The sequence below is a fragment of the Schistocerca americana genome, chromosome 9 (assembly GCF_021461395.2).
Source record: "Schistocerca americana isolate TAMUIC-IGC-003095 chromosome 9, iqSchAmer2.1, whole genome shotgun sequence".
Taxonomy (NCBI): Eukaryota; Metazoa; Arthropoda; class Insecta; order Orthoptera; family Acrididae; genus Schistocerca; species Schistocerca americana.
In genome coordinates, this window is record NC_060127.1 from 207,872,271 (window position 1) to 208,160,628 (window position 288,358).

General features: G+C 44.4%; 1 protein-coding gene across 1 annotated transcript; it reads right to left on the bottom strand.

Annotated features, from left to right (window-relative positions):
• Positions 1 to 41,882: 41,882 nt before the first annotated feature.
• On the bottom strand, positions 41,883 to 182,726 carry LOC124550829 (dehydrogenase/reductase SDR family member 11-like). The gene is made up of 6 exons (XM_047125555.1): positions 182,523 to 182,726; positions 174,336 to 174,513; positions 165,412 to 165,541; positions 143,177 to 143,300; positions 122,350 to 122,547; positions 41,883 to 42,014 (listed from the first exon to the last, which is right to left on the bottom strand). Exons 1-6 carry the CDS (start codon positions 182,724 to 182,726, stop codon positions 41,883 to 41,885), a joined length of 966 nt encoding a protein of 321 aa, XP_046981511.1.
• Between the last annotated feature and the right edge of the window lie 105,632 nt (positions 182,727 to 288,358).

A 288,358-nucleotide genomic window follows, 5' to 3' on the forward strand; every position in this document is an offset into this window, starting at 1 on the left:
CAGAGCTTGGATGGCGTGTACAGGTACAGCTGCCCATGCAGCTTCAACACGATACCACAGTTAATCAAGAATAGTGACTGGCGTATTGTGACGAGCCAGTTGCACGGCCACCATTGACCAGACGTTGTCAATTGGTGAGAGATCTGGAGAATGTGCTGGCCAGGGCAGCAGTCAAACATTTTCTGTATCCAGAAAGGCCCGTACAGGACCTGCAACATGCGACCGTGCATTATCCTGCTGAAATGTAGGATTTCGCAGGGATCGAATGAAGGGTAGAGCCACGTGTAGTAACACATCAGAAATGTAACGTCCACTGTTCAAAGTGCCGTCAATGCGAACAAGAGGTGACCGAGACGTGTAACCAATGGCACCCCATACCATTACGCTGGGTGATACGCCAGTATGGCGATGACGAATACACGCTTCCAATGTGCGTTCACAGTGATGTCGCCAAACACGGATGCGACCATCACTATCCTGCAAACGGAACCTGGATTCATCCGAAAAAATGACGTTTTGCCATTCGTGCACCCAGGTTCGTCGTTGAGTACACCATCGCAGGCGCTTCTGTCTGTGATTCAGCGTCAAGGGTAACCGCAGCCACGGTCTCCGAGCTGATAATTCGTGCTGCTGCAAACGTCGTCGAACTGGTCGTGCAGATGGTTGTTGTCTTGCAAACGTCCCCATCTGTTGACTCAGGGATCGAGACGTGGCTGCACGATCCGTTACAGTCATGCGGATCAGCTGTCTGTCATCTCGACAGCTAGTGATACGAGGCCGTTGGGATCCAGCACGGCGTTCCGTATTACCCTCCTGAACCCACCGATTCCATATTCTGCTAACAGTCATTGGATCTCGACCAAAGCGAGCAGCAATGTCGCGATACGATAAACCACAATCGCGATAGGCTACGATCCGACCTTTATCAAAGTCTGAAACGTGATGGTACGCATTTCTCCTCCTTACACGAGGCATCACAACAAGGTTTCACAAGGCAACGCCGGTCAACTGCTGTTTGTGTATGAGAAATCGGTTGGAAACTTTCCTCATGTCAGCACGTTGTAGATCTCGACACCGGCGCCAACCTTGTGTGAATGGTCTGAAAAGCTAATCATTTGCATATCACAGCATCTTCTTCGTGTCGGTTAAATTTCGCGTCTGTAGCACGTCATCTTCGTGGTGTAGCAATTTTAATGGCCAGTAGTGTAGTTCGCTTGCATACCGCAGCGAGCGCATGCGTCGTGTACCGGCTTGCCTCGGGAACAACTGTGCTCAGTTTCAGCTCTGCAGCTAACCTGTAAGGTTCTGTTCCGTGCTTTCGAAATCGTTAAGACTATCAAATCGCCCGCCACGTGTGAGGTTTGCTCAGTGATGCGTTTTTTTTTTTTTTTTTTAGCAACGAACCTGTCTGCTGCAGGAATTGATTGACTGATTTGCGAAGTGTATAGTGATACTGTTATGAGTGAAAGCTAAGTGCGTAAGTGCGTACGAGAATTGAAAGATGGCCGTGACAACGTCCATGACGAGGACCGCTCCGGTCGCCCTTCTTTGATTACAGATGATTTGGTGGCGTCAGTTGAAGCGAGGATTCGTGAGAACAGGCGCTTCGCAATAGCAGGTCTCTCAGACGAATTTCCTGACGTGTCGAGATCAGTGCTTTACAACTTTGTTTCTGAACACCTAAAGTTTAGGAAACTGTACTCACGTTGGGTCCCGAAACTCCTAACAGAGGACCACAAAAACCAATGATTTGAGTGTGCGATTGAGTTCTTGTTATCACAAAGAAGGTGACGGCTTCTTGAGCCAGATCGTAACTGGAGATGAAACGTGGGTTTCGCCTATCACACCCGAATCGAAGCAACAGAGCATGGAATGGAGACACAGACACACACGCACACACACACACTCGCCTGTAGAGATGAATGCTGAACAGACTCTGTCCCAGCGCAAAATCGTGGCGTCGGTGTTTTGGGATATTCATGGTGTTTTTTGGTCGACTTCATGCAACGAGGAACCACTGTCAATGCAGAAGCATACTTCCAAACCCTGAGAAATCTACGCAGAGCGATTCAAAACGAAAGACGCGGCATGCTGACAAAGTGAATTGTCCTTCTCCATGAGAATGCAAGACACCACACTGCAGGTCAGACACAGTTTTGGCTGGGACGTTTTAGACCACCCAACCTACACTCCTGATCTTGCGCCGAGCGATTACTGTCTGTTCCTCCACCTCAAACAACACATCAGTGGCAACCGTTCCAATGATGGCGACGACGTTAAAACAGCAGTGAAGTCTTGGTTATCGGAGCAGGTGGCAAGTTTTTATGGATATTTTAAAATTGTTTGAGAGGTATGATACGTCTTTGAACAAACTAGGCAACTATGTCGAAAAATAAAGTGAAGTATGTACTTTCTGAAAATAAATTTACTTTTTCGAAATAACCTTTCGTTTTGTACTTATGTTCAAACGGACCTTACTTAAAAACACGCCGCGTATGTGTCTATTTTCTGTATGTATTGTTGTTCTCGAGCTGTCATAAAAACCCCTGCATTGTAAGGAAAGCGACATACACAAAACTAAAAGAAAAATCCTCTACTTTGAGGATCCATTCTCAAATTGAGGCATCTACAAAATGATTTGCAGTAACTGTCCCTGTTATTATCAGGATAAACAGGTGCAGCAGCCAAAGTGAGGTAGAAACAAAGGTGATAATGCACACAATTCTGCCTTCACCTTATTGCTGATCATTGTATGAGTAATTTGGAGGTTACCTTAATTCTATGCAAAGAGGTAAAAGGAAGAAATCGACATTTTCAAAACTTAACTAACAAAGACGTTAATCTTATAAATGACCAGCTCCAGCTTGCAAGTACAGTAGAACCCCTCTAATCCGACCTTGGATGGTCCGTCACTCTCGTTAGCCCGACCATGCTGAGGCTCGCGAGCCTGTGCCGACTTGTCACTGACTGGACGCCTGTCGGGCCATTGTTGCGATGTGTATCGCAGTGCATACTGTTATACTGTACGTTATTCTGCAGTTTTATCCTTTGTTGCGATTAAAAAAACGGCGTTGTTTGTTCTCTGCAGTACTTATTACTGTATATTCATTGTCTGTACAGTTGTCTGTTTTCCAACATGTCTGGATTCAAACGTAAACACGTAAATCTTTCACTAAATGAAAAATTAGCAGTGCTACAAACACTGGACGAAGGGGAGTCGCTCCAAAAAACGGCAAAAGAACTGAATGTAGGTGTTACGACAATTAAGGATTGGAGGAAGAATCGGAAAGACATTGAATCCTATACAGTTACGATTGATGGTGAAAACACTCTGAAGAATCTCAAAACATTAAAAAAGCCTAAACTTGAACTGCTTGATAACGCATTGTGAGTGTGGTTTTGTCAAGAAAGAAGAAAAGGAACTCCAATATCCGGGCCAATTCTCAAAGAAATAGCGATAGTTTTGCAGAAAAACTGGAAGCCGAAAGTAAATTTGCTGCCACTGATGTCTGGACTGATCGTTGGAAAACTCGTCATGGTTTCCGATTTGTTTCTATTTCCGGTGAAAAACTATCTGCCGATGCCGCAGCTGGTAAGGAGTTTTCTGTTAAGTTTCAAGAAACTGTAGAAGAAAATGACCTGTTACCCTGCCAAGAGTATAATTGCCAATAAAAACCCTCGCAGCTTCAAATGAATCGGTGGTAGGAACGAAACTTATAAAAGATAGAATCGTTCCTTGTAGCAACGCAAAAGGTACCCAAAGGCTCCCCTTGTTCGTCATTGGCAAATTTAAGAAGCCAAGGGCATTAAAAAATATAAACTTATCTTTCTTGCTGGTTTATTAGCGCAATCAAAAATCTGGTTCGATGGACTGCAACCTTTTTAAATCTTGGTTTTTCGACGAGTTTGTGCCATCGGTAGGAAAAGACTTGCAGCAAAAAAATCTTTCTGTTCGTGCTCTACGGCTGTTGGATAGCGCACCATCACATCCATCGGAGGAAGATTTGGTGAAAGGGGACCTAAAAGCTCTCTTTCTGCCTCCTAATGTGACCTCACTCATCCAACCAATGGATCAGGGCGTTATCGAATGGTTGAAAAGGCGATATCGCAGAAAGTATATCAGCTCAATCTTGAAAAAATCTGAAGGAGGTCATAACTTATTTGAGGCAATGAAATCCCTGAACATCAAGGACGCTATTTACACAATCGCTGCAGCATGGGATGAACTGAAACCTGACACACTGCGGAAATCGTGGCGTAAGCTTTGGCCACAAGTTATGACTGAAAATCAGCATACCGAAGATGAGCAAAACAACGACGCACTGGAAATCGTTAAAGATCTACCAACTCTGGTGCAGAACGTCCCTGACAATGAAGTTGAAGAGTGGATCAACGAATGTGACAAAGTTTGTGACACTTTTGAAGAGCTCAATGACGACCAGATTGTTGCTGCTGTTAGCCGGGAAACTGTGAATGAGGACTCGGACGACGAAGACGAACCCCGCACCCGGATTTCACACAACGATGCAAAAAACGCTTTTGACACCGCCCTTTAGTACCTCGAGCAGAATCCAACTTCGACTCCAATGGACGTTTTGTGGATAAAAAAATGGAGGGACACTGCAGCTAAATCTAGAATAACATCTGATATACAAAACTGTATCACTGACTTTTTTCCCAAGTAATTTGTTTTCGTTTTTACTGTAAAAAAATGCATACAGTATAATCATTTCTTAGTTTATACATACAGTAGTTTATTTCTTAGTGAAAAATTTTTTTGTACACAGTGCTATAAACATTTTTTAGTTTACAGTATATGTCGTTTATACGTTATTAAATACAGTACAGTAATCTGTTTGTCGTTTTTCCTTTAAAAACCAATACATATTATAATGTGTGTAGACGTTTTTTAGTTAATATATTGTTTAACACTGTGTAAAAAAAATCTTTTTGTATTACTGTAGACGTTTTTTATTTCTTCAATCGTTTAATTTTTTCTACTAAATAAATATTAGATTTTTCGGATAATCCGACCTTTTTTTAGTTCCGACCATGGTCCCGGTCCCAAAGGTGACAGATTAGAGGGGTTCTTCTGTAGACATTTCCCTGAAGGCTTTAAGCCGCCACTTCTGGGCGAGTAGTCAATTTTACAGCTCGAGGTTGTCCCCCGCACGGTGTTCGTTTTATGTAAGTTAAAGGTGGAGGAGAGAGAAAGGAACTATGAATGTCAGCTGCATCGGGACTTTGAGCGAAATCAGCGAAGCGAGTGAAAATGTGTGCTGGACGGGATCTGCCGCTCACCGGGCAGCTGCGTTAAGCACTGCGCCAGCTGGACACGGCGCGTGTCGGACCGTCTCGGCCCACTCTCCACCCAGCGCCACCTCACCACGGTCTCTCTCCGTGCCGTCTATGCTCGCTGATTTCAGATTCTCTTTTTTTTTTCCTTTATTGAGTTTTGATTCCCCCCCCCCCCCCCCACCCCACCCCAGAGGGGGCTGACAGCAGCTTAATACGCGGCTCTACAGTCGATAGAAGAGTTAAAGGAACATGATGGGAAGATAACAGACAATATAATGAAGGTGATAAAACGGCGACTTTGTTAAAAACAGAAAAGCTGCGGAAGTTAAAATAGAAAAAAAACGGGGTTGACGATGCTAACAAAGACATACAGTAAGGACACAGGCACAATTAAAAAAAAAACACGGCGACAGTATGTTTTCTGTTCGCAACACTGTAGAAACGGCGCACACTACACTGAACACGCAAACACTGCACCAGTGATTAGAGACGAAAATAACGCACCACAGCCTAACGCTGATGAAGAGGGGGGGGGGGGGGGGGGGGGTGGGGACCCAGACGGACGAGGGGGAAAAAGGGCGGGGAAAACAAAACGGAGCCGGCCGCGGTGGTCTAGCGGTTCAGGCGCTCAGTCCGGAACCGCGCGACTGCTACGGTCGCAGGTTCGAATCCTGCCTCAGGCATGGACGTGTGTGATGTCCTTAGGTTAGTTAGGTTTAAGTAGTTCTAAGTTCTAGGGTGCTGATGACCGCAGATGTTAAGTCCCATAGCGCTCAGAGCCATTTGAACCAAAACAAAAAGGGGGGAGCCGAAGGAGGGAGAGGACACAGAAAAAGGGGGGGGGGCAGGGCGGACCCGAGGAGTGGGGAAGGCAGTGGAGGGGAAAGCAAGGTCTCGGAGTGAGAGAATGAAATTCCCAGAGGAGGTCGATCGCAGTTCCATATCCGCAATGAAGGTGGTGGATATATTGCCTGTCCTCAGTTTACATGATACAGTAGAGTCTCGATTATCAGACGTGAACAGGCCACGGCAAGGTCGGATAAGCGGGAAGATCGGATAACACGGAAAATAATACAAAAAAAAACATTATATTAAAGTAGGCCCAATGAGCTAAACATTTAACACAGTACAAATCAAATTAGACTGAATAGATATTTACTGTGTGAAGAAGTTAGTAATTGTCTTTTGTTTGCCTGCCGTTTTCCGTTTTTTTGCCGCTAAATCACGTAGACTCTTAAGAAGTAAAACCTCAGTAGACCATGTTTCCTCCACTTGCTCTACATATTTTATAGCAGTTCCTAAGGCCTTGTGTCCTTCGTAGTGAGAAATCGTGGGCGCACTTTCATCCACTACATCCACTTCTTCGTCTTCTTCTTTTTCGTTTACCATGTTGGCTATTTCTTCATCTGTCACTTCAAATTCTTCATTTTGGACAATCCATTCATTTATGTCATCTTCTGTGGCGTCAGCACGTCCCGGAACTTTTCTTAACCGTGAAAGCAGGGTAGTATTTTCTGGTTCGGTCTGTTGCTGTAAATTTTCATCATCTGGAGAATTTTCTTGATTTTCCTGTAGCAAAATTCTCCAACACTCTCCCAAGATTGGGCCACATCATAAGCTACGTCTTTTAAATTAATACGGCGCAGCTGCTCTAGCATGTCTTCTCCCTTGTCCATAGCATTAATTAAAGAGGAAAGCAAGGTTTTGCGGTAGTTTGTCTTTAGTGTCTCCAAGGCCCCTTGGTCCATAGGCTGACATAAGGATGTGACATTTGGAGGCAAATACATGGCCTTTATATCTTGAAGTTGATCTTCATTAGGATGACAAGTGGCGCTGTCCAGGAGCAACAGTGCTTTGCGGGACAGGTTGTTGGCTTTCAAAAACTTTTCAGTTTGTGTCACGAACTCGTTAAAAAACCATTCTTTGAAAATGTCTGAGCTCATCCAATCATTTTTTTGTTGTTGTAATATTTCACCGGTAATTCATTTTTAGATACATGTATAAATGCTCTCGGTTTTTTGGCTTACCTGTCATAGATTCATTTTCAAATATGCTGTGGCGTTACTGTATGCAACAATTGTCACTCTTTCTTTGCTACGTTTGTAGCCTGGCGCTGCCTTTTCGTCCTTTGACGCTGTTTTTTCCAGTGTTGGTGTTGTTGTGCTCTTCAGTCCTGAGACTGGCTTGATGCAGCTCTCCATGCTACTCTATCCTGTGCAAGCTTCTTCATATCCCAGTATCTACTGCAACCTACATCCTTCTGAATCTGCGTAGCGTATTCATCTCTGGGTCTCGCTCTACGATTTTTACCCCTCACGCTACCCTCCAGTACTAAATTGGTGACCCTTGATGCTTCAGAACATGTCCTACCAACCGGTCCCTTCTTCTTGTCAAGCTGTGCCACAAACTCCTTCCCAATTCTATTCAATACCTCCTTATTAGTTATGTCATCTACCCATCTAATCTTCAGCATTCTTCTTCAGCACCACATTTCGAAAGCTTCTATTCTCTTCTTGTCCAAACTATTTATCGTCCATGTTTCACTTCATACATGGCTACACTCCATACAAATACTTTCAGTAACGACTTCGAGACACTTAAATCTATACTAGATATTAACAAATTTCTCTTCTTCAGAAACGCTTTCCTTGCCATTGCCAGTCTACATTTTATATCCTCTCTACTTCAACCATCATCAAGTGTTTCGCTCCCCAAATAGCAAAACTCCTTTACCACTTTAAGTATCTCGTTTCCTAATCTAATTCCCTCAGCATCACCCGACTTAATTCGACTACATTTCATTATCCTCGTTTTGCTTTTGTTGATGTTCATGTTATATCCTCCTTTCAAGACACTGTCCATTCAGTTCAGCTGCCCTTCCAAGTCCTTTGCTGTCTCTGACAGAATTACAATGTCATCGGCGAACCTCAAAGTTTTTATTTCTTCTCCATGGATTTTAATACCTACTCCCAATTTTTCTTTTGTTTTCTTTACTGCTTGCTCGATATACAGATTGAATAACATCGGGGAGAGGCTACAAACCTGCCTCACTCCCTTCCCAACCACTGCTTTCCTTTCATGCCCCTCGACTCTTATAACTGCCATCTGGTTTGTGTACAAATTGTAAATAGCCTCTCGCTCCCTGTATTTTACCCCTGCCAGAGAGTATTCCAGTCAACATTGTCAAAAGCTTTCTCTAAGTCTACAAATGCTAGAAACGTAGGTTTGCCTTTCCTTAATCTTTCTTCTAAGATAAGGCATAAGGTCAGTATTGCCTCACGTGTTCCAGCATTTCTACGGAATCCAAACTGATCTTCCCCGAGGTCGGCTTCTACCAGTTTTTCCATTCGTCTGTAAAGGATTCGCGGTAGTATTTTGCAGCTGTGACTTATTAAACTGATAGTTCGGTAATTTTCACATCTGTCAACACCTGGTCTCTTTGGGATTGGAATTATTATATTCTTCTTGAAGTCTGAGGGTATTTCGCCTGTCTCACACATCTTGCTCACCAGATGGTAGAGTTTTGTCAGGACTGGCTCTCCCAATTCCGTCAGTAGTTCCAATGGAATGTCGTCTACTCCCGAGACTTCGTTTCGACTCAGGTCTTTCAGTGCTCTGTCAAACTCTTCACGCAGTATTGTATCTCCCATTTCATCTGCATCTACATGCTCTTCCATTTCCATAATATTGTCCTCAAGAACATCGCCCTTGTATAGACCCTCTATATACTCCTTCCACCTTTCTGCTTTCTCTTCTTTGCTTAGAACTGGGTTGCCATCTGAGTTCTTGATATTCATACAAGTGGCTCTCTTTTCTCCAAAGGTCTCCTTAATTTTAGTGTAGGCAGTATCTGTATTACCCCTAGTGAGATAAGCCTGCACTTCGTTATATTTGTGCTCTAGCCATCCCTGCTTAACAATTTTGCGCTTCCTGTCGATCTCATTTTTGAGACGTTTGTATTCCTTTTTGCTTGCTTGATTTACTACATTTTTATATTTTTTTCTTTCATCAATTAAGTTCAATATTTCTTCTGTTACCCAACGATTTCTACTAGCCCTCGTCTTTTTACCTACTTGATCATCTGCTGCCTTCACTTCAAAAATGGCTTTGAGCACTATGGGACTTAACTTCTGAGGTCATGAGTCCCCTAGAACTTAGAACTACTTCAACCTAACTAACCTAAGGACATCACACACATCCATGCCCGAGGCAGGATTCGAACCTGCGACCGTAGCGGTCACGCGGTTCCAGACTGTAGCGGCTAGAACCGCTCGGCCACCTCGGCCGGCGCTGCCTTCACTACTTCATCCCTCAGAGCTACTCATTCTTCTTCTGCTGTATTTCTGTCCCCCATTCCTGTCAATTGTTCCCTTATGTTCTCCCTGAAACTCTGTACAACCTCTGGTTTAGTCAGTTTATCCAGGTCCCATCTCCTTAAATTTTCCGGTAACATTTTGTAATTGAGACCAGTCTCGTCGCAGTTAAAAATTTGATCACCTGTTAAGTTGTGCTTGTCCAATACCTTGTGATATTTCGTCCTAAACAATTAAACAGCTTAAAAATGTGCTGAAAGCTTTTCACCACAGACATTAAGTTGCCGAATTCCGTATCTTTTCTTCCATCTATCGAGCCAGCCTACACTAGCTGTGAAATAAGGTTCACCTTCATTTAGTCCGTTACTAAACTTTAAGGCTTTTTCCTGCAAAATAGGTCCCGACATGGGTACACCTTTATCTCTATGTTGAGTAAACCATAGGAACAAAGCTTCACTTACTTTTTCATAATCACATTTTTTCATGGTTTTTCGATCTTCCAAAACAGCCGAGGTTGCTCGCTGAGAACAGCACTTCGCAATTTCATTGTGGTTCCTTTTCCACTCTCCAACTGTTGTTTTCCCGACGTTATAATCTTGCGCCACTTTTAATAAAGTTTCACCATTATCTGTTATTTTTAAAGCTTTTAAGTTTTTCTTCCGTTGAAACGACCACCTTTTTCCGTTTTGAAGCCGTCACCACAAATTTTTACAATAAACGAAGCGCAACACGTCCACTCCACTACAGATCTGACGTAAGTTAGCAGCGAGGAGTGAGGAGTAGCAGACGGTGACAATGAACTGAGTGTCAACAAACAACGCGTCAGTCACTGACCTGTTGTCGGCTGGCGCACGGCCGGCGCGGTGAAAGGGTGGGTCGGACAACACAGGAGGCCGGATAGTCGAGACTCTACTGCACGTATCACAGCTGCGGATTCCTCGTGGTATCCGTTCTTTCGGACACCACGCACTCATGTAAATGATTCGCCTCGGTGGGCAATGAAACCACCATCTTCAGTGCGGACACACAATTACGTTAGAATCTGGAAGTAAAGACCGTGGAGGACTGAACTAAGACTGCGGATAGGTGGCGCCAGCTGGCAGTGTGGGGCGGGCCCAAGTAGTACTCACAACTGCCTGGGTGGCCCAGTGGTCAACGCACCTGCCTAGTAAGCAGGAGATCCCGGGTTCGTAACCTGAGCTGACACACGTTTTCACTCGTCGCCACTGATTTCACGCAAAGTTCCTGATGCACCTGATCAACAGTTCCTTCCCTTTCCTTTCTGCCTCCTCCACCATCCATTTTCATAACACGTGTCACTGCAACGGATTCCGTATCGAACATGTCCGATGATATTTGTTTTCCTCGGAATTCTATCTGCATTTTTGAAGGCTACTTTCAATTTTATAATTTCATTCACCATAATTTGTCATTCATTGATATTTTCTCTGTTTTATTATTTCCTATTTCATGTATCTCCTTGGTTCCTCCCCCTCCCCCACTTCCGCCCCTCTTTTCATCATATTTTAATCTTGCGAGCTAACATCCCAGAGATATTCGGGCTCACATGCGGTTCCTCTTCGTCGAAATCTCCTGGCTCAAACTCGTCTAGGGGTTGAACCGCATCTGTCGCATTACACGCCCTAAATCAGACACTTGTGACCCATTGGTTAAATTTATCGGGAACTAAATTAACGACCCATAAGTGATGTAGGCTGCACAGTTGCGATTTGGTTATTGTGTAGCCTCTCCCCGATGTTATTCAATCTGTATATTGAGCTAGCAGTAAAGGAAACAAAAGAAAAATTTGGAGTAGGTATTAAAACTTTTATTTCAACTTTGAGGTTCGTCGATGACATTGTAATTCTGTCACAGACAGCAAAGGACTTGGAAGAGCAGTTGAACGGAATGGACAGTGTCTTGATAGGATATAAGATGAACATCAACAAAAGCAAAAGGAGGACAATGAAATGTAGTCGAATTAAGTCGGGTGATGCTGAGGGAATTAGGTTAGGAAAAGATACACTTAAAATAGGAAAGGTGTTTTGCTATTTGGGGAGCAAAATAACTGATGATGGTCGAAGTAGAGAAGATATAAAGTGTAGACTGGCAATGGCAAGCAAAGCGTTTCTGAAGAATCGAAATTTGTTAACATTGAGTATAGATTTAAGTGTCAGGAAGTCGTTTCTGAAAGTATTTGTATGGAGTGTAGCCATGTATGGAAGTGAAACGTGGACGATAAATAATTTGGGCAAGAAGAGAATAGAAGCTTTACAATGTGGTGCTACAGAAGAATGCTGAAGATTAGATGGGTAGATCACATAACAAATGAGGAGGTATTGAATAGAATTGGGGAGAAGAGGAGTTTGTGGCACAACTTGACAAGAAGAAGGGACCGGTTGGTAGGACATGTTCTGAGGCATCAAGGGATCACAAATTTAGCATTGGAGGGCAGTGCGGAGGGTAAAAATCATAGAGGGAGACCAAGAGATGAATACACCAAACAGATTCAGAAGGAGGTAGGTTGCAGTAGGTACTGGGAGATGAAGAAGCTTGCACAGGACAGGGTAGCATGGAGAGCTCCATCAAACCAGTCTCAGGACTGAAGACCACAACAACAACAACATAGAATAATGTTTATTCAGAAAGAAAACTAATAGCGAATGTGGTCATATTTAGCGTTACACTCGAGCGCATAGCCATTAAACACAGATCATTCTTAATCTAATCGCGATTTACAAGTTTGATGCTCCACCTCGTTAACTGTTCGAAAAGTTAGATTTCGCACCATGCACGCGGCTGCTCACCGCTCAGAGACTAAGTCCCGCGATCCCACACAACGCTAAATTTTCTTTTAACTTCCTACCTACCTAAAGGCCGACTGTCAGCTTTCGGGTCTGCGCACTTCGGTGTCACCAGCCGAACTGTCCGTTTTCGCGTCTCCAACCGAACTGTCCCCTTTGGTGTCTCGACCAGAACTGCCCTCTGCTCGTCTCCGACCACGTTTCCCGCGCGCCGAACATCTTCGCTCAACTGACTAGCGCAGTTCCCTTTCCTGAAGCCGTCCATTTGAATGGCTACAGCTTATTCTGCATTAATTTTATTTTAACATATTTAAATAATCAAAGTTTGACTACTATCGCGTTCTAAATAAAGTAACAATAATATCCATTACATACTAAACGCTAAATTCCTTTACATAAAACCAATACAGTTTCCTTCCTCACTTTAAATTTCATGGCCAGTAGCTTTGCACCAGTGTGATAAATAAATAAGTAAAGAGCGAATGTAACTATTATGCACTAAACTTTACAACAAACATTCTATTACCTAATGATCCAATAAGGTGTCATGCTGTCATCGTTCAATGTGTTTTGTGTGGAGGAAATGATGATCTGATGCTTAACTGTAAATACTGATAATTTAAATTTACTATATCTTTTAAACAAATAAAGTTACAACGTTCGTCATAATGATGCTCTTCTATATGAATTGTCGATCGTTAAGATCGACCAAAGCGTTCAGTTTTTAGCATTCAGGTCTTTGTTACAAAACGTGTTAATTTCAGTTTAACAGTAAATCCTAAACTATTATAGATATGGTCAATATTCAAATATTATTGGGATCACCATGATACTTTACGGAGGATGGCAGATTTAAATTACTGTGGCTTCATTCCCTGGATTTCTAATACAGAATTAAATAGTTTCCATAAATGTTTCCCTTTATGGTCGATCTTATGCCCACCATATTTGACACTGCTACGTCTCCTTGGCCACAAATGGCTTCTACTGTGTAACCCTACGACTTAGGTTCTCATCTGTCTCACTCGCACACTACAGCGCTTAGGCCTCAAAAGACAACAGACGCCTGCGAGTCTCGTGGTGGATCTGCGCGGTCCTGAACGACGGGGTTCGTTTCACAATTCCTGTAGGCTGACTCTTTCGGCCATATATTTGAATGAGAGCTCAATGCTCGTTAATTCACAATCTGCTTATATCTGTTGTAAGTATATTTACTTTCAAGTAAAGTACGTAATGCTCAGTGGGATTTTACGCATTTTCGTTCTTATTTACCTCTCTACCAGTTTACAATATATTTTGCATTGTTTTTCGCAGAACAGTCGTTTCATCGGATTTCAGTTTATTTACATAGCTTGCTTTACCATTCAGGGCTACTCCCCCTAGTATTTTACTTCATAGGTAATAATTAAACTCCCCCTTACCATCCCTCCCGCCCCCCAACCATCTTTTTGCTTGTATTTTAATCTCTTACATTCCTTCTTATACGTATCTTCTCTTTCATGTTAGTTACGTGCTGATTAATACAGTGACAATTATGGAAGCTGGAGAAACGAATCACGGTTTGTGCCATGGCTGGGAGTTGAAGCCGAGTCTCCTTCCTTACTAGGCAGGAATGCCAGCCGTTACAGCACCATAGCCAACATGACTGCGCAGACTATCCTAGTCCAATGTCCACCCTATAACAAATGTCAGTTCACATCTGCAGCTGATTTTCCCCTCCTTAGATCGGCACTGTTGCCGAGGCTGTTGGTACTGGAACAGCACCCCACAGTTGGACGTAGTGGGGAATCCTTTCTGTACTTCAGGTGTTCAAATGTTCAAATGTGTGTGAATTCCTAAGGGACCAAACTGCGTAGGTCATCGGTCTCTAGACTTACACACTACATAAACTAACTTATGCCAAGAACAAGACACACACCCATGCCCGAGGGAGGTCTCGAACCTCCGGCAGGAGGGACCGCGCAGTCCGTGACATGACGTCTCAAACCGAGCGGCTCCTCACGCCTACGTGATCTATAGATCAGATATAATTAAGTTTCCCTTGAGACATTGTAATTCATTTCTTCAGCTTCCACCATTATCGTAGATAAAGATGAGACTCAACTATCCCAAGGAAAATTTAATTATGTCGGCTCTGTAGATCATCTACGCCTGAAGTACAGGCAGGATTTCCCGCGTTACGTCCAGTGCTGGGGCGCTGTTCCAATTCCGGAGGGGCTCGACAATACTGACGATTTAAAAAGGAGCAAATAAGCTGCAGGCGTGAATTGAAGTTTGTGCTAGGGGGGTCACTGGAGTACAGTAGTCTGTGCAGGTGTCTTAGCTGTAGTGCTATGGTGATGTAATGGCTAGCATTTCTACCTACGAATGAGAGACCTGGGTTCAAGTCCTGGCAAAGGCTCGGATTTTAATTAATTTCATCGACTTCCATCATTATCGTGGATAAAGATGAGGCTCAAATTTCTCGAGGAAAATTTAATTATATCAAATTAACACAGCTTTAAGTATTTATTTGTATTGGCATAATGTACTGTTATTCCCATATTTATTCAAAAGTTCTTCTGGCACTGTTTTGTGCACATATACGCAGACAATTAGCAACTGATTATCTGAGCCTGCTTGCTCTTTACACGCTGTACGATTCTAACGACTCCCTCTCTCTCCCCCTCCTCACCACCTTCCCCTCCACTTTCTTTTTGGTCATCAGTCTACTGACTGCTTTGATGCGGCCCGCCACGAATTCCTTTCCTGTGCTAACCTCTTTATCTCAGAGTAGCACTTGCAACCTACGTAGTCAGTTATTTGCTTGACGTATTGCAATCTCTGTCTACAGCTCCCTCTAGTACCATGGAAGTCATTCCCTCATGTCTTAGCAGATGTCCTATCATCCTGTCCCTTCTCCTTATCAGTGTTTTCCACATATTCCTTTCCTCTCCGATTCTGCGTAGAATCTCCTCATTCCTAACCTTATCAGTCCACCTAATTTTCAACATTCGTCTATAGCACCACATCTCAAATGCTTCGATTCTCTTCTGTTGCGGTTTTCCCACAGTCCATGTTTCACTACCATACAATGCTGTACTCCAGACGTACATCCTCAGAAATTTCTTCCTCAAATTAAGGCCGGTATTTGATATTAGTAGACTTCTCTTGGCCAGAAATGCCTTTTTTGCCATAGCGAGTCTGCTTTTGATGTCCTCCTTGCTCCGTCCGTCATTGGTTATTTTACTGCCTAGGTAGCAGAATTCCTTAACTTCGGTGACTTCGTGACCATCAATCCTGATGTTAAGTTTCTCGCTGTTCTCATTTCCACTACTTCTCATTACCTTCGTCTTTCTCCGATTTACTCTCAAACCATACTGTGTACTCATTAGACTGTTCATTCCGTTCAGCAGATCATTTAATCCTTCTTCACTTTCACTCAGGATAGCAATGTCATCAGCGAATCGTATCATTGATATCCTTTCACCTTGTATTTTAATTCCACTCCTGAACCTTTCTTTTATTTCCATCACTGCTTCTTCGATGTACAGATTGAAGAGTAGGGGCGAAAGGCTACAGCCTTGTCTTACACCCTTCTTAATACGAGCACTTCGTTCTTGATCGTCCGCTCTTATTATTCCCTCTTGATTGTTGTACATATGGTATATGACCCGTCTCTCCCTATGGCTTACCCCTATGGTGTATTTTTTCAGAATCTCGAACAGCTTGCACCATTTTATATTGTCGAACACTTTTTCCAGGTCGACAAATCCTGTGAAAGTGTCTTGATTTTTCTTTAGCCTTGCTTCCATTATTAGCTGTAACGTCAGAATTGCCTCTCTCGTCCCTTTACTTTTCCTAAAGCCAAACTGATCGTCACCTAGCGCATTCTCAATTTTCTTTTCCATTCTTCTGTATATTATTCTTGTAAGCAGCTTGGATACATGAGCTGTTAAGCTGATTGTGCGATAATTCTCGCACTTCTCAGCTCTTGCCGTCTTCGGAATTGTGTGGATGATGCTTTTCCGAAAGTCAGATGGTATATCGCCAGACTCATATATTGTACACACCAACGTGAATAGTCGTTTTGTTGCCACTTCCCCCAATGATTTTAGAAATTCTGATGGAATGTTATCTATCCCTTCTGCCTTATTTGACCGTAAGTCCTCCAAAGCTCTTTTAAATTCCGATTCTAATACTGGATCCCCTATCTCTTCTAAATCGACTCCTGTTTCTTCTTCTATCACATCAGACAAATCTTCACCCTCATAGAGGCTTTCAATGTATTCTTTCCACCTATCTGCTCTCTCCTCTGCATTTAACAGTGGAATTCCCGTTGCACTCTTAATGTTACCACCGTTGCTTTTAATGTCACCAAAGGTTGTTTTGACTTTCCTGTATGCTGAGTCTGTCCTTCCGACAATCATATCTTTTTCGATGTCTTCACATTTTTCCTGCAGCCATTTCGTCTTAGCGTCCCTGCCCTTCCTATTTATTTCATTCCTCAGCGAATTGTATTTCTGTATTCCTGATTTACCCGGAACATGTTTGTACTTCCTCCTTTCATCAATCAACTGAAGTATTTCTTCTGTTACCCATGGTTTCTTCGCAGCTATCTTCTTTGTACCTATGTTTTCCTTCCCAACTTCTGTGATGGCCCTTTTTAGAGATGTCCATTCCTCTTCAACTGTACTGCCTACTGCGCTATTCCTTATTGCTGTATCTATAGCGTTAGAGAACTTCAAACGTATCTCGTCATTCCTTAGTACTTCTGTATCCCACTTCTTTGCGTATTGATTCTTCCTGACTAATGTCTTGAACTTCAGCCTACTCTTCATCACTACTATATTGTGATCTAAGTCTATATCTGCTCCTGGGTACACCGTACAACCCAGTATCTGATTTCGGAATCTCTGTCTGAGCATGATGTAATCTAATTGAAATCTTCCCGTGTCTTCCGGCCTTTTCCAAGTATACCTCCTCCTCTTGTGATTCTTGAACAGAGTATTCGGTATTACTAGCTGAAACTTGTTACATAACTTAATTAGTCTTTCTCCTCTTTCATTCCTTGTCCCAAGCCCATATTCTCCTGTAACCTTTTCTTCTACTCCTTCCCCTACAACTGCATTCCAGTCGCCCATGACTATTAGATTTTAGTCCCCCTTTACATACTGCATTACCCTTTCAATATCCTCATACACTTTCTCTATCTGTTCATCTTCAGATTGCGACGTCGGCATGTATACCTGAACTATCGTTGTCGGTGTTGGTCTGCTGTCGATTCTGATTAGAACAACCCGGTCACAGAACTGTTCACAGTAACACACCCTCTGCCCTACCTTCCTATTCACAACGAATCCTACACCTGTTATACCATTTTCTGCTGCTGTTGGTATTACCCGATACTCATCTGACCAGAAATCCTTGTCTTCCTTCCACTTCACTTCACTGACCCCTACTATATCTAGATTGAGCCTTTGCATTTCCCTTTTCAGATTTTCTAGTTTCCCTACCACGTTCAAGCTTCTGACATTCCACGCCCCGACTCGTAGAACGTTATCCTTTCATTGATTATTCAATCTGTTTCTCATGGTAACCTCCCCCTTGGCGGTCCCCTCCCGGAGATCCGAATGGGGGACTATTCCGGAATCTTTTGGCAATGGAGAGATCATCATGACACTTCTTCAATTACAGGCCACATGTCCTGTGGATACACGTTACGTGTCTTTAATGCATTGGTTTCCATTGCCTTCTGCATCCTCATGTCGTTGATCATTGCTGATTCTTCCGCCTTTAGGGGCAGTTTCCCACCCCTAGGACAAGAGAGTGCCCTGAACCTCTATCCGCTCGTCCGCCCTCTTTGACAAGGCCGTTGGCAGAATGAGGCTTACTTCTTATGCCGGAAGTCTTCGGCCGCCAATGCTGATTATTTATCAAAATTTAGGCAGTGGCGGCGATCGAACACGTTTTGATTATGAATCAAAGACGCTACCCCTAGACCACGGGTAAAGCTCCACTACCTTTTCTATTTTCGTTACTCTTATCCCGTTTTAATTCTAGCTGTTAACAATTTTTTTGGCTGAATCTGGCACTGGCTACGCACACACTCGTTCCCGCAGTAAGCGGCACCTACCGTAACTTACCTATCACCAGTGCCTGCACGTCTTTGTCACTTGGCTCATGTCGTTAGCTTTGAATGTGCCATACTAAAATGTCTGCTGGAGACAATGTTTTATTTTAAAATTTTCCTGGCAAAACCCTACGGTATTGGGCTACTAACTTCAATTATGCGTTTTAACTGTTGATTTTTGTGATTCACATGCCCATTTATACTAGACAAGAGCCTTCTGACTCCACCATCTACTTTTGTCGATATATGATTCTTTTAAAAATTTTTGTAATTTATTGACAATGGAATTTGGTCCCTTCCCTGGTTGACGTCTGTAACTATTTTATAATAATTTGTTCAGTAGATCAATTTTCATTCTGAAGAAGAGAAATTGATACAGATAAAACCTTCTGGGTTCTTAGAACGCGTCATATTTTTTCAAACAATCAACGTTTCGACCCCTCTGCTGGGATCTTCTTCAGGATATTGTGGTTTTTCACTGTAGATAGTGCATGTCAGAGACCAGTGCCACCTTCTCTTATAAAGGGGTGTTCCCTCCCGCGCTTACGCTGGACAAATGGGATTATTGGGTGAAAAACCTTGGGCTACCATTGGTGGGTCATCGTCATTGGATAGTAAGAGAAATTTTCCAGCAGAAATGGCTTGAGCACTATGCGACTTAACATCTCAGGTCATCAGTCCCCTAGAACTTAGAACTACTTAAACGTAATTAACCTAAGGACATCACACACATCCATGCCCGAGGCAGGATTCGAACCTGCGACCGTAGCGGTCACGCTGTTCCACACTGAAGCGCCTAGAACCGCTCGGCCACCAGCGGCCGGCGCTGGAGAAGAGTTATTGGTTATAATTCCTTCTGCTGCTAATGGTGATACCATATCATTAGGTGCAAGCGAAACAGGCAGAGGATCAGAGGTGGTGCGTGTTTGTATTGCTCGCATACCGCAACTTCGTACTCACTTCCTTGATAGAGGGCAGCCATGATGCTGGAAGCCTGTAGCCGTCCTCTCTATTGAAGTTACGTGAGTTCTCAGACTTTCCTTCTACGAATGTTGGTTTCCTTAGCCAGCACACTTACGTTATTGACCTCGATGTCAAGGCCACAGTTATCGAGCACGACTCAAAAACTCCCCTGTGCAATAGAAGGCGACACAGGTCTCTGATAGTGCTCAATCTATGGTGGACACCACAGGATCCTGAAGAAGATTCCAGCAGAGGGATCGAAACGTCGATTGTTTGAAGAAATATGACGCCGCCTAACAATCCAGAATAATTTCAGTGACAGCGGTTGCTGAAGCCTGCAGGCTTTCGTAAGAGAAATTTAAGTTTGCCGAAAACATGGTAAAGGGTTAATAAACCTAAGAGAAATTTAAGTTCTTCGATCCATGGTGAAGGGTTAATGAGCCATTAATTCTGCAACTGACTGGATGTTATTTTCTAGTCCCATCAAATTCAAAAGTAATTAATATCATCTGTATTCAAATTTTGCTTTTTTCAGAATCTGACCCCTGTCTTGTTTCTAATTGCAGTTGGAGGTGACTTGGACGCGGCAGCAGATGTCTCCCTCTGGAGCAGGATAACCTTCTGGTCTGTGGACGAGCCACACAAGGTGGACTTCCTGCCGGAGGACGAGGACTTGATCCGTGTGGCCAGACCGGCTGCCAAGCCCGCCGCTCCCAAGCCTCCAGCCACCACCACTCGCAGGAGGATCCTCTGGTTGGTCTCTGAGGATGGGAATCCGCACGTAGAAACCGACCCGACACGTGCAGCAGATTCAGCTCAGAGGTATCGACGAGCTGTGGAGAAGACGGTGGTCCAACGCGGAGGCCTCCAGGATTGGTTGGGTATTCCTGGTCCACCATTGGCAAACCCGACATTTGGTGCTCCAGTGTTCAGTGACACGGCTGGTGAGAAAATGTCTGCAATTCTCAAACGATCCGATCCTCTTCCTGAGCGACACCAACCTGTCGGGATGCAGACAGAGATATTAAGTGCTGGTAGAAGAAAGGAACAACATCCGCATGGTGCTGTACATGTTGAGGGTTCCAAAAAGTTGTGTCCACCTGGAAGAGGACCCAAATCCCCAACTCAGTTTGCAGTTGGTAATCCGTCTGCGAGCTCAATCAGTCCTTCTGCTACGTCAGAAAGGGAAAGGAAACCCGAAAAAATATCCCCATCAAGTCAGAAAGAAATTCAATGGACTGTCAAGTCTCAGAACTTGGGGCAACGACGGCGAGTCAGATCACAGTTTCACAATACTCTAGGGTATGCAGCGCACGACGGTTCTGAAATTGCTGTGGATAGACATAAAAATTGGTATGTTCCCTCGCCTTTGCAGAGCACAAAAACAACGAGCAACTTCACTGCAGTTTCAAGGAATTTGAAGGATGAAGATCGAAGATTTCTTAAGAGAATTAGTGCAGAAAGACGTTCGCCACGGTTTCAGGAGGAAGACGATGGAAACAAGAGAACCAGTTTTCAGTACAGGGGAGACAGCAGCAGCAGTGGTGCATCTGGGCACAGCGAAAGGAATCACAGTAGTAACACGCTGAACCAATATGGTGATACCATACGAGTTGCTGATCTCCACAAACAGCCGCCCAATCGTGCATTCTTGAAATTAGAGAGAGACTCAGTTTTCCCAGGACTATTGTCCTCAGTTGATACTGATGCTACGGTAGTCCATTCAGGTAATCAGGAACTGATTAAAATGTTGTTGGCTAAGATACCTGAAGACCAAGGGAATAGTATAGAAAATAGGGAAAGTAAACAGCAAGCTTTACATACATTAGATGGCATAAGCACGCCTCATCCTACAAGACGTAGTAGATCTCCTACACGGACCACTAATCCTTTGGATGAGACTGAAATCATACGTAAAATTGGAGACCGTGTAATGTTGACACATGACGAATTTTCAGAAATAAAAGACCCTACAAGCCTACTTGTACATAACTCCGCGAGTGAACAGCATATGGTGGCAAAAAAATCATTAAGATCTCTGAGGAGCCTAGATGGAAGCTTAACTGAAGTACAAGAAAATCAAGATGGACTTGCTACACCAAATGACGCTAATCAGGACACAGGAAAACAGCGACGTATTGGGAGACACCTCATGGCAATTTCATTGGATGAAGCTACCCCTTCACCTCCTGAAGGCACGATTGCAGCGAACGACGCTGACGGGGAGATGACGAAGGAGGAGGAGGCGGCGGTGAGGGAGCAGGTGGTCCACGACATCGTCGGGGACCTCCTGGGCGTCGACGGCAGCGGCGATGGGAGCGGCTGGGGGGCAGCCGACACCTGAGCCCCGGGGTCAGCTGACGGGGGCGAAGCGGCTGCACGCAGGAGCCGGGATCAGCGGAAGCTGTACACCATCTCAGACCACAAGACTCACCGAGCTTCTCTTCCGGATTTACCATACACCACTTTAGAAACAAACGAATACTTGTGATTATCACTAGAGAAACATCAACTGGACAATCTACAGTTCGGGTTCCACTGGTCTTACACGTTCTGACAGCCTTATTTAACATGTATAACTGTTTCAACGATATTTCTTGGAAAATAAGCATCCTATGTTTGTATAATTTTGAACCATCGGTCAGTATATCACCAGATTCGAGAATATAGGATTGTGCGAACAAATGTAGCATTTCGGGTAACAAGTAGCGTGAATTGGTCCAGATGACAGGAAAAATTGACGTACAGTGTGACAGTGCTGTTTGAGAGACTGTGTGTGTGTTTAATGAGTACCAGAGACAGGAGGGGATGGCTTGTTAACTGTGAATGTGATAATGTCTTGGGTGGTTCACTTTCAGCCACATGAATACATATAGAGTGAGGTCCGCTTTATAAATGGCGTCTGTTTAGCATATATGTTAGGGAGCTTGTTTTGCCAAAATATGAAGGGAATTGCAGACAAAGTAAACGATCAAATGTTGGACCTAACTCTGCCTTAGGAGACTTAAACAGAGAGGGCATCGGAAATTAACAGACTAGCAACGTAGTTAAATTTGGCTGCGGGGAACCTTTTGTGAGAAATTCGCAGGTTGAATGACTGTGACGCTTACGACTTCTCTTTAACCTTCATTCAACTGTATACCAAGTAAAGTACGGTTTAACGACCACAACGAGACCGTCTTCGTAAATCGTTGTCATTGGCATCATTAAGAGATTGCGCAAGTCGATAACACAAGACAAGGGGCGTTATGCAAGTGTATGGGTTTTGAACAAAATAAATGTCATATGTGGGACTTAAAATAGGTACCAATGCGTGTCAGAAATAATCAGAGAGAAAGGGGGGGGGGGGGATAAAATACTGTACACGACACGGTCAGAGAAACTGGACAGGCAGCCAGAGAGGAAAGGTTTGTGTGCATGTGTGTGTGTGTGTGTGTGTGTGGTGGGGGGGGGGGGGGCGGGGAAAGAGAGAGAGAGAGAGAGAGAGAGAGAAAGAGAGTGAGAGAGAGGGAGAGATACATGGAATTCTGTCGTAATTTAAAACTCTTGTTCGTAGCCAGGTGACTAGATTCAGTAACAGTATTAATAATCATTCTATTCCTCTTGTTTATAATGCTTGGGTCTGCGGCGGCATTAAAAATAGGTGACAATAAAGAGCTACAGTTTTGCAGCATTTCATTTCTATCCTGACTAAAAATATGCGGAACAGTCGTCGATTTTGTTGTGATCTTGTATTAAATTAATGCACGATGAGACAAAATATCTTCGTCTTACCGTCAGACTATTTTTGTACCTGCGTCACTGATATTTTGAGAATAATAGGTTACTTAAATGAAATGAAGATATGAATCTAGATGGCAGTATGTGGTGTTAAACGTAATTTCCAAAATGTGGGTGATGATGTGCCAGTCAGTCTTCGAAAGATTGTTTCAAGAGATGGTTGCAACGAAGTCAACGTTTTTTGTTATTTCTTTCTATGAAAGATTGATCATTTACTTTTGTGAAAAAATAAATTGCTAAAAATTCTAAAATTTTTTTGGTGTACAATTTTCGCTTGTTCACTTCCTCTTCCGTGTACAGATAACCGTTTCGCTAATACATGTACCTACAAAACTACAAACCTGTTTGATTTTTTTCTTTCCCTTCAGAAGGGCGCTAAAGAAGCAGAGAGGCGGCGCATGCTGTGAAGAGAAGCGGCAGATGGAATTGCTTGCGATGGATGTCCGTAAGTCGGTTATCACAAACTGCGAGTTATTTATCACAACTGACACAGCCCACGTCGTTCCCGGTCCATAAATGATCCCAGTAATTTGTTTATTGTGCTCTGACGCGAGTCTGAGAGTCCTTCGGTGTTACTCCTGTCTTTGTCGAGGTACAGGACCTGTTGCTCTGTTTAGTACTTTTTCCCCATGTCAAATATACAGGCACAATGTTTTTGAGTTTTGTAATTTTAGCTCCGCTGTCAGGCGTTGGCTTCGAGGTTCACTAAGCGGATAAGTATAAGTGTGTAGCACAGCCCTCTGTTGAAGTGTGGTGCGTGACGAAAGAAAACCGAAAAAGAGGAGCCTCGAAGACTTTTTTATCCTAAAGTTCTTAAAAGACATTTTACGTTAAGGTCATACTGACGGTAGATGATCCACCTCAGATGATGAAGGGACGGTTGGAGCTGAGTAGTAGGTAGCCTTGGATGAGCATAGGGTTTGAAATATGCTAAGGGCAGGTCGAAAAAGTGGCCATTGCATAATTTTTTTTTTTTTTTTTTTTTTTTTTTTTTTTTTTTGCCATGGAGACTGCTGCTGCCTGCCCAGAAGGGGTCAAACTAGTTCTAATACGCACCACCATCGTCAAAGAGTTTGCCGGAGGAAAGTTATTCCGTTATTTTTTAGGAATAGCTAACGCGAATTCCTTACAGACGAGTGGAAAAACTGGTAGAAGCCGACCTCGGGGAAGATCAGTTTCGATTCCGTAGAAATGTTGGAACACGTGAGGCAATACTGACCCTACGACTAATCTTAGAAGAAAGATTCAGGAAAGGCAAACCTACGTTTCTAGCATTTGTAGACTTAGAGAAAGCTTTTGACAATGTTGGCTGGAATACTCTTTCAAATTCTGAAGGTGGTAGGGGTAAAAAACAGGGAGCGAAAGGCTATTTACAATTTGTACAGAAAGCAGATGGCAGTTATAAGAGTCGAGGGGCATGAAAGGGAAGCAGCGGTTGGGAAGGGAGTGAGACAGGGTTGTAGCCTGTCCCCGATGTTATTCAATCTGTATATTGAGCAAACAGTAAAAGAAACGAAAGAAAAATTGGGAGTAGGTATTAAAATCCATGGAGAAGAAATTAAAACTTTGAGGTTCGCCGATGACATGGTAATTCTGTCAGAGACAGCAAAGGACTTGGAAGGGCAGTTGAACAGAATGGACAGTGTCTTGAAAGGAGGATATAAGATGAACATCAACAAAAGCAAAACGAGGATAATGGAATGTAGCTGAATTAAGTCGGGTGATGCTGAGAGAATTAGATTAGGAAATGAGACACTTAAAGTAGCAAAGGAGTTTTGCTATTTGGGGAGCAAAATAACTGATGATGGTCGAAGTAGAGAGGATATAAAATGTAGACTGGCGATGGCAAGGAAAGCGTTTCTGAAGAAGAGAAATTTGTTAACATTGAGTATAGATTTAAGCGTAAGGAAGTCGTTTCTGAAAGTATTTGTATGGAGTGTAGCCATGTATGGAAGTGGAACATCGACGATAAATAGATTGGACAAGAAGAGAATAGAAGCTTTCGAAATGTGGTGCTACAGAAGAATGCTGAAGATTAGATGGGTAGATCACATAACGAGGTACTGAATAGGATTGGGGAGAAGAGGAGTTTGTGGCACAATTTGACTAGAAGAAGGGATCGGTTGGTAGGACATGTCCTGAGGCATCAAGGGATCGCCAATTTAGTATTGGAGGACAGCGTGGAGGGTAAAAATCGTAGACGGAGACCAAGAGATGAATACACTAAGCAGATTCAGAAGGATGTAGGTTGCAGTAGGTACTGGGAGATGAAGAAGCTTGCACAGGATGGAGTAGCATGGAGAGCTGCATCAAACCAGTCTCAGGACTGAAGACCAAAACAGCTTTTCTGATTTCCAGGTGTCTGATGTATGGTAAGAGATTTGTTTGATTCTTGTAACTTCATTTACACGCAAAGTATCACATTTTTTCAATGTTTAAGCTACGTCTTTTGGCTCAAAACGTAGTTTCTTGTTGTGTTTTCAGTCATCTGCGTCAGGGACTGAGGACAGGTGGGGTCAGATGGGTGTGTGGGTCGGCCGAGAGGTGTGTGGATACAGTTCGCCTCGTCCAGCTGGGGCACTGGTCAAACGAAGCAGGAGGTCCCAGGTGGGAGACACGGCCCCGCGAAACACTCTCACTCGTCGCTGCTGATTCGAAACAGTCCTGATGCAGCTGAAATCAGTGACTACTTCCCTTTCCTTTCCGTTCCCCTACCTCCACATTCAGTTTACGTAACTCTTATCTCATTATCTCGTCTCTGGAGCACAGTCGGGACGAACTTTCATGGGAAAATAAGCTATAATAAAACGACGCTCTGGTCTAGGGGTAGCGCATTTGATAAGTACTCAAAAGTGCTCGGTCCCGGGTTCGAAATCTCCCATCACTTATATTTCGATTAATAATCAGCATTGGCGGCCGAAGAGTTCCGGCACAAGAAGTCACCCTCATTCTGCCAACGGTGTTGTCAAAGAGGGCGAAGGAGCGGAGAAGAGGTTCAGGACACTCTCTTGTCCAAATGGTTAAAATGGCTCTGAGCACTATGGGTCTTAACATCTCAGGTCATCGGTTTCCTAGACTTAGAGCTACTGAAACCTAATTAACTTAAGGACATCCATCACACACATCCATGCCCGAGGCAGAATTCGAACCTGTGACAGTAGAATCTACATCTACATCTACATCTACATCATCTACATCTACATACATACTCCGCAATCCACCATACGGTGCGTGGTGGAGGGTACCTCGTACCACAACTAGCATCTTCTCTCCCTCTTTCACTCCCAAACAGAACAAGGGAAAAATGACTGCCTATATGCCTCTGTACGAGCCCTAATCTCTCTTATCTTTGTGCTCTTTCCGAGAAATGGCGGCAGTAAAATTGTACTGCAGTCAGCCTCAAATGCTGGTTCTCTAAATTTCCTCAGTAGCGATTCACGAAAAGAACGCCTCCTTTCCTCCAGAGACTCCCACCCGAGTTCCTGAAGCATTTCCGTAACACTCGCGTGATGATGAAACCTACCAGTAACAAATCTAGCAGCCCGCCTCTGAATTGCTTCTATGTCCTTCCTCAATCCGACCTGATAGGGATCCCAAACGCTCGAGCAGTACTCAAGAATAGGTCGTATTAGTGTTTTATAAGCGGACTCCTTTACACATGAACCACATCTTCCAAAAATTATACCAATGAACCGGAGACGACTATCCGCCTTCCCCACAACTGCCATTACATGCTTGTCCCACTTCATATCGCTCTGCAATGTTACGCCCAAATATTTAATCTACGTGACTGTGTCAAGTGCTACACTACTAATGGAGTATTCAAACATTACGTGATTCTTTTGCCTATTCATCTGCATTAATTTACATTTTTCTATATTTAGAGTTAGCTGCCATTCTTTACACCAATCACAAATCCTGTCCAAGTAGCAGCAGCGCGGTTCCGCACTGAAGCACCTAGAACCGCTCGGCTACACCAGCCGACACTTTCTTGTCCTTGTGGTGGGAAACTGCCCCCAAAGGAGGGAGAGTCAGCAATGGTCAACGGCATGAGGTTGCAGAATACAAGGGTAACCACTGCACTGAAGACACATGACGTGGATCCACAGGACATGTGGCCTGTAATCGAAAAAGTCTCATGATGATCTCTCCATTGCCAAAAGATTCCGGAGTAGTCCCCCCATTCGGATATCTGGGAGGCGGATTGTCAACGTTAGGTGACCATTAGAAAAAGCATGAATAAACCGCGAAATGATGACGCTCTACGACTTGGGCGTGTAATATCAGAAGCTTGAAGGTGGTAGGGAAGCTAGAAAATCTGAAATGGCAAAAGCAGAGGCTCAATATAAATCTCGTATAGTAGGAGTCTGTGAAGTGGAATGGCAACAAGACAAGGATTTCTGGTCAGATGAGTATAGCGTAACATGAACAGCAGCGAAAAATGGTGTAACGGGAATAGGATTCGTTATGAATAGGAAGGTAGGGCAGAGGGTGTGTTACTGTGAACAGTTCAGTGACAGGGTTGTTTCTATCAGAATCGACACCAATAGTTCAACAACAATTCAGGTGCGCATGCCGATATCGCAAGCTGAAGATGAAGACATAGGTAAAGTATATGAGGATAATGAAAGGGTAATACAGCACGTAAAGGCAGATGGGGGACTAGAATGCAGTTGTAGGGGAAGGAGTAGAAGAAAAGGTTACAGGAGAATATGGGTTTGGGACATGGAATGAGAGAAGAGAAAGATAAATTGAGTTCTGTAATAAACGTCAGCTAGTAATAGCGAATACTCTGTTCAAGAATCACAAAAGGAGGAGGCATACTTAGAAAAGACCAGGTAATACGGGAAGATTTCAGTTATATTTCATCATATATTTTTTATTCCAGTCTTTGATCAGAATAGCAATTCCTTTGACGATGACCGGTTTCAGTCAATAATGACCATCTTCAGATCTGTGACCAGATCTGAAGATGGTCATTATTGACTGAAACCGGTCATCGTCAAAGGAATCGATATTGTGATCAAAGACTGGAATAAAAAACATTTCACAGTATTGCATCACTGTTCATATTCGCAACTATGTCGCAGGTGGTAAAAATACTACATCACAGTCAGACACAGACTACGAAGCCAAATACTGGATTATAAAGCGTACCCAGGAGCAGATATATACTCAGATCACAATGGAGTAGTGATGAAGAGTAGGCTGAAGCTAAAGTCAGCTTCATCAGGAGGAATAAACACGCAGTTAAGTGTGATACGGAAGTCCTAAGAAATGACAAGCTTAATTCTCTAAGGCTGTAGATACAGCAATAAAGAATAGCACACTAGGCGGTGCCGTTGAAGAGGAATGGATATCTCTAAAAAGGGCAATCACAGAAGTTGGAAAGAAAAACATTGGTGTAAAAAAGGTAACTGCAAAGTTCCCATGGATAACAGAAGAAATACTTCAGTTGATCGATGAAAGAAGAGAGTGCAACAATGTTCAGGGAAATTCAGGAATACAGAAATACAAGTCGCGAAGGAATGAAATGAACTGGAAATGTCGGGAAGCTAAGACGAAGAAGAAAAATATGAAGAAATCGAAAAAGAAATGAAAGACTGACTGAACATATAGGAAAGTCAAAACAAAGTTTGGTCAAGTTAAAAGCAAGAGTGATAACATTGCAACTGCAAAGGAAATTCTACTGTTAAATGCAGAGGAGAGAGCAGATAGGCGGAAAGAGTACATTGGCCTCTATGAGGGTAAGATTTGTCTGATGCGATAGAAAAAGAAACAAGAGCCGATATAGAAAAGATAGGTAATCGATTATTAGAATCAGAATTTAAGAGAACTTTGGGGGACGTAAGGTCAAATAAGGCAGAAGGGATAGATAACATTCCATCAAGATTTCTAAACTCATTGAGGAAAATGGCAACAAAACAACTATTCACGTTGGTGTGTAGAAGGTATGAACCTGCTGACATATAATCTGAGTTTCGGGAAAAGTCACTATTATCAGACAATCAGCTTAACAGCTCATGCATCCAAGTTTCTTACATGAATAATATACAGTAGAATGGAAAAGAAAATTGAGGATGTCTTAGATGGTGATCAGTCCGGCTATAGGAAAGATTAAGGCACCAGAGAGGCAATGCTGACGTTGCAGTTGATAATGGAAGCAACACTAAAGTAAAATCAAGACACGTTGATAGGATTTGTCGATCTGGAAAAAGTGTTTTACATTGTAAAAAGGTTCAAGACGTTCGAAATTCTAAGGAAAACAGGGATAAGCGCTAGGGAGAGACGGGTAATATACGATATGTACAAGAGCCAAGAGGAGATAATAAGAGTGGACGACCGAGAACGAAGTGCTCAGATTTAAAAGGGTGTAAGACAAGGATGTACTCTTTCACTCCTAGTGTTAAATTTATACATCGAAGAAGCAATGATGCAATTAAAGGAAAGGTCCAGGAATGGAATTAAAATTCAAAGTGAAAGGATGTCGGCGATATGATTCGCTGATGACATTACCATCCCGAGTGTAACTGAAGCAGAAGTACATGATCTGCTGAATCGAATGAACAGTCTAATGAGCACGGTATATGGACTGAGAGTAAATCAGAAAAAGCCGAAAGTACCGAGAAGTAGCAGAAATGAGAACAGGGAGGATGAGAATAGATGGTTACGAAGTAGACGAAGTTAAGGAACTCTGGCACCTAAGCTGTAAAACAACGACAGAAAGAGCAAGGAGGACATCAAAAGCAGGCAAAAAGTGCATTCCTGGACAAGAGAAGTCTACTAGTATCAAAAGTAGGTCTTAATTTGAGGAAGAAATTTCTGAGAATGTACGTTTGGAACACAGCATTGTTTGGTAGTGAAACGTGGACTGTGGGAAAACCGGAAGAGAAGAGAATCGAAGCATTTGAGATGTGGTGCTATAGACGATTGTTGAAAATTAGGTGGACTGATAAGGTGAGCAATGAGGAGGTTCTACGCTGAACTGGAGAGGAAAGGAATATGTGGGAAGAAGGTACAGTGTGATAGGACATCTGTTAAGACATCAGGGAATAACGTCCATGAAACCAGAGGGAGCTGTAGGGGGTAAAAACTGTGGGTGAAGACAGAGGGTGTAATAAATCTGGCAAATAATTAAGGACGTAGGTTGCAAGTGCTACTCTGGGGTGAAGATGTTGGCACGGGAGAGGAACTCGTGGCGAGCTGCATCAAACCAGTCAAAAGACTGATGTCTCAGCAAACAAGAAAAATAAATAAATAAATAAAATAAAATAAAGTAGGCAAACCTGCCATCTTGTGGTGTTCGCTGTGTTATTCAGTGGTTTGATATTCAACTAATTTGTAAATGAAAATGATAATCTTATTTCATTACATTGAGTAATTAGTGAATAATTTCTTCTCTTGGTCAAGTTGCTAAAGAACTCCAAGTTGACATTGTGTTAAAGTGTTGTCTGTAAGCTGTGTAAGCGTCACTAAATCACAGTTCATACAACAGATTCTATACAACTATTGATTATGATGGAAACAGTTACCTTCAGTAAAATGATCATTAAAACCACCGAATATCAGCCGCGCACGACACTGACGTATGTTAGCTGAAACAATATCCATCGCAACTCGTGCGTAATTAATTTCGGCTCCATACATCAGCTAGAAAAGTTTGTTATATGGATCGTGCTATGGGCACTGTTTTTAAAGAACCAATCTGATTGGAATTATTTTCATTAAAATGAGTTCGGTACGAGCGGTGCACATTTATTTTTACACATTTTTATTACCTTCGGCATTTAAGTCTGCAGAGTTGCGTAATTTGAATTTGCTGCTGAGATAATTGTTCAGACGGCGGCAGACAATTGATAGAGACTTTCTATTGTTAGAGTAAATTTCCTTTCATCATGATATTGTGCACTATTTAAACTAATCTTCATCAAACAAACCTTTGAAACACACATAAAAACGCGATACAAATCGCTATCATCAATGGCTGCGCTCCTTGCAGCGGAAAGAAATAATTAACACAGACAATGCTTATTGAGAGGGGAGTTAAAGTTACAAATAATTATTCACTCATATTTATAATAATAATGAACTCTATTCTCAAGTAATTTTTAACAAATAATTACAATTTTTTAACAGACCTCAGTTTGATGTGCCTCTTGCGTCCGCATCCTATAAAAGCCAACCAACAAAACGTAAAAACAAAGGAAGGTTCAAAATGGTTCAAATGGCTCTAAGCACTATGGGACTTAACATCTGTGGTCATCAGTCCCCTAGAACTTAGAACTACTTAAACCTAACGAACCTAAGGACATCACACATATTCATGCCCGAGGCAGGATTCGAACCTGCGACCGTAACGGTCACGCGGTTCCAGACTGAACCGCCTAGAACCGCACGGCCACACCGGCCGGCAAACAAAGGAAGACAAACGCAGATCATAAAATGAATTTACAGTTATCATTGTCTTTGTATGATACACATCGATGTGTCCAATTACATCATGAAGTATTATATGAATAATTAATATTTATCATCATTTATTTCACTGTTTTTTATATGTCGGATAGATAATGTTTATAACTGTTAGGGTTTCCTCTCATCGCACTGTAGCTAAAATTTATCTCGTGGATGTTACAATCTGGTGGTCAACTCCTGAGTCAATGGGAGTCAATTCAAAACTTTGGTATGGTTTTTTACGTCAGCTGGGGCATGTCCTCTACCTAATGATTATATTGTTGTATCCTATTTACTAGGTCGCCCTAAATTTTTACTTGCAAATATTTAGAATATAAATACACAATACCTGTTTTTTAGTGTTTGTCACTGGCGTCTGTTGAAGATTCCTGTAACACTCTTGCGATAATTAAACGAATGTGTGACGAAACGGAACTTATATTTCAATTTCCTCCCGATCCTCTGTCTTTCATGTTTGGTAAATGATCCCAGACTGATGATCAGCATTCAAGAGTGGGTGAATTAATGTTTAATAAGCAACTTGTTTCGTGAATGAATTACATTTCTATATGATCCTTCCAATGATCGCTGAGCCTGCCGTCTGTTGTTTTGCAATTTAGTTTTTTGGTTCATTCACCTCACCCCATTCTGGTATACAAACTCTAACACAAAAGAAACGAAGCACCATTGACGAATTATCTGAATGCAGCAGAAATCAGTAGACGTGATGTACATGTACAGACAAACAAACGATTACAAATTCATAAAAATTGGATGATTTTTTCAAGAGGAAGAGCATCACAAATTGAGCAAGTCAGTAACGTCGTGTTAGTGCATCTCTGGCGCTTATGCGCGCAGTTTTTTGGCTTCACATACTTGTCACGGTTGTTAGATGTCCTCCCGAGGGATATAGTGCCGAATTCTGTCCAAGTGGCGCGTTCGATCGTCAGAATCCTGAAATGTTGGAGGGCTCCTGCCCTTAATGCTTCAAACGTTCTCAATTTGGGAGAGACCTGCCGATCTTGCTCGCCAAGATAGTGTTTGCCAAGCAGTAGAAATTTCACCGTGTTCCGGCGGTCATCATCATACTGAAACGTAAGCGCAGCATGGCTTGCCATGAAGAGCAACAAAACGGGACATGGAATATCGCCGAGGTACCGCTATGCCGAACGGGTGACGCGGATAACGACCACAGGGTTGCTGCTATTAAAAGAAATGACACAGCAGACCATCCATCACTCATGGCTGTCAGGGGCAACGGACTATTTTTAACAACTGGTTGGCCTGTCAATTGTTTTTCGTTTAGTCAGTTTTTTTCAGTCGAACGAAACAACTGAACGAAACTTTTCGGTAGTCACCAGGTTTGAGTGGTTTCATTTAACGTGAGACGATTAACTGAGACAAGTTTCTGTCGGTTACGTCAGTTACTCGAATGTTTTTCACTCAGTGAGTGATTTTATTTTGCATACTTGCTTTTGTTTTTTAATAATCATTTTCCGTTGAGGGCGACGCCGGCGTAAATCCTCGCGCTCCTGCCAGGGCCAGGGTAGCAGCCGACGCGAGGAGGTGGCGCGGTGTCCGCTAGTACAGATCCTGGCAACGTCACACTCGTATCGGCCAGGGTTTCAGCCGACGCAAGGAGGTGGCGCTGCCAGGACTTGCGCTAGCAGTCATCGCGCCACCTCCTCGCGTCGGCTGGAGCCCCTGGCCGATGCGAGGTTGGCGCTGCCAGGATCTGCGCTAGTGGCCACTGCGCCACCTCCTAGCGTCGGCTGCTGCCCTGGCCCGGGAAGCAGCAGTGCGCAGAGATGGCGCGTGCACGACGTGCTCGCTTTTTGGTGGATTAAATAATTAAAATGTATTTTTAGGTATTTAATTATCGGAAACCGTCACTGAAACGTTTTCAGCAAAATGAAATGCAGAAATGAAAATTTGACATTGGTCCTTTCTTACCCCTAAGAAAAATTTTATGCTTGCCCAATTGTACACTTTATGGGAATCTTCATTAGTTTATGCATTAATTGTATTTGGAAACTATTTAATGCACAGTAATCTATTTATCAGTTTTAGGTGGTTTAAACAAGAATTGGTCTTTCATCGCATCTACCTTGCCAAATCCACTGGCATGTTTTTGCTTATCTCTGGGGGTAGGGATAAATGTAAATGTCGTGTGATTAGGGCCTCCCGTCGGGTAGACCGTTCGCCATGTGCAAGTCTTTCGATTTGACGCCACTTCGGCGTCACTGGGAGTCGAGGGGTAGGGATGGTACCCTCTGGGGGTATGCACATCCCAGTTTGTATTGTATACCACAGCTTTACTTCACCTAATTAGTGTGGACTGGTTTCACTCGGAAGAATTTGATAACTCAGTCAAGTGACCCACTAAATAGTAGTTGAATGAACGAATGAATACATGTTTCAATCGTCAAAAAAATTATAAACACTGGTTTGATTTGAGAAGAAGGAATGAACAACTCAGCAGTACACAAGAAACCAATGGACTGTGTCGACTGTTTTCATTTGATTGCTCCCAAGATACTGGTTTCTCGTGAAAGAAATCAATGAACAATAATCAGATACGTAAAACTACAACTGGCTGATCCGGTTGCTTCCATTCACTTTCTCCCACAGATTGGTTTCACTCAAAAGAGTGAATGAAACACGCAACTGATACTTACAGCTCCACTGAATGAGTCGATTGTTTTCCAACAAACGATTTAATGAATTGTTTTCATTCAGTTTTCCCATCACTAGTGTCTCCAGAGTCTCTGGAATCCCATTGGCTGTAGTAGAACTGTCTTCAGTGATGTCCCACTTCGAATGGAGCATCGATGACCAGCGAGTACGTGTCTAGAGATGTCCCAGAAAATGATGGTATACCACCTGACTGTCGTCTGTTGTATAGCCTGATAACCAGGAGTGATGGTCAGGGATTCTACTGCTTGTCTTCTTGTTTGCAAAACCCTACTTTGGCCACCGCAGTCGCTGGAAGTCTTATGATTTGAGAACGTTTGGAGCATTATGGGCAGATCCCTCCAGCCAGTTAAGGATTTCGACGATCTAACCCCCCAATTGGATAGAACTTGGCACGATACCATCCTGAAGGATATCCAACAACTTCATCAGTGAATGCCAAGCCCTTTCCCTTGAATAAATTATCAATTTTTTTCTGAAACTTTGATCATTTGTTTATGTGTACATGTATGTCATATCTATCGATTTCTGTCCCAATTTTTATAATTCTTTCATGGTGCGCCGTTTTTTCGCTGTAGTGTGTATGTAGATTTGTAATATTATATGTAAGCAAGAAATTTGCATCAGTCACCATGGTTTGGTGAAAATCCAGTTTTGCTTAGCATCGCTACTTTATCAAAATTGTCGATATCAGAACGTGTACTTCAGTACATTACATGACGTCACAGTTTACAATCACACCTTCTAAAGGAGGCATTCAAGTGGCGTCTTCACATGTGGATGCAGTACTGCACTTGTCTCGTAGTAGGTTACAAATTCTGTCAAACACGCCAAGATATCATCTTGTGAATCACAGAAAGCTGTTCATTTCACTGCTCCTGTTCATAAGTTGCATCAATGGAAATGCTGAACACTTCACTTTTGAGACGATCCAAGACTGAAAAATCCAGAAAGCTGGCCTCAAGATTAAGTACACTGCTCAATCTACTCATTTTGGTCCGTAAAGGCGCTTTACATGTCCTGTATAAGAAGCAAAATGTGTGTGGTATCGTCCAGAGCTGGCAGTGCCACGCCGTAGTTGGCAACGTGGGGTCTTGGTGCAATCCACAACGACCAGTCGGAAGCACTCCAGAAGATGAAGCCTCCCTCTCAGCATAGAAACGCCCACACACTGAGTGCAATATAGTGTTGAGCATGCAAGAACTTCGCTCCATACGTGCGTGACCTCAGCTGTAGCGCTCAACATCATTGTCGGACCAATGAGTAGTTAAAGGTTCTGATGAACTGTGTTCTTGTAACCGTTGCGTATTGTACTACAAGAGAACACTTTGTTAAATAGTGCACCAAGTGATGCTTTCGTAGACAACTACAGTTGAAAATTATGAAACAATCCTGTGGTAAAGAAGTGTTTCGAAGTTAAATTAGTGTTTTAATCAGTTATGTAATAAAGTGAAATAATATTCCATGTGTACTGATTTGATGATCCTTCTCCCAGAGAAATCAAAGAACCCACAGTTATGGTGGATGTAAGTAGTTTCATCTCCTCACAAGAAGTTACCACTGCCTCGTTATGTATTTTCCACAAACAACTAAGAGTCATGGGTGAAATTTTAGTCCAATTACACGCGGAATTAATCGAAAAGTTTATGTCAGATATACATTTGTACTGACTAGAGCATTAAAATGGTTCAAATGGCTCTGAGCACTATGGGACTCAACTGCTGTGGTCATCAGTCCCCTAGAACTTAGAACTACTTAAACCTAACTAACCTAAGGACATCACACACATCCATGCCCGAGGCAGGATTCGAACCTGCGACCGTAGCAGTCGCGCGGTTCCGGACTGAGCGCCTGAACCGCTAGACCACCGCGGCCGGCCTAGTGCATTATTCTGCATCAGTATTAAAGACGGCTCACAACCATACATCAGCAGTTATCTCGCAAATGGATCGATGTGGTGCTCATGTTTAATGGAATAACGGTATTTTAGTTTCTACTATTGTATGAAACTTCCTGGCAGATTAAAACCGTGTGCCAGACAGAGAATCGAGCTTGGAACCTTTGCCTTTCAGGGGCGAGTCCTCTACTTACAGAGCTACCCAAGCACAGCTCAGGAGACGTCCTCACAGCTTCACTTGCACCAGTACCAGGCCTCCTACCTTCCAAACTTCACAGAAGCTCTCCTGTGAAACTTGCAAGACTAGCACTTCTGGGAAAAGGATATGGCGGAGACGTGGCTTAGCCACAGCCTGGTGGATGTTTCCAGAATGAAATTATGCAGTGGAGTGTGCGCTGATATGAAACTTCCTGGCAGGTTAAAACTGTGTTTCAGACCGAGACTCGAACTCGGGACTTTTGCCTTTCGCAGAGGAGTCCGCAGCGACGTCCGTTTTCTTATTCCTGTACTGAGTCTCGATGTCAAGAGTGATAGTTTAGCTTACAAGGGATTTATTGTCCGTCTACACTGCATGTACTTCAGGAATTTTCTGTGACATAGCAAGTAAATTTGACACTGAAACGGAGGGATTGTTCTTCTAATCAATGTGTTCACATCTGAGCATGGTTCACCGGGTATCTGTGACTAGTCACAATTTATGAAATACTTGCAACTTAGATGGACAGTAAACTCTGTTTCAGGATTTACTGTGGATTTTCTTCCAAAGTATAATGTCATTTTTAAATCAAGCTGTTTACAAAAAATCGAAATATAATAAGAGGAAAGGGGAGTTATCAATGACAATAGAGTTTATTAATGCAAAAAAACGTAACAGACGGTTTTGAGTTGTCTGGGAAACAGTGCACACTCCTGAGCACTGAAACAATAGAAAAAGAATCGTCCAAACATTTCAAAATATCAGCATTTATTTGGTAAAGAAGACATGTGATACATATAAACACACAAAAAGTATTTAGATACTAAAAAGTGCCTTTATACTTTGTGCCTTACTTTCTTTCTAAATGGTACATTGTTGTAATTAGGTATAATTACAACACTGAACACAACTTCATTCCACAGAAGCCCAAAGAACTTGAACACAGCATTTAAGTAACATTGAGCAGGAACAAGTTACGTACGCCCTCTGGGACCACAGAGCACTGGCGCACACACACTGTGTCTTTTGCAAGTACTTGCATGTGCAAGCATCACTGTGCTCATCCATTCACGGACTCTTGGGACATCCGTGCTGTCCTCCTCGTCGCTGGGCTCTGGTTAGGATGTACAGTCTAATGTGCTTCGGGCATGGGCAAATTTGGCGCCCACCTTTCTGGGTCAAACCATGTGGTGACGCTGGTGAGGCCAAGGCTGTTTCCATCACGACCTCAGGCACTGGTTCTGGTGACGGTTCTCATAGTACTGGTGATACTGGTATTGGTAGTTGCTCAGCAGTGGGTGATGGAATCACTGACAATGGTGTCAGAAACAATAGAGGAACTTCTGGTTTGGCCCTCCCCTGCACGGTACTGAAGACCCAGCAGCAAGTGATGTTTCGCACGATGTAGATGGGTCTCTAGGTGATGGTGTGACGTCAGGGTCACCCAGCCATCCACGCGAAGGCTGAGCAGAGGCCATCTTCCATGCGTATGTTGCAGAGACGCCACCTCCGACATCTGGAGTCCATTTAGGCAGACGTCCGGATGCGCGCCCCCAGGCAGCCACACCCAGCCGGAAGAGGCGCGGCGGCTGTACAGGTCGATGCTCAGGTGGAGGACACAGGATGTGGAGCAGTGTCCTCGGTTGGCGCCTGTGGAATAGCTCCACGGGGCTCTTCTCACCGAACCGCTTGAAATGGTACGACGCGGCTGCTACGGTCGCAGGTTCGAATCCTGCCTCGGGCATGGATGTGTGTGATGTCCTTCGGTTAGTTAGGTTTAAGTAGTTCTAAGTTCTAGGGGACTGATGACCACAGTAGTTAAGTCCCATAGTGCTCAGAGCCATTTTGAAACGGTACGAGGAGAGAAACCGATCCAGGGCAACGTCGGACCAGGAGTTGGCAACATTCTTTCTCATCTGACTTTCGAGCGTTCGCACTAGGCGTACCACCTCACTGTTAGATTGTTGACGGAACGGCAGGGCAAGGATGTGACGGATTCCACAGAATCGCAAAATGCCGCAAACTCTTGCAATGAAAATTGTAGACCATTATCGTACATTAACGTTGTGGGCAATCCTTCGAGTGAAAAAATTTTGGTCAAGGCTGCGACAGCGGCAGCTGTGAATGTGGAAGCACAACGAGCGGTACATGGAAAACTAGAATATGGGTTAACGACCAACAGGCAATAAGCGTTGAGAAAGCGGGCAGCGATACTGGGGTTGGCCTAGGAGAGAACGACGTTCAGGAAGCTGCTTGGTACGTCACGCGTTCTGAAAGGGAGGCAAACAGGTCTAACATCACCGTCCAGGCTGGGCCAAAACATGTGTCGAGGGGCCAACGTTTCTTTGCGTGATACACCCCAACGATCTGCATGTAATAAATGGAGAATCTCCAAACGAAGCACAGAGGGGATCATTACCCGAGGGCTCAATTGATCTGTATCTAAAAGCAAAACATCATTGGACCGATGACCAAGCAGTTTGGTCCCTTTCTCCCTTTTTTAAACCAACCAAAACACCATCGACAACAGAGAATCGATGTCGAATGTTGACATAATCAAAGAAGGGGTCAGACGCACGAGGAGACAGTGAATCTGGCCAACCATGTTGTTCGAATGTTATGACCATCCACGAAACGGGATCTGTGTGCTAGTTACAGGAAAAACGTCAACAGTGTGCTGTGCAGTGACATCAACATGGAGACAAAGCAATTCCTCTTGATCAAATCATAGGTCTGGACCACCTGGCAGGAGAGACAAAGGATTGGCATTTGCTTCTTGATTCGTAGGACGGAAATGAATCTCAGAGTTGTAGCGGGAAAGAGAGCCCAGCATTGAACATGGTGTGCTGCATTATATGGTAACGGCACAGAAGGAATGAATAAGGAAACCACTGTCTTGCGATCGGTGACCAGGTGGAATTTGGAACCACAAAGAAAAACATTATTTCTTCACAGCATATACAATGGCCAAAGCTTCCTTTTCTATCGGTGAGAGTATTTAGTTCGAGCATAAGTCAGTATTTTTGAGGCATAAACAGTAAGCCAATTAGAGCAATCGGGATATCTATGCCCCAGTATCGCTACTGACCCGTACTGTGTAGCGTCCATTACAAGGATCAAGTGGAAGTTTGGTTGGTACAAGCAGGGTGCAGACTGCAACGTGGTCTCAAGAGTGGAAAACGCTGTTTCACAAGCCGGCGACAAGTGGAACTGAGTCCCTTTGCGCAACGACGCTTGTAGCGGCTGCTCGACGCAAAACTTTGTGGTAGCATGTCACTGCCTAGAAAAATTTGAAGTTCTGATGTAGGGCGTGGAGGCGACACAATAGCAGAAACTTGTTGATGCAGGAGTTTGAGACCCTCCTGAGAAACTTCAAACCCAAGGTGAACGATACAATGATGAAAAAATTGAGATTCAACCCTGCCGCTTGGAGGACAAGAAACAAGAATACAGAGATCCTGTAAATGTTCTTCAGCGGAGGCACAACTCAGCACAGAAGCTGTAAGCTGTTCCAGGAAACGTTCAAAAATAGCAGGTGCGCTGGCGACTCCAAAAGACAGCCGCAAGTACTGGCACTATTATAAAGGGGTATTCACAACTGACATACGTTGTGACTCTGTATGTGAAAGGAGTTGTAAACTGGCATCCGACCAGACAGTTTTTGAGAAATATTGACCACCTGACAACTTGCCAAAGAGTTCGTCCGGGCACAGTATGAGGTGTGTATCCATTACAGACTGTGTGTTCACAGAAACTTTAAGATATCTGCGCAGGCGCAACGGCCCAACGGTTTCTTTGCTATAACTAAGGGAGAAGATCATGCATTTGAGGCGATTGGCCAAAGAACGTCGGATTCCGTCAGGCCATCCAATTCATCTTTGATCTGTTCACTGAGTGCCATTGGAACCGAACGGGCCCGGAAACAAAAGGGGCTGAACTGAAGGTTTCATGGTAATGTGCGCCTGAAAATTGTTGGCACGTACCAGTCTAGGAGAGAACAAAGAGGAAACTCAGAACGTAATGCAACTAACTGTGTATATGGCACTTCTTCACACACCTGAAACGTACAACCAAATAACTTTAAAGCGTCTAACAGAGAAAGATTCTCTGTAGGTGTGTTATCAACAACAAGAAATGTAAGTGACTGAAATGTTGACTTATAGGTCACTGGATCAGAGGACTGTCCGAGAGTGGGAATACTCTGTTTATTGCAATTTACTAACTGTCCCGACACAGGGAGAACCAGAGGGGTGTTCAAGTCTATATAAGTGTGTGAGTTTAACAAGATTATTGCAGTTACTGTATCAACTTGCACGTGCAGAACTTTACGAAAAACCGCAACATCAACGAAAAACTTGATTGGCGTTAAGAAATAGCCGATAAAATATTTACACCATGACTCAGTTTGGATACCCGCAGCTCGCAACACCTCGAATGACTGTGCGATACCTAAAAACTCAGAGAGAGAGAGGGAGAGATGGACCTTCACTCTGGGGGACGCGCTCTTGCACCTCGCCACCCGCCGCTGTACGAATGATAGCCTCTCTCAACATCTGATCAGCACACGGTTCTCTATGCACATCGGACACAAAATGACAACGACGACTTAACTCACCCAGTTCAGCCATCTATGCTCGATAGGACTGATGTGGTTGCTTCCTACGGCAGTAAATCTCAACCCGGGATGCAATATCGTTGGTGTGTTTACAGTAGTATTTTGCAAGAATTTCACACATTTGGTCAAATGTTAAAGAAGACGGCTCCTACAAAAAGGCAAGCTGACGTGGGACTTGGTGCATTCTTGGCGATGTTCATGAAACGAACAAGGCACGACCGAAAATACCGTCAGTAATCCCAAAAGCCTGAAGGCGTTTCCCTTATGCGTCCCATTCCTCAACAGACTCATCATATGCAGAAAAGAGAGGTGGATAAACCGTGGCGGCCGCGGAGGGCAAAATAGCAGGTGACACAGACTGAAGGGCAGCCGACAAGACAAAGCAGAAGGCAATGATAGAAGTACCTGAATTTGATTGTCCAGCGCCTATAATTGGTGGTGCAGCACTGTGGTGAATAATTCTCGGTGTTTCATCGGCCTGTGTAGGATGTCCTCCATAACACCGTCTGCCATAGTGAGATTAAACAGAGGACCGACCAAAGCAGGAATTTGGGTGCGGAACAGGACCACACCCGTCACTCATCGTGTTGCAATTAGATATAACACGACCAGTAGGGTGAACACAACTCTATCCCACAGAAGCGTTAACAACTTGAACACAGCATTTAAGTAACATTGAGCAGGAACCAGTCACACACCCAAAGAGCTGTAGCAGTACACATAGAGAACTGAGGCTGAGGGCAGCTCGGCTAGCCTTCAATAGACTGGCGACCGTGGCGGGATCTGGCGGTCATCTGACGCGCACACGCACGGGCACGTGCACGCCGGTCTGAGGCGCAGCACTGCTGCACGTGTGGCCTTTTGAAAGTACGGACACTCGTCGCTGCACTAATAACAATGAAAATTGCTCATTCAATAGATCTAACTTTTTCACTGTCGAAACACTTTTCATTAAAAACGTTCATATATTCTTCCTTATGTACAGTTTAGGAATTTTCTTTGTGCAAGTATTGTGAAATGATAATAATGTTTAGCTTCCAGATATTTGGTTATGTGGGACAATACTTCTAATAAAAATATATCTAGTCATCATGCAACCCTTGGAATAGGTCACAATAATAGCACAACAATAAATAAAGAATTAAGAAGACACAAAAGTACGAACCGCAACACTGTAACTGGAGAGACTGTGGCGGGAATTGTTTTAACTTGCGATGTTAACAAACAGCTAGCCAGTCGCATGCACAGTCTACAGCGTAGGCACTGTTTTACACTCGGCACATTCACATCACAGACTCACTCGTGACGTGGCAGGTGGCTGATTTACACACAGGTTGGTGATGTGCAGCCGCTGTGCGTAGTAGTTTCTGGCCAGAGAGTCGCTCGTATAAACCAGAGTTAATGCTTTATCTATTTATTGATTCATTCGTTCATTCAAGGAGCATCTCACAATGATGCAGGGTTTGTCATATTAATTCAATGAAAATAAATATCAGAAATGTACATAACTAGTTAATACGAGGGCTATCCGCAAAGTACATTACGTTCTGGAATTAAAAATAAATAAAGTATTGAAATTTCTTTTTATTATATACAGATGAAAGCGACACTTAAATATTACTTTTCTACGTAGTTGCCATTTAAATTAAGGCACTTATCGTAGCGATGGACGAGCTTGGAAATTCCTTCGTCGTAAAATTCGGCCGCCTGCGCCTTCAACCACATGGTTACCTCTTCTTGAAGCTGTGCGTCGTCATCAAAACGCTGCATAGCCAACCACTTCTTCATTGCTGGGAATAAGTGGAAGTCGCTCGGTGCCACGTCGGGACTGTACGGCGGATGAGGAAACAACTCCCACTTAAAAGATTCGAGAACTTCATGAGTGGTTCAAATGGTTCTGAGCACTATGGGACTCAACTGCTGTGGTCATCAGTCCCCGAGAACTTAGAACTGCTTAAACCTAACTAACCTAAGGACATCACACACACCCATGCCCAGGCAGGATTCGAACCTGCGACCGTAGCAGCAGCGCGGCTCCGGACTGGAGCGCCTAGAACCGCACGGCCACCGCGGCCGGCCTTCACGAGTGGCATTTGCCGTGTGGGCCCGGGCGTCGTGAATCAGCAAGATCTTTGAGCCCAACTTTCCCCTGCGCTTGTTTTATATTGCTCTTCTGAGGTTGTGCAGAGTTTGGCAATACCTTTGAGAGTTTATTGAAGTGCCTCTTTCCAGGAAATGCACAAAAATCACACCTTTTCTGTCCCAAAAGAAGAGGTAACCACGTGGTTGAAGGCGCAGGCGGCCGAATTTTACGACGAAGGAATTTCCAAGCTCGTCCATCGCTACGATAAGTGCCTTAATTTAAATGACAACTATGTAGAAAAGTAGTATTTAAGTGTGGCTTTCGTCTGTATATAATAGAAAAATTTTCCAATATTTTATTTATTTTTAATTCCAAAACGTAATGTACTTTGTGGATAGCCCTCGTATCTAAGTATGTCTTCACGAGCGTAAGACAGGCGGTCATCTGAGGTAGTTGCTCGGTTGAGTCGGGGGATGGGACCAAACAGCAAGGTCATCGGTCCCATATGATTAGGGAAGTATGGGGAAGGAAGGGAGCAGTGCCCTTTCAAAGAAACAACACCGGCATTTGCCTGAAGCGATTTAGGGAAATCACAGAAAACCTAAATCAGGATTGGAAGACGCAGGTTTGAACCGTCGTCCTTCCGAGTGCGAGTCAATTGTGGTAAACACTGCACCACCTCGCTCGGTTCAGCTGAAGTGTTGCTGTACATACCATCCTGGCATTTCCCTCAAATGATTTAGGAAAACCACGGAAACATAAATCTTCATGGGCAGAGATTATGAGGTCAGCGTCTTTGAACCGTGAATTTACTCTTTCAAAATGTTTTCTTAAAGAATTTACTTTATTTACTAGCGATTCATCAAGAACATTAAAACAGTATGTGAGCGTGGAAGTAGTTGCCAAGGAGTAACTGATGGAAACAAATTAAATTTCAGCCAATCGAAATTTTATTCATAAAAGCCTTTTCAAAAACAGATTTAAAATTTATTAGCAGAAAAGCGCCCCCGAAATATCAAGTTACAATTATTCAGAGGCAGAATAACAAAATTTTTTTTTTTTTCAGTACGAGCCTTCGGGCTAAGAAGCTTGCCTGCTCCCTTTCAACACGGCCGTAGTCACGACCGTTCAGAACGACCTCTGAAAAACTACACTGCTGCACATCTGCAACACACCAGATTACTTTAAACTAAAAATTTTAACAGCTCAAACAAACACATCAACTATGCACCCCGTAAGAGGGATGGAAATGGTACAAACACTCACACTAAGAAGCTATTTGCCACCAAATGTGCAATTTGTTTTTAAAAGGGCTCTTACTGTGGGAGGGTGGCAACTTTATAAAAATGACTATTTAAATAAAACCCATGAAATTCAGACTTACATAAAGTGTGCAACATGCTCTACATTACACGTATACCGCCTCGCAAAATGATAGGCAAGATAAAAACATATTTCAGGAATTCGGCCTTCACCTTAATTCTATAAACTCGTTAACACCGAATCCGACAAACATGACAGAGGTAGCTATTAACGTATGGCAGACCGACAGACAGACAGACCGACACTAACTGCCTAACAAATGCGGACTAGAGACAAACGAGCAAGCTGGGGACAAGAGACTGACTAAGAACACAAGTAGAATTTAACGAGTAACTGAAACAACATATCAGTAATCACTCAGCTTCTAATAACTGCGATTTCTGGCGAAGACCTGGCGCAGCACCCCCAACGCTCTCCCGAACCGTCCGCTGCCAGCCGCTTCAACGGACGCAGGAAGGCGCGCCGACCTCCCGTCTCACGGCGTCGCAGCTCGCCCCGGCCAGCCCGATGTCGTGGTTTCACTCCTGTTGCTGTCGTGTCGGCCGCGAAGCCACTACCCCTTTCTATACGGCGCGGCCCACTGGACTCACGTGGGGACCTCACATGCGCCGACGCTCAAGGCCGACAAGTCATCTCGTGTCCCAGTATGCGACCGACCAACCGACCGATCCAACTGCCAATGACCTTTGCCCGAGCAACTGGAGCAGACTGGCGGCCTAACGCGCAGACTCAGATGCAGGAACTCAGCCCCGACCGGGCGACCACTAGCTGAGTTCTGTTACTGGCGGGGTGGCAAGACTCTCATTTTCTGGCTTTAAGGTTTTGATCGAAACTGTCGCGCAAATGCAAGCGAGAGCCAGACCAGCAACTGGTGACGCGAGACTGACCCAGCCTCACTCCGACTGACCGACCTACTAGACTCGCCGAGACTGAGAGACCGACCCCCTGCCGCGCTCATAGCGCCCCTTAAATGCACGTGAACAGGCAACTTTTCCCCTTTTCCACCAGAGGGAGACACCAAAGCTGCGATTGCCACCTGTATTTCCTAGTAATGTTAATTGTAAGCGTCCTGCAATTATATTTGCTGCTAGTCGTACTGCTAGTGTACCTGGTCGAATGACATTTCTAATTGTTTCAATTAATACTGTAAATGATATTAATGCAGGAGGTGTTCCTTGTGGAACAAGGTGTGTAAATATGTGATTGGTATGATTAATTCATCCAAATAACATGAATCTAATAGCGGCGCTACCGCCATCAACGGAGGGCGACTGATTTGCACTACGCGCTGCGGCGCGCTTTTCAAAACAGCAATTTTTACTACGGCTCAGTATTAACAACTGCACTGCCTCATTCGATTGGTCCCTGTCGAACACTCGTCTTTTTCATTGGGACGTCCTGGTCACGCATATTTAATGCGAAAGTGACTCTAGATGTCACGAGAGGCGTATCCGCCAGCATACGAAGAGGCTGAGAGTGTCGTGTCGTCAGCAGAAGAGCTGTAACAGCAGGTAGGTCGGCCACGAGAGCTCAGTGACTTGGAACGCGGACTCATACTCGGATGCCACCTGAGTAGCAGATCGATCAGGGACATTTCAACCTTTCTATAGCTACCAAAATCGACAGAGGGAGAGGTGACCGTGAAGTGGAAGCTCGAAGGAACAGCCACATCTAGACCAAGATCCGGCAGAAACCGTCGAACATTGCGGAAAATGTCTGTAAACAGTCGCATGAAGTCAGCGGAATGAATCACCTGTGAGGTCCAGAGTGCTGCCAGCAGTCCAGCTAACACAGGGAGTTTGTGTACAGTGGTCGAGCAGTTGCTCACAACCCACACTTTTCTGTAGTCAACACTGAGCGACTCGTGAGGCGGCGTGAATGGCGACCCCCACATGGGAGTGGATGTCTGATAAACAGCGATTAGGAGTCATGAGGACGCCCTTCACTGTGCCAGTGCGATGGAAGAGTTGGGGTTTGCCGACTGACAGGGCAGTATCATCGGCCCTCATGTATAGCGCCATTACTCAAGTGCAGAGAAGGTATGGAGTTGTTTTTCGTGGTTAGGGCGAGGTCCCCTTATTCTACTTAGGAAAACGCTGAAAGCAGAAGGATTTAAACACGTTTTATACCATTGTGTACGGCATACCGTAGAGGAACACTTCTGGAACGATGAGTGTTTGTACCACCTTGACAATGAACCCATCAGAAAGATGAATCTGTGAGGTAATGTTTTGCAGACAGTAACGTCTCTTGAACTGGCCGACCGACCCAGGATCCCGAGCTGAAGCCAATGGAATACTTTCGTGGTGTGTTAAAACGCTGACTTCGCTCCTGATCCCAAAGACCATCATCACTACGTTCTCTGGTTTCAACCCCTGAGGAAGAATGGGCTGTCATTCCGCCACAAACATTCAGAGATCTCATTAAGAGTGTCACCAGCGGAGTTGAAGCCGTGAACAGTGCAGACACACCGTATTAATGTCCACTTGTAAGTGTTCGGATACTTTTGATCAGTTACAGACGGGCCGTGTCAAACCAGTCAGAAGACTGATGACTCCAAAAAAGTGTATGCAATAAAGAATAGTTCAGCACTTCATGACTGCACACAGCAAGGACACCCACTGATGGCCCGTCATCGACGTACGCGTTGCAGTGCCGCTGGCACTCATTCCAGTCTGCTCGCAAAACTGACTCTAGGCCCATAGACATGTAAATATGCAGCGAACACATCTTCAAGTCCTGTCCTCAAATGTGAGTCGGTATCCCTCCAGAAAGAGTGAGATGTTGACCTCAGGAAAATGACACGATTTAAATAATGAAAAACTGAACTAGTTACTTACTTTCCGTAGTTCAGTACGACGCGTTTCGGGCATTTATTCTCATTTCCAGGTGCATTTCTTCACGTGAATATCTTTGATGAAGAAATACACTTGAAAATGAGAATCAGTTCTCGTAATGGGTTATGCTAAGCATGAAAAAATAAGTAACTAGTGCACAGTTGCGGGCTTCCCTAAAACTATCTTGCACGACATAAAGAATGACACGAGGTTTCTATCACGCACTACAGTTCTTCATACATGATCGTCTTGTAAAAGCATTACAATTTGATCATGCATTTTAATGTCACAGAATTTTGTAGGTATCGCCTTTCATCATTAACCACTACTCTCTGAGTCCTCTAACAAATCTTTAATTTTGTAGTATGCATTACTTTTTTTTCATGAACCATACGTCTTTAGACTGATTTGACGGGGCCCGCCACGAATTCCTCTTCTGTGGCAACCTCTTCAACACAGAGTAGCACTTGCAACCTACGTCATCAATCATTTGCTGGACGTATTCCTATTTCTGTCTTCCTCTACAGTTCTTACGCTCGTCAGCTCCCTTTATTACCACGGAAGTCATTCCCTGTTGCCTTAACAGATATTCTATCATTCTGTCTCTTCTTCCTGTCAATATTTTCCATATGTTCCTCTCCTCGCCGATTCAGCGGAGAACTCCCTCATTCCTTAGCTTATCTGCCCTAATTTCATCTGTAGCACCACGTCTCAAATGCTTCGATTCTCTACAGTTCCGGTTTTCTCGTAGTTCAAGTCTCACTGCATAACAATGCTATATTCCAAAAGTATATTCTCAGAAATTTATTCCTCGAAATTAAAACCTATGTTTGTTACTATTACACTTTTCTTTATCAGGAAAACCTGCCGGAGTGGCCGTGCGGCTCTAGGCGCTACAGTCTGGAGCCTGGCGCCCTCTACGGTCGCAGGTTCGAATCCTGCCTCGGGCATGGATGTGTGTGATGTCCTTAGGTTAGTTAGGTTTAAGTAGTTCTAAGTTCTAGGTGACTAATGACCTCAGAAGTTAAGTCGCATAGTGCTCAGAGCCATATGAACCTTTATATCAGGAAAACGCTTTTCGCCAGTGCCAGTCTGCTTTTGATGTCTTCTTGCTCCGTATGTCATTGTTTATTTTTCTTGCTAGATAGCAGAATACAAACCTTTCTTCGATTTACCCTCAATCCATATTTCGTACTCATTAGACTGTTCATTCCATTCAACAGATCGTAATTCTTCTTCTTTTTCACTGAGGAAAGCAATGTCATCAGCGACTCTGAGCATTGCTATGCTTTTACATCGAATTTTAATCCCACTCTTGAACCTTTGTTTTACTTTTCTCATTGCTTCTTCGATGTACAAATTCAACAGTATTACACTTTTGTCTGCCACTCTTTTTAATCCGAGCATTTAGTTCTTGGTATTCGAGCGTTATTGTTCCCTCTTGGTCTTTGTACATCTTGTCTATTACCCACGTTTCGCTACAGCTTATCTCTTTGTTTCTCAGAATTTTGAAGATCTTGAATCATTTGACACTGCCGAACGTCTTTTCCAGGCTCGACAAATCCTACGGAAGTGGCTCGATTTTTCATCAGCCTTGTTCCCGCCATCAACCACGAAATCAGAAATGCCTGCCTCGTACCTTTACCTCCCTAAAGCCAAACTGATCGCCATCTAACAGATCCTCAATTTTCTATTCCATTCTTATGAGTATTATGCTTCTCAGCAATTTGGATGCATGTGCTGTTAAGCTGACTGTCCAATAATTCTTGCACTTGTCAACTCTTGTTACACCCGCAGTTGTGTACATGATTTCTTTTGAAAGTCAGAGGGTATATCGCCAGAGTCACACATTCTATTCACAAACGCGAAGAGCCCTTTTGTTACCTCTTTCCCCAATGATTACAGAAATTCCAATGGAATATTATCCATTCTTTCTGCCTTATTTATTCTGAATTCTTCCAAAGCTCTTTTAAATTCTATTTCTAATACTGTATCCTCTATCTCTTCTATATCGACTCCTGTTTCTTATATCGTGTCATCAGATAAGTCTTCCCTCTCACAGAGGCCTGTAACGTGCTCTTTCCACTTATCCACTCTCTCCTCTGCATTCCCATTGCGCTGTTAATATTTTCGTGCTTGCTTTTAATGTCACCGATGCTGATCCTGTCCATCTGACTTTTTCGTTTCTTCACATTTCTGATGCAGCCATTTTGCCTTAGCTTCTCTCCACTTCCTATTTCTTTCGTTCCTATGTGACTTGTATTTCTGTATTACTTATGAAAAATGTTTTAACCGTCTTTTATTTTTAAAAAATGTATTTTTCTGTCACCAGGGAATTTATCACATGGTTTTGTTACCTTGATCGCTCTTTTCGGAAGAGGTGATTACCGTGACCGCGCTTCCGCACCGCGAGCTTGTTGCTTCCTTCTTCCTGCCAGCACGCCGCGTCCGACAGCTAGCCGGAGGTGCAGCCGCACGGCGTCGACAGCCCTGTGTTGTTTACAGGGCTCGTTGTTTACCTGCACAGGCTGGCGAGCAGAGGTGATTAGCGGTCTGTTTGCGCCCTGCACGGAGCTTGCGCTGTCGGTACTTGCCGCCCCGGGCGCTATTGACGCAAACGCAAACGCGCGGAGCTCAGAGGCCCAAACAAGTGACGCCAGAGATAGCGGCCGCACACGTCTGCGCTCCAGCCGCGGCCCGGACACAGCCGTACAGCCGAGGAGCAGCTGGGTTTTCCTCGTAAGCTTTCTAAGGAGAAACAGTAAAATAAGGATAATGCACTGCGATCGAATAAAATCGATACGAATACAGCGATATGACGGTTTTAATCTTTGCGCGGTACCGACAGGACACCGTGTCATTCTCAGCCCTTAAGCCGTCGGCACACGGACCGTGCTGTCGAACGTTCACGTTGAGCGTGTCGAGTTCAGCGTGCTGCTGAACTCTCAGGAGCGATGCGACTTGTGCACACGGTACGTGGGCCACAACGTGGTAAACGCGATCGCAACGCCCTCCAGTGGCAGTTGAGGGATGCTTCTAGTTCCTAATCACACTGTTTACTCAACGGGTGAGCGTGAAATTCCCACGTTAACTCTATTAAAACGTACATTTCTTCCTTCGTCCACGAAAAGGAAAGTACCATGTTCAGTCAATAAGGACACAGGCTTATAAAAGTTCCATTACAAACAGTGCAGTACAAATTTAGAATGCTTCTCCACATAAGATAAACATTGTCTCATCATTCCCACATTTTAGTAAAATCACAAGGTCAGTCTGCTACCCAGTAGCAGAATCTTTGCAACGTGTGAATTACGAAGCGTAAAAGAAAAAGGAGCAAAATATCTTTATACAAGTAGCGCAAGCTGTCCTGTACATTAAGCCAATCGAACAAAGTAACCTCTCAAAAAAAGGAACTTATATTTACATAGCATCAAATATTATAGTATATACTTATATTAAACTAATAATAAAGTGTCAGGACCTAATAAAAACGTGAATGTTAAGAAAAAAAAATTGAGAGTGTCACATTGCCAACCACCGCCGTCAATGAAATTCTTATTCTAGGACAGTAACGCTACTCATTTTTTTATTTTCATTATTTTTCTTTTGTAGTGGACCGGTGGGGGCTCGGGGGGAAAGTGGGCAGGGGTCGAAACCCGACGCCTGGCCACAGTGTCCCCCTCACCACCACCGAGCCTATGGTGCTTAGGGAAGTGGGAGACACAGGAATCAACAGCAGTGGAAGGCGTTGTTATTTATTTATTTGCATGTGTTTTTGTAATATTCACTAATAGCATGAAATTATGGGAACACATATGCGAAAGAGAAAAGAAATATAAATTCTGGGTAAAGAAAAAGAAAGGAAAAAGGTAAAGCAAAAAGAAATAAAATCCGCGCAATCTGCGACGCGCTCTCCCATCCGCGGAGGTCAGGTGTAGAATGGATCGTAGGCGGTTGAAACTCAGACACCGCCGGGGGAGGAGGGGTGGGTGCCCTCTGTGCCAGGCACCCCCCAACTCAGTGGAGGTCTAACGAAGACCGCTCGAAGATAGTTAGCAAATAATGTTCGGTAACGTGGCGTGTTTTCGAGAGCTGCATGGGCTCTTCGTAAATAGGTCCAGAAGTCGAGGCGGGATTTAGGTCCCTCATGAAAGAGATAAGCGACCGCATACCCTTTGACCCACGTAATAGCATGACATTTGGCGGCGGGAAAATGTCGGTCCTCCGGGTATAGAAACAACCGAGGCTCGACTGTGTCTGGTGGCACCGGAGATAGAAGGCAATGATTTGCTGCACGAAGCGCCATACATCTTGCGATGAGGCGCATGTCAGACGGTGTTCATCAGTGTCCAGTTGCTGGCAAAGGAGACAAAGAGGGGATTCTGACAAGCCAATGTTGTGCAGGCGCTGCTTCGTGGCAAATTTCCTGTTGGCTATGTGATACCAGAGTGCCCGGACGTTCGTAAGGAGGAAGGGCTGGTGGACGGTAGTCCACACTATGGGCCACTGGATGGAGGGGTGTTTGGTCTCTATCACATTCCGGGGAACACAGCGCAGCAACAGGCTGTAATAGTCCTAGGTGGGCGTGTATCTTGGAGACTGGTATGTGTGTAACTGTAGTCGACGAAAAAGGTCGAAATATGGGACAAATGAGGCACGATATGGCCGACAGACACCGGTGGTGAGGTGGAAGCAGGTAGGAGGACCTCAAGCAAGCTGCGTGTTAGAGATGTACCCTGGCCCATCCACTGTTTTCTCATGGTGCTCATGTACAAGGCTGCAGCTCGCATACGGGCATTGACGAGCCCGACGCCACCATACCGTGAGGGCAGGGTAATTGTCTCATAACGGACTTTAAACATTGAACCAGCCGTGAGGTAATAGCCAAAAGCCGCCTGAAGGTTGCGCCCAATTGCAGTTGGCAGAGGGAGAACTTGCGCGATGTGAACCAATTTTGATGCCACATAAAGATTAATAAACGCAACCCGTTGAAGTGTGTCCTGGCGGCGCAAGGGGTTCTGGCGGACGTCGTTGCGGATGACGTGTAACAGGCGACGGAAATTCGTTGCCGCCGTGCGTGTGACCGTGGGGGTAAAGGTAATGCCCAGGTACCGGAAAGTCCGCACAAGCGGCAGGGGTGCCACTTCACCCTCCTGGAGGCCACGTCCAATGTGCATTGCAGAAGATTTGGCGACATTCATGGCACTGCCAGCGACAGCCCCATAACGGGTAATCAATTCGAGGACTTCCCGAATCTCAGAGCCGGAGGGAATGAGGAGGAGGAGGTCGTCAGCATATGCCCGACATCGAAAAGTGTGTTGGCGTAGGGTGAGGCCAGAGAGCTTGGTCGTCAAGCCCCCAATAAGGGGCTCAAGGGCAATGGCATACAGGAGGGTAGAGAGGGGGCACCCCTGCCGTATCGAACGGCAGATAGGTACCGGCCCTGCTAAACGTCCACTGACTTGGACACGTGAACTGGCACTGTCGTAAAGACGCCGGATGACGTCGAGAAACGGAGGGGGGATGCCCATTCGGGCTGCCACCGAAAACAGGAAACGATGACGCACTTTATCGAAGGCGCTGTCGAAGTCTATAGCGACGACCGCTGCCCGGAGCCTGCAGGCCGCCACTATCGCAATTAAGTCGCGGCATTCCCCTGTGGCAGTCTGTATGTTAATCTGTCCGCCAGGCGTCGTTTGCTCTGGCGAGAGGATATGAGGGAGTGTAGTTCGGAGCCGCATTGCCAGTAAGGGCGCGAAAATCTTGTAATCGGCATTGAGGAGGGTGAGCGGTCTGTAACTCGTGACCATCGAACCACGGGCTGGTTTGTGGACTGGTATAACGATGCCCTCAGCAAAGGCGGGTGGGATTGCTTGGTCAGATGTTATCAGTTCTTGATACATAGTCGTCCACCGTGGGGCCATGAGGTCCCGAAAGGTACGGTAAAACTCAATCGGTGAGCCGTCAATGCCGGGCGATCTGTTGACTGCACCCTTGGCGATTGCGTTGTTGACTTGGTCTAGCGTGGCCGCCACTGTCAAAGCATCCGCCTCCGTGTGGGGGAGTGTGCGCGTGACGTAATGCAAAATGGAGTCGTCTGCTGCAGTTTCAGCGTCGTCATCACTATAAGTACGACGGTAGTGCTCGACGAATACGCGGACGATGTCATTCTGAGTGGTCACCTGCGTTCCATGAGGCGTGGTCAGAGTGCTGATGATCTGCCGACGACGCCTTCGTTTGTCCGACACTATATCATGCATGGATGGAATTTCTAAATCCGCGTGATCGTGGCGCCGCGTCCGTATCACGACCCCTTGCAGTTTCCGGCGTGCCAGCGCAATTATCTTCGCCTTAGTTCTTTGCCGTTCCAACTGGTTGTCCGGGGTTGGCGGTTGAGCGTCCAGATCTCGGAGAATCGCGTAATAGAAGTCAACAGTGGTGCGATGCCAGTCGGCCATGTCCTTCCCGTATCTCATCAGTGTCCTCCGGATCGCCGGCTTGGCGCAGTCCAACCACCATGTCAATGTCGAGCGGTAGCGGGGAAGGCGTCGTTCGCAGGCTGTCCACGTTTCAGTGACTTGTTGGCGACACGCCAGGTCATGCAAGTGTGAGGTATTGAGTTTCCATGGCGCACGGCTGCGCCATACTGATTGCGGCGGAAGGAGGACCGTACAGATGTAGGCGCAATGGTCGGAAAAGGCCAGCGGCCAGCGTTCGGCGCCCCGTATCGCAGATCTAAGAGTTTGTGAGACATATGTCCTGTCTAGTCGGCTTGCGGAATGACTTGTAAGAAAGGTATGGCCAGAAAGGTCGCCGTGTTGTACTTCCCAGGTATCGTGAAGCAGGAGGTCTCGCACCACTATACGTAGCTCCTGGCATGCAGTATAGTGGGGAATCTGATCTTTAGGATGCAGAACGCTGTTAAAGTCACCTCCTAGCAGGCAATGGTCATAACGCCCTAAAAACAGGGGAGCGATTTCCTCGGAATAAAACTGGGCTCTTTCATGCCGTCGGTCGGTGCCTGAGGGAGCGTAGACATTAATGATGCGTGTCCCCATGGCAGTGAGTGCCATGCCCCGAGCTGATGGAAGGAAGGCGACATCGGTCACAGAAGTCCCGTGGCGGACGTAGATGGCCACCCCGCGGCCCATAGGATCACTCGCGGAGGCGTGGGCGGTATAGCCATTGATATCCGGGAGACTAGCCAAGTGAACTTCCTGCAGAAGGGGGAAATCAATATCCGAAGCCCAGAACATCTCCTGCATAAGGCGGATTTTCACCCTGGAACGGATGTTGTTGGTGTTGATGGTTGCTATCCGGTAGGCCTGGTGTCGGATTGCTGGTGGCTGGTCCACTCCGCCGTCCGCGCAAGGGCGTGGGCGTCGCAGCGGAACGTTATCCCGCTGGGTCGCAGGGGAGTCTGGGGAGAGTATGATTAGTGGTGCGGCCGTGACGGCGCAGGGTCCCGTAACGGCTCCTGCTCCGTGACCTCCTCCTCGTGCCACGCCGTGGAAGCGGAAACTGGTGTATCGTCCATTTTGTCTGCAGAAGATGTTGTAATTGTGCGTGGTGTCGTGTCGCCTGTGAGACGTTCATGATTTAGTTCAGCGTCAGCACGGGGCGCAGGCACACCGATAGATGTCTCCGCGCTCATTACGTCTTCGTCAGCAGTAGCGGGTTCTGAGGCCTCGTGCTGGTCGACGGTTACGTCCTCCTCGACTTGTAACGTCTCCTCTTGGCCGGAAACTGTGCGAAGTCTTCGCTTGCGACGTTTCGGGGAACGTTGTTTCCTTGTGCGACCCTCCGTGTCCGACGACGGAAGGGAGTCGCGTCGTTCTGGCAGAAAGGCCGCTGTAGGTAGGAACGATGAGCGAGTCGATGTCCATCGTGTTTCCGAGATCAGGGTCAGCGCCTGGTTGCGTCGGCATCTTCGGAGCGGCGTCAATGGCCGGCCGAGGCGGCGGGTCGTCCGAGGCGCTCTCCGTCGGTGTCGGGTCGGGCTCGTTGGTGGCGTCGTTTGTGGTGACCGGGCGACGTTGCAACGTGGTAGGAGAAGCCAGAGCAGCGGCATAGGTCACCGGTAGCACTGTAGGTTGCGACGTGGGTGGTTCTTCGGCAGCTGGAAGTTGCGTAATACGCCGTTGTAGGCATTCGGATCTAAGGTGGCCTTCTTTGCCGCACCTGGAACAGGTCCGAGGCTGGCCGTCGTATATAATTATGGCACGGCATCCGCCGATCTGTAAGTAGGACGGGATGTGGCTTCGGAGATCTATGGTGACCTGTCGGACCCCGTTTAGGACAGGATACGTCCGAAACTGTGTCCACTTCTCCGCAGTGTGGCCGTGGACTGTGCCGTATGGGCGTAGTGCCGCGACGACTTCCTCAGCTGGAAGTTCGAATGGCAATTCGAAAATGCGTATCGTTCGCATACCTAAGCCTGCGTGGTCGACGGTTACCTCCCCCACATTGCCATCAGCGTGACAGAAGCGGAGCCCCTGTTTGGTCTCACGTAACATGCGTTCGCACGCCGCGTCGTTAATAATTTAAAAAAAAAATGGCTCTGAGCACTATGGGACTTAACATCTTAGGTCATCAGTCCCCTAGAACTTAGAACTACTTAAACCTAACTAACCTAAGGACATCACACAACACCCAGCCATCACGAGGCAGAGAAAATCCCTGACCCCGCCGGGAATCGAACCCGGGAACCCGGGCGTGGGAAGCGAGGACGCTACCGCACGACCACGAGATGCGGGCAATAATTTTCACATAGACCGTGCTGCTCACGATGGACAAATGTATGCCGATAATATCGCTCGCCGGGATCTTCACTTCCTCTCGCAGAAAACGCTCCACCTCGAGTGCTTTGGGTCGGGCATAATCGTTGGAGAAAGTAAATCGGAGTGTCGATTTACGGTAACGGTTCGCCATGGATCGTACAAGGTAAGCCGGCACTTAAGCAACGGCCGTCAGAAAGTAAACAAGGCGAGCTCGCGCGCCGCACGAAGTCAACACGTACGCGTCCGCTCTGTTGCCCTGCCGAAGGCAGACTCCGCTAAACCAACAACACATGTAGTGAATCTAATCACATTATCTTAACCCGTGCTGAAAGCCGTAATCAGAGACATCTTACCAACTGAAATTTAATTAATACAAATTGTACCAAGAGCAACTCGTTTTGGGTGGATCTTCAGTGCGTCGCTACCTTCAAATAGTCTACTCTCATAATACGCAAGTTACAACAATTCTTTTGCCACGAATATGATGTTTCTCATTATTTTATTGGAACGAATCACACAGTTAACATGGGTTTTCCAGTGATTCTTAATTTGCTGGTGCTCAGAAACGGCATATATACATATAGGCATGAAATGAATGCCAATATCGCGCCTCACAACTCTGTACTGAAGGAAGACCGCGTGCGTGTGACGTAGGTGGCGTTGTGCCATCCCATTGGTCAACGCTCGGAAGCACGCTCAGATTATCTGACATGCCAGATATTTCTCTGCACGTTCGGAAAGACCCCTGAACGTGCTATTCCACGGTATGACGTCAGAAATTCGGCACGCTCAACGCTCAACGTTCGGATGCACGGTCCGTGCTGTCGAACGTCAACGTTGAGCGTGTCGAGTTCAACGTGCTGCTGAACGCTCAGGAACGATGCTACTCGTGCACACGGTGCGTAGGCGCCGTCGTGGTATAAGCGATCGCGACGCACTCCAGCGGCAGTTGTGGGGGTGTTGCTATTCGTAAGTGACACTGTTTACTCAACGGGCGCCAGTAAAATTCCCACGTTAGCTCTATTAAAACGCACGTTTCCTCCATTGTCCATATCCTAGTCACGTTGTTCTGTATGTAATATACATAAAAACTTCAAAATCGATGTACATGTTTTAAGACAAAAAAGGAACGTACCATGTCTAACCGATAAGGACACAGGCTTATAAAAATTCCATTCCAAACAGTGCGACAGAAATTTGCAATAGTTCTCCACATAAGGTAAACGTTATTTTATTTTCCCCACAGTTTGGTAAAACCCTAAGGTCATTCTTACCTGATCACCATTCCTGCCCAGTAGCAGAAACTTTAAAAGACGTGAATTACGAAAAAGGAACAAAATATCTTTGTACAAGTAGCTCAAGCTGTCCTGTAGATTAAGCCAATCGAAGAAACTCACTCCTCAAAAAAAGGTGGTTATATTTACGTAACATCAGATATGTAGTATATACTTACGTTAAACTAATTACAAAGTATCAGAACCTATTAAATACGCGAATGTTAGGAAAAAAATATTTAAACTCCGCGAGACACGAACCATCCTTATACCACTCATCTCGTCGTGGATCAGTGACGCTACTCACTTCGCTAAAGCCAATTCTAATTTGTTACCACACGGTAAATGCTTTAATCGACAAGGTAAATGCTTTAATCGTAGCTACCTGAAATTTAACTATGGCAAATTGTACCAAGAGCAGTGGATTTTTGGTGGATCCTCAGTGTGTCGCTACCTTCAAATGACATACTCTCGTAATACGCAAATTACAATAATTCTTTTTGCGACGAATATGATTTTTCTCATTATTTTATTGCAACGAATCACACAGTTAACAACGGGTTTCGAGTGATTATCAATTTGCTGGTGCTCAGAAACAGCATATATCCCGGGTGATCAAAAAGTCAGTATAAATTTGAAATCTGAATAAATCACGGAATAATGTAGATAGAGAGGTACCAATTGACACACATGCTTGGAATGACATGGGGTTTTATTGGAACAAAAATATACAAAGGTTCAAAAAATGTCGGACAGATGGCGCTTCATCTGATCAGAGTAGCAATAATTAGCATAACAAAGTAAGACAAAGCAAAGATGATGTTCTTTACAGGAAATGCTCATTATGTCCACCTTCATTTCTCAACAATAACTGTACGCGAGGAATAATGTTGTGAACAGCACTGTAAAGCATGTTCGGAGTTATGGTGAGGCACTGGCGTCGGATGTTGTCTTTCAGCATCCCTAGAGATGTCGGTCATTCACGATACACTTGCGACTTCAGGTGACCCCAAAGCCAATAATCGCACGGACTGAGTCTGGGGACCTGGGCGGCCAAACATGACGAAAGTAGCGGCTGAGCACACGATCATCACCAAACGACGCGCAAGAGATCTTTCACGCGCCTAGCAATATGAGGTGGAGCGCCATCCTGCATAAACATCGTACGTTCCAGCAGGTGTTTATCAGACAGGCTGGGGATGATGCGATTCTGTAACATATCGGCGTACCTCTCACCCGTCACGCCTCTCTCATTACAGCTCCTTTTATACACGATTGTCATGCGCCATCTGTCGGACATTTTGTGAACTTTTTTTTTGGTTCTAATAGAACCCCATGTCATTCCAAGCATGTGTGTCAATTTTTACCTCTGTATCTGCATTATTCCGTGGTTTATTAAGTTTTCAAACATATACTGACTTTTTGATCACCCGGTACGTATAGACTTGGATTGAATGCCAATATGGCGCCTGAGAGACCTGTGCTGAAGGGAGATGGCGTGCGTGTGACGTAGGTGGCGTTGTGCCATCTCATTGGTCAACGCTCAGACGCACGTTCGGAATATCTGACATGCCAGATGTTGATTGCTCTGCACGTTCGGAAAGACTCCCGAGCGTGCTGTTCCACGCTATGACGTGAGAAACTCGGCACGCCCAGCGCTCAACGTTCGGACGCACGGACCGTGTGCCGACGGCCTTAGGTGCCACGGGTTCGGACACGGAGGAGCACGTGGTCGGCGCACTGCTCAGTTTTCGTGGCGCTACCTCTCAGTCCGGAAGCTCCTCAGTTGGCTCCCTGCACTCGGCAGACCCGGACGGTGACCCATCCAAGTGCCAGCCAAGCCCAACAGTGCTTAACTTCGGTGATCTGAGAGGAACTGGTTTTACCACTGCACAAAGGCCTTTGGCAGTACCTGGGAATTAGGGCAACAGAAAGGCGCTGCTGCAGCGTGTACTTCACTGAGTGGGACTCTGTCACCAAACAAGGTGGTTATAATAAAAGTGCAGTTACTCACAGAGGTCCAATGTGGACTGTAGTCACCGTATGGCAGCGAAACTTGCTGAATATTCTCTTGCGTTAATGTGGAACCGATTTATGCTTGAAAGAACGTTAGTTCAAATCTTCACCACCAGGTGCAAATTTGACATTCTAAATGTAACAAAGACGTGTAGAAATTTCTAGGGGTTCTAGTTTATTTTTGGTATTCAAGGACTGTGATGTGAGCTCTATATTTTCATTAAGTGTGTCATACTTCACATCTGTGGTCTGCAATAGTGGATATGTTACATCTCAGAGGATGTGAGTATAATCATTCTGATCTTTGGTTGTCAGTAGGAGTCTGTGAAAAGCAGATATTCTAATGAGTTAATGTGGAACCGATTTACGTTCGGGAAAAAAAAGTTATTTCCAATCTCGGTGCCCAGGTGCAAGTCAGGCGTTGCAAATGCAAGAAAGCTGTATAGAAATTTGTAGGGGTTCTAGTTTATTTTTAGTGTTCTAGAGTTGTGATGTGAGCTCTATATTTCCATTCAGTGTGCCATATTTCACATTTGTAATTTGGATATTTTTCAAACAGTGGTCTTAAATAGTTGATGTGTTACACCTCAGAGGATATGAGAACAATTACTGTGAGAGATAGTGCGTGAATCGGGTGTTGGTCATGCTACTGAGTGGCTTGGAAATAGCTTGCAGAGCATAGGGATGAGGGGAAAGAGCATGTTGAACTGTGCGAAAATGATATGGTAGAGATTAATTTGAGAAGTAAGAAGATTTAGAGCTAATGTTGCTGCTGCATTGCTTTCCTGCATGATGTGTTTATAAAACAGAAAGTTTTAGTGCGTCTTTTCTTTATTGGTTTGGGTAGGCTAGTTTCATTGTTCAGAGGTGAATAAAGGAAGTTGTCTTCGCTTGCACTCAGAACTTACAGATTTACCGTCTCAGTAATTAATTTGATAGCGGAGCCATAGTTTTGATAAGAAGTAATTTTGTAAAGATGATTGTAATAGTGAAAGAATGAGTTTCATTAACCAAAAAATAGTTTTTAATGGTAGTCTGTTTTTAAATCATTCACTGAATGCTACATCTTGCACTGTCTCCTCGCGAATTTCATTTTTTTCTTTTCGTGTGTAGCCGCAGTGCACTGAGCGGACCACATTCGCTTAGAAGTGAAGCACTGCCTGCTCAGCACGGCTACACGCCCTTGCATTGCACTAAGCTTTTATTTAGCTGGTTTGCTGCTGCTCTGTATTTTGATGTTCATTACTCTCGAGCAGTACCGACTTCCTGTTGGTACAGGCAAGCCAAAAAAAAATTAGTTACGGTTAGTTTAACATCACAGTCAGAACATAGCAAGATCATTCGCAGTTCGCTTTGTATTTCAGAATTATTGTCAGGATAAGTTTAGGTAAAGTTCACTTCAGATTTCATTTCATATACAGACAGTCTATTGTTACAATGCAGTGTTAAATTAGTGTTTCCATCATTTAGTGTTGAGAACATTATCTGGTCGATTTGCGTACACACAACCACAGGACATTTTGACAGAAATATTTTTGGTTACTTAATCTGCCAAAATTCGTTTTGTAATTTCATGAAGAATTTTTATTCTCTTAGTTTTGTGTGTTGGAATTTCGGGTCATGTATCGTGGCGTCACAGACTGTATCACTCTCCACTGCACTACGTAATAGTTTCACAGGATGTCTTATTCAACATACAGTTATACCTTATGTAATTAATTTGATAAATCTTAGTTCAAATACAGTTATGCAGTTTGAGATAGTTTTGGTGACTCTTACCAGACAGCGCTTCTGTAGTTACACCACTCTCGTTGTTCGGTATTACAACACAGACACACACAAAGTTAAACATAGGAAACCGGTTCAGCCCGGTATAGTTCACAATATGCGACACACTATATTTATTTTAATTCAGAAAAGTTACAAATGTTTGCATATGTAATCGATTAGGAACGGTAAGTGGGCAGCCAAGTTAAAAAAAGTGAGAAAGGCATAATGATGATTTTATTGTTAATCATCGATTAGACAATTTGATCTCCGGAGACGTTGACGAGACGCTGCATCCGTGAAGCGACGTAGTGAACTGTTGGTCGATCGGTTTCGGTGGAATGTGAGCACGTGTTCCTGTGTACTGGCCTCCAGATCAGGTAGAGACCAAACGTGTCTCTGGAAAACGCGTTCTTTTAGCTGTCCCCAGAGCCAAAATCAGCTTGGGTTCAGATCAGGTTATCTTCCAGGCAGTGCATTTGGTAAACCTCTGGAGATAACACGTTCGTGGGAGGTTCCACTAAGCAGACCTGGGAGAGCGACACGAGGTGTTGTCCAATCTTGCATGAAAATAGTGGTTTCCAAATAGTTGCTCTCTTCCAAAGAAGGAGTCACTTACTGTACTAGGGGGTCTCGATAACGTGCAGACGTGAAGATAGACCTGACAGGCCGTCTGTACGTATTCCCTTCAGAGAAGAACGGACCAACTACAAAGGCGTGTGTGAATCCACACCGCACAGTAACATACGGCGAGTGCAGTTGCTCTTCATGCACAACACGCTATTTAACAGTACCCCGAATTCGGTAGTCCTTTGTGTTCACTGCATCCTGTAGAGTAAATGTTGTGCCTCGTCACTCCACAGAATGTTGCCTGACCACGTGTCACCAAGCTGGAGCCGCATCTGCAGCCCGTGGTCTAGTGGCTAGCGTTGCTATCTCTGGGTCAGGGGTCCTGGGCTCGATTCCCGGCCGCGTTGGAGATTTTCTCTGCCTGAGGACTGGGTGTTTGTGTTGTCCTCATCATTTCATCATCATCCTCATCATTCGTGACAGTGGCTAGATTGGACTGTGAAAAAATTTGGACTTTGTACGGCCGCTGATGACTGAATACGTTGAGTGCCCCACAAACAAAACATCATCATCATCGACCTGGAGCCATACCAAAAACCGCAGAGCAAATTCAGAACATTGCAGTGGATCATGAAGATTCAGTTGCTGCACGCTCTGGATCACAAGTGTAAAATGGACACAAAACTTTCCGTACTGTTAACCACATGGACAATGACATGAGACTGCACGAGCACTGGTGTTATCCGGGGCACGAGCTGCACGGTTAGTTACAGCAACAGCGACCTCGTCAATAACTTCCACAGCACAGCTGCATTCACATCCGTAGAGATTTCATCACTCGTACCACTCAGTCAATGGTGTTACTCATTCAAAATGAGTTTTCATGGTTGTTATGTTGCATACATGAAAAGACACTTCTACAAGACGAACCAGTGGTGCCAGGAAGAAGTGCCTAAGTTATGGAACGCTGCAAAGCAGAGGTTTCCCGAAAAAGGAAGGCTCGGTGCTGTACGTTCAGTGTGAGGTCGGGCAGCTCCTCAGAACAGTGCCAGAGTGAAAGGCCCGGCCTTCTCTGGCAGTCCTCGGGGAGGCATGCTAAACACCTTTCTTTCTGTTCTATACACAAGAATCTTGAGAGCGCGATACGGGGAAGGGGAATACTCAAGCAGCTTTTGCGTAGGTTTTCACTACAGATAGGTCTGCTTTGAAAATACCGGGTGATCAAAAAGTCAGTATAAATTTGAAAACTGAATAAATCACGGAATAATATACATAGAGAGGTACAAATTGACACACACGCTTGGAATGACATGGGGTTTTATTAGAGCCAAAAAAATACAAAAGTTCAAAAAATGTCCGACAGATGGCGCTCCATCTGATCAGAATACCAATAATTAGCATAACAAAGTAAGACAAAGCAAAGATGATGTTCTTTACAGGAAATGCTCAATATGTCCACCATCATTACTCAACAATAGCTGTTGTCGACGAATAATGTTGCGAACAGCACTGTAAAGCATGTCCGGAGTTATGGTGAGGCACTGGCGTCGGATGTTGTCTTTCAGCATCCCTAGAGATTTCGGTCGATCACGATACACTTGCGACTTCAGGTAACCCCAAAGCCAATAATCGCACGGACTTAGGCTGGGGTTCTGGGAGGCCAAGCGTGACGAAAGTGGCGGCTGAGCACACGATCACCGCAAAACGACGTGCGCAAGAGACCTTTCACGCGTCTAGCAATATGGAGTGGAGCGCCATCCTGCATAAACATCGTACGTTCCAGCATGTCTTTATCAGCCAGGCTGTGGATGATGCGACTCTAACATATCGGCGTACCTCTCACCCGTCACGATAGCAGTTAAAAACCAAAATCACCCATTTCCTCGAAGAAAAAAGGCCCGATAACGGTAGATGTGGTAAATCCAATCCATACCGTGACTTTCTCGACGGGGAATGGAGTTTCCACGACAGTTCTAGAATTTTCGGTTGCCCAAATTCTGCAGTTGTGGGCATTGACAGACCCTCGGAGCGTGAAATGAGCTTCGTCGTTCCACAACACGTTACTCAACCAATCGTCATCTTACGCCATCTTTTGAATCGCCCACACCGCAAATGCCCTCCGCTTCACTAAATCTCTAGGTAACAGTTCATGACGCCGATGGATTTTGTACGGATAGCATCGGAGGGTACGCCTCAGTGGCAACCAAACAGTAGTGTATGGAATGCCGGTGCGACGTACGATGCACGAGCGCTGACTTCCCCGTGCATAGACGAACCCGCTACAGCCTCCATTTCTTCCTGAACAGCAGCATTATGCCTTGTGCTCGGTCGGCCACTACGGGGTATATCGTCTAAATAACCCGTGGCTTCGAACTCCGAAATCATTCTGGCCACAGCTGCATTTGTCAACAGACCTTTGCCCGTTCGAATCCCCTTCCTATGGCGATAGGATCGTAACGCTGAACTAGCACATTCCCCATTCTGATAATACAGCTTCACTAAAAGTGCCTTTTCAGGCAACGTCAACATGCTGCGACTGTTGGCGCATCCGATTCTCTCTCTTTTTGTTTTTTTCTTTATTGTTATTTTAAAACCTGAACAATCAGGTAGGCCGGCAGCGGCATGCTACGCCGCTCTTCAGCCATAGTGTTGACAATAACAGTACAATAATGGAGAATTAAAATGAACGTAGTGGCGGGCAAAAAATAGTGGTCACAGATACACAAAAAACATGGAGCCGTTCACACTCGACGATAACGATACTGAAAACACGTTGAGACGGCGCACATAACACTGACGAATCCGACGGCACAAGTGAACGTAGAAGCGTGACGGCGGACACTAAAAACACAAAACGACGTCACACACACGAGACACTGACGGCGATGATCTCCAGTGCGCGAAAGTCCACGTAGCGTGTTGAAATTTACCGCTGTTCGTATGAAATGTCAAGGTGAAGAAGGATATTTTGTTGTTATTCGCTCCGTCTGACAGAGAAAATTTTCTGCTGGTGAGTCAAATTTACCGCTATTCGCACGAAATATGAAGTCTGAAGGCGGATATTTTTTGTGTCGGTTAGCCTGATATCGCTTCGCTTTATGGGGCTCTACATTCTCTTGTTTCTTTCTTTCTGTTTGTGCACGTGTTTTTGGTGATAACGTGTTATTGTTAGTTTGGAAAGCGATTAGTTTTGCTAACAATAGGAGCATTTTAAATATGAAATAGCTAGGAAAAATAACAGAGGATTCAAACGGCGTGTTGACTGGAGAAGAGAGTGAAAAAACAGTGAAGGAACGAATTTATCATCTGTTATTTCGCCAGTGCCTTGTAACCTTAATTGGCCTTCTGCTACACCCAAAGGAACTGAACACTGTCGACAATGAGCTGTCCACTCACATTAATGTGACCTCCTGTCAAAATCTTGAATAAACACCTTTTGCAGCAAAGAGCCGTGCGAGGCGCGCAGGAAGAGAGTGACTGAGCTTCTGGCACGTTCTCCAGTGGCGTCATCAGCTGCGCCAGGTTTCTCGGGTGCGGATCCACGGTGCGAACAGCCCGATAGACGCCGTCCCGCAGAGTCTCGATTGGCCTTATGTCCAGGGTGTTTGGTGACCAGGGGAGCACGATAAACACATCCTGGTGTTCTTCGAACCACGCATGCGCACTGCGAGCTTCGTGACATGCTGCATTATCCTGCTGGTAGATGCCGTCATGTCGAGGAAAAACAAACTGCATGTAGGGCTGGACATGGATAGATGCATACTCGTGTTGATACAGTGTGCCTTCCAAAATATCGAGATCACCCAGGAATGCCAAGAAATAATTCCCCAGGTAACGCAGCAAGTTATTACGAGATAACATTCGTTGCAGCAAGGTACGCAGCCGTCTAGAATGTTGGCTGCAGGATGGCTATGGTATTTTTTTTTTCGCTCTGCTAACAGCACAGCTGACGTTGCCTGCCGTAAGGACTGCATAGCGTAACATTCAGTCGATACGAAGATTCATACCCTCTACGAATCTGAATAATCCATATTACTTGTTATCCGATTTCATTCAAATTTGGTACACAGCCTTTTGTTATTAATGGAATGAAGCTGTCAAAATTTCAGGTTTTTTATTTATTATGTTTCCGGAGATAAGGAGAATTATCTAAATGTCCTAAAACCTACGCTAGTTTTTTTTAAACCAAGTTGGGAACAATAACAGATTGACTTTCGTTATCATCTGAAGCCATTACAAAGTTGTCAGTGCATAAAAATCAATTAATTAGAATTTTCTCTTTAAAAATTTACTCACTTTGCATTACGTAATACAAAAATCGGTCAAAATTATTATTTGATTATACTTTGTTGTGTGAGTGCATGAGAATGACTGAGAAACTGTATGTAGGACATACATTAAAATTTAATATTTCATGTTACGTAAAACCCTGTACAAACGAACCGTGGGATAGTTATGTTGCAGCCACGATTCAGGTGACGTATCTCTGTGTGAGCATGCTTTTGTGTAAAAGCAGCCAGAATGGCAGTTAGAGGCGGAATAAGTTCATTTATCAATTTGAAGAATGTTTTGCACTTTGGTTATTTTCATTAAACATAATAGAAGAAATTGAAGTTTTGCTGACATTAATATCACATTAGTGATTGAATAAGGCAAGATTTGCCCCGAGAATGAGCAGGAAGGAACGTTCTGATTGGTCGTTTAGATGAGCAGCCAATCAAAATTAAGCTGTTCCCACACGAATGGAGGAGTGGGCAGAGAGGAGAGTAGTTCAGGAGAGTCGCTTGCTAGCTGGCCTACGGATAACACGGTGTCAGATCGCTCCTTAAAAATACTCTGTAAGATGAGCAAATAGTGAGCTAATTTCGGTTCGAAAATGTCGTGACTGAAGCGACTGGAGTTACGAATGTTTTAATGAAAGTGTTTCCAAGTTAAATAGTTTGAGAGATATGAGCGTGTGAACTTTCTGGTCGTGCTAACAAGTGGTTCAAATGGCTCTAAGCACTATGGGACTTAACATCTGAGGTCATCAGTCCCCTAAAACTTAGAGCTACTTAAATGTAACTAACCTATGGACATCACACACATCCATACCCGAGGCAGGATTCGAACCTGCGACCGTAGCAGCAGCACAGTTCCGGAATGAAGTGTCTAGAACCGCTGGGCCACAGCGGCCAGCTTGTAGTAAGAACTCCGCGTTGCGTGTTTCGTGATTTGTACGGAATACTTTGGCGAGCACTTCTTACGAAGAAGACCACTCAAACGACCGAATGTTTGACACGCGAATAGTTGTGGAAGTGTGACTAGTAGAACGTGAAAATCATGGCTGCATTTTCGAGTGAATATTTGTTATACAGACAGTGAACTTCGAATAATAACTTTTCACCATATTAAATACCGACTTGATAGCCATTTCACGTGTTTCAGTATAAATAAAAAACAGAGTTAATCTAAAACGAAACTTCCTGGCATATTAAAACTGTGTGCCGGACCGAGACTCAAACTCGGGACCTTTGTTGGACCTCAGTCGGTAGAGCACTTGCCCGCGAAAGGCAAAGGTCCCGAGTTCGAGTCTGGGTCCGACGCACAGTGTTAATCTGCCAGGAAGTTTCATATCAGCGCACACTCCGCTGCAGAGCGAAAATCTCATTCTAGATAGTTAATCTAATTTTAAACGCTTTTCTGCAAGTAGACTGAATATCCAGAACACCCGACTTTTTAATCATGAACTTTCAGGAAATGAATTTCAGCTGGAGTTACGAGTCCTCTGTGTCGTAGGTATTAGTTGGTGGTTTCACCAACGCTGCTTTACACTGCCTAGCGCGTATCTGCTACCACAGAGCGAAGGGACGTCGGCAAGAAGCCTGTCGAGGTAGATGGACTGAACGACGGCGATAACAACGACGCAGACGACCGACCCCGCACCGCCGCACCCAGGCCATAAAGCTCCCTTCTTGGTTTTTTTTAAAAAAAAATCTTTGTTACAAACCATAATAATTATACAATATTAACCCACTTCCTTATCTGATTAGTGGGTCATAATAATTATGCAACTGGTACTTATACTGCAGCTAATTACACTTTTCAAGTGAGCTACAGTTAATTTTTCATACAATGGACATTTAATTTCTAATATCTACGGCTTATATCTATTTCTTATAACTAATTCCTATCGCCTGCAGCGTCACATGTGTGCCAGTGCGATATGAACCTACTTTTGATAGCCTTGCTCTTCGAGCTAAATCCGAAGAGCGTGCCTCTGGCACTGGGCAGGCCACGATGTTGATTCGCTGCAGTTCCCCAGCATAGTTTCCTAAAAACTAAGTCCTACAAACTAACTTATCCTACGTCATATCCGGTGCATGTCCTTATCGGTAGCATTGACCCCCACTCCCCCTAATCCTGCACGTGGCAGATTCCAACTATGATAGAACAGTCGGTATGGGACGCAACCAGTGTTGGTTGTCTCAGTTATTCAGTTCATGTCCCTCGAGTATTCTGTTAAAACGTTCCGTGATACCTCGTTGGCCAATGTGTTTAGCATTTGGAAAGTGTCCTCACGTCTAATCAGCTGGTATGTGTCGTGGTTTGGAAGTCTGTCTCGAAATGTAGTCGCAACATCATTGAAGAGGGGGTACTCGTAAACCACATGGTCGGGAGTACCCTCCGACACGCCACAGTCACACGCGGGTGTAACCCTCTTGCCAAATCGACATAAGTGTGTCGGGTAGGGTTCACGGCCAGTGACAAAATGGATCAGTCCTCGTGTAGGCTTAAAATATTTCATGTCCAAGCGCTCCCTCACATCTGGTATGAACTGGAAAGTTCTACGTCCAGTTACTTCTTCCTCCCAAGGCCCCTCTTTTCCTTATTTCCCTTTTGTCCTCCACCCTTACTCCCATGATGTCTACAATTTTCTCATAATTCCCCTTTTTTGTCCAGTACCAAGCCGCTTGTTCCATTATTTTGATGTCCAGAGCCCCGCCCCCCCCCCCCCCCCCCTCCCCAGGAGATGTTCTGTAGGCCCCCACAGATCTCTGGACCCTTCTCACTGTCATGGCGGGCACACCACTCGTGAGCCTGTGCGCCCAGACTCCCGAGCCGTGACCCACTATTGAGGTTAGGATGTTGTTACGGTAAAGTTTAATAAGGTGTGGGGGGGGGGGAGATGGAATCTTTTGTGTCCTATCGAGATGAGATTGTTTAATATCTGCAGAGCTTTCTGGGTTTGCTTTCAGACGTTTCACGGTAAACACGTCAACGGCCGCAGTCCGATGGCGCATAAAACGTGATTTATCTCAGAAGGCCACCTCTCAATTGACGTCCGTTGTGGTATTGGCATCCAAATCGCAGCTGTCGTTGACGATAAACTGCAGTCAGCATGTTTAAACGAACCAAGCGCCTGCTGCGGAAGCCCATAAGCAGCACCGCTGAACAATTGTCGAGGAGAAATTGTTGGCAGACCCTCGGTTCATCTGTGCTGTCAGCAGCTTCACGGTTGCTTGTCCGTTCACCTGTACACGTCTCCACAGCCGTCGTTCACCCTTGTCATCTATGGCACATAGCGCACTAACATTGCCTCTGCGTAGGTTTTTCCAAGCGTGGCATACTTTAATCGCAGCGGCATGCGAATAGTTTACAAAATTAGCAGTTTCGGAAATGTCTCAACCCTTTTTGCGAAACACAATGATCGCACCCATTTGGACGTCAGCTAAATCTCTCCTTTCCCGCATTGCAACAACTGCCCTGTTCTCCGCTTTCGTTTTATATACCCTCCACACCTAGTGCTGCGACCTGCCGTCAGTGAGTGGTTATTGCACACTGACGTCGAAAATGGACGGTTGTCACATTAATGTGAATGTAGCGTTTAATACTATAAATAACAACAGTAAGGAATTTGAAATAAACTTATATTTCCATTTTATCCAGTGTTTTTGAGTACCACGTGTTGCGCAAACAATGTAAGAATGAAGCATTGAAATTATAAATAAAGAAACATACAGGAATAGCTGCAGAGTTACAGATAATTTGTAAATATTGTAACTACACCGTTAGTTTTCTTCTTCCTTCATATTATACCTGACAATAACAGAAAACTCTGCAGTTCCAGTATTAGATCGGTGTATGGCCTATGCTCCATTGCGAAGGGTAAAGCAGCTGGGGATATGCTATGTGGTGTAATGAACCTGTCCCCTCCCACAAAATTTAGCAGTTATGATTACATGTTAGGTTCTGCAGGTGAAGATGCTGCCACTGAATATATGAAAGTTTCAGCAGCGAAAGCGCTATTCGAAAATATAGTCTGTGCCAACGAATAGCATATACGTCCAGCATATAATGGCACTTGGCAAAAGTGAGGCAACACTGCAAATGACGGTGTCGCCACAGCGAGAAGTGCGATATCAGAGGTCGGCGGTCAAGTTTGATTCTCAAGGCGTAAAAGTAGTGGTGACGTGCGGGCTGACAGCATCATTAACAAACAATAATTGGGCTGAAGGTCGAATTACAACAATTTCTGGCTAAAAGCTCAGAGAACAAAATAACTGTTGGCAGAAGGCCAATTCTAATAAGGACAACAATTAATACATTAACCAACTAGCTCTGGCGGATGGCCAGACTTTAAGTACTTAAACCGACAGAGATCAGGCTGAGGGCTGTTAACGTAACCCCGGATACTGAGAAGTAGGTTAATTACTGTTTCTGGAGTTGTCAAGGTCCATAATAATTGGAAGGATTTAGAGTTCAGCCAAAGTTAACGATCAGTATTAATTAAGAGTCCAAACTGTTGATACGGCGTCTTGAGGCTATACGTCGACTGATAATGGTCAGTAGCCATGCCGTTTCCCTGCGAGGACGTAGCCGGCGGTAGATTGCCACGCGTCTTCATGGACGCACCGTAGTAAGCCCCTGATTGTGGAACAGCTGTTTCACTCGGCGCCACGCCCGGCGGTTTATTCGGTGAAGATTGCCTTCTGTGGTGTGAGTACGGCCTTGAATGGGCTGCCAGCGGCAGTATACAGCGTGCACTCTTTTCCGTCACTTGTCTATGCGTAATAAACCAGTTTGAGTGCTTCGCGACATCCGGCGGCTCATCTGATGCCTCTTGGCAGCTGCCGGATTCACTCAGTTTCTGCTTGACTCCCGAAATGATGGCCCCTACAAGCCCGGGACCCGCCTGACGGACCTGTATTGCAGGTGGCCGGTATACGTAGGCGCTCGGCCGAGTCGTATTGACAACTGTGGACACGGCAAAGTGGTTGATGCTGCTATCATGTCCAAATTTTGTAGTGTCCAGAAATACAGAAGGACTACGCTCTCAGCTATAGAGCTTCAAAGGATTAGAAATAACACCCAACCAGTTGGAAAATACAGGTTTATTAATCCTTGACCGTGGTTTCGACGGTTTTATACTGTCTTCTTCACAAGATTTTGTACGTAGAATCACATTATCTGTAGCTGTAGCTGTCTAGAACGTATCATCGACTTAATCACCATTTAAAATACATAATAAAGTAGTAGCAATCTTCTATAGATTTTTGTCTTTTAAACTATCACATATTTGATGCTGGATACAACAACATATAGTGTGCCACTTAAAAGTTTTTTACAAAACAGACATTTCAATATAAAACGTGGCATCGGATTCCTTTTTCATTTTTTTTTTTGGGTCATCAGTTTTCTGACTGGTTTGATGCGGCCCGCCATGAATTACTCTCTTGTGCCAACCTCTTCATCTCAGAGTAGCACTTGCAACACACGTGCTTAATTATTTGCTGGATGTATTCCAATCTCTGTCTTCCTCTACAGTTTTAGCCCTCTACAGCTCCCTCTAGTACCATGGAAGTCATTCCCCCATGTCTTAACAGATCTTCTATCATCCTGTCCCTTCTCATTATCAGTGTTTTCCACATATCCCTTTCATCTCCGATTCTACGCAAAGCCTCTTCATTCCTTACCTTATCAGTCTACCAAATTTTCAACATTCGTCTGTAGCACCGCATCACAAACGCTTCGATACTCTTCTGTTCCGGTTTTCCCACAGTCCATGTTTCACTACCATACAATGCTGTGCTCCAAACGTACATTCTCAGAAATTTCCTCCTCAGATTAAGGCCTATGTTTGATACTATTAGACTTCTCTCGGCCAGGAATGCCCTTTTTGCCATTGCTGGTCTGCTTTTGATGTCCTCCTTGCTTCTTCTGTCATTGGTTATTTTGTAGAATAGGTAGAAGAGTTCCTTAACTTCATCTATTTCGTCACCACCAATCCTGATGTTAAGTTTTTCGCTGTTCTCATTTCTGCTACATCTCATTTCTTTCGTCTTTGTTCGATTTGCTCTCAGTCCATATTCTGTACTCATTTGACTGCCCATTCCATTCAGCAGATTCACTTTCACTCAGGATAGCAATGTCATCAGCGAATCGTATCATTGGTATCCTTTCAACTTGAATTTTAGTTTCACTCCTGAACCTTTCGTTTATTTACGTCATTGCTTCTTCGATGTACAGATTGAACAGTAAGGGTGAAAGACTACACCGCTACCTTACACCCTTTTTAACCAGAGCACTTCGTTCTTGATCGTACACTCTCATTATTCACTCGGATTCTGTAGAGCGTAGGTATTCAGAGCTAGTGACTTACGCCGACTGAGAGATCAAGATTTAATAAACGCGCTTTTTGCAAATGGTTGGGTGTCATTTCTAATCCATTGAATTTATAGCATGCATTGTTGTTGAATCGCAGGCAGCTAAAAAAAAAAAAAATAGCTCACAGCTACGTTGTGATATATTGTACATCAATTATTTCGACCAGTGGTCGCCAAATTTTTTTTTCGAGGGCAAATACCAACGTCGTGAACCAGCATCTCTGCCCGCGTACGCACCGATCTTTTTGTTAGTTAGAAACCTGCACGAATCAGTGTGTTAGGAGCCCCAAGAGACCAGTAAGGACGCATTAATTTGGTCGCAATTGCCCAAGTACCAATTGTTAAAAGTCGGCAGAATTTGGAAATCTTGGTGTCGGCTGTTCTTTGATTCATACTGTTGCCATCATGAGCGATCACAAAACTGTATCACTCTAATTTCCTGACGAAGTGTTGTCGTGTTGGCTGTTTAACAAGATGATTAATTGATTAATAACAGTGATTATGCATCATGCTGTAAGAAACACGATCACACATTTTCACTAAACGCTTTTAGTATTATTTTCCTTCTACTCTTTGCGTTGTATTGCAACAGGCGTAAATTATTTTCATATTTCTTGTTACATATATGTACCGCATTTGAAGATGACCGTATCTATAACTGGCATTCCCGAAAGCATGTTACTTCCGTTTGAAATTTATACCAAATGAGCCGATCGCTACACACCACGTACGCCCGCGAGTTGTCAGTACTGGAAGACAAACAATGCAACATTTCCGCTCACACATCCTCTAACCCCCCAGTACAGTAGCTGCGGTTCCCACGTCTCTACCCCTCCTTCCTGCCCTCCCCCAAAGTATGCAGCCGACTTTACTTAGCTCACGGTCGATTTCACCAGTGTCAATTACAATTAAAACCATCTTAAAAATTACTGTTTCCTTAAGTATTTTTGTTCGTTAGTGAGGAGGAAAACTACACTCCTAAGGCCAGGTTCTAATTCCAATGAGCAAAAAATAGGCAAAGTTTGGAAATTTATTTGAGACAATGAAAAGACATGCAACGGATCTGTGTGGGGATTATGATTTATCATACTTTCAACTTTATTTTTGCTTTTCAATAAAAACAAACTAAATGCTGCTCGTAATTATGATTAATGGTCTGAGAGTGAAGTACGCAGACTGGGTGCAGTGTAGCCCCTCAGGAGTTACCTGAAATAAAAAATGGATAACATCAGCTGACAGTACATCAAATTTATGGGAGCTTATATCTAACACAATGAAATAACCTCAACATTAAGAATATGGCGCTAACTCGAATTTTGAGTTCGATATTTGGGGGTTGTTTTCACTATTTATAGTTTTACAAAAAACGGCTAATATTAAAAAATTTCACATGTTATAAGCTCCCAAGAAAAGTGTTTACTTTCTGGTGGTCAAAGGAAGAAGTTAATAGGTTGACCCGTTTCAATTTTATCCTGCCTGCAGCTTTGAAAAATCATTTCTCTAGAAAAACCTGTTTAAAGTTTAGGGAAAACTTTTAAATACATTATTAGTTCAGTTTGTATAAAAACTCGCATGTTGTTACACATCTTTGATTTCGCTTAACAGCTGAACACAGATCTGAAGTTAGATGTTTAAAATTTAAAATGGATAATCCGATGTGGCGGACCAAAAATTACGTTTTGACCAATTTAGACCAAGAAAAGTGTTTCCGTTACTTACGTTTTTTCAGCACCGTATGTCAACTCTCCCCCAACTCGAATTGTTCCTGGAGAGCAGTTCCCTTGTTCTTCTTGACGAGAAACGTCGGTCTGGCAGAGCTGGATACGCTGCGTCCTTCAGCTTCTCCGGCGAGTGTTCAAAAATGGTTCAAATGGCTCTGAGCACTATGGGACTCATTAGTCCCCTAAAACTTAGAACTAGTTAAACCTAACTAACCTAAGGACATCAACACATCCATGCCCGAGGCAGGATTGGAACCTGCGACCGTAGCGGTGTCGCGGTTTCAGACTGCAGTGCCCAGAACCGCACGGCCACTTCGGCCGGCTCCGGCGAGTGTGTTTGTACGCATAGTGCGATGTGACTCGTTTTGTGGGCGAGTGTCGCCGCTCAAGTTTTCTGCCTGAAAGCGTCCAACGGCGGCCTGAACACTGCTTCGAACAATGGCCTAAAGAAACTTTTGTAATGCACGGATTAAAAAACTTTTTCGTCCCAACTGTACAGACGCAAATAGAGTTCCAAAAATGCAATAAAAATCGAATTTTCTACCATTTTGAATGAGAGCCTCATCTTAAGAAAAACTTAAAATTAACTGACGTTTTTGGGTTTTTCTGTTAGTTGCTACGTGCATAAACCAGTAAAGCCCGAGTCTTTAAGGAATCGAACTCCCGTGTATGAAATAGCTTGAAACGTCTAGTTACTTCACAAATGAGTTAAATATTCTACTTCAAGCACGTACGCGTAAAGAAATCATGAAATGTTTAAAATTATGCTATTTCAAATTCTAAAGGTGGCAGGGGAAAATACAGGGAGCGAAAGGCTATTTACAATTTGTACAGAATGCAGTAAATTAAATGGAAGTGAAACATGGACGATAAATAGTTTGCACAAGAAGAGAACAGAAGTTTTCGAAATGTGGTGCTACAGAAGAATGATGAAGATTAGATGGGTAAATCACATAACTAATGAGGACGTATTGAATAGAATTTGGGAGAAGAGGAGTTTGTGGCACAACTTGACTAGAAGAAGGGATCGGTTGGTAGGACATGTTCTGAGGCATCAAGGGATCACAAATTTAGCATTGGATGGCAGCGTGGAGGGTAAAAATCGTAGAGGGAGACTACGAGATGAATACACTAAGCAGATTCAGAAGAATGTAGGTTGCACTAAGCACTGGAAGATGGAGAAGTTTTCACAGGATACACTATCATGGAGAGCTGCATCAAACCAGTCTCAGGACTGAAGACCAGAACAACAATGCTTAAAGTTAGTTGGAAGCTGCTAAATGGCCTCATTACAAACCACTAGATGATTACAATCTCAATAATTTGCGCTCCATTTTAATCAAAAACTAATTTTTCACACATCTAAATCTTTATCATGTCATGTCAGCTGAACTACGTGTCTTACAAAGACACAACTTTGCTGGTGGATTCCGTGATCTGTGTGGATACTGTCTGCAACTGTGTTGCGAATCGAGCTGATAGTAACGTTATAGTAAATTAAAACGTGATGCCCGAAGCTCAGGTTCGACTGCATGAAAAGTGAAAACATAGACTTTTTCCCTTTCGTTATTGTGTGTGGGTTGTCGGTGTGAAAAAGTTTCGTATAGGTTTGACGTTATGTGTGAAGATTGTTCAATAAATTCCGGAACTTTGTGCTCAAAATTTTCCTGCACTTACCTTTTACTTGTTGTGCGTGGTCTCCTTCGAAATACTGTTCGGCTTGATGCGCCAATTACCGGATCGCGCGAAGCGTCGTCTGGGAATTTTATCTCGTCTGTCGTTGCAAATGTTCGTCCTTTAAACGGTCTGTTCGACTTTGTAAATAAAAAGGAGTCCTGGAGAGTATGGAGCACAGTGATTTAGTTTCTTGTGCAACAGTCACGCACCAACAGCGATGATTGTCCGGGTGCGTTATCGTGATGCAAAAGTGACGAGTTGTCTCGCCACATTTCAGGCCGTTTCCCTCTCAAATTTTGTCGCGGGCGTCGTAACATATCCCCACAGTACCCTCGATTAACTGTTTGTCACTGTGGAACGAATTCATGAAAAACTAATCCTTCAAAGTCAAAGAAAACTGTCACCGTGGCTTTGACATTTGACCAGACCTGACCAGCTTTGTTTGGTCTTGGAAAACCTTTCCTGACCGACTGTGAAGATGGAGCCTCTGTCTCAACACCATAACCGTAGACCCACGTCTCACAATCAGTTATGAGTCTCTTAAGGAACGTCTCGTTGTCATTTGCCCGATCCAAAAGCTCTTCACAGGTTGCGATCCGAAGGTCTTTCTTGTCTTGACAAATCAGCCGTCGGACGAACTTTGCGGTAACACGATGAATCCCACGACATTATGTCAGGATTTGATGACATTATCCAACTATAATGTTGCTTTCTTGTGCAATCTCTCGGGCGGTCAGTCTTCGATTGGAAACCACAGTGTCGTCGACGCTCCCGGCACGAGCGTCGTCGGTGGGCGTTGAAGCAAGTCCTGAACCAGGGTCATGTTTATCTTCCGTCCGGCCACTTTTAAACCGTATGAAGCTTTCATAACACGGAGTACGGCTTAAGTACTCATCACCGTAGACTGACTTCCTGCATCATTTGCCGTCTCTCTGTAAAGGTTTTCGTGGGTTTCACGCAAAATTTAATGCAGACGCGTTGTTGCTCTAACTCTGCCAAACTGTGCGACACAACGTTCCACTCATTGCAGCACCGAACAATAACTGACAGGCAGACAACAGTGAAAGTTCCGGCAGCTACACGTTAAACACGGGCATGTACAAGGACGCCAACCACATTTCACTCCGACATACCATCGGCGTGAAATTACGGGTGTTGCAGAATTTTTTGAACAGACCTCGTATACTGATGAATATGAATATGATACGGATACCTGCAGGCTTTCACATATGCTGCGTCAAATTGAATGTTTTCTATCTCGGAAACCGTCCGGAATAGGGCATATGTCCATGTGAAGTGTAACCTCCCTGTTAAATTGTTAGTATCTCAGTCAGCCAGTGTCGTAATTTTGAAATGAGAGTTATTATGAATGTCGCGTAGTAAGCATTTCGCGTGAAGCACCGTTGCGACACAGGCAAAGGTCAATTGTGGAAACTAACCCACAGAATATTATAAGTAACGTTACTACAGAATACACTCGATTGACCACACAAAATAACAGGGCACGTACTTTCAAGAGTGAGTGGTTCAAAATAAGAATTAATATTGTGAAGGAAATGGGTCATAAGTATAGTTAGGTCGATCGACACTCAAATGTATGCGAACGTAGTATCGCGATAGAGGTACGCACGTTCTAAATACTATCATTCCCCGTTGCCTGGGTAAAAATAATTGCGGTTAGAATGCATTTATTCATCTGAGAAAGAAAATAATCGGACTTCGTAAGTAAATGAAAAGGCAGACTGCAGGTTCTGAATGTCGCGGCAAATATATTGAAATTGACCCTGGGCGGCCACCAAAGGAGAGTAGTGAGCACAGTCGCGCTACCTCTATTGTTGAGCAGCGCCGTCATGAAGATCGCCGCCTCCACCTAAGTTCTGCGTACAGAATTAAAGTAGTAATTATCTTCCGGAGTTACAGGAGCTGGTACCCGTGGTATCGCAAATCAGGAAATCACACTGTTCATGAATTGCTTTCATTGTATAACACAATTTCACTTTAAAATTACACAGCACGTCTTGTCACCAGGACGTGAGAACAATGAAAGGTATACTAACACTAAAACTAATAAATGACGAGCGTAAATCTTTTCAAGTGGATCTTTGGTGTGAGAGTCGGATAATTATCTATACATTTATCAATAAGAAAAAAAAATTACTAAGCTCGTTTACAGTAATTTTTTGTTTCAAGTTATGCTTCTTTTCATGTACCTGCGTGTTGACCGTTCCTTCTGGGGCACCCTGTTGACACGGCTTCGAACCGCAGGCCGCACCAATACCTGACTTAGGCGATGGTGGCTGTAAAGCCTGCAACGGAGCTGTGGCATCCAAGCCATGTAGCCATGTAGAAGGAAATAAACTTAGGTGTGTGTATGGGCTCCCGTCTCCAAAAACTGAAGTTGTCGCTAGGGGAAACCAGCTGGTGGCAAAAATAGACTGACAATAACAGCTGTAAAGAGACTCCAAGATTATTATTTTTTAGCAATTGGGCAAAATACTCATTACATAGAATTAATGAAGAAAGGTGTACCGGCAGTATACTTTCATACACTGTCCAACATTGATGAATCTGAATATGTACTGTGACCGGAAGGTATGAAAAGCTGGTGCTAATACAGTAAGGGTATAGTAACTGGTGAAGAGCATGATCATCGATATATCCCCCTATTGCAGTTCTGGTCCATACAAAGTTAGTATTTAAAGACCTCAGAAACACTGATTTACTTCGAAAGTACTCGTATTTGCGTGGCAGAACAAAGCAATAGAGTATGTGAACAATGTCATCCAACTCGTTGACACAAAAATATGTTTGTGGGCACATACTCTTTACATTTTTTAGTGTATGAGGCCAATGCTACTTTCAGACAAGGTAACATTAGTGTGTAGTGCTGCAGTCTCTAGGATTACGTGTAGGTTGTCGCACCCCTGAGGCAATGAGAAGTTTGGATACCGATAAACTGAAAAATACAGCATACAAGCTAAAGATGTAAGATAGGGATACAAAAACTGAAGAATGTGCCAAGAGGAAATTATAATTGGAAAATGAAGACGACCCTGATCATCGGAGTTATCTGGCAGGAATGTTGGACTTCACTTGCTGCAAGTCAATTTTTTTCAATACAAAATGTATATTTTCTCAGATTCTACCGAAAGCTGAAATTTTCGAGATATACTCAAACATATATTTTTGCATCACCTGAACTTATTTTTAACATGAATCAGGAAAAAAGGACTAAAATTTAAAATAAAAAATCAAACTTACAGAACAAAATTTGTATCTTCCGTTAAAAGAGACGATACTAGATTCCTACAGCTTTAACAGTTACACAAGGGATTTATGCATGACCCCTAAACATTTCAAAACTTTTGCTTGCATAGTTTCTGAGATTACGTTCCTTATGGAGAACCTAATTTTACATTATGCTGATAGAGCTTTCTGTACCTCCTTAACATACTTTCTGTGTTTCTTGTGCACATTTTGAGGGTATTCTTAATGTCTTTACTTAACTTACCAGGATGAAAGTACAGGATGAGAAATGCATTGCGCAGTAACAGGTATTTTCTAAATAACGATGGCGATTGAAGACGGCTGTTATCTTTCATTCAGGCGCTATCCCGGACTATAACTGGAGATTGATTCTGGGTACAAAAGTGGGGATGAAATAAGGATTTCATAACAAGGCAAATCATTTAAAACAATTTTAAGAACGTTTCAGTTTTTTTTAATATTCATCAATAACTTCTTAAGCAGTACATAACAAGCATAATTATGATGTAACAAGAAGCGAACAGTGAGTTCACACAGAGGAGCGAGAAAGAACATCAGGAGAGAGTGAACAATTTTGTAAGCACTGACACTGACTGACCACTTTGCAAAGGATTTGAAAACAGCAATGTCGTTAAGATAACTACTGCTGACACTCGAAACTTGGAAGAAACAATGCAGTTTGTAATCACACCGTAGACATGCTAACAGCGCGGTGCTTCCTCGTGTCGGGCAGTGAAACTTTCAGACAGGATAATATATTTAGGATAACGTGCAATAAGTTGATTGCTCCCTCGTTCACAATGTAAGAATTGTAAAGCTGTTTCGGCAAATGCCTTGAAAATGCTATGTCATGTGTGTAAAACGCCTACTGTGTAGAAGAAAATATTTTGTTTGTGATTGGTCGGTGTATTCCAGAATATTTCTAAATAGCAGAATCCTCTCTTTCAACTACCAGCTGCGAGATGAAATTGTCAAATTGTTCCCAACTGTTGCAACTAATTTTCTACCCTGACTGATGTATAAAGTCGATAAAATTACATTGAACCCTGTAGATAACACACAAATTGTGCTCTGCACTTGGTCTCAAAATATGTTCCCTGCTTTCCGTTGTGCAGTACTCGAGCTGTTAGTGTTCCAGTACTAATTTCTATCTTTGTCAGACCATCAACTGTTTTGACGAGTATCTCGAGGCATATTTCTACGAATTACAGATTTTTTCCGTACGTACTTTGACAGGTCCTTCTTGAATGTTCGGGTGTGTTTACATCTAGGAATCCAGCAGTTACCAGCGAGAGATTATTGAGTAGTTGCAAATTGGTTCGTGTTTTCTGATTCAACAGCTCTCCCGTTTTTGCATCAAATTTGACTCGTTTGAGGTACCATGTCATAATCACACCTAGAAAAAAGAAAGGCGAGTGACTAAAATCTCTTTTATTAATTACTGCTTCGCTCTGTGCGTATCTTAGAAGATTACCAAATGAAGTTGCCTTATACAGGATTATTTCTAAGTGACACTACGCTATACAATTAAAGGATTGCTTTTTCGAAACCCCATAATTGTCTCCCATTGCGGCGTATAAGTTTGAAATTTGTCTCAAAGTTGCCCACAACCTTCCTCCGTAACGGGGCATGAGTTTAGCGATCTGCGACGTCAGCCGTGTGCTCGGCAGCGCTTGAAACAGCGAGGTGTCGACACGTGCGATACAATGGCCACAGCTCAGAAGTTCGTGTGAGGTGAAGCGTGGGTTAATGACCACACATTGGCACCAAATTTCACCATAATTGCGCCGAACGCCACCGTGGACGTGGAATGGGTAAGGTGTGGAAGGCCCTCTCACCCATATGTCTCCCCTTCTTTTGGCGACTCTGCGATGCAGATCAGAACCGCGACGCCCAGCGTTGAAACCACGCGGCTTTCCTACGGGCGGCCGAGGGAAACATGTCAGACATACAGCCGGTCAATCGACACGAATAGGCCCCAGGGGGTAGATGAAGGTTGGTTAGTTTTGGGGTTTGATGGGGGTAAACATCGAGGTCAGCAGTCCCCTGTTCCAAACAGACATACTTGTAAAAGGCCTGTACAGTAAAAGCGTAACCTCTGCACCCAGAGGGAGGGAACACCAAGGGGTACAGAGCTAAAATGAACACCGCAATGACACAAAATAGAGGACACTTAAAAGGAGCCGAGCAAGTAGTTGACTAGAGTAAAACAGACTACAGTGGTTGATGGATCAGGTAACAGGTCAACCACTCAACTACAAGCGAAGAACCTCCAGCTGGAAAGCGTTGATAGAGGTACCAACACAACTTGTTACCATCCACGTCACAATTAAAAGTCGCTGGAGTGGGTGTAGCCTGAGAAATCATGCCAGAGAGCCTACACTAGAGTGAGTGATAAAACCCAGCTGCACGGATAAAACGTAAAACTGAGTCAGCTATAGAGGCATCGTCACCTAGAATTAAAGGTAGTGCAGCTGGTAAATTAAAAGACTGCCGCAAAAGGGCAGTCCATCACAAGAAGGACCACCGTGTAGATGAAGTGCATCAAAGAAACCACCCATCAACTTGCGGCGTTCATTGCCAGCATTTCACGATCGAAAACGACACTTCGCAGTGTGTTGAGCAACAGGAAAATGTTCTTGACAACAGACACTGCTGCCACCCCTGGGACGTTTCAACCCTACCGTAAGGACGCTGTGGGGCTGCAGCTCCAATGAACGTGGTCTGACCCCCTATGAATACTGTGACCACAAGTTTCGATCTGATGTATGAGATGGAACCACTAGGGGCTGTTTAAAACCATTCGACGAAATTTGAACGTGATCCGAAGCAGCAAAGAGTGTATATGGTTTTTCATTTCTCCTGTTTCGCACCCTCCTGTGGCGTGACCATGGTAGGATGCAAAATTGACGTGCTTCACTGGAACTTCACAGAGTCGCTCTAAGCCCGCCGTTCGGCAAAACCGTCAGCGCCATCCACTTACCTTTGTGGAGCACGTTAAAAATACACCACCTGTTAAATACTTCGAACGACATTCAGCCTCGTAGCCGCTCTAGCGGGTGAAGCCAGGCAAGCCACACACGAGGCGTGTCGAGGGGGTCACATAACACTCAGGCGCTACAGTAGCCGCGAGCCTGAATGCGTGTCGAAGCCCGTGACAGGGACAGTTCTAATATGCTCAACAAAGGTGCGTGGGTGGCACTGATGGTATTGCCGAACTGGGAGAGGGGCGTCTTAGGAAAGAAAGGAAAATTGGGTTTAACGTCCCGTCCACAGCGAAGTGGAGCACAAGCTCGGATTGTGTAAAGGACGGTGTAGGAAATCGGATGCGCCCTTCAATGGAACAGCACCAGCATTTGCTTCGAGCGATTTAGGGAAATCACGGAAAACCTAAATCTGGAGGGCCGGATGCGTGTTTGATCTGTCGTCTTACCGAGCGTGAGTCCAGTGTGCTAGCCACTGCGCCACCTCGCTCGGTTGCGAGGGGGCAGGGGTATTAGTGTGCGAATGGGGATGGGAGAGCATAAACACCCTTTGCTAATTCGGATCACATTTAGATTTCGTCGAATGGTTTTGGACGGTTCCAAGTGGTTCCACACTCTGCACAAGATCAACAACTGTGGTCGCGGTATTCTCCACAGCAGTCAGACGAGATTCAATGGGGCTGCAGCCCGACGGCGTACTCACAGTACGGTTGAAACGGGCAAAGGTGTTGATGTGAATGAATATGAAGGTCAAACCTGTGATCTTTCGATACAGTGTTACTAGTTTTCTGCTCGACACATCAGCGTCGTTTAATTATTTGGGCGAGTTGAGTTCGGTTTATTCGGAGAATTTCAGGAAAGAGTGGTTCACTTGTGAAGGAGACTGGATATTGCACGCTCGTGCGACCTCTTGTCGAGTACTGATCGAGTGTTTGGGATCCGTAGCAGGTTTTATAGAGGGAAGATATCGAAGAAACTCAGAGGCGGGCTACTGGATTTGTTATCAGTAGGTTCAAACAACATGCAGGTGATACGGAGATGCTTCAGGAACTCAAATGTGAATCCCTGGAGGGAAGGCGACGTTCTTTTCGAGAAACACTACTGAGAACATTTAGAGAACATGCATTTGAAGCTAACTGCCGCCAAGATACATCGCTCACAAGGACCACGAAGATAAGATTCGAGAAATTAGGGCTCATACGGAGGCATTTGGACAATCGTTTTTCCGGATGGAACAGGAAAGAAAATGTCTAGTAGTGGTACAGAGTAACCTCCACTACGCACCGTACGGTGCCGCCCTCTGAGGTTTTTTCGTGTCGATTATGAGCGACGGTGTGTCCCAATTATTTCCTTCAGTCGGCCGTAGGAAAACCGCGTTATTTCAACACTCGGTGTTAGGATTCTGACCTTCAACGCATAGGCATCACAAGACGTGGTGAAATATGGGTAAGTGTGGGCTTTGACGACCTCTCCATCGCGCGCCACGTCCACGGCTGCGCCGGACAGGATTGCGGAGAAGTTTGGCGCCAACGTGACGCCACTGACCCACCTTACACCTCACGTCAACTTCTGATCTGTGGCCATTTTTTTTTTTTTTTTTTTTTTTTTTTTTTTTGTCGCACGTGTCGACACATTCCTGTCTCCAGTCGCCGAGTCGATGGTGACGTCACAGAGCTTCACCCTTCTGCAGTATTACAGCCTAATTTCAAAGTTATGTGTAGTAGCGGGAGAAAATTAGGGGGTTTCGAGAAAGTCATCCTGTAATTTTGTTGCACAGTGTGCTTCCGGTGTTTCAGAAGGCTACCGCGCAAAAGCTACAAGACATACTGAAAAATGACACACATCAGTGGATATAATATCTCTCCAAGTTTAGATTCGTAATATACACCGTGACATATCCGGCAAATGTTCCACTAAAAGGGTGTGTGTCGGAACACGTAGGTGTATCATCCGCTGCATGTCGTGCTTTCAAGAAGGGTCGTCGAGCAGATGTGCAAAACAGTAGGCCTATATCTCTGACATCGATCTGTTGTAGAATTTTAGAACATGTTTTTTGCTCGCGTATCATGTCGTTTCTGGAAACCCAGAATCTACTCTGTAGAAATCAACATGGATTCCGGAAACAGCGATCGTGTGAGACCCAACTCGCTTTATTTGTTCACGAGACCCAGAAAATATTAGATACAGGCTCCCAAGTAGATGCCATTTTCCTTGACTTCCGGAAGGCGTTCGATACAGTTCTGCACTGTCGCCTGATAAAGTAAGAGCGTACGGAATATCAGACCAGCTGTATGGCTGGATTGAAGAGTTTTTAACAAACAGAACACAGCATGTTGTTCTCAATGGAGAGACGTCTACAGACGTTAAAGTAACCTCTGACGTGACACAGGGCAGTTTTATAGGACCATTGATTTTCACAATATATATAAATGGCTTAGCAGATAGTGTCGGAAGTTCCATGCGGCTTTTCGCGGATGATGCTGTAGTATACAGAGAAGTTGCAGCATTAGAAAATTGCACCGAAATGCAGGAAGATCTGCAGCGGATAGGCACTTGGTGCAGGGAGTGGCAACTGACCCTTAACATAGACAAATGTAATGTATTGCGAATACATAGAAAGAAGGATCCTTTATTGTATGACTATATGACAGCGGAACAAACACTGGCAGCAGTTACTTGTGTAAAATATCTGGTAGTATGCGTACGGAACGATTTGAAGTGGAATGATCATATAAAATTAATTGTTGGTAAGGCGGGTGCCAGGTTGAGATTCATTAGGAGAGTCCTTAGAAAATGTAGTCCATCAACAAAGGATGTGGCTTACAAAACACTCGTTGACCTATACTTGAGTAATGCTCATCAGTGTGGGATCCGTACCAGGTCGGGTTGACAGAGGAAATAGGGAAAATCCAAAGAAGAGCGGCGCGTTTCGTCACAGGGTCATTTGGTAAGCGTGATAGCGTTACGGAGATCTTTAGAAAGCTGCCGGAGAGGCAAGAGAGGCGCTCTGCATCGCGGTGTAGCTTGCTGTCCAGGTTTCGAGAGGGTGCGTTTCTGGATGAGGTATCGAATATATTGCTTCCCCCTACTTATACCTCCCGAGGAGATCACGAATGTAAAATTAGAGCGCTCCAGAGGCTTTCCGGCAGTCGTTCTTCCCGCGAACCATACGCGACTGGAACAGGAAAAGGGAGGTAATGACAGTGGCACGTAAAGTGCCCTCCGCCACTCTCCGTTGGGTGGCTTGTGGAGTATAAATGTAGATGTAGATGTCTGGAGACAGTGAGTCCAGTGAGCAGGTTTCTGGAGCGGGCTGCTGTCTTTGCGGCTTCCCAGGCGGCGCTGGTGGCGGCAGCAGGTTCAGTGACCTGCACACACGTCTCGAGGGTTGCTGCACCACAAACGGTGTCTGTGCTGAGCACCTGTACCGTGAGCTGAAAACTTAGGCGAGATGCCCTGTCCACTGATGTGTGCCTGCTTTCTGTCGCGTAGTTTTCACGCAGTCATCTTGTGAACCTCTTGAGGTACTTAGGAATAATCTTGTATTTCTCGGAAACCTGCTTAGGGAAGTGCAAAAACAGACATTTAAAGCGCAGTCTGAGAACGATCTTCAGTCCCAAAGGTGCTGATTCCTGAGACGTTGTGAATATACGATTAGATTTGTAAGATCTCGTACAGACTATCATCCTTCCAAAATTCTATCAGTGCGACGTAGCAGGAAGAAACCTTTATACATGTTCCTATAAAAACAACCTTTTGCCACATACGTTAAAGTGTAGACATAATCTGTCACAGCCTTCTATTAATGTTCGAGGGTTAAAATTAGTTTCAGTGATAATCACAATAATAATCAAAAAACAAATCTCAGTGACTATAGACAAATTTAAGCTCTGACTTCTGTCTCCTTTGTCACTGTCACTGTGAACACACTGGAAAATTCTTTGGGGAATTTTACATATTGACAGTGCAGTCATATAGGTAAATACTTTATGTAAACACTTTGCCAACTTCTCCCACAGTGAATTTTAATCATATGTGGATATACTCTTATGCACCAAGTCCACTAACATACCCGCTACAACAAGTGCACTGCAATTCCTTTTCCTACCCGCTACAACGATAAAATATTCTTAAATACAACTGAGCTTTTGACAGTTTTCACTACTACCATCACCGCCTGTCAGAAAGCGTCTCAATCGTGAATTTTTCGCCACCCACTTATATAGAATCAGCGTCCGGCAGACATTCGAGTGTGTGTGAGATGAAGTGACAATTCTGGATGTAAATCATATCCTATTGCGGCTCAAGTTCAAGTTCTACGAGGAAGGCAGAGTCAAATTTTTAAAAGAGCTCTATATATTTCGTTACTACCCACCCCCCTCCCCCCGCCCCCCCTCCCACGTTCACTGTCTCAGTTCTTGGAGATTCAATTAGGTTTATAGCACAAGAAGGCATCAAAATATAAGAGTGGAGGACACTGAAATTAATTCACGAACTGAATTAACTGCTTTGATACAAACTACTGGTTATCTCTCAGCTGTATCTAGTAGTCTAAATGAATACATGTAACAGTTTCACTCTGAAGAGACGCTTACAAATCTATGCTATAAAGTGTATGAGTACTGAACGTCAAATGTTACCTTCCTATAATTGGCGGTCCTTTTAATTTCATACGGCTAAACGATATGTATGCCAGAAGGAAATAATAAATAGATTGGTTAGTATTTCTTTGCCAGTGGCAGGGAGGAGACCGCGCTAACGTCATTCACTTCGGCACTCTCCACCATTTCGGTAACAATTGCGTGTCTGCGTACAATACGTTTGTCCTTAATGCTGAGCCTTTCGATGAAACAATGAGGATATTTCGTCGTCACTTTAATTGCAGAGCTCGAACTCTCAGTGCAATCGAATGATGGGTTACCGCGTTCGGAACAGCAGGAATCATTCTGAAGGATAAGCCCTCATGTCCTGATAAAAAGGAGAGGACACGGGGAAAGGATGGCCACTGTAAAAGAGAGGCAGGCATCAAGAGTTCAAGACGATCCGCAAGTCAATATCCTCAATTTCTACGGATGAGATGTGAGTCTGTGAGAAAAACATTACGTTTTAAAAACTCCTTCCGTATAAAATTCTGGAAATCCAACAGATCAAAGATTGGGAATTCCAACAAGACTATACCTACACAAATGGCACCACGGAGGGGAAACCAAAACGTACGCTTATGTCTCTGCACTATTCAAACGCTGCCGCGACAAGTGGAAATCATACAAAATTAGATATTTCGGATTCTAAAAGATACTATCTTCTATACTTTCAACAGTGATATTACACTAGCGACAATCACCAGTTTGCCACATCATCCGACAAAAGTCCATTATATTTTATTGTAAAACAAATTCTTCTCCCCATAATCTCATAAGACTAATAAACCACAAATTCCATTCATTAATATGACACTCATTTACAGTCTACACAAACAGTAGCTACACAAATCGAAACTACTAAAATTATCTGTAGCAGTCAGAATTGGCAGGCCCCAATGCCGAGTGTTGCTCCTGCCGCATGAGGACGACATCGGTTTTCCCCTGATGATGATGTCAGTGACAACTGTCGAAAGCTCAAGTGTCTGTTATCAGAAATGATGCGCCCTGAACATTCAATAAATGTTATAGAGGCTACTGGATACCCAAAGAATCTCGTTTCATCTTCTCTCTGCTCACAGTAACCAATGTACATGCAAAAAACACATTTCCATTATTACTCCTTAGCACGAAATAGTGAAGTAATTCCAAGTGGCTGTGTTTCAATACGTGGGTAAGACAAACTACGAGGCGGAAAAGATTTACAGCGAAGTCACAGGAGAACTTGAGAAACGATCCAACAATGGCACTTTGCCACTCGGAGCGCAGCAGAAGACGAGGGACCGTCCGGAGGCACGAACTCGTGTCCAGGCGAGGCAGGGTGGGGCCTTCCAAGACTCCAGCCGCGGTCCCGTCTCCCACTGGCTACTCCAGTCTGCTGCCCTCAGCTGATCAAAGCACCGAGCCCGTCGGCTTGATGACGACGTCATGCACCTGCAAAAGAAAACCAGTCTTCCATTTACGACTGTACCAGCTGAGTTTGTCTGGCAGCTGGCTTTACTACGGTTAATTTTATGTAGTCGGTCTGGGCACACGCTCCAGATTATTTAATGGATGTGGTTATATCCGTTGGTTGTTCACTCCTGTATTGAAACAGATCGCCTACTTATGCACAACCAAGAAGAGAGAACTGACAATGTTGAAGCGTCCCCTTAGAAAATTAATGAATTACTGTGCTGATAAACCTCTTACGTTATTTGATTTTCACACAGCTGAGCAAAACTGAACGCAATCAGACAGTTCTCTCTTTACTTATTCTGATCATTTCTAAACGGACACACAATATTTTAGCGCAACGCAATTCGACATTCAATAATCCATACTAAAGAAGAGTCCTGACTAACAATAACCTATACCATTCATGAATCACTTACAAAAATCTTCGTTACTCAAACTACTCCAATACAGCGAGCAGCAATACTGCCAGCTAAACAAAAGATTCTAACTACTGAAGGGACTAACTACTGATAGGCATAGTTAGCAAATGAAAGATTTTGATAGAGAACAAACAATGTATTTACCTTAATAGTGTTCAAAAGTCATTATATATATCAGTTCATGACATCCAGTCTTACGAGGTGCATTCAAGTTCTAAGGCCTCCGATTTTTTTTTTCCGGTCTGGAAAGATATAGAAACATGCGCATTGTTTTAAAATGAGGCCGCGTTCATTGTCAATATGTCACAGAGACGGCAGCACCGTACAGAAGATGGAATTTTACCGCCAGCGGCGAGAATGAGAACTGTTTTAAATACTTAAAATGGCGACGTTTTCCTTACTTGAGCAGCGTGCAATCATTCGTTTTCTGAATTTGCGTGGTGTGAAACCAATTGAAATTCATCGACAGTTGAAGGAGACATGTGGTGATGGAGTTATGGATGTGTCGAAAGTGCGTTCGTGGGTGCGACAGTTTAATGAAGGCAGAACATCGTGTGACAACAAACCGAAACAACCTCGGGCTCGCACAAGCCGGTCTGACGACATGATCGAGAAAGCGGAGAAAATTGTTTTGGGGGATCGCCGAATGACTGTTGAACAGATCGCCTCCAGAGTTAGCATTTCTGTGGGTTCTGTGCACACAATCCTGCATGACGACCTGAAAATGCGAAAACTGTCATCCAGGTGGGTGCCACGAATGCTGATGGACGACCACATGGCTGCCCGTGTGGCATGTTGCCAAGCAATGTTGACGCGCAACGACAGCATGAATGCGACTTTCTTTTCGTCGGTTGTGACAATGAATGGATGAGTCGTGGATGTCATTTTTCAATCCAGAAACAAAGCGCCAGTCAGCTCAATGGAAGCACACAGATTCACCGCCACCAAAAAAATTTCGGGTAACCGCCAGTGCTGAAAAAATGATGGTGTCCATGTTCTGGGACAGCGAGGGCGTAATCCTTACCCATTGCGTTCCAAAGGGCACTACGGTAACATGTGCATCCTACGAAAATGTTTTGAAGAACAAATTCCTTCCTGCACTGCAACAAAAACGTCCGGGAAGGCTGCGCGTGTGCTGTTTCACCAAGACAACACACCCGCACATCGAGCTAACGTTACGCAACAGTTTCTTCGTGATAACAACTTTGAAGTGATTCCTCATGCTCCCTACTCACCTGACCTGGCTCCTAGTGACTTTTGGATTTTTCCAACAATGAAAGGCACTCTCCGTGGCCACACATTCGCCAGCCGTACTGCTATTGCCTCAGCGATTTTCCAGTGGTCAAAACAGACTCCTAAAGAAGCCTTCGCCGCTGCCATGGAATCATGGCGTCAGCGTTGTGAAAAACGTGTACGTCTGCAGGGCGATTACGTCGAGAAGTAACGCCAGTTTCATCGATTTCGGGTGAGTAGTTAATTAGAAAAAAATCGGAGGCCTTAGAACTTGAATGCACCTCGTACAAATTTCCTTTTTCTGGCGAACACGCGTCCAGATCGTCCGCTTATAGTAACCTGTCAAAACTCTGTATTAAAATCGCCGACTGCGCTGTGTGCAGCCTGTGGCTGGTTGGACTCATTGTTGTAATATTCGCTATTGTAGTGTTGGGCAGTTGGATGTGAACAGCGCGTAGCGTTGCGCAGATTGACGTGAGCCGCCAGCAGTGGTGGATGTGGGGAGAGATATGGCGGAGTTTTGAGCAGACGATCTCGACGTGTTTCCGTCAGAGAAAGGAAATTTGTAAGACTGGATGTCAAGATCTTTTGAACACTATTAAGGTAAATAGGTTGTTTGTTCTCTATCAAAATCTTTCATTTGCTAACTATCCCTATCAGTAGTTAGTGACTTCAGTAGTTAGAATCTTTTATTTACCTGGCAGCATTGGCGCTCGCTGTACTGCAGTAGTTCGAGTAACGAAGATTTTTGTGAGGTAAGTGATTTGTGAAAGGTATAGGTTAATGTTAGTCTGGGCTATTCTTTTGCAGGGATTATTGAAAGTCAGATTGTGTTGCGCTAGATATTCTGTTCAGTTTAGAAATTTGTCAGCGTACGTTCAGTGTTGCTCAGCTGTTTGAAAATCAAATAACGCGAGTGTTTTTCCAGCACTGTCATTCTTAATTTTCTAAGGGGACATTTCAATGTGTTGTATCATCTGTTTCGCTTTCGGGAAGGTAAGATAGCAGAGAGGTAGTTTTAACGGTATAGTAGGTAATAGAACCAAACTTAAAAAAAGGTCAAGACACCTTAATAGTATTTTTCGACAATGTAAAATGGCGTAACATAGTCAAAATTCCCAGAGCAAAAGGTCTAAGCTGGAGTGAAAGGCGGATAATATAGAATATACAGGGTGAAAAAAATTCGCGCTCTCGGATTTTGCAGCGCGATTCCTCAAAACACAAATACAAAAATGTCTATTACAAAATTTCGTCCTGCACATATTTCGGGCAGTAAATGTACATTGAAGATTGGCAATTTGGCAACGCAATAATCAGATAGAGCACTGCTGTGCAGTGGATAGGTGTGGCCGAGCGGTTCTAGGCGCTTCAGTCTGGAACCGCGCGACCGCTACGGTCGCAGGTTCGAATCCTGCTTCGGGCATGGATGTGTGTGATGTCCTTAGGTTAGTTAGGTTTACGTAGTTCTAAATTCTAGGGGACTGATGACCTCAGATGTTAAGTCCCATAGTGCTCAGAGCCATTTGAACCATTTTTATGTGCAGTGTATAGCGTTTTGGGTTAGCAAGCTAGAGGTCGAGGGTTCGATTCAGGGTCGAGGCTTATTTATTTTTATTTGCTAAAAATAGTCCGCGTGTTACGGTATCTGGCGGCTTAATCGCCATGCAGCGAGTACAGTGGGTCTTCTACAAAACATTTGCAGTTACATACTATGAACACAGAGATGGAAGTACAATAGTTTCCATTGGTCGTATTTTATAGAAGCCTTTTGGCACTTTGTGGTCACATCGATTATTCTTGCTACATTAAGGTCCATTACATTTTGTTAGGGGCTTACGTTACCAGTAGGGCTAGGGAAGTGCTTTGCAAATAATTTCGATTGGCCCATTGGGGGAGGGTACACAGTTTTGGAATCTAGTAGATGCAATGGTGCAAAACAATTCGCGTCCACAAAGTGCAAAAGGCTTCTTTAAAATACGACCAATGAAAATATTGTACTTCCATTTCTGTGTTCATAGTACATAACTGCAAATGTTTTGTAGAAGACTCACTGTACTCGCTGCATGGCGATTAAGCCGCCAGATACCGTAACACGCAGACTACTTTCAGCAAATAAAAATAAATAAGCCTCGACGTAGAATCGAACCTTCGCCCTCCGGCATGCTAACACAAAACGCTATCCACTGCAGCAGTTACCGCACATGTGGTTGCACTGCTGCCAGAATGACAATCTCTAACGGCCATTCACTGCCTGAAATATACGCAGGACGAAATTCTGTGAGACATTTTTGTACTGCTAGTATGTGAGCAATCGCGAAGTCCGACTGCGTGAATTTTTCTTTGTCTTGTATACAAGAACCAAGAGATTATGATAAAAATGGAACGAAGTGCACGGTTTTAAAATGGTTGTAAAAAAGGAATGCTGTCTTACGTCTCTACTGCTAAATCTGTACACCGAAGAAGCCGTGACGGAAATAAAGGATAGGTTGAAACTTCCTGGCAGATTAAAACTGTGTGCCGGACCGAGACTCGAACTCGGGACGGGGCGTGAGTCGTGCTTGGGTAGCTCTGTTGGTAGAGCACTTGCCCGCGAAAGGCAAAGGTCCCGAGTTCGAGTCTCGGTCCGGCACACAGTTTTAATCTGCCAGGAAGTTTCATATCAGCGCACGCTCCGCTGCAGAGTGAAAATCTCATTCTAAAGGATAGGTTCAAGAGCGAGATTAAAACTCAGGGTGAAAGGATGTCAGTGACAAGATTCACTGACGACATTACTGCCCTCAGTGAAACTGAAGAAGAATTACATGTCCTGTTTACTGAAATGAACGGTCTAATGAGTACAGAATAATGATTAAGAGTAAACTAAAGAAAGACGAAAGTGGCAGAACTGAGTACAGCGAGAAATTTAACAGCAGAATTAGGGATCAGGTAGTAGACGAAGCTAAGGAATTCTGCTACTTTGGCAGCTAAATAACTCGTGATGGACGGAGCAAGGAGGGCACAAAACGCAGACTGGCATTGGCAAAAAGGGCAATCTGGACAAGAGAAGTCTAACAATATCAAACATAGGCATTAATAAGAGGACGAAACAAAAGAGAGTCGAAATATTTGAGATATGATGCAACAGAAGACTGTGGAAAATCAGCTGGACTGGTAAGGTAAGGAATTAGGAGGTTCTCCGGATAGTCGGAGAAGAAAAGAGTATGCGGAAAATGCTGACAAGGAGAAGGGACAGGAAGGTAGGACGTGTGTTAAGACGTCAGGGAGCAATGTTCATGTTACTGGAGACATACCGTAGAGGATAAAAACTACAGGGGAAGAAAGAGGTTAGAATACAGCCAACAAATAAGTTACGAGATAGGGTGCAAGTGATACTCTGAGATGAAGAGGCTGCCACCAGAGAAGAATTCGTGGCGGACTAGTCAGAAGATTGACGACTCAGAAAAAGAAATGAACAATGTCGAGACAAAAATACTAGCTAATCAGAGAAAACCTGAGAGACCACTACTTCGTCACCCTCCTATTCTCGCCTTCTGCTATACTGTATGGAGATACATGAATTTGGTAAGTGACTTCATAAAAACTACATCTGCATGACTTGTCTGCAGTTCACACCTATTTGTCTGACAGAGTGTTCTTAGAACCACTTTCATACCATCTCCGTACCGTTCCACTCTGCAATAGCACGTGGAAAAAAAGATCACCCAACTCTTTCCGTGTGAGCTCTGAATTTATTTTATGACAATGGTCTTTACCCCCATGTTGTTATGGTCTTCAGTCCAGAGACTGGTTTGATGCAGCTCTCCATGCTACTCTTAACATTAAATTCAACAAAGAGTGTTGTTGTTGTTGTGGTCTTCAATCCAGAGACTGTTTTGATGCTGCTCTCCATGCTACTCCATCCTGTGCAAGCTTCTTCGTCTTCCAGTAACTACTTCAACCTACATCCTTCTGAATCTGCTTAGTGTATTCATCTCTTGCTCTCCCTCTACGATTTTTACCATCCACGCTGCCCTCCAATGCTAAATTTGTGATCCCTTGATGCCTCAGAACATGTCCTACCAACCGGTCCCTTCTTCTTGTCAAGTTGTGCCACATACTCCTCTTCTCCTCATTAGTTACGTGATCTACCCACCTTATCTTCAGCATTCTTCTGTAGCACCACATTTCGAAAGTTTCTATTCTCTTCTTGTCCAGACTAGTTATCGTCCCTGTTTCACTTCCATACATGGCTACACTCCATACAAATACTTTCAGAAATGACTTCCTGACACTTAAATCTATACTCGATGTTAACAAATTTCTCTTCTTCACAAACGCTTTCCTTGCCATTGCCATTCTACATTTTATATCCTCTCTACTTCGACCATCATCAGTTATTTTGCCCCCCAAATAGGAAATCTCCTTTATTACTTTAAGTGTCTCATTTCCTAATCTAATTCCCTCAGCACCACCCGACTTAATTCGACTACATTCCATTATCCTCGTTTTGCTTTTGTTGATGTTCATCTTATCCTTTCAAGACACTGTCCATTCCGTTCAACTGCTCTTCCAAGTCCTTTGCTGTCTCTGACAGAATTACAATGTCATTGGCGAACCTCAAAGTTTTTATTTCTTCTCCATGGATTTTAATTCCTACTCCGAATTTTTATTTTGTTTCCTCTACTGCTTGCTCAATATACAGATTCTATAACATGTAGGTAGGAGTCAACAAAACATTTTGAACCGGCCGCTGTGACGGAGCGGTTCTAGGCGCTTCAGACCAAAACCGCGCGACTGCTACGGTCGCAGGTTCGAATCCTGCCTCGGGCATAGGTGTGTGTGATGTCCTTAGGTTAGTTATGTTTAAGTAGTTGTAAGTTCTAGGGGACTGATGACCTCAGATGTTAAGTCCCTTAGTGTTCAAAGCCATTTGAACCATAAAACATTTTCACGCGTTCGGAGGCGAACGCTGGAGATTGAAATTTCCTGAAAAGCTATCACCACAACGAAAAACGCCTTTATTTCAATGACAGCTAGCCTCTACCCGCTTATCATATCCGTGACACTGTTTCCCATGTTTCGTTACATGTCAATCCTACATGGTAAGGATCACACACCGTCCAGAAATACTTCAGAAGGGGACGTACAAGTGCAGTATAGGTAGTCTTTTCATTACATTTGTAACTCCGGAAATGCATATCCTCCATTTCCATCTATTGTACTATAAATTTTTGCCCTATTTTGTTACCTGAAGTGATGACATTTCGGTGTATTTACATATTGTAATTGTTTTACAATTTGTATATGTATATTTATGCATTTATATCGATGTATAATTGGTTTGTTTTGTAAATATTATTTGTAATTTTTACGTTGGGTCTTGCCAAGGGAAAACTATGGTATCGAACGATTATATCGATAGGTCGTGTGGAGAACCAAAGTGTTTAGGATCCTTGGTAGTGTTAACTCTGCTGCGTGGAGCGCGGGCAGAGCGGAGTCTGGCTGGAGTAGAGCGATGGAGGAGGTGTGTTGAGTGACGCTCCCGCGAGTTGTCGCGCTTCCGGGGTTTGGCAGGATGTAATTGCGCTCGACTTGCTGCGATAGTTTCTGGCACGGTGTCGCGGACGGGAATCATTAGCAGGCACACATCAAGAACCCGTTTCGCCTGGTGACCGTGTCGAGAAGAAGACGCGCCAACATCCAGCTTCTGCAACAGCTACGGCCGAAATTAGTGGTTGTCGCCACCTCCTCGATCGACGACTGCAAACCTTCAATCAACCAACAAGGAAGACTGAAAGCACGTAAAGTTTTAGAACTGTATGGCAGACCTCAGCTTTTCAAACTATTCCATTAGCATCACTAAAATACAGCAACTTAGCATGAACCTTTGTTGCTCATTGCCCCAATTGCATTACCAAGCAGGGTGGGTCCCTTCCTTTTCCGAAATGAACTCGAGTGTCATTGAAATTCTAACGCCAGCATTAAAGTAATATAATTCGATTTCACTGCTTTAATTTCAAAGTTCAGTTAAGGTATTCATAGGTGGCTACAATATTTAGATTACACAAGCAGAAATTAAGAATGCGACTTTGTTACGATATTTTAGCTTACCTGTGACTGCAGCTCAGCTTGGTACGTACTAAATTTTACTCTTGTTAATTGTTCAGAATCATTTAATTCAAGTTCAAAGTTAAATCTATTACTTCTAAATTGCGTAGAATTAAGTAGTTTTTGAAATGATTGTTGAGGTAGCCCAAGACTAACCTTATTTTATTGAAATTCGTAGTACTTCAGAAATAAAGTTCACTATTAATTTCAGTCACTAAATTAACTTTCAATTTTCCGGTTTTATTAATTCTTTTGCTAAATTAAGTCAGAGTGTAGCGAAATTTATTACTTCTGACAAACATTCAGTTTTCACACAACAAGTGTCAACCTTCAGTTGCCACGCTTTTAGTGCTAATTATGTGTCCAATAACCTTTCTTTTTCAGTTATTATAGGAGTTATCCGTAGGACGGGGACCGTAACTTTCCACTAATCTCAAATATCTAATTTACGCCAGCCAACTGTTAACGTAACGACCGCAATTTACTTTCTTTATTAACTTTACCCATTTTCAAAATTAACTTCCACCAGTTTCATTTGCATTTTTCCTTTCATTTAGATGTAACCCTTTCCTCCCTCTTTACCGACAGATTAACTTCGGTGACGATTGCTTTTCCCAAATTTCCATTAGGTACACGCGGTTTAATTTTTACTGTCATTAAGGTCGATGAGTGAGGAGGAGGTTACACATTGATGAGCCAAAACATTATGCCCACTGTCCACCGCCGCGTTAGATGGTGGCGTTGCGAGCACGTGGCGCGGGATCAAAAATTGGAAATTTGTGGTAAGTTCCTATGGGACCAAACTGCTGAGGTCATCGGTCTCTAGGCCTACGAACTACTTAATCTAACTTAAACTAACTTACGCTAAGGATAGCACACACACTCACGCTCGAGAGAGGAGTCGAACCTCCGAAGGGGCAGCCGTGCGAACCGCGACAAGACGCCTGAGACAGCACGGCTACCCCGCGGTGCTGGGATCAGCCTAGAGAAGATACGGGCTGCAAATGGAGACATCTACTGACATACGCTTCCCTGACAAAGGTCAAATTGTTACGCAAAGCCTATGAACGAGTATCTCGAAAACGGCGAAGCTGGTCGAATGTCCACGCGCTACTGTCGTGAGCATCTACGGAAAAAGGTAGAAGGACAGTGAAACTACAACTAGGCGCTAAATTGTAGGACGTCCACGACTCTTCACTGAATGGTAGGTTCGTAGGATTTTCTGCTGAGTGAAGTAAGATATATGGTATCTGTGGCATCTCTGCCGAAAGAGCACAATGCTGGTGCACGCCCAACTGTTTCGAAGCAGACCGTTCATCGTACTTTGTTGAACACGCAGCTCCGCAGCAGACGTGTGCCCATGTTGATCCAAAGACATTGTCAATTACGATTGCAGTGGGCACGGGACCACCGGTATTCGACCGTCAATCAATGGAAACGTGTCGGCTCTTCGGGTGAATTACATCTTTGCTACACAAGGTCGCTGGTCGTCTCCACAAACGCCGATATCGAGGCAAACGGCGGCTCGGAACGTGCTACGCACCACAGACGCAGGCCGGTGGGATCACTGTTATGCTGAGGAGACATTCTCCTGTGCTTGCATGGGACGTGTGGTAGCAATCGAAGACACGCTGACAGCTGCAAACCACCTGCATCCAATCATGCTTGATGGCTTCCCCCACGTTGAAGTCATCTTTATAACTGCCAGAACTGTGCTACAGTGGTTTGAGGAGCATTCTAGCGAACTCAGTCGATCGCTCCGTTATTTACGCGAATTACATGACCTATGCGTAGACATCTAATGCCCTCACAAACCTACCAACAAAGTGTCGTATCCCGGATACGCAGAATCAGTGATGTATTTCGTTCCAAAGACGGACAGCAAGGTATGACGCAGGTAGTCATTATGTTTTGGCTCATCAGAGTCTATCTATCGCGTCTTCTCTGTGTTCTGCCAATGAAACGGAGTCTTTCTTTCACTTACCCTCAATAGCTTCCAGTTCGTAATTGTAATCCCCAGGTGTTTATAGTTGAACAGACAACCTGTAAATTTGTGTAATTTATCGTATGAACTAAATTTAACGAATTTTTTTAGTAGTCATGTGGAGATCTTCAAGGATACTTGCCACATTCAACACCATAGCGGTATCCCAAAGAAAGCAGGTGTTGACAGAAGTGAAAATTAGCGAACTATCAGTTTAATAAGTCACGGCTGCAAAATATTAAGAAGAATCCTTTCAGACGAATGGAAAAACTGGCTGAAGCCGACCTCGGGGAAGATCACTTTGGAATCAGTAGAAATGTTGGAACACGTGAGGTAATACTGACCCTGCAACTTTCTATCATTTGTAGACTTAGAGAAAGCTTTGGACAATGTTGACTGGAATACCCTCTTACAAATTCTGAAGGTGGCATGAGTCAAATAGAGGGAGCGATAGGCTATTTACTGTTTGTACCGAAACCAGATGGCAGTTGTAAGAGTTGAGGGGCATGAAAGGGAAGCAGTAGTTGGGAAGTGAGTGAGACAGGGTTGTAGCCTATCCCCGATGTTATTCAATCTGTATATTGACCAAGCAGTAAAGGAAACAAAACAGAAATCCGGAGTAGGAATTAAAATCCATGGAGAAAAAATAAAACTTTGAGAGTCCCCGATGACATCATAATTTTGTCAGAGAGAGCCAAGGACGTGGAAGAGCAGTTGAACGGAATGGACAGTGTCTTGAAAGGCGGATATAAGATGAACATCAACAAAAACAAAACGAGGATAATGGAATGTAGTCGAATTAAATCGTGTGATGCTGAGGGAATCAGACTAAGAAATGCAACACTTAAAGTAGTAAATGAGTTTTCTAATTTGGGGAGCAAAGTAACTGATGATGGTCGAAGTAGAGAGCATACAAAATGTAGACTGGCAATGGCAAGGAAATCCTGTCTGAGGAAGAGAAATTTGTTAACATCGAGTATAGATTTAAGTGTCAGGAAGTCGTTTCTGAAGTGGAGTGTAGCCATGTACGGGAGTGAAAGATAAACGATAAATAGTTTAGACAAAAAGAGAACAGAAGCTTTCGAAATGTGGTGCTACAGAAGAATGCTGAAGATTAGATGGGTAGATCACATAAGTATTGAGGAGGTATTGAATAGAATTGGGGAGAAGAGAAATTTGTGGCACAACTTGACTAGAAGAAGGGATCGGTTGGTAGGACATGTTCTGATGCATCAAGGGATCACGAATTTAGTGCTGGAGGGAAGCGTGGAGCGTAAAAATCGTAGAGGGAGACCAAGAGATGAATACACAAAACAGACTGACAAAGATGTTGGTTGCAGTAGGTTCTGGGAGATGAAGAAGCTTGCACAGGATAGAGTAGCATGGAAAGCTGCATCAAAAAAGTCTCTGCACTGAAGACCACAACAACAACAGCGATATCCTTTCAAAATCATTTGGTTATTTATTTTCATCTTCTGATGACTTCCACAGAAGGTAAACGACGCCGCATCTGCAAACAAACAGGGCTTCTGAGGTAGCATCCTAATTTCTTTATACAACTTAAGGACAGTAGAGTACCTATAACGCTTCTCTGGGGAGCGGCAAACATAATTTCGGATTTGAAGCAGTGTTACGTAAAGCATTTTCACGTAGCTGTAACGCGAACTTAACGACCGCTTTTCCTTAGCCATGACCAGACTGCAGGTTGTGTGGTCGTCCTAGTGACCAGACAGCGGAGTGTTGCGTTTCGGCCGGTTTCCCTTACACTTCCGCAGCACTATAAAATGCTTCAGGAAACATCTTTATGGTGCTTCGTAAACGGTTGCGTATGTTACGCAGCTATTACGTAACAGCTGGGGAGGCAGGACGGACAAAATCATACAGGCAATGTGAAAACATCGGTTATATTTTTGGCCACCACAGTGAAATGTAATGAAGCTAAGACGAAATGGCTACAGAAAAAAAGTGTGAATAATTACAACATTTAGAAAGCATTTGCTATCCCCAGGCTACTGGTGTCAGTTTTTGCTTTATTCTTTTGATTTTATGGTTTCCGTGATTTTGTTTGTGCAACGGTCGACGCTGCCACTTAGTGACCACCTGGCACACTTAGGAACGTCGTTTCTTGGTATCAGGCTACTATCGATTTTTTATATTATGCATTAATGGTTTCAGTGTAGTTTTTTGTGGGAAAATCTGGCACATTTTTACTGGCACGATTTTCCACTCTTTTAAAGACGTGCGATTTGCATTTGACTCAGCTTCATCCACACTACATGATGTTCGTAAGAGGGACCTTTATTACAATACATAAATGCTATTCATTGGTCTCAGGTTGTCTCACGATAACACTGCTTAATATTTTTGTTGTTAAGCGCGCTAGAGTTTTTTCTTCTTGACCACAAACTATTAGATATACTTGTACACAACATGTTAACGGTTCTTGTAGACTACCAGTGCTTCAAGTTGTCGATGAAGTGTGAAATCTATGAACAGGATCAGATATCGTGCAACTCTTTGACATAAGATGATGCTTCTCGGGCACTATGAAACGGAATCTTTAGATGATTTTATAAAAGAGCAACTGCAGCTTCAAGCTGATGACTGTTCTAGAGGTTCTGTGTTTCCACTTGTTCCACATAATAAAATTTTGGCGCAGTTGGAAGTACGCTAGATTTTTGATAACGCACCCACAATATTTTCGCCAGCATGGCTCCTACGACGAGACTCAGCATTGTGGAGACTGATTACCCAACGCAAAATGTTGGATGCTCCAGAAAAATGATAAAAACGGTGTGAGGTGAGTGGTCCTGCTGGATGCTATTTAAAGATTCATTCCCCTGCAAGGAAAGGCCGCACTGTCGTGGTTGGCATTATTTTATATCACCGCCCCAGCAGGCTAGGGGTTAGAAACTGTCTAGGCTATTTGTGTGAGCGAGTGCTAAGGGCCGCTCGGGATGCCATTTCTGCGAGCTGCCTTCCATCGTAGTTATCCGATTGGCAATCTGGTCCTCCTTCATACAAGGTAACCTACCCGATATAAGTCACTGTAGTGCTGAAATCTGCGTTATTAAACGGCTAAAAGCCAGCCAATCCCAGTTTTAGGTTGCAGATGTAAGACTTGCAGGGCCAACAAAAAATAAATTTTCAGTATTTCACATAATTACTGGCCAAATTTAAAAATTTAAAATGCTCTCATACTTATTAACAGGTGAAGTATTACCTTAATGGAGCAACACAATAAGTATCGAAATTAGAAAGTGTGTAAATGTCTCGATGTGCGTTGCTCAAGACGCGCGAATTACCCACACTGTATCGATCCAGCATTTGGGAATGAGGGCATTTAGCGACTTCCTCTAGACGTAATTTGAAGACGTGTATAAATTTTACTGTCACTAACAGCCGAACTAAATAATGACAGATTCGAGTGACCAGCGCACGTGACGCAAATCCGCAGCTAGTGGCCTAGTGGCTAGTGTTGCTGGGTATGGATCACGGGGTCCCGAGATCGATTCCCGGCCGGGTTGGGGATTTTCTCTGCCCGGAGTGTGGATGTTGTTCGCATCATCATTCGTGAACTTGGCGAGACTGGACTGTGTAAAGGTTGGGACTTTCTAAGGGCGCTCGTAACTGCGCAGTTGACCGCTCCTCAAACCAAACAGAAAGGTCGTCGTCACCACCACCACTTTACACAATCCAAATGGAACCAGCTGTATCGAGCGAGTGCGTGATTAACTGCGAAGGAGAACTGGAAGATGTGACAGGGTGTGTGGTAACAACATGCGGCTCTGCCCACAGTGTCTGCTTCTGCATAACAGGCAGATGCGAAATGGAGTGCCGATTGGTCAGTCTCTCAACTGATATTTGTTTCTGGACATGTAATTACAAACTTTCCTTCTAGTTTTAACCAGTACTGCTGCCTACCTACATTCTTCAGTTTCGTAATTTGCAACTAATAATAGTTTCATTGAGAAGTCGCATATTTATCGCCGCATGTGGTAGGGCATTGTCCTGCTAAAAATAGCATTTGTAATGGCTGGAGGGATGAGCTGTATCTTCGACAATGAATGTTTCGCACCTGGTAGATTGTTAATCCCCGATAGGACAGCTCAGCGGATCAGGTTAACTGCAGAGTAAGAGATTCCAAACGACGTGCTCCCTCTGGTCACGCCTGATACTGCCGTTGCAGGCGACGAGCGAATTAGAGGCCAGGAGGGACGAAGGTAATGGTGTACAGGACAAAATCACCGTTTTTCAGCAGGCACGCAGAAATATAGATAAAACGTTAAAAAATAAGGTGAGGGACCACACAAAATCAAAGTTTTATTACACAATCACCGTCCCCATCTTGCTGCATGGCAGTGAATTTTGGATTGAAAGAGCGTCCAATTCGATGAAATTAGATTTCTAAGATGTAGCTAAAGTGGCTCTAGGAGGAATTTTGTAAGAATAATAAGAAATATTCAACTTATACGACAAATGGAAGATGGAGGCAATATATGGCTAAAGGGAGAATGACAGTCAGTGTGAGCAAGTACAAAACCTCAGGAAAAAGAGACACTGGAGATCCAAGAAAAATTCGTCCTAAAACTGCGCAGTCGAAATAGGTATATTGTCTAAACACTGACGGGTAGAAGAAGAACAAGAGAAGAAAATGCTCAGTGCTTGGGTCAAATCGGGTGCGGGTCAGTACTCAATTCGTAACAGGGGCTACTAGTCTCGGAGCTGAGGAAAATTCTGGAAATCTGTGGTAAGGTCTTATGGGACCAAACTGCTGGTGTCTTCGGTCCCTAAGTCTACGCACTGCTTAATCTAACTTAAACTAACTCACGCAATGGACAACACACACACACAGCCATGCCCGATGGAAGACTCGAACCTCCAACGGGGAGAGCCGCATGGACCGATGGACCGTGACAAGGCGCCTAAGAGCGCGCGGCTGCCCTGGAGCTGAGGACTCTCACGCTCTGCCCCATAGCGAGCAGAAGCCAGTTTAACAGTAACAGCTGTCTGTGAGACAATAAGAGGGCTGCTCCGTCACTCCGACAGACAACGCAGTGCTGGCTATAATGCTAATAGTCGCTGACACCTTAGATGTGTAGGACGCAGCTCTTCGTTGATGCCGGCTGCAGTGGCCGAGCGGTTCTAGGCGCTACAGTCTCGAACCGCGCGAACGCTACGGTCGCAGGTTCGAATCCTGCCTCGGGCATGGATGTGTGTGATGTCCTTAGGTTAGTTAGGTGTAAGTAGTTCTAAGTTGTATGGGACTGATGACCTTAGCAGTTAAGTCCCATAGTGCCAAGAGCCATTTTTTTTCTTCGTTGATTACGCTGCGGACTTGATCTTGGATTGTGAGACTGGCTTATGATGACTTAGCTTCTGATTTGATTTGAATTTGCATATCAGTACATATTCCAAACACGCTGACAGAAATGGAAATGTTACCACGAACACCTCCACTGAAAGCTACCGAACTGACAGTCTAGTATTCCTGTGGCCATTAAAAATTGATCCCAACCTGAGCTTGTTTTCATTCATTTCACTACAATAAAAAAAATTCTTGCAAATGAAGAATGGGCTGAGTACATGATATTAAGTGTGTGTAGGTTTACTGGAGAACTTGGTGTGCAGATGACGACACAGTACGGTCAGAGGTCGTGCACAGGCTTAGAAAAATTTGGAATCATTGGGAGCGTCATAGCGACTGATCTCTCTCTCTCTCTCTCTCTCTCTCTCTCTCTCTCTCTCTCTCTCTCTCTCTCACATACACACACACACACACACACACACACACACACACACACACACACACACATACAGTTGGCAGCAGTGCAATGACAGCAGAGTACGAGGTGCCTGGCTTACGAAAACATTGTGGCAAAACGAGTAGTTTAATTCGACAAGAAGACCTTAAGCTCATTCGACTAGTTGTGAGGAATAGACAGTGGACAACAGACGAAACCAAGGGCTGAGATAACACGCAGTCCGACCATGAGCAGAACGTAACAGATTAGTGGAAGCTGGGTCGTGATCTAGAGTTGCGATGTGTCGTATGTTGTTGGTGACGTACCACAGATGACGGAAACTCGTATGGTTTAGAGATAGAGACACCTGGGGCGTCGGCAGTCAGTTGCTGTTATTCAGAGGTGAGTATCGCTTCCGTCCGTGGCGGTCAAATCGACGACCATGTGTCCATAGCAGGCCTGGTGAAATGTCACAGAAAGCATAGAATCGCGAGACGCATACCTGTACTCTTCAATTTCTCCAATCATGGGGTTGGGAGCTATTGGATGTGTCAACAGGACTGATTTGATAGCTGTTGAATGGAGGCTGAATGCTCACTACTATATGGCAAGAATTGCAGACGCTGTTGTCAAGCCCTGTATGAGGGGACACCAAATTGGATTTTCCAGTAGAATAACGCAAGATCGCATACCTGAATTAGGTAATAACTGCACAAATCGTCAGTCACCTAATTTGGCAGCCAAATTCTTACCAGCTTTCTGCCAGCAGTACTCAAGAACTGACACAGCACAGGTTCCAGGTACAACCAACTGGAGGCTGTTTGCTTCCATGCCACAAAAAATACAAGACATTATTTGGGATCCTGTGTTCCGCACCCTATACGGATGTTCATGACGTATATCAGCTCAGAATGGAATGAACATTTAACCATGTAATACATGTTATGTGATGGAAGTCTGCACATAGTTTCTATAAACGTTTGACTGCTACTGGATGGTGTAACACATTCCATTTCAATCAGTGTATTTTGTAGCAAGTATTGTATAAGGGTCGTTCAAAAAGAAACGAGCCTGCGGGATAACTACAGAAACGAGTACCTGTATGTTGGAAGTACTGACCCTGGCTGTTGATACACTTGTCTCACTGTGACACAAGGCGGTGAATGGCTGTCTCACAAAATTCCCGGGGCTGCGATGTTAACCAGTTCCGCACGTACAGCTGGACGTCGCCTTCCACACGAGTGCAGGGAAGGTTATTCTGACGCTCTTCTTTGACCAATACGGCCGCCTTCTGATTCGCTTCCTGCAGCACGGGACAGCAGTGACTGCCCAGCGTTATTCGCAAACCTTGACCACCCTTCGCCAAGCGGTCAAATCAAAACGACCAGGCAACCTCACCCGTGGACTCATTCTGCTCCACGACAATGCAAAGCCTCATACGGCCAACACCGTCACGGCACTCCTGCAGAAAGTCACATGGGAGTTTCTCTGCCAAGTCTGGACCTCTATGCCTGTGATTAGGCCATTTTTGGTCCCCTTAAAAAGGCTCTGAGGGGCAAACGATTCACCTCGGACGACGACGCCCAGCTGTACTTGCCGAACTGGCTAACATCGCAGCCCCGGGAATTTTATGAGACAGCCATTCACCGCCTTGTGTCACAGCGGGACAAGTGTCTCAACAGCCAGCGTCAGTACTTCTAGCATACAGGTACTGGTTTCTGTAATTATGCCTCCAGTTCGTTTCTTTTTCAACGCCCCTTATATGTGTCGGTACCTTTTTTTTGTAATTTTGTTGTAGGAAGATTAGGAAGGGAGATTTGGGCTTCACATCCAACGACAATGTCATTACAGATGCAGCCATGGGATGGTTGGTACCTCGCGATAAAACAAGCAAACATAGTCACAAGTAACGACGAATGATCATTGCAATCATGCAATCATCGCCAAAGATGACAGCATTCTCTTTCTACCGAGCCAGCAGTGACATAGTTGTATTAGATAGAACTCTGTATAAATTTCCATTCTCAATTTTACTCTGTGATAAGAGACTAGCACCTCGCTGTGCATCAAGTGATACGTTGCCGTTCAGTGACCGTATTAAATACAACATTCCTGTACGTATGGATTGTTTCAAAGTTAAGTATTTCATCTTGTTCAAGTTGTAATAAAATGATGTACAACTTCATGTGTTGTAGTATCACCTCGGTCTCGTCCAGGAGTAAAGTTAAGAACCTACCATTGTATCGTAGAGTTTTACTTTGGCCAGTACAACAGAGGGCATACGCAACTCTGCGGCCTTTACAGTTTCTGTGCTTTGCTTCTGTCGAATGTGACATGCAAACAGCACCCACTGACTGGTGCATAAACTGCCTGCTCACACATACTTAACTCTCACAGCAGATTGCTACACACGAGGAGAAATGTGATGAAACGATGGATTTGTTCATTGGGGGGGGGGGGGGGGGGGGGTGAGGGGGGGGGGGGACCAAACAGCGAAGTCATCGGTCCCGAGGCTTACACACTACTTAATATAACTAAAACTAACTTATTGCTAAGGGCAACACACACACCCATGCCCGAGGGAGGACTCGAACGTCCGACGGGGGTAGCCGCGCGAACCGTGGCAAGGTGCCTCACACCTACCCGTCGCCACCAATTGGGGAAGGAAGTCGGCTGTGATGATATGGCTAGCCCATTTTCCAGAGATCAATCACTCCGCATCATTAGAACACACTCACATTCGATATTATATACTGTGCTGTCGGTAAATGTTTTTACGTTTCTTACACTGAAAATAAGCCGAAAGAATATAACATAATGCATTTATTAATGTCTTATATAATAATTATAATACAATGCATTTATTAATATTTTAGCAAAGGCATTAGAAGGAATTTTTTGACTGATGTGGTGAAGCCTTAAGTTCAGGAGGGCAAACAAATTTCTGCCATCCTAGTAAAGTGACTTCCCCTCCCCCCCCTTCAATGCACTCCGCTGGTGCAACCCTGTGGTGTTCATTTTTATCGTCAGATACTTTGATCATAAAGCTTCAAAACTGCTCTTATTTCACAGGGAGAGGAAGAGAAATCACATACCGAGTAGACTGTTTGTTTGTAGATGCTGTCGATTGTCATCTAGTAAACTCATCGGAAGATCAAAAACAGCTGCAAAACGATTTAGATATCTGTGTGGTGCAAAAATTGACAACTGACCACAATTAATGAAAAGTGTGGGGTCGTCCACATGAGTGCTAAAACGAATCCGTTAAATTTCGATTACGCGATAAACCAGTCAAATCTAAAGACCGTAAACTCTACTACATATCTAGGAATTACGAACAAATTAAAGTGAAAAAACACACAGAAAATGGCGAATCGAAGACTGCCATTCATTGGCATAATACTGGGAAGACGCAGCAGATCCAGTACGCTTGTTTGTCCTCTTTTGGAGGGCTGCTACGAGCTGTGGGATCCTTACCAGGCAGGTTTAACGGAGTCCATCGAGAAAGTTCAAAGCAGGGCAGGAAGTTTTGTATTACAGAGAAAAAGGTTACAGAGTGTCACGGACATGACACAGGACTTGAGGTGGACATAATTAAAACAAAGGCGTTTCTGGTCGTGGCAGATTCTTGTCACTAAACTTCAATCACTAACTTTCTCATCCGAATGAGAAAATACTTAGTTGACACCGACCTACATAGGGAGAAACGATCATCATAATAAAATAAGGGAATTCAGAACTCGCAAGGAAAGATTTAGGTGTTCGTTTTTTCAGCGAGCAGTTCGAGATTGGCGTAATAGAGAATTACTGTAGACGTGGTCCGATGATGCCTCTGCCAGAAATACGTTTGATTTGCAGAGTAGCGGCGTAGCTGGCTTCACGATGCATTCCACTGTACATCAGCAACTATGCCGGCAATATTTGGCGAAATGATGCGTTACGGCGGTTTTGCTGCTAAACTGTGCGATGAGAGCGAATGTTTTATGGATGTAAATAAAGTTTGAATTTCTAGATAAGCTTTAAAAGCACAATGTAATTGCAAAAATGCGATGTTTTTTAACGAGTGGAAAGATGCCGCGAAAGTTACTGCTTTCCCCGTTGTTACAATGAATGTCACCGCAGCACCCCAGCAACTGTGTAAGACGTCGTGGTCTCCTGACCTTAATTGCTTACATATTCCGCCCTCACAATCATATTCTGCACATCAAAACGCTTCATTCGAACCGAAACTCGATAAGATAAAGTCAATGTTGTATGAATTCATGTAAATGATATGCAAATAACAAGTAAGCGCACCGTGGTTGAAATAGTCGAGGCTGGCGTACACACACACATTCGAGACATGACGGTCGCAGGGGCTTCCTTTTAGTTCAGGAGACGCAAACCGCACAATGGGACGCCGGTCCCTTCAGAGGGTGACTCAGCCTATCTGTGTCGGCCGGTGACCGCCGGTAGAGCAGACAGCATTGGCCCGAGTGAAAAGGGGGAACGACCCCGTGTTGAGATTAAAAGCAAATTCCGCTACATTGTGTGGGCTCACCCAGCCTACGCATTCTTCACAATATATCACGCAGTTTCAGAGATCTTCACAGGGAGACAGCAAACGCCAAACGCCAATACTACAGATTTCCGGATTGGTCGCCTTAAACGAAACGTCATTCTCCCTTTTTAGAAGAACAATGCTGATTGGCAGATGATATTTCTGATACCTTGAGCTGAAGGAGTAATGGAAGAGACTGAAAGATATACCCCTTCATGTCTGGTGTGGAGAGGGGCCGTTCCATTGTCACTCTTGGAGAGAGAACACACAACGAGAGCGTGTGCACTCATACGTGTACTCAAAGAGCGAGGAACAAGTCTCTCCTCAGTACTTCACTGGGAGAGCACCTCTGCCGAGAACGAATCGGAGTGCGACTCTATATTGAATCCCTGCGATTAAGTGTTGTTCACTGTGTTGGCCGCCACACTCATTGTGCAGTGTGAACAGACAGAGTTATAGTTAAACGCCTGTGAACGAATTTTTGAGTGGCATCGCGGTGGACTGGTTATATGACCGGTGTACCACGCCAATAGTTTGACTAGCAGCGAATTGGAGTCCTTGACTTCATCAAGGCATAGGGAGAGTTTGATTGGCAAAGGTCAATCCAGATAGAACGAGAGTTATCTTATTTGTCAGCAGCGAGCAGCGCAGACAGCGGTCATCGCAGCTTACGGTACTGTGCGCTACAGCTCTTGCGAGCCACATATTTCCTCCACGACAGTACACTTCACTGCATTTCACATGTGACAGCCTCGACCGTACCGAGCAACATTCTAACGGATAATTATTCAAGTTGAGTTGGTGCGGCTCTGAGCGATTCTGCCACGTCAATAACAATCTTAAACTTTGTATAGAAATTTCATTAGCGAATCCTATCCTTAAGAGGTAACTTCACATTCTGAAAAGAACCCGTAAATAACGTGTTCGGTTCATAATTAAAAGTGCCATTGTGATTTCTCAGAATTTTTGCAATATAAATAATAATTTTCGTTAGTTTCATGTTTTTCTTACACTAACTAGCACTACTCCAGTACCCAAGTATCCCACTAATCACGTAAGAAATTTTGTGAATTTTTGTGTTATTTCCTTACAGCAGACGTCTCCAGAAGATATTTACTGCTGAAAGTTTTTCAAGCATTTCTCTTTAGAACGTTAGGAGCGTCTGTCTGACTTCTGTAGTAGTGTGGGGGTGGAAATTGCATCTTGCAGGTGCCACAGGGTAAAGGGTACATCTCAGATTAATCCGTTGCGCAGAATGACAAAATAGCAACCGACACACATCACAACTGTAAAAAGACAAACGTATCTAGTTTCATACACGAAATTCTCGGCACACCTCACAATCACTTTCTCGAAATTTATTTGCAGTACCACATTTTTTTTTTACTTTTCATACATTTTATGAAAATATTGATAAATACAATATCTTGAGCATTGTTTCGGTTTATTTCCAATACTTGAAAAGTAATAAAAAGTTCCCAAATGGCTATTCGACCACACGACCCTCGGATTGCCGTTCTGCGCTCCTTCCGCTGCCTACAAACTACGCTAAAAAAGTGGCTCATGGCTTACGTGACCCGCGCAGAAAGTAGTATTTTTTCTACACACTGGAGGTCCCACTTGTGTTACTTATTACTGGCCGAGCCCTGTGTATTCCGTAGATCTGGAAGAAATCGATGGTGACGAGTGGGCTCTCTCCCCTTGTCGGCTGATTTGGCGCCTCTCTCTCTCTCCCTTGGAGAGGACCTCAACGGATAGTCGATCACACAGCTACACTCGTCTACCTCCCAAGCCTGCACGTATCACAGTGGCGGCTGCTATGTAAGAGCACAACAGCAGGTGAACACTCTAAATTGTGACACCTCGCGGATTTTTTTGTTATTTGTCTTTGAATTCTGTTAAACGGAACGTAGATGTTGCTATCTGAAATACACTACACTAAATCTACCGCGCTATGCTGCGTTACTACTCCTCTAGACTTTGCGCAGCTTGGCATCAGGATCGTGAGCACACCTTCAGTCATTCACGTTTCGAGGAGCTTTTCCTCGTGCGCAGCTGGCGTGGCGTAATTGCCTTATGGGCCAAATACATGTGGATTTGATAAACAACGTGCACGCTTCATGACGTGCACAGCAAGCCCTTACCACTTAACAAGTTTGCATCAATGGCGCCAGGTGGGTGCACACTGCAGCAGACTTTTATCCCCGTTCGCTTGGCATACATCCCGCTAGCCGGCAACAAACTCCTCAGATATGCCCGTTCACTCATTATGTAGTAATATTACATGGGATGTCAGTATATTTTATAGTTATACTGTCAGAAAAACCTACTTTGTGGCTTTCTGAACGAGTTATAGTATATTAAGTTTTGAATTTTATCATACAGTAATGCATTCGAGGTTCTGAGAACCATCACATCATTGTCGATTCTGAGATTATAGCATTTATTCATGCTTCTGAAATCTGTTGGTATTGTGGTGAGTCAGGTTTATCTTTGGTGTAGCCCCATAGTGTATACAGGGTGTTACAAAAAGGTACGGCCAAACTTTCAGGAAACATTCCTCACACACAAATAAAGAAAAGATGTTATGTGGACATGTGTCCGGAAACGGTTAATTTCCATGTTTGAGCTCATTTTAGTTTCGTCGGTATGTACTGTACTTCCTCGATTCATCGCCAGTTGGCCCAATTGAAGGAAGGTAATGTTGACTTCGGTGCTTGTGTTGACATGCGATTCATTGCTCTACAGTACTAGCATTAAGCACATCAGTACGTAGCATCAACAGGTTAGTGTTCATCACGAACTTGGTTTTGCAGTCAGTGCAATGTTTACAAATGCGGAGTTGGCAGATGCCCATTAGATGTATGGATTAGCACGGGGCAATAGCAGTGGCGCGATACGTTTGTATCGAGACAGATTTCCAGAACGAAGGTGTCCCGACAGGAAGACGTTGGAAGCAATTGATCGGCGTCTTGGGGAGCACAGAACATTCCAGCCTATGACTCGTGACTGGGGAGGACCTAGAACGACGAGGACACCTGCAATGGACGAGGCAATTCTTCGTGCAGTTGACGATAACCCTAATGTCAGCGTCAGAGAAGTTGCTGCTGTACAAGGTTACCTTGACCACGTCTCTGTATGGAGAGTGCTACGGGAGAACCAGTTGTTTCCGTACCATGTACAGCGTGTGCAGCCACTATCAGCAGCTGATTGGCCTCCACGGGTACACTTCTGCGAATGGTTCATTCAACAATGTGTCAATCCTCATTTCAGTGAAAATGTTCTCTTTACGGATGAGGCTTCATTCCAACGTGATCAAATTGTAAATTTTCACAATCAACATGTGTGTGCTAACGAGAATCCACACGCAATTGTGCAATCACGTCTTCAACACAGATTTTCTGTGAACGTTTGGGCAGGCATTGTTGATGATGTATCGATTGGGATCCATGGAGCACGATATCATGATTTCATACGGGATACTTTACCTGTGCTGCTGGAACATGTGCCTTTACAAGTACGACACAACATGTGGTTCATGCACTATGGAGCTCCTGCACATTTCAGTCGAAGTGTTCGTACGCTTCTCAACAACAGATTCGGTGACCGACGGATTGGTAGAGGTGGACCAATTCCATGGCCTCCACGCTCTCCTGACCTCAACCCTCTCGACTTTCATTTATGGGGGCATTTGAAAGCTCTTGTCTACGCAACCCCGGTACTAAATGTAGAGACTCTTCGTGCTCGTATTGTGGACGGCTGTGATAGAATACGCCATTGTCCAGGGATTCCATGCAACGGAGGGTGGATGCATGTATCCTCGCTAACGGAGGACATTTTGAACATTTCCTGTAACAAAGTGTTTGAAGTCACGCTGGTACGTTCTGTTGCTGTGTGTTTCCATTCTATGATTAATGTGATTTGAAGAGAAGTAATAAAATGAGCTCTAACATGGAAAGTAAGCGTTTCCGGGCACATGTCCACATAACATATTTCCTTTCTTTGTGTGTGAGGAATGTTTCCTGAAAGTTTGGCCGTACCTTTTTGTAACACCCTGTATAAACATTCACGAAAAGCTGTCTCCCTGGTCTGTGTGATATTCATTTAAATGTGGAGTCGCCGACGTTAATTACGGTTCTCAGCGCCTCGTTTGTATTCTAGCTAACTGACCTTGCTGGTAGACATTACTTTTTCTTTGGTCACCAGTCTTCTAACGGGTTTGATGAGGCCCGCCACGAATTCCTCTCCTGTGCTAACCTCTTCATCTCAGAGTAGCACTTGCAACCTACATCCTCCATTATTTGCTTGACGTATTCCAATCCCTGTCTTTCTCTACAGTTTTTGCCCTCTACAGCTCCCTCTAGTACCATGGAAGTCATTCCCTCATGTCTTAGCAGATGTCCTATCATCCTGTCCTCCTCGTCAGCTTTTTCCACATATTCCTTTCCTCTCCGATTCTGCGCAGAACCACCTCTTTCCTTACCTTATCAATCCACCTAACATTCAACATTCGTCTGTAGCACCACATCCCAAATGCTTCGATTATCTTCTGTTCCGGTTTACCCACAGTCCATGTTTGACTACCATACAATGCTGTACTCCATACGTACATTCTCAGAAATTTCTTCCTCAATTTAAGACCGATATTTGATGTTAGTAGACTTCTCTTGGCCAGGAATGCCCTTTTTGCCATTGCTGGTCTGCTTTTGACGTCCTCCTTGCTCTGTCCGTCATTGGTTATTTTACTGCCTAGGTAGCAGAGCTCCTTAACTTCATCTACATCGTAACCATCAATCCTGATGTTAAGTTTCTCGCTGTTCTCATTTCTACTACTTCTCATTACCTTCGTCTTTCTCCGATTTACTCTCAAACCATACTGTGTACTCATTAGACTGTTCATTCCATTCTGCAGATCATGTTATTCTTCTTTCACTCGGGATAGCAATGTCTTCAGCGAATGGTATCATTGATATCCTTTCACCTCGAATTTTAATTCCACTCCTGAACCTTTCTTTTATTTCCGTCATTGCTTCCTCGATGTTCAGATTGAACAGTAGGGGCAAAAGGCTACATCTTTGTCTTACACCCTTTTTAATATGAGCACATCGTTGTTGGCCGTCCACTCTTAATATTTCCTCTTGGCTGTTGTACTTATTGTATATGACCCGTCTCTCCTAATAGCTTACCTCTACTATTTTCAGAATTTCGTACATTTTGCACCATTTGACATTCTCGAACGCTTTTTCCAGATCAACAAATCCTATGAACGTGTCTTGATCTTTCTTTAGTCTTGCCTACATTATTAACCGCAACGTCAGAATTGCCTCTCTCGTGCCTTTAGCTTTCCTAAAGCCAAACTGATCGTCATCTAGCGCATCCTTAATTTTCTTTACCATTCTTCTGTATATTATTCTTGTAAGCAACTTGGATGCATGAGCTGTTAAGCTGTTTGTGCGATAATTCTCGCACTTCTCAGCTCTTGCCGTCTTCGGAACTGTGTGGATGATGCTTTTCCGAAAGTCATATGCTATGTCGCCAGACTCATACATTCTACGAGCCAACGTGAATACTCGTTTTGTCGCCACTTCCTCCCAACGATTTTAGAAATTCTGATGGAGTGATATCTATCCCTTCTGCCTTATTTGACCTTAAGTCCTCCAAAGCTCTTTTAAATTCCGATTCTAATACCGGATTCCCTACCTCTTCTAAATCGACTCCTGTTTCTTCTTCTATCTCATCAGACAAATCTTCCCCCTCATAGAGGCTTTCATTCTATTCTTTCCACCTATCTGCTGAGTCTGTCTTTCCGACAATCATTTCTTCTTCGATGTCTTCACATCTTTCCTGCAGCCGTTTCGGCTTAGCTTCTCTGCACTTCCTATTTATTTCATTCCTCAGTGACTTGCATTTCTGTATTCCTGAGTCTATAATAATTTTGTACACCCTCCTTTGATCAATCAGCTGAAATATTTGGTCTGTTACCCATGGTTTCTTCGCAGTTACCTTCTTTGTGCCAATGTTTTCCTTCCCAACTTCTGTGATGGCCCTTTTTAGAGCTACCCATTCCTCTTCAACTGTACTACCTACTGAGATATTCCTTATTACTGTATCTATAGCCTTAGACAACTTCAAGCGTATCTCGTCATTCCTTAGTACTCCCGTATCCCACTTCTTTGTGTATTAATTCTTACTGACCTGGATTTTATTATTTCCACAAACGGCAGTTTGGAGTTGGTTGTTTATTTTACTGGAATCGGCTTTCGTGTGCAGCTCTGTTGAATCTTTTCATGCTGTCAGAAAAGAAAACTACCAGGATAAGTGAGTCGCAAAGGAACTAAGGCCTCCCAGACGAGATCCGTTCACTCAGAAAGTGATGAACTCTAATAAGCGTGCCTACAAGCGAACATTTAACGAAGAAGTGTATAATAAGCGTAAGTATTTGTGTAGGTGCAACGTAAGAAAAGTTAATTCGTGGACTGATATGTTAACGATATTGTACATCTGTCGAAAAAATAAAAAAGTACAAAAACTCCCCTTATACAAAAATGCGAAATGGCGAGTAGCGAAAACTTAAACATTATTTCGTTCTTGCCCAAAACTGAATTACGTACAAAACAACAAAATTTCACAAAAATTCTTTCGTTTTCAGATTCGTTGTGTATTTTTATTACTAACAGAGGAAAGTCCACTGGACCTGAAGGTATACCATTTCGATTCTACACAGAGTACGCGAAAGAACTTGCCCCCTTCTTACAGCCGTGTACCGCAAGTCTCTAGAGGAACGGAAGGTTCCAAATGATTGGAAAAGAGCACAGGTAGTCCCAGTCTTCAAGAAGGGTCGTCGAGCAGATGCGCAAAATCTCTGACGTCGATCTGTTGTCGAATTTTAGAGCATGTTTTTTGCTCACGTATAATGTCGTTTCTGGAAACCCAGAATCTACTCTGTAGGAATCAACATAGATTCCGGAAACAGCGATCGTGTGAGACCCAACTCGTTTTATTTGTTCATGAGACCAAGAGAATATTAGATACAAGCTCCCAGGTAGATACTACGGAATATCAGACCAGCTGTGTGGCTGGATCGAAGTGTTTTTAGCAAACAGAACACAGCATGTTGTTCTCAATGGAGAGACGTCTACAGACGTTAAAGTAACCTTTGGCGTGCCACAATATATATAAATGACCTAGTACATAGTGTCGGAAGTTCCATGCAGCTTTTCGAGGATGATGCTGTAGTATACAGAGAAGTTGCAGCATTAGAAAAACGCAGTGAAATGTAGGAAGATCTGCAGCAGATAGCACTTGGTGCAGGGAGTGGCAACTGACCCTTAACATAGACAAATGTAATGTATTGCGAATACATTACATATTGTATGATTATATGATAGCGGAACAAATTCTGGTAGCAGTTACTTCTGTAAAATATCTGGAAGTATGCGTGCGAAACGACTTGAAGTGGAATGATCATATAAAATTAATTGTTGGTAAGGCGGGTACCAGGCTGAGATTCATTGGGAGAGTCCTTAGAAAATGTAGTCCATCAACAAAGGAGGTGGCTTAGAAAATACTCGTTCCACCTGTACTTGAGTATTGCTCATCAGTGTGAGATCGGTACCAGATCGGGTTGACGGAGGAGATACAGAAGATCCGAAGAAGACCGGCGCGTTTCGTCACAGGGTTATTTGGTAAGCGTGATAGCGTTACGGAGATGTTTAGCAAACTCAAGTGGCAGACTCTGCAAGAGAGGCGCTCTACATCGCGGTGTAGCTTGCTGTCCAGGTTTCGAGAGGGTGCGTTTCTGGATGAGGTATCGAATATATTGATTCTACCTACTCATATCTCCCGAGGAGATCACGAATGTAAAATTAGAGAGATTCGAGCGCGCACTGAGGCTTTCCGGCAGTCGTTCTTCCCGCGAACCATACGCGACTGGAACAGGAAAGGGAGGTAATGACAGTGAAACGTGAAGTGCCCTCCGCTACACACCGTTGAGTGGCTTGCGTAGTATAAATGTAGATGTAGATGTAAATGTAGATGTAGATGTAATTTTAATATTTGCATATATGTCTGTAGTATCAATTTGTTGATAAATATACCTTTTACAAATCAGATGCTAAAGGTTAATTTGATACTCTGAGATTTATGTGGATCTAAAAATATGTCAGTAGCCAGAATGTAGAGAGTGACAGTTATCGAACTGTGTGAAATAAAATCGTCCTAGCCTCTGAGCGGTTTTTGTTAGGACGTTCAAACTGCGTGGTTGCCCGCGGGGCCTGACGAATTAGTATGCACATGCACACATGCCTTGCTGTTGAAGCCCACCTTCGTTCAGATGGATTCGTCAATAAAATTGACTTATTCGGGGGACTAAGAATCCACATTTTGCGATCGAGAAGTCTCTTCAGCCTCAACAGGTTACGGTGTGGTGGGCAATGTCCAGTCACGAGATGGCTGGTGCGATATTCCTCGATGGCATGGTGACTACCCAACCGTGCGTGAAGGTTTTGGGGGATGATTTCACCCCTATTATCCTAAGTGACCTGATTTTGACACGATTTGGATCATGCGAGACGGATCTCGACCCCATCGAAGCAGGAGAGTGATTTCCTGGAAGAGCACTTTGAGGACCGCATTATGGCTCTGGGGTACCCAGAGGCCACTGGCATCGGCCTCGGTAGGCAGCCGTATTCTCCAGATCTGAACATGTGACTTCTTTTTGTGGGGCTCTGTTAAAGACAAGGTGCACAGAAATAAGTCCAAAAGCACTGCTGACCCGAAAACAGCCGTTCAGGAGGTCACCGGCAGCATCGATGTCCCGACACTTCAGCGGGTCATGCAGGATGTCGCTACTCGTCTGCGCCACAGCAGCACCAACGATGACAGGCACATCCAAGATGACAACCTAAATCCGGATGTCTGTGGTGAAGTTTACATGCTGAATAAAGTGTGTGCACGCCGCAGTTGACAACTAATTTACCTTTTTTCATGTTGTTGTTGTTGTTGTGGTCTTTAGTCCAGAGACTACTCTATCCTGTGCAAGCTGCTTCGTCTCCCAGTACCTACTGCAACCTACATCCTTTTGAATTTGCTCAGTGTATTCATCTATTGGTCTCCCTCTACGATTTTTACCCTCCACGCTGCCCTCCAGTACTAAATTGGTCATCTCTTGTTGCAATAGAACGTGTCCTTTCAACCGATCCCTTCTTCTAGTCAAGTTGTGCCACAAATTACTATTCTCCCCAATTCTATTCAATAGCTCCTCATCTAATCTTAAGCATTCTTGTGTAGAACCACATTTCGAAGGCTTCTATTCTCTTCTTGTCTAAACTATCTATCGTCCATGTTTCACTTCCATACATAGCTACACTCCACACAAATATTTTTAGAAACGGCTTACTGACATTTAAATCTATGCTCGATGTTAACAAATTTCTCTTCTTCAGAAACGCTCTCCTTGCCATAGCCAGTCTACATTTTATATCATCTCTACTTCGACCATCATCAGTTATTTTGCTCCCCAAATAACAAAACTCATTTACCACTTCAGGTGTCTCATTTCCTAGTCTAATTCCCTCAGCATCACCCAGTTTATGTAATTTTGTCATATGATGACATGGTTGGAAACCGTGGCTGTTATTTGAAGACAGATGTTGGTGCTGGGACAGCAACCAGCCACAAATTTACTTTCATTTCCTTTATTCAAAGGGTACCGTTACCGGTTTCGAATAATTATGATTCGTCTTCAGACGGTTTATATCCTTTCCTTAGAACATGTAGTGCGTATTTTACAGATTAATAAGTCCTAAAATATAAATAATACACGATTATAAGCACGCCACACACAGATGGTTGCGTTACAGATTTTCGTTGAATGTGACTTACGTGAAATGTCGGTTTTCATAACATTCGTCCAACAGATGTGGATACATTCCCACTGCATTCTTATTGTTGCACACGTAAATTTTTCTCACTGATTTCTACTACGCACCATGTTTTGATACATACAAAGAGCTTACAAACATATGAGTATCAAAGATGCTATGATATATCGTAACATTTGAAAATGACCTATGGTTGGAAAAGGATCATATATTCACTTATGCAACTGAAATGCTTTTTACAGTAGTACGGAGACATTGATACTGTTACATTAATTATAAAGTCGTTCCTCTATTTTTTTAAAGTACTGTATAGGTAAAATAGACCATTATTTAATTACATTTAGCTTCATGAGGATTATAGTAACATATTAATTTTCTACTTAATCTGCAGATAGGTGTAGGAATATTATTTGCTTTGGAGGTTGGAAAATAATTTTTGGAAATTTTTCAGGAAAGGGGTGTTAGCTAACTCTGTTTGTTCATTAAGGATATAGTGTGGGGTGCTGTTTTTGTTTTTGTGTATTTCTACTTCTTCTAATATATTCATAGTGCCTCCTTTTTCTGCTAGATCTAAAATTTTTAAGTTGTTCTCAGTGTTTCTCACTGAATTGTTTTCTTCAGCAATATGGGCTGCAAATGCAGATTTGTTCAAGTTTCCAAGTCTTAAAGCATTAATGTGTTCTTTGTATCTATAAAGCTTATGCCTGTCTGTCCAATGCAGAATTTTGGGCATGTATCACATCTGAGTTTGCATATTCATGATGTACGGTAAGGACTCTTGGAGGCATTTACATCATGGATTACTTTTTGTTCTAATTTATTATTTGTGGGAAGTGATAGTTTTCTTTTTAAATAAGTTTGCTATTTGGTATGATAGTGGGCCTATGTATGGGAGAGTTTGGCTTCAGTGGCACACTGATTTGGCTTGAAGTGACTGCTGTGGAGTGGATCTGCGGTTTTTGTCTGCATTTTGTTGCGGAGTTTTCTATTATTATGGGTTTATATCCGTTATTATGAGCTACTGTTTTAATTATATTGATTTCATTTTGTTGGTCTGTGTCACTCATTGGTACTTTTTTTGTTCGGTGTAGCATCATTCTGAAATATGCCATTTTTTGTTGGTGGGAGTGGCAAGATGAGTTGTCAATACTGTCATCTGTGGTGGTAGGTTTTCTGTAAATACTAAATTGATGTTTATTGTCACTATTGCAAATCCTCAGGTCAAGAAAGTTAATGCTTTTATTAGTGTCATGTTCAACTGTGAATTTAATATTTTTGTGCATTTTGCTTAGATCTGCTGCTTATGTATCTATTTCATTGTTTGTACCATCAAAAAGCAAGATTGTATCATCAACATGTCTTCTGTAGTAGATTATTTTGTTTGAGATGTACTGGTTGGTTGAGAAGAATTTTTGTTCTATGTGGTTGATGTAAATGTCAGCCAATATCCCAGCTAAGATACTTCCCATTGCCAAACAATCATGTTGTTGGTACAGTTTGTTGTTGAAGCTAAAGTAATTATGCTCTAGAATAAGTGAAAGTATTTCTATGAGTTCACAGATCTCTGCAATACTCATTTTCTTATATTTAAGCAGATTGTTTCTTATAATGTTGATAGTCTCTCTGACAGGGATGTTCATGTACAGGTTGACTATGTCTAGTGATGCTAATTTAGCTGTTGGTGGGATGTGGATGTCTTTAATTAAGCTTATGAGTTCACGTGTGTTATGTATGGTGTATTTATTTTCAAATGTATAGTATTTGGTAATGAAGTCTTTTAGTTTACGGCTTATGAAGTATCCAGGGATGTTTCTTGAGTTAACAATCGGGCGAATAGGACGATATTCTTTATGAACCTTTGGCTGTGCACGCACTTCTGGCGCTGAGGGTTTCATTGCTATGCAGTTACGTATTTCATATTTGTTCAGTACAAAGTTACAGTTTTGTAGTAGCTTTCGGATTTTAGTTTGGAATTTGACCGTAGGATCTAACTTTATTTCAGTAATATTGTTGCTATGGAAAAATTGCATGGTTTTCTCTACGTATTCTCTTTCATGCATTACGATTAAAGAGTTTCCTTTGCAGCTTTTACTATGAGTGCTTTACTTCCAGATAGTTTGCTGTTAATATTTTTCAAATCTTTAAGTTCAGTGTTTTTGCGGGTATTACTTGTTTGCAGTTGTTTCATTATGAGTTTATTTGTCTTGTATGCAAGTACATTTTTCTCACATGCGTCTAGTTTTGCTGTGTCACAACCAGGTTTTGTGCAGGCTATGAGATTTTAACCACTGTGATTACTGAGATTTGTTCCAAGATTATTTTTCAGACCTTTATTTAATAAAGTGAGTTCACTGCTGCGGAATTGGATGTCAGTTGTATAACTCTATCAAAAAATTTGTGTTGGCTTAGCTGTTTGCTTTTACCCCACCATTGATTGTTCATAGATTTTTAAGGCTTCTATTTTCTTCTATCCTCTATGTGCTGTAGGATGTGTGAGAATTGTAAGGGTACAAGACTGTGTCCTAGCTGCAGATGCAAGTTGTACATGATGTTGTTTAAGTTTTCTTTTTTCTTGTATTGCATCTTTATCTCTGTTTTTAGCCATATATTTTCACATATTTGCTTAGAAAATCTGGCAGATTTAATTTTGCAGTTAATTTTGACTATAACATATTTTGGAACTATTTTAAGTGATATCCTGAAGAAAAAAATGTGTTGACAGATGTGAGAATTACCGAACTATGAGTTTAATAAGCCACTGCTTCAAAATACTTCAAAACACTAGCACGAAATCGAGTGGATAAACTGGTAGAAGCCGGCCTCGGGGAAGATCGGTTTGGATTCCGTAGAAATGTTGGAACACATGAGGCAATACTGACCCTACGACTTATCTTAGAAAATAGATTAAGGAAAGGCAAACCTACGTTTCTAGCACTTGTAGACTTAGAGAAAGATTTGAGAATGTTGACTAGAATACTCTCTTTCAAATTCTGAAGTTGGCATGGGTAAAATACAGGGAGCGAAAGGCTGTTTACAATTTGTACAGAAACCAGATGGCAGTTATAAGAGTCGAGGGACAGGAAAGGGAAGCAGTGGTTGGGAAGGGAGTGAGACAGGGTTGTAGCCTCTCCCCGATGTTATTCAATCTATATATTGGCAAGCAGTGAAGGAAACAAAAGAAAAATTGAGAGTAGGAATTAAAATCCATGGAGAAGAAATAAAAACGTTGAGGTTCACCGATGACATTGTAATTCTGTCAGAGACAGCAAAGGACTTGGAAGAGCAGCTGAACGGAATGGACAGTGTCTTGAAAGGAGGATATAAGATGAACATCGACAGAAGCAAAACGAGGATAATGGTATGTAGTCAAATTAAATCGGGTGATGCTGCGGGAATTAGATTAGGAAATGAGACGCTTAAAGTAGTAAATGAGTTTTGCTATTTAGCGAGCAAAATAACTGATGATGATCGAAGTAGGGAGGATAGAGGATAGACTGGCAATGGCAAGGAAAGCGTTTCTGAAGAAGAGAAATTTGTTAACATCGAGTGTAGATATAAGTCTCAGGATGTCGTTTCTGAAAGTTTTGTGTATGGAGCGTAGCCATGTATGGAAGTGAAACGTGGACGATAAATAGTTTAGACAGGAAGAGAATAGAAGCTTTCAAAATGTGGTGCTACAGAACACCATTCTGTGGTAGATCACATAACTAATGAGGAGGTGTTGAACACGATTGGGGTGAAGAGACGTTTGTGGCACAACGTGACTAGAAGAAGGGATCGGTTGGTAGGACATGTTCTGGGGCATCAAGGGATCACCAATTTAGTATTGCAGGGCAGCGTGGAGGATAAAAATCGCAGAGGGAGACAAAGAGATGAATACACTAAGCAGATTCAGAAGGATGTAGGCTGCAGTAGGTACTCGGAGATGAAGAAGCTTGCACAGGATGGAGTAGCATGGAGAGCAGCATCAAAACAGTCTCTGGACTGAAGACCACAACAACAACAACAACACTCTTTGTTGAATTTAATGTTAAGAGACGTTTTCATCAGGTTAATTTTATGTTTCTTGAAAGCATGTATATTTCTCATTAGCGGCTAACCCGCGCGGCTTCAATAGTTGTCGCCCAGTGCAATCACGAGCCGCCACTGATTTAAGCCAATCTTAATCACGTATGGGTGGTATACTAGCGTACGCTTTACTCTGGTTTAGCGTCATCGCCGGCCGCTTACTCTGGATGTCGTGGTGTTTCCAGATGTAAACGGAAGAGAAGGCAGGCCCTGCTGGTACGTACCTGCACGTGCTTGGGAGCCGTGATGGCGGAGGCGACGGCCTGCGCGACGTCGTGGGGCCGTATGGCGGGGGCGGGCACGTGGGGCGCCGTCGGCGTCGACGTCGTCTCCGTCGTCGCCTGCTGCTGCTGCTGCTGCTCCATGGCGGGCGCCAGCGGAGACCGAGGGTACGTCGACTTCACCTCGCCAGGGCTCACCGTCTGCACGAAGGAAAGCGTCCCCTATCAAGGACTCATCGCAACAGCTCTACAGGCTGCTTAGAGTAGGAAGCTAGAAAATGAAACACCTACAGCCGCCCTTATCATGTCATTTGTTGTATGGCTATCAGTTTCGGTGCTTCAGTGCCCCAGGCCTTAGTTAATGCTGAGGAGCTTAACTCAAATCGTGTACACTACGCATCAGTGGCCAACATAATTGGTTCTCGAGACTACCTGTAGCCGCAATGTTACCTGTTCGACCATCAACGGATGTTAATCCCATTGGCATCAACTAAGGCCTGAAGATGGTGCACTAAAGCCCCGAAACTGCTAGCCATACAATATATGTCATAAGGACGGCTGTAGGTGTTTCATCTTCCTACATAAGGGGGCAGCCAAACACCCAGACCACCAATCACAAGGCTTTACATACAAAAGCAAATCGAAATTACTGTCCTCTTATGAAACTGTGTCAGTAACAGCAACGCCGGTGTCATTCTTTTTAAAATAGCACTTCCTCAGCTACAGTATATTATTTTAACGTCTCAATTTTTCGTTCGCTGTAAGTTTCTGGCCACTCACTCTCGTTCAAGTCAGCCAAGCCGTCGAGCTGCAACTTGGCACCATCGCCGTCCTGTCTCGACAGCAGGTTGTAACTTGAACAAGAACATCCAGAAAAATACCTCATCAGCTATGCAACCACACACAATATTCTCCTTCAAAAACAATAGAGAAGATCATTTAACATTTTTTTCGGAGAGTACAACGTTTTGCATGATTCGAAAACGCTTTCTTGCTGCACATCTACATCTACATCTACATACATACTCCGCAATCTACCATACGGTGCGTGGCGGAGGGTACCTCCTACCACAACTAGCATCATCTCTCCCTGTTCCGCTCCAAAACAGAACGAGGAAAAAATGACTACCTATATGCCTCAGTACCAGCCCTAATCTCTCTTATCTTATCTTTGTGGTCTTTCCGCGAAATATAAGTTGGCGGCAGTAAAATTGTGCTGCAGTCAGCCTCAAATGCTGGTTCTCTAAATTTCCTCAGTAGCGATTCACGAAAAGAACGCCTCCTTTCCTCCAGAGACTCCCACCCGAGTTCCTGAAGCATTTCCGTAACACTCGCGTGATGATCAAACCTACCAGTAACAAATCTAGCAGCCCGCCTCTGAATTGCTTCTATGTTCTCCCTCAATCCGACCTGATAGGGATCCCAAACTCAGTACTCAAGAATAGATTGTATTAGTGTTTTATAAGCGATCTTCTTTACAGATGAACCACATCTACTGAAAATTGTACCAATGAACCGAAGACGACTATCCGCCTTCCCCACAACTGCCATTTCATGCTTGTCCCACTTCATATCGCTCTGCAATGTTACGCCCAAATATTTAATCGACGTGACTGTGTCAAGCGCTACATTACTAATGGAGTATTCAAACATTACGAGATTCTTTTTCCTATTAATCTGCATTAATTTACATTTATCTATATTTAGAGTTAGCTGCCATTCTTTACACCAATCACAAATCCTGTCCAAGTCATCTTGTATCCTCCAAAGACAACGTCAGCCACCTCTTCCACACTTAAACTTATCTCCCGTGACAGTTCTAATGGTTCACTTACTTTTTTAGCCTACATCAGGCGCCGCACGACGTGGGGCAATGGTTAACACAATGGACACATTTGGTAGGACGACAGTTCAAACCCGCGTTCCGCCATCCCGATTTAGGATTTCCGTGATTTTCCTGAATCGCTCCAGGTAAAGGGCACAACCGATTTTCTTCCCCATCCTTGACGATATCCGAGTTTGTGCTCCATCTCTAATGACCTCGATGTTGACGGGTCGCTAAACGCAATCTTCCTTCCCACATCAGGCCTCCACATTTCTGTCCCCATCTTCTTTCCTTCCTCTTCTACATCTATACTCCGCAAGCCACCTGACGGTGTGTGGCGGAGGGTACCTTGAGTACCTCTATCGGTTCTCCCTTCTATTCCAGTCTCGTATCGTTCGTGGAAAGAAAGATTGTCGGTATGCTTCTGTGTGGGCTCTAATCTCTCTAATTTTATCCTCATGGTCTCTTCGCGAGATGTACGTAGGAGGGAGCAATATACTGCTTGACTCCTCGGTGACCGTATGTTCCCGAAACTTCAACAAAAGCCCGTACCGAGCTACTGAGCGTCTCTCCTGCAGTCTTCCACTGGAGTTTATCTATCATCTCCGTAACACTTTCGCGATTACTGAATGATCCTGTAACGAAGCGCGCTGCTCTCCGTTGTATTTTCTCTATCTCTTCTATCAACCCTATCTGGTAGGGATCCCACACTCCTGAGCAGTATTCAAGCAGTGGGCGAAGAAGTGTACTGTAACCTACTTCGTTTTCGGATTGCATTTCCTTAGGATTCTTCCAATGAATCTCAGTCTGGCATCTGCTTTACCGACGATCAACTTTATATGATCATTCCATTTTAAATCACTCCTAATGCGTACTCCCAGATAATTTATGGAATTAACTGCACCATGCGTCAATTCGCTGCAGATCCTTCTGCATTTCAGAACAATTTTCCATTGTTAGAACCTCTCGATATATCACAGTATCATCCGCAAAAAGCCTCAGTGAACTTTCAATGTCATCCACAAGGTCATTTACGTATATTGTGAATAGCAACGGTCCTACGACACTCCCCTGCGGCACACCTGAAATCACTCTTACTTCGGAAGACTTCTCTCCATTGAGAATGACATGCTGCGTTCTGTTATCTACGAACTGTTCAATCCAATCACACAATTGGTCAGATAGTCCGTATGCTCTTACTTTGTTTATTAAACGACTGTGGGGAACTGCATCGAACGCCTTGCGGAAGTCAAGAAACACGGCATCTACCTGGGAACCCGTGTCTATGGCCCTCTGAGTCTCGTGGACGAATAGCGCGAGCTGGGTTTCACACGATCGTCTCTTTCGAAACCCATGCTGATTCTTACAGAGTAGATTTCTAGTCTCCAGAAAAGTCATTATACTCGAACATAATACGTGTTGCAAAATTCTACAACTGATCGACGTTAGAGATATAGGTCTATAGTTCTGCACATCTATTCGACGTCCCTTCTTGAAAACGGGGATGACCTGTGCCCTTTTCCAATCCTTTGGAACGCTACGCTATTCTAGAGACCTACGGTACACCGCAGCAGGAAGGGGGGCAAGTTCCTTCGCGTACTCTGTGTAAAATCGAACTGGTATCCCATCAGGTCCAGCGGCCTTTCCTCTTTTGAGCGATTTTAATTGTTTCTCTATCCCTCTGTCGTCTATTTCGATGTGTACCATTTTGTCATCTGTGCGACAATCTAGAGAAGGAACTTCGTATCACTGCCTGGCCCCCTACCCTGCTCCCCCTCCCCCCCCTCCCTCCCTTCCACCCACACCCACCCTCTCCCATGCTCCACTTCCTCTGCCTAGTTCCATTTCCAGATTACAATCCAACTCACCCGACTATTTGTATTCACACGCTACACCACTATATAGCCTCTAGTCTTACCTTTCGCAATTCCTTTTGTACACAGTGCAGTTCCTTTCAGTTTCAGCAAATGTGCAGCATTTTTTAAGTCCTTTCACTTCCAACATCATTGCTTTATATTTACGAGGGTTGCTGCTGAAAGTAATACACCAAATTTTTTTTTTCAACAATCCTTTACTGAACATCATGAGAATTACGCACACGAAACAATGGTGTTTTATCTGCACAGCTTATTTTTTCACGTAAACTCCAACCTGTTCCATGGGCTCCCTCAAGCGTGAAGGAAAGGTGTGTCCTGGTGGCGGAGCCAGTGCTTCACTGTGTCAGCCATCTCCTCATTGTCCTCGAAATGTCTTCCACTAACGGTATCCTTTAATGGCCCAAACAAGTGGAAGGCCGAGGGGGCTAGGTGAGGGCTGTAGGGTGGATGGGGTAACACCGTCCTACTCTGCTTTGCGATGTGTTCAGCAGTCCTCAGTCTTGGATGGGGCGGAGCGTTATTATGTTGCAGAAAACATCTCCTGGGATCCAGAATGAGAGTTTCACTCTGCAGCGGAGTGTGCGCTGATATGAAACTTCCTGGCAGATTAAAACTGTGTGCCGAACCCAGATTCGAACTCGGGACCTTTGCCTTTCGCCGGCAAGTGCTCTACCGACTGAGCTACCCAAGCACGATTCACGCCCCGTCCTCACTGTTTCACTTACGCCAGTACCTCGTCTCCTACCTTCCAAAAGAGTGCTAGTTTTGCAAGGTTCGCAGGAGAACTTGTGTAAAGTTTCGAAGGTAGGAGAAGAGGTACTGGCGGAATTAAAGCTGTGAGGACGGGGTGGGAGTCGTGCTTGGGTAGCTCAGTCGGTAGAGCACTTGCCCGCGAAAGGCAAAGGTCCCGAGTTCGAGTCTCGGTCCGGCACACAGTTTTAATCTGCCAGGAAGTTTCATCTCCTGGGATGCTGTGACGCCGAAGTCGCCAGAACGCGTCTTGAGTTTTGTTAATGTGTTGACATATGCTTCCGAATTAATGGTACCTCCTCGTGGCTTCACAACAATGAGGATCACACCTTCACAGTCCCAGAACACGGTGATCGTGGCTTAACCGGAGGAAGCAGTTGCTTTGAATTTTTCTTCTGCCGGGAATGGGAATGGCGCCATTCCATTGGCTGTCGTTTTGTTTCGGGCTGAAAATGGTCAACGCAGGTTTCATCACCTGGCACATTTCGGGAAAAGAAGGTTTCCTCCTCAGCTCCAAACGTTGCAACAAATCGAATGGTTTTTCTGTTCTATTTCTTATCCACCGTCAGATACCGCGGGACCCGTCTTGTACACACTTTTGAATATCCAAGAGTGCGTATAATTCCACCCACTCTTCCTTTGCTGATTGACAGATGCAGCGCCAGCTGCCGAGTCGTAATGCGTCTGTCCTCGAGAATGACGACATCAGCTCACTGCATCGTGTCAGGTGTGACAGCCGTGGATGGTCTCCCCGACCGCTGCAAGTCGTACAGCTCCGCCGAACCGCCTTCTGATGACCTCACCCTCCGTGCCCAGCGACTAACTGTACTTCTGTCGACAGCAGGTGCTCCATAGACTTTGCACAAGCGTTTCTGAATATTCCCCACAGTTTCTTTCTCTGCACTGAGAAACTCAATGACGACACGTTGCTTGTAATGTACATCACCTACAGACGCCATTTATGAAAGTGTCCTGCAGCTACGCTGCTATCTGCCGGAAGTGACGGAAACTTGGCGATCTCACTCAGGGCACTTCAAATAATACGTACGTAACGCTTCGCATTTGTAGCACTGTTTCCGGCTGAGAAAAAAAATGCGGTGCATTACTTTCTGGGCCACCCTCGTGAAAAGGGGAAAATAACTTTTTGAATACCACCAATGGAAATAATGTTTTTAATAATACTGAAACCATGTAGAAACGTTTCACTTTTTTAATTATATTGTGTCAGTGTGTAGTTATTGAGGCCTTCAATCCAGAGTCTGGTTTGGTACAGCCCTCCACACTGGCCCGCCCTGTGCAAACGTCTTCATCTCTGCATAACTACTGCAACCGTCAACCATCAGGCCGCGCTTACTGTAGTCAAGGCTAGGTCTCCCTCTACAGTTCCAGTCCTTACCTTCTCTCCCCCAATCCCTACAAACACTTCCCTCCATTACTAAATTACCTATTCTCCGATATCTTAGGATGTGTCCTGACCACTAAACCCTTTCGTGGTCAAGTGGCGCCATATATATCTTCCCTCCCCACTGTGGTAAGTAAATCCTCATTTGTTACTCGATCTACCCATCTAATCTTCACCATTATTACACTGGTTTCCAAAATCAACGCAACAAGTTACTGTTTCCCCATCCTGTGTCTGATTCTCTACACAGGGTATTTGGAGAGGAAAGGTCAATATTATACACAGTGATAGTGTAAGTAATTCTGAACAAAAAATGGTTAATGAACATAGCTCCGCAGATGATTCGTTAGGGACGTATGGGTATTGAAAGGAACTTTAATTCACCAAAATTGATGTGAATATATACACAATACAACTGGACCGTAACGTGTTTTTCTTAAAATCAATGTTACAGAGACTACAGTTATGTTACACAATTTTACATAATGTTTATTTACTTTGCATTTAGTACATAATGCATTACAACATGCGCGTTACTTGTATTCAGTTGAAAAAGACGTACCACGTCTTTTACAAACGGCTTTCACACTTATCGTACAGATGTTGTACAGTTCACAGAACAGGTTCGAATATCCCAAAAAATGTTCAAATGTGTGTGAATTTCTAAGGTACCAAACTGCTAAGGTCGTCGGTCCCTAGACTTAGACATTAGTTAAACTAACTTACGCTAAACACAGCACACACACTTATGCTCGAGGAAGGACTCGAACCTCCGGCGGGAGGGTCGAATGTCCCACCATGAACGTCAGTGCACTTTTGCGCTCTAGCGATAACACGTTTGTGGATTGTTCAATTGCCTGTGGTTGGTTCCTAATCAATTCAGCAGGGACCATGATGCGACGAAGCAGTTCGTCTCGTGTATTTACCTTCACTTTGTGCACCTCTGATTTCATCCAGCCAATAAACAGAAATCTGAAAGTGTAAGGTGAGGTGGTCATGGAGGCCAGTTAATAAATAGCACCGCTGTGGTCAATCCAGCAATTAGTGAAGGTGTGATTGAAATGGTCCCTCATACGTAAGATCTGATCATCGCTGATCACGGGAATAGTATTATGGAAGCAAATGACTATTCTCAATTACCCAGTGACAGAATTGAAGTCGTTAGGTATTGTTGGCAACGTGGAGGTTTTGAACACGCTGTATGTGAAATGGATACAGGTGTTCCGCATGTAATGTTTCCCAAACGCAGGGACATGCTTGTACTGGGACTTGGCTCAACACTTGCGATAATTTCTTCCTGTTCTTGCACAGTTTGTAGACGTGCACACTCGGACGAAAAATGTCTACTTAGAAAAGAGCCCCTTGCACGCAAAGTGATAAACACTTTGGTAAACACCCTGCGATCAGGTAATCGTCCTGTGGGAAAGTGCCTGAGGTTGGTTGGTTGGTTGGGTTAAAGATTAAAGGGACCAAACTGCAAAGGTCATCGGTCCCTTGTTTCATAAAAACACAGAGCACAGTGAAACTATCCACCAGTCAGGCGAAGCACTAAAAGAAAAATTCCGGGGGAAGAAAAGCCCCATGGTCCATAGTAAGACAACACGGAAAACAGAGCACAGCAACAAAAACAACATAGAGAACAAAGGCAGAAGGAATTAAAACTGCACAGCAGAGGACTGTGGCTGGCTGATCACGAAAATAATAGGATGAACCAGCCACTCTGCAACACGTTAAAACCTCCAGCCTAAAAGTTTAGGGTGGAGTCGAATTACAACACACAACTAATTAAAAGATACAGCTCAAAAGAGGGTGATGTTAAAAAAATTTAAATGGACCTATAAAAGCCGCTTGCGCGAATAAAACTTAAAACCCGATCTGCCATAGAGACATTGTCACCTAAAAGAGAGGATAAATCACCCAGGAGATTAAAAGCACGCCTGAGAGCGGTTAAAAGAGGACATTCCAACAATATATGGGCCACCGTCATGTTCGCACCACAGCGACAATGAGGGGGGTCCTCTCGACGCAGCAGATGACCATGCATCAGCCAAGAGTGACCAATGCGGAGCCTACACTGAACAACAGAATCCCTGCGAGAGGCCCGCATGGAGGAACCCCAAACAGTCGTGGTCGCCTTTACCTGCCGCAGCTTGTTGGGTGCAGACAGAGTGCGCCATTCGTCTCCCCACATCCCAACGACCCGACGGTGCAAAACCGTTCGGAGATCAGTTGCCGGGAGGCCGATCTCCAACGGCAGTTTGCGGGTAGCCTCTTTGGCTAACTTGTCGGCGAGTTCGTTTCCCGCTATCCCAACGTGTCCCGGGGTCCATATGGACACCACCGAACGACCACGCTGTTCAAGAGCGTGAATGGACTCCTGGATGGCACCAACAATAGGATGGCGTGGGTAGCACTGGTCAAGAGCCGGCAGACTACTGAGCGAGTCACTGCAAATGACGAAGGACTCTCCAGTGCTGGTACGAATATGCTCAAGGGCACGAAAAATGGCTGTCAGTTCTGCGGTGTAAACACTGCAGCCTTCCGGCAAGGAGCGGTGGTCAACATAGTCCGCATGAGCATAAGCGTACCCCACACGGCCATCAACCATCGAGCCATCGGTATATATAACCTCCGAGGCATGGTATGCGCCTAGGAGAGCAAGGAATTGGAGGCGCAAGACTGCAGGAGGAACTGAATCTTTTGGCCATCGGGAAAGTTCCAGCCGAAGCTGCGGCCGACGAATACACCAAGGTGGTGTATGTGGGCGGACCTGGAAAGCAGATGGAAGAGGCAAACACTCGAGGTCATTAAGGAGCGACCAAACACGGATCCCAATTGTATGGCCTGATCGTGGCCGCCGGTGTGGGATATGGACTGCCGCATTATCGAAAAGGAGACGATAGTTAGGGTGACGGGGCGAACAACGAACGTGGGCAGCATAGTTGGCTAACAGTTGTTGACGCCGAATACGAAGTGGAGGAACCCCAGCCTCAGCAAGGAGGCTATGAACAGGACTGGTGCGGAATGCTCCTGTCGCCTGTCGAACCCCACAGTGGTGAACGGGATCCAGCAGTTGCAACGCTGAGGGCGACGCTGAGCCATACGCCACACTGCCATAATCCAGTCGGGACAGTACAAGGGCTTTGTAGAGCTGCAGCAGCGTGTGACGATCTGCATCCCAAGTTGTGTTGCTTAGGCAGCGGAGGGCATTCAGGTGCTGCCAGCACTGACGCTTGAGCTGACGAATATGTGGAAGCCAAGTAAGCCGGGCATCAAACAGCAATCCCAGAAAATGGTAAGTGTCAACAATCCTGAGCATGGCATCCTGAAGATAGAGCTCAAGGTGTGGATGGACAGTACGACGCCGACAAAAGTGCATAATACAAGTCTTCGCAGGAGAAAATTGAAACCTATGGGCTAGGGCCCACGCTTGCACCTTGCGTATGGCTCCCTGCAACCTACGTTCTGCAACACTAATGGTGGAGGAGCTGAAAAAGATGCAGAAATCGTCAGCATATAACGTGGGTGAGACAGACGACCCTACTACTGCTGCAAGGCCATTAATGGGCACAAGGAAAAGGGGCACGCTCAATACAGAGCCCTGTGGAACGCCGTTCTCCTGGATATGAAGTGAACTATGGGATGTGCCAATTAAAACGCGGAATGTCCGAACAGATAAAAAATTCTGAATAAAAATGGGGAGAGAGCCCCGGAGACCCCACCCGTGCAACGTGGCGAGAATATGGTGCCGCCACGTCGTGTCATATGCTCTGGAGAGATCGAAAAAGACGGAGACGAGGTGTTGGCGCCTGGAAAAAGCAGTGCGGATTGCAGACTCAAGAAAGACCAAAGTATCGGAAGTGGAACGGCCCTGACGGAAGCCGCTCTGGCACTGAGCCAGAAGACCCCGAGACTCGAGCAGCCAACACAGCCGTCGACTCACCATGCGTTCCAATAGCTTGCACAGAGTATTTGTCAAGCTGATGGGCCGATAGCTATCCACATTAAGCGGGTCCTTACCAGGCTTCAGCACCGGAATGACGGTACTCTCCCGCCACTGCGACGGAAAGACACCATCGCCCCATATGCGGTTGAAGATGGCAAGAACACACACGCTGACAGTCCGGGGAAAGGTGTTTGAGCATCTGATTGTGGATGCCATCTGGCCCAGAGGCTGTATCGGGGCACTGTGCCAGGGCGCTCTGGAGTTCCCACAAACTAAATGGGGCGTTATACGCCTCAGGGTAGCGAGAAGCAAAGGAAAGCCGTTTGCCTTCCTCCCGCGCGAAACGCGGGCGGGTAATTCCCCGACGCAGAGGCCCGAACATAGTGCTGAGTGAAATGCTCGGCGATTGCATCGGCATCGGTGGATACCGCCCCGTTGATGATAAGCCCTGCGACACCTGTAGAGTGCTGCAATCCAAAGATGCGCCGAATCTTCGTCCACACCTGGGAGGGTGAAGTACGGGAACCAATGGTGGAAACGTACCTCTCCCAGCACTCCTGTTTCCGCCTTTTGATGAGCCGCCGTGCCTGAGCACGGAGACGCTTGACAAAAATTAGGTTCTCCAAAGACGGGTGCCGCTTACGTCGCTGAAGAGCCCGCCGACGTTCTTTAATGGCTTCAGAAACCTCCGGAGACCACCAAGGCACTGACTTTCGCCGGAGGCACCCTAACGAACGAGGAATGGTACGTTCCGCAGCGGAAACAACCGCTGCAGTCAGTGTCTCAACCGCCACATCGATGGTACCGTGGGGGAGAGATTCAACAGTGGCAGCAGAGGAGAACGTTTCCCAGTTTGTCTTGCTAAATGCCCATCGAGGCAGGCGTTCATGGGATCGACGCTGGGGTAGTGAAAGAAAGATGGGAAAATGGTCACTACCACACAAGTCGTCATGGACTCGCCAGTGGACCAATGGTACAAGCCCTGGGCTGCACAACGACAGATCTATGGTCGAGAACGTGCCATGCGCCACACTGAAATGTGTGGCGGCGCCAGTGTATAAGAGGCAGAGGTCGAGTTGGGAGATAAGATTCTCGACCTCTCTGCTCGGCCAGTAACCTTCGTTCCACACCACAGGGGATTGTGGGCGTTAAAATCCCCCAGGAGAAGAAAAGGCGTGGTGAGTTTGGCAACAAGTGCAGCCAATTCGGTCAGGGAGACTGTACCACCTGGAGGGAGATAGACACTGCAGACGGTTATGTCCTGGGTAGTCCTTACGCATACAGCCACAGCTTTCAATGATGTTTGAAGGGGCACAGGAGCACTATATACAGAGGTAAGGACATACACGCAGGCTCCACCTGACACACAATTGGAAGTGCTACGGTTGCAGTAATAACCCCTGTATCCACGGAGGACAGGGGTCCTCATTGCCGGGAACCAGGTTTCCTGGAGGGCAATGCAGAAAGCAGGTGTCAGGCTTAAAAGCTGTCGTAGCTCAGGGAGATGGCTAAAATAACCGCCACAATTCCACTGGAGGATCGTACAAAGCGTGTCCTGTAAGGGCATGAAGGTACTGAAAAAGCAAATTACTTCACAGAGTCACATGCTGCCACCGACTGAGTGACTGACGTCGCAACTGCCATCGTTTCTGAGACGGCGAGATCCAGGTCATCAGGGGACGCAAAGAGCTCGACCTCATCCTCAGAGGCTGAGCTGACAGGAAGCGTTGGCGCGGGAACCACTGGGTCCTTAGGCTTCTTAGAGAGCTTCCTCTTCTCTCTATTGTCTTTGGGAGGAGGGTTCGCATGCTGGGAGGGCTTTCCGGATGCATTGTCAGGAACAGTGGAAGAGCGGGAAGCCCTTCGACCAGCAGCTGGTGGCTTCCTCAGCCACTGGCTAGCGTCTAGCGAGACACTGGTAAAATCCTTGGAAGGGACTCCCCCAAGGGACCCCTTCCGAACGAGTGAGGCCGGAGGAGGCTGTTGCCTCTCTGGCTGAGCAGCCGGAGGAGGCTGTTGCCTCTCCAGCTGAGGAGCCGGAAGAGCCTCTTGCCTCTCCGGCTGAGCAGCCGGAGGAGGCTGGTGCCTCTCCGGCTGAGAGGTGGGGATGGATGTCTCCAGTTGTTCGGGGTCCACTGCCCCCAAACCGGGTGTTTCGGGAGCAGTGGAAGAGAGTGTGGCCCCTACCAGCGGTGGGGCAGGCGTAACTTTACTGTTCTGTGGGCCAACTGAGAAGGGAGTCTTTGCAGGAACTGGTGGCGGCAGAGTTGCAGCAGCATAACTCCTCAACATAGATGTGGGGTTGAGCCGGTCTAGCTTCTTCCTTGCCTCTTGGTAAGTTAAACGGTCCAGGGTCTTAATTTCTTGTATCTTCCGCTCTCTTTGGTAGACTGCACAGTCTGGCGAGCAGGGAGAATGATGCTCCCCACAGTTAACGCAGGTGGGAGGCGGAGCACATGGAGCATTAGGATGTGAAGGTCGTCCACAATCACGACACGTGGGGCTGGCAGTGCATCTGGAGGACATATGTCCGAACTTCCAGCACTGGAAGCATCGCATAGGGGGTGGGACATAGGGCTTGACATCGCACCGGTAGATCATGACCTTGACCTTCTCAGGCAAGCAGTCACCCTCAAAGGCCAGGATGAAGGCATCGGTAGCGACCCTATTATCCTTGGGCCCCCTAAAGACACGACGGACAAAGTGCACACCTCGTCGTGCCAGGTTCTCCCGTAGTTCGTCATCAGACTGTAGCAGAAGATCTTTATGAAAGATAATCCCCTGGACCAAATTTAAGGACTTATGGGGAGTGAAGTGAGTGGGATGTCACCGAGCTTCTCACAGGCGAGTAACGCCCGTGACTGTGCAGATGAAACTGCTTGTATCAAATAGCCCCACTCATAATTTTGGAAAGAGATGCCACTTCCTCAAACCTATCTTCAAGATGGTGAACAAAGAAGAGAGGCTTAGTCCCCAAAAACGAATCCCCATCAGTTCTGCTGCACGCAAGGTATCGCGGTGAATATGGCTCCTGTCTGTCCGCAGCCCTACGTTCCTCCCATGGCGTGGCTAGGGAAGGGAACGATTTGGGGTTATATGTCACAGCATTAAATTCTGTCTCACCGCGCTTAGAGACGTTGGCGGTCGTGCGACCACTGGATTGAGACTTCACCCGCTTCATTGCGGGGCATCCGCCCCGATGCCTCCCACTCTGACCAGGGGCTCTCCCCACGGGCGCCACCCAGCCACAGCAAAGGCCACCTGGCAGGATGGCGGTTGCCGGGAGTCTTGATGCCCCAGAGAGACGAGCATCGACTCCTTGGCTTACGTGGGGAGGTGTCAGCTCAGGCATCGGCAGTACGATCCCTGTGTTGTCACGGGGCTACAACCTAGAGGGTACATGACGACCCCACCACAACGGGCTGGCTACCGTGCTGGATTTTGGGTGCCATGGGTAGTCCGTAGGGATCGTGGGTGCAGATGGTGACGCACTAAGGGCGTTACGTACACAATCCATCAGGTGTGTGTGCCCAAAATGACGGATGGAGGGTGCAGTTACGACGCCAAGACGATCAAGAGTGCCAAGGCCTTAGGGCACGTTCACATTACGGCACCTATTAAATGGGGTACGGTTTGTCGAGTATACCACATCCACAGTCGTTGCGTACACAGTCACGGACGGTGCACCATGGGACAGAGGAGACGCCTAACGGAGTCTCTAGTGTGGAGGGCCATAGGAAGAATTGCAGACTCATGTGGCCCGATGGATTAATATGAATAGTTCTGTTGTTTCCCGGATATGGCGGCAGTTTACGGAGACCGAAACTGTATCCCGAAGGTCAGGACAGGGCCGGTCACATACATCAGGAAGAGAAGTAGGACGACACGGCCTTAGCTCTGCTCGGCAACTGGCATCTGCCCTCGCAGCACCCACTGGACGTGTTGTATCCAGACAAACGGAAGACTTCGGAAGAGAGGCCTTTACTGTCGGCGATCTCCTCTATGTTTACCTCTGACGCGTCTTCACAAAATGGAGCGTCTAGAGTGGCTCACATCGAAATAAGTGTCCAAGGAATAGAAAAGCAACTGAAATCACTCAACAGAGGAAAGTCCACTGGACCTGACGGGATACCAATTCGATTCTACATATACGCGAAAGAACTTGCCCCCCTTCTAACAGCTGTGTGCCTCAAGTCTCTAGAGGAACGGAAGGTTCCAAATGATTGGAAAAGAGCACAGGTAGTCCCAGTTTTCAAGAAGGGTCGTCGAGCAGATGCGCAAAACTATAGGCCAATATCTTTGACATCGATCTGTTGTAGAATTTTAGAACAATTTTTTCCTCGCGTATCATGTCATTTCTGGAAACCCAGAATCTACACTGTAGGAATCAACATGCATTCCGGAAACAGCGATCGTGTGAGACCCAACTCGCTTTATTTGTTCATGAGACACAGAAAATATGAGATACAGGCTCACAGGTAGATGCTATTTTCCTTGACTTCCGGAAGGCGTTCGATACAGTTCCGCACTGTCGCCTGATAAACAAAGTAAGAGCGTACGGAATATCAGACCAGCTGTGTGGCTAGATTGAAGAGTTTTTAGCAAACAGAACACAGTATGTTGTTCTCAATGGAGAGACGTCTACAGACGTTAAAGTAACCTCTGGCGTGCCACGGGGGAGTGTTATGGGACCATTGCTTTTTCACAATATATATAAATGACCTAGTAGATAGTGTCTGAAGTTCCATGCGGCTTTTCGCGGATGATGCTGTAGTATACAGAGAAGTTGAGGCATTAGAAAATTGCAGCGAAATCCAAGAAGATGTGCAACGGATATGCACTTGGTGCAGGGAGTGGCAACTGACCCTTTACATAGACAAATGTAATGTATTGCGAATACATAGAAAGAAGGATCCTTTATTGTATGACTATATGATAGCGGAACAAACACTGGTAGCAGTTACTTGTGTAAAATATCTGGGAGTATGCGTACGGAACGATTTGAAGTGGAATAATCATATAAAATTAATTGTTGGTAAGGCGGGTGCCAGGTTGAGATTCATTGGGAGAGTTCTTAGAAAATGTAGTCCATCAACAAAAGAGGTAGCCTACAAAACACTAGTTCGATCTATATTTGAGTATTGCTCATCAGTGTGGGATCCGTACCAGGTCGGGTTGATAGAGGAAATAGGGAAGATCCAAAAAAGAGCGGCGCGTTTCGTCACAGGGTTATTTGGTAAGCGTGATAGCGTTACGGAGATGTTTAACAAACTCAAGTGGCAGACTCTGCAGGAGAGGCGCTCTGCATCGCGGTGTAGCTTGCTCGCCAGGTTTCGAGAGGGTGCGTTTCTGGATGAGGATTGGAATATATTGCTTGCCCCTACTCGTACCTCCCGAGGAGATCACGAATGTAAAATTAGAGAGATTAGAGCGCGCACGGAGGCTTTCCGGCAGTCGTTCTTCCCGCGAACCATACGCGAGTGGAACAGGAAAGGGAGGTAATGACGGTGGCACGTAAAGTGCCCCCTGCCACACACCGTTGGGTGGCTTGCGGAGTATAAATGTAGATGTAGATGTAGAAGTAGAGTTGGGACCTTAAGCGTGCATGTTGCGAGGTGCTATGGACCCAGACTTCGTATTGGTGGACAATAATGTTCGACCTCATAGAGCACGTGCGGTTGATGTTTTCTTGGAAACGGAAGGTACAGCACGCTTGGCGCGGCCTGATCGGTCTCCCAATTTGAATCCCACAGAGCAGGCCTGGAATGCACTAGAGAGACGGCTTGCATCATGTCAACATCCACTAACCACTCTCCAAGACTTCCGAATAGCTCTGCAGGAAGAATGGGCGTTATTACCTCAACACGAGAATGTCTACATTTTCTGTCTTCTCCATCTCCGCCATCATCAGTTATTTTGCTTCCTAAATAGGAAAATTTATCAACTGCTTTTAATGTCTCATTACCTGATCTAATCTTAATTCCACTACTTGCTAGTACCACTGTTTAACTTGTGTTGAAGTTCATCTTGTAATCTCCTTTTTGGGTACTGTCCATTCCGTTCAGTTCCCCTTCTAAGTCTTTTGCCATCTCTGACAGAATTCAATATCACTGGCAAATCTCAAAGTTGCTATTTATTCTCTCTTAAATTTGCTTTCCCCCGAGTCCTTCTCGATTTCCGTCGCTGCTTCCAAATTCATTAAAATCGGGGATGGCCTAAAACACTGTCTCTCTCTCTTCTCAATTTTCCCTCCCTTTCATGTTCTTCAACTTTTATTAATAATGCAGACTGATTTCCGTATGGGTTGTAAATATTCTTTGGCTGTCTGTTTTCTATGCCTTCTAGCTTCAAAAGTCCTAACAGTGTAAGCCAGTCAACATTGTCAATAGCTAACGCTAAACCTATAAATGCTATTAACGTAGGTTTTCTCCCTCTTCAGCCTACAAATCATAGGGTAAGGTCGCGTATTCTTGCATTTCTCAGTAAACTAAACTGATCCTCTCTGAGGTCGGTTGCTACCAGTTTTTCCATTCTCCTGTACATAAGACGTATGTAAGATGACTGAAATGACGACTGAAAATATTTACCAAGTCGGGAATCGAACCCGCTTCTCCTGTTCATTAGGCAGATGCGCCAACCACTACGCGACACTGGCGCAGTGGCTTTGCGTAGCGGCACAGGCTACCTTGGACAGCTACCTCCCCAATCCAAATTCCCATTCACGCCTACTTGGTATTTCCTCTAAACTGGAAGAGCATTAGGCAATCTCTCCGACTGTTTACAACAGCATCTTAGCATCCAACGAAATGTCTGAAACCTAGGAATAGGTGAGACGATAGGGTTCCAGAAACCGTTTCAAGTCTCAAACATCTGTTACGTATGTATGCAGACTGGAGCGATGAATGAAAATTTGTACCAAGGCCGAGAACTGAACTTGGTCTTCTGTAAATAGTTCCAGTCAATACTGTGCAACCATGACTTACTAAACTTGACCAGTCTCCAGTCCCAGGCTGGGTCAGTTTGGAGCAGAAGTGTCGCCATCCAACCCTATTTCCCACCATCTTTCTGTGTTCACTCTGATCCTATCCTTGCCTCTTCTTTCAACACATTTTTCGACAGCTTTCGTCTATCCCTTGTTCTTCCCCTTGGTCGTTTCCTTCGCATCTTCATTTCGTGTATCTTCTTGTTAATCCCCTTGTCTTCCATTCTCCTCAAGTGTCTTTTCCATCTTTTCCTTGATTTTCCCGTGCTCCTGTGCAAGGGTTTCTCTTTCGCTATTAACGTTATCCTTTCATTCACTTCTGAGGGACTTCGTTTGTATGCTCGTAATCTGCTTACATCTCTTTTCTTCATTACCCACGTTTCAGATGCAGAGATCAGTACTGGGATGTAGTAACTTCTGTATGCAGTATTACGTCTTTGCCTTTTTAATCAGGCTCCTAAAGCTTCGCAGGAATGCTTCTGCCTGTCTCTCTGTGACGTTCACTGACCTCTTTCCCATTTCTTTCACTTTCTCCTATCACACTTCCTACGTACCTGATACTTTCCACCTTCTTCAACATCTCACCTCCAATCCGTATTCCACTAGTTGGTCTATTTTTCTGTCTAGTTGTAACCAGGATCTCAAATTTGTTGACATTAAATTTCATTGCATTCTCTCCCGCAGTTTCTTGTCAAACATCCAGCTGAATCTCCTCCTCCCTGTTTCCCCAGATCATCAAATTATCCGTGAAAACCGTTGCTTTCATCTTGTCTTCTTCAGTTTATTCGTACCATCTTAGCCATTATCTCATCCAAGACCGCAATGATGGTCAGATGCGACAATGCACTGTCCTGTTTCACTCCACTTGTTTGCTACAACGAACTAAATTTTGAATATGATGGTTTGCTAGTATTCACACGTGTTCAGCACCTGCCATCTTTGGCATCAGGGTTATTATATTCTCTCTAAAGTATGAGGGTATTTCGTCGAGTACAGAACACGGTATGACTGTGTGATTTCATTACACAGAAATACCCCGGCACATTTCTCCGTATACAAGTCCCAACTACGACATCCTAAGTCGACATTCTCTTACTCCAACATGCGTTCCACTTTAGCCAAGGCTAGCGAAATAAACCAAGGCCTTATCAGACTGACGAGAGTCGTGGAGACGGCGTCTTCTGCTCGTAACTTGCCCTGCCCCATTACTACAGGAGGGTCCTATTTATATGGCTTCATTTGCACTCAAACCGAAACTTCCAGATGTCAGACACTCAGATCGGTACCAAACGTTGTGTGTCGGTAGTGTATCAACCAAAACACCACCGTCCAACGGAATGCGCGTAAACGGTGATTAAAAGTATCACCAGAGCTAGGGAGCACTAGAAAAGAGTGTGAGTGGGTCACTGTACTGTAGACCTCGCTTGGGTGAGAAGGTAGAGCGTTCGGTCGCCCTCGTGACAAGTTTTTTTACCTGTTTATGAAACTATTATAAGGGAGAATATTTTCCTGAGATGTAAAAGGACTTTTCGGAGTTTGTGGGAAGACTCATTTCGCAGTCTACTTTCAAAGAAACGAAGCGAAAGCAGACTGCCAAGAGAACAGTTCCGTAAATTCCAAACTGCTCTTTAACATGTCAGAAACAGGTTGTCTCATATCACACTTTCACTCAAACAACAAAGAAATTTGTCGCTATTGAGGTTCGAACCGGCGAACCTTGGTACGAGGATCTAACGCTCTACCAAGTTCTCTACGGAAGCAAGGGATGGTGTCTACTCACAGTGATGTTTTTCCTAGGCTCTGGTAGTTCTAGCGTTACTTTTAGTTAAGACGTACCCCTAGCACGAACTAAATCGGTGTTTTGGTCTATGCTCTGTAGACACACAACGCTTGCTACCGCTTTGACTGCCTGAAATCTGCAGGTTTGGGTGTCAGCAGCACTACTAGAAGGTTCGATGATTCTACCCCGTGCCCTGTGCGTGGCTGATAAGGCGGGTATCGTGTGATGTCCTTCATATTTGGTACACTTGCAATTTTCCTACCGTATATCTTTGGACCGCCAACAGCCTTCCCGCTGTGGTAACACCGGTCCCCGTCAGCTCTGTCAGCTGTCGGGCTGGGCTATCACTTGGATGGGTGACCATCCGGTCTGCCGAGCGCTCTTGGCAAGCGGGGTGCACTCAGCGCTTGTGAGGCAAGCTGAGGAGCTACTTGACAGAGAAGTAGCGGCTCCCGTCTCGTAAACTGACATACGGCCGGGAGAGCGGTGTGCTGACCACGTGCCCCTCCATATCCGCATCCAGTGACGCCTGTGGGCTGAGGATGACACGGCGGCCGGTCGGTACCGTTGGACCTTCCGAGACCTGTTCGGAGAAATCTTTGGACCGTTCAACCGAGAGGCCAGCCACAAGCCGCTGTTGCGCGTCCTAAGCTTATTATCCTGTTCAAATACGCTACTGGCCATTAAAAGTGCTACGCTAAGAAGAAATGCATATGATAAACGGATGTTCATTGGACAAATATATTATACTAGAACTGACATGTGATTACATTTTCACGCAATTTGGGTGCATAGATCCTGAGAAATCAGTACCCAGACCAACCACCTCTGGCCGCAATAACGGCCTTGACACGCCTGGGCAGTGAGTCAAACAGAGCTTGGATGGCGTGTACAGGTACAGCTGCCCATGCAGCTTCAACACGATGCCACACTTCATCAAGAGTAGTGAGTGGCGTATTGTGACGAGCCAGTTGCTCGGCCACCATTGACCAGACGTTTTCAATTGGTGAGAGATCTGGAGAATGGGCTGGCCAGGGCAGCAGTCGAACATTTTCTGTATCCAGAAAGGCCCGTACAGGACCTGAAACATGCGGTCGTGCATTATCCTGCTGAAATGTAGGGTTTGCAGAGATCGAATGAAGGGTAGAGCCACGGGTCGTAACACATCAGAAACGTAACGTTGACTGTTCAAAGTGCCGTCAATGCGAACAAGAGGTGACCGAGACGTGTAACCAATGGCAGCTGACACCACCACGCCGGGTGATACGCCAGTATGGCGATGACGAATACACGCTTCCAATGTGCGTTCACCGCTATGTCGCCGAACATGATGCTGTAAACGGAACCTGGATTCATCCAAAAAAATGACTTTTTGCCATTCGTGTACCCAGGTTCGTCGTTGAGTACACCATCGCAGGCGCTTCTGTCTGTGATTCAGCGTCAAGGGTAACCGCAGCCGTGGTCTCCGAGCTGATAATTCGTGCTGCTGCGAACGTCGTCGAACTGTTCGTGCAGATGGTTGTTGTCTTGCAAACGTCCCCATCTGTTGACTCAGGGATCGAGACGTGGCTGCACGATCCGTTACAGCCATGCGGATCAGCTGTCTGTCATCTCGACAGCTAGCGATACGAGGCCGTTGGGATCCAGCACGGCGTTCCGTATTACCCTCCTGAACCCACCGATTCCGTATTCTGCTAACAGTCATTGGATCTCGACCAAAGCGAGCAGCAATGTCGCGATACGATAAACCGCAATCGCGATAGGCTACAATCCGACCTTTATCAAAGTCTGAAACGTGATGGTACGCATTTCTCCTCCTTACACGAGGCATCACAACAAGGTTTCACCAGGCAACGCCGGTCAAATGTTGTTTGTGTATGAGAAATCGGTTGGAAATTTTCCTCATGTCAGCAGGTTGTAGGTGTCGCCACCGGCGCGAACCTTGTGTGAATGCTCTGAAAAGCTAATCATGTGCATATCACAGCATCTTCTTCCTGTCGGTTAAATTTCACGTCTGTAGCACGTCATATTCGTGGTGTAGCAATTTTAATGGGCAGTAGTGTATTAGCTCGCCTCTTCCGGAGCAATCGCAGTCGGGTGGCTCCCTCTCGGTCGAGAACTCTTAATGAGCCAAATGAACGGGCTGGTTGGAATATTTCTCACATTCGCGACAACAGGCATATCCCACTTCTCCCGACTGTACGACACCAACTGGCGCTGTTGTGTGCTGTGTTGTGGTCACGCAGACGAGACACGCCCGTGGCTTACCGTGAGTCTGATGCCGGAGTCGGCGAGCTCGAGCCGGAAGCCGTCCGCCAGCGCCTTGACCGCGTGCTTGGTGGCCGAGTAGAAGTGCAGCGGCGCCCTGCCCGGCACCTGGTGGGCCGCCTGGCTGCAACACAAACACAAACACAAACACTCGCTGCAGCGCCGGCCTCTGCTCCAGAGAGTGACGTAGCCTTGTCGACGAATGCTGCGCGTATTACACTTGTTTAAGTGAGGAAGACACGGGCTACACATTTACAGCAACTCCTACAGCTATACTCTACACCTTATAGGGTGTGGTGGAAGGTACTTTATGCTTCCTGTGCCTTCTCCCATTTCCTGTTTCCAGCAGCGAATGATGCATGATGTAAATTGCATTTCTCACATACGTGGTGACAGTTATTGAACTGTTCAAATAACTTACGGGTTAGCTGCCGGGTGACGTCGTCTGACACCGCCGGTATTTCGACAGGAGCACACCCTGCCATTCTCAAGGCACAAATGCAAGGAAGAAGAAATGTGCTAGCAAATTTAATACCTCGGTTCACAGAGGAGAAACAAGGAAGACACCACACACAGAACAAGTGCCAACACAAACAAAGATAACCAACCACAGAAATATCTATAGTTACTATTAATCAACAGGTGAGGTAGCACTAATTCTGTAGCTAAACATCTTGCTAGTTTGTTGATCCCACTAGTAGGTAGGTGTGAACACCACATTAAGAACTCTGCAGATTTCTTACGTCGATTGCAGGGACTGCGTTTGAATGACTGATATTTTAGCCAGTTTTGATGTGTTTTCTCTTTGCACTCGCGTTCCTCTCTCTGATTCGTTGCAACTAATTGAGGTTGAGTTTGGTGTCGAGTTAACAAATTTGATTCGACATGTGCTGATTTCCACTTACTTTTTATTCTATGGTCAGTACTACGAACAGACTGATGGAGTTGCAATGGGAAGCCTGTTGTCACCTATTGTGGCCAACTTGTTTATGGAGGACTTTGAGGAACGTGCATTGGAGTCAGCTACCTTGAAACCTGCGTGTTTTTTCAGATATGTAGACGATACTTTTGTTGTTTGGCCTCATGGTAGTGAGAATTTAAACCGGTTTTTGGAACATCTGAATTCAATCCAACCGAATAGTCAGTTCACTATGGAGGTGGAAAAGAATGGATGCCTTCCCTTCCTTGATGTGTTGGGCAAAAGTAAGACTGATGGTACGTTGGGACATTCTGTTTATAGGAAGCCTACCCACACTGACTTGTATCTGCGAGCTGATAGTTGTCACCATCCAGCTCAGCGTGAAGGAGTACTTCGAACCTTGCTTTCAGACCCTGAAACTTTGGCAGCTGAGCTATCACATCTCGAAGTCACCTTTCGTCAGAATGGTTATAGTGAGAGGCAGATCAAACCTGCGTTGCGCCATCAGCCTTCTGTGCAACGGGTGAGTGACGATAGCAACGGCCTTCTTGCCTTACGCAGGAAGCATTTCCAACAGGATTGGCCTATTTTGCGGAAATATGATGTGAAATGTGTTTTTGGAGCACCTTCTAAGACTAAAGCCCTGTTGGCGTCCGTAAAAGATGTTCTTGCTTTGCGTAAGGCTGGGGTCCATCGTATTCCTTGCAGTTGTGGCATGTCATATATTGGTCAGACAATCAGGACTGTGGAAGACCGGTGTATTGAACATAAGCGTCACACACGCTTACAACAGCCGAGCAAATCCGCTATTGCAGAATATTGCCTTCACACCGGTCATCCTATGGAATACAACATCACGGAGATTCTGGCTTGCACGTCCAGCTATTGGGATAGTGTTATTAAGGAAGCTGTTGAAATCTGACTATCAGGCAACCTTATTAACAGAGATGGTGGATTTTCTTTAAATGCTGCTTGGAATCCGGATCTGTCTCTCATCAAAAATCAGAGGGACAGAATTAGTGATACCCCATCTGTTGATTAATAGTAACTATCGATATTTCTGAGGTTGGTTATCTTTGCTTGTGTTGACACTTGGTCTGTGTGTGGTGTCTTCCTCGTCTCTCCGCTGTGAACCGATTTATTAAATTTGCTAGCACATTTTTTCTTCCTTGCATTTGTGCCTTGAGAATGGCAGGGTGTGCTCCTGTCGAAATATCGGCGGTGTTCGACGGTGTCACCCGGCAGCAAACCCGTAAGTTATTTGAACATTCAATTCGCCGGGAAAAGTTAAAGTTTCCAGAATGAGATTTTCACTCTGCAGCGGAGTGTGTGCTGATATGAGTTAAAGTTATTGAACTGTCTGAAGTAGAATCGTCATAACTTGTGATGTTCAAACTGCACGGCTGGTCGCAGGGCACGATGGGAATTACTATGCGCTGTATAGTTTGGTTTAGCGACGAATCCCACTTTCATGTGGATGGGTTCGTCAACAAGCAAAATTCACGTATTTGGGGGACTGAGACTTCTCATTTCGCGATCGAGAAGTCTTTTCACCCTCAATGGGTGGCTATGTGGTGTGCAATGTCAATGAAGGAATATTTCTTGACGGCGTGGCGACTACCGAACCGTACGTAAAGGTTTAGGACGATGATTTCATCCCCTTTATCCAAAGGGATCCCCATTTCGACCAGATGTGATTCATTAAAGACGGGCCTCGACCCTGTCGAAGCAGGAGAGTGTTTGATGTCCTGGAGCAGGACTGTCGGGACCGCATTCCGGCAGCGGCGTACCCAGAGACCACTGGCATGGGCCTCGATCGACCGCCATATTCTCCGGATCTGAGCACATGCGACTCCTTTTTTGAGGCTGTCTTAAAGGCAAGGAGTACAGCAATAACCGCAAAACCACTGCTGAGCTGAGAACAGCCATTCGCGAGGTCATCGGCAGCAGCGATGTTGCGACGCTTCAGCGCATCACGCAGAATTTCGCTACTCGTCTGCGCCACATTATCGCCAACGACGGCAGGCGTATACGCATTTTATTACCTAAATCCCAGTGTCTGTAGTGAGGTGGTGGTGATGATGTTTGGTTTGTGGGGCTCTTAACTGCGCAGCAACGTTCGCTGAACGGTCGTCAAGGAGACACTGTTCGTAGCCCCTCGGTTCATCTGAGCGGCCAGCCTGTCAGGCGTGTTTGTCCGCACACACATCTCGACAGCCGTCGTTCGCCACTGTCACCTCTGGCTCGTGTTGTACCGCACCTGCCTCGGCGTCGTGTTTGGATACCGCCATTTTGCTGCGCACGGTACACTTTAATGGCGGCAGCACGCGAACACTTCACAAACTCCTTCCATCCTTGGCCTGAAGCCCGATAATCATGTCTTTTTGGGCGTAAGATAAATCGCTCCATTTTCACATTTTGAGAACATTTGCACTGTTTTCCGCGTCCCCCGGACACTTTTTATATACTGTCCAGTGCCAACTGCCACCTGTTAGTGGTTATTGTTGCATGCTGGTATCGAACATAGGCTGTGGTCACGCCTACATTGTTGCACTATGCACAGGATGACAATTATTGAACTATATCAAAGAAAACGAAAATTAGTTACAAACTGCGGTGTACACACACTTTATTCAACATATAAACGTCACTACAGATTGGATCACGGGGTCTCGGGTCCGATTCCCGGCCGGGTTGGGGAATTCCACTGCCTGGGGACTGGGTGTTGACCTCACCATTTCATCATCATCATCATCATCATCATCATCATCATTCGTGACAGTGGCTAGACTGGACCGTGTAAAAAAATTGTAGTGTGTAAAATTGGGACTTTGTACGGGTGCTGACGACCGTGCAGTTGAGCGCCCACAACCAAACATCAGACGAATCACGTTTTATGCTCCATTGGACAGAGGGTCGTTGGCGTGAAAGGCAAAAAACGTCTGGAAGCAAACACCCTCCATGCGTTATGCTCTGGGGATTGTTTTCGTGGCATTCGCTCGGTGATCTCATAGAACTGCAAGGCACACTTGCTCGACACAAATATGTATCTATCCCTGGGGAACACGTCCACCCCCACATAGAGTTTGAAGTTGCTCGTCACGATGGCATCTGCTAGGAAGACAATGCAAGGTTCGCAGTTTACGGTTGTGGTTCGAAGAACACCAGGGCGTTACCGCACTCCCTCGGCCACCAATACCCCCGGATTTGAACCCAATCGAGAATCTGTGGGACCGCCTGGATTGGACTTTTTCGCGCCACTGATCAGCTGAGAGAACTAGCGGAGCTGATCACGGCACTCGAGCTGACACGAGTCCACCCTTCCGTCGGCACCCTCCAGAACCTCACTGACTCTTCCTGCGCCTCTCGCAGCAGTGCGTGCGGAGAAACGCCGTTTTTCAGGCTTTTAACAGTAAGTATGGAATGCACAAGAACGTTTATGCAGTTTCAAAGACACACATTGGTAACTTATTCCCTACACAAGGAGCAACTTCAGTGTGTTAAAAATTCTGTCTTCTGGACATTGCGTTGTACTAAAATGTCCACTTTTTTCTGTGTCAGACTGCACTGAAACGTCAAAGGAACTGGTATAGTCATGCGTATTGCAATACAGAGATATGAAAAGAGGTTGAATACGGCGCTACGGTCGGCAACACCCGTGTAAGACAACAGGTGTCTGGTGCAGATGTTGGGTCGGTTACTGCTGCTATAATGGCCGGTTATCACTATTTAAGTGAGTTTGGAGGTGGTGTTATCGTCGACGCACGAGCGATGGGACAACGCATCTACGAGGTAGTGATGAAGTAGGGATTTTCCCGTACGACCATTTAGCGAGTGTAGCGTGAATACCAAGGATCTGCTAAAACAGCAAGTCTGCTGCATCGCTGCGGCTAGTAAAAGATCCTGCGATAACAAGAACCAACGACGACTGAAGATAATCGTTCAACGTGACAGAAGTGCAACCCTTCCGCGACGTGCTGCAGATTTCAGTGCCGGGCCGTCAACAAGTGTCAGCATGCGATCCATTCAACAAAACACCATCGATATGTGCTTTCGGAGCCGAAAGCCCATTCGTGTTCCCTTGATGACTGCACGACAAAAAGCTTTACGCCTCACCTGGACCCGCCGACAGCGACATTGGACTCTTGATGACTGGAAACGTGTTTCCTGGTCGGACGAGTCTCTTTTCAAATTGTATCGAGCGGATGGACCTGTACGGGTATGGTGACAACTTCATGAATGTATGGACCCTACATGTCAGCAGGTTATTTTTCGAGCTGATGCAGGCTCTGTAATGGTGTGGGGCGTGCGCAGTTGGACTGACACGGGACCCCTGATACGTCCAGATATGACTGTGGCAGGTCACACGTGCGTCAGCATCTTGTCCGATCACCTGCATCCACTTATGTCCGTTGTGCATTCCGACGGGCAATTCCAGCAGGAGCCACACACCACATGTCCAGAGTTACTACAGAGTGGCTCCAGGAACATTCTTCTGAGTTTAAACACTTCTGCTGGCCAACAAACTCCCCAGACATGAACATCATTGAGCATATCTGGGATGCCTTGCAACGCACTGTTCAGAAGCGATCTCCACGCCCTCACACTCTTACAGATTTATGCAGAGCCCTGAAGCATTCAAGGTGTCAGTTCCCTCCAGGGCTACTTCAGACATTAGTCGAGTCCATGCTTCGTCGTGTTCGGGCACTTCTGCGTTCACGCGTGGGCCCTACTTGGTATTTGGCAGGTTTACTAGTTTCTCTGGCTCTTCAGCGTATGTATAGTATGACAGCTCACTAATCTGGAGTCGGCAATAGTGCCATCTGCATCTCACACAAGCAAACATTGTCTGATCACAATAGTTATTTAGATATTCATAACGCGTATTGCTTTGTTCATCAGTTAGAAATTGATAACAGTTTCAATAAAAATGTTCTATATTCTGAACAGAAACACCTATGAATAGAGATGCTACAACAGGGACATGTAATTGGATATTCAGAAAGAATGGCACTTGTGAATACAAACTCACTGGGTCTCTGAGTATAGTGCACTAGGAGAGGTGTAGACTAACGAAAGATGGCGTCCACGTAGGTGCAGTGCCCTTACGGGTTGTGGGATCGAGAAAATGGCGTATTTACGCCACACTCCGTGACAGAGATCTTTACCAGGCTCTTCTCAATCGGTCATTACATCTAAAATACGAAAATCGCGAATAGTGTACAGGAACAAAGCGAGGATTACATCAAAATGTTAGCAGCAGTCACAGTCAAGCTACAGTAGCCCATTACAAACAATATCGTAACGTGCTTAAAATGTTATTAGAAGGGCAAAGAGTATGTGGTACGCAAATAGAATAGCTAATTCACAGGATAAAATTAAAACCATATGGTCGGACGTGAAGGAAGTGTGTGGTCAGTAGCACAAGGTCGACTATATAAATTCAATTTGTAATAAAAATGTTCTATTGCTGATAACTCAGATATATGTACAGTATTTAACAGTCACTCTCTGAGCATTACTGGTGAATTAAATAAAAACTTAGTTTCTACAGGGAATCATGTAATTCTCTTGGAAAATACCTTTCCGAGACTGAGACCTGAAATACTCCTCTGTGATACTGACAAGGGAGAGACTGAGTCAACAATTAAATCACTGAAGCCTGAGGACGTTCTTGGATATGATAGAGTACCTATCAGAATATTAAAGTACTGCGCTGCGCCTGTTATCCCTGTACATAGCCAAATTTGTAACTTTTCGTTTAAGAATGGTCAGTTTCCTGAACAATTAAAATACTCAGTAGTAAAGCAAGAAAGTGGTAATGTAGACAATTTTAGACCTATTTCTATACCATCAGTTTTTGCTTAAGCTATTGAAAAGACTGTGTATGTAAGGATAATTGATCATTTTATTTCACATAATTTGCTATCAAACGTACAGTTCTGTTTTAAAAGTGGTTTAACAACTGGAAATGCTATATTTTCTTTTCGCGGTGAGATACTGAATGGATTAAAGAAAAGATTTCGAACGCTAGGCATCTTTTTGGTTTAAATGAGGCACTTTGATTGTGTTGTTCACAAAATTTTGCTCCAGAAGTTGTACCTTTATGGAACAGCTTACAACTGGTTCACCTCTTTGTTTAATAACAGACAGGAAAAGGTGATTCTCCACAGTCTTGAGTGTGGGGTCTGACTGGGGCACAGTCAAGTGGGGGGTACTCCAGGGATCAGTGCTGGGGCGACTCTTGTTCCTTATTTATTTAAATGATATGCCCAGTTGTATTACAGGTGATTCAAATTTTTTTTTTCTTTTTCTTTTTGCGGATCACACTAGCTTGGTAGTAAGGGATGTTGTGTCCAATGTTAGCATTGTTTCAAATAGTGTAGTTCAAGACATAGGCTCATGGTTTGTAAAGGTAAACTAACGCTAAATTACAGTAAATCTCAGTTTTTACAGTACGTAATACACAATTCGACAAAACCAGATGTTTTAATTTCACAAAATGGGCATACGATTAGTGAAACTGAACTATTCAAATTTCTAGGTGTTCAGATAGATAGTTATCTGTCGTGGAAAGGCCACATACAGGATCTTGTTCGAAGACTTAATACTGCCATTTTTACTATTCGAACCGTATCTGAAGTAAGTGATAGTTCGACACGAAAAGTAATCTGCTTTGCTTATTTTCTTTCGCTTATGACACATGGTATTATATTTTGGGGTAACTCCTCCCATTCTCAAATGATATTTCTGGTTCAGAAACGGGTGGGTCTGGCAGTAAGGAACCTCCTGTTGACCCACTTTCATTAGCCTGTGTATTCTGACATTGGCCTCTCAGTATATATATTTTTACTGTCGTTTCTTGTTAACAGTATCAGCTTATTTGCAATACTTAGCAGCTTTCACTCAGTTACTACTAGGTAGAAATCCAGTCTGCATGTGGATCGCACCTTCTTGACTCTTGTACAGAAAGGTGTGAAATATACTGCTGCATCCATTTTGAGTAAGCTACTACAAGAAATAAAAAAAAAAAATTAGCAGTAATCGATGCGCTTTCAAACCGAAACCGGAGAGTTTCCTCATAGGTCACTCCTTCTATTCTGTCGAGGAGTTCCTTGCAAAATCAAGCTGATTCCTGTGTTATGTTGCTGACTGCGTTTACTTAAATTTATAGCTTGTCTTTTTTGGGGGCTTATAAACATTTTATTTGATCTGTTATTACTTTTATGTTGTAATTTCATGTACCGACACCTTCCATGACCCTTGAGATTTGCTCCTCAATTTGGTACTACGGAACTAGACGTGCAAAATAAAAAAAATTAAGAACAACTGTTGGTAAGCCTCGATCTGAGCTCTAATGAGTAATTTTCTCCTTTTACTTTACACGTCTAGTTCCGTAGTACCAAAGTTTCTTCGCGAGCTATACTTACGAGGACGCAACACACCGACTGACGATGACCATACGATCTCGGAGCGCATACGATCTCGGAGCGGCTGTGTTGTAGCGTCTTATAATGGAGTGGAAACGCGAATAAGCAAGCGCAGTTAAACCAAGACAAAGTAGATGTCGCGCACTCATGGACAGGGACCAACAAACATTGTGGAGGGTGACTGTAAGAAACTGTATGAAATCAGAGGAAGGATTCACTCGGCAGAACCAAATTCCTACCAGCAGTCCAGCTAGGAAGATGACCACGAATATGGAGTTTACGTACAATGGCGTACAGTGATCGTGCAGCTCCTCATAAAGTATGCGGTGCTTGAGGTGGTGTAAAGAGCAGCACAAGTGGACTGTGGATGAATGGAAGCGAGTGACTAGGACTGGTGAATCACGCTGTGCCACGTGACCGTTCGATGGGTAGGTCTGGGTCCGGCGACTGCTCAGAGGACACTACATGTAATCCTGAGTACTGGCAGTACTGAAGCGCGGAGGAACCGGCGCTACGGTAGGGGCATGTCTTTCCTGGTTAGCTTTGGTCTCCTTGTTGGGCTTAAGTGATCACCAAATGCGGGATAATATGAACACATTGTGTATGGCGTGCAGTAGAGCAGCAATACAGAGACGGCGACTGCTTGTTTCAGTACGACGATGCACCCTGCCATAAAGCAGTATCTGTGAGGCAATGCTTGTGGACAAAAACATTTCTAGTTATCTTCTTTGTTTTTCCGCCTCTTTTTTCCACATTTGCAGATATACAAGATGGCATTCAACCTAAACGAGTTGCTAACCAAAAGTTTTAGCATTCACAGCCTGACAGGCGATCAAGTCTACTTTAGAACATAAAAACATCTTGCAGCTACGACCAAGCATATACACTTCGATAAAAAATGTGTCAAAAGTACCAGAGGTTTTACAAAGCATAATGATGTATGTAATGTAAAGATGACAAAAGACAGGTCCAAAGTCGTAACACATATTTGCTCTATTAATCCAAATAATCCCACCCTATAATAGAGGTTTAAACTTCTGAAACGAGTTCTTTAAATAAACAAAACAGTGACTGATAGGAGCTGCTCTTTGATTCCACAGCAATAAAAGTCACGTGGAGGCCTAACCAGAAAGGTCTGAATTTAAGGAAGAAGTGCCAAAATTTTCGTAAAACAAATATGACGTGAAGTAGCTTCGGAAGAATGGAAGAAAGAATGGCTGCAGGCTACAAAAGAATATTTTCCAGCGGTGCACCAAAGACTGGCGAGCAGTTTAGTAAAGTGTCTTAACTTTGCAGCTATGTTAACGGGACAGGGAGCTGGGAGGCTTATTACCGTCGATTCAGAACAACGAACGACTCCATGTGTCGATGCACTGGAGGCAAACGAACTGGAATGCAGCAACCTGAACAGGCAGGGTAACACATTACTGAAAATTTTAAAAGTCAAAGACCGAAAATGGCCGACTAGTGACAGGGAACTCGTTCAACAGACTTCTATCATCTCTATAATTCTATAGAATTTCTGAATGTATCAATTTGAGTCACCAATTCCTGACACAAACTATATATACGAGTACATTCTAAGGCAATAATCACTGTGAGAGACACTATGCAATATTTAAAATATCTTTTGTCTGTATACAAAAAAGTGCGTAATTAAGTGAACCAACACATGTAGTATCACTCTTTGTAATGTAGCTTTTCAATAAACTGAAATATTAATAAAAAATTCATACCAGCGGAACCGTGGTACATCCGTAAGAATCTGCTCGTCACTGCAATTGGGGCTACATGTTGCCCTATAGAATCCCACATGCAATGATCATCTAGAGAATGAGAACTAAACCATATTATGTTAGGATGTACTAAGTATGGTCCACGTCAGCATCAACTGTGTGGAAAACTCGCATAAAAGCAGATATCTGCACGGTTTTGAAGGTAACACCGTAATAGAACGTCACCTGCAAGAAGTGGACAGAAATCACGAACGCTTAAATATCGACATTTGTAAATTTATATGTGTGTATAATAACAGCTTCAAACCTCATTAAGGTTCGATTTGCAGCTGTCGCGTTCAGTGGGACGCAGAAGTATTAAGAAATTCATTCTATGCGCCTGCGACATCCCAATGCGGCAACACGCAGCATTCGGCTGTCCTGCCGTCACGCCTAAGTGCCTAGGGGTCCGTTACGGACTGGCACATTGCAAAGGAATGGCTCGGAAGGAGGAGAAATAACGTCGCGGAATGTCTCGCGGCAGTACGTACTTCACATTTAATGATCGGGAGCTGATATCAGGTGACCAGTCACCCTTGTTTCAAGAAGCCATCCGTTCCGCTCTTTGCTGCCACGCCGTGTGCTCCATTTAACTGCTTTCGTTGTTCCAAATTAATTTTGTTGAGTTTAGTTGTTGCTGATTTTTATTACATCGTTGTTGCTGGTTACTGTTGTTTCGTTGTTGCTGTTCATTTTTGCCGCTATTTCTTGTTATTGTTGTGAGGTAATGGGTGAGGTGTGGCGCTCTGAAAACATTCTAAGGTCGGAGTTGTTGTGGCCGCACGGGCTGCTCGGCAAGCAACCCAACCGCGTCGTGGCGAACATTAGCCGCAGCAAGAGGGGCAGCCACAGAGCGTGGTCCAGGCCGACCGCGTGGCTGCGAATTCCACGTAGACCCTGTGATGGGGACTGTGCTTTGCGTCGATGAAGGAGATTTGTACGCCGAGAATGCCAAAGATAGCGGACTTTGTGAAACCATAATGGCAGGCATTTCACAGTTCATGGAGAAATTAATAATAGCCAGAGGAATCATGAAACCTTGATAAGACACACGTACTTTACCATTATTTGCATGACAATTCTGATGGTGTAATCAGATTTTCAATATCTTTATTATTTTGAAGTTTAGTATCTGGATGTAAATTATACAAGTAACATCCAGCAACGAGTTTACAAAATCTAAACGGGTCAGCCGATTTTGTCGATCGACGTGTCTTTAGAAATCTGTTAGTGTAAACCTAAATTGGTATGAATTACAGGCATGTAACTTGAATAGTACATGACTTGCTGGAGGTCAAAGTGGCCGATTACTATTGATCGCGTCAGGCGATATGTACTCCACAGTTACACGAAAAAACGGTAGCAGAATGCCTGTAAATATATTTATTCGTCTACGTCTTTCCTTATATCCGATACATACTATTCATGAAGAAGTTGGCCAAATATTTACTCTGTTTTTGAAAGCACAGAGGCATTAGGCTACTGGCCTACTTTTGTTTCTATTCCATTGATATATGTTTATTTAACCTTTTCATGTATTTAACACGTTCGCTGCCATCGGCGTACCAGCGCACCCGGCCGATACTGGTTCACATGCCGTGGACGCTCCTGCGCGGAGAGAGACTCAGCTGTTGCGACGCACCACGGTTTAGTCGGGGTGCGGTTCGCGTTTTTTCCCTACAGTTTTTCTCCGTTGGGGGGCTGAAATTGGAAAACAATCGTGACACGGCGGGCCCTTCGGAACCTAATTCTTATGGGACACAATAAACGTAAAAAACTGACAGATGCAGAATTATTACGGATATCAGAAGAAAGCGATTCGGAAACGGAATTGGCCAGTGCGGAGGAGGGGTGGGAATCCAGCGAAGAGGATGACGGAGCCGAGTTTGCTTTAGATGATGCTGTAGAAATGCCTGCGACTCCAAACGACAGGGAAAGGGCAGAAGGAATGGTAACAAGTGGTGACGTAGCTGACACAAGTGTTGCATGGGAAGTGAGCCAGGTGGAATGGTAAACTACCCGTTTATAAAAAATGAGGAACTGCTAATTCAAGCAACGAGAAACACTCCCTTAGATTATTTTCGTCGTTTGCTGACGGACGAATTTCTATTGAAAGTTGTAGAAGGAACAAATCGAAACACAATTGAATTATTCCTTTCTGTGGGAACCAAAGAACAATCACGAATAAATTGTTGGAAAGATGTGACGGTTTGGGAATTGTTAGTGTTCTTAAGAGTTTTCCTGCACATGGGAAAAGTAAAGATGAGGAAGTTGCAGAACTATTGCAAAAAGGACCCTTTATTTCACGAGGAAGTAATTGCCGATAGTATTTCACGAAATCGTTTTCTTCTAGTACTATGTGCATTGCATTTTTCTGAAAATTCAAAACAGGGCGAACCAAAATCATCCGACAGGTTGTATAAAATACGTCATGTTATCAATTTTTCAATGAAAGGATGTGCCATGTGTATTACACTGGACGGGAACTGTCACTGGACGAATCAATGAACCTTTGGCGTGGAAGATTACTTTTCTGCCAATACATCAAAAGTAAAATTCACAAATATGCCATAAAGCTATATATTTTGACAACTCCCATTGGAATGGTCCTAAAATTCGCGGTATACATTGGCACGCTGGACGATTTATGAGGAAGAGGCCATGCGCAAAAAATTGCTCTTCATTTACTGGATGAAAAGTTGAATGCTGGTCACCACGTCTACATGGACAACTACTACAATAGCTTCGCATTGGTTAAGTTGCTTCTGGATAAGAAGACTCACTGCACGGGAACTCTGAGGGCGAATAGGAAGGATACACTCAAGGAAATGCACAAGGCAAAATTACGAAATGGTGAAGACGCTGCCAGATTTGTTGAAGCAGTTATGATAGGTAGGTGGCGTGATAAGAGGGAGGTTTGCTACATTTCTAATGAATTTACAAATGAAGTGGTTGAGGTTGAAAACAAAAGAAAGGAGAAGAAATCTAAGCCCTTGGCCATTGTAAACTACAATAAATTTATGTCGGGAGTTGATCGGCACGATCAGATGTTGTCATATTACTTCTCGGAACGAAAAACTATACGCTGGTACAAGAAACCTTTTATCCTCGTTATGGAAATGATGCTGACAAACGCACATGCCCTACACAATAAATATTCTGGCACAAAAATGCCCTTCCAAGAAATCAGACTCAATATTATAAGAGCACTATTGCCACAAAAGCAGGTATAACGGCCAATCAGAAATCCCCAACATGTTGTGGTAAAACGAGAATCAACTGGAAAATCAAAACCACTGAGAAAAAAGTGCAGATCATGCGCCAGCCGAGGACAACGAACAGACACGATTTACGAGTGCCGAAATTGCCCAAATAAAGCAGGGTATTGTTTGAATTGTTGTCTTATTCACCACCTCTAAAGGCAGATAGCACTTTCGTCGTTCTTTCATTTTTCGACAGTTATGTGTAGGTACTATTATTGAACTTTGTATTTATTTTATTTGTTTGAGAGTAATAGGTTAAGTTCTTGATTGATCCTTTCTGAGCTTTGAATACACTGTACTCCGGAAGTTTCTTCAAGATCTTGTGTTTGTTTTTGTTCTATAAGCATATCGTTTGTCAATAGGATGTTTCGTTTTATTTCTGAATATAAAATAAAAATGTGGTACTCTAAACTGTCACAATTTTCAGGAAAAATAAACGCGACGCACTAGCGCGTCCATGCCCATCCGCTACAGAACGTGGCCTGATACGCCACTGACACCTTAGTGCGCCCCAAAAAAAATTTGTTTCACAAGAGTAAATTTTATCATTTACTTATAAAATAAATACATTTAATATTATTTTAGCGATACAGTTTGAGATTCTATTAAAAAAATAATTGGTTACGTGGCAACGGAAGGCCAATTACAGTGGCAGTGAACGTGTTAATAAGCATGATATGGTTCAGTCGTAGGAATATTTACTTAATTTCAAGTTATTTAAATGTAAACCCAGTATTTCATATGTGTTTCAGTATGTTTGTGAGTGTGCATTGGCTTGGAGACATTGCGGGAGCGCTCTACCAATCACAGCGCTCGTTACTACGGGAGGCGACTGTATGGAAGTGGGGGAGGAGCATCGGGTGACGCGAGAGGACACGGAGGAGTGTTTGACGAGGAGGCGCCATGGCGGCCGCAGAAAGCACTTGGAGAGGGTTGAGCAGTTTGCGCGTGGTCGCGGGAGATACACTCCTGGAAATGGAAAAAAGAACACATTGACACCGGTGTGTCAGACCCACCATACTTGCTCCGGACACTGCGAGAGGGCTGTACAAGCAATGATCACACGCACGGCACAGCGGACACACCAGGAACCGCGGTGTTGGCCGTCGAATGGCGCTAGCTGCGCAGCATTTGTGCACCGCCGCCGTCAGTGTCAGCCAGTTTGCCGTGGCATACGGAGCTCCATCGCAGTCTTTAACACTGGTAGCATGCCGCGACAGCGTGCACGTGAACCGTATGTGCAGTTGACGGACTTTGAGCGAGGGCGTATAGTGGGCATGCGGGAGGCCGGGTGGACGTACCGCCGAATTGCTCAACACGTGGGGCGTGAGGTCTCCACAGTACATCGATGTTGTCGCCAGTGGTTGGCGGAAGGTGCACGTGCCCGTCGACCTGGGACCGGACCGCAGCGACGCACGGATGCACGCCAAGACCGTAGGATCCTACGCAGTGCCGTAGGGGACCGCACCGCCACTTCCCAGCAAATTAGGGACACTGTTGCTCCTGGGGTATCGGCGAGGACCATTCGCAACCGTCTCCATGAAGCTGGGCTACGGTCCCGCACACCGTTAGGCCGTCTTCCGCTCACGCCCCAAAATCGTGCAGCCCGCCTCCAGTGGTGTCGCGGCAGGCGTGAATGGAGGGGCGAATGGAGACGTGTCGTCTTCAGCGATGAGAGTCGCTTCTGCCTTGGTGCCAATGATGTCGTATGCGTGTTTGGCGCCGTGCAGGTGAGCACCACAATCAGGACTGCATACGACCGAGGCACACAGGGCCAACACCCGGCATCATGGTGAGGGGAGCGATCTCCTACACTGGCCGTACACCACTGGTGATCGTCGAGGGGACACTGAATAGTGCACGGTACATCCAAACCGTCATCGAACCCATCGTTCTACCATTCCTAGACCGGCAAGGGAACTTGCTGTTCCAACAGGACAATGTACGTCCGCATGTATCCCGTGCCACCCAACGTGCTCTAGAAGGTGTAAGTCAACTACCCTGGCCAGCAAGATCTCCGGATCTGTCCCCCATTGAGCATGTTTGGGACTGGATGAAGCGTCGTCTCACGCGGTCTGCACGTCCAGCACGAACGCTGGTCCAACTAAGGCGCCAGGTGGAAATGGCATGGCAAGCCGTTCCACAGGACTACATCCAGCATCTCTACGATCGTCTCCATGGGAGAATAGCAGCCTGCATTGCTGCGAAAGGTGGATATACACTGTACTCGTGTCGACATTGTGCATGCTCTGTTGCCTGTGTCTATGTGCCTGTGGTTCTGTCAGTGTGATCATGTGATGTATCTGACCCCAGGAATGTGTCAATAAAGTTTCCCCTTCCTGGGACAATGAATTCACGGTGTTCTTATTTCAATTTCCAGGAGTGTAGAAATATTTCGTTGTGCCGACTTCTGCACTTGTGAGATTACCGTGGCTCCTGCTGTGAAGACGTAGTATGAGTTTAGAAGTGAACATCTCACGAGCTGTGTTGTTGTTCATAACTAATTACATGAAGTAGGAATCTATTGTCTCCCTGTTAGTCAACTTATATTTTATTTAACTGCTGGACCATCGACACCAATAAGTGTTTTACAGTAATAAACGGCATTCTTAAAGGTGCTTCTGCTATTGTACTCATAATTTAAAGTAGTTAAAGTAGTACCTGAATATTTTATTTAATTGCAATATTTCATTTATAAATTTCCATGTTACGTTCAAAATTCGCAATAAAAAAAAATGGCTCTGAGCACTACGGGACTTAACATCTATGATCATCAGTCCCCTAGAACTTAGAACTACTTAAACCTAACTAACCTAAGGACATCACACAACACCCAGTCATCACGAAGCAGAGAAAATCCCTGACCCCGCCGGGAATCGAACCCGGGAACCCGGGCGTGAAATTCGCAATAAATTGCCGAGTGATAGGAACCTTCGACCGTTCGTTTCATGTGTGTATTAATATTGTATACTGTAGACTCAGCAGTATGTGGCATGTAATGCGGCAACTACGTATCCCAGCCCCTAGACAACGAAACCAGCCAAAACTTGAGGGCAACCATTAGTTTCTGTTTGAAAGCCCGTAAATTAGCATATGTCGGTGAACATGAGTGATTCGCACGATACTGTAATTGTCAGGAATGCATTCCTAGTTTCAAATGCGAAAGAACCTCTATGCCCATGTGAGGAAACTTGATGAAATTGAGGTACTATGTGTTGAAGAAAAGAAAAGGCAGTGAACTGTGTCTACAGTGCGGAATAACAGTTATGAGACGCAATTCATTAAAACGGCGTCACATAACGCTGCATGGAATTAAATTGGTCAAAAAGGGTCGAAAATGTCGCATTAGCTGCCCATATTGTTGTCTATCATTTCTCACCATGTTGTACTCAGAGAATATCTTCAAGAAAGCCATCCGAGAGAATTTGATAGAATTGCAGGTTTGTATTTTATATTTATTGTGTTAGTCACGTTTTAGTGAACTTTGTTGGTCCGATGTACATGACTTACGAATACTGTCTTAACATTTTCTTCAGGTTTTGAAGAGTGGGAAACTGCTTACAAACGAGTGAACCATGTTCGTTATATTATGAAGGGTTCGGGCCACAAGCGGCCAGAAAAACACGTCCAATGTTATCACTCAGAAGTGTGAGCACGAACAAAATAGCTAGCGCCTCCCATTTAGCATCAAAGTGATTATAATAGAAAACAAGAGCTTCCTAAAATGTTTTCCAAAACATGTGGGAGACACTCCAGATCTTGGAAGAACATTTATTCATGGGAATGAGAGAGCAGAGTAGGCAGGTACAAAGAGTAATACGACTCTCTCGCGCCATGCACGAAATTTTCAAATTCATTTGTCTGTGCAGACACTTGTCGTTGTTTTTTTCTGCAGGGTGTTCCTGTTGGACGAGTTCTGCAAGATGGAGGAAGTGCACGAATAGCAGCGGGTGTGGAGAGAATTCATCTTATTGAGAAAACAAATTTGCATAACATAAAAAGGGATTTTGATATTGCCTATGAAACGAAGAAACATGAAAATGATGCAGTGAGTGTGAAATTGTGGGTTGGAGAAATGAAGATAAAAAGTGATAACGCAGTAAGGTATCTTAAACAGCAAAAGCAGCTGGATGCAAAAGCAGCTGCATTCTAATTATCAAGATGAAAACTTAATTCATATTATAATGACGGACGTTCAGGCTGACAAACTTCTGAAGTGAGAAGAAGATAGAATATGTGTGAATGACACTCAAGGTTTGACTGCACATGATTTCCAGCTTTTTATTTATTATGGTTCTTGACAGATATGGTGCTGGAAAGGCAACTGCATTTTCAAAAAATGGTTCAAATGGCTATGAGCACTATGGGACAACTTCTGAGGTCATCAGTCCCCTAGAACTTAGAACTACTTAAACCTAACTAACCTGAGGACATCACAAACATCCATCCCCGAGGCAGGATTCGAACCTGCGACCGTAGCGGTCGCGCGGTTCCAGACTGTAGCGCCTAGAACCGCTCGGCCACTCCGGCCGGCAACTGCATTTTACTTTTCAAATAGGGGAGACATCTGCCCACTGAAAATGAACACACTTCATACGCCGTGATCGCAGTGTTCCAAGTGTGTTCATTTTCAACCATGTCGATCGCCTCGTAGAACAGCACGTGTACCTTGCAATTTGCTTACTGTGTTTTCGTTTCAAATACGTTAAGGAAAGAGTGGGTTCTGTAAACACCATTGTGTTTATGTCTGACTATGCTCCAGTTTTTGTAAATCATTATCAGCAGTAATTGGACCTGTGTCAATTCAGTTGCTGTGTTCTTAGCACATAACTTACAAGGGAACTGGTTTCAGAATCTAAGGAGAATTTATGGGTGTAGTGAGAAGAAATCACCAGTGTTTAGTTCAACTGCAGAGTGAACGGGATACGTATGGTTTTAGTAGTGTCCTGGAGAAAATGATGGAAATCTTATTGTATGGTCCAGACACTAGAATTTGGCAGGTACTTCCACAAGACCTACTGGCAATGATTGGGGAAGTTGAAGTATTGCTTTAGACACCGATTATTGATTGCTTGGAGTCCCTACATAAACGAATTAAATACAGTTACTTCTACATCTACATCCATACTCCGCAAGCCACCTGACGGTGTGTGCCGGAGGGTACCTTGAGTACCTCTATCGGTTCTCCCTTCTATTCCAGTCTCGTATTGTTAGTGGAAAGAAGGATTGTCGGTATGCTTCTGTGTGGGCTTTAATCTCTCTGATTTTATCCTCATGGTCTCTTCGCCAGATATACGTAGGAGGGAGCAATATACTGCTTGACTCCTCGGTGAAGGGACGTTCTCGAAACTTCAACAAAAGCCCGTACCGAGCTACTAAGCGTCTCTCCTGCAGTGTCTTCCACTGGAGTTTATCTACCATCTCCGTAACGCTTTCGCGATTACTAAATGATCCTGTAACGAAGCGCGCTGCTCTCCGTTGTATTTTCTCTATCTCTTCTATCAACCCTATCTGGTACGGATCCCGCTCTGCTGAGCAGTATTCAAGCAGTGGGCGAACAAGCGTACTGTAACCTACTTCCTTTGTTTTCGGATTGCATTTCCTTAGGATTCTTCCAATGAATCTCAGTCTGGCATCTGCTTTACCGACGATCAACTTTATATGATCATTCCATTTTGAATCACTCCTAATGCGTACTCCCAGATGATTTATGGAATTAACTGCTTCCAGTTGCTGACCTGCTATATTGTAGCTAAATGATAAGGGATCTTTCTTTCTATGTATTCGCAGCACATTACACTTGTTTACATTGAGATTCAATTGCCATTCCCTGCACCATGCGTCAATTCGCTGCAGATCCTTCTGCATTTCAATACAATTTTCCATTGTTACAACCTCTCGATATGCCACAGCATCATCCGTAAAAAGCCTCAGTGAACTTCCGATGTCATCCACAAGGTCATTCATGTATACTGTGAACAGCAACGGTCCTACGACACTCCCCTGCGGCACACCTGAAATCATTCTTACTTCGGAGGACTTCTCTCCATTGAGAATGACATGCTGCGTTCTGTTATCGAGGAACTCCTCAATCCAATCACACAATTGGTCTGATAGTCCATATGCTCTTACTTTGTTCACTAAACGACTGTGGGGAACTGTATCGAACGCCTTGCGGAAGTAAAGAAACACGGCATCTACCTGGGAACCCGTGTCTATGGCCCTCTGAGTCTCGTGGACGAATAGCGCGAGCTGGGTTTCACACGACCGTCTTTTTCGAAACCCATGCTGATTCCTACAGAGTAAATTTCTAGTCTCCAGAAAAGTCATTATACTCGAACATAATACGTGTTCCAAAATTCTACAACTGATCGACGTTAGAGATATAGGTCTATAGTTCTGCACATCTATTCGACGTCCCTTCTTGAAAACGGGGATGACCTGTGCCCTTTTCCAATCCTTTGGAACGCTACGCTCTTCTAGAGACCTACGGTACACCGCTGCAAGAAGGGGGGCAAGTTCCTTCGCGTACTCTGTGTAAAATTGAACTGGTATCCCATCAGGTCCAGAGGCCTTTCCTCTTTTGAGCGATTTTAATTGTTTCTCTATCCCTCTGTCGTCTATTTCGATATCTACCATTTTGTCATCTGTGCGACAATCTAGAGAAGGAACTACAGTGCAGTCTTCCTCTGTGAAACAGCTTTGGAAAAAGACATTTATTATTTCGGCCTTTAGTCTGTCATCCTCTGTTTCAGTACCATTGTGGTCACAGAGCGTCTGGACATTTTGTTTTGATCCACTTACCGCTTTGACATAAGACCAAAATTTCTTAGGATCTTCTGCCAAGTCAGTACACAGAACTTTACTTTCGAATTCATTGAACGCGTCTCGCATAGCCCTCCTCACACTACATTTCGCTTCGGGTAATTTTTGTTTGTCTGCAAGGCTTTGGCTACGTTTATGTTTGCTGTGAAGTTCCCCTTGCTTCCGCAGTAGTTTTCTAACTCGGTTCTTGTTCCACGGCAGCTCTTTTCCATCTCTTACGATCTTGCTTGGCACATACTCATCTAACGCATATTGTACGATGGTTTTGAACGTTGTCCACTGATCCTCAACACTATCTGTACTTGAGACAAAAGTTTTGTGTTTAGCCGTCAGGTACTCTGTAATCTGCTTTTTGTCACTCTTGCTAAACAGAAAAATCTTCCTACCTTTTTTAATATTTCTATTTACGGCTGAAATCATCGATGCACTAACCGCTTTATGATCGCTCATTCCCTGTTCTGCGTTAACTGTTTCAAATAGTTCGGGTATGTTTGTCACCAGAAGGTCTAATATGTTATCGCCACGAGTCGGTTCTCTGTTTAACTGCTCAAGGTAGTTTTCAGATAAAGCACTAAAATGATTTCACTGGATTCTTTGTCCCTACCACCCGTTATGAACGTTTGAGTCTCCCAGTCTATATCCGGCAAATTAAAATCTCCACCCAGAACTATAACACGGTGGGGAAACCTACTCGAAATATTTTCCAAATTATGCTTCACGTGCTCAGCCACAACAGCTGCTGAGCCAGGGGGCCTATAGAGACATCCAAATACCATGTCTGAGCCTGCTTTAACTGTGACCTTCACCCAAATTATTTCACTTTTCGGATCTCCGTCAATTTCCTTCGATACTATTGCACTTTTTTATCGCTATAAACACGCCTCCCCCTTCACAGTCCAGCCTGTCTCTGCGATATGCATTCCAATCTGAGTTTAGAATTTCATTTCTGTTTACGGTTTCAGCCAACTTTCTGTCCCTAGTACTATGTGGGCATTGTGACCGTTTATTAATGAGAGCAGTTCTGGGACCATTCTATAGACGCTCCTGCAGTTTACTATTAGCACATTAATATCGTTATTCCCTGTTGAATTTTTCCTACTCCTACCTTGCCGCGCACATTGGAAGCGTGTATTCGACATCGCCATACTGGCGTATCACCCGGCGTGATGGTATGGGGTGCCATTGATTACACGTCTCGGTTACCTCTTGTTCGCACTGACGCCACTTTGAACAGTGGACATTACATTTCAGATGTGTGTGGACAATAGATTTCAGATGTGTTACGACCCGTGGCTGTACCTTTCATTTGATCCCTGCGAAACCCTACGTTTCGGCAGGATAATGGACGACCGCATGTTGCAGGTCCTGTACGGGCCTTTCTGGATACAGAAAATGTTCAACTGCAGCCCTGGTTAGCACATTCTCCAGATCTCTCACCAACTGAAAACGTCTGGTCAATGGTGGGCGAGCAACTGGCTCATCACAATACGCCAGCCACTACTCCTGATCAACTGTGGTATCGTGTTGAAGCTGCATGGGCAGCTGTAGCTCTACACGCCATCCAAGCTCTGTTTGACTCAATGCCGTTATTGCGGCCAGAGGTGGTTGTTCTGGGTACTGATTTCTCAGGATCTATGCACCCAAATTGCGTGAAAATTTAATGACAGGTCAGTTCTAGTATAATATATTTGTCCAATGAATACCCGTTTACTATCTGCATTTCTTCTTGGTGTAGCAATTTTAATGGCCAGTAGTGTATTTGTGGGAGTGATGTGGAAGTGGATGACGATATTGACACAGATTGTTACGAGGGTGTCAAAGTGATGGGGGATGTTGATGACAAGATGCATATGGGAGTGAGTGTGGATGTACACGAACATCTGGATGTGGGAATGGATGTGAATATGGGTAGCAGGGCAACAAATACTCTCCGCCGTACACTGTTTAACAGTTAGTGGAATGGGGGTACACGTACAGATGGTACTAGGACGGTATAGAGTGGCGAGGCGCTGAGCTGCAGTACCTGCTGACGAGCACCACTTGTCCGTCGGCGAGGTGCCGGCGGCGCATCGAAGCCACGGCCTCCCTGGTGCAGAGGCAGAGCGCCACCACGTTCACGTCCAGCAGGCGCCGCCACTCGGCCGGGGAACCGTCTGGAACACAGACGACGGGTCGTGCAGTCTCCAGTTACCATACAGTACATACACTGAATAGCCAATGAAACTGGTACACCTGCTTAATATCGTGTAGGGCCTTCCGCGGGCACGCAGAACTGCCGCAAAACGACGTGCCATGGACTCGACTGGTGTCTGAAGTAGTGCTGGGGGGGATTGACAGCATGCATCCCGCAGGGCTGTCCATAAATCCGTAAGAGTACGAGGGCGTGGAGATCTCTTCAGAACAGCACGTTGCGAGGCATCCCAGATATGCCCAATAATGTTCATGTCTGCGGAGTATGGTGGCCAGCGGAAGCGTTTAAACTCAGAATAGTGTTCCTGGAGCCACTCTGTAGCAATTCTAAACGTATGGGGTGGCGCACAGACCTGCTGGAATAGCTCAAGTCCTTCGGAATGCACAGTGGACGTCAATGTATGCAGGTGATCAGACAGGATGTTTACTTATGTGTCACATGTCTGAGTCTTATCTGGACGTATAAGGGCCCATATTACTCCAACTGCACACGCCCAATACCATTGCAGAGCCTCCACCAGCTTGAACAGTCTCCTGATGACATGCACGGTCCACGGATTCATGAGGTTGTCTCCATACCCGTACACGCCCATCCGCTCTATACAATTTGAAACGAGACTCGTCCGACCAGGCAACGTGTTTACAGTCATCAACAGTCCAGCGTCAGTTGAGTTTATTATCTTTTCTTGTCTTGTTGTTTTCCGAATTCGCGGGGCGAGTGGCAGTTGACGTTTGCTCGGGCTACCTGCTGAGACGCCGCGAGGTACGAGAGGGGAAGCAACCACGTATATGTGGAGTTGGTTGTACGCGGTCTGCCGGTTCAGGATGGAGAATACGTGTTGGCTGGCTGCCTGTCTGCTCTCCTGATTTTGCTCGCCGTGCCTTGCGACCGCCTAGCCTGGGTTGCTGCCTGGTGTATCCTACACGAACCACACCGGACGTCCAGGAGAAGTTAAGCAGCCTTGTGTTTCTTTTAAAGAAAAGGAGCAAATGTGTAAGACTTTTGTAACCAATTTTGGTGTCCTCTTAAGTGTGGCCTTAGCGTTTACACTGCCTGTGGGGAGAGATAATTCTTTTAAATTTAAATAGTTGGGGTTCCTTGTCCTTTATAATCTTTTGGTGGTTTTATTTGAATTTTCTCTTTCGGGTTCCTTCCTTGTGCTTGGTTAAATGTTTACTTGTATAGCGGGAAGCGACTCCTCGTTAAAACTCGGAGACGGTGTTTGATGTTACTGCCGCCTCCGGCATTCGTCTTTTCAATTAAGTGTTGTCATCGCTTCGAGCGACCTCGTGTCACTCTTCGTTAATTAATGCTGGTTTATGTGTACTTAATTTTGAATTGGCGATTTGAATTAATATTTCGGAGCGCAGTATAGCACTAAGGCAACCTCACTGTATACCACCTTGTGCCCCGGTCTAGTACCTCAGTTTTTAGTGGCACGAGTGAGCTCCACTACCGGTTTTACTGATGTGCTCCCTTCAAAATCTTGTCTTACATACAGTTGCACCATGTGTGTCTGGGAGCACAGAAATGAGGTTTAGTGTGGGCTCAGTGCTAGTCAGTCAATGGAATCTTCATTTTGGCATGGCTTTCACTGAAGTGTGTGAGTGGAGCGTCGTGTGATTGATTTGTTATTCATTTAATTACTGTAAGTTTGTTTATTTAATGGGGAGCAAGACATTTAAAGACTGTTGGTATTTACTTCCCTAGTTGCTCAGTGTTGCTAATTCGTTCCAAATCGCCTACTACCTATTCAATGGCAAGGCTGTTTATTAGTTGGTTACTGTGAGTACAAATTCACGCCATTTTTTGTTACCGAAATTGTTGAGGTGTCTGTGTCGTGATTCAGTCACTAGCTACGTGTTTGAGCTAAATTGATATAAACCTTACATTGCCTTCTTAAAATTTGTTGCCATCAGAAACCCTTAAGACAACTAAGTTTTGTTACTGCTTATGTTAACCTTTACTGGGAGAAATATTTCATGTAGTTAAATTTTGTCTTAAAATGTGTATTTCTCTGATAATAAACGAGTGATAAAAGAAAAAAGCAAAGGGGTCTGGTCCTTCCATTCGTGTCCCGTTTGTAAGACGTTGACGGGCGTAGGCGAGGCGTAAAGCTTTGTGACGTACAGTCATCAAGGATACACGAGTGGACCAGCGTCTCCGAAAGCCCGTGTCCATGATGTTTCGATGAATTGTTCGCACGTTGACACTTGTTGATAGACCAGCAGTGATATCTGCTGCAGTTTGCGGAATGGTTGCACTTCTCTTCTCTCTTCAGTCGTCGTTGGTCCCGTTCTTGCAGGATCTTTTTGCGGCCACAGCGATGTCGGAAATCTGATGTTTTACCCTTCCTGATATTAACGGTACCCTCGTGAAATGGTCGTATGAGAAAAATCCGGGCTTTATCGCTACCTCGGAGATTCTGTGTCCCATCGCTCGTGCGCCGACTATAACACCACGTTCAAACGCACTTAAATATTGATAACCTGCCGTCGTAGCAGCAGTAACCGGTCTAACAACTGCGCCAGACGCTTGTTGTCTTGTATTCTGCCTGTTTACATACCTCTCCATTTGAATACGCATGCCTATACCTGTTTCTTTGGCGCTTCAGTGTATGAGAAGCTAGGAGCCAAACTGATATAACTGAATTTTTTTCGTTCAATGTAAACACATGCTTCACAATAATTAGTGATTGATCAGATGAAATGTAAAATCAAATATTATAATTACGTTTACTACAGACATTTTAGATATTTGTACCTTAAATTCTTTGTTCTAGTTCCTAAAAGTTCGAGTACCACTTTTCCTCTCAGAAATTTACTCGCGGTGAACGGTAAAGTGGCATAAACCGAGAGTTGTACCACTCTTCCCATTTTTAATCTCCATAATTGCAATTTATTCATAAAACATAAAGGTAATATGACACAGTAATGCGAGTCTGCACTAGTTGCTCCCATTGTGTACGTTTATCTCACGAAGTGAGTTTAAGTTATTGTATTACTGTTGTTAATTACTAGAATGCTGTCCATTGAGTCTGTCTAATAGTTCAGCAGTGCGTTCCTCTTCGAATTATAAACAAACTGTTGTTCCTAAAAGTCGAAATTTCTTAAAATGTAGATCTTGTCATGCTGATATATCAAGAGGTTTTATAATGGAGCATGTCTGTGTACTCGATTTCACCATCCACGTAATCTTCCTCTCCCAAAGGGCCAATATGTCCAGGTCCAGGTACCTGAGCCGAAGTTGCAGTTGTCAGTAGGTTGAGGAAACCGTCGTGCACTGGAGGAATGTACGGCAGAACTGTCATCAAGTCTTTCCTTTTTGCCTCCGTGACAGGTTGCACAGCATTGTTGAGAGGGATGAGTTTAATGGTTCAAAAATGGCTCTGAGCACTATGGGATTTAACATCTCAGGTCATCAGTCCCCTAGAACTTAGAACTACTTAAACCTAACTAACCTAAGGACATCACACCATCCATGCCCGAGGCAGGATTCGAACCTGCGACCGTAGCGGTCGCGCGGTTCCAGACTGAAGCGCCTAGCACCGCTCGGGCACCACGGCCGGCTGAGTTTTATGGTTTATGTATTTAATGCGAGACATCACTGCTCGATTCGTCTACACCTTCACTTAGACTTCAACATGGAGTGCAAACGTCCCCTATAAAGACAATTTCTGCTTTAATAACATCGGAATATTACAGATCTAAAAAAAGGAAACAACTCTGACACCTACGAGGACTGATACACTGCCCTTTTGATTTTAGAATGTAAATAAACACGCAGAATAACACAAAAGGACAATACCACGTGCACTTGCCGCTATACTTACACCACTATTCCCGTGAACCCATTTCACTCTGGCGTGAGAGGAATAATACATTTAGAGCTCTCTAGTGGCTTCGGTGAGAGTTATCGTTGTACCACTTCTCCACATCAAATTTTCGTGGTTGGTTGGTTGGTTGTTTCGGGGAAGGAGACCAGACAGCGAGGTCATCGGTCTCATCGGATTAGGGAAAGACGGGGAAGGAAGTCGGCCGTGCCCTTTGAAAGGAATCATCCCGGCATTTGCCTGGAGCGATTTAGGGAAATCACGGAAAACCTAAATCAGGATGGCCGGACGCGGGATTGAACCGTCGTCCTCCCGAATGCGAGTCCAGTGTCTAACCACTGCGCCACCTCGCTCGGTCAAATTTTCGTGTATTGTGAGTAACTGTCATGACTCAAATATTAATTTTTTAAAACTAGATCAGACCCTGAGAAGCGGCTCATATATCTGTGTACAGAGTACAGCCTACTGCGCCTGTTCTGAACATCAAATAGGGATAGTCACGTGATTTTGAGACGCCGTTACTTGTGTCGAGGTCCGGTGAACCGGCCAGTCTGTGGATGGTTTTTTAGGCGGTTTTCCATCTGCCTCGGCGAATGCAGGCTGGTTCCCCTTATTCCGCCTCAGCTACACTATGTCGGCGATTGCTGTGCAAACAAGTTCTCCACGTACGCGTACACCACCATTACTCTACCACGCAAACATAGGGGTTACACTCATCTGGTGTGAGACGTTCCCTAGGGGGGCCCACCGGGAGCCGAACCGCACAATAACCCTGGGTTCGGTGTGGGGCGGCGGAGGGGTGAAGTGGACTGCGGTAGTCGTCGTGGGGTTGCGGACCACTGCGGCTGCGACGGGGACGGAGCCTCTCCGCCGTTTCTGGGTCCCCGGTTAACATAGAATACAATACAATGTTCAAGTCGGAACTCTGGGCAAGCCAGTACATTTCAGGAATGTTGTTGTTCACAAACCATTGCGTCACAGATGTTCCTTTATGACAGAGTGCACTGCAAAGGCCGGCCATGGTGGCCGAGCGGTTCTAGGCGCTTCAGTACGGAACCGCGTGACCGCTACGGTCGCAGGTTCGAATCCTGCCTCGGGCATGGATGTGTGTGATGTCCTTAGGTTAGTTAGGTTTAAGTAGTTCTAGGGGACTGATGACCTTCGATGTTAAGTACCATAGTGCTCAGAGCCATTTTTGAGCACTGAAAAGCCTATTCAAACAGTCAGGCTGTCAAATGGCTTCATATTCTTTCGCGTTTAGAGTTTTCTTAAAGGCGGTAAGGGGACCACAACCTCACCACCAAAACACCATATTGTGAGGCCAGCTACCTCACACTTTGGTCTTGGCACTAAGTGATACGTAGTACGTTCTCCAGGCATTCCTTCCAGTGAATTTCCATAGGGTGTAGCGTGATTCATCACTCCAAATCATTCGTTTGGGTTGTAACGTAGCAAATTATTACGGGCTGGCATTTTTCATTTGAAAGCGTAGCCTGCCGTGGAGCCGGAGGAGAGCGGATTTTGGTTCTGACGCCGGCTGCTGGGCCGAGCGAGCCATGTACTTGACAAACGCCGTGTGCAACACGTTACACGTACTCTCTATGAATCTGAAGAAGTACCATTAAACATTAATCGACCTTTTTCACACTTAGTATACCAAATTCCATGCATAACACCACCGTACTCTTAAAACTTTAAATCAATAACTTCCATATTTTTGGGATATAAATTTTTACCTAAAACACGTATTAACCGTGCTGGAATTGTGATGTAGAGATAGGAACTGTAATGTATTCACCTATAGTATCAACTGAAACTGCAACCAAGGGGATAGATTGACATAATATAATTTTCTGGAAGTTTCTTTAGTTTCATTATCACAGATTTCCAATGGCTCTAAGCACTATGGGACTTAACATCTGAGGTCATTAGTCCCCTCTGATGTAATTAAAAGCACTTCTGAAAATTATTATTTCCATCTTGTTTCGGTCATGTGTGTGTTTCTGAGAGACAGAGGTTAAATGCAGGATATACGTTAACTGAGAATGTGATATTTCATTACAATTATGTAAATGTATGCTTGAGAAAATTGTCGTGCAATAGGGGAGTCGGTGATGTACGTCCGGTTGAACAGCTTTCTAGTGAGAACTTGTTACAGAGACAGTCAGCAACATTGCATAATTCCTGTCGTGATATTAACACGGAGTCGATTGCCTTTTGTCTTGTTTTAAAGACAACAAAGCAACTAAAAGGAAATTTTTGACATTTTTTTGAACGACTCATGCAAGAATCCCGAACGCTGCGTAGTTTATCTTTCATTTACTGCCAATAGAGTGGAGTTATGCACCTCGGCGTGGCAGGTATTTAGTCTAATTTTCTTCAATGCTGCTTTTGTCGGCTAATCCAGTACCTACCATCGCAGAGTGAATGGGCAGACAGCGTGAAACCTATTCAGATAGGTGGGATGAGCGTTTAAAGGATAGAGAGACCATTCCGGCTCGTCGCATTGTCATACACAGTCCACTGGCGTCTCGCTTCACAACACATCAAGCGTTGCCCCACAGTCACTACAGAAATGCGAGGCTATTGGAGAGCTGCGTGACCATTCTACCACATTCCTTGTAACTCGAGCTCGCGAGTGAATTTTACGCTGACTTCATGTGACCTTTTACAACCACCCTCCACCATTGCTGGCCAAGCGGTTCTAGGCGCTTCAGTCTGGAATCGCGCGACCGCTACTGTCGCAGGTTCGAATCCTGCCTTGGACATGGATGTGTGTGATGTCCTTAGGTTAGTTAGGCTGAAGGAGTTCTAAGTCTAGGGGACTGATGACCTCAGATGTTCAAAAATGGTTCAAATGGCTCTGACCACTACGGGACTTAACTTCTAAGGTTTTAAGTCCCCTAGAGCTTAGAACTACTTAAACCTAACTAACCTAAGGACATCACACACATCCATGACCGAGGCAGGATTCGAACCTGCGACCGTAGCGGTCGCGCGGTTCCAGACTGTAGCGTCTTTAACCGCTTCGCCACCCCGGCCGGGCCTCAGATGTTAAGTCCCATAGTGCTCACAGCCATGTGAACCATTTTTTTCCACCATTGCTCGATAGTCCCTGTTCAACAGTCTATCAGGTCCGCCTGGTAGAAGTTGTTCCTTCGCATTTCTACTTCAAGATCACATCTCCAGCAGTTGTTTTAGGCATCTTTGGAAGCGCTGAAATGTCACCGACGGATTCGTTACTGAAATGGCATTTATTGATTAGGGCGCGTCGAAGTGACTCAACTCTCCTGACCCACCCATGTTGCTCTGGTGAGAACACGGTACTCCCACAACCTTTCAAGCCTTTCAGACCCTCACGCTACAATTGTGTATATTAACTTTTCTTTGTGATTTAGCTACAACAGAAGTATATTTCGCAGTGGAAATCTGAGGTACACATTTGTGTATGTTCAACGTTTTCACCATGCTCAAGCGCTGCCAACTGTTGGGCATCACTGTGAAAATGTCAACAAGTCAATGTAGCAGTGCGCAGCAGCAAGTGACCACCAGAATACCCAGCTGTGGTTTGCTACCTGTGTTCCACTGTATAATTGAATATTATTATTGTTGTTTTGCATGGTAACTATTGAATGATCATTTGACCGTTTATTACGAGGATTGTCCAGAAAGTAACGCATCGCAGTTTTTTTTCTCAGCTGAAAACAATGCTACGAATGCGAAACGTTACGTATGTATTGGTTGAAGTCTTCTGAGTGAGAGCGCCAAGTTTCCGTCACTTCCTGCAGATAGCGTGGCTGCAGCAGAGTTTCAAAATGGCGTCTGTAGCTGGTGTACGCTACAAGCAACGTGGCGTCATTGAATTTCTCAGTGCAGAGAAAGAAACTGTGGGGAATATTCACAAACGGTTGTGTAAAGTCTAGGGAGCACCTGCTGTCGACAGAAGTCCAGTTAGTCGCTGGGCACGGATGGTGAGTAATCAGGAGGTGGTTCGACGCAGCTCCACGACTTGCAGCGGTCGGGAAGGCTATCCACAGCTGACACACTTGGTCTATCCCTCGGACTTCCATATGTTTGGGTCGTTAAATGATACCATCCGCGGAAAACATTTTGAGGCCAAGAGGAGGTCATTAACACAGTTAAGCACTGGCTTCGCCACCGGGACAATAATTGGTACCGAAAGGACGTACACGCCCTTGGTTTGCTCTGGAGGAAGGCCATAGAACGGGATGGACATTACGTGGAAAAAGAGAGTGTGTAGATAAAACGCCATTCTTTCGTGTGTGTAATACCAATTATGTTCAATAAAGAATTGTTGAAGTAAAAATGTGGTGCATTACTTTCTGAGCAACACTTGTACATTACGAATTATTCCGTAATTATTTTAGTCCGTAAAATAAAGCCAAGTGTAGAACGTATGTTTTGGAAATGAGTACATATTTTTGTAAAAATCTTGCCTCTAAAATCATTAAAAATTACCTAAGAACTTTACCCCATAAAGAAAAATTTTTCTTGCTCCAGAAAAAATTCGGATCTGAAAGGTTTAAACTTGCTGTCGCACCTGTCGTCAATTCATTAAAATTTCGCATTACATAGGAGTGTGTGGATAGTTTTGATCAGATTGCGTATTACCAGCTTTCAATTAAAACTTTGTGAGTGCAATAGAACTACTGCTGCAAAATGGATACACTGAAAACTGCGCAGGCCTGGAATGTTTGTTTATTGCTGTCGTGTCCGAGTGAAGCTGAAAGCTTGGTGTAAATGTGCGGGAGCGGAGCTGCTAATTACATTTGCTTTTTCTTCGCCCGTTTGACACAAGCGAACTATGCCGTCGCGAGTAATGATTGCACGGATAACGGAAGTCAGAATTTGCGCCTTTTTGGGATGTACCGATGCTCAGCAGTGCCTTTAGAATACAACTCACCGAGGAGACTGGAGAAGCCGGTGACGCCGGCGTTGTAGACGAGGACGTCGACGCCGCCCAGAGTCTCCTCGACGTAGCGGAACGTGGACAGCACGTCCTCCTCTGCGCTGACGTCACACACGACGGAGTACAGGCGTGGCTCCTTCAGCGCCAGTTCCTGCAGAGGAAACACCCTGTCCTCAGTGACTCGGTATGACAACACCACGGTGGAAATGTGGCACTATTTCTGATAGGATACTTTTAAAAACGGCACGGTAGCAGCATTTCAAGACTTTCAACAAAGAGTACGTCATTCCCAGAAAGGCTATCGTGATGAAACATAAAAAGCTCATTTCGACATCATTTACACTGGTGTCCAAAATTAAAGCAGCTAACCGCTATTTCCCCGTCCTGTAATTCATACAAACTGTCAACCAGATGTCCGTACAGTCGTGTTCTGCATGGAAGATGGCATTCCAGTCAACAGACAACCAGGCCAACGATGACGTCAGGGCACCTATGAAACGAGGTAGTGTTTGCTGGGTCGCCCCACATCCACAATCGCTGTGTACGCATTCACAGACGGTGCAGTGGGGGACAGAGAAGATGTGTACCAGACTCTCTGCGGTGGCGGGCCATACAAATAAGGAAAGCAGGACAGTCGCAAACTGTTTCACCCGATCGCTTAATGTGAATCGTTCTGTTGTTTCTCGGTTGTGGCGAAACTAAATTCCGAAGACCGGGGCAGGACAGACCACATTTACATCTACATTTTTACTCCGCAAGCCACCCAACGGTGTGTGGCGGAGGGTACTTTACGTGCCACTGTCATTACCTCCCTTCCCTGTTCCAGTCGCGTACGGTTCGCGGGAAGAACGACTGACGGAAAGCCTCCGTGCGCGCTCGAGTCTCTCTAATTTTACATTCGTGATCTCCTCGGGAGGTATAAGTAGGGGGAAGCAATATATTCGATACCTCATCCAGAAACGCACCCTCTCGAAACCTGGACAGCAAGCTACACCGCGATGCAGATCGCCTCTCTTGCACAGTCTGCCACTCCAGTTTGCTAAACATCTCAGTAACGCTATCACGCTTACCAAGTAACCCTGTGACGAAACGCGCCGCTCTTCTTTGGATCTTCTCTATCTCCTCTGTCAACCCGATCTGGTACGGATCCCACACTGATGAGCAATACTCAAGTACAGCTCGAATGAGTGTTCTGTATGCCACCTCCTTTGTTGATGGACTACATTTTCTAAGGACTCTCCCAATGAATCTCAACCTGGTACCCGCCTCACCAACAATTAATTTTATATGATCATTCCACTTCAAATCGTTCAGCACGCATACTCCCAGATATTTTACAGAAGTAACTACCACCAGTGTTTGTTCCGCTATCAATAATCATACAATAAAGGATCCTTTTTTCTATGTATTCGCAATACATTACATTTGCCACTCCCTGCACCAAGTGCCTATCGGCTGCAGATCTTCCTGCTTTTCGCTGCAATTTTCTAATGCTGCAACTTCTCTGTATACTACAGCATCATCCGTGAAAAACCGCATACAACTCCGACGTGTGACTTCAGAAGAGAGGACCGCTATTTGGCTGTAAGGTCACGTCACTACCGCCTTAGCACTGCAAAGCATCAGGCATTCACTGGACGTGTTGTATCGAGGCAAATGGCGTGCAGAAGTCTTCGGAAGAGTGCGTTTATTGTCGGAGAGCTGTTGCACGTGTAACTCTCACACGTCTTTACAGAAGGGAACCTCGACGCTGGACGGTCCAACAGTGGGCCAATCTTATTTTCACAGATGAGTCCGGATCTAGTCTGGAGAGTGATTCTCGATGGATTCGCATCTGGAGGGGACGTGGCACACGATTTTGGGGCCCAAACGTAGTAGAAAGAGAGCAAGATCGAGGAGGATTCCTAATGGTGTCGGCAGGGATTATTTTCACCATTGGAACACCTCTTCGTGAAATCGGCGAGGTTCAACTGCTGTCAGGTATCGTGGCGAGCTCTTGGCGCCTCATGTGCGGTTGATGCGGGGTGCTGCGGGCCCGGACGTCTTACTGACGGACCGTGATGCTCGACCTCATGGAGCACGGCTGGTTGATTTCGTGGAAACGGAAGCTATTGTACGCATAGGGTGGCCTGCTCGCTCTCCCGATTCGAATCTCACATAGCCCGCCTGCGATGCTCACATCACGTCAGCATCCACTGAGCACTCTCCAAGCCCGCGAGCAGCCCTGCAGGAAGAATGTGCGTTGTTGCCTCAACATGAGGCTGATGACGTCATTCACAGTGCGCCCTGTCGTTGCCACATCTGTATCATCGCCAGAGGTGGTCACACCCCACACTGAGCACGTTAACCAGTAGTCGTAATGCGTGAAAAAAACCCGTTACGTTGGAAAGAACGAGAAACATTTTTGTGTGCTACTATGCATGTTGCAGTTGCTTGCGTTCTGTATTTTTTACATTGCTTCTAACTTACTATTACCTGTTTGTATTGTTTTGTGGCAAAATAAATGCAACCTTGCAAAATTTCATTTTGTTGCATTAATTTTGGACGCCAGTCTATTTTACACTACTAGCCATTAAAATTGCTACACCAAGAACAAATGCAGATGATAAACGGGTATTCATTATACTAGAACTGACATGCGATTACATTTTCACGCAATTTGGGTGCATAGATCCTGAGAAATCAGTACCCAGAACAACCACCTCTGGCTGTAATACACCTGGGCATTGAGTCAAACAGAGCTTGGATGGCGTGTACAGGTACAGCTGCCCATCCAGCTTCAACACGATACCACAGTTCATCAACAGTAGCAACTGGCGTACTGTGACGAGCCAGTTGCTCGGCCACCATTGACCAGACGTTTTCAATTGGTGAAGGATCTCGAGAATGTGCTGGACAGGGCAGCAGTCCAACATTTTCTGTATCCAGAAAGGCCCGTACAGGACCTGCAACATGCGGTCGTGCATTATCCTGCTGAAATGTAGGGTTTTGCAGGGATCGAATGAAGGGTAGAGCCACGGGTCGTAACACATCTGAAAGGTAACTTCCACTGTTCAAAGTGCCGTCAATGCGAACAAGAGGTGACCGAGACGTGTAACCAATGGCACCCCACACCATCACGCCGGGTGATACGCCAGTATGGCTATGGTGAATACTCGTTTCCAAGGTGCGTTCACCGCGATGTCGCCATACACGGATGCGACCATCATGATGCTGTAAACAGAACTTGGATTCATCCGGAAAAATGACGTTTTGCTATTCGTGCACCCAGGTTCGTCGTCGAGTACACCATCGCAGGCGCTTCTGTCTGTGATTCAGCGTCAAGGGTAACCGCAGCCGTGGTCTCCGAGCTGATAGTCCGTGCTGCTGCAAACGTTGTCGAAATGTTCGTGCAGATTGTTTTTGTCTTGCAAACGTCCCCACCTGTTGACTCAGGGATCGAGACGTGGCTGCACGATCCGTTACAGCCATGCGGATAAGATGCCTGTCGACTGCTGGTGATACGAGGCCGTTGGGATCCAGCACGGCGTTCCGTATTACCCTCCTGAACCCACCGATTCCATATTCTGCTAACAGTCGTTGGATCTCGACCAAAGCGAGCAGCAATGTCGCGATACGATAAACCGCAATCGCGATAGGCTGCAATCCGACCTTTATCAAAGTCGGAAACGTGATGGTACGCATTTCTCCTCCTTACACGAGGCATCACAACAACGTTTCAGCGGGCAACGGCGGTCAACTGCTGTTTGTGTATGAGAAACCGGTTGGAAACTTTCCTCATGTCAGCACGTTGTAGGTGTCGCCACCGGCGGCAACTTTGTATAAACACTCTGAAAAGCTGATCATTTGCATAACACAGCGTCTTCTTCCTGTCGGTTAAATTTCGCGTCTGTAGCACGTCATCTACGTGGTGTAGCAATTTTAATGGCCAGTAGTGAATTTTTGCATTTCATTGTTTACATAGTCACGTCATCTGGGGAGATGTGATTGGACTGCCATCTGCCGTTGCAGATCTAAGTTTATCTCGCAATTTGTTTGCAGTGTTTTTTCTCTATACTTGTTTCATCCCCCCAACCATGGTGGCAGGAATGGAGTGAGGGGGGAGGGGGTGTCAGTCTGTCAGAGGTGCAAACATTACAGTCTTCAGTCGATAGGTTTAAAAATACGTAAGGTGAAACGTTTGCAAATACCTTATAAATTAATGAAACGGCAATTTTCATTGATCATCATCATGTCCAACTTTGGTTTAGGCATCCTTGCCTGTCCCAATTTCAAATAGAACGCAGCTGATCTTTCCGTCCCCTCTTAGAACGTCCAACATCTCTTTTCCCCTGATGTGTATTCGTTCTTATGACATCCTTTGAATGCTCACTAAAAACAATACCAATCCCCGCTATATAGGTTTACTTCTAGGCAACCAGTTTCGACGTTACATTACGTCATCGTCAGGCCTATATAAGGGCGATTGGTACGCCTCAACTCCAGCAGAAGATGGAGTTTCATTCCTTTGAATGCGTTCGCTCCATTTCTTTCTATAATCCTGTATTTTCTAAAGTGCGCTTTTGTCATCGTTCATTCCTCATTTCACTGATTTATACCAGATGTATGAGTTTGTAACCAGCCAGCTAGAGGCCTTGGTAGTCTTACCTCTGCTGCTTCAGTCCTCCTCCTTTGACTGTCGTTAGACTGTATTTAAAAAGAAAATCAAAAAATGGACAAGTACGCGTACGTCTCGCGCTCCGAGAGTTGCATGCAAACTCAATTCAGAGTCTCGATGATTTTTGCCACTTACCCATATCTGGCAATATGACGCTCACAGTAATTCAAAGACTTTGGAGAATGCTTTCATTTTAAATTGTAAGTCAAAATTTTTTGTGTATTTCGGATTCTCTACTATAATTTTTCATTCATTTAATTAGCGCTATGACGCTATCTGGTAGTACAGATGTGTTGACTTTATGTGCTCTCATTCCTGTTGCGATTACCGGTAAGATATGGCGGAAGACTCCAGAGAAGGAAAGTGTACAGCCGGTCATAGGGCTGTTGTCACACAGATCTCGAATAGTTCTGTGGTACGCCTCAACGGATATTTTATGCGATATGGGAACCTCATCGCAAACAATGGAAGTGCAATCCTTCATCAGTTACTAGTGTTATTTTACTTTGAAACATTAGAGATGCTGTACGTGCCGTAGGAGAAGTCTGCAGGCAGAATGCGCTCTTCGTAAAGGACCTGCGGTGCTAGCGCTGGCGTGGCGCAATAGTTGGACTGCCTCGTGTCTCTCACCGCTAGATAGCGAAGGCACCGATTTCACGGTGGCAGAAGACTTCATTCTACACTCATGCTGACACATGGTGAAACAACGCTCTGGTGGGCGGTTTGCGGGTTTAAATCACCTCGGGGTATGACCATGCGGTGCACTTGACCTGCGGTCGTCGCACGGTGGCGCTGGCAGCAGTCCACATACGCAGAGGTGTGTTGGTGCACGTCAGATTGCGGTGCAGCGAGTAAGTGAGCAGACGTTTTCAGACGAGTTAATGGTGACTGTGTGTTGAAAACGGCTCAAAGAACACATATTGATGACGTTATGAGGGGTAGAATACTAGAGCGACTGGAGGCTGGTCAAACACAGCAGGTCGTAGCACAGGCCCTCCGTGTGCCACAAAGTGTGATCTCAAGATTATGGCAACGACTCCAGCAGACAGGAAACGTGTCCAGGTGCTACAGTACGGGACGTCCACAGTGTAAAACGCCACAAGAAGACCGATATCTCACTATCAGTGCCCGCAGACGGCCACGGAGTACTGCAGGTAGCCTTGCTCGGGACCTCACCGCACCGCAGCCACTGGAACAGTTGTCTCCAGACATACAGTCCAGAGACGACTGAATAGACACGGTTTATTCGCCCGGAGACCTGCAAGGAGCATTCCACTGACCGCTGGTCACAGGAAAACCCGTAGAGCATGGTTTCAAAAACACAGTACATGGGCATTGGAACAGTGGTCCCAGGTCATGTTCAAGGACGAGTCCAGGTATAATCTGAACCGTGATTCTCGCCGGGTTTTCATTTGGCGTGAACCAGGAGCGACATACGAACCCCTTAATGTTGTTGAAAGGGACCTGTATGTAGGTCGTGGTTCGATGGTGTGGGGTGGGATTATGGTTGAAATGGCTCTGAGCACTGTGGGACTTCACTTCTAAGGTCATCAGTCCCCTCCATGTCTTAGGCAGGATTCGAACGTGCGACCGTAGTTGTCGCGCGGTTCCAGACTGTAGCGCCTAGAACCGCTCGGCCACCCTGGCCGTTGGTGGGATTATGATTTGTGCACGTACACCCCTGCATGTCTTTGACAGAGAAACTGTAACAGGTCAGGTGTATCGGGACGTCATTTTGTACCAGTATGTCCGCCTTTTCAGGGGTGCAGGGGGTCGCACCTTCCTCCAGATGGATGATAATGCACGGCCCCACCGAGCAGCCATCGTGCAGGAGAACCTTGAAACAGGAGATATCAGGTGAATGGAGTGGCCTGCCTGTTCTCCAGACCTAAATCCCATCGAATACGCATGGGATGCTCTCGGTCGACGTATCGCTGCGCGTCTTCAAACCCCTAGGACACTTCAAGAGCTCCGACAGGCACTGATGCAAGAATGTGAGGCTATACCCCAGCAGCTGCTCGCCCACCTGATCCAGAGTATGCCAACCCGTTGTGCGGCCTGTGTACGTGTGCATGGTGATCACATTCCATATTGATGTCGGGGTACATGCGCAGGAAACAGTGGCGTTTTGTAGCATATGTGTTTCGGGACGGTGTTCTCTACTTATCACCAATACCGTGGGATTACAGATCTGTGCCTATGCTATTAGCGCCAGTTTTGTGTAGTGCGACGTTGTGTGCTACCACATACTGCAATTATCCTTAATTTATGAGCATGAGTGTAGATCAGCAGCCAATTGTCACGAAATATTTGTAAATTATATATACAAACCTTCCTCGTGAATCACTCTGCCTGCTACTGGAAACCATATCATAATCCCTGCAGAACTTCCTGAGATTTTTGACGGATTACCAGTGTATTCCTTTTAGTGGCAGGAAATATTTCCTTATCTGATGTAGTTACAAATTAACAATTTTCGTAATATTTCCTTTACTTTCTCTGTGAAACTTCCGTTGTTGCCAAATTTCGTGAGTCTAGATCAATAGGAAATGCCCTACAGGCTTTGATGGGTGACTGCTGGTAAATCTTTCGGGATGTGAGGTCGCAGTCCAAGAAAGTCATCTGTTCCTCACGTTTCGTCCAGGACTGAGCTGAACATCTTCAGAGGCGCCTGCGCTGTCTTGCCAATTAACCGGTCGGACGTCCAAGAGCGACATAAATACTGTAGGAAAGGGGGGCATGATCAAAGTAACTCGTGATTAGCAGAGATAATCCTTGTCAGAGATAAAACTTAACTATCGATTCTCGTCTTGTCAAAGATAAAGCTGTCTAGCGATTCTGCACAGGTATTGTCCATATGTCGCTAAGTTTCATTGACTCCACTTTCCTGCCGGCCGAAGTGGCCGTGCGGTTAAAGGCGCTGCAGTCTGAAACCGCAAGACCGCTACGGTCGCAGGTTCGAATCCTGCCTCGGGCATGGATGTTTGTGATGTCCTTAGGTTGGTTAGGTTTAACTAGTTCTAAGTTCTAGGGGACTAATGACCTCAGCAGTTGAGTCCCATAGTGCTCAGAGCCATTTGAATTTTGAACTCCACTTTCCTATTAAAATTATCCTGATGCAGAATCGCAGGACAGTTTTATCTTTCTTCTAGAAGTTTATTTTGCAGCTTCGTATAGCGTGAAAGTGTGCTAGAATTCACGTATGGCGGTCAACAGAATGAGGAAGTTTTAGAGGTGCAAGGTAGAGAGAACTGAATTACCTAACTTATCCTTGTTGCCATTTGAATTTACATCTCCGAGTTCAAACGTATTGATCAGCTATAGGAGCAACTAACAACATAATTGTTCACTTTGAATGACCAGCACTTATTTTACCTCTCAACCGGAAGCGTAGTAAGTTTAATGCAGAGGGCTGCAGCTAGTGTGTTCACAGAACTGCAGAGGGTTACGAGCTAGTTGTTAGTTTGGCTCGGCGCCCAGACAGGTCTGGAAGGCAGCGTTACCTGGACAGAGTACACCTCGACGTCTATGGCGACCACCACCATGCCGAGCTGGAGCAGCTGCCGCGCGATGGCCACCCCTATTCCAGAGTTTGCTCCGGTGACCACGGCGAGGCGGCCGGCCCAGCGAGGGTCTCCAGGGCTGGAGGCCTGGAGCCGGGGTCGCGCGGCAGCGGCCGACGTCTTCTCCACTTTCTCCTCTTTCGGTCCTTCAGACTTCTCACTCATTGTGAAGTTTGTCCACTACACCAAGTTAACTCAATCACCACTGCTACTACAAGAAATAAACTGCAAGAACTATTTTCTCACCAATATAATAAGAGCAGTTCACTGTTGAGCAGCACCAAATAATGGCAGTAATATGCAAACAAAGCTACTGTCACATACGTAACCCTGTCCGCTCGAATAACGGCCTGTCTGCACATTATACGTCTCAAGAAGTTCTTCTGTCCTTCGTTGTAAAGAGTGACAGTACCAAACACAATACTTTGGCTCCACAGAACACGATTCAAAAATCGGATCTATCTTTCGTAAGACACATTTAGCCACATTCATTCATAAAAAAATTGTATTGATGCCCAACTCAGAAACAGGTTCCCCTCTCTTGCAACTAAATTTCTTGGTCCCCACTGATTTCCCTATACCCTGTTACAAGTTCACACTTCACAACATGCTTCCTCTCGCAAAGTGTGTCTTTTTTTACGACTTAACTTCGATACAATAAGTAAATGCTGCGGATCTTTTAACTGTTTACTGATTGAGAAAACTGCCTTTCAACACATTGCATAGAGTGTGTGGCACAAAAAGACGTTCGTTTGAAGATTTTACTTCTATATCTTCTCACCAAGTGGTTTCACAATTATATCATGTACCTGAAAAACAATTAATTTGCGTTAATGCATACATTCTTATAATAAAGATATTTACATAGTATTACTAATCTTGTATGAAGTTTGAATTGCTCTTAACACTTAATATAGTCTCTTTGAATTATCTTTGTTTTCAGATATTAACATCAAATTTGACTGGTTTCAAGCGCTAAGCAGTCAATCGCAGTTAAAAAACAGAAAACAATTAATGCAAGTAATCAAAGTAAACTATGAAATTAAAAAGATCCTAATGTGGAAGCGGCATGTTAGCTATTTCCCCCTAGCCTGGTAAAATGGAAATGCCGCGTGGCTAGGGCCTCCCGTCGGGTAGACCGTTCTCCTGGTGCAAGTCTTTCGAATTGACGCCACTTCGGCGACTTGCACGTCGATGGGGATGAAATGATGATTATAAGGACAACACAACACCCAGTCCCTGAGCGGAGAATCGAACCCTGGCCGTTAGGTATGACATTCCGTCGCGCTGACCACTCAGCTACCAGGGGCGGACCGATGCGACCTGGTGAATGCTGTGCCACTTACTTAAGCCTGTCTGGGTGCTGCCCTATCATGCGATTGACTGGACTCTGTATCATGTAAACAAAAGTCCAGTTCGAAAATCGCAACCTGTGTTGGCCACCAAGCAAACTTATAATCATGTTTTAAGTTTCACACGTTGACTCCTACGATTTCCTTCATATAATTCAAATTTATGAGTGATCCACTCATGTTTTGTACATAACAACTTCTTCCATTCCAAGCTTGCATTATGATTTGAATGTAATATATTTTTTCTGTTTTTGGTCTTTGCTTACAGAAGCATGAAACGCAGTTCGTATGTTGTGACCAATAATGTGATAAGTTATTATGTAAGAAGCTGAATGAGTATGTTTCCTGCAGCATGTATGCACTTTTTCTTCTTTTTTTCTGGTGATTACCTGTACTCTGTCTTTTCTGGTCTTTAGTTCTTATGAAGTCTGCTTAGTAGTTGAAACTAGTTATCCTTTATATTAATTTCTACGATGGAGACAATTTCAATAAATTATCTGTAAAGATTAAGTCGTGCTCCACAGACAATGTCTAGACTCACGAAACTTGATATTGGTAATTTATATTCTGTCATTCAAATTTTGTGGATAAATATAATAATATCTAACTCTTCACAACGACAGATAAAAAAATCAAGTGATAATGAAGTTATTTGATGAGCAATGGGGCAATACACAAGTTATCTGCATCACCAAGTAATTTTGGTATGTTCTGTGACTGGGTAAAGATAGATGCTTCTCTTATCTTACTGTGAATCCAAAATAAAAGTATTGGGCATTTTCAATTTATAGCAACATTTACAAACTATGTATAAACAAAATCTGCATCAGGTATGGGAGGGAAGAATATGTACATTTCCTTCAGTAATAATAACATTATACCGACCAATGTTTCTGTAATATATTTAAGTAGCATGCCAAAGCACAAATTTCAAGAGGAGAACAATATTAAATAAAACCATCAGTGGATATATTTCTGAATATAATTAAAATTGCAATTGATAGCTGTTTGGCATAAGATGGGGTACAAAATACTGATGAATAATTACTGCTCTAATGTTGTGGATGCAGAATAGTAATTAAAACTACAGACACTTGTGATGTACTGTGGAAGGAAACACGAACACTAAGGGTGATTATTACAAGGATAAAACACAGAATTCTCCATCCATAGAATATGGAAAATTTGAAATAATGTGCATTCCAAGACTAAAAGAGTAATTACAGTGAACCCAAACATCGCAAAGAATCTCTTATATAGACTCCACATATACTGTACTGGAGTAACAACAGTAATCTACATACATCGAAAATTAGGTCTTGGTAATAAAAGTATCTGCAGTAATTTATTAAATGGATACTTCACTGCTGTATACTGTCTTCTGAAAAAGTTAGAACCATTGTTTCAGACATTATGACACAGCAGTTTGTCATTTAATTTTTTAAATGTATCTTTTAACATTGTCAGTTTACTGTTGGTTTCATATTTAGTGGTTACAGATTTATATTTTAAGAATAAAACAATGTAATGACTTTTTCTGTCACGCCATATTTGGGTACTCTACATCCTGTACAACTATAGGCACTATCTAATTATGAATTTCAACTTATTTATAATTACCTTTCTACAAAGCTTGCTTTTGGTTCTGCAAAAGACAATTATGGATAATTATTATAACTTTACATATTTCTTAATATCGTTTAATAAATTTCTTTACCATTATCTGATGATACATTTAGGTCCTACTGGGTTTTAAAAATGTGAAAAATGGAACATGGACTATTCATTCCACTTATTACAGCAAGGAGAGAGAAAAACATATTTGAACCACTTAACATATTAAGCACATATTTTAACTAACTATATTCACCTTAAGTTGAGCTGAATCAACACGAATTATGTATTTCAAACATATCTAAGGTTGGAAATCGCAAGATTTTTAATGCACCACCTGCAGTTACATTTATAAAAATCCACTGCAAACTATAAATAGTGTTTCCAAAATTGCATTCTGCTTTAAATTATTTGTTATCTATTTTGAAGACAGACTACATTGTACCTTAAAATACAAGAAATGGGCTCATTTTCATTTCCTTTTAACATATGTGACATTAAAAAGGCAAAAGTATCAATTTAGTCTTTGGCATTCAGCATTTCTAAATGTTCATCTTTTTAATATCTCCTATTCTTTAGTTTAATTATTATAGTCTTCCTTTCTTTAGTGTGTCCAGTTATTTTCTTTTTCTTTTTAAGTCAGTATACTATCAGTTAACTGTACAAGCATTACATAACCATTTCATACATTTGCTGTTCTCTACTGCTTCATATTGCAGAACAATATGGCACCTATTTTTATTCTTTTGCTGGTTTTTATTTTAATGCTTTCCTTACTTTTACCATAATAAATATAGAGAAATAGATAGTCAATCAGCCAATAACAGTTGACTGAAAATGCCAACAAAAGACAAAACTTCACAATAGATCAAAATTGCATTGCACTACGTTTTGAATGGATACTATCTGATCCTCATATGCATATTCTTTCAAAATATGATTACTAGCAACACAGTAATTGAATACTAGTACAATTTAAATTATTGATAATAATCAATATTCTCACTGTTATTCTAAAGTGACTAGATAAAACTTCCTTATTTTTGTAAATTGCATAATTGATATAATAAGACATCAAAAACAAAAATAAGATTATTTTTACATATAGTAGTTTAAATGCAATAAGCTACAAAATACAAACGACATCCATAATTCAGTAGTATAACACACATGACATTCTGCAAAATACTGGTTCAACTAAAAATTATACCTAATTACAAAAGTAAAGTTCTTCTAATATTCTATTTTGGTTTGATAATGTACTGAAATTAGAAATGAAACTGCAGAATCTCTTTCCTACAGTATCTGTTTTTAAAATCTTTATTTAAGTTTAAAATAAATCTTTTCTTTTATTTAAATCGACCAAAGTCTACATTGTGTCCACTATCTGCAATATTTTAAAATCTCCTGTGCCAGTAGATAATGGTAAGTATGACTTAAAGTATGGGTGAAAACCTTGTAGAATAATAGTTTTATGAACTACTAATACCGATATAGAAATCCATTTATGGATAATGTTGCATTTTAGCCTAAAAAGAAAATAGATAAGCCATTTCAAATGAAGATATGAGCAAACACATCTTACAGAGATGTCTATAGATAACGTTGATTCTTTTATGTTATGTATATTTTGGAGGACAGTTCCTACAGGACAAACAGTGAGAAATGAAACCTGTTGATATCTCTGATAAGTCCTTCACGGGATAGTACATCTGAGAAATGGATAGAAACAGAATGGCATTCTATTTTGTCTATGACACTGTTTCAATCTTTGATCCAATGACAAATTTAAGATTGTAATAGATTATAAGAAATACGATTATGACAATTACAAGGAAATTTGAGATGTTCAAATACTAGAGATTCTGTATTTTTATTACTCAGAATGGGATGTGGAGTTAATCATGTATTCAACAATAGAGCCTCTTGAAACTTGCAAAGTTATTCCCCTACATTACTAACACAGCTGATGATAGTGGTGACTTATAATGACTACATTTTTGTGTTCCTGTCCTCTATCTAGTCTTCTTGTCTTGCAACGAATAGTAGGATGTATAAGAGGGGATAGGGAACGACATTTTATCAGAGATTTGCAGAAAAGACTAGATTAGTCATTTGATAGAACTTGAAGAACATTAGGCTGGACAAGGAATTGATGAGAAGGTCAAAATTGCCACCAAGAAGAAGAAATTAAGACAGGATACACAGCTATAAACATGAGGAAAGAAGAAGTCTTTACTTGTGGCTCAACAGGTATATAATGAAAACTGGATTTAATCACCTGTCATATCCTAAGAATTATGTCACACCTTAAATTCCTCATTCTTTTCAAAATTAGCAGCAGTCATATCTCAAGAATCACGCCACATTTTGAATCCCTGTAAATGTGCAGTACGAAATTGTATGTATCACGTTGCGATTCAAGAATTTTCCTGTGCATGTGGGTATTTATGTATCTGCCTAAATGAGTCATTATTTATATCAAAATTCTTTCAAATGTCATAGCTATGTAACAACATGTAGACCACTGGATAGGTCAGTGCCTACTGCATACTATTTCTAAACCACTAGCTGCATAGTCAAAATCCTTCTGTTTCATTGTTCAAACAGTAGTGTTTTCAGTGTTCTCGTATTATCATTCGATTATTGGGTGTTTCTTGCTTTTGTAAACTACATCCGCGATAAAGTACAACCCGGCATCCATTACCAAAAGTGTCTCCTTAAATTTATTGTGTTTCTAAGAGACAACCCTCACCCTTCGAATCATGAATTCACTATTATAACTCCTGAATTGTTGTGATACCCTTTCAAAGTTAGAAAAGGAATCATAATTCTGTAGAGACAGTGTAGCGAATTATAGAGACTTATTTGTGTTTTATTTTTGCCTACTACACGTCACACTGAATGCAGAAGCAGAGCTGTTTGAGGCGTAAATGAATGCAGCCTACTCATTCAATATTTTAAGATATGAAAGCAGTGAAACTGTCAACAAAACTAGGTCACAACCTGGACGTGTGGTGGCGCAGACAGCAGGTAGGAGATGAGCGAAGCTATGTCCTGCGGCAAGAGGTGCGGCTTGTCAGCGAACACCTGCTCGGAGAACTCAGGCCCTAGGGCTGCCGTGTAGATGTCTGTCTTCACCAGTCCAGGAGACACGCTCTGCCAACAGAAATAACAGTTAAACAACTATGGTTCCGTGAGGAACCGTTGCGCACAGTAATAGTACACTGTAAGGAAGGAGGGGCACACAACAGTCAGTCGCAGTCCCATTAGTCTTTACAATGAAGAGCCAAAGAAACTGGTACACCTACCTTATATCGTGTAGGGCCCCCGCGAGCACGCAAAGGTGCCACAACACGACGTGGCATGGACTCGACTAATGTCTGAAGTAGTGCTTGAGGGAACTGAAACCATGAATCCTGCACGGCTGTCGATAAATCTGTAAGAGTACGAGGGGCTGGAAATCTCTTCTGAACAGCACGTTGCAAGCAATCCGAGATAGGCTCTATAAAATTCATGTTTGGAGGGTTTGCTCACCAGTGGAAGTGTTTACTCAGTAGGGTATTCCTCAAGACACTCTGAAGCAATTCTCGACTTGTGGGATGTCGTATTGTCCTGCTGGAATTACCCAAGTTCGGTTTAAGGTACAATGGAAATGAATGGATGCAGGTAATCGGACAGGATGCTTACGTACGTGTCACCTGTCAGAGTCGTACCTACACGTATCAGGGGTCCCATATCACTCCAACTGCACACACTCCACACCGTTACAGAGCCTCCACCAGCTTGAATAGTCCCCTGCTGACGCGTGGGATCCATGTATTCATGAGGATCCCGCACACGTCCATCCGTTCGAAACAATTTGAAACGAGACTTGTCCGACCCGACCAAGCAACGTGTTTCCAGTCATCGACAGTCCAATGTATGTGTTGACGCGCCCAGTTGAGGCGTAAAGCTATGTGTTGTGCAGTCGTCAAGGGTACAGAAAACCCACAATAACAAGAACCATTATTCATAACCAAGCCAATCACCCCATAACTCACAAAAAAGCCAGCTTCAGATATTTACTACACAGACTGAACAAAATACCCATGATCAAACATGATTACAGACAAGAATTGAACACAATAAAACAACTTGCACAGGAGGATGGATATGATGCGAAGAGAGTAGAGAAAGTAAACCACAAAAGACGAAAACCAACAACACATAACCACGAAAACACATACAAACAAACACAACGCGTAACAAATCAGCAGACAGTAAGCAATAAATGGCACATAATGACTTACAACAACAGAGTCACACACAGCATGGGTAATATACTAAAGAAACAAGGACTTAACATAGAAGCCGCGCGGTCGGAGGCGTCTTGTCACGGTCCGTGTCTGTTGTCCTTAGCGTGAGTTAGCTTAAGTTAGATTAAGTGGTGTAGAAGCTTAGGCACCGATGACCTCAGCAGCTTGTCCCATAAGACCTTACCACAAGTTTCCAACATAGCATACAGAACCAGTACAAATACCACCCACACCAAAACTACTCCGTCCCACCCCCCCCCCCTCTCTCTCTCTCTCTCTCTCTCTCTCTCTCTCTCTGTCTGTCTGTCTCTCTCTCTCTCTCTCTCTCTCTCTAACTCGCCCAGTCCTGAACACACACACACATAGGCACACGCACACTCACGCAAACCAAACACCACAGACGCCAGATAGACTTCAAACTCGCTTGCCGCACCCAACCAAACACGGTACGAAACAAATGAATACTACACAGCCACAACAACACGTAATGGCGGCGAAAACTCTGCCTATGTTTTGAAAAATCGGACAAAGTGCAGTGTCAACTGACCATGGGTCACGAAATCAGCCTGTTCACTTCGCCAACAACATATGAGAAAGCACCACAATATCAAAACCGTAAGTTACACGCGAAAAAGTGATATATGCTCACTTCCGTTTGTAAATGCATAATAAACATAAAAGTAAAAATTACGTTTTGCTATTTGTAGATGAGAAGTTGTAGATGGTGTAGCAGAATATCTACCAAAATAAATATCCAATAGCATCATGCAAGGTACGTAAACTAATACACACAGCCACTTCTTTTGCCAATAAAGCTATAAATAGAACTTTAACATAATGTTATGAAAAACACACAGTGCATCAGGTTGTTAATACATATTTCAACTGTGCACTATGAACAGAAATATTTTACAACTATTATTCATTCACAATTGTAAATATTATGCACCAAAAGTTCCGCTATATGTTAATATGTAACAACAATTTTCCAGTTCGAATACAAAAAATAACCTACTGAAGATAGCACAAAAGTGCTGAAAAATGTCTGGGTGAAACAAAATGGCTTCTTGGATAAGGCGGGATTCCTCGTCCTGTTTTCTTGGCAAGCACAGCCACAACAAGAAGAACTGCAAGACCACAAGATGATTAATTGAATTTAATATACTCGCATATCTATATTTCGGCTATAAAACGTCGTCTTCAGTGCATTTTCGATACAACTCAACAGACTTGCGGCAGTTCATGTCACCATATATTCTTACTGGTTCATGGATAGAAGGAGAATGAGTGTGTTGAGTTGCGACAATGCACTGACCGAAATATAGATTTGCAAGTATAATGAGAACTAATGGGATTGCGACTGAATGTTGTGTTCCTCTCCTTCCTTAGCAATAACAGTCTCGTTACTAGCCTTCCATGCTCTCAAATCTATTTTCAGTTGCTCAAAAACTAAAGAATTTCTTATTTTGTTTTTCAAAACACAGTGGTCAGAGTAAGTGTTGCATATTCCAATTTTTTTTATATTGAACGATGTGTTCCTGAAATCCGATATGGTACCAATACAATGGTTAGTTTCTAATACAATGCTAGAGGAAAAATAGTCCATGTTTCTATTGTGAGGGGATAGTATGTGCAGCCCATGGCAACAGTTTGACCGAAATAAAATGTAAATGTCGGGTAGACCGTTCGCTGGGTGCAAGCCTTTCGATTTGACGCCACTTCGGTGACTTGCGCGTTGATGGGGATGAAATGATGATGATTAGGACAACACAACACCCAGTCCCTGAGAGGAAAAGATCTTCGACCCAGCCGAGAATCGAACCCGGGCCCTTAGGACTGACATTCTGTCGCTCTGACCACTTTTTTTTCGATATTGTTCGTTGCGTTTGGTCTGGGCGGACGTCACAAGACATCCGTTGAAGTCCATCGTTGATTCCTCAACTCAGTTTTTGCCAGAACACGCTGAGCTACCGTGCCGGCTGACCACTCAGCTACCGGCGGCGTGCGTTTGAACTGTAAATATTGCAGTAGTTTGTGGCGTTGCGAAGATTGTGTTGCTTCAGGGTGGTTCGGACAACAACAACACAGGATCTGAGGCTCCGTATAGCCACTGAGCAGGAAAGGAGACAAGTGGACCTCGCAGAGAATGTCACTTTGAGTTAAAGTGACGTCTCCAGAATCTGGAATAAGTTTCCATCCACAGGATCAACTGGGGATCGTCACAGAAGCATCCGCGGAAGAAAAACGACAACTGTGAAGCACTGATATCTGCGAATAACAGCAAACAGAAACCGTCAACGCAACGCTACATGTTTACGGCGGCAGTTCCAAACAGCTACAAGAGTGCAGACGTCAAGAGAGACGATACGAATTAGGCTCCATAAGCAGGGATTACGTCACTCGTGGCACCTCCCCTAGCTCTTGTTCAGGGCGGCGCTCGCGTCGGGTCGGCAGCAACGCAGTCCGGGAGGACGGGGCAGCACTGGGACTCATTACTCTCTTCTGACGAGAGCCTTCACCCTGACAGTACTGACATTCGTGTGTGGCGGCAACGAGGTCAACCCTGTCGCAGACCGCCACCTTATGAAGGTGGTTCCGTCGTGTTTTGAGGTGGATTCACGCGTAACGGCACGACATCCCTTGTGCCAATACATCGGAGGATGACTGGTGTGAAGTGTGGGGACGACATCCTTGCACCTATTGTGGCTCCGTATGATGAATACATTGCAGCGGGATTCTCGCCGAAGGGCGACAGTGTACGCTTCTATCGTGATTATCTTGTGAACCCTTCCCTTGTGTGGCATAGAATCGGTCGGATGGAATGTGCTGCACATTCTCCAGACTTCAACTGCGGTAAGAATGCATGGATTTTGCTGAAACGAATGGTTTGCAATCGTCCTGTCCCACCAGAGACCTTACAGGGCATTATGGAGGTCGCTGTGGAGGCATGGGATAACATCCTACAGGCTTATCTGGACAATATGTTAAGGGGGGGTAGGACGTCAAATGGGCCAACTTGGAGCAGGAGAGTCACCACAGGACATTTTAATTTCTACTGTCTACACTTTCACAAACAAATTCATAAAACTTTGTCACCATGACCAGGAAGGATTGAGGACTCACACTCATCGCAGTGGAAGTTCAAGAACGTAACAAAATACCTTTTTTACATGCGAAATTTCATCATTTATTACTGGCTGCATTTGTTGCTATAGGTACACTTTTCTTCCTAAGTAGTAAGTGAAAAAATGATGAAATTTCACATGTAAAAAAATGTGTTTCATTACGTTTTTGAGCTTTCACTGCTATGAGTATGAATCCTGAATCCTTCCTGATCATTCTGTTAAAGTTTTATGAATTTATTTGTAAAAGTATAGACAGTGGAAATTAAAATGTCCTGTGGTGCCTCTCCTGCTCCAAGTTGGCCCATTTGACGTCCTACCGCCCTTAAGGTTAGATTAGATTAGATTAGATTAGATTAATACTAGTTCCATGGATCATGAATACGATATTTCGTAATGATGTGGAACGAGTCGAATTTTCCAATACATGACATAATTAGGTTAATTTAACAACATACTTAAGTTAATATAACTACTTTTTTGTGTTTTTTTATTTTTATTTTTTTAATATTTTTTTTTCTTAATTTATATCTAAAAATTCCTCTATGGAGTAGAAGGAGTTGTCATTCAGAAATTCTTTTAATTTCTTCTTAAATACTTGTTGGTTATCTGTCAGACTTTTGATACTATTTGGTAAGTGACCAAAGACTTTAGTGCCAGTATAATTCACCCCTTTCTGTGCCAAAGTTAGATTTAATCTTGAATAGTGAAGATCGTCCTTTCTCCTAGTATTGTAGTTATGCACACTGCTATTACTTTTGAATTGGGTTTGGTTGTTAATAACAAATTTCATAAGAGAGTATATATACTGAGAAGCTACTGTGAATATCCCTAGATCCTTAAATAAATGTCTGCAGGATGATCTTGGGTGGACTCCAGCTATTATTCTGATTACACGCTTCTGTGCAATAAATACTTTATTCCTCAGTGATGAATTACCCCAAAATATGATGCCATATGAAAGCAATGAGTGAAAATATGCGTAGTAAGCTAATTTACTAAGATGTTTATCACCAAAATTTGCAATGACCCTTATTGCATAAGTAGCTGAACTCAAACGTTTCAGCAGATCATCAATGTGTTTCTTCCAATTTAATCTCTCATCAATGGACATACCTAAAAATTTGGAATATTCTACCTTAGCTATATGCTTCTGATTAAGGTCTATATTTATTAATGGCGTCATACCATTCACTGTACAGAACTGTATGTACTGTGTCTTATCAAAATTCAGTGAGAGTCCGTTTACAAGGAACCACTTAGTAATTTTCTGAAAGACAGTATTGACAATTTCATGAGTTAATTCTTGTTTCTCAGGTGTGATTACTATACTTGTATCATCAGCAAAGAGAACTAACTTTGCCTCTTCATGAATATAGAATGGCAAGTCATTAATATATAATAAGAACAACAAAGGACCCAAGACTGACCCTTGTGGAACCCCATTCTTGATAGTTCCCCAGTTTGAGGAATGTGCTGGTCTTTGCATGTTACGAGAACTACTTATTTCAACTTTCTGCACTCTTCCAGTTAGGTACGAATTAAACCATTTGTGCACTGTCCCACTCATGCCACAATACTTGAGCTTGTCTAGCAGAATTTCATGATTTACACAATCAAAAGCCTTTGAGAGATCACAAAAAATCCCAATGGGAGGTGTTCGGTTATTCAGATCATTCAAAATTTGACTGGTGAAAGCATATATGGCATTTTCTGTTGAAAAACCTTTCTGGAAACCAAACTGACATTTTGTTAGTATTTCATTTTTACAGATATGTGAAGCTACTCTTGAATACATTACTTTCTCAAAAATTTTGGATAAAGCTGTTAGAAGGGAGATTGGACGGTAATTGTTGACATCAGATCTATCCCCCTTTTTACGCAAAGGTATAACAATAGCATATTTCAGTCTATCAGGGAAAATGCCCTGTTCCAGAGAGCTATTACACAGGTGGCTGAGAATCTTACTTATCTGTTGAGAACAAGCTTTTAGTATTTTGCTGGAAATGCCATCAATTCCATGTGAGTTTTTGCTTTTAAGCAAGTTTATTATTTTCCTAATTTCAGAGGGAGAAGTGGGTGAGATTTCAATTGTATCAAATTGCATAGGTATGGCCTCTTCCATTAACAGCCTAGCATCTTCTAATGAACACCTGGATCCTACTATATCCATAACATTTAGAAAATGATTATTAAAAATATTTTCAACTTCTGACTTTTTGTTCGTAAAGTTTTCATTCAATTTGATGGTAATACTGTCTTCCTGTGCTCTTGGTTGACCTGTTTCTCTTTTAATAATATTCCAAATTGTTTTAATTTTATTATCAGAGTTGCTGATTTCAGACATGATACACATACTCCTGGATTTTTTAATAACTTTTCTTAATATAACACAGTAGTTTTTATAATTTTTGATAGTTTCTGGGTCACTACTCTTTCTTGCTGTCAGATACATTTCCCTTTTCCGGTTACAAGATATTTTTATACCCTTAGTAAGCCATGGTTTGTTACAAGGTTTCTTACGAGTATATTTAACTATTTTCTTGGGGAAGCAGTTTTCAAATGCATTTACAAAAATGTCATGAAACAAATTATATTTTAAATTGGCATCAGGTTCACGGTACACCTCATCCCAGTCTAACTGCTGTAGGCTCTCCCTGAAATTTGCAATTGTTAAATCGTTGACTGAACGTACTACTTTGGAGGACTGTTTAGTATTGCTGAATGGAGCTATGTCATATATTGTAACCAGCTGTGCACCATGATCAGAAAGACCATTCTCAACAGGCTGAGCATTTATCTGGTTAAACTTATCTTGGTCTATAAAGAAGTTATCTATCAGTGAGCTGCTATCCTTTACCACCCGAGTAGGAAAATCAATAACGGGTGTCAAATTGAAAGAACCAAGTAATACTTCAAGGTCATTTTTCCTATTACCCTCTTTCAGAGAATCTACATTGAAGTCCCCACAAATAATAATTTGCTTTCCCCTGTCTGACAGATAGCACAACAAGGAGTCCAAATTTTTCAGAAATAGATGAAAATTTCCTGATGGGGACCTATATACAGTTACAATTATAAATGTGCTTTTATTTAATTTAAGCTCACAGGCACATGCTTCTATATGTTTCTCTACACAAAACTTTTTTGTTTCTATACTTTTTGCACAATGATAACTTTTGACATATATGGCAACTCCTCCTTTCTCCATATTTTCTCTCATTACATGTGCAGAGAGCTTATAACCACTTACATTTACCTTATCCATATCAGTAACAATGTGATGCTCAGACAGGCATAGTATATCTATTTCATTCTCAGCTTCTAAATCTTCTAAACAAACCAGAAGCTCATCTACTCTATTCTTTAAACTCCCAATATTTTGATGAAATATACTTACATTATTTTTAATTATACTTTTATGAGAACCTTTCCTTATTCTAACATTTGCAGTACTCTCCTGTCTGAGTTTCTCATTGTGCTTAGGCCTAGTTCCTATACCAGTGGTCACATGGTGTTCAGAGAGGCAGATTATGTCAACTGGGTTGGGTGACTTTAATTCATCAATGGAATTAACTAGGACTGAGATACAACTTGGTGGAGATAAAATTTCTGGTGATTGGTGAAAATTTATAATTGATAGCTGTGATTGGTGATCCAATGCGCTAGAATTGTGCTGTTTAATTTCTTTCCTAAACTGAAGATTTGTTTCAATCCTGACCTCTCGTAGAACTTGACATCTTTCTGTCTTACCTATCCTAAAAAAGGTGCTGCTCCAACACCTGTAACCACTGGTATTTTACCATTCATGGCAGTGCCTCCCCCCCTTAAATTTCCTGCTATTACCCCAGCCAGTTTCCCCTTCCCTTTCCTGTTGAGATGTAGGCCGTGCCTGGTATAGTCCCACCTACTGAGATAATCAACAGGAACCACACCAATATGAGCCCCCGCACCTGATCCAAGCAGCCGTTCCAACTCCAAATTAACTCTCCCAACAGAAGAGTTCAAATGAGGCCGGTCATGGCGTCTCCGGACAGATACAAATTCAACATTGGTGTGTCTCGATGCTGACGCAATCTTTACCAGGTCACACTCTATACTGTACCCAGAATCTCTGTCGATGCTGTTCCCTGGCCCTCCCACAATAACCACGGTGTCTTCCCTGGTAAATCCTTTACAGAGTGAACCTAAATCCTCTGTCACCTGATCCAGACTAGCACTTGGTTTGAAAAAATTTGTGACCCACTTGGTTTGAAAAAATTTGTGACCTGGTATTCTGGTCCTAATTCCTCCTGCAGAAGTTGGCCTACACCTCTGGCATGAGAACTGCCTAACAACAAAACTTTCTTCCTTTTCGATGACTTTCCTACATTCTTTTTCAATTTCCTATTGAAAGTTTGTTGTGTCCTGTCTACACCTACCTCTGCTTGAGGCTCATCAGTTTCTAACTGAAGCAACAGGTCAAACTTATTTTTGACATTCACCACAAAACTGTCAGACTTAGTTCTAGGCCTGTTCCTTCTGCTACCTGTTGCCACTTCCCACCTCTCTTTGCCCTTCTCCCTCCTTAACCTGTCCAGATCTTCCCTAGCCTGATCTAGCTCAGCCTGAAGGGCAGCAATTTTCCCCTCCTGTTCCACTATCTTCCTATCTCTGCTGCAAATCCTGCATAACCACTGATGAGCCTGATCCACTTTCCCAACACCCACGCCACTGCAGTCACCCCAGTGAAAAAAACTACTGCATCCATCACACCAAACCCCGGAACTAACAATTCTACGGCAAGTCAGGCACTTCTCACTCATGGCAAAAATAATACTTTAGCTAGAATAAATCAATTAAATTACCGAAAATCAAAAAAGACGTTACAAGAATTAAGCCTATTCACAAATGTATATAAGCAAGTTTCTGATTTAAAATTCCGCTGTTTTTCTGAGATCTGTATTAAAACAACGAAGGTATACGCTATTTATTATATATTTCACTCGATGGAATGAAAAAAGGACAATTAAACGAGATACTTTAACTTTGATTCTCCAAAAACGTTACGAGAATTAGGCCTATAAACGAATGTATATAGGCAAGTTTCTGATATAAAGTTACGCTGTTTTTCTGAAATCTGTATTAAAACAATGAAGTTATACGCTATTTACGGTAGTTTACTTATTTGTTACCGAGAAACTAGTTAAATTACCGTGAAACAAGAAACAAACACGTTTACAAAATTTAAGCCTAAGCGCGACTTCGCGAAGTTACGATCTTTTCGTGTTTTCTGAAAAAATACGCAAAGAAAAGTCAAACCTTTAACGGCAAGACTAAACGATACACTAATGCACGTATTTAATTTGTTGTCGGCGTTAAACTAAATTATATTCCTGTCTAAATCACTTAACTTTCTGGAAATGGTTTCTGGCGTCACTTACTCGGCGGCCATCTTGGAACAAATGCTCAACTACATTCAAAGGTGTCACCAATTACGAGGAGGGCCAATCAATTCATATACAATGTGTTGTGCTGGGTGTCAATGAGAAAAAACGGAAGTGGTTGATGTGGAATCTTCGGTAAGGTTTTTTGTTTTTGTTTTTCTGTTTGTGTTTATCAAGTAGAGATGTGTTTATCCTCTTCCTTTTTGTTTTCTTATGACTATAGGTGAAAGAACAAAATCGGGTTTCTTTCCTATTATGTCCACTATTGACAATATTGCAATATACAACATTTCTTTTAACTGCTATAAATGCTTCTTACACTGTCCCATCTTCTTCTGTCTCACTAAAGTAATTTAAACATTTCATTTCATGGTCCACACCTTCATGAAATTTTTTTAAAACTTTTAAACTGAAAATTTATGAGCCAGACCAGTTTTTTGATTGCGGTGACTGTTGTTAGTAGATTATCTCTAGAGTGATTATAGTCATCCTTGAAGTTAAGTGCAAGCAAAATTTTTGAAAAAATCGTTTAGTGTCTTCTAAACATAGTAATTTATTTACAGAAAACTTAAAGTACTCTTATTCCACTAAACAGACTCACCTTTCTTATAATGGACTGTTGCCACACTACTTATAACTTTTTTACTAAAATGGCTCTGAGCACTATGGGACTCAACATCTGAGGTCATCAGTCCTCTAGAACTTAGAACTACTTAAACCTAACTAACCTAAGGACATCACGCACATCCATGCCCGAGGCAGGATTCGAACCTGCGACCGTAGCAATCACGCGGTTCCGGACTGAAGTGCTTAGAACCGCACGGCCACCGCGGCCGGCACTTTCTTACTTCTTGTGAGAAATCGAACAGGTACAATACGTTAGTGGATTGTGTATAATACCATTTCGTTTACTATATCATACACGGAAGAGCCAAAGAAACTGGTACGCCTACCTACTATAATGTGCCGCAACACGACGTGGCATGGATTCAACTAATGTCTGAAGTAGTACTGGAGGGAACCGACACCGTGAATCCTGCAGGACTGACCATCCGTAGGAGGAGGAGGGGGTGGTGATCTCTTCTGAACAGTATGTTGCAAGGCATTCCAGGTATGTTCATGTCCGCGGAGTTTGGTGGCCAGCGGAATTGTTTAAACTCAGAAGAGTGTTCCTGGACGTCTGGGGTGTCGCATTGTGCTGCTGGAATTGCCCAAGTCCGTAGGAACGCACAATGGTCATAAATGGACACAGGTGATCAGACAGGATGCTTTCGTACGTGTCACCTGTCAGAGTCGTGTCCAGACATATCAGGGGTCGCATACCGCTGCAACTGCACACGCCCCACACTATTACAGAGCCTCCACCAGCTTGAACAGTCTCTGCTGACGTACAGGTTCCATGGATTCATGAGCTTGCCTCCCATATCCGTACACGTCCATCCGCTCGATACAATTGGAGACGAGACTTGTCCGACCAGGCAGCATCTTTCCAGTCATGAACAGACCAAAGTCGGTGTTGATGGGCCCAGGCGAAGTGTCGTGCAGTCATGAAGGATACACGAGTGGGCCTCCGGCTCCAAAAACCCGTATCGATGATGTTTCGTTAATGGTCCGCACGCTGATACTTGTTGATGGCCCAGCATTGAAATCTGCAGCAATTTGCGGAAGGGTTGCACTTCTGTCACATTGAACGATTCTCTTCAGTCGTCGTTGGTCTTGTTCTTGCAGGATCTTTTTCCGGCCGCAGCCGTGTCAGTTTCCTGATATTCACGGCACAGTCGTGAAATGGTCGTATGGGAAAATCCCTACTTCATGGCTACCTCTGACATGCTTGTCCCATCTCTCGTGAGGCGACTATACCTCCACGTTCAAACTCACTCAAACCTTGATAATCTGTCACTGTAGCAACAGTAACCGATGTAACAACTTCGCCGTACACTTGTCTTATATAAGTGTTTCCGACCGCAGCGCCGTATTCTGCCTGTTTACGTATCTCTTTATTTGAATACGCGTGTCTGTACCAATTTCTTTGGCTTTTCAGCGTATAACTTAATACTTGTTTAGGACATATGGTCAGTTCGTAAGTGAAGGCTCTGTATCAGGTAACTGGACTACAAATGGTCACGTAAGTATGAAGCAGCAAATTATAGAAATTATATCAAAGCATAGACGACTGTCTCAGAATGTTATCATTCAGACGTCTCGCGCCCTAAACGCCAACAGCCATCTGCCGGATGGAGCATTAAGCGCGATTCATATGAAAACGCCACCAGTCACCACTTAGCAGACGTCCAACTGTGTGGCTGTGGTGCAAATCCCACCCCTCGCAGTCGAGGAACAGCAGTCAGCGGCTGCTGTGGAAGCCCATACGCTGCAACGTTCCCCGGACGGTCGTTGAGGACACACAGTGGGTAGTCCCTTGGTTCACCTGGACAGTCAGTTGCTCAACAATTGTACGTCTAGAACGACATTTTCACTCTGCAGCGGAGTGCTAGTCCTGTAAGTTTTGTGACAGAACTTCTCTGGAACGTAAGAGACGAGGTACTGGCGGAAGGACGGGTCGTGAGTCGTGCTTGGGTAGCTCAATTGGTAGAGCACTTGCCAGCGAAAGGCAAAGGTCCCGAGTTCGAGTCTCGGTCCGGCACTCAGTTTTAATCTGCCAGGAAGTTTCAGTTGTACGTCTGTCTGCTCGTACACATCTCCACAGCCATTCTACATCCTTGTCATGTACAGCTCGTGTGACACGGTTGCCTCGGCGGGTTGCCTCGGCACCGATTTTGGATAGCACAATTTTTCCATGAACGGTACACTTTAACCAATGTAGCATGCGAGCAGTTTACAAAGTTGGTTTTTTCAGAAATGCGTGCACCCTTGGGAGGAAAGCCAATGAGCCTTCCCTTTTGGACGTCAGATACATCGCTCCTCTTCAGCACCACAACGACGATTGTACTGTTTTCGACAAATTTATATAAAAAAAATGGCTCTGAGCACTATGCGACTTAACTTCTGAGGTCATCAGTCCCCTAGAACTTAGAACTACTTAAACCTAACTAACCTAAGGACATCACACACATCCATGCCCGAGGCAGGATTCGAACCTGCGACCGTAGCGGTCGCGCGGTTCCAGACTGTAGCACCTAGAACCGCTCGGCCACCCCGGCCGGCGACAAATTTATATACCCTCCAGCTGCCGTCAGTGAGTGGTTATTGCACCTTGATGTCGAACATTTGTGGTGGTGACTTTCATGTAACTGGGCACTTTACTTTGCGCTTTCGTCGCTTTATTAATGTTAAACTAAGAGCCTTTGATACTTACTAAGGATCATATTCGAGGTGACAATGGGGTAGAATTCTTTCGCGAAATACAGTCCACTTTTATTGAAAATCACAATCACTGAACTAAAACGCAGTTCACATGTTTGTTTGCTAATTTGCTATTTCATCTTTATTTTTGTCCCGGGCGGAGGTTCGAGTCCTTCCTCGGGCACGGGTGTATGTGTGTGTGTTTGTCCTTAGGATAATTTAGGTAAAGTAGTGTGTAAGCTTAGGGACTGATGACCTTAGCAGTTAAGTCCCATAAGATTTCACACACATTTGAACATTTATTTTTGTCCCATCAGGCACACACTTCTACGGAATATTATGTTAAAACTTTGTAACTCAAACGGAAGGCAAATAATTTGGAGCAACTTCCTCGTTCTTAAATAAGCATGTATTTTTCAGAAACGAATCACGTACTTCCATATCCAATGTGTGATTCCATTCCATTCTTTAAGGCTTTATTGTTCATTAAAATAACGTCGGTTTAGTAGTCTGCGTGAGCAGCAATGTCTGCAAGACTTATATAGACAATTAGAGCACATTTCTCAGTTACTGAGGATGACTCATTTCTCTTCATCCTTCGATAGTGAATCGCTCAGCATATCAAGTGACCATGTGAACTAGAGTTTGTATTAAGTAAGACACGATCATTCATCGCCAGTTGCATCCAGTGCGATCTCCTCCCTAAAATCGCTTGAAAAATAGCACCACCGCAATCAACAGTTGAGAGCACTAGTGACTATATCATGTTCTTGTTAATCTCTATAGGGCGTACTTTTTTTATATTTCTGCAGAGCATGGACGGATGCTGACATCATTTTACAGGCTGCAATTCTGTGTTCAGTCCAGTACAAGAGAGTGTCCAACACAGTGTCCAGGTTCTTTGCAGAGGTAGAGAAAGTTATGTCCGTACTGTTTAAGATTAGGGGTGGAAGTGGTTCTCTGCAGTGAGTGGTAAAAAGTCTTTCGTGAACGAGTAAGATTGCTTGCGTTTAATACGGATTAAGTTTACATACTAAAGTCTGTGATCACTATGGTAAGGCTTTTAAGTCAGCAGTTAGATGCTGAATAGCTGCACACTTTTGTTCGACTTGCACTTTGTGTTACTGGAGGCATATAGGAAATATCTGCCATGGTAGGTACGCAGCTCGTGGTCGTGTGGTAGCGTTCTCGCTTCCTGCGCCAAGGTTCCCGGGTTCGAATCCCAGCGGAGTCAGGGATTTTCTCTGCCTCGTGATGACTTGGTGTTGTGTGATGTCCTTAGGTTAGTTAGGTTTAAATAGTTATAAGTTCTAGGGGACTGATGACCATAGATGTTAAGTCCCATAGTACTCAGAGCCATTTGAACCATTTTTTTTTGCCATGGTAGGTAACAGTTGACACATCGTTAACGTACAAGTAAACTCCATCTGAACAAGCCTGGAAGGCCCAACGGTACCGACCGACCGCCGTGTCCTCCTCAAAGGTACCGACCGACCGCCGTGTCATCCACAGCTCAAAGACGTCACTGGATGCGGATATAGAGGGCCATGTGATCAGCACACCGCCCTTCCCACCGCTGTCAGTTTTCGTGACCGAAGCTGCTACTTCCCAATCAAGTAGCTCCTCTACTGGCTTCAACAGTGTTGAGTGCACCCCACTTGCCAACAGCGCACGGCAGACCGGATGGTCACCTATCCGAGTGCTAGCCAAGCCTCGTAGACTATTTTGATCCAGTAATTGCACGATGTTGGCGGGATATCAAAAACAGATGTGCTATTTTGATGTCATTTACTTAATCTATCTCTTGTTATAGTCTTTAGGTGACTTGCAGCGCAAGCCTAATGCACTTAGAGCACTCAATCTGGTGAAAGCATGGCGACCAACGAATGACTGGCTACATATCTGTATACGAAAAACAACTTTCCTCAGAATCTTTTGAAGATGCAGGTAAGCGTGTTTTTCCTTGCAAACTGTTCTGAGATGAAGTCAGGGTATATGATGTGTGTATAAATCATAATAAGTCATCAGCTGGGATGGACCCTTTTCCACTAAGCAACTGATATGACGATGCTTATGAATTGATTATTATACAGAATGAACGAAGTGCGGGGCACGTATGTTATCTTAGGACGACATCTTTTGCTGATTTGAGAGACCGTGGTGATAAAAAAACATGTTTTTCTTTCATGTGAAATACATGAAAGCTTTATGGTGATTTCTGATTTTTAATAGTCTGCAGGACGTCCACATTGTCCATTATGCATCATGAACAAATGCTGCCGACTTTGATACCTTGAGTCCCCAGGGATCTACCTTGCCAAGTTGTGTTTTTTGCTTGCTGCCGAGAAAGTTGCCAATCGAAGTTCGTCCTAAAAGCAGGTTAGCAGACCGTTGGTTATATGTCATATCCGGACGGTGACTGAAAATGGATTTGCTCACGGCTTTCTTTCCGAAGAAAAAAGACCCGTTGAGGTTCCTGGTGCAGCAATTCCAGCAGGGGTGACAAAACAACGAAGAGATTATCTTTTTCAAAACATTATGGCGTATTGTAAAGAGATAGAAAAAGGCATTCTGTGTCCGGAAGTAGAACCAAATCCCGAATAAGAACAAGACAGTGACAATGAGCGTCCTGAGGAAGACGCAAAGATAGTGTTTCGGGACGATCTTGAGCCCCTTCAGACACAAGCATTTTAGAAATGGAAAATCAAATCCTTTGGTCACTATAAAGTATGAGATCTCAGTAATCTATTTTTGGGCGTTTTGTGTATTGATGATTTTAGGTGGTTTTGGGAACATTAATGGCTACAAAATAAATGTGTGAACTAAAATTAAATAATTTAGGGTGTCCCGAAAGGACAGACAAGACAATCGGACAATAAATCAAACGAGTGCCGTGGGGCGCGAAGGCCCCACTGCGTCACCACTCTTTTGGGAAAACCAGACGTTGAGTTATAGAATCAGCTCAATGAATTAGGAGTTCTATACAATTAACTATGAAGTATTATAAATAATAATATAAATTTAATAATTTTGAATTTTAATTTTTTTTAAATTTTTCCCAGCAACACGAGACCGTTTGCAAGCATGTCCACTCGATGGGAGCAGAGCCGAAACGGAGACCCGCACTGCCGGATAGCTTTGAGAACGGAGCTCACCCAACCAATAAGCCAAAGAACACGTCGAGCATATAAAGTGTAGTGTATCTGTATAAAATGTTTTAGTCGGAAACAGTATCCCTTTATCGCACTTGAATTTAATTTAAATTCTGGACATTGATAAGTGTAGTGTATACACGCAAATTGTATAAAAGTTATATTTCTTTTGCAGTAAAAGAATTAAAATGTTGTTCATAGATAAGAACCAAAACTGCAAATTTTTACTCTTATGTGGCCACATATTCTGGTAGCTCAGTGTGGTTCAACGGAAAAGAAAGAAAAGAGAAAGCACACGTTTCTACCATGTCTGGGAATTGCATACGCGTCCTAATCTCCTTCTCTCCCCTGTCTCTGTCCCCCCCCCCCCCCCTCTTTCTCCATTCCCTTCCTTCCTCCTCTCTGTTTCCATCTGTCCAACACTTCTTCTCCCTCTCTTTGTCCATTTTCTCCTCCCTCCTCTCCCTCATCTCCTCATCTCACCTCTCCCCCCTGTCTCTGTCCACCATCTCCACCCTGTCTTTCTCCATCTCCTCCTGCACCATCAGTCCATCTCTTCCTTTCCGCTTTCTGTCTCCATTTCCTCCTGAATATCTGTTTGCTGCCTCTTACCACCTCTCTCTCAGCTTGAGTCTTATTTATTTTTATTGCACATTCAGATTTTGCAGTAGTATTATAATCATAAGCTGATAATCCATAATATAAATTTCCTTATTGCTAACAACATTTCATATATACAAAGTAAATCGGTCAAGAACTTTTCGAGATTTTTGCTAATAACCTTTCTCCTTTTTATATTATTTCATCTATTTAACATGATCTGGTTAGGGCTGTCAGGTCTTCTCTTACATGGAACCAGTGTTTCACACATACAATATGTACTACATCACAGTTACCTATGAAAATAACATTTTTAGTATGACAAATAGTGTCTGAAGTGGCAGTGTGACTAAATTGCACTGACTATGAGTAAGTAACGTAAATAGTGGCATTACTTTTGCTACTGCAGCTGCAGTCACTGATATTAACATTAATATTATTATTATTATTAATATTATCACTAACAGTAATCACAGTAATTGTGACATTAATAATCATAATAAGAGAGGCAGATGAAAGAAGAATTTATAAGTCTACAAAATAGATGATGTAGCGAGTTCTGGGACTAGGAAAGTTCCACATCATCAGCTAAGAATACTGGGAAATAAGGAAGATTAGGTGGAAAAAGGGATGTATAAGGGTAACGAGTGCGTACAGGGACAATGGTAATCTTATTGCTGCTTTAGTAGGTACGTCATTAAGTGTCTTCTGAAACTGGAGATGTTATTTAGTTCCCTAGTGTAATGCGGGAGGTTGTTTTAGAATCGTGTTCCTGCTACTGGGAAGAACTTCGAGAAAACGGCTGAACGATGGAGAGGGGCAGAAAGGATCTTCCTCTGATGGAAACAGGTGTTTCTTCTGTGTTGTTCACATAAGGGGGTTAAGGCCTAGGAGAGATATGGGGAACAGTGTACGTTGATAAGACAGCAGAGAACAAAAGGGGTATTTTAATGCCTGTACTTGTCTGCACGGAGCTGTGCAAATGATGCTGAAGTATGACCAAAGAATCGAAAATCACAGATATACCGAATCTGTTTCAGGTGACTTGAGCTTTAACTTCGCAGAATAACATCGTAGTAATCAATGACTGGAAATATAAGTGGTGGCACAAGTTTCCTTTTTAGGTCAGGAGTGTGTAGCTTTCTATATTTTTGTATGGTATGGCTAGATGTTGATGCCTTCCTGCAAATTACAGTTACGTGCTCATTTGAATTTAGATCTTTATCTGTTATTATTCCTAACTCTTTGCCAAACGACAGAAGTTGATATTTGTCCCATTTAGGGTTAAAGGTGATATGGATTTCCCATATTTCGGGCCAATGAGCCTAGAATAGCCAACCGGTAGCGCTTAGGTTTTCGATGGGTTGAGCTTTAACCCTATATCCTGCGCCCATAGGCCGGTAATGAGATTTTCGAGAGCCGTCTTCAGGTTTATTGGTTTTGCTCTTAGATACAACTAGAGTCTATCAGAACACATGTGGTATTTGCAGTATGACACAACTGGTGAGACATCATATTTCCATACAGTTAAAAAAAGTGTAGGACCTAGTACTGAACCCTGCAGGACGTCTTCACCTACACTATCCGCATCTGTACAAGTATGGTTGAATGTGTGGCCATGAAACCAAAAGCCAATAAATAAGTAAGGGAAGTAGGGCGGCGCGGCGCCTGCAGCGGCCGGCAGGCAGCCAGTGGACAGCGACTACTCACGGAGACTCTGATGGCGCTGCTGCAGTCGCCCAGCTCGTGGCGCAGCCCCTCGGTGAGCGCGCGAACTGCGTGCTTGCTGGCGCTGTAGAAGTGCAGGCTGCCTTGCGGCGGCACCACCGTCGCCGAGTAGCTGTGTAAACACGGACACCATTACACCTCAGCCGAGTCACTTTAGCATCTTTGTACAGCATTCATTCTGTTTAGTAACAGTGCTCCTGATCCCAACACTCGTATTATTGTCATGGCTGCATAATATTGACTTACAGTTACACTGCCAGAAAAAAAAAATTAGCCCACTGGGAAAGGCGACATTTATTTTGATCCGATGACGGTATATGCCACCTGGTGGATAGTAGGTGTACTGATAATGGTTTCAGCGTCGTCCGCCAACCCATATAGTGGCATCTGTGTCTACCCTTTAATAGGAAACGTTCACAGCCAGAATGTTCAGTGGTGCAAACTTGTGAAGCAAGCAGGCAACAAGCAACAGAGATTGCACTCTTGTTTTCTACAGCCAACTGAGCGATTTTTAAAGCCATCAAATTGTGGCGTTCGTAATGGTTCTTTATTTACGTGACCGTTACGGCACTCCAACACCAATTCTCGATACCAGTAATATTGTACTACTTTTCTGCGAAGTAACACACATTTTTTTTGGTGACAATATTCACATTTGGTTTTATTAATGTGTAGGTACTCCGATGTATCGATATATTACAGTGATATGGTTCTTGTGTGTATTCATTTCTGTGAGACTGTCATAATCTTTGACTTACTTGTAACCGTTTTGGCGCGAATGCGCACAGAGCAGTCTTTGTTTCAGTTTGCAGAAGTTAAGTTGTTATTTCGATTTGTAAAAGACCAGTCAAGTCTTGTGTTTGGTTAAAGTGGAAATTAAATATATGAAGATTGATACAAGACTGTTTTCTTGATGATGTGACAGTTAAGAAGAAGTATATGTGAATTTACAAGAAGTTTAATAAAAATGTGGATTGTGAACACCAAAAATAATTTCTACCATACCATTGTTCTGATCAGGGATTGTTTGACCATGTGGAATTTCCTGAAAAACGCATTTGTTAGGTCCTCAAATATGGCTAAAATACAGATCTGGACCTTCTAGCAGTCAAAGTGGGATCACCCTAGAATCAACAAGATGAGGCATAAAAAATTCGACGAAATCTGCATGGGGATACATTCAAGATAAGTGCCAAAATTAATGACTTTTTTACAGTGACTTCATTATTTCCAATCTGACGATACCATCCACAGTCAATAACTTTGTTGTTGCCCGATTAAGCGAACATTATTAATCTGATTTCTAACCTACTTTGCAAGTGGTGGTATTGTTAGACGGGACGGTCCATTTGGAGAACAGCCACACGAGTAGGATGTGCCGTATCAGTTATGCCTGACGCTGGCATCAGTGACTGCGTGAACATTGCCATATCTGTAGACGAGGCTTTGGACGTCTACACAGCACAGAAACCCAAGAGGATCGTTATTTGGTAAGGGCAGTAGTGACAGATTGGACGGCTACCACAGCATGGCCTGTGAGAACAGACTGTCAACACTGAATGTTGCAAACCAGTTATTAGCAGTGGGAATACGGGCAGGCACACCTCTAGCCTGTCTTCCACTCACGACACAGCACTGGCGTGCACAGCTCGACTGGTGCCGTCAGATAGTCGCTCGGAAGATGAAATGGCGCGCTGTGGTCATCAGCGATGAAAGCGAACTCTGCTTGCGTGCAAGTGACGATCCTTTGCGTGTACAATGCAGACCTGGTGAGCACTGCCTCACAGATTGCATTCATCCTTTTGAGACACAGTGGCCACACCCCAGGCCCTGTGAACTGGGCTGCGATAATCTTGTTCACCTTTGATATATATGGAGGGGACACTAACCGGCACTCGGAAGGTGCACAATGTTGTTAGATCTTTTCTTCTGCTACTCTTGCAATGGGAAGCTGATGTGTTGTCGCCAACAGGATAACGTTAGCCCACACACCACCTGTGAAACTTAGTGTGCTCTGCAAGAGGTTCAGCAATTTCCCTCACCAGCACAATCTCCAAACTTGTCTCCAATCAAGCTCATTTGGGATATGAAGGGACGGGAAGTGACTCGTGCGATCTGTCAACCAGCAACTCCTACGGAAGTATGTGAATACGTTGTGCAAACCGAACGTGGCGTAACGTATCCCAGGACAGTATTCGCCGTCTGTGTGATCGATTGGGTCCCAGAGCCAGTGTCTGCATTGCCACCCACGGACGCCACACCACATATTAGTACAGGTGTTTCAGCAAGTGTCGATGCCTAGCACCTAAGAACTGCTTGTGCTACTGATCTGTAAATGTAATCATTAAATGTACTCCATAATAATAAATCTTGAATGAATGGAAACCACTACCAATTTTTTTTCCGCAATGTATTTTCAGCCATGAGTTGTTTTACTACTGTTTTATTACTTTTAATACTTTATTACTTATTATTACTTTTGAGTTAGAATTATAAAAAATATTTATAGAACGAATGAAAACTTACTAGAGAATGGCTTTGGGGAATATCAGTTTGGGTTCTGGAGAAATGTAGGACCTGGGGCAATACTCACCCTCCAAATTACCTTAGGATGCAGATGGGCAAACCTACCTTCTACCATTCTTATATTTAGAGAAAGCATTTGAAAAACTTGACTGGACTACTTTGTTTGAAATTTTGAAGACAGCAGGGATAAAATACAGGGAGTGAAATGTTATTTATAACTTTTATGGGAAACCTGACTTTACAAGACTCAAAGCAGATGAAAGGGAAGCAGTAGCTGAGAAGAGAGTGAGACAGGATTGTAGCCTATCGACAGTGTTATTTAATCTATACTTTGAAGATGCTGTAAAGATAACCATGGACAAATTTTGAAAGGGAGGAAGCTCAGGAATAAGAAATAAAAGCTTTGAGGTCTGCTCACAAGAATCTAATTTGAAAAGAGGCTGAAGGATTTGGAAGTGCACTTGGATAGAGTGGATAACATCTTGAAAAGAGGTTATAAGATGGCCAACAAAAGTAATACAATAGTAATGGAGGACATCCAAATTAAATGAGGCGATTCAGAGAGAATTGCATTAGGAAATGAGACATCATAGATGAGTTTTACTATTTGGGGAAAGAATTCGAAGTGGAGAGGATAATAAATGCAGATTGGCAATAACAGGAAAAGCATTTATGAAAAAGAATAATTTGTAAAAATCTGCCACAAAGACACCTATTTCGAGAAATTCATAACCCATTGCTTCACCAGGCACCCAGTAGGGAATGGAACCTATTTTACAAATTTAAATGCTAGGAAGTCTCCTCTGAAGGTATATGTCTGTAGTGTAGCCTAGTAGCGAAATCAAAAATTGATGATAAACAGTTCGGACACAACAAGGGTAAAGCCTTTAGAAATGTGGTGCTACTTGAGTTGTGCTCTACCCAAAATATGGTTTGGTAGTCTTCGTACAATACATGTAGTATAGGATACGATTACCAGTATTACTGGTAGCAATGGTAGGGAAAGAAACAAAATTAACAGGTGAGAAAGAAGATGGGTGCCGACGACTTCTGCTTACGCCCGGTACTCACAGCTTTACTTCTGCCAGTATCTCGTCTCCTACCTTCCAAACTTTACAGAAGCTCTCCTGCGAACCTTGCAGAACTAGCACTCCTGAAAGAAAGGATATAGCGGAGACATGGCTTAGCCACAGCCTGGGGGATGTTCCCAGAATGAGATTTTCACTCTGCAGCGGAGTGTGCGCTGATATGAAACTTCCTGGCAGATTAAAACTGTGTGCCCGACCGAGACTCGAACTCGGGACCTTTGCCTTTCGCGGGCAAGTGCTCTACCATCTGAGCTACCGAAGCACGACTCACGCCCGGTACTCACAGCTTTACTTCTGCCAGTATCTCGTCTCCTACCTTCCAAACTTTACAGAAGCTCTCCTGCGAACCTTGCAGAACTACCGCTCCTGAAAGAAAGGATATAGCGGAGACATGGCTTAGCCACAGCCTGGGGGATGTTTCCAGAATGAGATTTTCACTCTGCAGCGGAGTGTGCGCTGATATGAAACTTCCTGGCAGATTAAAACTGTGTGCCCGACCGAGACTCGAACTCGGGACCTTTGCCTTTCGCGGGCAAGTGCTCTACCATCTGAGCTACCGAAGCACGACTCACGCCCGGTACTCACAGCTTTACTTCTGCCAGTATCTCGTCTCCTACCTTCCAAACTTTACAGAAGCTCTCCTGCAAACTGGCAAGTGCTCTACCATCTGAGCTACCGAAGCACGACTCACGCCCGGTACTCACAGTTTTACTTCTGCCAGTATCTCGTCTCCTACCTTCCAAACTTTACAGAAGCTCTCCTGCGAACTGGCAGAAGTAAAGCTGTGAGTACCGGGCGTGAGTCGTGCTTCGGTAGCTCAGATGGTAGAGCACTTGCCCGCGAAAGGCAAAGGTCCCGAGTTCGAGTCTCGGTCGAGCACACAGTTTTAATCTGCCAGGAAGTTTCATATCAGCGCACACTCCGCTGCAGAGTGAAAATCTCATTCTGGACTTCTGCTTGTTTGTTTGTTTTACAAATGGTTCAAATGGCTCTGAGCACTATGGGACTTAACATCTGAGGTCATCAGTCCCCTAGAACTTAGAAGTACTTAAACCTAACTAACCTAAGGAAATCACACACATCCATGCCCGCGGCAGGTTTCGAACCTGCAACCGTAGCGGTCGCGCGGCTCCAGACTGTAGCGCCTAGAACCGCTCGGCTACTCCGGCTAGCTTTGTTTTACATCTAATCAGAATCGCACATCGTTCAGTGTTAGAACATTGTGTAATTTATATCCTTATAAAATATAAATTACATATTTAAGAATTAAAAATTAACTGGTTAGTTAACTTCCGCGCTTTTAAGTGACCAAAGCAATTACTTCTGATGTAAGTACCGTTTACATGCACAAACATAGAAAAATTCACATAATTATTATTATTATGTAATGCTTTAATTGCCCTTTGCAATGAAAGCATCAACGCCTGTATTGGATGATTCAGGAATTTGGTAGGGTGACAAGTATACTCTTATTCAAATAGAAGCAGAGTTTCCCAGCTTGGTAAAGTTGTTGCAGTTCACAGTAGGTGCCTGTTAGGACATCAAGGAATAGCCATAGAGAGCGAGAACTGCACTGGAAGAAAGAAATTAGAATAAAAGAGCGTCAAACAAATCAAGCTGAACGTGAGTTTACCCTGGGAAGCATTAATGTTGGATTCATACATGTGTAGATCCTTTTAGCATTACTTGTACTTTTGTCCTCATATAATATAAACAGGTATTGTAATTAATCCTAGTAGACATGCAGCAACAGTAAAATATGAAATAATTAATAACTGAATTTCTGCTGACCTAAAAAACTCAGTAAAAAATTTAAAAAATAGTTTCAAAGATATGTAAATATGGTGCTTTAGAAGAATGTTGCGTTTAGATGGGTAGATGTACATTGACAAAGAAAAAAATTGCAAAACCAAAAATAATTAATGTACATCAATGAAATTTCGGGAATGCATTTGCCTAGGTAACATATTTAAGTGAGTAACAGGTTAAAGTAAGTGCCAGACAAGAATTGGAAATGCGAAATTCTGGAACACTAATGGCGAGAGTAACAGCCAGAATGTTGAACTCAGGGATGCGAACGTGCACGCATTGGGTCGTACAGGTGTCGGATGTCAGCATGGGGGATAGAGTTCCATGCCTGTTGGAATTGGTTGGTCAATACAAGGACGTTAATGTTATTTCTAGATGATGCTGTCCCGTACGTGTTCGACTGGAGACAGATCTGGTGACCCAGCAGGCCAAGGCAACACTTCGACACTCTGTAGGGCACGTTGAGTTACAACAGTGGTATGTGGGCGAGCGTTATCCTGTCGGAAAACACCCCTCAGAGTGCTGTTCACGAATAGCAGCTCAACACGTCGGATCACCAGAGTGACGTACGAATTTGCAATCAGGGTGCGTAGGATAACCACGAGTACGGTCCTTCTCTCATAGGAAGTTGCAACCCGGACCGTAATTCCAGGTGTAGGTCCAGCGTGCCTAGCATACAGACAGGTTGGATGTAGGCGCTCGACTGGCTTCCTACTTACGGGAATCACTGACACTGAGGCAGAACCAACTGTCATTAGAAAAACCGACAGACCTGCACCCTGTTCTCCAATGAGCTCTCGCTTGACACTTCTGAAGTCGAATGGCGGTCGTTTGGGGTCAGTGGAATGCCCAATACAGAACGTCTGGCTCTGAGCTGTCCTCGTAGTAACCAATTTGTAACAGTTCGTTGCGTCACTGCGGTGCCAACTGCTGCTGCAGATGTATTACGGTGCACCACAGCCATACACCGAACACGTGACCTTCCCTCTCGGTAGTGCCACGTGGTCTTCCTGAGGCCGGTGTTCCTGCAAGCGCACATTCTCGTGGCCACCGCTGCTGGCTATAGTGCACAGTGGCTACATCTACATGACTACTCTGCAATTCACATTCAAGTGCTTGGCAGAGGGTTCATCGAACCACAATCATACTATCTCTCTACCATTCCACTCCCGAACAGCGCGCGGGAAGAACGAACACCGAAACCTTTCTGTTCGAGCTCTGATTTCTCTTATTTTATTTTGATGATCATTCCTACCTATGTAGCTTGGGCTCAAAAAAATATTTTCACATTCAGAAGAGAAAGTTGGTGACTGAAATTTCGTAAATAGATCTCGCCGCGACGAAAATCCTCTTTGCTTTATTGACTTCCGTCCCAACTCGCGTATCATATCTGCCACACTCTCTCCCCTATTACGCGATAATACAAAACGAACTGCCCTTTTTTGCACCCTTTCGATGTCCTCCGCCTATCCCACCTGGTAAGGATCCCACACCGCGCAGCAATATTCCAACAGAGGACGAACGAGTGTAGGGTAAGCTGTCTCTTTAGTGGACTTGTTGCAACTTCTAAGTGTCCTGCCAATGAAACGCAAGCTTTGCCTCGCCTTCCCCACAATATTATCTATGTTGTCATTCCAACTGAAGTTGTTCGTAATTTTAACACCCAGGTACTTAGTTGAATTGACAGCCTTGAGAATTGTACTATTTATCGAGTAATCGAATTCCAATGGATTTCTTTTGGAACTCCTGTGGATCACCTCACACTTTTCGTTATTTAGCGTCAACTGCCACCTGCCACGCCATACAGCAATCTTTTCTAAATCGCTTTGCAACTGATATTGGTCTTCGGATGACCTTACTTGACGGTAAATTATAGCATCATCGGCGAACAACCTAAGAGAACTGCTCAGATTGTCACCCAGGTCATTTATATAGATCACGAACAGCAGAGGTCCCAAGACGCTTCCCTGGGGAACACCTGATATCACTTCAGTTTTACTCGATGATTTGCCGTCTATTACTACGAACTGCGACCTTCCTGACAGGAAATCACGAATCCAGTCGCACAACTGAGACGATAGCCCATAGGCCCGCAGCTTGATTGGAAGTCGCTTGTGAGGAACAGCGTCACAAGCTTTCCGGAAATCTAGAAATACGGAATCAATTTGAGATCCCCTGTCGCTAGCGGCCATTACTTCGTGCGAATAAAGAACTAGCTGCGTTGCACAAGAACGATGTTTTCTGAAACCATGCTGGTTACGTATCAATAGACCGTTACCTTCGAGGTGATTCATAATGTTTGAATACAGTATATGCTCCAAAACCCTACTGCAAACCGACGTCAATGATATAGGTCTGTAGTTCGATGGATTACTCCTACTACCCTTCTTAAACACTGGTGCGACCTGCGCAATTTTCCAATCTGTCGGTGTGCGAGCGGTTGTATATGAGAGCTAAGTAGGGAGCTATTGTATCAGCATAATCTGAAAGGAACCTAATCGGTATACAATCTGGACCTGAAGACTTGCCCGTATCAAGCGATTTGAGTTGCTTCGCAACCCCTAAGGTATTTACTTCTAAGAAACTCATGCTAGCAGCTGTTCGTGTTTCAAATTCTGGAATATTCCATTCGTCTTCCCTGGTGAAGGAATTTCGGAAAACTGCGTTCAATAACTCCGCTTTAGCGGCACAGTCGTCGGTAACAGTACCATCGGCACTGTGCAGCGAAGGTATTCACTGCGTCTTGCCGCTTGTGTACTTTACATACGACCAGAATTTCTTCGAATTTCCTGCCAAATTTGGAGACAATGTTTCGTTGTGGAACCTATTAAAGGCATCTCGCATTGAAGTCCGTGCCAAGTGTTCCTTCAATACCAAAGTAGCGACATCCAGTTTCTCGTAGCCCTATTATACGACCTCGTTCAGACAAGTGCAGTGCTAATAACGCCGTCTTTTGCGCCACAAAGACGTTCTTCATTAACGTCAGCTCACCACCTGCAGTCTCCGAGGTAGCCAACCCTCACGGCCGCAACAGCCGCGCGTTTAAAGCGAACCTGATCCGCGTCCTCATAGTGAGGCTACTGGCGCAACTCACATGCGACTGGATGAAGTTTGAGCGGACGTCATCTTTCAGATGCAGAAACACACCAACCAGCTTTTATTTATGTCGCACAGCTCCTTATTGGTGATGGCATTTTTTTCTGTCTGTGTAAAAGTCAATGAGGAATCGAACTGGGAAAAATGAAATTTATGGTACAATTTCACTAAAAGACGGGATCGTTTGACAGGACACACGTGAGACATGCCGTCTCATAGCATTACGTCAGACGTGGGAGCAACTGTATATTTCTAAACTGGTATTTGTAGGCCTAATTTTAAGCACAACACAAATGGCGAAAATTTCATGCCACACGTAACATTTGTCTTTACCTGTATATCTAAACCGATGTAAAATATCAGTCCTTTGTATACAGAAATAGACTTAAAAGAAAATTCGTACAGCCTCTAGAGGACGGTATGATGGCATTATAATTTTCAGGAAGAAAAGAAGAAAGAAGACAAAAAACTATTGAGAACAGTACAGACAACATCTTTGGGTATAAAAAAATAAGCAACCGGTTTATTGCAAATGGCGAAATGCTTCTCTAATTTTTCTCAGTAAGCAATGTAGTAAGAACAGCTACGACACCAAAAGGAAGATGACTTCAATTCGTTTTCATATGTGATTAATTCACGCTCCCTTACGTTCTGAAGTTAACCATTTCAATTCCTTTAATATCGCTTTACCAAGTAAGGCATTTCTGTTTCGCAGATCTATAAATCTCACTTTCTGGCATGTAATTACTATAAGTAGACATTTACTTATCAAATATACGTCGACGTTTCTTCCATCAGCACACTAGCTGTAAGATTTAAACTTTTACTGATGATTTAAGACTCATGTATGGTCTTGAAGAAATCAGTTTATGGCTGCGCGACCTCTGGGTAATAAACTGACTTGCTTTCCATTTTATGTGTAATAAATTCGTGTTTACATTCAAATAATTCTGCTGTATTTTTATTTTCATGTTATTCTTACGGATCTGATGATGGATGTAATGCTAATACTGGTTATCTGTTGAAGTGAATTAAAAACTGACCAAGGTATGTGAAATCCACAAATATACGTGTGCTGCTTGAGCACAATGGATGGTCAGTCGCAAGATGAGGAATGACGATGATTTGGAACACGCAGAGTCGGAACCCGGCAAGTGGAAGGCATGCTGAGTCGCGCGTATGATTCGCAAGCAGACACCTCTGTAAAGTGGCCACATTTTTCCCCATATTCTACCAAGAAACCGAAATCTGCCACCCGCTTCACCAACAACTGCACCTGTGCGATCACTCCGTTCCATAGCCCTACAAAGTGCTACACCCAGGTATTTGAATGAGTTGCCCGATTCCAACGGTGACTCACTGATATTGTAGTCATAGGATATTACGTTTTCTGCAGTGCACAGTATTTACATTCCTGAACATTTGAAGCAACTTACCAATGTTTACACCACTCTGAAATCTTACTAACATTCGGCTCAATATTTGTCCAGCTTTTTTCAGAAAATAACTTCCTTATTTCCGAAAAGGCTGAGGTTACCGAAATTTTTGAACCATTGGCGATAATGCAGTCTGTTGCCATGGTCAGTATTTTTCTGTTCTTGCACGGCCGGCCTGGATGGCCGTGCGGTTCTAGGCGCTGCAGTCTGGAACCGAGCGTCCGCTACGGTCGAAGGTTCGAATCCTGCCTCGGGCATGGATGTGTGTGATGTCCTTAGGTTAGTTAGGTTTCATTAGTTCTAAGTTGTACGCGACTGATGACTTCAGAAGTTAAGTCGCATAGTGCTCAGAGCCATTTGAACCATTTTTTTTGTTGTTGTTGTTCTTATACGACTGTCACTTTGTATGGGAAAACTTCTAATTTTTTCCTTACAGCTGGGTAAGAAACACTAACATCGATTTCCTGGGCGAGTTTTCTTGCTCACTTGTTCGGACTCATAGACATTTCATCGAAAATATCGAGTAGTTTATCCTCAGACAAAACGCTAGGACGACCACTTTGGGTGCATCTGTCACTGAACCCATACTTCGAAATTTGTTAATCAAATCTCAGACAGTATCGCGATGTGGGAGTGTTGTCTCCGGAAAAAGTTAATTAAATGTTTGACGAACTGAAACTGTGTATTTACCGCCAGCTTTGAACACTTGTTCGACTAAAAACACACGTTCTTCAGTGGTTGGCATTTTAATAGTGACAAAAACGAAACAAACGAACAAAGGAACTAAACTTAATAGTTCACATCAACACGTAACGACACACACCTACGACACTACTGACGCTGGCTGAGATAAACGGAACAGTGGAATGTTGGGAGAGTCCACTTGAAGGGAAGTAACCCAGGCAGGCGAACAATCACACGGCACGCGCGGCTAACAATCATACGGCACTGCGGAGATACTTTTTGAGTAACCCGTATGTATATAAAATGTTGCTCCCACAATTTAGAAAAGGTTTTGACCGATTTACTTCACATTTCTACATGATGATGTAATAAACAGACGCTTCACATCCTTTAGTACATATGGTACACAATGGGCCATCAAAAATGGGCCATTCGAAGGCCCCCCCTAAACACTTGTTTACATGTCGGTGCCTGTATACCCGCAACTGAATCGCGCTGTGTTACATATACGCTGCAGTAACGTTCTCAAATGGAAAATATTTGATCTTCCCTTGTATAAACACACGTCAATAAAATGTTTGCGTCACTCCTTTATTTCGAAATGCATGCCACAGGAAATAAAAGCGTCACTGAGCCACTCGTGTATATTCATTTGCAACGCTTCCAGCTCACCAATTATTTTTACAAAAAGAATTGTTTCCCATAGCAGGGTTTTCGGATCACTCCTGAGTGACGTCGTACATGCTAGAATGTCTCCTTGCTCGGATGTAGACTTGAATCCGTCGTGGTAATAAGATCATGAAACCAGGCCTGGTCCAAATTGTTCTACACTTCAACGGCGATTCTCCGTAAGTCGTGAAGAGCACGTGGTCGCCGTAGATTTCCAAAAGCAGTTCGTTTCAATCGATCCCACTCACTGATGTTGGAGTGGGCTCAGGCAGGCCACTCCATTCCGGTGCTGCTAGCGTGCTGACGGACCTTCTTCACGAGAAGAGCACCACGCGCGCTCGAGTTGTCATCCATTAAGAGGAAAGTCGTCCATGTACACAAGCAAGCCAGGAACACGATGACGTCAAGAACCAGGCCCTGCTGGGCGTCACAGCCAATGATGGCCGCTCTCCAAACTCAGCATACTTCCAGTAGCATCGCCCGTCTAAGCGATCCTACGATTTTCACTGCCACGACACGACTAGATCCATACAGCGCCTCGCCACTGCGACGGCTGTAGCGGAACTCCACAACCCACACAACTGAAAGCCCTGGAAAGTTCACGAGAGCAACTCCTCCTCGTTAGCTCTATCAGAATCGAGTTTATGAGACCACATACTGAAATTTAACACTTTTACAAACTGCTGGCATCCAACTGAGACCTTATGTCAAAGACCCGACGGGGCTGGGTAGCTGAAGGGGCGCAATGCTCGTTTTACATTACTTTAAACAAATTAACAAAAATCTGCATTGCAACGGAAACACTTGCACAGTCAGCTAACAGGTATGCAAGCAACGCTGAAGGGAAAGAGAAACTGGTATAGGTATGCGCGTTCAATCACAGACATGTGTAAACAGGCAGAAGACGGCGCTGCGGTCGGCAACACCTGTAGAAGAAAACAAGTGTCTGGCGCAGTTGTTAGATCAGTTACTGCTGTTACAAAAGCACGTTATCGAGATTTAAGAGAGTTTGAATGTGGTGTTCTAGTCGGCGCACGAGCGATGGGACACAGCATTTCCGAGGTAACGATGATCTGGGGACTTTCCCGTACGACTATTTCACGAGTGTATCGTGAATACCAGGAATCCGGTAAAATATAAAATCTCCGGCGTCGCTGTGGCTGGAAAAAAATGCTTCAAGGACGGGACTAACGACGACTCAAGAGAATCGTTCAACGCGACAGAGGTGCAACCCTTCCACAGATTGCTGCAGATTTAAATTCTGGCCCCTCAACAAGTATCAGCGTGCGAACCATTCAACGGATCATCATCGATACGGGCTTTCAGAGCCTAAGGCCCACTTTTGTACCCTTCATGACTGCAAGACACACAAAGCTTTACGCCTCGCCTGGGTCCGTCAACACCGACACTGGACTGTTGATGACTGGAAACGTGTTGCCTGGTCGGACGAGTATCGTTTCAAGGTGTATCGAGCGGATGGACGTGGACGGGTATGGGGACAACCTCATGAGTCCGTGGACCCTGCATGTCAGCACTGGTGGAGACACTAAAATGTTGTGGGGCGTGTGCAGTTGGAGTGAGATGGGACACCTAGATACGACTCTGACATGTGAAACGTACGTAAGCATCCCGTCTGATCACCTGCATCTATTTATCTCCGCTGCATTCCGGCGGACTTGGGCAATTCCAGCAGGACAATGCGATGCCCCACACGTCGGATTTCTTACAGAGTGGCTCCAGGAACACTCTTCTGAGTTTAAACACTTCCGCTGGCCACCAGGCTCTCAAGACATGGACATTACTGAGCGTATCTGGGATGGCTTGCAACGTGCTGTTCAGAAGAGAGCTCCACCCCGCCGTACTCTTACCGATTTACGGACTTCCCCGCCTGTTTCATTGTGTCGGTTCCCTCCAGCACTACTTCAGACATTAGTCGAGTCCATGCCACGTCGTGTTGCGGCACTTCTGCGTGCTCGTGGGGGCCTTACAGCTTATTTTGAATGTGTACCAGTTTCTTTGGCTCTTGGCATAGTTAGGATCGTTGTAGGATAATCGGTATTATCATTGGAAAGCAAGAATTCAGTGAACAGTATCGGTTTATGGTTAACAGAGTTCTACATGAAACAAAGGAAATGCTTACTATGTATCAACTACCATGAGAATAATCAGTTTTCTGAATATTAACGGCAAACGATGGCTCACTAGATGCTTGTTTGTACCTTAAGGTACCCCTAACACTTTGGAGGGCTCATCAAATCTAAGTGCAAGACTGCTGGGAAGTACGACAAACTTTTTTAATCTGCACAGCTCGTAAATGTAAAGAAATACAGTGCAAGACTCGCGAAAGAAGACAAGCAATTAACAACTCAAGTTGCGCCGGAGATCCTATAAATTGCGAGCTGCTCAGATTACGGACAGCGCTAACTGCTAAGTGTGGAACTTATAACTCAGCGGACATGTGCCCCAACGCACAAATCAGGACCGACTGCAAAATGACTGAGACAGCTGCCGAGAACAGCTGCCACCAAGCTCACCACAGGTCCACGCATCCTCTCCACGGCAGGCCGCGAAACGGGACCGGCGTCCAACTATCTCGATTCTCGAAAAATTCAAGATAGAAGAGAGTTCCTCTAGCCACTGCCACAAAGCGAGAATTCCGCTTTCTTCTCTAGAATACGTGGGAACCCTGCACAAATCTACCATTCTTGGTTCATTGAATGCATTTCAGTGTGCAGAGCGCCGGCGCTGGCTGCCAGCCGGGTAACACTCGTTGGTCGAGTTCCTCGCGGCAAAGCACGGCGGGGGACAAGATTCACGTGAACGGGTAAACAGATTGTGGAGCGAAGGCAACGAGTTTTCCCACGACAGCTAGCGGCGCCATATGATTCAACCATATCTACAAGAATACTCTGCAAATCACACTTAAGTGCCTGGCAAAGGGTTCATTCAACCACCTTCACAATAATCCTGTATTATTCCACTCTCGAACAGCGCACGGAAAAGACGAACACTTATATTATTCCGTACGAGCTCTTATTTCGCTAATTTTATTATGATGATCGTTTCTCCATGTGTAGGACGGCGTCAACAAAATACTGCTGATTGAAATTTCGTGAGAAGATTCCGCCGCAACGAAAACCACCTTTGTTTTCGTGATTTACACTGCAAATTCTGTTTCACGTCAGCGATTCTCTCTCTCCTATTTCGCGATAATAGAAAATGTTCTGCTCTTCCTTGAACCTTCTCGAAGTACTCCGTTAATCCTATCTGGTAAGGATCCCACACGGCGCAGCAGTAGTCCAAAATAGGACGGACAAGCGTAGTGTAGGCAGTCTCTCTAGTAGATCTGCTACATCTTGTATGTGTTCTGCCAGTGAATCGCAGTCTTTGATTCGTCTTCCCCACATCATCTTCTGTGTGTTAATTCCAATTAATGTGTTCGTAATTCCTAGATATTTAGTAGAGTTTATGGCATTTAGATTTGACTGATTTATCGAGTAACCGAAACTTAAGGTATGACCTCATCCTTTTCGTTATTTACGGTCAATTGCCAGTTTTCGCACCATCTTCTGATGACTTTATTCGGCGATAAACGCAGAATCATCCGCAAACAATCTAAGACGGCTGCTCAAATTGTCTCTTAAATCGTTTGTATAGATAAGGAACAGCAGGGGGCTTATAACAGTACCCTGGGGGACGCCAGAAATCACTTCTGTTTTACTCGATGACTTTTCAGAAATTACTACGAAATGTGACCTCCCTGACAGGAAATCCCGAATCCAGTCGCGTAACTGAGACAATATTCCATGACTACGCAATTTCGCTACAAGCCGCTTGTGAGGTAGAGTGTCAAAACCCTTCTAGAAATCTTGAAACGTATAATCATTTTGAAATCCTCTGTCAATAGCACTTAACACTTCGTGAGAGTAAGGAGCTAGTTGTGTTTCACAAGAACGATGTATTCTAAATCCGTGTTGACTGTGTATCAATAGACCGTTCAATTCGAGATAATTCATAATGTTCGAACACTGTATAAGAGTATTGAATGAAATGTAATTCCTCCACCTTCGTTAATTGGGTTTGGATGGGAATATTTTAGCAGATCAAACGCAGAAATAATCCTTAGAATGTGATCTTTAATTACCAACATTCACTTTTCCACATAATCACCAGCTAATTGGATACATTTTTGCCAACGATGAACAAGTTTTCTGAAACCGTCATGGAAGAAGTCGACACTCTGTTTCCGCAACGACAGTCTTACAGTTCTCTCAACGTCTTCATCAGAAGCATAATGAAGTTCCCGCAGATCGCCTTTCTTTATCGAGAACATACGGAAGTTAGACGGTGCTAAATCTGGACTGTACGGAGGATGCCGTACAGTGGTGAGATTCAGTCTCTGAAGTCCTGCTGTGGTGACACGTGAAGTGCGTGGTTTGGCATTATCATGCTGCCGGAAAACCTTTTACTTTCGGATCCTTGTTAGACGTCGTTTCAGAGTTCGCAGCGTTGTGATGTAACGCTCTGAATTTATTGTTGCTCCACGATCAAGGAAATCGACATGGATAACACCGTCTGCGTCCCAGAACACTGGCTATGATTTTTCCAGCTGAGGGCTACGTCTTGAATTTCCTTTTCTGGGGCGAGTCTTCGTGTCGATGTTCCACATACCGACGTTTCGTCTTCGGGTCGTAATGATGTACCCACGTTTCGTCTCCTTTCACAATTGAATGGAGAAAGACGTCACTTTCATTCTCGTAACCCGAGAGGAGTTCCTGGCAAATTTAAAGCCTGTGCCCTTTCATTTGAGGAGTCAGCATCCGGGGTACCCATCGAGCACAGATCTTCCGATAGCCAAGCACAATAATAATGTGAACCACTCGTTCTTGTGAAATGCCGATTGTGCTTCCAGTTTCTCTCTGAGTGATACGACAATGTTCCTGAATAAATGTGTCAACATTTTGCTTGTTAAACTCTCTGTTTGTCACGCAGGTCAGATGTTCCCGCCACAACATTTTAAACTTACTCGCCCAACGAAGCACTATACTCACACCAACACAATCACCATAAACTGCTTTCATTCTCTGACGAATCTTCTTTGAGGTGACCGCTTCTGCTGTCAAGAATTCAATGAGTGCACGTTGCTTAAATCGCATTGACCGACCGCCTGCGCAGGGTTCCATACTTCGTAACAACACAACCGTTCAATGCTAAGGCTTCCCGCCAACTGGAGCTGTAGAGAAGAGACTACGGAACAAGCCGGTACCTGCCGCAGACCAATGCTGCCAACTTTTGTAGAGTTGCGAAGGTGAACGCATTCAGTCAACGCTCGTATTTTCTAAAATCGTGCGGCAAATCTATGTTAATGATACGGACCTGTAATACAGTGTATTACTCCTACTGCATTTCTTTAGTTTTGGTCTGAGCTGTGCAACTTTCCAGTCTTTGGGTACAGATCTTTCGTCGAGCGAGCGGTTGTATACGATTGTTAACTATGGAGCTGTTGCATCAGCATACTCTGAAAGAATAGGTATACACTCTGGACCGGAAGCCTTGCTTTTATTAAGTTATTTAAGTTGCTTCACTATTCCGAAGTTATCTACTTCTTAGTTACTCATGCTGGCTGCTTTTCTTCATCCGAGTTCTGGAATATTTACTTCGTCTTCTTTCCGTTCTGCGTACCGGAAGTTGAATTCGTCACACATCGAAATCCTATGGGGGCTAGTCGGCAACTCCTTTCAAAGGAGGAAACCGCGTTCGTAGCCAAAATGGACGGTCAGGGGCTTAGTGCAGATAATTCTGCGAAAATCCGCAGCCTCTAATCCGGCCTTCTCCCACCAGAGCCCTGTGGACCCGTCGGAACTGGTACGCGGCCACACAGCCGGCTCGCTTTCTAGCAAGGCGAGCTGAAACCTTCCTCCACACATAGCCAGCCGTCTGCTTTCCTCAAAAGCAATGAAAAGCGAGGAAATACACTGCTGGCCATTAAAATTGCCACACCACGAAGATGACGTGCTCCAAACGCGAAATTTAACCAACAGGAAGAAGATGCTGTCATATGCAAGTGATTAGCTTTTCAGAGCATTCACACAAGGTTGGCGCCACAGGCGATACCTTCAACGTGCTGACATGAGAAAAGTTTCCAAACCGATTTCTCATACACAAACAGCAGTTGACCGGCGTTGCCTGGTGAAACGCTGTTGTGATGCCTCGTGTAAGGAGGAAAAACGCGTACCATCACGTTTCCGACTTTGATAAAGGTCGGATTGTAGTCTATCGCGATTGCGGTTTATCGTATGGCGACATTGCTGCTCGCGTCGGTAGAGATGCAGTGACTGTTAGCAGAATATGGAATAGGTGGGTTCAGGAGGGTAATGCGGAACGACGTGCTGGATCCCAACGGCCTCGTATCACTGGCAGCCGAGATGACAGGCATCTTATCCGCATGGCTGTAACGGATCGTGCAGCCACGTCTCGATCCCTGAGTCAACAGATGGGGACGATTGGAAGACAACAAACATCTGCACGAACAGTTCGACAACGTTTGCAGCAGCATGGACTATCAGCTCGGAGACCATGGCTGCGGTTACCCTTGACGCTGCATCACAGAGAGGAGCGCCTGCAATGGTGTACTGAACGACGAACCTGGGTCCACGAATGGCAAAAAGTCATTTTTTCGGATGAATCCAGGTTCTGTCTACAGCATCATGATGGTCGCATCCGCGTTTGGCGACATCGCGGTGAACGCACATTGGAAGCGTGTATTCGTCATCGCCATACTGTCGTATCACCCGACGTGATGGTATGGGGTGCCATTGGTTACACGTCTCGGTCACGTCTTGTTCGCATTGACGGCAATTTGAACAGTGGACGTTACAATTCAGATGTGTTGCGGAACCCTACATTTCAGCAGGATAATGCACGACTGCATGTTACAGGTCCTGTACGGGCCTTTCTGCATACAGAAAATGTCCGACTGCTGCCCTGGCCAGCACATTCCCCAGATCTCTCACCAATTGAAAACGTCTGGTCAATGGTGGCCGAGCAACTGGCTCGTCACAATACGCGAGTCATTACTCTTGATGAACTGTGGTATCGTGTTGAAGCTGCGTGGGCAACTGTACCTGTACACGCCATCCAAGCTCTGTTTGACTCAACGCCAAGGCGTATCAAGGCCGTTATTACGGCCAGAGGAAGTTGTTGTTGGTACTGATTTCTCAGGATCTGTGGACCCAAATTGCGTGAAAATGTAATCAAATGGCTCTGGACACTATGGGACTCAACTTCTGAGGTCATTAGTCTCATAGAGCTTTGAACTAGTTAAACCTAACTAACCTAAGGATATCACACACATCCATGCCCGAGGCAGGATTGGAACCTGCCATTGTAGCGGTCTCGCGGTTCCAGACTGCAGCGCCTAGAACCGCACGAGCACTTCGGCCGGCAAAATGTAATCACACGTCAGTTCTAGTATAATATATTTGACCAATGAATACCCTCTTACCATCTGCATTTCTTCTTGGTGTAGCAATTTTAATGGCCAGTAGTGTAGAGAGATCAATATCGCATAGTGATGTCGTATTGCGATGTCGCAACATTTCTCTTTCCTTCAGAGACGCCCTTAAGGAAGAGAAATTGAGATGGTGCGCAAAGGTGCTACTAAGCGAGGGAACGTAAGTGAGGAGAAAGAGTGTCTCATGGTTAAGGGGGCGTGACCTGTGCTTCGTTCGACCTGCAGGGGACGGCAGTTTTTGAGTGCGTGTGGCGGCCGAGGCGACACTGGCTACTGGAGTCGGCCCGGCTGACGCGGCCTGAGTGCGGGGGCCGCAGGAAATGCCTAAGTGGCGCGGCGGCGTGCAGAGTTGGCGGAGAGCTCCGAGAGGCCGCTGGCTGACCACTGTCCATTAGCCGCGCCGCGCCGCGCCGCGCAGCACTCGCCGTTCCCAGCGCGCCTCTCCTCGCGGCCTGTTCCCTGCCAAGTTGTCCTCTCAGACGACGGATGGCGAAGTTGGCCGCACTGCAGGACTTTTTTTTTTCTCATCAGTCTTCTGACTGGTTTGATGCAACCAGCCAAACTTTTCATCTCAGACTACCAATTACGACCTACGGCCTCAAATACAAATTAACGCAACAAACTGCTATTTGCCCGTCCTGTGTCTAATTCACGACACAATCAGACAAGACCGGCCGGGGTGGCCGAGCGGTTCTAGGCGCTACAGTCTGGAACCGCGCGAACGCTACGGTCGCAGGTTCGAATCCGGCCTCGGGCATCGATGTGTGTGATGTCCCTAGGTTAGTTAGGTTTAAGTAGTTCTAAGTTCTAGGGGACTGATGACCATAGATGTTAAGTCCCATAGTGCTCAGAGCCATTTGAACCATTCTAGGAAGAGATGACATTCTGTAAGAAGAATTTGAGAGATTTCTAAAACAACAACGGGACAACAAAGCAACGGGTATTGATGGCATCCCTGCAGAACTAATAAAAAATGCTGCTGACAGGTTGAAAACGATGCTGCTTAAACTTATTGGGTCCATCTATAACGACAGACTTCCAGAAATGTATCATTGTTCCTGTACCAAAGAAGGCAGCAGCTACAAAATGCGAGCAGTACCGAACTCTAAGCCTAATATCACATGCATAAAAAATTCTCATAAAGATAGTTCTGAAGAGAACTGAAGAGAAGGTGGAGGATGTGCTGAGTGAAGATCTGTTTGGCTTCAGAAGGGGATTGGGAACAAGAGAGGCGATTCTGGCACTGAGACTCGTTATCGGAAAGCAATTACAGGAAAATAAACCAACTTATATTGCCTTCGTAGACATGGAAAAGGCATTTCATAACGTTCTCTGGCAAGAGATGTTCAGAGTGCTGAGGAAAAGTGGAATAAAGTACAACGACATCCGCTTGATACTCAGTTTCTATAAGAATGAGGTGGCAGTGATTAGGAACTGTCACCAGGAACAAGAAGCAAATGTTAGAAAAGGGTTAAGGCAAGGATGTCCCCTCTCTCCTCTTACATCCAGGAAGCTATAGACCAAGTTCGAGAAACTAATGAGGTGGGGATCAAAATTAATAGGCAGCTACGTTATGTGGATGATATTGCTATAGTCACGGAAACAAAAGAAGATCTAGAGGAAGTCCTCAGAACAATGGAAATAATTCTATGCAATCTGTATGGAATGAGAATAAACAAGTACAGGAGCAGAATATGAACCTCAGAGAATGAGAATTGGAAGAGAGGAGCTAGAAGTGATAGAGGAATTTACTTACCTGTGAATCAAAATCACAAGGGATGGTAGAAGCGGGAAAGAGATTGCGAGCAGAATACAAAACGCCAAAATTGCATTTAATCGGAGAAGGAACTTACTCACCAGCAACAACATGAGTCTGAAAATAAGGAAACGTGTCACGAAAGGTTTCGGTTCGAATGTGGCCCTATATGGATGTGAAACTTGGACAATTGGAAGAGGAGAAGACGGCTAGAGGCCCTGGAGATGTGGTGCTATAGAAGGATCACGAAGATCAGCTGGAGAGAGAAAGTAACAGATGAAGAGGTAATTAGAAGAATACAGGAAACCAGATCTCTGTGGAGGTACATCCAAACAAGAAGAGACAAACTTGCAGCGCATATCCTACGACACAAAAACATCATTGGAACAATAGCAGAAGGAGCTATTCAGGGAAGGAATCGGCAGGGGCGACCAAGGTTATCACACATGCAACAGATCATGAATGACGTTGGATGTAACACATACGTGGAAATGAAGAGGAAGGCAGACAGAAGAGAGGAATGGCGCTCTACTGCAAACCAACCTCATCGTTGCACACTAAAAGAGCCATCTGAACCATCTGCACGGAAGATGGCATTCAAAAAAAAAATGGTTCAAATGGCTCTGAGCACTATGGGACTTAACATCTGTGGTCATCAGTCCCCTAGAACTTAGAACTGCTTAAACCTAACTAACCTAAGGACATCACAGACATCCATGCCAGAGGCAGGATTCGAACCTGCGACCGTAGCAGCAGCGCGGTTCCGGACTGAAGCGCCTAGAACCGCTCGGCCACAGCGGGCGGCGCTGCGGGCCCAGACTTCGTATTGATGGACGATAATGCTGGACCTCGTGGCTGATGTTTTCTTGGAAACAGAAGATATAGCATGCATCGCGTGGCCTGCTCGCTCTCCCAATTTGAGTCCCATACAGCATGTCTGGGATGCACTAGGGAGACGGCTTGCACCACGTCAGCATCCACCAACCACTCTCCAAGACTTGTGATACAGCTCTGCAGGACGAATGTGCGTTATTGCCTCAACATAAGATTGATTTCATCACTCACAGCATGCCCCATCCTTGTCAGGCCTGTACTGCTGCCAGAGGTGGTCACAGCCCATACTGAGGACACTAACCAGTTGTCACAATGTGTGTGCAAATCCGTTAAGTTCAAAAAAAAAAAAAAAAGAATTGTCCACCGTTATGCATGTTGCGGTTGTTTACGTTCTCTATTCTTTACATTGTTTCTGCTTTACTATCAGCTGTTTACACTACTTTGTGGCAAAATAAACGCAACCTTGCAAAATTTCCGTTCGTTGCTTTAATTTTGGACACCAGTGTATTTGCTGGATGTATTCCAATCCCTCATTTTCTCTACAGTTTTCGCCCTCTACAACTCCTTTTAGTACCATGGAAGTTATTCCCTGAAGTCTTAACTCATATCCTCTCATCCTGTCCCTTCTTCTATTCAGTGTTTTCCATATGTCCTCTCCTCGCTATCCTGCCGAGAACCTCCTCATTTCTTAGCTTATAATCTGTATCTGTATGGCGAAAGAAATGGGAACTGACTCCAAATAACGAAAAGTGTGAAGTCAACCAGATGAGTACGAAAAGGAATTCGCTAAATTTCGGTTACGCGATAAATGGCACAAATCTACAGGCTGTAAACTTAACTAAATACTTACGGAATACAATTAGGAATAATTTAACTTGGAACGATCATGCAGACAATATTGTGAGGAAAGTAAGCCAAAGACGCGGTTTATAGGTGGAAAACGTAGGAAATGAAACAGGTCTACGAAGGAGACTGCCTTACACATCGCTTGTTCGCCCACTTCTGGAGTAATGCTGCGCAGTGTGGGATCCGCATCAGACGGGACTGATAGAGGACATCGAAAAGGTTTAATGAAGGGCAGCTCGTTTAATGCTATCGCAAAATAGGAGAGAGTTTGCTACGGACATGACGCGTGAATTGTGGTGGCAATCATTGAAAAAAAAAGGAGTTTCTCGTGGTGGCAGCATCTTCTCGTGGCAGTTTCTATCACCCACTTCCTCCTCCAATTGCGAAAATGTTGTGTTGGCGCCCAGCTACGCAGGTACAATCAATCATCATGATGAAACAAGAGAAATAAGAGTTCGCAGAGAAGGATTTCAGTGCTCGTTTTTCCCGTGCGCCGTTCGAGAAGGAAACGGTAGACGAATAGCTCGAATACGATGCTGCAGTGCCTGTGGTAGTCAGAATAACGATGCAGTGATGCTTCGGTCATGTATGGACGTCCGAAGGAGCAGGCACTGCTGGCGCGAAACACATCAAATGTATTCGCAGTTGCGGAAGTGGACAACCATCAGCTGTATAAAGGAGTGGCGACAGTGAAAATTTTTTCAGTGTCGTCACTTCATTATACAGCTGATGGTTGTCCATATTCGGACACATATCGTGTATTAAATAGCTTGAAGGTGTTCGATGAACTCTCTGACAGGCCCTTAACTGTGGATTGCAGAGTAATAGTGACGTAGATGTATGCGTCAACCTAATTTTTAGCATACCGGGTGATCAAAAAATCAGTATAAATTCTGAATAAACCACGGAATAATGTAGATAGAGAGGTACAAATTGTCATACATGCTTGGAATGACATGGGGTTTTATTAGAACGAAAAAAATACTGAAGTTCAAAAAATGTCTGATCAGAATACCAATAATTAGCATAACAAAGTAAGACAAAGCAAAAATGATGTTCTTCACAGGAAATGCTCAATATGTCCACTATCATTTCTCAACAATAGCTGTAGTCGAGGAATGATGTTGTGAACATCACTGTAAAGCATGTCCGGAGCTATGGTGAGGCATTGTCATGCAGCATCCCTAGAGATGTCGGTCGATCACGATACACTTGCGACTTCAGGTGACCCCAAAGCCAATAATCGCACGGACTCAGGTCCGGGGACCTGGGAGGCCAAGCATGACGAAAGTGGCGGCTGAGCACACGATCATCACCAAACGACGCGCGCAAGAGATCTTTCACGCGTCTAGCAATATGGAGTGGAGCGCCATCCTGCATAGACATCGTACGTTCCAGCAGGTGTTTATCAGCCAGGCTGGGGATGATGCGATTCTGTAACATATCGGCGTACCTCTCACCCGTCACGGTAGCAGTTACAAAACCAGAATCACGCATTTCCTCGAAGAAAAAAGGCCCGATAACGGTAGATGTGGTAAATCCAACCCCTACCGTGACTTTCTCGTCGTGCAATGGAGTTTCCACGACAGTTCTAGGATTTTCGGTAGCCCAAATTCTGCAGTTGTGGGCGTTGACAGACCCTCGGAGCGTGAAATGAGCTTCGTCGGTCCACAACACGTTACTCAACCAATCGTCATCTTACGCCATCTTTTGAAACGCCCACACCTCAAATGCCCTCCGCTTCACTAAATCGCCAGGTAACAGTTCATGATGCCGATGCATTTTGTACGGACGGCATCAGAGGGTACGCCTCAGTGCCAACCAAACAGTAGTGTATGGAATGCCGGTGCGACGTGCGACTGCACGAGCGCCGACTTCCCCGTGCATAGACGAACCCGCTACAGTCTCCATTTCTTCCTGAACTGTCTCAGCAGCATTACGCCTTGTGCTCGGTCGGCCACTACGGGGTCTATCGGCTAAACAACCCGTTACTTCGAACTTCGAAATCATTCTCGCCACAGCTGCATTTGTCGACGGACCTTTACCCGTTCGAAGCCCCTTCCTATGGCGATAGGATCGTAACGCTGAACCAAAGCGCCTTTTCAGGTAACGTCAACATGCTGCGACTGCTGGCGCATCTGATTCTCTCCCTCATTACAGCTCCTCTTATACACGATTGTCATGCGCAGTCACTGACGTTTTGCTGTCCAGCGCCATCTGTCGGATATTTTGTGAACTTTGTATTTTTTTGGTTCTAATAAAACCTCATGTCATTCCAAGCATGTGTGTCAATTTTTACCTCTCTATCTACATTATTCCGTGGTTTATTCACTTTTCAAATTTATACCGACTTTTGGATCACCCGGTACTTCTATAAAACCACATCTCAAATGCTTGGATACTCTTTCTCTCCGGTTTCCCATGCTGTGCTCCAAACGTGCATTCTCACAAATTTCTTCCTCAGACTGAGGGCTATGTCCGATATTAGTGGACTTCTGTTGGTCAAGAACGCCCTCTTTGCCAAGGATAGTTTCGTTTTTAATGTCCTCCTTCCTCTGTCATGGCTTATTTTGCAGTCTAGTTAGCAGAATGCTTTAACTTCGCCTACTTGGTGATTCCCAATATTTTTATGTTAAGTTGCTGCTTTCATTTCTGCTACTACTCATTACTTTCGTCTTTCGTCTATTTACTCTCAATCCATGTTCTGTACTCATTAGACTGTTCATTCCATTCTACAGATTTCGTAATTCTTCTTCAGTTTCACCGAGGATAGCAATGTCATCAACGAATCGTATCATTGATTTGATTTTTAAGTGTGGATGTGATTCCACATATAATGTGTCAGTACATGTTTTATTGTCACACTCTCGTTTTGTCATGTGAGGTAATTTTGATTAATGACTACGTATACCGCACTTTAACCATTACATTTGCTATACCGATTAATCATACACCCAAGCTACAGTGCTCTCTGCTGGTCTCAGTTCCTTTGTGTAAATGCCAGGCGCATTCTGATCATCACTAGCAATTACTACTTACCTACATGTTTAGCTTGACGTTGGTACTGCATCAGAATATTTTGTGGTATGTATCGCTGGTATACATGGCTGTTAAGCATGTAAAAACTTTTTAACTTTCTTATGTAGCGTCAGGTCTTTTATAGATTTAACGTCAGCAAACTGAGCTTGGTTGGTACACATTGTCTTTGTTTGTAACAGATCTGAAGCTGGCATACCCGAAACCGTTAATAGTCAAGTGGAGAAGTTTGTGTGATCAAGATGGACCTGTAAAATAAAGTGCCAAAATGTGATCACGGACGCATTTTATGTCTTCAGTTGATCATTGATATCCTCTCACCTTGAATTTTAATCCCAGTTTTTTTATCTTTCCTTTATTTCCGTCATTGCTTCTTCGATGTACTGGGTGAACAATAGAGACAAAGGACTACATCGCTGTCTTACACCCGTTTTAAACCGAGCGGTCTTCATCTTCTAGCCTTACTGTTCGCTCTTGGTTTCTGTAGATACTGTATATGACCCGCTTTTCCATACAATTTACCCAATTTTTTTTCTCGGAATTTCGAACATCTTGCACCCGTTACACTGTCGATCGCTTTTTCCAGGTCGAGAAATCCAATGAACATGTCTTGATCTTTCTTCAGTCTTGCTTACATTATCAACCGCAACGTCAGAAATGCTCCTCTGGTGCCTTTACCTGTCCTAAAGCCAAACTTATTGTCATCTAACAGATCCTCTATCTTCTTTCCCATTCTTATGTGTATTATTCTTGTCAACAATTTGGATGCCTGGGCCGTTAAGGGGGGTAGGACGCCAAACGGGCCGACTTGGAGCAGGAGAGGCAACTCAGGACATTTAAATTTCCCCTGTCTATACTTTTACAAGTAAATTCATAAATCTTTGTCTGCATGACCAGAAAGGATTCAGGATTTACACTCGTAGCAGCGGAAGTTCAAAAACATAACAAAATAATTTTTTTTTTACGTGTGAAATTTCATCATTTTTCACTTACTATTTCTTCATAAGTAAGAGAGGCCGTTCGATGAATTTTGCACAGCATACAAACCATACTTACAGGTGTCTGAAACTCTAGAATCTATTTAATTTATGAAAAAAATGAATGAGCTGTTACGTTTTAAACTTTATGTTTAGAAAAAAATCAAATTTTGTAGTTAATTATTTCAATTTTTACCACAGTTTTAATAGATTTGGAAAATTAGAGTTTCATACACTTGTGAGTATGGTTTGTATGCTGTGCAAAATTCATCAAAGAATCTCTCTTACTTGTGAAGAAAAACGTACCTACACAAACAAATGCAGCCAACAGTAAGTGAAAAAATGATGAAATTTCATATCTAAAAGAATTAATTTTGTTATGTTTTTGCACTTCCACTGCTATGAGTGTGAATCCTGAATCCTTGCTGGTCATGCTGACAAAGTTTTATGTATTTATTTGTAAAAGTATGGACAGTAGAAACTGAAATGTCCTGTGGTGGCTCTCCTGCTCCAAGTCGGCCCGTTTGACGTCCTACCTCCCTTTAGCTGATTGTGCGCTAGCTCTCGGACTTCTCGACTGTTGAAAGTCTTCGGGATCGTGTGGATGGTGTACTTCTGAATGTCTGATAGTGTATTGCCAATCACATATATTCTACGCACTGAGACTGAGCCGAGTAGTCGTTTCACTCCCCTCCCTCCCCCCCCCCCCCTTGTCACACCCCCCAACGATCTTAGAAATTCTGATGGAATGTTATGAATCCCTTCTGTCTTATATTAAGTCCTTAAAATTCTGTTTGTAGTAACGGATCCCCTGTCTCTTCCTCGCCGACCCCTGTTTCTTCTTGTAGGAATTACTTGGACTGATCGGAGTTAACGTTAGAGATCGGCAAACTCTATCGTTCTTGCGACTTAGTGCAATGGTGATGGCTCTTTTTTGGGAACCGTTCATTGTTACTCGCTCATCGTACCTTTTTTTTTTTAGTGTTCCATACCTCCATCGGTAGAAACGCAACCTTATTGGATCACCTTATTGCCTGTCTGTCCGCCTGTTAAAAACTGTTTTTCTCAGGAACGAGTAGACATACCAACTTGAAATTTGTGTCATATATTAAGGTCTATCGTGCCTTCAAGATGTAAAAACGCTAAGCTTCTAACTCAAAAGCGGTTCTAGGCGCTCAGTCCGGAGCCGCGCGACTGCTACGGTCGCAGGTTCGAATCCTGCCTCTGGCATGGGTGTTGTGTGATGTCCTTAGGTTAGTTAGGTTTAAGTAGTTCTAAGTTCTAGGGGACTGATGACCATAGATGTTAAGTCCCATAGTGCTCAGAGCCATTTGAACCATTTTTTTCTAACTCAAAGCAGTCAGGAGATGCGGTCACCTATGTCACATACTTTGATGCGAGCAGCCTCACTCATCAAAACCTGTACGGTCTTTCCCGTTGATCTAGAATCATGTAACTTGACAGGAAGCGTGATTTCAAAGTACAAATAAACAGAAAAATCCGAAAATTGTTAATTCGTAATTACATGACACGACAATTTTTTTCTTATTCTCGAAAGTTTGGAATTATCGGGAACGATACCATAGCAAAAATAGTCGAGATTCCCTACTTCCGGGATGGATGAACTTTTGAGTTTGCTCGGTGCCCTCTCTGACAGAGTGCTACTCGGACTTATCCGGAGTTCATTTGACTAACTGCGCATGCCAGATGGAATTTAGATAAATTTTCAGGAAAAAAGAAACAAAAACAAATACTCGCACGTATTACTAGTGCATAAATTCATGATTCCCTCATGTAGACAGGTTGTTTACTTCGATTTCCTTAGCTGGGTGCCTTCTGAGAAAGCATTGGTCGGGTGACGTGATGGGTCAGTGACCACAGGACAGGTTGACAGAGGCGAGGGCGACCTGGGCGGAAGTACGGTGCGGATTCCGGAACCTGTTCACTACCCACTGTGGGCTACCGCAGCCGCCGGTCACTTTCGAGGCAAGCTCGTAATAGAAGAAACCAAAACGTCTTCGTTTTCTGACGGTTTACACGGATTAATACGTGCTTGTGTAGGCATTACTGGTGTGAAAACTACATTATAGCTGTATTTTACAATGTGTGCGTGTGTAAACTAACTACGCAAGGAAGCGTGATACTATCTGTGTGGTAAGTAAAGATTTCGTTGGAAAAATCTCGGCATCAACACAGTAGTTGAGAAACTGCGTACAAACATTAGAAACTTTGTATCAGCAGCAGGGGCAACTAAATCGCCAGAATATCGTAAGTGAGAAAAAAAAACACGATTTTTTTCCTAATCTTGAATACATATCTCACATAATTGCTTTGAAGATATTTGCAGATGGAAATGATAAGCAAGGTTTGATGAGCCACGAGTTGAAAGGAACCCCAAGGAACAGGCATGGGATCAATCATGTATCGGACAAAGAGAACTGAGTGAGCACAGGGAACCATTAACAGACGAGGGAGAAACGAATGTGAAGTTCAAGAATTCAGTTAATACATATTATTGTATTTAAAATATCAATTTTAGTCACCAATGTATTTGAAAATGAAGTAAAAGTTCACTACTAGCTCAATGGTGATAATTTTAGGTATCTTTCGGTCATTTAACGTACACGGAAAAGGGTAGGAGAATGTTGTTCACGAAACTCGCACTCAACCGATTTTCAGTTCAATCCTAAGTTTTTGTCACAACAGCATAAAATGTGACCCCTTTTAGAGGTGCGTGTATTTTGACTGAAAACATTTTCGCAAAAGATCTCTTATATTCTCATTTCAGGCATAAGATGTATGCGAGGATTATATTGACAGGTTTTCAATTAACTGCGAACACTATTCTCGAAGAACTGTTCCACAGACGACCTTTTCGTGCTCCAAGGGGATCCATTATGAAAGGTGGAAGGCAACAGCTATTTGTGTATTGAAAACGTTTGTGTTACATGATGAAGTTCGATTACGATCACAAGGAAAGACCGCAGTTTGTTATATTTTTAATCTGCATGTCAGTATATAAGTCGGAGCATGACCCTGTGGTGATTCAGAAACCAAAGCACTTTATTTTGATTTCAGATTTCTTTCAGAACTTTATATACTTTTATCAGATCGTCAGTGGTGGTGGCTCCCGTCTCGCTTAACAAAGACTGAAAAAAAAACAAAAAAAAAACAAAAAAAAAAACATTTACGGTTCCTGTTTTCTGAATCAGATACGAAATCAGCAAATACACTGAATTACGAAAGAGAACAAAGAGACAAAAATATATGAGGATTGAAATGGGAATCGATCAAATCCCAACATTTACGACTAATGGAATAAAACATTTAGTTTATAATGCAATAAGAGTATCTTTGCACAGATTTGCTTTGACTGACATGTTCCTCAAGAGAGATTTTTCAGAGTGCCCAAAAACGGAGATATCGCGAACACACTGCACAAAATGGTTCAAATGGCTCTGAGGACTGCGGGATTTAACATCTGAGGTCATCAGTCCCCTAGAACTTTGAACAACTTAAACCTAACTAAGGACACCACACAACACCCAGTCATCACGAGGCAGAGAAAGATACGCTTAATAACTGACATGTTTACGGGCTATGTTATTAAAGTTAATGCAGAAATAGGGTACTAATAATGGAGTTGAAAGTAAAAAAGTATTTCGTCAGCAAGTTACTTCCGAACAACAATTACTGAGATAAAGAGTAAACAGGATTTTATGTTATTATACGATTTCTCAAATGGAGAGACACTACTTCCTCTTTCGTACTGATCCGAAATCACCCGCAAAACATGTTTTTGTGCAAAGAAACTAAACTACGGGGTATCACAAAGAAACAACGAAACTTGAAACATAAAAACCTCCCTTAATGTTGTGCTCCATTTTTGGAAGAAATGTGAAAATATGAAGTTCCATCTTATACCACAACAAAAGTAATAAAAGTTATTTAAAAAAGTAGTCGTTCAATCAAGCATATTAAGCATATTAAATTTTGGCTGATGCTCTTGCTTGGAGAAAAAAAAACGACTTGCCTTGCGATATGTATGTGTTCTACAGTTCATCCAAATGACAAAGGGAACAGCGGATTTCTCTTTTTGTTGCCTGAGAAATACATAAATTGTATAGTTATAAAAAGTTGAACTACGATGAGGAACGAGTGATTACACAGAAAAGAACAAAACGAGACCTAGGCGGGAACGAGAAACGGAGGAACAATGGAACGAGACTGACTTCATCTAAAGTGAAGAATGAATGAATGTTCCCTGGAAAAAAACCAACCACAACCAAAGTGGAACACTTGTCATCACTTATTTTAGTTATCCGAAAGCGTAGGTCCATTACACACTGAGTAGCGGCAGGTGGCCTTTCCGGATGAATCACGATGAATGGCATCTCCCAGCGGGACAATGCAACGTGTCACACAGACCGCAGCGTACGCGCGTGGTTCGAAGAGCACCAGGATGAGTTTGCCGTACTCCCCTGGCCGCCAAACTCGCCAGACTTAAACCGAATCGAGAACCTGTGGGACCACCTGTGCTGTGGTGTTCGCACCACGGATCCTCATCCGTGAAGTCCACCGCAGCTGGCCACAGCGCTGAAGCCGTCATAGCTACCTTACAGAACTTCACTAACTCTCTTCCTGCACATCTGGCATTGGTCCGCGGTACAGAAGGTGGTTATTCAGCCTTTTGACAGTAACGTGACACGACAGTATGCACAGCATGAATGTAGTGGCAGGTCACCCACTGGACTGCATCGGACAAGACGAGCTTCTAAACTCTAGCAGCAGTGGCAGCACCTGCTGCGCTACTGCAGCGTCAACTATGCAGGACCAAGGCCGCGTAAACGTTCTCGAATCAAAAGTTAGCTGTCCCCAGGGACCTTTTTATTTTTTGGTACACGAACGTAGCCTTCTAGCGTTGTGTCTCGTCTGCAAGTAACATTTTTATTGTATCTATATAAAAGTTGGGAGTTGGTTAATTGGTTGATCTGGGAGAGGGGACCAGACAGCGAGGTCATCGGTCTCGTAAGATGAAGGAAGAATGGGGAAGGAAACCGGCCGTGCCCTTGCAAAGGAACCATCCGGCATTTGCCTGAAACGATTTCGGATGGCCGCACGCGAGTGCAGCGTGCTAACCACTGCACCAGCTCGCTCGGTTAGATACAAGTGATACTACTTTCCACATTGCAGCCTTGACAACGTCTAGCCCAACAACTAATTATGGAAATGTTTTACTACCACAGAGGTACTTAAATTTTCACACTTCTTTTTAACAGGCAGATATGAAGAAGTCGTTCGTGCCTGAGACAGGATTCGAACCTGCGATCATAGCAGCAGAGCGGCTCTGCACTGAAGCGCCTAGAACCGCTCGGCCACAGCGGCCCGCAGCATTGTTGTGTCCAGATCTTTAAACCGCTTGACTGGGTCAAGCAGGATATTACTAATGCGCTACTCCAACATTACCCATCTGCAGTAACTTACATTTTTCCTGCATTTAGAGCTAGCTTCTCGTATCCTCCAACGGTCACTAAATGTCGACACCTTCCCGTAGACCACAGCATCGTCAGCAAACAACTGCAGATTGCTGTCTTCGCCGGCCGCGGTGGTCTCGCGGTTCTAGGGGCGCAGTCCGGAAACGTGCGACTGCTACGGTCGCAGGTTCGAATCCTGCCTCGGGCATGGATGTGTGTGATGTTCTTAGGTTAGTTAGGTTTAAGTAGTTCTAAGTTCTGGGGGACTGATGACCACAGCAGTTGAGTCCCATAGTGCTCAGAGCCATTGCTGTCTTCCCTGTCCGGCCCATCATTTACGTGTATAGAAAATAATAGCGGCCCTATTATACTGCCCCCCTTGCGCTCCTGACGATACCCTTATCTCTGATGAACACTCGCCGTCGATGGCAACATACTGGGTTCCATTACTTAAGAATTCTAACGTCTATCATATCTGTGAACTTATTTCATACGCTAGTACCTCCGTTAACAATGTGCAATAGGGTACGGTGTCATATACCTTTCGGAAATCTAGAAATATGGAATCTTCCTCTCACCCTTAATCCACAGTTCTCAGTATATCATGTGAAAAAAGACCAAGCTGGATTTCGCACGAGCGACGCTTTCTAAAACAATGCTGATTCGTGGAAATAAGCTTTCTCGTTTCATACATCGGACGAAAAGAACACGAAAGAAACCGTAGGAAAAGTCAGGCGTTTTAAAATGACAGCCACAGAAACGATGGAAAAAGACTCAGTTCAAAGAAGTACGTCAGACAATAGGGTAATAAGTTTATGGGGAAACAAAAAGATAGCCATGTGATCTGTCTTCCGAACAAGACTGCATTCAATGTCATATCTGTGAGGATTGCGTCCACGATAATTGTGGCCATATCGAACTGAACTGTCTTCAATAAATGTGTCATAAATGCTTTACTAAAGCTGCAATTAATATTTTGATCTGGACCTATTCTATTCCAAACTTTTACTTAAGAACTTTAGTTTGTTTGAATCATCTTCTTTCTGATGAAGAAACTTAATACTAAGATGTTTAACTTGTTCATATTTCAGTTCAACATTTATGATCATTTATCATCCAGTTAAAACTTTTTTGGAACAAAAGGGGCCTTGCCACGGTTAGCGCGGCTCCTCTTTAGCGTAAGTTCGTTTAAGTTAGATTATGTAGTGTGCAAGCCTAGGGACCGATGACCTCAGCAGTTTGGTCCCGTAGTACTTACCACAAATTTCCATTTTTTTCGCGTCGGATACAACTCTCCGAAGATTTAAGCAACCAAATTGCAAAGGTTGGAACTAATATAAAAAAAATTAACGAATATACGCTTTTCACCATGTCAAATAGGTATAAATGTGCGAAACTGAATTATTACATTAATATATTTTTCTGGGATTCTATTGCTATTGTCGTATTTGATGCCTCAACAGACAGCAATAAAAATTATTGGAGTAACCCGCCAGTGCAAAAAGATTCGAGACTGGATAAACAACAAATTGGGAAATATTAAGTGATCCACACGGCCTCCCCTCACGTTAATACAACGCACAGAACATTCTTACAGGTATGCGAATCCGTCAGAGACCTTTTTCTTTGCGATGCTGATCAAGTCGTGTGCCACAGTCGCCTGTATGTCGGTCATTTCGCCACAACATTGACCGTTCACGCAAATTTCTGCAGTTTGACGTTCTGTGGTATTTTCGTATTGGTAACACCAATTCTCACGGCCCATGATGATTTTATTCCAGAAAAGGATTGCCCGTATTTTGCGTTTCAGTCAAGTATCGGTAGGTGTCCATGCGTCGTTGTTTTCGTTTGGGAGTCAATATGTCCAGAACAAATTTGCACATAGTTCTCTCTTCTGCAGAGCGTTCTGGAGAACCTCTTGAACACATGATTTGGAGATGTAGCTCTGAGACGTGCTTCTGTCCGTCTCGTTTAAACACGCGCCCTGGTTACGCCTTGGCTTCCCGCCGGCGCTTTTCCGCGTGGCGGCGCCGTCTGTTCCCAGATCACGTAAGAAACAGATTGACCGTCCTTACGGCGGAACAGGCAACCGTAAAAATAGTTTCCCCGTCGGTCAACAGATGTCGCGGGCGACGCTACAATGCTAACTGACCTGTCCATGTCGCGGAATTGGCAACGCTGTATCTTCGGTGACGTGAATGGACGCTGATTTGTGTTCGGCTAGAGCGTTGCGCGCGAATTGCATTCGTTACACAGCTGACTGTAGACCATGATTGGCTATGGTTTTTCCCGAGAATCGAAGAATGTAGATTAGCTCCTGTAATTCTACTGTAGGGATACTTCTCACAATCATTTACGAAATGAAATAAATGGAAAGTAACACACAAATAATTCTCTGTTTAAATGCAGACTGTATTGCAGTCGCATAGGTTTTACACTCGCCTTCCATGCCGTCTCTTTCCTCGTTGTTATACAGCTCTTCTGATACCGATTAGGTGGTAAAAAAGACCTCCACGAGCAGGTTAACACTAGAAAATTTTCTTAATCTTCTCAACGTCTCTGAAATATAATTCGTTAATTTACTGACAAATATTGCATTGAGCAGTGGGTTTCGCGTCCTGACGTTACCGACGTTATTATTTTCCTACGCCATTTGTTTGCTTTGTCAAAACCAGCGGGCAAAATAATCTTATCTCAGTATCAAAGATTTACATCGTAGCTGTAACTAGAAGTCTGCGCGGACAGGAAAAATGCCGCCGTCCGTATGTGCACCATATCCACAAGATCATTATCCACATCTGCCAAGTTGCTTATACGCATTCTGAGATAATAACGTTTTGTAAAGCAGTTTAACCCACCACTGCTCTGAAAAGAGACTTGCGCCTGGCCTGAATTTTTGTCTGCTGATGTCCGCACTCGGTTGTGATGCGAATTAAGGCTTGACATATTTCAGTGACAGTCATTTCAAATTTAAATTCTTTTACTTTGCATGTAACTTATCGTAAATGATATAAGAGTGGCACAAAACGATGAATTTTGGATTGTTGTTGAAAGGCGGCTGCAAACGCGGTAATATACAAAAGAAAGCGTGTTTTTCGAGCGTATTTTGGCGGTGTCAACTTTGAACGGCCACAGACAGCAAACCATAATTATGCTAAAAATTTACTTTGCACAGTTTAAAGATAACCCGCAAATAATCGCAACAGACGTACGCTTTTATCTGCAACACAGTTATTACTGGGGATATCCGCACTCGCGCAGACCTGTTACTATAGGTAGTGTTGTTTTCGAGTGAAAGCTGTGTGAGGATTATTAGCGCACAGATAAAAAATTTAAAATAGGCAGCGTCTATAGTTTGCATGCTATGCTCGTTCTCTTCTATTCTCTTCCCTTCATTCCAGTACAAACGCTTGTTCACAAGTATAAACGAATGGCAGTGAACATTGGCGAATTATCTATGAATATTTATTTGCAGCAGTGTAAACGACGTTTTACACTCGTTCACTTCGTTCGCTTTAGTATATACCAGGATTTAGAGGGACCGATGATCTAGCAGTTAGATGACGACTGTTATTCATTTATTTCACTGTTGCGATTTCAGCTCTAGAGTCATTTTCATGTACCAAGGGAAAGGTCTTGTAAGGTAATGCTTCTTAAATTGTTTACCAAATGTTACCACACTATGCTTTGCATTTTGTTATCCATATCTTATATTGGTTTCAGTTTTCACATTGCACACCAAGATGCCTCTACAGTCAAAATTACGATAGTGAAGTGAATAAACAGTTTAAAAAAGTCCAAATCGCAGCAAAGATTTCATTTAAAAATTATATGATATAATTCTTGTACAGGAAGGGCTGCCACGTTATATCAGAATATAAGATCGACAAAATTTAGATAGGATCGAATGCTTAGGGCTCTTTATCAATTCTTACTCGTAACTGGAATTCGTCAGTAGGAAAAGGGAGAGAAGGAAACATAGTAGGTGAATATGAATTGGGGGGAAGAAATGAAAGAGGAAGCCGCCTTGTAGAATTTTGCACAGAGCATAACTTAATCATAGCTAACACTTGGTTCAAGAATCATGAAAGAAGGTTGTATACATGGAAGAATCCTGGAGATACTAGAAGGTATCCTATAGATTATTTAATGGTAAGACAGAGATTTAGGAACCAGGTTTTAAATTGTAAGACATTTCCAGGGGCAGATGTGGATTCTGACCACAATCTGTTGGTTATGAACTGCAGATTGAAACTGAAGAAACTGCAAAAAGGCGGGAATTTAAGGAGGTGGGACCTGGATAAACTGATTAAACCAGAGGTAGTACAGAGTTTCAGGGAGAGCATAAGCGAACAATTGACAGGAATGGGGGAAAGAAGCACAGTAGAAGAAGAATGGGTGGCTCTGAGGGATGAAGTAGTGAAGGCAGCAAAGGATCAAGATCGACGAGGGCTAGTAGAAATCCTTAGGTAACAGAAGAAATATTGAATTTAATTGATGAAAGGAGAAAATATAAGAATGCATTAAATGAAGCAGGCAAAAAGGAATACAAACGTCTCAAAAATGAGATCGACAGGAAGTGCAAAATGGCTAAGCAGGGATGGCTAGAGGACAAATGTAAGGACGTAGAGGCTTGTCTCACTAGGGGTAAGATAGATACTGCCTACAGGAAAATTAAAGAGACCTTTGGAGAGAAGAGAACCACTTGTGTGAATATCAAGAGCTCAGATGGCAACCCAGTTCTAAGCAAAGAAGGGAAGGCAGAAAGGTGGAAGGAGTATATAGAGGGTTTATACAAGGGCGATGCACTTGAGGACAATATTATGGAAATGGAAGAGGACGTAAATGAAGATGAAATGGGAGATAAGATACTGCGTGAAGAGTTTGACAGAGCACTGAAAGACCTGAGTCGAAACAAGGCCCCGGGAGTAGACAACATTCCATTAGAACTACTGATGGCCTTGGGAGAGCCAGTCATGACAAAACTCTACCATCTGGTGTGCAAGATGTATGAGACAGGCGAAATACCCACAGACTTCAAGAAGAATATAATAATTCCAATCCCAAAGAAATCAGGTGTTGACAGATGTGAAAATTACCGAACTATCAGTTTAATAAGTCACAGCTGCAAAATACTAACGCGAATTCTTTACAGACGAATGGAAAAACTGGTAGAAGCGGACCTCGGGGAAGATCAGTTTGGATTCCGTAGAAATGTTGGAACACGTGAGGCAATACTAACCTTACGACTTATCTTAGAAGAAAGATTAAGAAAAGGCAAACCTGGAATGCTCTCTTTCAAATTCTGAAGGTGGCAGGGGTAAAATACAGGGAGCGAAAGGCTATTTACAATTTGTACAGAAACCAGATGGCAGTTATAAGAGTCGAAGGGCATGAAAGGGAAGCAGTGGTTGGGAAAGGAGTGAGGCAGGGTTGTAGCCTCTCCCCGATGCTATTCAATCTGTATATTGAGCAAGCAGTAAAGGAAACAAAAGACAAATTCGGAGTAGGTATTAATATCCATGGAGAAGAAATAAAAACTTTGAGGTTTGCCGATGACATTGTAATTCTGTCAGAGACAGCAAAGGACTTGGAAGAGCAGTTGAACGGAATGGACAGTGTCTTGAAAGGAGGATATAAGATGAACATCAACAAAAGCAAAACGAGGATAATGGAATGTAGTCAAATTAAATCGGGTGATGCTGAGGGGATTAGATTAGGAAATGAGACACTTAAAGGAGTAAAGGAGTTTTGCTATTTAGGGAGTAAAATAACTGATGATGGTCGAAGTAGAGAGGATATAAAATGTAGACTGGCAATGGCAAGGAAATCGTTTCTGAAGAAGAGAAATTTGTTAACATCGAGTATAGATTTAAGTGTCAGGAAGTCGTTTCTGGAAGTATTTGTATGGAGTGTAGCCATGTATGGAAGTGAAACATGGACGATAACCAGTTTGGACAAGAATAGAATAGAAGCTTTCGAAATGTGGTGCTACAGAAGAATGCTAAAGATAAGGTGGGTAGATCACGTAACTAATGAGGAGGTATTGAATAGGATTGGGGAGAAGAGAAGTGTGTGGTACAACTTGACTAGAAGATCGGCTGGTAGGACATGTTTTGAGGCATCAAGGGATCACAAATTTAGCATTGGAGGGCAGTGTGGAGGGTATAAATCGTAGAGGGAGACCAAGAGATCAATACACTAAGCAGATTCAGAAGGATGTAGGTTGCAGTAGGTACTGGGAGATGAAGAAGCTTGCACAGGATAGAGTAGCATGGAGAGCTGCATCAAACCAGTCTGAGGACTGAAGACCACAACAACAACAACAACAACAACAACACCAAACTCGTAACTAATATATTGATTTACCTGAATTTAAAATCCACTCGCGTAACCTTTCTTTATCTTTGACAGGAAATCTGAACATTTTTAGTTCAGGATTTGTTCGTCTACTCCTCCTACAGTTGATACACTCGCAGGCCCTCGGCATGACGACTCGTTCCACTACCACGGGTGTGTCAGAGACAGCTGTACTTCACAGACGCCAAATAGTGGAAAGCTGCACGCGTTCGGCGATGTTGCCACATATTTCACAGACCGGAGTGCCATCTAGTGGTTGATTCCACAAGTAAGGGTGTGACGCTGTTGCCGCCTGGTGGCAGTTCCCCGACAAGGGTTGCCTGCTAGACCATGCGATCGGGCAATCTGTTTCTTACGTGATCTGGGGTCTGTTCTCCTCGTCTGATGGCCCGCCCTCTAGGTCGGTGGGTTGGAGTGACAGAGTCGTGAAGCGTGGCAGTACGCCATCGACTCCGGAAGTGCTGGTTTGTCTTACTTGCGGTGGTTTGTGTGGTGTCGGCCGGCTCATTCCACCGTGAGGTTCTACGGCATAGCGCGTCTGACTTGGAGAAGCCGTTAGCTCCGATTATGATTGTTCTTGTCGGAAGAGAATTGAAATAAGGAGCTGTGATGTTGCGGTTCCGTGGGAGTCGCTGAGGACGGTTGCTCCGGGAATGTTTTCAGCACTGAGGGCGGCAGGTTTTCCTCTGGGACTGAAGTCGAGTATATTTCGCTATTGCCGTTGTGCTTTTGACTTGCTATTGCCTTGTGTTAGGGTGGTGTTTGCGACTTCCTTTATGTTGCTGCCGCCGACATTGTGTGTTTTCCGTCCACCGGTTTAGCTCGCCGGTTCTGAACCTATGAAGGAAAAGGTTGAATGTTAGTTCTGCACTGCGTTTGCGGAGTTTGACTCAGAGTGTCTGGTGGGGCCGGTTCCTCGGTTAGGCGGCGGCGTGAGCGTGAATTGCTTGGTTAAAATTTGCAGTAGGCACTCCGGGCATGGTCGATGCTGTACAACGAGGATAGTAGATCATGTTGAATCAAAGGCTGTGAATGTGAACTGTTGGTCTGTCATGTCACACTAGGAGACTGTCTAATTAGGTACTGATGTATTGGTGGCTATCTATTGATTCTTGTGACCAATTTGGTAGTCAGTTCCAAGCCTACGTCTTCTATGTATGTGAGAGAAAGAAAAGCAATTTGTGAAGTACGTGGCTGTGCACACATGTGTTCATCTTAAGGATTGTTTTAATAACGTATGTTATTATCAGCCCCCTTTAGACTGAAAATTTTACAGGGTTACAGAATTTTATTTGTATGTTTGCCTATGTGAACAGTGTCGATTGAGCTGGTGGCTTTTACGCCAGTTTGTGAAATGTGGCAGCTTTACGCTGCGGTCTAATGATTTGTGATTGAAGGGCATCATTTAATTCCTCTTTGGGGCTCGCCTTGTATTTTTCCTGTTTCGTACTACCTGGAGATTGTAAATCATGATATTGGGGCACGATGACTGATTGGTAGCCTTGCAGCTGCTTGTATTCCATACTCAGCAACTGTGGTTAAACTTTTGTAAATTTCCTAGGCATGTTCGTCTGCGATTGCTTGCATTTTTAAATTTAGATTTTATGGAAGTTTACCTTTTCGCTGGATAGTATCAATTGATTTATTTAAGGTTGCTAAGTTTTAGGGAACTGCTTCGCTGTATGACAGTTCCTAATGCTTAATGTGGATTCTAAATGTACTGTGGCCCTTAAGGCTCGACTACTGATAAATTTGTTGATTTGCCTTCTATTTTTGAGAACTTGCCTAACCGTAACCATCGGCCAGCCCTCCAGGCGGAGCTGTTTATTAAGTACCTTGATGAATTGGCCTTCAGGCCCCCCTTTTGGAAGCTCTACAGCCCTTAAGGCTTTGCAGTCCGGATTTAATATTTAACCTCTCTTGTTAGTGTAGTGGGGCCCTTAAGGCCGGCTTACTGATAAATTCCTGGCCATTACTTATTGTAGAATTTGTTTGACTAATTTCATTTATTACCTGGCTCTTAAGGTCGAGTTGTTAATAAGCACTTGTCATTTTCCAGCTGATATTTTTTAACATTTTCTTATCTTGTAAATTTGGCCCTTCAGGCCCCTTACTTGGAAGTTGCACGACCCTTCAGGCTGAACACGTTATATGCAAATCTGCTTTTTACAGTTGTTCAGTTTACCACTGTAGTGGTACAATGAAGTGCCGCAACATGACGTGGCATGGAATCGACTAATGTCTGGCGATGGAGCGAATTGGCACCATAAATCCTGCTGCGCTGTCCATAAATCCGTAAGACTACCAGAGGATGAAGATCTCTTCTGAACAGCACGTTGCAGGGCATCCCAGATATACTCGATAACGTTCGTGTTTGGGGAGTTTGGTGGCCAGCGAAAGAGTTTAAACTCAGAAGAGGGTTTCTGGAGCCACTCTGTAGCAACTCTGGACGTGTGGGGTGTCGCATTGTCCTGCTAGAATTGCCCAAGTCCGTCGGAACGCACAATGGACATGAATGGATGCATGTGATCAGACAGGATGCTTACGTACGTGTCACCTGTCAGAGACGTATTTGGACGTATCAGGGGTCCCATAACAGTCAAACTGCACACGCCCCACAACATTACAGAGCCTCCACCAGGTTGAACATGCAGGGTCCATGGATTCATTAGGTTGTCTCAATATCCGTACACGTCCATGCGCTAGATACAATTTGAAACGAGACTCGTCCAACCAGGGAACATGTTTCCAGTCAACACTCCAATGTCGGTGTTAACGGGCCCAGGCGATGCGTAATGATTTGTCTCGTGCATTCATCAAGGGTATACAAGTGAGACTTCGGATCCGAAAGCCCATATCGATTATGTTTCGTTGAATGGTTCGCTCGCTGACCCTTGTTGATGGCTCAGCACTGAAATATGAAGCAATTTGCGTAAGGGCTGTACTTCTGTCACGCTGAACGATTCTCTTCAATTGTAGTTGGTCCCGTTCTTTCAGGATCTTTTCCCGGCTACAGCGATGTCAGAGATTTGATGTTTTACGGGATTCCTGATATTCACGGTACACTCGTGAAATGGTCGTGCAGGAAAATCCCTACTTCATCGCTACCTCGGAGATGCTGTGCCCCATCGCTGGTGCTCGGTATGCAACACCACGTTCAAACTCCCTTAAGCCTTGATAACCTGCCATTGTAGGAGCAATAGCCGATCTAACATCTGCGCCGTAGACTTCTTGCCTTATACAGGCGTTGCCGACAGTAGCGCTGCATTCTGCCTGTTTACATATCTCTGTATTTGAATACGGATGCCTGTATCAGTTTCTTTCACGCTTCAGTGTTACGGAATATGCAACCATGCAAGTCTTTGTACCATACATTAGAAAAAAAAATTGACTCCTTAGATTGTATTTCTTTGAAGAGTATTTTACAATAAAATCTTTCTTACTGTGTGTGAAGTAATAATTATTATATTGAAGATTTCGGAATGTTATTACGAAATCACATTCCGAAATCGAGAACATTGTCTCCATTTTACAAATTAAAATCTAGTTTTAAATGGCCTAGTCACATTTATGTGACCGACGCCTATATTCGACGTCAGTCACTCAAAGACAGCAACTGGCAAGAGTTTCGGAGGAACGCGGAAAACAGTGCAGATGTTGTCGTAATGCAGAAACGGAGCTATTTGGCTTTCAGGCGAAGAGTGGAAGCGTTTACGAAACAGTTCATTTTGTGAACCGTTCACCCGCCATGGTTAAAATGTACTGTGTACGGCAAGATGGCGCCGATGCAATTGGTGTGTACTCCAGGCCATAGGTGACACGAGTTAATGACGGCTTCAGAGATGCGTACAGGCGAATAGAAGTGTAACTGTTGAGCAACTGACCGCCAAAATGAACCAAGGGGCTACCAACAATGACTTCTCAAGGATGGTTCAGGGAACGTTGCTGCATATGCGCCTGCTTCACGCACCCACCCTGACTCCTGTTCGTCGCCCACGAAGGTCGGAATTTGCATGTCAGTACTGCAGCCTGACGTCCACTCATTGGTAACAGGTGACATTTGCAGATGAATCACGCTTTAGGCTCCATCGAAGGGACGGCCGTTGGCATACATGGCGTGAAACGACTGAAAGCAGACATGCAGGTAGCGTTATGGTCTGGAGAACGTGTTCGTGGCATTCCCTGGGTGATATCGTCATTCTGGAAGGCACAATGGATGAACAGAAATATGCATCTATCCTTGGGGACCATGTCAGCCATTAGATGCAGTTTGTTTTTTCTCTCCCAGTAGCACCTGCCAGCAGGACAATACAATGTGTAACACGACTTGCAGCGTACATGTGTCGTTCTAACAGCACCAGGATTGGTTAACTGTACTCACGTGGGCACAGAAATTCCCCGGATTTCAACCTAGTCGAGAATCTGTTGGACCATCTCGATCGGGCTGTAAGCGCGTGGATCCTCAGCCGAGAAATCAGGAGCAGCTGCCACGACAGTTGTCTCAACATGGCTCCACATCCTTCCAGAACCCCACTGATCCCTTCCCCCATGTCTTGCAACGGTCCGTGCTGATAAAGGTGATTATTCAGGCTTTTGGTGAGTGGTTCACATCGAGGTGACTGGACAGTGTAGCTTTTTAAATGGAATCCCAGCTGTGATGGACAATGCGGCAGAGGAACACTGATTCTGCTTCTTGTCTTGTGACAGCCAGAGCGAGAGCACCAGCAGCAGCGAGTACTGTTTGTATAAAGCGTTTATTTTGCATTTTGTTTACGACCTTCCACTAAGGAAGGGATTCTATTTGTGTTTATCTGCTCTGCATAGTAACTAACAGTTCTTGATAAAACTTTACGTAGTTTTCGTGTTAGATTTCTTAGTGTTTTCTTGATCGTTTAGAACAGAAAGCGCCCTAAAACCGTCTTTTGTTTGTTTCGCGGCCGTTAGCCACTAGTCACTTGAATCAGCAGTTGTCTTGTGACAGCCAGAGCGAGAGCACCAGCAGCAGCGAGTACTGTTTGTATAAAGCGTTTTTGTACTTATTTGCTGCGCTTAGCTTTTAAATAGTTTTTCTGGGAAAACCTAGCGTAGTTTTCGCGTCTCGTATTTCAGTGAGTGTTTCTTGATTATCAGAGTAGCTCATCAGAAGATTATCTTGGGAATTTGTCACCGTATAGAATAGGGTAAACATAGTCACGTGTAGGGACTGTGGTTGTTGTGAGCGGACGCAAGGAGAATTGGCCACTCTTCGGGGGCAGGTGGAGGCTTTGTCTGTTAGGCTCATCGAGCTCGAGGCGCAGGCGTCGGCTCGTAGTGGCGTTGGGGCAACTGTGGTGAGACCTATGCCTACTTCGGTGGCCTTGGAATCACATGGAACCCCCGATGTCGCTGCGTCTTCCTGCAGTGAGCATCTTACCGGTCAGCCATCACTCCAGGGTGAATGGCGGACAGTGGTGGGCTCGCGCGTGCCTGGCCGAAAGGCGAAGGTGGGATCTGGCCGTGTGGCAGCTGCCTTACCCCTTTCCAACAGGTACGGGGTGCTTCCTAGTGGTGATGACATCGTTTCCGAGCCACCACAGGATGCCTCGCCTGTTGGGCCAGTGGCCGATTCTCCGGCAAGGTCCCGACAGTCACAGAGGGCGGGCCTATTAGTTATAGGGAGCTCCAACGTTAGGCGGGTTATGGAGCCCCTCAGGAAAATAGCGGGTAGGTCGGGGAAGAATGCCAGTGTGCACTCGGTGTGCTTGCCGGGGGGTCTCGTCCGTAATGTGGAGGAGGCCCTTCCGGCAGCTATTGAACGCACTGGGTGTGACCGGCTGCAGATAGTAGCACATGTCGGAACGAATGACGCCTGCCGCTTGGGTTCTGAGGCCATCCTTGGTTCCTTCCGGCGGCTGGCTGATTTGGTGAAGACAACCAGCATCGCACGCGGAGTGCAGGCTGAGCTTAATATCTGCAGCATAGTGCCCAGAGTCGATCGCGGTCCTCTGGTTTGGAGCCGTGTGGAGGGTCTAAACCAGAAGCTCAGACGACTCTGCGACTATAATGGTTGCAAATTCATCGACCTCCGTTATTGGGTGGAGAACTGTAGGGCCCCCCTAGACAGGTCAGGCGTGCACTACACACCGGAAGCAGCTACTAGGGTAGCAGAGTACGTGTGGCGTGCACACGGGGGTTTTTTAGGTTAGAGGGACCCCCCCTTGGGCGAAACGATAAAATACCTGACGGCTTACCAGAGAGGACATTATCATCGTTGATAAAGAACGTCCGTCCTCAGAGACCAAAAACAGGAAAAGTTAACGTAATATTGGTAAACTGCAGGAGTATCCAGGGCAAGGTTCCTGAATTAGTATCTCTTATTGAAGGAAATAGTGCGCATATAGTATTAGGAACGGAAAGTTGGTTAAAACCGGAAGTGAACAGTAACGAAATCCTAGACACAGAATGGAATATATACCGCAAGGATAGGATAAACGCCAATGGTGGAGGAGTATTTATAGCAGTAAAGAATTCAATAATATCCAGTGAAGTTATTAGCGAATGCGAATGTGAAATAATCTGGGTTAAGTTAAGTATCAAAGGTGGGTCAGATATGATAGTCGGATGCTTCTATAGACCACCTGCATCAGCAACCGTAGTAGTTGAGCGCCTCAGAGAGAACCTGCAGAACGTCGTGAAGAAGTTTCGTGATCATACTATTGTAATAGGGGGAGACTTCAATCTACCAGGTATAGAATGGGATAGTCACACAATCAGAACTGGAGCCAGGGACAGAGACTCTTGTGACATTATCCTGACTGCCTTGTCCGAGAATTACTTCGAGCAGATAGTTAGAGAACCAACTCGTGAAGCTAACGTTTTAGACCTCATAGCAACAAATAGACCGGAACTTTTCGACTCCGTGAATGTAGAAGAGGGTATCAGTGATCATAAGTCAGTGGTTGCATCAATGACTACAAGTGTAATAAGAAATGCCAAGAAAGGAAGGAAAATATATTTGCTTAACAAGAGTGATAGGGCACAAATCGCAGAATATCTGAGTGACCACCATCAAACGTTCATTTCTGAGGAAGAGGATGTGGAACAAAAATGGAAAAAATTCAGAAACATCGTCCAGTACGCCTTAGATAAGTTCGTACCGACTAAGGTCCAAAGCGAGGGGAAAGATCCACCGTGGTATAACAATCATGTACGAAAGGTACTACGGAAACAAAGAAAGCTTCATCATAGGTTTAAGAGTAGTCGAATCATAGCTGATAAGGAAAAGCTGAACGAAGCGAAAAAGAGCGTAAAGAGAGCAATGAGAGAAGCATTCAACGAATTCGAACATAAAACATTGGCAAACAATCTAAACAAGAACCCTAAAAAGTTTTGGTCATATGTAAAATCGGTAAGCGGATCTAAATCCCCTATTCAGTCACTCGTTGACCACGATGGCACCGAAACAGAGGACGACCGAAGAAAGGCAGAAATACTGAATTCAGTGTTCCGAAACTGTTTCACTGCGGAAAATCGTAACACGGTCCCTGACTTCAGCCGTCGCACGGACGCCAAAATGGAAAATATTGAAATAAACAACTGCTATCACTTAGTAGCGGAAAAGCATCCGGACCAGACGAGATACCCTTAAGATTCTACAGTGATTATGCTAAAGAACTTGCCCCCTTTCTATCAGCAATTTATCGTAGATCGCTGGAAGAACGTAAAGTACCTAGCGACTGGAAGAAAGCGCAGGTCGTTCCCATTTTCAAGAAGGGTCATAAATCAGATGCGAATAATTATAGGCCTATTTCGCTTACGTCAATCTGTTGTAGAATAATGGAACATGTTTTGTGTTCTCGTATTATGACGTTCTTAGATAATACAAATCTCCTTCATCATAACCAACGTGGATTCCGCAAACAGAGATCATGTGAAACTCAGCTCGCCCTATTTGCCCAAGAAATTCACAGTGCCGTAGACACTGGCGAGCAGATTGATGCCGTATTCCTGGACTTCAGGAAGGCATTTGATACGGTTCCGCACTTACGTTTAGTGAAAAAAATACGAGCTTACGGAATATCGGACCAGGTTTGTGATTGGATTCAGGATTTCCTAGAAGAAAGAACACAACATGTCATTCTTAACGGTTCAAAATCTGCAGATGTAGAGGTAATTTCGGGAGTACGGCAGGGAAGCGTGATAGGACCTTTATTGTTTACAATATACATAAATGACTTAGTTGACAACATCGGTAGCTCCGTGAGGCTATTTGCAGATGACACGGTTGTCTACAAGAAAGTAGCAACATCAGAAGACTCGTACGTACTCCAGGAGGACCTGCAGAGGATTAATGCATGGTGCGACAGCTGGCAGCTTTCCCTAAACGTAGATAAATGTAATATAATGCGCATACATAGGGGCAGAAATCCATTCCAGTACGATTATGCCATAGGTGGTAAATCATTGGAAGCGGTAACGACCGTAAAATACTTAGGAGTTACTATCCGGAGCGATCTGAAGTGGAATGATCACATAAAACAAATAGTGGGAAAAGCAAGCGCCAGGTTGAGATTCATAGGAAGAATTCTAAGAAAATGTGACTCATCGACGAAAGAAGTAGCTTACAAAACGCTTGTTCGTCCGATTCTTGAGTATTGCTCATCAGTATGGGACCCTTACCAGGTTGGATTAATAGAAGAGATAGACATGATCCAGCGAAAAGCAGCGCGATTCGTCATGGGGACATTTAGTCAGCGCGAGAGCGTTACGGAGATGCTGAACAAGCTCCAGTGGCGGACACTTCAAGAAAGGCGTTACGCAATACGGAGAGGTTTATTATCGAAATTACGAGAGAGCACATTCCGGGAAGAGATGGGCAACATATTACTACCGCCCACATATATCTCGCGTAATGATCACAACCAAAAGATCCGAGGAATTAGAGCAAATTCGGAGACTTACAAGCAGTCGTTCTTCCCACGCACAATTCGTGAATGGAACAGGGAAGGGGGGATCAGATAGTGGTACAATAAGTACCCTCCGCCACACACCGTAAGGTGGCTCGCGGAGTATAGATGTAGATGTAGAACAGTAAATCGTGTTTATACAAGATCTAATAGACTGTACAATGCTTGTGAGTCTCACGAAATTATCACAAATAATTAAGGATTCTGGACATCTTGCTTTAGAATAGTTACGGGCTGATCAAAATCTAAATTTGTATACAGGGTGTTACAAAAAGGTACGCCCAAACTTTCAGGAAACAACCCTCACACACAAATAAAGAAAAGATGCTATGTGGACATGTGTCCGGAAACGCTTAATTTCCATGTTAGAGCTCATTTTAGTTTCGTCGGTATGTACTGTACTTCCTCGATTCACCGCCAGTTGGCCCAATTGAAGGAAGGTAATCCTGACTTCAAACGGCTCTGAGCACTATGCAACTTAACTTCTAAGGTCATCAGTCGCCTAGAACTTAGAACTACTTAAACCTAACTAACCTAAGGACATCACACACATCCATGCCCGAGGCAGGATTCGAACCTGCGACCGTAAGGGTCGCTCGGCTCCTGACTGTACCGCCTAGAACCCCACGGCCACTCCGGCCGGCAGTGCTGACTTCGGCGCTTGTGTTGACATGCGACTCATTGCTCTACAGTACTAGCATCAAGCACATCAGTACGTAGCATTAATAGGTTAGTGTTCATCACGAACGTGGTTTTTCAGTCAGTGCAATGTTTACAAATGCGGAGTTGGCAGATGCCCATTTGATGTATGGATGAGCACGGGGCAATAGCCGTGGCGCGGTACGTTTGTATCGAGATAAATTTCCAGAACGAAGGTGTCCCAACAGGAAGACGTTCGAAGCAATTGATCGGCGTCTTAGGGAGCACGGAATATTCCGGCCTATGACTCGCGACTGGGGAAGACCTAGAACGACGAGGTCACCTGCAATGGACGAGGCAATTCTTCGTGCAGTTGACGATAACCCTAATGTCAGCGTCAGAAAAGTTGCTGCTGTACAAGGTAACGTTGACCACGTCACTGTATGGAGAGTGCTACGGGAGAACCAGTTGTTTCCGTGCCATGTACAGCGTGTGCAGGCACTATCAGCAGCTGATTGGCCTCCACGGGTACACTTCTGCGAATGGTTCATCCAACAATGTGTCAATCCTCATTTCAGTGCAAATGTTCTCTTTACGGATGAGGCTTCATTCCAACGTGATCAAATTGTAAATTTTCACAATCAACATGTGTGGGCTGACGAGAATCCGCACGCAATTGTGCAATCACGTCATCAACACAGATTTTCTGTGAACGTTTGGGCAGGCATTGTTCGTGATGTCTCGATTGGGCCCCATGTTCTTCCACCTACGCTCAATGGAGCACGTTATCATGATTTCATACGGGATACTCTACCTGTGCTGCTAGAACATATGCCTTTACAAGTACGACACAACATGTGGTTCATTCTCGATGGAGCTCCTACACATTTCGGTCGAAGTGTTCGTACGCTTCTCAACAACAGCTTCGGTGACCGATGGATTGGTAGAGCCGGACCAATTCCATGGCCTCCGTGCTCTCCTGACCTCAACCCTCTTGACTTTCATTTACGGGGGCATTTGAAAGCTCTTGTCTACGCAACCCTGGTACCAAATGTAGAGACTCTTTGTGCTCGTAATGTGGACGGCTGTGATACAATACGCCATTCTCCAGGGCTTCATCAGCGCATCAGGGATTCCATGCGACGGAGGGTGGATGCATGTATCCTCGCTAACGGAGGACATTTTAAACATTTCCTGTAACAAAGTGAAGTCACGCTGGTACGTTCTGTTGCTGTGTGTTTCCATTCCATGATTAATGTGATTTGAAGAGAAGTAATAAAGTGAGCTCTAACATGGAAAGTAAGCGTTTCCAGACACATGTCTACGTAAGATATTTTCTTTCTTTGAGTGTGAGGAATGTTTCCTGAAAGTTTGGCCGTACCTTTTTGTAACACCCTGTATATTTGAGTTCATCCCTATTTGTTCGTATAGCGTGCAGCAAGGGAAGTGAAGTTTTGAAGTCTGTGACGTAGGTTGTGTGTAGCTCTGGCCCTGACCATGACTGACGTATTTTGATTATGAAACAACGATCGGAGTCCTGCATCTGAACAACAGACCATCGAAAGCGAACCCGCGCGCCAGTGAACGTACTCCGATCCCATCTGTGCGCTGGGATGGCGAGCAGTCAATCTGGCCTCATCATCATCTCCATTACCGGCTCCAATAGCACCGTGATTAATGCAGTGTGGACTGCGGCGGTAGCCATTCCTGCGGACGGGGAGGGGGGTGGCGGATGACGCAGGGCGGTGGGGGGAAGAGCGGTAGAAGAGGAAGGGGAACTGAACTGCAAGCGGCAACTATTCACCGCCCGGCGCTCCGCGGCCAGTACACTTTGTTTGTGCCGCGCGAGCTCCGATAGGTAGCAGGTCGGCCGGTGGGTATCGATTATCGAAATTCGATTGGGGCCGTTCGCGGCTGTCGGTATGCGCGGAAATATGAGGCGCAGACCAGCACACGAAGCATGAAACCCGTTTATCTCCGGAGCGCCAGGAATGCAGCAATTTGCCCGGCGGTGCATTCTACAAGAGCTTCATCGGTTTTTAAAAGTTGGTGCTTCTTTTTTCAGTCTGAAGTGAAACAGCTTTATAACAATTACACTGACATGACAAAAGCTGTAGGATGCCCCGTAAAATCGTGTCGGACCTCGTTTTGGACAGTAACTAGACGTGGCATGGACTCAACAAGTCGTTAAAAGTACCTTACAGAAATACTGATTCATACTTTTTCTGCAGCCATCGATAACTGCAAAAGTGTTGCCGATGCAGGATTTTGTACACCAAGAGCCGTCTATATTATGTCCATTGTCCGAGATGGGATTCATCTCGGGCGTTCTGGTGGCCAAATAATTCGCTCGAATCATCCAGAATGTTCTTCAAACGTATCTCGAACAACTGTGGGCCAGTAACATGGAGCATTGTCATCCATAAGAATTCCATTGTTTGGAAACATGAAGTCCATCAATGGCTGGAAATGGTCCCAAGTAGCTGATGGACCAGAGGACCCAGTCCACTCCAGCTAAACACAGCCTGCACCATTATGGAGCCCCAATCAGCTTGCACACAGCCTTACTGACAACTTGGATTAGAACTGTCGCAGGATCTGCGCCACACTCGCACCCTACCATAAGCTCTTACCAATTGAAATCCAGATTCACCAGACCATGCCACAGTTTCCATATTAAAACTGAAGAAAATGCAAAAAGGCAGGAACTTAAGGAGATAGGACCTGGATAAACTGAAAGAACCAGAGGTTGTAGAGGGTTTCAGAGGGAGCATTCGGGAACGACTGGCAAGAACAGGGCATAGGAATACAGTAGAAAAAGAATGGGTAGTTGAAACGAAATAATCGTATGGCATTTATTGGCCAGGATGGGGTTCCGCAAGTCTTTTTACTTAACGCCATTTCGGCGACTTGCTTGTCAATGATGATGAAAATGATGATGAAGGATACATAACACCAGTTCCCTGCCGGGAATCGAGCCCGGGTCCCCTGTGTAATAGGCGGTAACGTTACCGCTGGGCTACGGAGGCGCACAATGTGTAGTTTGGAGAGATGAAAGAGAGACGGCAGCAGAGCATCAAGTAAGTAAAAATACGATGGCTGTTAGAAATCCTTGGCAAACACATATTGAATTTAACTGATGAAAGGAAAAAATATAAAAATGCAGTAAATGTAGTAGGTGAAAGGGAATACAAGCGTCTAAAAAATGAGATCGACAGAAAGTGCAAAATTGCTAAGCAGGAATGGCTAGAGGACAAATGTAAGAATGTAGAAACATATCACTTGGGGTACGATAGATGCTGCCTACAGGAAAATTAAAAGAGACCTTTGGAGAAAAGAGAACAACCTGTGTAAACATAAAGAGCTGATATGGAAAACCAATCCCAAGCAAAGAAGGAAAAGTAGAAAGGTGAAAGCAGTATATAGAAAGCCTGTAAAACGGAGATGTACTTGAGGGCAATATTATGGAAATGGAAGAGGACGCAGAGGAAGATGAGGGGGGGGGGGGGGGTGTTTGATGCTGCTTGAAGAATTTGACAAAGCACTGAAAGTCGAAACAGGGCCCTGGGGTACCGATAGACTTGGGAAAAATAGCCATGAAAAAACTCTTCCATCTCGTGAGCAAGATCTATGAGACAGGCGAAATACGCTTAGACTTCACGCACAATATAACAACTCCAATTCCAAAGAAAGTGTGTGCTAAAATTAGTGAACTGTTAGTTTAATAAATCATGGCTGCAAAAGACTAACACGAATTCTTTACACAAGAATTGAAAAAAGTGGTGGAAGCCGACCTCGGGGAAGATCAGTCTGGATTCCGTAGAAACGTTGGAACACGCGGGGTAGTACTGACCCTACGACTTATCTTAGGAGGTAGGTTCAGAAAAGGCAAACCTACATTTATAGCATTTGTAGACTTAGAGAAAGCTTTTCACAATGTTGAGTGGAATACTCTCTTTCAAATTCTGAAGGTGGCAGGGGTAAAATACAGGGAGTGAAAGCCTATTTACAATTTGTACAGAAACCAGATGGCTGTTATAAGAGTCGAGGTGGAAAAAAATGTTCAAATGTGTGTGAAATCTTATGGGACTTAACTGCAAAGGTCATCAGTCCCTAAGCTTACACACTACTTAACCTAAATTATCCCAAGGACAAACACACACACACACCCATGCCCGAGGGAGGACTCGAACCTCCGCCAGGACCAGCCGCACAGTCCATGACTGAGTCGAGGTGCATGAATGGGAAGCAGTGGTTGAGAAGGGAGTGAGATTGGGTTATAGTCTATTCCCCATGTTATTCAATCTGTACATTGAGCTAGCATAACGGAAACAAAAGAAAAGTTTGGAGTAGGAATTAAAGTCCACGGAGAAGAAATAAAAACACCGAGGCTTGTCAGAGACAGCAAAGGGCTTGGAAGAGCAGTTGAACGGAATCGACAGTATCTAGAAAGGAGGATATAAGGTGAGCATCAACAAAATCAAAACAAAGATAAGCCTTCGAAATGTGGTTACACAGAAGAATGTTGAGGATTAGGTGGGTCGACTACGTAACTAATGAGGAGGTACCGAACAGAATTGGGGTGACAAGAAATTCGTGGCACAAGTTGAAGAAAAAAATGGATCGGTTGATAGCACACATTCTGAGACATCAAGGGATCACCAGTTTAGTACTGGAGCGACGTGTAGAGGGTAAAAATCGTAGAGAGAGACCAAGAGATGAATACAGTAAGTGGATTCGAAAGGATGTAGGTTGCAGTAGGTACTGGGAGATGAAGAAGCTTGCACAGGATAGTGTAGCATGGAGGGCTGCATCAAACCAGTCTTTGGACTGAAGACTACAACGACAACGACAAGTGAGAAACTTTTACTGAATCTTTGGCCATACCTCTTTGTTACACCATGAAAGTGTTGCCTCTCGATTATGAGACATAAAGGTTCGACGTGATTCATGTCGGGCGTCTGGTTTGTCAAATCATTCACATAAACTGTCCAGAACATTTTTCAAATGGATCACGACCAATTGTGGACCCATGACACCCCTAAAAATTCCATCGTTGTTGGGGAACACGAAATACATAAATAGTTGTAAAGGGTTGCAGCTAGCTGGACATAGCATTTTCCAGTCAATGATCGGTTCAGTTGAACCAGAGGACCCTGTCCATTCCATCTAAACACAGCCCGCACCATTATGAAGCCACCACTAGGTTGCACAGTGCACTGTTGAATGCAAGGGTGACGCTTGAACCCTATGATCTGCGCCACACATGAGCCCAACCTTCAGCCTGTACCAACAGAAATCTAGACTCACGTGACCGGGTCACGGTTTTCCAGGCGACTGGGGTCCAAACGGCACGGTCACGAGGCCCAGAGAGGCACTGAGGGCGATGTCGTGCTGTCAGGGGAGACACTCGTATCATCCATCTGTTGCCATAGCAACTAACGCAGCATTTCACCACACGTTCGTCGTAAGTCCCACGTTGATTTCTGTGCTTGTCTGTTACCACTGACAAGTCTAAGCAAACGCCGCTGCTCTCAGTCGACAAGTGAAGACCGTCGGACGCTGCGTTGTGCGTTGTAGTGTAATAAATATATAATGTACTGAATCGACTGTGAGAAAGCTAATTGGCAAAGACGTTATCTGAGAGACTACGACAATTATATCGTTGAATCGGAATATTACTCTCTCTGTGATTTGCTCGTAACTAAGGGTAACTAGAGTTTTCTGTTTCTTTTGATGTTATGTGGAGAATTGTACAAGAGACACAATAAACCGTTATTATTTCATGAGAACAAAGGTGAGCGTCACGACCTTTATTAGTATTTTTGGAAGTTTTGAAATAGCAGAATTGTTTCAGATTGAATGCGACGTGTACGGGACGAGACGAGGACAACAGCACTCGAACCTGCAATCTCATGTATGTATAGTTGCTAAAAATATCCAGCCGTCCCTCCCAAGACTCTTCATACGCGCAACAAACAGTAATTCTTTTAACAGCACTATCAGAGACAAATGTATCACGTTGTTACCACCTTTTACTGCGAGCATAATACATTGACAACAGACAAACAAAAAATAGACAAACACATAAAAGAATCTACCACAGCGTGATGAGAGGTAATGCCGGAAATTCGGTACTCTCGGCGCAGCTCTGGATCCTGTGGATCTCTGAATACTGTATTTCCTAACGACTTCGGAAACGGAGCTCCGCGTGTGTCTAGCGCCAAGTACCACTGTGCGTTCAGAGTCTGTTAACTCCCACTGTGCACCCATAATTACGTCGAAGATTCTTTCATACGATTCAGCTGAGTACAGATGCCAGCTCCGTCAATGCACCGCCCTTTAATACCTCGTGTACGCGATACTATCTATACCACCTTCGTCTCTGTATGTGCGTACCGCTACATCATGACTTTCGCCACCTCAGTGTATAGTAATAGTAAGGATATTTCATTGCAGAACGAAAGGAGGGACCAGGAGCTCGTCTGGTCTCGCAGTCAGAATCGATCGGCAGTGCAGATCAAATATAGAGCGTCTTACTATTAGTAGACAATGACACAGGGAATGTCACACTTCTCTCTCCACAATTCCTATGCACAAAAATCTTCAAGTCAGTCACCGTCTTAAGTAGAGTGTAAACCATTAACCTAAAAAAATATTGGAGAAAGAATTTTGTTTTCAAAACTGTCTGTTCTTTAGGATACATGCATCAGTACACTACTGGCCATTAAAATTTGCTACACCACGAAGCTGACGTGCTACAGACGCGAAATTTATATATATTATACTAGAACTGACATGTGATTACATTTTCGCGCAATTTGGGTGCATAGATCCTGAGAAATCAGACCCAGAACAACCACATCTGGCCGTAATAACGGCCTTGATACTCCTGGGCATTGAGTCAAACAGAGCTTGGATGGCGTGTACAGGTACAGCTGCCCATGCAGCTTCTACACGATACCACAGTTCAGCAACAGTAGTGACTGGCGTATTGTGACGAGCCAGTTGCTCGGCCACCATTGACCACACGTTTTCAATTGGTGAGCGATATGGAGAATGTGCTGGCCAGGGCAGCAGTCGAACATTTTCTGTATACAGAAACTCCCGTACAGGACCTGCAACATGGGGTCGTGCATTATCCTGCTGAAATGTAGGGTTTCGCAGGGATCGAATGAAGCCATGGGCCGTAACAAATCTGAAATGTAGCGTCCACTGTTCAAAGTGCCGTCAAGGCAAACAAGAGGTGACAGAGACGTGTAACCAATGGCACCCCATACCATCACGCCTCGTGATACGCCAGTAGGGCGATGAAGAATACACGCTTCCAATACGCGTTCAGCGCGATGTCGCCAAACACGGATGCGACCATCACGATGCTGTAAACAGAACCTGGATTCATCCGAAAAAATGCCTTTTTGCCATTCGTGCACCCAGGTTCGTCGTTGAGTACACCATCGCAGGCGCTCCTGTCTCTGTCTGTGATGCAGCGTCAAGGGCAACCGCAGCCGTGGTCTCCGAGCTGATAGTCCATGCTGCTGCAAACGTCGTCGAACTGTTGGTGCAGATGGTTCTTGTCTTGCAAATGTCCCCATCTGTTGACTCAGGGTTCGAGACGTGACTGCACGATCCGTTACAGCCATGCGGCTAAGATGCCTGTCATCTCGACTGCTAGTGATACGAGGCCGTCGGGATCCAGCACGGCGTTCCGTATTACCATCCTGAACCCACCGATTCCATATTCTGCTAACAGTCATTGGATCTCGACCAACGCGAGCAGCAATGTCGCGATACGATAAACCGCAATAGCGATAGGCTACGATCCGACCTTTATCAAAGTCGGAAACGTGATGGTACGCATTTCTCCTCCTTAGACGAAGCATCACAACAACATTTCACCAGGCAACGCCGGCCAACTGCTGTTTGTGTATGGGAAATCGGTTGGAAACTTTCCTCATGTCAGCACGTTGTAGGTGTTGCCATCGGCGCCAACCTTGTGTAATGCTCTGAATAGCTAATCATTTGCATATCACAGCATGTTCTTCCTATCGGTTAAATTTCGCGTCTGTAGCACGTCATCTTCGTGGTACCAATTTTAATGGCCGGTAGTGTATCTCTGACATGAGTACGAACGACTTCCTGGTACAGACGTTTGTCTTGGGGCTTGGGCCGGCTCGGGATGTAAGCGAGTGCCGACCGCGAGTTAAGTGGAACAACGCTTTGAGAACGGAAGGCGGCGGTGCGCGAGTCGGCGATTGGCTGGCGGGCAGAAGCGGAGGCGGCGTGCCTGAGGCCGGGCGGCGGTTGTCACGTGGTTACACTGGAGGCGGCGGCAGTCACGTGGTTACACTGGAGTGAACTCTTCCCAAAATCGCGCCAACATCAAGACACACAGTTTAAGTACTCTAATTAATAAGAGCGCTTAGTTAACTGTGATTGTGATCACTCTTGGTACAGTAAGACGTTGCCGGACGCGTGATGTTATGTATGTTCGATTTCATTTGATGCCTCTTACTAAGCGCGTGCTCTGCTTCCGCATAACAGTGATGCATTTGCAGAATGTTAGTTCATTAGCTATTATTAGCAAGTGTCCAATTGCTTACAATATCGGTTAATCCGTGTCAATATGTCCTCTGCGGGCACTCTGAGTTTTTATTTCTAAAGGTTACCGTGTTGAGCTTTTCAGGCCCGCTTAAGGTGGCCAATGTGTGTGTCATTAAGTTCTAGTGAGTGTCGGTTCTCGTGAGCCAGTTCATTCCCCACTTTTAGCGTTTGTTTATTAGATACTGTTTCACTTAAGGAAACGAGTTCCGAGTGAAATTAGTTGATGTTTAGTCTTGATTTTATAGTGTTACTTTACTGGTCAATCTTGAATCGTAAAGTTAAGAAAAGTTTTTTGGCCTCCTGTTGTCGGGTGTGGTGTGTGTTTCAGTGAGCTGAGGCAGCGGGCAACCGAGGCGCAGAGATTCCCTTTGGATTAAAAGTCTGGCTTACGGGCGATGGACTTGGCCTGAGCTCGTGTGTTCCTCTTCGGCAGCATTTGCTGGTTTCACATTTCGTTGGCCTACCCGATGTGGGGTTGCAAACGGAGCCACGTCTTGGTTCGAAGTTAAACTTTACTTCCCTCAGTCGGCTCCACCGTTCGTGGTTAAACTTCGGTCTTACACATTTATGATTGTACAAAGTTGTAACTTTCTATGCCCTAAAAGCGCGTCTTACAAGCCAATAGGCATTTGAATAATTTCGTGGTTCGCTCTGCAGGGTTCTCTAGTCTACTAATTCGCGAGACTGGCCAAGTTACGTTTTAATAAATATGCTCTAAGTATTCGAGTTAAAATTGAGCCTATGTGTCCACTATTATTTTAAATACAACGTTGAGGTGTTGGAATTGAAAGGATCTTAAATAACGTGTCTTAACTAGAGTTGTTTTGTTACAGTTATGGTCAAATTCAGCCTTAGTGGCGTTTCTCAATGTTTATAGGAGATAGTTGGCTAATGATTTATTAACTTGCTTATGATTTATGCAATGAGTGTTTCGTAAATAATCTTGCCCGAGTCGCGTCTGTCAATTTTATGTGAGGGGCGGTAAAAAATTTGCTGTTTTGAAGAGCGCGCCGCAGCGCGTTGTGTGAAGCAGTCGCCCTCCGTTTCTGGCGGTGGAGCCGCTGTGGCAGTCGCAGCTTTGATGTCTCCCTCTGGTGGGAAAGGGGTGAGGTTGCCTGTTCACGTGCATTTAAGGGGCGCTATCAGCTCGGCAGTTGGTCAATCGGAGTGAGGCTGGGTCAGTCTCGCGCCCCAGTTGCTGGTCTGTCTCTCGTTTGCATTTGTGTGGCAGTTAGTGTCTGTCTGTCGTCGCAGTGCTAGTATGTATGTCGTTTGGATCAAACTTTGAAGCCAGAAAATGAGAGTCTTTCCACTCCGCCAGTAAGAGAACTCAGCGAGTGGTCGTCCGGTCGGGGCTGAGTTCCTGCATCTGAGTCTGCGCGTTAGGCCGCCACTCTGCCCGAGTTGCTCGGGCAACGGACATTGGCGCTTGGATCGGCCCGTTGGTTAACCGCGCACTGAGGCACGAGATGCCTTGTCCGCCTTGAGCGTCGGCGCATGTGAGGTCCCCACCTGAGTCCAGTGGGCCGCCCCGTATAGGGAGGGGTAGTGGCTTCGCGGCCGACACGACAGCAAAAGGAGCGAAACCACGACATCGGGCTGGCCGGGGCGAGCTCCGACGCCGTGAGACGGGAGGTCGGCGCGCCTTCCTGCGTCCGTTGAAGCGGCTGGCAGCGGACGGTTCGGGAGAGCGTTGGGGGTGCTGCGCCAGGTCTTCGCCAGAAATCGCACTTTATTAGAAGTTAAGTGATTGGAGAGATGTTGTTTCATTTACTTGTTAAATTCTACTCGTTTTCTTGGTGAGGTCACCAGCCGCATTGTTTTGGGGTCGTCCCACCATTCTTCTCCGTTTGCTGACCCGCGGGAAGGTGTTTATTGTGAATTGGGTGGTCCGTTTTTCGCTTGTGGAATTGGGGAGGTTTAAAGTAATCTGCGGTTCGGGTTGTTTAGTAACCCCCTCCCTGTCAATCTGCCATGCCATACGTTAATAGCCGCGTCTGTCATGTCTGTCGGATTCGGTGTTGACGAATTTATTGCTTAAAGGCCGAATTCTTGAAATATGGTTTTATGTTGCCTATTATCTTGCGAGGTGGTATATGTGTAATGTAGAGCATGTTGCACATTTTATGTAAGTCTGCATTTTATGGGTTTTATTTAAATAGCCATTTTAGGTTATAAGCTTGCCACCATTCCACCGTAAGAGCCCTTTTAAAAAAAAAATAAAAAAATTAAAAAAACGCAGATTGCCCTTTCGGTGGCAAATAATTTGAGTATTGTACCATTTCCATCCCTCTTACGGGGTGCATAGTTTACGTGTTTGTGAGAGTTGTTAAAATTTTTTTAGTTTAAAGTAATCTGGTGTGTTGCAGATTCCCACCAGTGTACTCTTTCAGAGGTTGTTGTGAGCAGCCATGAGTCATGACTACGGGCGTGTTGAGAGGGAGCAGGCAAGCTTCTCAGCCCGAAGGCTCCTGCTGTTAATATTGTTGTTTCTGCTTCTAAATAAAATTCCAACTTGATAATTCGAGGGTGCTTTTCTGCTTGTAATTTTAAATCTGTTTTTGAAAAGGCTTTTAGGAATAAAATTCACATTTGTTAAAACTAATTTCATTTTCCATCAGTTACTTCCTGGCAATTATTTCTACGCTCACCTAGTGTGATTAAATGTATTAATGTTCTTGATGAATCGTTAGTAAATAAAGTAAATTCTTTAAAAAAAATTTGAAAGTAAATTCACAGTTCATTATGTAAGATTGTTTTTCGTAGTTAACAAACACACTGGAAATGTTCACTTTATTGGGTCAGGCGTTCTCCTCCCTTTAGATTTAATGGTTATACAAAGCAGGTGTTAAGTAAAAACGTTCCAGTCCATTTCCTCTGAATATCTCCAGCCGTTCAATGTGTTCTGTTTTTCTGACCACGAGTGTGGTTTCGTTGAAATGAATTGGATAGTTCAAGTTGAGGTCGCTGACCGGCACAGCGACCGCTGTGGGCTGCAGGAGGGAGCGGTGCCGGCCCACTGTGCTGGAAGAGGCGGCGGGGGCAGGCGGCGCCGGCGCCGGCGCGTGGCCCAGGGCTGGAGCTGGCGGCGGCGGAGACAATGCGGGGGCGGGCGGGCGGGCTCTGTGGGCGTGCGTGGGCCCTCTGTCTGGTGCGCCCGAGGCGGCGGAGCACACCGCGGCGCGGCGCTGTTTACCCCTGGAGGGCCGGGCCTCCAGCAGCAGGCGGCCAGCAGTGTTGAAACAGTGAAACACTGTGGGGGGCGGTCGGCAGCTACAGCGTTCACACCAACAGGGGGGCAGGGAATGAGTTTATTACTAAAAGGCTATTTGCCGAAACATATAAAACGGTCTTCACGTTTTTACACTACTGATCATTAAAGTTGCTACGCCACGAAGATGACGTGCTACAGACGCGACATCTAACCGACAGGAAGAAGATACTGTGATATGCAAATGATTAGCTTTTCAGAGCACTCCACAAGGTTGGCCCTGGTGGCGACACCTACAGCGTACTGACATGAGGAAAGTTTCCAACCGATTTTACATACACAAACAGCAGTTGACCGGCGTTGCCTGGTGAAACGTTGCTGTGATGCCTCGTGTAAGGAGGAGAAATGCGTACCATCACGTTTCCGACATTGTAACCTTTCGCAATGGCGGTTTATCGTATCGCCACATTGCTGCTCGCGTTGGTCGAGATCCAATGACTGTTAGCATAATATGGAATCGGTGGGTTTAAGAGGGTAATACGGAACGCCGTGCTGGATCCCAGCGGCTTCCTATCACTAGCAGTCGAGATGACAGGCATCCTATCCGCATGGTTGTAACGGATCGTGCAGCATCGTCTCGATCCTTGAGTCAACAGATGGGGATGTTTGCAAGACAAGAACCGTCTGCACGAACAGTTCGACGACGTTTGCAGCAGCATGGACTATCAGCTCGGAGACCACGGCTGCGGTTGCCCTTGACGCTCCATCACAGACAGGAGCGCCTGAAATGGTGTACTCAACGACGAACCTGCGTGCACGAATGCCAAAAAGTCATTTTTTCGGAATAATCCAGGTTCTGTTTACAGCATCATGTTTGGCGATATCGCGGTGAACGCACATTGGAAGCGTGTATTCGTCATCGCCCTTCTGGCGTATCACCCGGCGTGATGGTATGGGGTACCATTGGTTACACGTCTGGGTCACCTCTTGTTCTCATTGACGGTTCTTTGAACAGCGGACGTTACGTTTCAGATGTGTTACCTTCATTCGATCCCTGCGAAACCCTACATTTCAGCAAGATAATGCACGACCGCATGTTGCAGGTCCTGTACGGGCCTTTCTGGATACAGAAAATGTTCGACTGCTGCCCTGGCCAGCACATTCTCCACATCTCTCACCAATTGAAAACGTGTGGTCAATGGTGGCCGACCAACTGGCTCGTCACAATACGCCAGTCACTACTCTTGATGGCCTGTCGTATCGTGCTGAAGCTACATGGGCAGCTGTACCGGTACACGTCATCCAAGCTCTGCTTCACTCAATGCCCAGGCGTATCAAGGCTGTTATTACGGGCAGAGGTGGTTGTTGTGGGCACTGATTTCTCAGGATCTATGCACCCAAATTCCGAGAAAATGTAATCATATGTCAGTTCTGGTATAATATACCTGTCCATTAAATAGCCGTCTATTATCTGCATTTCTTCTTATTTTACCAATTTTAATGGCCAGTAGTGTAGTCCACCAATTTTGATTTTTCGCATATTCAATAATCTCTACGCGAATAATACAAATATAATAAAAACGCCTTAATGAGGATTTCGCATCTACAACTGCACTGTCCAGTCACACTAACGCAACCACTTCTCAGAAGCCTGAGTGACCGCCTTTTGCAGCACGATAATGTGCAGAAAAGGTGACGTTCTTGAAACTACTGACAGCTATGTGGAGCCATGCCACCTCCAATCCGTGGACCGGTTTCTCAGTTGAGCATCCGTGGTGCGAACAGCCCAACCTTTTCTCTGCCTCGTGATGACTGGGTGTTGTGTGATGTCCTTAGGTTAGTTAGGTTTACGTAGTTCTAAGGTCTAGGGGACTGATGACCGTAGATGTTAAGTCGCATAGTGCTCAGAGCCATCTGAACCATTTTGAACCAACCCAACCGAGATGGCCCTACAGATTCACGACTGGGTTTGTATTTGCGCAGTTTAGTGGCCAGGGTAGTACGGCGACTTCATTCTGGTGCTGTCCGCAGCTCGTGGCTCTTGCGGTAGCGTTGTCGCTTCCCGCGCACGCGGTCCCGGGTTCGATTCCCGGCGGGATCAGGGATTTTCTCTGCCTCGAGATGACTGGGTGCTGTGTGTCTTTCATCATCATTGAATCGCAAGTCGCCGCAGTGGCGTCAGCTAAAAAGGACTTGCACTACGGCGGCCGAACACCCCACATGCGGTCTCCCAGCCAAAAATGGCGAACGCTCATTTCATTTATTTCATTCTGGTGCTCTTCGAAATACGCGCATGCACTGAGCTGTGTGCCGTTTGCATTGCCCTGCTGGTTGATGCCATTGTGCCGAGCAAAAACAAACTGCATGTAGGCGTGTACATGGTCGCCCATTCTTGTGATGTTCCATTGAGCATTCCAGAATGACGAGGTCACCGATGGAATGGCACGATAACATTCCCCGCGCCACAATGCTCCCTTCTCCTTACTGGACGCAGACATTGGCGTACACGCCAACAGTCGTCTCTCCGATGGAGTATAAAACTTGATTCGCGTGAAAAGGCCACCTGTCTGCACTCAGTGGCGTCCACTTGTGGTAATGGTAATTTCAGCCTTCGTCTCCGATGAAAAGTAGTCAGCATGAGTGATTGAACCAGGCGCAAGGGGAGATCGTAATCAGGCATTTGCAATTATCTCGCAGCTTGTTTCTGGAACGTTCCTGCTTCTCTTCTGTTATACACTGAAGAGCCAAAGCAACTGCTACACCTGCCTAATATCGAACACGCAGAAGTGCTGCAACACGACGTGGCGTAGACTCGAGGAATGTTTGAAGTAGTGCTCGATGGAACTGACACCATTAACCCTGCAAGGCTGTCCATAAATTCGTAATACTACGAGGGGGTGGAGATCTCTACTGAACAGCGCGTTCCAAAGCATCCGCGATATGTCTGGCTTCAAATGGTTCGAATGCCTCTGAGCTCTATGGGACAACTTCTGAGGTCATCAGTCCCCTATAACTTAGAACTACTTAAACCTAACTAACCGAAGAACGTCACACACATACATGCCCGAGACACGATTCGAATCTGAGACGCGCGGTTCCAGGCTGAAGCGCCTAGAACCGTTCGGCCACAGCGGCCAGCGATGTCTGGTGAGTTTGGTGGCCAGCGGAAGTGTTTAAACTCAGAAGAGTGTTCCTGGAGCCACTCTGTAGCAATTCTGGACGTGTAAGGTGTCGTATTGTCCTGCTGGAATTGGCCAAGTCCGTCGGAATGGACATGAATGGATGCAGGTAATAAGACAGGATGCTTACGTCAGAGTCGTATCTCTAGGTATCAGGGGTCCCATATCTACTTTAACTGCACTCGCCTGCACCATTACAGAGCCTCCACCAGCTTCAACAGTCCCCTGCTGACATGCAGGGTCCACGGATTCATGAGGCTGTCTCTATACCTATACACGTCCATCAGCTCGATACAACACTCGTCCGACCAGGCAACTTGTTTCCAGTCATCAGCAGTCCAATGTCGCTGTTGACAGGCCCAGGCGAGGTGTAAAGCTTTGTGTCATCCGTCATCAAGGGCATGCGAGTGGGCCTTCGACTCAGAAAGTCCATTTCGATGATTTTTCGTGAAACGGTTCGTATTCTGACACTCGCTGATGGCTCAGCTTTGAAATCTGTATTAATTTGCGGAAGAGTTGCTCTTTAGTCACGTCGAAATATTCTCTTCAGTTGTCGTTGGTCCCGTTCTTGCAGGATCTTTTTCCGGCCCCAGCGATGTCGGAGTTTTGATGTTTTACCGGATTCCTGATATTCACGGTACATTCTTGAAATGGTCGTAAGGGAAAATCCCCACTTCATCGCTGCCTCTGAGATGTTGTGTCCTAACTCTCGTGCGCAGACTATAACACCTCGTTCGAGTGTCGATAAGCTGCCACCGTAGCAGCAGTAACCGGTCTAACAACTACGACAGACGCCTGGGGTTGCCGAATGCAGCCCCGCATTCTGCCTATTTACGTATCTATGTATTTGATTACCCATGCCAATACCAATTTCTTTGCCGTCTCAGTGTATTATATAAGTGGAGACAAAAAGTTATAATATACATACAATGGAAATGGAAGAAGAGGTAGATGAAAATGAAATGGGAGATATGATACTGCGTGAAGAGTTTGACAGAGCACTGAAAGACCTGAGTCGAAACAAGGCCCCCGGAGTAGACAACATTCCATTAGAACCACTGAGAGCCTTGGGAGAGCCAGTCCTGACAAAACTCTACCATCTGGTGAGCAAGATGTATGAGACAGGCGAAATACTCTCAGACTTCAAGAAGAATATAATAATTTCAATTCCAAAGAAAGCAGGTGTTGATAGATGTGAAAATTACCGAACAATCAGTTTAATAAGTCACAGCTGCAAAATACTAACAGGAAGCCGACCTCGGGGAGACGTTGGAACACATGAGGAAATACTGATCCTATGATTTCTCATAGAAGGTGGGTTACGAAAAGGCAGGCCTACACTTCTAGCATTTGTAGACTTAGAGAAAGCTTTTGACAATGTCGGCCGGCCGGTGTGGCCGTGCGGTTCTAGGCGCTTCAATCTGGAGCCGCGTGACCGCTACGGTCGCAGGTTCGAGTCCTGCCTCGGGCATGGTTGTGTGTGATGTCCTTAGGTTAGTTAGGTTTAAGTAGTTCTACGTTCTAGGGAACTGATGACCTCAGAAGTTAGTCCCATACTGCTTAGAGCCATTTGACCCATTTGACAATGGAATACTTTCTTTCACATTCCGAAGGTAGCAGGAGTAAAATACAGGGAGCAGAAGGCTATTTAGCCGGCCGCGGTGGCCGTGTGGTTCTAGGCGCTCCAGTCCGGAGCCGCGCTGTTGCTACGGTCGCAGGTTCGAATCCTGCCTCGGGCATGGGTGTATGTGATGTCCTTAGGTTAGTTAGGTTTAAGTAGTTCTAAGTTCTAGTTGACTGATGACCACAGCAGTTGAGTTCCATAGTGCTCAGAGCCATTTGAACCATTTTTTAGAAGGCTATTTACAATTTGTACAGAAATCTGATGGCAGTTATAAGAGACGAGGGACATGAAAGGGAAGCAGTGGTTGGGAACGGAGTGAGACAGGGTTGTAGCCTATCCTCGGTGTTATTCAATCTGTATATTGAGCAAGCAGTGAAGGAAACAAAAGAAAAATTCAGAGTAGGTATTAAAGTCCATGGAGAAGAAATAAAAACGTTGAGGTTCGCCGATGACATTGTGATTCTGTCAGAGACAGCAAAGGACTTGGAAGAGCAGTTGAACGGAATGGACAGTGTCTTGAAAGGAGGGTATAAGATGAACATCAACATAAGCAAAATGAGGATAATGGAATGTAGTCGAATTAAGTCGGGTGATGCTGAGGGAATTAGATTAGAAAATGAGACACTTAAAGTAGTAAAGGAGTTTTGCTATTTGGGGAGCAAAATAACTGACGATTGTCGAAGTAGAGAGGATATAAAATGTAGACTGGCAATGGCAAGGAAAGCGTTTCTGAAGAAGAGAAATTTGTTAACGTCGAATATTGATTAAAGTGTCAGGAAGTCATTTCTGAATGTAATTTGTATGGAGTGTAGGTATGTATGGAAGTGAAACATGGACGATAAATAGTATAAACAAGAAGAGAATAGAAGCCTTCGAATTGTGGTACTACAGAAGAATGCTGAAGATTAGATGGATAGAGCACAAAACTAATGAGGAGGTATTGAATAAAATTGGGGAGAAGAGAAGTTTGTGGCACAACTTGACTAGAAGAAGGGATCGGTTGGTAGGACATGTTCTGAGGCACCAAGGGATCACCAATTTAGTACTGGAGGGCAGCGTGGAGGGTAAAAATCGTAGAGGGAGACCAAGAGATGAATACACTAAGCAGATTCAGAAGGATGTAGGTTGCAGTAGGTACTGGGAGATGAAGCAGCTTGCACAGGATAGAGTAGCATGGAGAGCTGCATCAAACCAGTCTCAGGACTGAAGACCACAACAACATACGTGGGAAAGTCTCGAACCGTCCTGAGCGCCTCACTAGAACTGTGTCGCACCAGGGCCCGACAAGAAAGCCTCAGAAGTCCAGAATGAAAAGAAGGAAAGTTCGCCTGCCAGACGTTCCTGAATGCAAATGGCGCGCCAGTACACGTCGTTAGACTTGCTACATATTCATCGAGGGAGGCTGCCAAACGGTAGACTGAAAACATTTTTCAAAGCCGGCACCAGCTCCAACTTCAGCGAGGTTCGCGTTTTGTGTTCACTAATGACGTGAGTCCTAAGAGTGCAGGCGCAGCTTTCCGATGGTATTCCGCTGTAGCACAGCCGTTTCCCTGAAATGCAAAAACTTGCGGCCTTACCCTGAGGGAACCCTGCAACACTAAGCAGACATTCTCGTTGCCTTTTGTTCAGAGTTTCTGTTCACTTACGTGTCTATACTATGCTAATGAAAAAAGTGGGAAAGGGACTTAAACCTCACGGGGAAGAAATAAAAAAAGCTGAGGTGTGCTGAGTAGATTGTAATTCTGTCGGAAACGGCAAATGACTTGTTACATTAGTTGAGTGGAATGGACAGTATTTTGGAAACGGGTTGTAAGATGAACATCAACCAAAACCAAACGAAGAGGGAATATAGTGTAATCGAATTAAATCAGGTGATGGCGAGAGAATTAGATTGCGGAATTAGTCACTAAAAGAAATAGAACCGTTTTACTATCTGAGCAGAAACTGAGGATGGCGCAGGGTGGACAAAATCGCGGAAAAAATAAAAAAAAGCATATTGCCGTGTCTAGTACGGTGTAGGGCAAAAGCTTCGCATTCAGTACATCTTCCCGTTGTCTCATAATGAATAAATACTAGTCCTGTATTGTTTTCAAGGGAACGTTATACCATTATTCCTGGAAAATAGTGACGTCTCAGCAAACGACGATGGAAGTGCATAGCGACGACGCCCTCAATAGTATTGAGATCTGATGACTGTGGTTGGACAGGGTGGATGCGAAAGTTTATCCTCGTGCTGAGGGAACCAGTCCTGAAGGATGCGAACTGTAAACAGTGACCTTGTGGTCTGGGAACACAGCGGCGTCGTTGAGGAAAAAAACATTGTTCCAGCCAATGGACCTGATCAACCCAAATTGTGGCACAATCCTTATCAGTAATACGGCCTTGCAGGATTACCCTGGGGCCTAAGGAGTACTGCAATACGGCTGCTCACATTAGCACCCGACGCCCACCGTGTTTCACTCTTGGGTCATGAACTCGGCTAGAGGTTGGAAATACCGTGCAACAAGACCAAACGACTACCTTCCATTGTCACGTGGCTTCGGCAGCAAGTTTTCTTGTTACGGGCATTTGCAACACGGATGAGTTATTTTGAAATTCCAGCTCGTCCTGCAGTTTCCAACTTATAGCGTTCCCTTCGTGTTGTTTTGGCGTTGGCGAGTCGCGAGAGCGACATTAATTCACTTTTGCAACTGACCTACCCTGAGTTCTCGTCACATACCTGTTCGACACCCCTCCGTCACGATCACTCAACAACTGGTCGGCTTTGTGACTTGGCGGATGATGTCTTTTCCGCTTTCCCTGCATGCGGTACAAATGTTGAAGCACCTAACACTTCGGCTATCTTGGTTATGGGAGCACCGACCATGCGAACACCAACAGTCTGCCCATGTTCGAATACACTTATCTCCTCCAAAATGCACTCTCAACTATACACACCACTCTTTTCGTAACGACTGACACATCCAACGTATTGAGAACGCTGTACAGGTGCCGTTAGTAGTCAACATATCGAATTTTTTCTTAACAACTATTTCTCAGTACAACCTCCCCTGCAAGTAATAGAACCCAGTATGTTGTCCTGAAAGGCAAGTGTTCATCAGAGCAGACCGCTGTGGCCGAGCAGTTGTAGGCGCATCAGTCCGGACCGCGCTGCTGCTATGGTCGCAGGTTCGAATCCTGCCTCAGCAATCGATGTGTGCGATGTCCTTAGATTAGTTAGGTTTAAGTAGTTCTACGTTCTACGGGACTGGTGACCTCAGATGTTAAGTCCCATAGTGCTCAGAACCATTTGAACCATTTGTTCATCAGAGACAAGGACTGTATCGTCAGCAGTGCCCCAGGCAAATGTGGTACGGCCCCTTCTACAGGGTGTTACAAAAAGGTACGGCCAAACTTTCAGGAAACATTCCTCACACACAAAGAAAGAAAATATGTTATGTGAACATGTGTTCGGAAACGCTTACTTTCCATGTTAGAGCTCATTTTATTACTTCTCTTCAAATCACATTAATCATGGAATGGAAACACACAGCAACAGAACGTACCAGAGTGACTTCAAACACTTTGTTACAGAATGTTCAAAATGTCCTCCGTTAGCGAGGACACATGCATCCATCCTCCGTCGCGTCGAACCCCTGATGCGCTGATGCAGCCCTGGAGAATGGCGTATTGTATCACAGCCGTCCACAATACGAGCACGAAGAGTCTCTACATTTGGTACCGGGGTTGCGTAGACAAGAGCTTTCAAATGCCCCCATAAACGAAAGTCAAGAGGGTTGAGGTCAGGAGAGCGTGGAGGCCATGGAATTGGTCCGCCTCTACCAATCCATCGGTCACCGAATCTGTTGTTGAGAAGCGTACGAACACTTCGACTGAAATGTGCAGGAGCTCCATTGTGCATGAACCACATGTTGTGTTGTACATGTTCTAGCAGCACAGGTAGAGTATCCCGTATGAAATCATGATAACGTGCTCCATTGAGCGTAGGTGGAAGAACATGGGGCCCAATCGAGACATCACGAACAATGCCTGCCCAAACGTTCACAGAAAATCTGTGTTGATGACGTGATTGCACAATTGCGTGCGGATTCTCGTCAGCCCACACATGTTGATTGTGAAAATTTACAATTTGATCACGTTGGAATGAAGCCTCATCCCTAAAGAGAACATTTGCACTGAAATGAGGATTGACACATTGTCGGATGAACCATTCGCAAAAGTGTACCCGTGGGGGCCAATCAGCTGCTGATAGTGCCTGCACACGCTGTACACGGTACGGAAACAACTGGTTCTCCCGTAGCACTCTCCATACAGAGACGTGGTCAAGGTTACCTTGTATAGCAGCAACTTTTCTGACGCTGGCATTAGGGTTATCGTCAACTGCACGAAGAATTGCCTCGTCCATTGCAGGTGACCTCGTCGTTCTAGGTCTTCCCCAGTCGAGTCATAGGCTGGAATGTTCCGTGCTCCCTAAGACGCCGATCAATTGCTTCGAACGTCTTCCTGTCGGGACACCTTCGTTCTGGAAATTTATCTCGATACAAACGTACCGCGCCACGGCTATTGCCCTGTGCTCATTCATACATCAAATTGGCATCTGCCAACTCCGCATTTGTAAACATTGCACTGACTGCAAAACCACGTTCGTGATGAACACTAACCAGTTGATGCTACGTACTGTAGAGCAATGAGTCGCATGTCAACACAAGCACCGAAGTCAACATTACCTTCCTTCAATTGGGCCAATTGGCGGTGAATCGAGGAAGTACAGTACATACTGACGAAACTAAAATGAGCTCAAACATGGAAATTAAGCGTTTCCGGACACATGACCACATAACATCTTTTCTTTAATTGTGTGTGAGGAATGTTTCCCGAAAATTTGGCCGTACCTTTTTGTAACACCCTGTATGTACATATATGATTTGGCGGACAGAGTCGGCAGTAATCTATTGTTTTTTTCTGATGATGCTGTGGTGCACGCTAAGGTGTCGAATTTGAGTGACTTTAGGAAGATACAAGAAGACGTAGGCGAAATTTGTAGTTGAATAGCAGCTAACCATAAATGTGGAAAAATGTAAGTTAATGTGGATGAGTAGGAAGAGCAGACCTGTAGTGTTCGGATACAGTGTTGCTAGTGCCCTGCTTGACACAGTCAGGTCGTTTAAATATTTAGACGTAACGTTACAAAGCGGTATGAACTGGACCGAGCGTGTGAGAACTGTGGCAGGGATGGCGAATGGTCGATTTCGGCTTATTGGGAGGATTTTAGGGAAGTGTGGCCCACCTGTAAGGGAGGCCACATATAGGACGGTGGTGTGACCTATTCTTGAGTACTGCTGGAGTGTTTAGGCTCCATACCAGATCAGACTGAAGGAAGATATCGGAGTAATTCAGAGGTGCACTGCTAGATTTGTTAATGGAAGGCTCGAACAACATGTAAGTGTTAAGGAGATGCTTCGGGAATTGAAATGGGTATCTCTGGAGAGAAGCCGATGTTCTTTTCGAGAAACACCATTTAGAAAATTTAGAGAACCGGCATTTGAAGCTGACTGCTGAACGAGCCCACTGCCGCCAACATACATTGCGCGTATGGACCACGAAGATAAGATGCATCAGGGCTCATACTGAGACGTACACACAGTAGTTTCTTCCTATCTCTGCGAGTGGAACAGGAAAGAAAACGACGAGTAGAGTTACAGGGTACCCTTCCCCACGCACCGTACGGTGGCTTGCGGAGTATCTGTGGAGATGTAGATGTAGAATACCCTTACAAGATTTTCGTACTGTTTCTGCCCAAGACTCTGTGCAGGCCAGTCCATTACAGGGATGTTAATGTCGTGTAACCACTCCGCCACAGGCCGAGCATTATGCACAGGTGCTCGATCGTGTTGAAAGGTGCAATGGCCATCCGCAAATTGCTCCTCAACAGTGAGAAGCAAGAAGGTGCTTAAAACATCAATGTACGCCTATTCCGTGATAGTGCCACGCAAAACAATAAGGGGCAGAAGCCCTCTCCATGGAAAACACGACCACACCATAACACCACCGTTCCAGATTTTATTGTTGGCGCTACACACACTGGCAGATGACGTTCACCGGGAATTCGCCATACCCACAGCCTGCCATCGGATCGCCACATTGTGTACCGTGATTCGTCACTCCACACAACGTTTTTGCACTGTTCAGTCGTCATAACAAGCGAGGCGTCGTTTGGCATTTACCGGCGTGATGTGTGGTTTGTGAGCAGCCACTCGACCATGAAATCCAAGTTTTCTCACCTCCCGCCTACCTCATTGTACTTCCAGTGGATCCTGATGCAGTTTGGAATTCCTGTGTGATGGGCTGGATAGATGTCTGCCTATTACACATTACGACCCTGTTCAACCGTCGGCGGCCGCTGTCAGTCAACAGACGACGTTGGCCTGTACGCTTTTGTGCTTTAAGTGTCCCTTCACGTTTCCATTTCACTACCACATCGGAAACAGTGGACGTAGGACTGTTTAGGAGCCTGAAAATCTCTCGTACAGACGTGTGACACAAGTGACACTCAATCACCTGACCACGATCGTAAGTCCGTGAGTTCCGCGGAGCGCCCCATTCTGCTCCCTCACGATGTCTAATGACTACTGAAGTCGCTGATATGGAGTACCTGGCAGTATGTGGCAGCACAATGTACCTAGAATGAAAAACATATGTTTTGGGGGGTGTCCAGATACTTTTAATCACATAGTCTGTGCTGGTCTCTGACGTCCGATCCGTCAGTCGGCAAGACTCAATGGTGGAGCAACTCCCCTGAAGACGTACAGCGCAGTTCTGGACGAAACGTTAGGTATAGATGAGTTACATGGACCACGACGTAATACCCCGAAAGGTTTACCAGCAGCAATGTCATCCGGTCGTGAAAGCCATATTTTACACTTATGCCATTTCACTGACATATTTGTTGCATTGTTTATTTTCATCTTCATTTTCTTATTATGGACACACCAACGTGGCTACACTGTATTATGAGTGGGATGTGTTCGTGGTGTATGACTGATATTTATGCACTCTAAATTTCCTAATATATGTAATTTATTTATTACACGCCATCCAATTTCTAGAGAACCATCACATTTAAACCATACACACATAGACTCAATCTCATTAGTCTTACAAATATTGCAAGTGCTTAGAACTGACGTATGATGGTCCAAAAAGTTCTGCTATCTGAAATGTACAATAAGCTATAATGTCATGGATATTAAAAGATTCAAGATCAAGCTTATCTTTAATATTACCTCAACGTACAATTGCATCTGTTGTCTGCCCATGTTAATGCTGGGTAGTATCATTCTTTGTAAATGCAAAGTACAAAACTCTTTCAACAAAAACGGGCAATCCATGAAAACCACAATGGGATCCCAATCAACCCTGCATAGTAATTGACATGATTGCCTAGTAATTGATACGAAGTTTTTGAATTTTCAAGATGGGATCAAGGCATTGCGATGACACTATCAAGCACATTTGTGTACAGGGAGACTACATTAAAGTTTCACTGGGGAAAGTCGGTTCTTTCTACCCCAGTCCGAGAATTTTTCAAACTATCTTTGTAATAGTTTAGCATTTTATTCATCCTGAGCAACTTTCCTTGTATATCCAAAAGGACTTTACCATTTATAGGTGAGTCTCGATTAAATTTCATCCTTAATGGGGTGGGGATGTGATAGGGGGGGGGGGGGGTGGCTGGGGAAAACTGGATGACAGGTAAATATAAATAACAGCCCAGAACTGGGTGATCAGCTAGCTTCCACTACAGCAGCGACTGAAACCCACAAATCACTCTAAGCCCCCCTGAAATGTAGGCTCCCCCTGGCAGCACACATGTGCTGCAGCCTGCGTCCCGGCCCCTCAATACTCCGTAAGCAGCTCGCCAATGCCAGCGCCACCTGCGGCCCGTAGCACTGCAGTACCGCCAAAGCGGCAGCTCGTGCATCCACCAGGCACTGGACGGGCTGCAACATCTGTGTCGTGAACATAGAACAGTGATACAGTTTCTGTACTGACCGTAATGGTTGCTACCTTTGGCGATTATTTTGTTGCTGTTAGCTGTTCGCTCAAAGTTGGGCTGTCATTTATATTATCTGTCTCCAAATTTCCCCTCTCCTCCCCCATATCCCTGCCGCTGTGTGAATACTGAGACTCGTATAATCGTGGCAGAGGCTATTTGAATATGACTGGTGTTATGATCAGACAAAACTACAGTCATCTGGGCATAAGTGTCAGTTCTTTGATTGCTTTGTAAGATGGCTCATTGAAACCACAAAACAAGAAATCTTGATACACCACTTTTGCCAGAGGAGTGCCTCATAATTTACAGCTGTCATTGACTGTTGAAGCATCATCTGATGCATACAGTTAAAACTCTTCTCTTGAAGTGCAATGTTCAACATTTACAAAAATGCGTCAGCTACGATCACCAGATTGGGGCAAAGTACCTCCATACTCAGCTCTATATTGACTTCTGCGCTAGGACACTGCAGCGGTGAGAAAGAGAAGACTTCCCTTCGGTCACTCCCATTTGTCGTGGATTGCAGCGAGACGACATCAGTGTCTGTAGTATCAATGCGCATTGCCTACTGTGGTGGGCCTCTGCGATCTTTGGTCATGACCGTAACTGCAATATCAGGAGTCAGGAAAGTGGAAACTAAGCATTTGAGGTACACTGCTAGACCTCTGTGTTTCGCTTCACAATGATTGACAAAATACACATGCAGATATGACACTACCGCTTATTAAAACTGCAAAGAAAGATAATAGCTGCTGTACACAGTTTATTAAACTGTGCTATTTGTTTGCACCTGTGAGAACCATCTCCTGACACCCGACAGGAGGCCGTTCTAGCGTCTTCCTCTAACATGTATTAAACATAGTAGGCTAAATAATGTAAATCTATTCGCAGTTGTGAATACTGCCAAGCATCATCTGTATAGTGGAACGAGAATAATGGAAACCTGTGCCAGATTGGGACTGTCCACAAAGTGGCGCATTTTTTCTTCATCATTATACATACAGGGTGAGCAGTAATAAAATCGACATGCTGCATGGACGGATTTCTGACAGGAAATGGAGGAAAAAAAGTTCTATGAACAAGTGTGTGGAAATACATGGTATGCTAGATAGATGGCGCTGAAGACTGAAAGTTCCTCTGGCCATGCGCCATGTGTTCCTTGCCTGTCACAGACTGTGTGATTTACGCTGCGTACTGTAAGTAGCAGAATGGCCTGGTATTCGGGTCGGGAACAAACACCCTCACTGATATCAAACACATCACACAACATTTGAATCCCTTTTTGGGTGTTTGCGTCATCGTGGATCCTTTCAGACAGGAGAACGTGCAGGGAGCCGGCGGACTGTGCGTGTACACGAGATTTGGAGGACCGAGTTCTATACGATACTGAGATGAACTGTAGTAGAAGCTCCAGGCAACTGGCTACCAGGATGGTGTAAATCAAAGTACGATTATGTGCATCCTACATGACAGCTGCTACTATCCCTATCACCTGCAGCGAGTGCAGCGATTATAAGCAGCTGGTCTCCCTCCACAGGAACCATTTTGTCGCTGGTTTTTGCGCCAAACCACTACAGTGATAGGGTTTCTGGCATCAGGCCTCTTTACCGACGAAGTGGGCTTTACCAGAACTGATATCATCAATCTGCATAATCGTCATTTACGCTCTACAGGCAGTCCTAGGGGAACGGTTGAAGCGTCTCATGAGCGTCGGTTCGGCATCAATGTGTGGGCAGGGATTCTTGGCGGCCACACACTCGGACTGGTTATTATTCCACAGCGCTTCGATGGAGGAACGTACCCCGACTTCCTGTGGAATACTCTGCCTGGCGTACTTCACAATGATCCTAAGGCAATACTACAGGTAACGTGGTTTTAGCGTACGAAGAGCGTCACCCCACTTTCGGATTACAGTTTGCCGACACTTCAGCAGCATTTTTCCAGGATGTCGGATAGAACGCAGAGGCTCTGTAGCATTGCCCGCTAGATCACTCGACTGAAACCGTTGGATTTTCGCCTCTCAGGGATTTGAAAAGATTTGTGTATGCTGAAGGAGTTCCTGATGTGCAGATGCTTCAAGAGTGTTTTCATGATGCCTCTGGTGTTAGATTGAGAGAGGTCGGTGTGGTGTCCTGCGGTCGGCAGGAAGCAACTAACGATCTAATTTGAACACATTTGATTGTAACTAAACCGCCTTCTTGGCATGCACTAATTTCCAAACGCAATAACAACAAGAAACACTACAATTCCTGTGGTGGCAAAACTAGATAAGAGTACAAGACAACGAAAAGAAAATAATAACCATAATACCACTCTACACAATTAGAAAGACAAATCTTTCTAGTGAAGGCTACGGCGAGTGTCTGCAACGCTAGAGCCAGTATAGGTATTGGCTGGAGCTGTCCCAGCTGTAGGTACACACTGCCGGTCCGACTCTGCTGGCGTGCTTATAATGTCACTTCGGCGGAGTGCTATACGTAGTCACATTAGTTACAATTGGTGGATCTCTGTCAGATGGATTTGCACGAAGTAGTTCCGTGTTTATGCGGATAGCCTGTTCTTGTTTACATCCACTATCGATGTTTCGGTCTGAGCTCTTGAAGTGAGGTAGGCAGCCCAACTTGCTAGTGTGTTGTGTGGGCCCTCTAACTGATAAGGGGCTGCTACGACAGTCGGGACGAGCGAAAGACTAGTCACTGTTTCACTAGAACCGGTTCCCAGTTTTCAGTAAACGTTCTATTGTGACCAATACTATTTTAAATATAATTTAAAAATATTCCATTACGATCACTTATTTATTCTCCATAAGAGTGCTTTCAAAAATGACTAGGGAGGAATTTGGAGATCTTGAGAAATGTAGAGGGATAAGAAGCAGTATCATTGAGCCGTGGTAAAATTTGCTATTTTGAAAAGCGCGCCGCAGCGCGTTGTGTGAAGCATTCGCCCTCCGTTTCTGGCTGTGGCGCCGCAGTGGCAGTCGCAGCTTTGGTATCTCCCTCTGGTGGAAAAGGGGAAAGGTTGGCTGTTGACGTGCATTTAAGGCGCGCTATGAGCTCGGCAGTTGGTCACTCTGTGAGTCTCGGCGAGTCTGGTCAGTTGGTCAGCCGGGTCAGTGTGGGGCAGTGAGTGTCTGCCTGTCTGTCTGTCGTCCGGAGTGCTAGTATGTGTTAGGCCGTCAGTCTGCTTGTGTTTGTTCAGGCAATGGTCATTGGCCGTCTTGAGCGTCGGCGCATGTGAGGTCGCCACGTGAGTCCAGTGGGCCGCGCCGTATTGCGCGGGGTAGTGGCTTCGCGGCCGACACGAGAGCAACAGGAGCGAAACCACGACATCGGGCTGGCCGGCGCGAACTGCGACGCCCTGAGACGGGAGATCGGCGCGCCTTCCTGCGTCCGCTGGAGCGGCTGGCAGCGGACGGTTCTGGAGAGCATTTTGGGCGTGCTGCGCCAGGTCTTCGCCAGACATTGCAGTTTGTTGAAAGTTAAGTGATTCGTGGTGTGTTCTTTCATTTACTTGTTAAATTCTACTTGTGTTGTTGGTCAGTCTCTTGTCCCCAGCTTGCTCGTCTTTCTCTCGTCCGCATTTGTTCGGCAGTTAGTGTCTGTCTGCCATACCTTAATGTTTGTCGGATTCGGTGTTAACGAATTTATAGAATTATGGTGTAAAAGCCGAATTACTGAAATATGTTTTTATGTTGTCTATCTTCTTGCGAGGCGGTATACGTGTAATGTAGAGAATGTTTGTACATTTTATGTAAGCCTGAATTTCATCGGTTTTATTTAAATAGTCATTTTTTATAAAATTGACACCCTTCCACCGTAAGAGCCTTTTAAAAACAAATTGCACTTTTGGTGGCAAATAATTTCTTTGTGTGAGTGTTTGTACTATTTCCATCCCTCTTACAGGGTGCATAGTTAATATGTTTGTGTGAGTTGTTAAAATTTTAAGTTTAAATTAATCTGGTGTGTTGCAGATTTCCACCAGTTTAGTCTTTTAGAGGTTGTTGTGAGCGGTCGTGACTACCTGCCCTGTAGTCCTGGTCTCTCCTTATGCGATTACCACGCCTACAGTCCCTTAAAAAAGGCTTCGGAGAGACAAGGATGTGCAGCAGGCAGTTATGGACTTCTTCATGCAGCAGGACACAGCGTTTCACAGAAGGCATACCTTCAACCTGCTGCCTCGGTGGGAAGATTGCCTAAATGATCATTACGGTTTTGCCTGACTGTGATACCAATTCTGGATTGTATGGCCCCAGAATGGAAACCTTTTGATCACCCCTTACAAATTTTAATAAAAAAGGTTTCAACGTTGAAATAGTTGTAAATTGTCGTAGCTGTGTTGGGAAAGTACCAGTGCTCCAAGCGCTAACAGAAAGTGCTGATGCTCAAATCGTTATAGGCACTGAGAGCTGGCTAAAGCCGGATATAAGCTCAACCGAAATTTTTGCGAAGAACTTAACGGTGATCCGAAAGGATAGGGTAAACACGATTGGCGGTGGCGTATTTGTTGCTGTCAGAAGTAGTTTATCTCGTCGCGAAATTGAAGTAGATAGTTCCTGTGAGTTAGTATTGGCAGAGATCGTTGTTGACAACCGGTATAAAATAATAATTGGATCCTTTTACCGACCTCCCAATTCAGAAGATACAGTTGCTCAAAGGTTCAAAGAAAACCTGAGTCTGACTTCAAACACGTACCCAACTCATATAGTTGGTAGTGACTTTAATTTACCCAATACGTTTAACTCCGGAGGTACGCATAAAATATCTTCCGAAATTGTGCTACAAGCATTCTCTGAAAATTATTTATAACAGTTAGTTCATGAGCTCACGCGAATAGTAAACGGTTGTGAAAACACGCTTGACCTCTTAGCAACAAATAATCCTGAGTTAATAACGAGCATCAAAACCGTTACTGAGATTAGTGCACACAGGGTTGACATAGCAAGATTGAATATTGTAAACCCAAATCCTCCAAAAATAAATGAAAAGTATACCTATTCAAAAAAGCAGATAAAAATTTACTTGACTCCTTCCTGAGAGACAATCTCCACTCCTTCCAAATTAATTATGTAACTGTAGACCAGTTGTGGCTTGAATTCAGAGAAATAGTATGGGCAGCAATTCAGAGATTTATACCAAATAAATTAAAAAACGACGAAGCTGATCCTGCTTGGTGCACAAAACGAGTCAGCACACTGTAGCAGAAACAACCAAACAAACATGCCAAATTTAAACAGACGCAAAATCCCCAAGATTGGCGATCCTTTACAAAAGCTGCAAAATTAGTGCGGAGTTCAACGCGAGATGCTTATAACATTTTGCACAACGAAACTTGGTCTCGAAACTTGGCAGAAATTCCAGAGAGATTCTGGTCGTATGTGAAGTATGTCAGCGGCAAGAAACAATCAATGCCTTCTCTGCGCGGCAGCAATGGAGGTACTATCTGAGACAGTGCTGCCAAAGCAGAGTTGCTAAACACAGCCTTCCGAAATGCCTTCACGAAAAAATACGAAGTAAATATTCCAGGATTCGAATCGAGAACAGCTGCCAACATGAGTAACGTAGAAGTAAATATCCTCGGAGTAGTGAAGCAACTTAAATCACTTAATAAAAGCAAGTCTTCTGGTGCAGACTTTATACCAATTAGAATCCATTCGGAGTAGGCTGATGCATTAGCTCCATACTTAATAATCATACACAACCGTTCACTCTGCGAAAGATCCGTACCCAAAGACTGGAAAGTTGCACAGGTTACATCAATATTCCAGAAACGTAGTAGGAGGAATCCACTAAATTACAGGACCATATCGTTAACGTCGATATGCAGCAGGATTCTGGAACATATATTGTGTTCGAACATTATGAATTACCTCGAAGAAAACGGTCTACTGACACACAGTCAACATGGTTTTAGAAAACATCGTTCTTGTGAAACACAGCAAGCTCTTTATTCGCATGAAGTGTTGAGTGCTACTGACAAGGGATTTCACATCGATTTAGTACTTCTGGATTTCCGGAAGGCTTCTGACGCCGTACCACACAAGCGGCTCGTAGTGAAATCGCGTGCTTATGGAATATCGTCTCAGTTATGTGACTGGATTTGTGATTTCCTGTCAGAGAGGTCACAATTCGTAGCAATTGACGGAGATTCATCGACTATAACAGAAGTGATTTCTCGCGCTCCCCAAGGTAGTGTTATAGGCCCTTTGCTGTTCCTTATCTATATAAACGATTTGGGAGACAATCTGAGCAGCTGTCTACCGTTGTTTTCAGATGACTCTGTCGTTTATCGACTAATAAAGTCATCAGAATATCAAAACAAATTTGCAAAACGATTTAGAAAAGATATCTAAATGGTGCGATAATTGGCTCTTGATCCTAAAGAACGAAACGTGTAGGGTCATCCACATGAGCGCTAAAAGGAATTCGTTAAACTTCGGTTACACGATAAATCAGTCAGATCTAAAGGCCGTACATTCAACTAAATACCTAGGAATTACGATTACGAACAACTTAAATTGGAAGGAACACATAGAAAATGTTGTGGGGAAGGCTTACCAAAGACTGCGTTTTACTGGCAGGACACTTAGAAAATATAACGATCTACTAAGGAGACTGCCTACACTACGCTTGTCCGTCCTCTTTTAGGATACTGCTCAGCGGTGTGGGATTCTTACCAGACAGAATTGACAGAGTACATCGAAAAAGTTCAAAGAAGGGCAGCACGTTTTGCATTATCGTGAAATATGCGAGAGAGTGTCGCTGAAATGATACAGGATTTGGACTAGACATCATCGAAAGAAATGCGTTTTCCGTTGCAACGGAATATTTTCACGAAATTCCAATCACCAACATTCTCCTGCGAATGCGAAAATATTTTGTTGACACCAACCTACATAGGGAGAAACGATCACCACGGTAAAATAAGGGAAATCAGAGCTCGTACGGAAAGATACAGGCGTTCGTTCTTTCCGCGCGCTATACGAAACTGGAATAATAGGTAATTGTGAAGGTGGCTCGATGAACCCTCTGCCAGGCACTTAAATGTGTTTTATAGAGTATCCATGTGTAGGTAGATGAAGGCAGCAGTGTCTGACACCAGTCGGCTATTGCGGAAGGAGGAGCTGTTTTCCTCCAAAGACATTCAGACACCTGAGTGAATGTGTCCCTAGCACAGTTCAGGCCGTCACAAAGGTGATGGGTAGACGCACCATATATTAATGTACAATAATAGTTGTGCGGATAATTTTAAGCAGATAGTGTATAAACATGTCACTGATGAAAGGAAATTTTAGTTATTGTGTGTATACCGGGTGATCAAAAAGTCAGTATATGTTTCAAAACTGAATAAATCACGGAATAATGTAGATAGAGAGGTACAAATCCACACACATGCTCGGAATGACATGAGGTTTTATTAGAATCAAAAAATACAAAAGTTCAAAAAATGTACGACGGATGAGAATAGCAATAATTAACATAACAAAGTAAGACAAAGCAAAGATGATGTTCTTTACAGGAAATGCTCAATATGTCCACCATCATTCCTCAACAATAGCTGAAGTCGAGGGATAATGTTGTGAACAGGACTGTGAAGCATGTCCGGAGTTGCGGTGAGGCATTGGCGTCGGATGTTGTCTTTCAGCATCCCTAGAGATGTCGGTCGATCACGATACACTTGCGACTTCAGGTAACCCCAAAGCCGATAATCGCACGGACTGAGGTCTGGGGACCTGGGAGGCCAAGCATGAGGAAAGTGGCGGCTGAACACACGATCACCGCAAAACGACGCGCATCTGTAGGACATTTTGTGAACTTTTTTTTTTGTTCTAATAAAACCCCATGTCATTCCAAGTATGTGCGTCAATTTTTACCTCTCTATCTACATTATTGCGTGGTTTATTAAGTTTTCAAATTTATACTGACTTTTTGATCACCCGGTACATCACAGCAGAAAGATACAGGATTAAAACTGTGAGTGATTTCTGACGTTCAAGATGTGAAATGTAATATACACATCTGCCAACAATAGCTCTAACCGACTGCGCAGCGAGTCGTAATGAGCTCTGAGGACAGGTACGTGTACGTCATTCCACTCTGCTTCATCTTCATGCTAGAGTTCATCAGCTGTGGTGTCCAGCGAGTGGTGGCGTGCCAGACTTACAGGCATCACATCACCTCCTGTTTTCAGTGGATCAGAGGTGAAATTCACCTTTGTCTGCTTATCACTCGGTCACCCTCTTTATCGACTTGGGCGTTACCTTATTGATAAATATAGCCAGCGTGGCTGCGGCAGCGAATAAAACAATGACGGCCCATCGTAGCTCGGTGGGGTTCATGTCAGGCCATCTGGGTGGCCAAATCATTCGCTCGAATGGTCAGAATCGCAAATAATTGTGGCCCAATGACATTGTCTCCGAGGAGCCGAAGATAACTGTTTCCTGTCAATGATCGGTTCAGTTGTAGGAGAGGACCCAGTGCATTCCATGTAAACACAGCCCACACCATCATGGAGCCACCAGCAGCTTGTACAGTGCCTTATTGACAACTGGGGTCGATGGCTTCGTGGAGCCGGCGCCACACTCAAACCTACCATCAGCTCTTCCAGTCGTCCAGCCCATGTGGTCAAGGCGCTGCAGGCGATGTCGTGCTGTTAAGAAAGGCACTCACGTCGGTCGTCTGCTGCCCATTAACGCCAAAGTTAGTAAGTTGTATTTGTGGCTTATCAGCATACAATTACAATATTACTAAGGGATTTCAAACTCTGTAACCCACAAATTCCCAGATGAAAGCTGTGCGACATACCGTGACTCAAGCTACTGTCCTCACAAACCCAGAGATGCA

Excerpts from the sequence above, each read along its gene's own strand:
- LOC124550829 (XM_047125555.1), bottom strand. The coding sequence starts at position 182,726 with ATGAGTGAGAAGTCTGAAGGACCGAAAGAGGAGAAAGTGGAGAAGACG. Across the intron at positions 165,542-174,335 it reads CGGCTTCTCCAGTCTCCTCG|ACGGTTCCCCGGCCGAGTGG; the intron begins GTGAGTTGTATT and ends TCTGTGTTCCAG. Across the intron at positions 42,015-122,349 it reads CGGCTCCCAAGCACGTGCAG|TGCAGCGACGAGTGTCCGTA; the intron begins GTACGTACCAGC and ends CATTGTTATTAG.